The 282,961-nt window shown below is 39.4% G+C and overlaps 5 protein-coding genes across 7 annotated transcripts; 3 read left to right on the top strand and 2 right to left on the bottom strand.

Moving 5' to 3' along the window:
- Positions 1-34,816: 34,816 nt before the first annotated feature.
- On the top strand, positions 34,817-46,969 carry SLC34A2 (solute carrier family 34 member 2). The gene is made up of 12 exons (XM_066317150.1): positions 34,817-34,931; positions 35,031-35,168; positions 35,642-35,770; positions 36,644-36,787; positions 37,424-37,535; positions 38,658-38,853; positions 39,560-39,655; positions 41,890-42,010; positions 42,740-42,907; positions 44,305-44,421; positions 44,508-44,632; positions 45,959-46,969. The coding sequence occupies exons 1-12, from the start codon at positions 34,826-34,828 to the stop codon at positions 46,532-46,534; spliced, it is 2,028 nt and encodes a 675-aa protein (XP_066173247.1). The 5' UTR covers positions 34,817-34,825; the 3' UTR covers positions 46,535-46,969.
- Positions 46,970-63,157: 16,188 nt separating this feature from the next.
- SEL1L3 (SEL1L family member 3) lies at positions 63,158-97,116 on the bottom strand. The gene is made up of 24 exons (XM_066317145.1): positions 96,986-97,116; positions 92,271-92,838; positions 90,570-90,696; positions 87,668-87,789; positions 86,202-86,317; positions 85,391-85,446; positions 84,260-84,392; positions 83,539-83,671; positions 82,693-82,839; positions 82,049-82,260; positions 80,361-80,540; positions 79,118-79,237; positions 78,376-78,516; positions 77,238-77,300; positions 75,663-75,839; positions 74,014-74,141; positions 73,304-73,387; positions 71,064-71,154; positions 70,864-70,948; positions 69,021-69,130; positions 67,636-67,763; positions 65,863-65,965; positions 65,693-65,765; positions 63,158-64,431 (listed from the first exon to the last, which is right to left on the bottom strand). The coding sequence occupies exons 1-24, from the start codon at positions 97,040-97,042 to the stop codon at positions 64,262-64,264; spliced, it is 3,324 nt and encodes a 1,107-aa protein (XP_066173242.1). The 5' UTR covers positions 97,043-97,116; the 3' UTR covers positions 63,158-64,261.
- A 493-nt stretch (positions 97,117-97,609) lies between these two features.
- SMIM20 (small integral membrane protein 20) lies at positions 97,610-103,241 on the top strand. Its single transcript, XM_066317149.1, has 3 exons — positions 97,610-97,734; positions 101,443-101,499; positions 102,796-103,241. Exons 1-3 carry the CDS (start codon positions 97,626-97,628, stop codon positions 102,831-102,833), a joined length of 204 nt encoding a protein of 67 aa, XP_066173246.1. The 5' UTR covers positions 97,610-97,625; the 3' UTR covers positions 102,834-103,241.
- An 8,676-nt stretch (positions 103,242-111,917) lies between these two features.
- RBPJ (recombination signal binding protein for immunoglobulin kappa J region) lies at positions 111,918-254,261 on the top strand. 3 transcript variants are annotated; one of them, XM_066317147.1, is made up of 11 exons: positions 111,918-112,048; positions 227,454-227,492; positions 230,805-230,900; positions 237,779-237,944; positions 239,104-239,278; positions 240,801-240,938; positions 241,157-241,269; positions 243,377-243,517; positions 247,788-247,943; positions 248,666-248,769; positions 249,553-254,261. In XM_066317147.1, the coding sequence occupies exons 1-11, from the start codon at positions 112,035-112,037 to the stop codon at positions 249,866-249,868; spliced, it is 1,458 nt and encodes a 485-aa protein (XP_066173244.1). In that variant the 5' UTR covers positions 111,918-112,034; the 3' UTR covers positions 249,869-254,261. The 3 variants fall into 3 exon arrangements, with proteins under 3 accessions (XP_066173244.1, XP_066173243.1, XP_066173245.1); XM_066317146.1 differs by lacking the exon at positions 111,918-112,048 and adding an exon at positions 194,973-195,114; XM_066317148.1 differs by lacking the exon at positions 111,918-112,048 and adding an exon at positions 218,149-218,234.
- A 14,399-nt stretch (positions 254,262-268,660) lies between these two features.
- CCKAR (cholecystokinin A receptor) lies at positions 268,661-275,400 on the bottom strand. The gene is made up of 5 exons (XM_066316786.1): positions 275,277-275,400; positions 274,288-274,539; positions 271,905-272,166; positions 270,183-270,310; positions 268,661-269,581 (listed from the first exon to the last, which is right to left on the bottom strand). The coding sequence occupies exons 1-5, from the start codon at positions 275,398-275,400 to the stop codon at positions 269,055-269,057; spliced, it is 1,293 nt and encodes a 430-aa protein (XP_066172883.1). The 3' UTR covers positions 268,661-269,054.
- Positions 275,401-282,961: the final 7,561 nt, after the last annotated feature.

Below are 282,961 nucleotides of genomic sequence, written 5' to 3'. Positions count from 1 at the left end.
TCTAATCAAGGAATTTGTTTGACTTGATTTTTTGATAGGGAAGGGAAGAGAAAAGAAACATGAATATATCAAATATGTACGAAGTTTTCACTTCTGTTGAAAAATAACCCCCAGTTTTGTCACTTGGGGAAAAAGAATCTGCTGAAATAGTTTTTGCTTTTCCTTTAGCCAGCAAAATATTTATCTGTATTGTTTGTATGTAACCAAACATGTGCCAGACAAAGGATCAGACACAAGCAAAGAAAGGTACCTATCACTTCCTATTTTCTACATATTCCCATAATTTTTAACAGTGGAGTGTTTTTCAGTATAGAAGTTTTCTGAGTGCCTTTGATGAAGGAGAAATATTTGGCTAAGAGGTTGTTTCTATTAATGTGAGTGGGATGTAAGAAAATTCACATTTGGGAGTGGATAAAAAATCCAAAAGGGCCAGTCATCAGTAATTTGGGCAGAGAGTGGAGATTGGGAGGTGAGTGTGAAAGGAAGTGGGAGAGACAGGTGGAGACCGTGTTGGGCAAAGCTGATGAGATGAGATCTTGTGTCTTGGCAGTGTGAGCCAGTGAAGACTTTTGGAGCAGCCCCAGCTTGAAAGATTCAAGAGGACATTTTGTGTCTGAGCAATGTGGTTCCAGTATGGAATGTAGCCAGAGAGCTACTTTTGTTTTCTGTTTTTTTCCACATTAAAAAATTACAATTGAAAAAAAAGAAAGAAAAGAAAAAACAACCTAGTAATTTCCTTTAGCAGACTTCCATCAAGTAGGAGGTCTAAACACCTTGCTGTTCTTATCAATGTTGATACAATTGTGTCAGCAATTTTGCAAATTTTTTTTATCTAGCAGAATGTTAGATAAACTTGCTAAGGTGTATCATTTGCTGTATTGGAGTTGTAAGCACATAAAAGGAGTATAAAGCTGACCTGCATCTAAAAATAGAAGTACCTGGCAGAATGCAAATGGAAATCTGCGTCATACATTTTTATTTGAACAAAACTAACTGTAAATCAGATATGGGCATAAGAGGTGTTTTGTCTTAAAATTAGAACAGAGTTTCTATTTGAAGGACTGTATCTGTAAATCATGTCTGGACATAATGAAAGGCTTATTTTCAAACTGTTGTAGGCAAATGCTGATAATACTAATGCAGTGCCAAGTATGTAATGCCTTTTTTAAAAAATCTACCTTAAGTATTTTATCTATCTGAAAAAAAGTGAATTAAAACAGAGCACACCTTGTTGGTTACTCTGAGTACCTGCCCCATACTGTTTCTACATGCTAATAAGGCCATCTGTTATTAGCTTTGCTCAAAAGTTTCTCACAGACAGATGGGGCTGTGCTTGTAAAGTCCTGCACTATATCACTTAATTAAAAAAGCAAATCTAGACAGTCATCCCTGTGATAAAAGCAGACTTGACATAATCTTGCCTTGTGTCAATCCATTAAATGTTTATCAGCTAAGCTAGAGACCTGAGTTCCTTTAAGATGGATACAGACATGGAGCCACAAACAAGATATGGTGTAACGGTGTAAGATATGGATTCACAAAAAAAAAGGCTGCTGAGTGCCTTCCCACAGCACTTGCAGCACAGGTGCAGCAGCCACCCTGCAGTGAGAGTACCACAGCACCATGAGGAGGGCATGCTCAAGGGCAGCTTCTGTGAAATGCTGGGTGTATGCTGTAAATCCACACCCTGCCTCAGCTCATAGCAACTCATTTAGCAGTCATGACTTCATATCTTTCTATCAAGTAGAATTGGTTTTTGTGAAAGAACAACCTGAACCTTCTTTTTTAATATAATTATGATGAGCACAGGGAGAATATGTGCAGAAAAAAAAAAAAAAACATCCAAGACTAACTGGATGGTTCATGTGACTGTGAGAGGTTCTGCATGCCAGGGAGGTACCTCTGAAAATCTGGGCTTCAGTCAGAAAAAGTTCCCTGAGAATGGGACTGAAGCATCTGGATGTAGGCTGCTGTTGTTTATGAGCACATCTGAAATATGGACCTACTGCATCCTCTCAACTGATTGGTGACAGGCATGATTTTTGTGTTTACTACCTCTGGATAAAACATTTGCTGGCCCTCAATCTGCTTGCAGTGATTGTACACACATTGTAAAGTTGGCCTGTGTATGCAGTGTGCCCATTTGTCAAGGGTTCCTAGATCCTTCATTAGCCCCATTGGAGCAGCAGCTACCTCAACCCAGGAAACAAGGAGAAATGGACCAAGTACCTAAAGGGGAGGAAGAGGGTGTGTGAGGGCAGAAAGCCTCTGAAGTTTGATGACTACTTCCAGACTGCTGGATAATTTGCACAATTAGCACATAAAGCACTGTAACTATTTTAAAGGTCCAGGTGCTTGGCCTATTCATTACTTTCTCAAAGCCAAACTTTAACTCTGTACTATGGGACAGAAGCCATGGAAGATTTCCAATGATATTCTTTTTCCTTTGTGTCTTTTCTGTTTCAGATGAAAACAATACCGATGACTGAAGATTTCTGATTAAACCTATGCTCTCCCATTTCCATATTTGTTATGTGGCACTACAGGAATATTACCATGCCTTCTTGCCTGGTCCTCCAGTCATTAGACCCAGCTAGGAGTGGTTAGATCTGGGATGGTTTAGAGTGTTAGAGTCCAACTGAAGAAGAAAGACAGAAGCATTTTTCTCTTTGAGTAACTGAAGTTGTTTAAGAAGAAGCTGAAGATCCACTATCAATTTTTAAAAGAAGAGATGTGGGGAAAAGAGGAATTATATCGTGAAATCTGATTTCAGAAACTCTCTGTAGGTTTCCTGTACTTTCTGGGATGACTAGGAACTGATGGAGCATGTGACTGAAGTAAATATGGACCTTAAGAAGGCAGTTTTACCCATTAGTCTTATTGCTTATACATTTTGACTACACAGAATGACTTTTCCTTTTTTTCCCTGTGTTTGTTTAGGTTATGCCTGTTCAGCCTGCCTTCAGTTTGTGTATATCCTACTTTACATATGAAGCAATCTCTTCGTAGTAATTTCTTAAAAGTCAGTTTCTCAGAATATTCCACCTATTTAAATTGTTTGCAATAGTGAGAACAGAGAGCAAATGCAGAAAATGAGAACATAGATTAAATGGATTTGTTTTTAAATTAAATGAGTGGAAAATATTTACGGGATTCATTGTTCTTTAACTGCAAAAGCTGCTATTGAATTCCTGTTTGCTTTAAGTAAACACTTATTCCTGGAACCTTCAAGAAATGCTCTTCTGTATATCAGGTGCACACTTCAAATGCCAATATCTTCTGCTTAATGACCCTCCAGAGGCCTCATTACACTTTCTCTGTTGTCCTAATCACTGTGTCAGGGAATCTTCTGATACAAGGCTGTGCAGGTCAGCCAGTGTCAGGAATCTTGCTTTGGCCATTTGGAGTTCATCCTCAAAGTGCTTTGGGGAAATGTACTTTGCCCACCAAGAACTTAATTTGCCCTATTAAAATTTGTACTGTCTTTGTGCAGTCTGAAATGCTGTGGCTGTATTATCGGAATTACAGGTTTAGTGCTCCCTCAGTTGAACCTAAAATGATTTCTTAGTATCAAACCTGTTCATTTGGATTAGTAGAAGTTTTGATATATGAAAATATATCAAAATGCAATATTTATAAAAAGAGATGCAATATTTATAAAAAGAGATCACTGTATTTTATCAGATCAACAGATTTAGCTGGAAAAAAACCCCAAAACTGAATTAAGAAACAGAAGTGCTTCTTCAGTCTTTGAAAGTTTGTTGCAGCAACAGATTGGTTGAAAAGCCTCAAAATATTGCCTCTCTCTGTAAACCCATTTAGCTTTTGCTTTGAAAAGGTTAGTGACCTGCTTCTGGCTAATGACCTGAAAATATTATAACCGACTACTTCATAAAATAATAGCTCTAAATGAAAGTAGGGATTGTCTGAAATATCTGGATCAAGAGGGGAGAATGAGTTTACTGCTATAAGGATTCAGGCGAAATAGCAGAATTGTTGTGCATGTTTAATTAGCGTCAGGTTCCCTAAATTAATGTCTGGTTCAGTTGTTGGCTTGCTGTCTCAAGGTGCTTATCAGAAGTCTGAAAGAACCTGAAGTACTGTGCTATGTGCTAGCCCAGATGGTGGACTGTGGGGGTCCAGAAATGAGAACTGAGATGGGAACACACACCATACTTCTTTCCTTTCTTTCTCTTGCACAGGAATTTACCTTCTAAGCCATGGCATGAAGGCCACTCTTTTTTTAGTCTTTGTTGTATTTCTATATTCTGTGTAAACAGTGCTGCCTCAGAGATAAGCACTAGACTAGTGCAAAGGAGGAGAGACAAGCCAGTTTTCCTGTGGCAGAAATCCTACTGTGCTGCAGCTCACTTCACCTTTTGTTGCTATGGCTGGAAGAATAAAGCATCTTTCATCTGCATCTCTGCTGCCTCCAAAAAAGATTGGGAAAATAATGCTGTACTCATTCTGCCACCCTTTCTGCCAAGGTTTGTGTGCAGTGTGTGCTGAAAGAGAGCTTGGACTGAAGCAAAGGAGAAACTTGCATAAGAATCTAAATATTGGTTAAACACTCATCACTTGGTACCAGAATACATCTGAATATTGATCTTAATACTGAAGGCTATCCAGTGCAAATCTCTGCTGAAATATGATGTTTGGGGTGGATTAATGATTCCTTCTCTTAGAAGTTACTAAATTAAAAATATGAGCAGCCTTTCAATAATCAGGAATCCAGGAAATACAGGACAATTGCTAGAACTGTTTCAAAGCAAATAATTTGATTATCCATCACTCTAATAATTTTAGCTGTTTTAAATAATTTCAAAATCTCTCTTAATTGCTTTCTAAACTTTTTAGGTTACTGTATTTATTAATTTAGTCGAGTTCTATGTAAATTAATTTCAAAATAACATGATTAGAGACGGTTTTTATTCCTTTCCTGATAGAAACAATAGAGGAATCTCAGCCTTGTTATAAGGCTTGCTTTGAAAATATCTAATAATTACAAGATGAGTGAACAACTTCTAATTGCACATTTATGATGCCTCATCTGGATTTGCTTTTCCTCTGAAGCCTCATTTGAACCTAAATTAATTAGATGACTAATTAAAGGAAGGCCTTTGATTTGAGCTCAGGAAAGCGTGATTGAATGGAGGCTACTCCCTCTTTATCTGGCAGCATCCTTGAATATTAGCAGCGTGTAATAATTAGGTGTGTCAAGTTATGAGTTGATTCACCTTCTTTAAATGGTCCCAGAGGAAGAGATGGAGGATGATCATTCTCCAAAGGAGGCTGAAGAGAGTAAGATGCATAATGTATTCTCAGTTCCTGATGCTTCCTTAGAATATGTAGCTGCTAATATTTAAGTTCTTGAACTCTACAACATTCCTGAAGTGCAGACATGAAGTAAAAGGTAGGAGTGTGAGCAGAAACACAGCATGTGCATGAAAATAATGTTACCTGTGTTGGTGAAGTAGTCCAAAATTAGTTCATTATACAAAGATAAAACCAAAATTTTTGGCAGGCCAGTTGGTGAAGCACTTGCATCCCTTCCGCCTGTTTTGTACAATAGTTTCAGTGAGCGTAAACTATCAGTCCCTCCTGTGACTGATAAAAGTAATCTGTGTGCTTTTTGTATATGGAGCCCCAAACACCACAAGACTTATGAATTATTTATTCCAGGAAGGTATTTTCCAGAGCTGACAACCACCATTGAACCAATATTGAATCTATCATTGAAGCTAGCAATGTTCGTTAAGTCTGGTTTGCAATCTACCTGTGTGGAGGTGCAAGTGCATCTTGAAAAGAAGTGCTGTTAGATACAGAGCAGACCCAAAATACAAAGTCATGGCCTTGGTTCCCTATATTCTCTCATAGGCTGTTTTAGCAACAGTCAAACAGACAGCTCAAACAAAACCTTAGTCTGGAGTCCTGTGCCTGGGCCAGTCCTTCATGGTGATCTTCATGCACCTGATGTGTTGTTGTCAGCAGCTCTGGTACTAGAGAAGGAGCTACAAGTGAGTAGGAGGGATGATGGCAAGCTCCTACCTATCATAACCACAAATGAAATGTTGGGTTTTGTTTTTTTTTTTTTTCTGCAAAGGAAACAATTCTATGTAACACCCACCCTCTTGAGCACAAATAGGAGTGATTGGAATGCAGGTCTACAGCTGCTGAAGAAGTTGATAGTTAAATTCAGAAAGTTGATGTATTCAATGAGGTCAGAGTCTTCATTTCTAATGTACACTGATCTGAGAACATGCTATCACCACAGTGTTGCCCTGTCCTCTTCCCCCTGCACTGGCTCTATGTCCTTACCCTGTAGGTAGATGCTGGTAGCATAATGGCCAGACCAGAAAGACAATCAACAAATTCATCAAGGTAATGTCTAATTGTCCAGTTTCAGATGACCTCTTCTGAGCCCAACTTTATCTTTGTTAAAAAACAGTGATTTACAAGTGCTTTCCCCTGCTCTGGTAACAGTATTTGTTACTGCACTAATGAAATTAGTAATCAGAAAGTAAAAGATTTGATTCATTATATTTTCTGTCATTTACTATTTTTCTAAGCTTGAAATAATGTGAAAAAGTTTCCTTGCAGAAGTCAACTGTCTGTAATTAAATCTCATAGCCAATCAACTGCTGAAATATTCTTTGTGAGTTCTACAGCTTCCTAAACCAGGTTAGATGAATCATTAGATAATATTGATAGTCCTTGTTTACAGTTTCTCAAGCCCTGTGTTCTTGTTTCCTATAATGAGTGTTAGTACAATAAACAACATTATACTTAGGTTAAACCCTACTGCTTGAACTCAAAGATCAGAAAGGGATGTACAAAAAGATAAAACTTTTTGTAACACACTGTAGCTGCCTCTGGCCTAGGAGGTGGTTAATGACATGATATTAACTCTCATTCCTGCAGGCACTCCCCTTCAAAGCAAGTGTTTGAAATACAAAGTGTTTGTAGTTTGGGCATGGGGAAAGGCTGAAAAAGGTCCTGAGTGCTGGATTGTATCCTAGGGGATGAAGAAAACTGTGTACTTGGTGGCATAGACAATTATTCCTTCATTTCCTCCCTCTCCCCAGGCTGCTCATGTTCTCTCTCCAGCTCTACAATCTGAGCTGGACTTAGCTCTGTCCCTTGTGCACTTTGATTCATTTACTATCTCCCCTGCTCTCTTTAGGAATCTTCTACCAGTCTTCTTCAGCCAAGCACAAATGTCACCCTGAGCATTATGGAAATCATTCCCCAAGCTCTTTGAGATTCCTACCTGTAAATCTCTCCCCATTCTCAGATCCCTCTCTCCTTTCTGGGCCTCTACAGGTGTCCTTGTTCTGTCTCCCATCAGTTCCCCAAGATGTTTTTATCATTTTGTTTGTTTAGCTGGTTCCTGTTGCAGTCTGGATAGCAACTGTGAAATAAAATGCCTTTTTCCCTAACCTCTCCTTTCTTCTCAGCTGTAATTTCTTACTGCAGTCTACCCTTCCATTCAAAGCTTTCCTGTTTTCTGTCTCACACTCTTTACCAACCTTACCAGCACTCCTCTTCAGGTTTGTCTTCCTCCTTTGTCATTCTGGACAATTCATCCATTTCTAAACCCTGATGACCAGCTATGACTGCGACTCCTCACTGTTAGAGAATCAATTTCATGCCAGACTCTAAATCCTTTTCTTCTCCCAACCGTTTGTGTCTAGAGATGCTTGTTCAGGTGAAATGGCTCTCCTGGTGGTGGGCAGTGTCACTGAGGCTGTCACAAATTCAGGAGACCAGGCTTCCCCATTCCTATCTCCAGTGCTGTTTCCACCTGCTGTCACTCCTGCCACTTTGGGCTGATGCAGGCTTTACAATGATGGAGCACAAAGTCTAAGAGCTGTACTGAGATAAAGCCAGCTCAGATTACTTGATGTGTAAAATCAATTATTGCTTTTTATTGCTGGTGTTTTTAAGAGCTGATACATTCTGCTGTTTTTGGAAGTGTTCATGGTTACTGTAAGCACAGAAATGCTCCCATCTAATGCAGGCTGTAAAGGCTATCAAGCTTCAAAAATAGACTACACTTGGTTTAAATGTCTTTTTCAGTTGGAGTTATCAGTAGAGATTTTGACACTTGTTTCAGAAGGGCCAAGAGTTGTCTCACAACGAGTGCAGCTTCTTATTTCCATGCTCATAATGCCCAGAGTGGGGTATTTGACAGCTGTCTCTGTAGGTAACCTGCAGATGTGCTACTCAAGGAATTACGTGAAACCATAAAAAGCTTCATAAGCTAAAGTACAGACATGTAAAGCCTGCATGTGTAAAAGTTATCCTGCTTCATGTTTACTTGTAAGTCTTTGTTGTATACTACATAATTTCTTAAACAATATTCTACCAGGTCATGTTTTTTTCCCCAGCTTTTTGAAGTTGGACTCGATGAACTTTATGGGTCCCTCCCAACTCCAGATATTCTTTGCTTCTAGGAAATTGAAGTGCATATTTTAAGAACACAAATGAATTCAGCTCAGCAGTAGCTCTGGCTTGGTTAATTTTTAATACTGTATATAAAATTTAAACGGAAGTCATATACAAAACCAGTCATCAAAACATGGAAGAAGGTCAAGATGCTATCTTTATTTGAATGAGTCTAACTTCAAAAAAAGTAAAGTAAGACTTTCTCTACCTCTAACACTTTGGTGCTATGAACATTGTAGCTCTAATTTGTTTGCACTCGGGATTCTGGGAGAAATTGTTGAAAGTGAAGAGAAAGAAATCAAGGTCAAAGATCTGCAGGATGCTAATAGAAAATGGAGGAGAGTTGCAGGGAACTTGAAAAGGCAAGTGCCTTTTATGAGAACTCTAGGAAAGTTGAAGAAAAACCAGAAGGCTGGCAGCGAAGGGAAAAGAAGGCAACATAACACAGCTGAAGAGAAGGCATCTGTGTCAAAGGAAGATGGGAATGCAGCACCTTAGCTGAGATCATTGCAAACTTTGGCAAGACAGGTTTCATGAAATTAGATGTTACATTACATCTGAATGTCACCTAGCATGAGGTAGGGTGTGGCCCAATACCTTTTGTTTAGTAAGTGCAGACATAACAGAAACAAGTTTGAGAAATGCTGTTTCTGGAGTAGCCAACCTTTCACAAACCTAGGCTACAGCACTGCCCCTGGTGTGGGACCACCCCTCACAAACCTTTGCCTGCTCACCCATCACAGGCATTAATGTGGATGGCTGCTCTGCTGCATGTGGTGGGGCTTTTTGTTCTCTCCCACAGCAGCTTCTGGAGGTGCAGGGTGCTTGGCAGGTGGTGTTCAGGGCAGGCTGGGTGCCTGCTGTGGGCTGTGCTGCTGGCTCCAGCCCCACCACTCTCCTGCATGGAGGCAGGGGCACCTTTCACCCCCTTTGTCTCCTCTGGGGAACCTGTGCATAACCTGGCTCTCATTATTATCTAAGCACCTTTTTGATTTATGTATGTAAACACTTTCTGGAAAGAACAACGATTAAAAAAACAAATATAATAAAAAACCACGTGCTTGGTTGTCATCTGTTGTTTTACAGAAATTCATGGCTAGGCAAAGGGATTGCATTATTTCTATGGCAACACTATTGATTTGCTCTTTCTGGTAGGAATTTGTAGTCTTTCAGTGCATCTCTGGTGACATTATAACTGAGACATGGTGAACAGAGCTGAGTATGAACAAGGTTTGTGTGATCCAGTTCTTTGCCTGTGGGGAAGTAAATTTTTGACTATCAGCCAGCATAGATGATATCAGATGGTCACAGGTGATGCAGTTTCAAATGTAAATACGTGGTGGAGATTAATTAAAACTTTACCAGCTAGGGAAAAAGGGTGTTAGTGCACATACCTATTGTCAGCCACTGCTGTCGTATTCTTCAATGTAAACACATTTGCTTGACATGGGAAAGGTCTGGCAGAGGGAATGTGTAAGGTAAATAATGGAGGAGAAACTGTAGGACAAAACAAATAGACATAGAAATTATGCTTTAATTTTTGCAGTGGTTTTTCTTCTGTGTTATAGCATAATTTGTATTTCTTATCTGAAAATGTCTATTTGCAATTTGAAAGCCATTAAAATTTATCTTCTAATTATAAACATAGTAGAATGAATACAGAAAATGAAAAATGGATTTGTACATGGATTTGACCACAGCATTCATTTCTGAAATAAAAAATTATCTTGGAAAAATTACTTGTTCTGCCCTTAAATTCCTTTTTTCCCAATTTTTTTTTCAGTTTGGCAGGTTGGCAGACACAGTTATAAGTATGCTCAAACCAGAATTTGATTAGTACCAGATACTTAATTTCATTGTATGAGGAAAAATATTCAAGCTCTTAATGACAGAGAAGCTTTGTGTGCCATTCATGTTTTTAACTGAGGATCATTTACCTGGAAACAATCAATTCAAGCACTTACTGGCTTTTTCATCTGCTGGTCTCTTTGTCCAAGATTGAGTATTTTCTATATACTAGATGCTTCAACCTAATCTAAAATTATGGGATTGATAATAAGTTATTTGATCAAGTTCAGAAACTGCAACTGTGCAAATCAGAAGAGATAATAAATAATAATTTTCTCTACATTTATACTAAAATTTTCCTTCATTGTTTCTTTTATGGAGCTCTATACTTTCTTGAATGTATTTCAGGGTTATAGTGCATGTTCTCAGGAACTGAAACAACAAAAACTATTATCACAATTAAGCCACAAGGTACAGCAGATGCAGTCTCAGGCTTGGAGGAGAAAGCAGAGTGGATGGGAGCCTCTAACTTATTAATAAACTAGTGCCAATGCCACTGCTTCTTTCTCCACCAAGGACAAATCACCCAAGTGTTTTTGCTGGTTCTCCTTTCCTGAGTTCTTAAGGGACTGTTTCTCTTGTCTGTCTGGACCAGATCTAGGTCTACAAATGGAAAATACATGTATTATATTATAATTTTTATGTTTAGATAACTTTTCTATAGGCCCACTGATTTAACTCCTACTCTAGTGAGAAATGGGCTGTTGACTAGTCTATCTTGATATTTTCTTTTTGTGAAGGAGGAAGCTCCAGCTTTTCTCTGAGAAATCAGTCAGTGGGGAGCTGGTGTTGCTGACCGAAAATGATGCCTTTTGATCAGTGGCCCAGAAATCAAGATAGTTGGGGCCAATTCTACACCAGCGTGTACCTGAACATGTACAAGGCACAGTACCTGCAAACTTCACAGGGGGTATTATTGATTTACTTGGCCTCACTCTTTCCATACTAGGAACTATGCTGAGGTGCTGTATTGTATGACTTTCCTTCCTTGTAGGAATGTGATGCTGCTTGTTCCTTTAATATTCAGAGAAGCATGTGGCTGGTGCTAAAAATAGTAATGAATAATCATGACTTTAAAGCCAAAGAAAACAAAGGAACAATCTGGGAACCCTGAGTATGTAAGTCTTCTTATTTGGCTGGTGTTTGCTTAGCCTTTTTATTTGGTCTATCTTTTTTGCAATCAAATAAAACTTTGATAGATAGGTTTTCAGCTAAGCTGACTCTATCTGGAAGGCTAACAAGGTTTCCAAACAAAACAATTCTTTTAATGAGATCATAAAGCTATCTCCTCAGGAATGAAGCAAGGTTAGATGCTCATGGCTTAGTCTGCAGAATCTGACGTTTTCAGAGGCCGGAAAAACCTAAGGCTTCTCAGCTTTTGTCCTTATCTGTGGTTCGGTGTCATCTCAGCTGGAGGCATTTAGTCTTTCAGATACTGCAGTGTGTAAGCCGAGCTGATGTGAAAAATTATATTCTGGCACTCTTTTTTCATGTTCTTTTCTCCTTGTGTGAAATAGGGGGAGTCCATTAACATCACTCTTCTGCTGGAGCTGTATTTCAGCTCCATCTGTTTTGTTGGTCAAGGTTATTAGCGCAGAGGAGAAAACACAAGAGCAAAAAAGTTGCTCCTAGTAAAGCCCTGCAAGCATCAGTATTATAAATGATGGTGAAAATTTACTACCTGTGTTTGGTTAAAATCTTAACAAATGAATAGCAGAGCATAGAGCCACAGAAAAGGAGAGAGGTAGTTCTGCAGGAATTTTGTGCTGAAGTGCAAGTGTATGGGGGCCCACATTAGAGTATTTAGCACCATCAATGCATCAGACGTTAAGCCTCTTGTCAGCTAGTTATGGACATCCTCTGTTGCTCTGGAAATTGCCCAGCTGCCAAGTGTAACTCTGGAGCCCTGCTGCCCATGCAACAGAGGTCTGGAGATCTGTCTCTGCAATCCCACCCCTTCCTTTTCTCTTACAAGGATAGCTTTTATTTTTATTTAAATTGCTAATTTTTTATGGAACTCTTTCATATTTTTTCTATATGTATATTATTATTATACTGCTTTATTATTTGTTCTATTTATATTCAGAAACATGAAGACTGTTGGTGATCAACCACATGAACATCTAAGAGAATAAGGGACGCTGAAGAAATACCCTGAAACATGTGCTGTGGTGGTTCCTCATGTGTGCCTGTAATTTGTCTGTTCGGGGCAGAAGATGAGGGTTTGTCATAGTGAAATTAAGCCCTTGGTAATGTCAAAAACAGTCTCATTAGATGTCTGTGGAATTTGGGCTTCTAAGTCACAGAGGGTGGCCCCACCCCAGACACTGAAAGACGGCCCAAGAAGGACAGTGAATTTGAATAGTGCCAACTCAAGCTCATCTGTTCATAAACAGTGCCTTTTCATAGAGCTGTGTGGAGCCAAAATCAGGGCAGCTGCACTACAGAAATGCTGCACCCCATCATGTCTGACCTGGTAGTTCAGACACTGATCAGCACTGGTGTGCTGGCATCACCAACCACTCTGAATTTCTGCTCCCTCAGAGGTATCTGAGCTCTGTTCCAGCAGTTCATGGAGAACAATGTAAGCAAGTGAGAAGCCTGAGGCATGCTGCTGTTCAGCAGTTGGTAAAAGTGTCTATTTAAAACCTTTATGTTACTTCGGGAATAAAGGAACCTGCTTTAGAAAGCAAGTTGAATTTTGAGAGTAGCTAAAATAAGCATAAAAGAATTTTGCAACATACGCACATATCCAGAGCAACAGGTACAGCTCCTTAAAAGCTGATGCAACCTCTTTCAGATTCTTTTAGAAATACCAGAAATGAACTAGAGAAAATTCAACCTAGAAACTTGAGTTACTGCAAACAGTGAAACTGGACTACCCTTTACATTGACCAGAAGCCTGTTATACCGTTTTATTTTTTTAACCTAAAAAGTTCCACTACTGCAGAAAGATGCACACAGTGGAGTTAGAAACAGAAACTCATATTTTAGGGTGTCTTTATTTTAAATCTAGTCTTCCTCTCACTTCTTTGAGCTGAGGAGATATTGGTTAGGTTTAGCTTGGGTTTGGGTCTTAGGAAAGACCCAAAGAACTGTATAGAACTGTAATTCCTTGATTAAAAGGGAAATAACATTATTTTCAAATAGTAACATTTAATTTATCCTTCTTTTTCCTCTTGCAATCACGGGAACTTGGCTTGCAATCTCTCCATTCCTTGCATGCTGTTTGTCACCAGAGACCAGAGGAAAAGCTGAGGTTTCTGTCGTATGTACAACTCAGACACAGATGAGAATTCCTGAGTATTTAGCCTGTTTAAATATCCCACGACATTTCTTTCCTGAACCGTGTAAATGAGAAGTAAACGTCCAATATTTCTTCACCCTGTGAAAAACTGCTGCTGTTTGCCAAGCACTCTGTACCATCCCAGCTGAACTCCCCAAGAGAAACCAGCATGGCTCAATGCCCTAATGTGGCCACAGTGCAGGGGCACCTGGAGAGTATTGCTGCTGTAGGATGGGATTATGTCCAAACGAATTACAATGTCCGCTCTGCAGCACTGCTTGGGAGATGGTGTTTCAGTTCTGGAGCTGGTTTGGCAGTAGATTAAAGAATCTAAATATTGACTCTGAACCTAAGTATTGACTGAACACATCAACATCTCAGACCCCTGTGAAGGTCATTTGTAGTTCAGATTGTGGCCTAGCCTACATCCTAACTGGAGCCATGGTATGAATTCCTGGCCTCCTCCTCCACCCTTTTTCTTCTCTTTGAGGGATCATCTCCTAATATTCATGGCACTTTTCTTTTCCTGTGTTCTGGCCTTTGCTCAAGAAGCCCCATCTTGCCAAGGAGAAGACTCACCATGTTGTGTCTAAAGTCATCCAGCCCTTAGCACAGTCCAGTGGACAGGAAAGATGCTTATCACTGCCTCCTGGGAGCTCAGGATACCAGAGTTCTTGTCCTGATGTAACCCAACTGTCAGCAGGGGTCACGGTGTACTGGTTAAGTTCAGAAAATAAGTTTAGGGAAAGAATTCAAATAAGCACTTTTGTAAGCTGCCTCTTCAATTAGCAGAGGGAAAAAAAAGCTGTTTTTGTAGGAGTACTGTGGTATGTTGCTACCTTCTGAACACCTTCTGGAAAAGCCGGTCTCTCTGTTGATTGTGAAGGACTAGAAACTAAAAATAAAGGTTTACAGAGAAGCTTCATTTTTCTAAAGAGGGAAAGTCAAGATCAGCACTAGAAAGGTAATACACTTTCTTGTTGGTCTATGTCACTAGAAACACCAGCTTTTAATAATGCCATTAAATTCTATAGATCTCTGAGTTATTTGATGATACTCATCAAAGGTATAAGTACTTTTTACTTGTTCTTGGCAACTGCTTGTTATTGTTACAAGCAGTTGCTGTTAGATCTAATCAAGTTTTAACACCTGAATCATAAAATGTAGAGCAGTAGTCTAAAGAAACGTGAATTTTAACATAAAATAATGCTCAAAGAATGGTGTAATTGTCATGTGGCTTTGCTTGTGGATCTGAAATATATATGGCAAGCAACAGCATGAGGGAGGTGTTTCCATAGAAGCATCTCTTAAAAGCATTGTCCTCAAATTACTCCTGTGAGTCAGTAGAAGAGACATGTTTAAGGAAATGATCAAAATTGGAGATGGCTTTGTATGTCTGTTTATTTTGGCCTGTTTAAAACCACAGTAAGCTTTGTATTTAACAACATTTTTCACATGGTACTGTCATTATTGGCTATACCCATTATTTTTTCCTCTCTTCCTTGCCTTCTTTGAACTTCTAGCTTTTAAACTTTCATTTATTATGACCTTTGTTTTGTTTTCCTATAAATATTTGGATTTAAAAATTTTAAATCTTTGCTGTGGCTTGCTATTATTACATGCAGAATTTTACAGATGGGTCCTCAGTATCCTCAAAGTGTGATGCACATATGATATAGGCAACCATTTTCTGACCACAAGGTAAATTTAAAAAATACATTTCTAATTCATTGTGTTTCTTTTGTAGTCTTACTGACCAGATATTTGGTGTCAAACATAAAAATTTGATACGCTGATGACTATTGAAATTTTTGGTCACTGCTCCTTGTATGAAGGGCAACTGGGTTAGCAAATGAGGGGCATCTTCAGGCCCCTGACAGATAGCTGTCTCTGCTCCAAAGCCAGTTCTGCTCCACAGTTGCTTGGGTTATCAACTCCTAATATTTTCAAGTGAAAATTACCTGAAGTACCTCTTGACCCCAGTAGTTGCTCTTCCAGTGACCCTGTCCATAGGTGTTTGCATGGGCAGCCATGGTTAGAAGAGAATGTACAATCAAGCCTTACTGGGAGTTACTCATGAACTAAACTTTCTGGGCTCACATCCCACAAATCTTGCCTCTTTTTTTAAAGAGCACAGTGATTTTCTATCCAAGAACCTTTTCTTCAGAACTTTTATTGCTATAAAATGTATGAATCACAAAGAGTTTTGATGAATCAGCTTTCTCTAATAAGTTGAAGGTCTCAAACACCTACCTCCACCTCTAACCTCCTTTCCTGACTCCTTGGGTTTTAAGGAATACTTCAGAAAAGAAGCTTGAGTGATCTACTCACATTTTTCTTGAAATGCTCAAATGACAAACCCCTGAATATATGACCAACAAGACACTGCATTATTATGTTGTTCCATCAAGCTTTGGTGATCATCCTGATGTACTTAATTTCCATTCCAATTTCCTGATTACCTTCATGTACACAATTGCTGAATGCAAGTCCATGTTTATGCTGCTGGTCTTCTACAAAATATAAGTAATAAATTACACAAGATGTTTTGAATCAAATATAAAACCCACAAAGTTAATTGGAAGGGCTTAAAGGTAGAGGGATTTGGAGTTGTTTCCTTCTCAGAATTTCTGAGAACTGACATACTGCTTTTCTTACCCAGTGGTTGCTGTATGGGACAAGGATCCAGTTCTGCTGGCAAGCCTGACCAAGATTCTGGGAAAGGTGAGAGGACTTGCCTATAAGCTTTTTCACCTTCTGGCTTTATATTCAAGGTCTATGAAATGGTTTCCTCCTCCTTGGAGGAGGAAAGGCCTCTGCCCTGCCCTTTTCATTTCAGGGTGGGTGTAGAAGTCCTGTGGCTGCAGGTTTAGCAGCCATCCTGAGCTGGCTCTGATGGCTGTGACTTTGGCTGTGAGCAGTGTCCTGATCTGGGCACGCACCTTCCAGAGGTGTGACTCTGTGACTTGGCACAAGATGAAGGCTGCACCAGGTGAAGGCTATGCCAGCTGCTCTGTGTGACACACTTCAATTAAATTTCTCTGCTGTCAGGTAGGAAAGTATTATTTACTGTAATGACTAAAAGTGAGCCCCATTTTGCCTCTCAGGCATTTTTTCTCAGGAAATACTGTTTTCTATGCAATTGCACTGGGTGAACACCAGTGAGTTCCAAGCTGTGTATGCAATCCCAAATACAGTGTGCTCTTACATGCTATTGTGTGATGTAAGGACAGCTGAGATGATTACAGGCTCTTTAAGGCAGTTCTTACTTTCAAGATTTACTTAAAGAAAGGGAATTTAAGAATGGATTTTTTATAAAGTATTACTATATTCAAAAGCCTGGAACCTCCAGAGGCTCATGACTGCAAAACAAATCCTCCCATACAAACCTTTTCTGTCTGTAAAAATGATAGGTGTGTATTTTGTCTTTAAATAGCAGATAGTTTGTCTTTGCTCATACCCCTAGGCAGAGAGGATCTACTCCATGGTGTGCTTTAGGTAACTGGATTTGTTAAACATACCTCAAATGGTCTCTTCTTTACCACTAAAAGAAATGCAGGATCTGTTGTGTCCTGTGTCCTGTGGATCACCAGGTTCATGGTGCACCTTTGAGGGGAAAAAGAAAAAAAATATTTCTCTTCCAGGGAGAAAACACAGGGCAGCAATTAGGGCCAGGAGTGTAGGAATATACAGACCATACCTGAAACATCTCTAGTGCATTGGAGAGGCTCATTTGGGAGAAGAAATTCTGTAATAAAGGTCAGAGGGAATGTGGGTCAGGTGGCTTAAATGGCTGCCAGCCCAGCAGAGACATAACAAAACTGGAAATAGCAAGTGTAGCATATTATCCATGAAAGAAGGGAGAAAACAGTGACCAAAACAATGCAGGTATGTTGTAGTGTGCAAGACCTCAGAAAAAAAAAAATTGAGATAAGAATTATGAACATATGGAGGTTGATAAAACAGAAGGTTGAATGTAGGTAGGATGTGTTAAACTACAAGTGTTTTGAATAAAAATATCTGTTGTCTAGTCCTGCTGAATTCCTTGTCTGTGTTCCTGTGAAACTGTGAAGATATTCTCAGAAAAAAGTGATACCTAAATCTAGAGATGTGCAGCAGAAGTGTGATGCTGGTGAAGAGGTATCTGGCAGACATGTATCAGTCACTTGGTACTGGTCCTGAGTATCATACCAAAAACCACATGAGGACTGCAGTACTAGAAATCAGCCTAATACATATACAAAATGAGTGGATGGTAAGAATATTAGCAGTCAACCATTGTCTGCTTTAGCCAGAGAAAGGAGAGTAAGTTAGGAGGAGAGTGGCAGGGAGAGTAGTTTATCTAGATATTTCTGGCTCCCTGCCTCCTGTAATGTGGAAGGAGTCATCTTCCATTGCTTGAAACTGTTGCAGCTCTAATGCCACATTTTCACTCCTTGAATCTCAGGCTAAGGCTAAAATTCTTTTAGTGAGGCTTGTTCTGCCTTATGGGGTTAATATTGCAGCAGAAATGGCTTTATCATCCAGACTTTAAAACAGAAAAAATAAAGATTAGATAGAAGTTATCTCGCAAAACATATCTTGCAATTCCTGAAAACCAAAGCCCACAAAAAGCCCTGTGCATTTTCTTATCTGTGAAGAATTTACTGTATCACTAGGATCTGTGAACTAGACTAAGCATGTGCAAGTTACACCCTGAACCTCCAGGCCTGTGAGTTTTCATTCCTACTGGCAAGTTGTAAAGCCTTTGAGGAGGATGAGAGCTGCACATCTCACCCTGTTCCTTAGAGCTGGTGCGTGTTTTTATGTGGCAACTGATCACGGCACAGCTGGATTTGCTGTGGGTGGGGGTGAGGACCAACCCCTACACCAACAGCAGAGAGCACTTCAGCCTCCTTCCCCTCCATCCCTCTGCATGCCTGTCCTTGCAGACACAGCCTTGCTGTCAGATGTGTAGTTATGGGGCTTAGTGCCCCTGCTGTGCCATTCCCTGGCCCCGCCAGCTCCTCATCCCTGACCTGTGAACACCACTTGGCTCCCAGGGGATGGTGTCCCTTGGTGGGTGCTGCTGGCACATTGTCCTGGGACAGCTGCATGGAGGGAACAGCAGTGATGTGCTGGGCTGTTCCTGCATCCTACAGAGCAGCAGCACACACCCCTGCCCCTGGGGCAGTGCGTGCTGCTCCTGTTCCACGCTGTTCCCACCTGGAATGAATTCCCTTCTCTTCGCACTGCCGGACAGCTGTGGCTGCTGTGCTCAGGCTGCCCTGGCAGGGCGTGAGGCATGGCCAGAAGGAGGACGAAGGGGTTTGATGGTGGAGTTCTCTGCACTGAAGGGGCTCTGGGGGGTCCAGTACAAAGCAAAGCATCCCAGCAAGGGCTGTGGCTAGAGCTGGAAGGTTTCCACCATTACCTTGAAGCTTGTGTAAACCCAAATACTGTTTCAAATCGTGGCAGCAGGAGCTGGGGTGCTGCAGGCAGCCTGACCTGGAGAGCAAGGGACCACTGGGAGTCAGAAGAAGCTGCTCCATCGGTGGAGATGATATGATGCTGTCACCTGACTGAAAGGAGGCACATTTTGAGGCATTCAGAAGAAAATTTGTCAGCCATCTCAAACTGGCCACACCAATGCTCCTGTGCTTACTGGCCTGGATAAAAGTACCATGGAACCACTTCTTTTAAGAAAATATTTCAAGGACAGAAAATTTTCAGAAATGCTTGTTCAAATGGGCATCTCCCTTTCAAAGAACTTTCAAAGAACAATTTTAAGCTCAGTACCACCTGAAACAGAAAACTTTAAAACAAAGATTGCAGAGATGTGTCAGTGTCTTGTGTATGGCACCTGTCTCAGACTACATTATCTTGTCCTTCACTAGAAATTCCTCTTAACCATTTATAGCTATCTTAATCTTGTATCTTCAGCATGCATCTTACACCTTCAACAGATGGTTTTGCATTAATGCCATTTTATGGTCTGCTTTAATTTTCAGAATGCGAGACCAGTAGTTGAATCTGCCACATAGTAAATATGACACCTTTCAGAAATGATGGGACTAAGAAAAGAGTCAGTGACTTTCTAGAGGAAATATCAGTAAGGCAGTAAAAGACAAACAATAGCATGCTTGATATTACAAACAAATGGGTTGTAAAAGCTGTTTCTCCTTCTACATGCTACCCTTTGCTGTGATGGTTTGCTGTCTTCATCTCTGTAATATCCAGCTGCAAAGAGCCCTTCCAGCTTTGCAGGCAATTGCATGACTAATCACACACGTGAAAGACACTGCAACTGGAAACAACATTTATGTGGACTGCTTCTATGTGTAAAAGAGGAATTGGATAGAGCCTTGTGCATTTGTCTGTGTGTGCAAACATACTCTAAACCCTTCTGGAAACCTTGCCAGTTTGCTGTGTGCCCATTTTCCAGTTTTCCAGGGCTTGTATTTCATGACACTATTTATTCACTCCTGAGAAACAGCCATGTGTTTCCCAAGGCACCACATTTAGAAACTGATGCTCAGTTCTGCAAGGACCCTGTTGTGTACCTGCTGGAGCGTGTGTTTGTCATCCTGGAGGGAGCAGGGACATACCCATGTTCCTGAGCAGCTCTGTCCCATCTGCACCCCCATCACTGCTTGTCTTGACACTCTGTGGTTCACAGTGGGTGCCTCAGATGGGCTTTCATCCCATGCACAGTGTTCCCTGGTGCCCTTATTGCACCTGGGCTGAAAAAGGATCCTGGTTGTTATTCCTGCTGCTGAGTTTCGCTGAAGGGGACAGCCGCAAGCATGGAACAATTACATCTGATCAAGGGCTTCAGACTGTGGAAAAGTCATACATAATAATTATTCTGAAATGTCTGCTTTGACTATCTCTGAATATCACAAGCTCTATACTTCATCCTTTTTTATTTTATTCAACAGTGTTTTTCAAATAAAGAACCGAACTCACCTAATAACGAAAGAATGTGCTCTGTGGCACATGACATGTGCAAACCCTTGCTGTGACTGACAGGGGAGAAGGCTGTAGGTCAAATCTTGTTTCCTGGAACCAGCAACAGTTTACGAGGCCTGTGGAGACAAGGCTGATTAAAAAATAGCAGACCAATCCAAACATGGTGTGAGGATCAAGGACAGCACATAACGTATTGTAAATGGGCTATACATTATTTATATAAATTAGCATAAAGTTACAGTTTTACAACTCTAAAAGTCTTAAGTTACACATCAGCTGTAACAGAAGCCCCTCTTTAAATCTTAATATATGCAAAATGACACTTGTTACCTTCAGGTTTAAAAAAAAAGTTCTTCCAACGCAATTAAGAAGCAATTCTTGTCTTCTCGCTGAACTAAGTTATACTTGTTACTTAAACAAAGAAACACTTAATTTGAAAGTAGTGGAAGTTGTAGGTTTGCAATAGTATACTTTTTATTGAAAGTGCAGAAACTTTAATGAAAATTTATTAAATTATTAGTAAGACTGTGTTTCTATTAACTGATAGAGATATTTAGCAAAATTTAAAAGCCAGAGCTTAATTAGGTCACATTATGCCAGAAAATTCCAGCTTGTCAATATTTGGGCCTAAGTTTGAAGAGATTTTAAAGGGCAGCCAAACCATACAGCCAGTGGTTTATCAATTAATTTTTTAGTGAGATAAAATTATATTTTCCTTAGCAGAGGGATTGTTCATAATGCTTTTAAAAGCTAACATGATACACTCTTTAAAGCAAGAAGATGATCTTTGATTGGTTGCTCAAGTCCAAAGAGGAATACTATAGCAAAGTTTAGATCTGTTTCCTTTGGGAAAGATACCACATTATATATCCAGATATCCTTGAAGTATCGCTCTGTATTTCCAAGAAATGTTCAAATTCCTGTTTCTTTAATTCAGCTTAAGAACAGGACAGAGAATTAATTTGTTGTGAGTTTTTGCTGGCATTTTTCTGCCATAACTGAGCTCAAAGGTTTGGATATTTATTTAATACCCTTGAGATCTGCTTTGTGTACTCAGTAGGAAAAGCTGTTGCAGATTCCAGGCCTTATAAAAAGGAAGGAGAGGGATTTTTCACAGACAGGGACGTGACAAGGGGCAATGATTTTAAACTGAAACAGGGCAGGTCTACCTTAGATGTTGGGAAGAAATTCTTTCCCATGAGGGTGGTAAGGCACTGATACAGGCTGCTCAGAGAAGCTGTGGATGTCTCATCCCTGGAGGTGTTCAAGGTCAAGTTGGACAGGGCTTTGAGAAACCTGGTCTAATGAAATGTCCCTGCTCAGGGCAGAAAGATGGGAACTAGACAATTTTTAAGGTCCCTTCCAACTCAAGCCATTCTACGATTCTATGATTTTTCCATAAAAAAGAGACACAACTGCAGTAAAAGCACATCACTTTCTGTCCTCTAAGGGAAGCAAACACCTGCACAAGAGGAAATGCTTTCTGTCTTGGGTTCCTCTTCAGGTGTGCCTTGTGTCTATTACAGTGCTCCTTTGTAAAAGCAATATTGGTCTTGTTACTCTCTTAATTACCTCTTATAAAGCTAAAAATATTTATATAAAAGGATGAACTGTAATCAATTAAAAAGCAGCTGCTGCCTGTGTGCCTTGGTGAATATAATACCTTACACATATACATTTACATTTCTGAGTCAGTAGGAACTGCAATTTTGTGGACAGAATATTTCATCTTTCAAAATTTACAAGAAGCTACGTCTTATTATTCTAGTGAAGTCACCCATTGCATGTACCTTGAGGATGGGCACCTGAAGTCTATAGAAAGTCCTGGGCATAGTATTTAAAGAAAAAAAGCCTTGCATTTCTTCTTAAGGCTGAGGATTTATATCAAATTTAACTGAAAGGAGAGTGAGAATGGTTCTTGCACCATGTACAATGTCATGTATCCAAGAATAAAATCTTCCAAAAGAATCCACATTTTCAATGGCTGACAGCAGGACTGGATCAAAACTGTTTATGTGGCCCAGGTATCACTGAGAGAAATTGCTGTGAAAGAAGGAGACAATTTTTCTGTTGTTTGGCACATTCCTAATTGCAAGATCTCTCAACTATGCAGCAAGACTAGTTTGCCTAATGCAGTAAGAGAATTACTGCACTGCTCACACAGGAGAGGGCTGTCCTTGACTTGGATTCCTTTCCTGATTATCCTGGCAGGAATGGAATAGGACAGGACAGGACACGACAGAATAGAATAGAATAGAATAGAATAGAATAGAATAGAATAGAATAGAATAGAATAGAATAGAATAGAATAGAATAGAATAGAATAGAATCAGTTGGAAGAGACCTACAGTGATCATCTAGTCCAACTGCTTGACCAGTTCAGGACTGGCCAAAAGTTAAAACATGTTGTTTAGGGCATTGTCCATGTGTCTCTTAAATGCTGACCTGCCTGGGGCATTGACCACCTCTCTAGGAAGTCTGATCTGGGGTTTGACTTCCCTTTTGTTAAAGAAATGTCTAGTCTAAACCTTTCCTGGCGCAGCTTTGAACCATTCCCATTAATCCTATCCCTGGGTCCCAAGAGGAAGGGATCAACACTCTCTCTCCCTTTCTCTCTCTCTCTCTCTTTACTTTCCCTTCCTCACGAAGCTACAGAGAGCAATAAATTCACCCCTCAGTCTCCTCTTCTCCTACATGGACAAACCCAGAGTCCTCAGCATCTCCTCACATGATATTCCTTTCAGCCTTTCACCATATTTGTTGCTCTTCTCTAAACACATTCAAAGACCTTTGTATTAGATGCTAATCACAGGTAATTACTTATAAGCTATACATTAAGGAAAGATACTGTGTTTGATATTTATTTATTATTAAATATCAGATGGTTTGATTTTGCTGTTAATTTTGCAGATCTAGTTTAATGACTTGTCCAGGATTAGTGAGTTGGACAATTAGTTGTAAGACAACTAATTTCAATGGAAAGAGATTTATTCCCTCACCTTATGCCAACAGATCACCTTTAGGTAAGTCACCCAGAGTTGTCCAAAAGCTGTTTCATGCATGAAGGCTCAAAAAGGTGATACTGTCAAGCATTTTGCAACAATAAGTACAGAACAATGTCATTGATGAAATAATTTGTAATTTTTCACCAGGAGTTTGAGGTGTTTCGTACTTTATTTGGAATGTACATTTTTGTACAAAATTAGTGCATATGGCCTTTGAATGAGTAGTATGTTCTTGCGAGATTATTTATTTTGTCAAAAATCCTGATTTTATATCACCCTCAAATCTGCCTTTTTGGAAGAATTCATCTGGGGAGAAGATGAATAAGTGTGGATGTGGAACCTGAGCTGCTGCTCCGTAGGCAGCGGGGGGAGGCCAGCAGGCTGCACAGTGCAGGTGCAGTAGCAGTGCACAGGTGGGAAAGGTGAGATGAAGCTCTTCATCCCTGCAATCATGCTCAGCTGGCTGCCAGTAATTATACTTGCTTGTCCTGCTGCCAGCAACACCATGCCCAGTGTCAGCCAAGTTAACAAACCATGTAGGGAGAAAACAATGGGTTTCTTAAAATTAAACATATCTTTAAACTGTCTGTGAACAACAAAAGAGCCAACATTGCTTACTTTCCCAAAGCACTTGAATCTGTAAATTAAGGTTTGCCAAAGAGTGAATATTATTATTTATTTAAGAGCTCTCACATTTCTGTTCACTTCTCTTCCTCTTCCCCGTTACTTGCTTGTTGGGAAGGTGCTACTTGCATTCATGGATACGTGTCCAAAGTGGGAGGCAACCAAAGGCTGTGGAATATAAGATTCGTTGAGAGAGTGAACAGGAGTGGGGAAAGAGGGGTGTGGTGTCAGGGCAAGGTAAGGGGAGAGAGTATAAAAAGTGTAAGGAAAGGTTAGCAGGAGGGGAATAATATTGGGTTTCTTTCGTGATTAAAAATTTCTGACCCCAAAGCACCACCAGGTCTTTGTTTTGGAGATTGTTTTTTAATGAATTATCTTAACCTTTAGTTAAACCTTTTAGTTATACACTCCAGACAAGAAGTAAAAGTTTAGAACACCTATAGCAAGTAAAGTTTTAAAAACGTATCTAGGACTCAGTGGTCAAAGCAAATTACATGATCCAAATTTTTAGCATTCTTGCTGAAATCGGATGCAGGCTGCTATTGGTACTATTTTTTCACATGCCCTGTTTTAGCCTGTGGCTTGTTGCCTCGGGCCATGCCTCCCTTGGGAGAGGTCCAGAAGCTGTGGTGCCTGGTTGCTGCAGGGCTGCCCTGTTCTGAACCCCTCGCCCCCAGTGACTGGACTGCAGGCTCCAGATGAGCAGCCCCTTGCAAGCCAGGAAATGTTGAGAATGGTGCATCTTAGTAGCAAAATATCAACTAAATAGGATGTTAAAATAAGATTCTTCAGGAACAATAAAAACAACTGTAATAAGTCACTTTGATGAAAAACATAGCTATCATGGAAAATGTGACCAGAATAACCCCCTTAACTCATGTCCAAGGATGCATTTGTACTGACAAAAGTTTGAGACGTGGTGGTAATGAGAATAAATTCATTCTATACTGAAGGAGCTGCTCAGTTACTATGAGATCAAAAGAGTTTTCCTTTTACCTTTCAAACACTTCTATCTGTCTGAAATGGTTTGCCTTATTATTGGTTAATAAAAACTATTTCTCCTGTGTTGAAATATCTGTTTTCCTTTCTATGTCTGAAAGCCCTTCCTGTAATTTTTCCCTTTGTGACTCCTTTGGTTCACATTTTTTTTCCCCCTTCTATTCCTGGCATTAGTTCTGTTGAATGCTGTCTCTTTATGACTTTATTCATTACTCAGTTCTGCAGTAACTCCATTAATTCTTTTGCATATCATTCATGTTAGATGAAATGCACAGTATAGCAAGACAGAACCCTGTGATAGGATCCAGTTTCTTTATATATTAAATTAGGGGTTTTCTTATTCCTGTCAAAGTAGACTTAGGAGTTATTCTTTACTATTCCAAACTATATCAGAAATATTGGGGGGAAAAAAAAGTTCTGAGTCTGCATTGCAGTAATAGGCAGAAGAGTGTAGGGTAGCTAAAAGCCAGTGGTTTCCTTCGAAGACAAATTTACACTTCTTAATAGACAATAAATTAATTAGTGAACAGTAAAGTTGTAGCACTTACCCTCTGTTACAAAGTCAAAGGATCCTCTATAATGTCAGGGTCAAAGTCTGCTTCAAATATGGCTTCCAAATAAATACTCAGCTGGGTACCACTGAGTTAATACTTTTCAAGTCAATTTTCAAGTTCATACTTGAAAACCACATCTGACTGGGTGTTCTCATTAATAAATGTCACTGCTAAAATATTTATAGACAGAATACTTTTCAGGCAATAGATAAAGCCAGGACTTAAAATTTTCCTGGTAACTGCTCAAAGAAGAAAAATGTTCATCAGCAGAATGAGTGTAAGTCCTTAAACAAATAACTCTTCTGGCTATAATTTCTATTGAAGTCAGCACTGGTCTCTTTCTCAGGGCTTTGTGTTTCACATATCTGTAAAAGGGAAGGCTGATTTACACTCATGTTGTTCCCAAATGTAGACAACAAAATTTGTTCAAGGTTTCTGAACAAGATAAAATAGACCTTTTTGTTTCCAAATGATGGAAACAATACCTGTTCTCTTCAGTTAAAAGCCATATAGCTGTTTTCTAGATTCCCACCCTTTTGAATGTACATTGTTTGGGTGTGCATTCTTTGGATTTCTGGATTATTAAAATTTAAATTAAAATATCAGAGAAAGAGAGAGTTTTTCTCCAGATGTTAGCTGAGAGCCATGCTTGTGCTTGCTGCCTTTTGAAGTTGTGTCTATTAAAAGATCAAACCTTATCATGTTACTGTAACTGTTGGCGAATATGTATCTTGGACTGCACTAACATCTTTGCAGGATAAATGGCCATTTCTTTTACTTCAATTATTTTTGTTTTAGTTGTGACTTAGGTGCACTTGGTTTACTGTACTAGGGCTTGGATCTTAAAGATAGATGGAGCACAATTGCACAGCAGATATATCCCTTTTGTGGGGGAGATCTGCAAGGGAGCTTGTAGTACAGATGTTATGTAGACATGTTTCTTGTCTGTGTCATAACTTCTTGCAACATATAACAGTGACTGGACAGAGTTCACCTCTCACAGAATTTGCGCATGCTAGGAATTTTTTCTTATTCTTTGTTTAAGACATTTTCTGTGTTTGCACTTCCTGCTAAATGCTAGACTTTCACAGGTATAATTCCAAATAGTTGCAGAGTAATCCAGCACCTTAGTTAGAGGAAACCAGGACCCTCGAAATTTGCTTGCTTGCTTTATTTTATTGTTTCCTGTCAATTTTCTTTTTTAAAATTAGTTGTTACAAAGTAAATTCTAAAGAGGGAAGATAGAGCATTGCCTTATACTTCCCAAGCAGCAGCAGCATCTTTTGAATGTGTGCCAGACAAGCAGTCTGAACTATCACTCTGGCTGCCCTGGGGTTCCGGGAAGAACATCAGCTTCTTCTCCTCTGATTTTGAATGAAGGGAAGGTTTCTGGAACAAACAACACCCACCTTCATCCCTTGTGACCAGCTTCTTATGAAGGCTCTTTCAGAGTGACTCCGCAGAAGATTCATCCTGGACTTCCAAAGACAGACTGTAGATTGTCTGCCTTTGTATAAATGACTGTTTTTTCTTTCCTAAGGGTTTTCTCTTTTTTTAGTACTATAGGTCTGATAGAGAATTTTTTTTCTTTCTAAAATGTTAACTTGCTCAGCACTTAAGATTGTGTTTAGCAAATGGAGTGAGCAATGTTGGAAAAAAAAAAAAACAAACCTGCAGAAAACATCACCAGGTTCTGGTTGAGCCATGGCAGGGTATTTGGGTACTTGAAATGTGCACACCTCATACCTTCCCACTCAGAAGAGCTGGGTTTCACAATCAGGGACTCAGAAGAGAACAAACCATAACTCAAAGAAATACAAGTATTCCCAATTAAATGATTCATCTGATTTCCTACAAGTTGAGTATCACTTTTAGATGTAAGGTTTTAGATGTAAGGGTTGAAGTGCTCTTCTGTTAAGAAAACTGAGCCTGGGAACCACCAAGGTAGACCTTGGGTCCTTTTTCCATGACTTCTTTCCACTTTTGGACAGTTCTCCACTTCACACAAAAGAGGAATTGGTTTCCTTTCCATCCTTTCCACCTCTGTGCAAACTGCAAGTGGGGAGGGTGAGGCAGGGCTGGTGCTCCCACCCTTGGGCTGTACCCTCAGCCCTGCCCAGCACAGTGTGGGCAGTGGGGTCGGCACCAGCAGAGCCACTTGCAGGCAGGGGAGGTGCCTGGTGGTTCTGCTGCCAGGATGTGATGCTGCACACGGGGCTGCAGAGGCTCTCATGGTCACTGCTTATTAAACATTTCCGACGCCACCTCAGGAGAAGGGGAAGTTGTGACTCACCATCTCCATGGGACTGAAAGGTGCAAAACCCAAGAGTTTTACTTCACTGAGTTACTAAGTCACTAAGCTGCTGGGAGATATGACTGCATTCAAGCGGACAAAGCAGATCTGCTCTTTAGACTACTAGTTTACAGCTTATCTTCTCAGTGTAGGATGCCTACTGAAACAGAAAAAATCCAAAATAATAAAGCTGCAGTGCCTAATGCAGCTCCCTGTTAAGATCAGCACTAGAACAGACAGCAATGCTGGTGGCTGCTTTGTCTAATCCGCAGTACCACACTGTTTTATTGAATAACATATCTCTTTTTCATCTATTTGTTTTCATCTCTAGCGTTCTGAATGCAATTATCAAAGGTGTCCTTACACCTTTAAATCTACTTTGGAAGTAGAGCCACAGCCAAAATGCTAATGAGCTTGCCTTAATTGTAAACATTGAGCACTGATAAGAATGAAACTCCATCCTCTGTTCTAAGGAGTTCTTACGTGTTTCCTACTTACACCGTTTTTTATCTGATTCTCCTTCACTTCTGTTCTTAGGCAGATTAATAGGCACCTGAACAGACAAATAACAGTACTACATCTCCTTCACACTCTTTTGACAGACTTTTGAGACTGCAAAATATTTTTGGAAAATTATTATTGGAAAAAAGATTACTGAATGATCAAGTGGACAGCAATTTTTCAGGCTGGAACAATCCGTCCCCCAGCACTCACATGAACACATTTGCAACTTGTACTTAAATGCTGATGGGACATTTTTTAGAATGTGATAAGTGTGAAATAGCCCATAGTTTTATCAGTGTTGGTTGCTGCCCACTCATGCAAAAAAAGTTTTATTGTGATCATTAAGTTGCAGGTAGGCAGTGCCTCTGGACTGTAAAATAGGAATGTTAGTGTGCAGTGATGAAAGCAAACTTTGCTCAACACCTGTCTATATATATTGCAGGTTTCAGTGGCTGCCCAGTTGATCAGTTTACTCTATTGTCTCGGAATTAAGTCGTGGTAAGTAAAAGCAACTAAGACTGAGTTTTCTTTTCTTCTCTTTTGAACTTTTTTAGCTTGAAAATCTGAAACTCTGCTTTTGCAGTTCAAGAAATGGCAAGAGAGGTAATGCGGGGTACTGGAGTGACATGTGAAATGTCATCCTCTTGTTAATGTTTTCACCTTGTTTTCCTTTAACTGCATCTATATTGTAAGGAAGCGATTAAAAAAAAATAGTTCTGAAAGCAAACTGTGTTTTTTTCCTGCAATTAGCTAGGTTCGTTTTTATGAAATATGATAAAGAAATAAAGTATTTTGTTAGCAGCTGACAAAAAAACACCCCTCTTAAAAAACTGCGTATGGCAAGAGAAAATATTTGTTTAACTATTATTTGAAAAGAAGTGTGATTTTAAGTCATAGCAATCAGTGGTATTGGATACTGGAAAATGTCTAGGATATGATTAATGAAACATTGGAAGGAAAGACGGTCAGTTCCTGTGTTAGCATAGATCTTCTGTGAAGCCTGTGTGCCTCACGACGGTCCTGTCAGGCTATTCTCGATGGAAACATTTTCTTATGCTAATTTGGTTTGTTACACGGAGCTAAAGGGAATACATTAGAGTCTAATGTAGTTTGTTCAACTAATGTGGCAGTAGGCAGAAATCAACTGGTTTCTCAGTAACTTTTATTATCAGCTCTTCCATTAGATCAGTAAGTCTTTTTAATGTCATTATTTTTCCCTCTCTTTATTCTTCACTATGTATTTTGTCTATGGGATGCGGTAGATTTTTACTATTTCCTTGTTGGTGGGGTTATTAATTTTCTTGGCATTTTATTCTGAAAAACTAATTGTTTTATTTAAATATCTACTAGGCATTTCAAGTAGTTTACTGATATTTCCTTGCTCTGGTTCCTTGGTGCTTTGCTTGGCTGTGGATTCAAAAATTAATCTTTGGGAGTCATTCTCTCTCTGCATATACCTAGATAGTTGTTCTCTTTTCTAGTTTGTTTTGTCTTGTCTAGTTTGTTTTGGTTTTTTTTAGTTTTGCTATGTGTTAGATTTACGCTTGTGAGCAATGAGCCTTATAGATCCATATAGATCTTACAGATCTATAGGAATAAAATTGAGCAGAGTGCTCTGTTTTTGTAGCTTTCACAATATCTCCTTTTCTCTACTGCATGAGTTGAAAGTTTACATCCTGGCTAAGCCTGCTGACTTAGTCAAAGAAAAAGCCCCAAGGAAGGGGCTGGTGCCAGAGCAAAGACAAGACTTGCTCCTAGCAAGGCTGAATTATTGCTGGTGTTTATTTAGGTGGTTACTGGTTCTTTTGCACCTGGGGCTTTGTGGCAGCCATGAAACAGGTTCTGGGGCAAAACTATCAGCTGATGTAAAGCTACTGAATGAATTTGTGTTGGCTGAGGAGCTTTCTTTTCCAGTCTCTACATAATGTGCTTCTATGTTCAAGTGGTACATTTTGAGGGGAAAGAGACAATATTTCTTCAAACTTTGCATAAGAAAGGCTGATGTGCAGCTTGGTTTTTATTCCTATGAAGTATGTGTGATAAATATTCATATTTAAAGAGTCATATATTTGGATATCAAATAGATTAGCTATCCCTTTTAATCTCTTTTTAAAGGGATTATCCCTTTAAAAATCCCTTTTTAAGACAAAAACTTTAATGCTGTGGTGAATGATAAAGAAGTGATGTATTTTTGTAGAAAGGCTGAGACAGAAGGAGGGAGCAAGAGAGGGAGAGAATGAGGGAAGCCTGGCTGAACACAAAATCTGATATGGAGCTGCTTAAGCAGCCTGTAGGTGCAGGTATGATCATGTTGGTGGCTGTAGGGATTAGCAGTTAGTTTTGAAAATACTGCCCTTTTATTCAGTACTTTTTATTTTATCTTATTTTGTCTGGGTCTGCTCCCCAGGGGTGAGTTTTCTTTAAGGCTAACTGCTCTGTAGTTATGTCAGGCACAAAGTGGCCTTTTGGTTGAGCTGTCATGCGTCGAGAGGTACGAACAATTCTGGCAGGGCACACGCAGGTGGTAGTTCATTTAGCTGTGTCAGGTTCAGCAGAACAAAAACTTGACAACTGTTTCTGATTTAGAACTGCAAAGCACAGAGAGTGCAGCTCTGCAACAGAGGCAAAGCTGTTACAGCCCGGTGAGTCACTGAGGAATGCAATATAGGGCAACTGCATGACACCTAGTGTTGTTTAGATAATTCCCCAGAGACTTAACTCTTTGAAATGCTGCAGTGAAAGAGTACAGACATAAACCCCACAGGAGCCCATTTTGGCTCTGAGTTTTTTCTCACTCCCATTTTATATTTCAGAATTTGAATGCCACTGATTTTTTCCATCTATCTCCCTCTGAGGTGGGGGAGGGTTCAGTTTCTTTTGAAGTTAGGAAGGATGTCACACATGGTTAGCATTTTCCAAAGGCAAGGAAAGATTATACTCACAACAAAAGAAGCACACTCGATGGTGTGAGAGGATTTGCCACGAGGTTCACTGAAACGGACTGGATTACATCTTGCACAGGCATTGGTTTTCAGACCTTTGCAATATGCATAGCATATTGTGACCTGCCACTTTCAGGAGGAAATGAGCTCCCGTTTCAGCACCGCTCCCAACAGGTGGATATCCAAAGCACCAATGCGTGTCCTGACGTGAGCTCTGTGACTTCACCCTGGGTGCAGGCACCCTGGCTGGTGTCCTGCCAGCCAAGGCTGGAGCCAGATGCACGGCACTGAGACACCTGGGCTGGCACAGGGGTGGGCAGAGCTCATCACTCCAGCACCTCATCCAGCAATTGTGGCTATCCTGCCTTTGGACCTGGACCGGTGCGTCCAGCTGAACACAGCGAGTTGTTTCAGTGTGTGTTGTCATTGGCCTGTTCTCTAACATGTTCCTTTTCATGTAGTTGTCTTTGGTGCTCTAAAGTAAACCACTATTAGGGTTTTCACTGTCATTGGTACCTTGCGTCAGCAATGTTGGTCTTTTCTACCACACCTGACGTCAGCCATTCCAAAGGCAGGGAAGCTGCCAGGGAGCAATGTGGTCACTTTGCCACCCCACTGCTCTGCTTCTCCACAGCACACAGGTTGTCTTCTGAGTATTTTCTCAAGGTGGTAATGTCTGTATTTGGGCCAGAGAAAAATTCTTTAAAGGGCAAGCTATAGAATGTAGATTATCTTTGTAGCACAGTGATTAATTAACAGTAAGTAGCTGTGGCTAGGACTCCAGCTGAGAGTATCAGGTGTCTCTCCACTATCTTCTCAGCTGTTCCTCTTAACAAGAGCTGGGATCTGGGAAAGCTGACAACTTTGGTAGGACTTCAAGGGTATAGATGGTTCCGCTAGCATCAGTCCTTGATACCAAGGACACAGCATGGGCTGTGTCAGAAATGCCTCTGCAAACCCAAATGCTCAAGGCAAATGCTGTAAAGGCCTCCAGTATTCAAGTCCACCTTCTCAAATCAGAGGTTGGCTAGGGCTCATACAAATGACTTTATATACATACCTTAAAAAAACTTCATCTACAGAGGTGATTAATTCTCGTTCTATGATGTTTAATCACATAAAGCAAAAACAATAATAATACATGACGTACCTGTGGGATCCTGAGCACCTCAGGAACATGGGAGATGCTTATTATAGAAAAATGCTCTGTCAAATTCTTCTCTGGGGAGAGTTTATTTAGGAGACATAGAGGCTATTTGTCTGCTGAAGTTTTCAAGCTCCTGTTTCTCTACTGAATGCATCAGCTCAGTTTCCATAATGCAGTAATCATGCAGGCTGAATCCTTCATTTCCATCCTAAGTGTAACAGAAGAGCTGTCGTACTGATGGCATCTCTAGGGATGGTGGTGTCCGGCATATTCTGTGTCTCTGTGGCTGGAATAAGTTGCAACTTCACATCTGACTTTCCAGTATATTTTCATGATTACATTTCACTTAAGAATCACTTGTGCTAAGCAGTTATTTTTTTAATAGCTCTTTAAATGCTGAACATATATAAATGAAACTTGCTTAACAAGATGGAGGTGTTTTCGCCTGGGTGGGGCCGGAGGTTGTTTTGGCATGGGTGAAAATGCGAGAATTTGCTTCAAGCAGGTGGGAATCCTTGTTAAAACAAGCAAGAGTGACTTTCTTTCATCTGTTAAAAGACCTTTGTGTATCTTGGGAGCTGCTCTGGGTCTTACACCACAGATAAAGAATGTGAAACGTGTAGCTTATGCTAATGGAATTGTAGAATAACTCTTCCTGGTAATGTGGAAGGGGAGATACTCTTTTCTTTGTGGAGTGCCAGAAAACAATGCCCACCTGTGTTACAGTAGGACACAAGTGATTTTGTCTGTGACTTTTCCTTCCCAGCTAAAGGAGGAAGCTGTGTGGCTTACATATGTGGGCAGGGAAAAAACATTTCCACCATCAGCTATATAAAGGATTAAGATTAAATAAATGATTAATTATACTCCCTTAGAGTGACTGCTAACTGCTGCTGAACCTTGTTTATGGGAACATGACACCAACTCAGACTTTTGGAGGCTGGGCCCAGGGGCTCTGTTTATGAAGAGCATTGGAGGCAAATTTGGTGACCAGTGTTTCAGCCATGTTGGTGCAAGGAGTGCTGGTCATGGGGCAGCTCTGGCTGCAGCACTGACTGACTTGTGTAGCAGAGAGGGTGGAAGAGACAGACTTGAAGGTGAGGCTTTCCTGGACAGGGTTCCCTTCTCCCATCCTTTCCATGGAGTTTTTGGATGTGCTGGCTGATGTCACCACTTCTGTAAAGGCAGAAGCATAGTGGTACATATTGGCTTGTCTTTCCACAGTCACTTTCCCCCTCTTTCATATCTCTCCCTCTGGCTTCCAGTATTGCTGGAGTAAATAGGGAGGACTCTTCCAGGCTTGGCCTCCTCTTGTGCCTGGACCAGGTCTGTCATGTGTGTTTGCACCCATGTTGGCAGGATTTGGATATGTGATGTCTTACTTTTTAAGTTATTATTCATTAATATTACAGTGCATGTCAGATGTACCCAAAAAGGGGCCAGGAAGGAGGAGGTACAGAGAGAGAGAGAGGCTATGTGAGCTGAGTGAGCTGGACCTTGCTGCCACCAGCTCAGCTTCATTTGCAGCACCAGCTGTGAGTTACAGGCAAATACAGACCTGCAAATGGCTGCTGCTCTCTAATTGTCCCCTTCTCTGGGCATTCAGAAAGCTCAAAACCCTGGGCCATTCTTCCACCTTGTCCAGGATTCTCCTCTTCATGTTTCCATGGGAATGAACCAGTAAAGACAACAAGGCATTGTGTTTAGCATTCATGACCCAAACTAAGCAGTGCTTTAGGGAAGAATTTTTTCCTAAAAAATTTCTTTGTATTGAATTACCAGGTAAAGGTCTGTGTGTTTAATTACCAGGCAGTTGCTCAAATCAAGAAGGTGGAAGAAAATAAAACAATCCTCTGACTTCTTGTTGAAAGGAGTTAAAATTATTAAAGAGAAGAAATGGCTACCATTTGGAAAGCAGAGTAATCTTTGCTTTCATGATCGTTAAAAGTGTATGAAAATACAGATGTGAGATGGAAATAATTTTTCAATTGTGTATGCAAATAAATAAACTGTGATTTAAAAAATAATTGAGAAATCAGCTTCCCAAATAGAGGAATAACTCATAAAGTTTAGTAAAAATTTGTGTTCAAGGGAGAAGAGTTTATATTTTATTTTAATCTCATTTGCTCTTTATCCTTATCACATTTCTTACATACACTCTTGTAAGGTGAATATTTTGACTGCACTTGCATTTCAATCAACACTATTTTGTTAGTCACAGATCATGGCTCCCTGGCCGGAGGTAGAAAAGCCTGAAACCAATAACTATATTGGAGACTCTTCCAAACAAAACCAGAACATGGCTGGGAAAGAAGGAGAGAATCACAAAGGTAATGTGCTCACTCATGAATTATAAAAATATATAAGTTTTGGGGATCCTTGGAGAAGATGGAAAGTAACTAAGCAAGTTTTTAAATCTATTTCAACAGGCAATGTGTCTTCACTTGGAAATAAAGGGGAAATTCAACCTGCATTTTCCACAGTAGCTTTGATAGATGAGACAAGGCAAGAAGAAGAAGACCCGTGGGCTCTGCCGGAACTGCAGGACACCGGGGTCAAGTGGTCAGGTAACCATTTCTCTGTAAATAACTTACCTACATTGTTTTCCCATCATTTGTCTCATGTTCTTCAAGAGTTAATGGCCATATATTCAGTCAGTTAAGAAAAATCTGGAAATCATGCTTCTTACCCTCCTTAAAACACAAGGAGATATATATATATTAAAGACCAGCACTGATATAGTTTTATATCCAGACACCTGTTGGGTTTTTTTACTCGGTAGGATGACTATAAAACCAAGGGTCAATGTCAGATTTCATAAGGCTTTCATCACATACCAAAAAGGATTTTTTTGTGGTAAAAGCAGATAAACAAAATACCTGCTTCTGCAGTTAAAATGTGATTAAGAACATTCTTCTGGGTTTAATCATACACTGGAACCACATCGCTGTCTTTGTCTCCACTGTTTCTGCTTGTGCACTAGAGTATTCCAGAGAAAACTTCAAACAATTCTTTTATACATAATGTATTTGTTTTGCAGAACTGGACCAAAAAGGAAAAATCATTCGTGTACTCTATGGAATAGGGAAGTTCATTATGCTACTTGGATTACTCTACATGTTTGTATGTTCTCTGGATGTGCTGAGCTCTGCTTTTCAACTGGTAGGAGGTATGAAAATATCTAAAATATCAAGAATAAACTATGAATAAGACAGTAAATTTTGTCTGAGACAACTGCAACTACCATTTTTCAAGAACATTCTGAATATGTGATGAGACATAGATTCATAAGGAAGTAGCTCTGATTGAACACTGACCTTATTTTTTTTAAAGGGTTTTTCTGTCTCAAATTCCAAAGAGCTATTGGCGTAGGGGTTATTGGCCTCAATTTCCCGGTAGCTTCCTGTTACTTTAGTGACAGTTTGCAAAAATACATCTGTGGATAAACCCATCCCATGTAAAAGACCTTTCAACAAGGTGAAATAGGAAAATTGTGCTCTTGACCAAAGCATCTAACACTGAAATGTCTCCCAAATCCTTCAAAGATGAAAACTATTAATATGTATTTTTTACATTTACCTCCAAATGTTGAATTCAGGTGATGGACTTCTGTGGAAGTATTTTGCAAACACAGAAAGGTACAGGAACAGAATTAATCTATAATATTAAAAGCATTTTCCTTAATTCAGTATCTAAAAATACCAAGTAATAACATTTAAATCAAAGTATATGTGGTTTTTTGTCCTACAGTCTTTCTGCTGATGGATGTGGCATTATATGCTTCTCTGCAGAGTTCAGCAGGACTTATGGTCACTGAAATAAAAGAATATAAAGTATTCTCTAAAAACTGAAAAACTGAGAAGCTGAGAGCTAGGACATGAATCTGGATCCCTGGGCTGCATTGTACTTTTTTTTGGGATAGCAAACATGGTTATATATGGATAAATTAAACAGCTGAACCATCTTTAATTAAACACTCTGATAATTTCTCTGTGGACTTTACCTTGTACTTCCCTCACTCTGTGAATATGTTTCTTTACAGGTAAAGCAGCAGGGGACATTTTTAAAGATGACTCAGTGCTCTCGAATCCTGTTGCGGGTCTGGTGATTGGAGTTCTGGTGACTGTTATGGTCCAGAGCTCCAGCACTTCTTCATCCATTATAGTCAGCATGGTGTCCTCCACATGTAAGTCTGCTTACAGTATCTTCCTAGAGATCACTCATAAACCTTGTCACAGGTGCAAATATTCCTACTTGTGTTCAAATTGTAGAAGCTTTGGGTAAAGAATAGAGACTGTATGAAAAGATTTTCACAGCTCTTTCCCTGATATAAAATCAAAATTTGAAAAGAAATAATAATGGTAGTGGAAATAGCAGTGGCAATAGTAGTAGTACTAGTAATAATAATGAAACCACAACTGCAATGAAAATCATTGTAAGCCTTGGCACTGAATGACTTAATATTGGAATTATCTGCATACTTTTCTCGTGTTTGGCAGTTACTGAACTTCATTATTTCTGGTATTATTTCAAAATTCTGCAGTAAGTAGGCAAATGCCTGGGAAAGAAAAGACTTTGTCTTAACCTGGCCCATGAAAATGGATAGCCATGGGCCATAGCATCAGTGGGGATCATGGGACTATGGGGGTGCCATGTTCTCAAGGGGCTTGATAAAAGCAAACCTGCTTGGATTGGAGGAGCTAACCCCACTGACATCAAGGGAAGTCAGGGTTTCACCGACAGTGACAGAAATCTTCATTGGAGGATAGAGCTTGCTGGTGATCTGATTTTTTCATTCAGTGTTTCCTTTTCTGCTTTCCAGTGCTGACTGTCAGAGCAGCTATTCCTATCATCATGGGAGCAAACATTGGCACCTCAGTTACAAACACAATTGTGGCACTTATGCAAGCTGGGGACAGGAATGAATTTAGAAGGTATTGTACTTGAACTCTAGATCTGGAAAATTGCTTCTTTCTTTTTTTGTTGGTTTTCTTCTATATTCCTTACCACTACTACAGCCATTCAACCTTTCTAGATAGGAAAGTCAGAAGCAGGGCCATGGCAAAAGTATAATGCTGCCTACATGTATGGCTTTATATGCTTGAAGAAAAACATATGACATTCCTTTAAAAGTTTTGTGGGTTTGTAAGAATTCACCATTTTTAAGGATCTTACATGGGAAATAATTTTCAAGTGCTCCTACTATACCACCCACAATGTATTATGTCTTAGTTGTGGGAGGGATGTATAAGAAGTTAATATTACATGAATTTGGTCTGGTTTCCTTAAAAGAGATTGTTGAAGGTTCTTAAGTCTGCAAAAAGCCAGAGCTGGTATCTGTAGAGAAATTAAGTGTTCTGGCTGTCAAATATATACAGTGGCAACTTTTAAACTGACACTTGACATTACCACTGAGAAAGCAGGTGGAGCTCATGGAGAATTATTAGTAGCCTCATTAGAGGGTTACTGGAGAAGGGCAGTAAACTTAGGAGGGATAGGAGACTTTAGTACCTTTGGTACCTTATCATTTATGTCATTTATGGCCCACTGGGCATATTGAAATACTCTTAGCCAAAGCCTCTGAGGGAAGAGCTGTGGCTCTTCAGGGTTTGGAGGAGAAGATGAAAGGATGTTTGCAGAAATACGGGAGAGCTGCAAAGCCCTCTTGCCCCAGGAGTCAGGGAGAGCCAGTCCCGGAGGCAATGACTGGTTGAGGATTAAAAATGTACCAAAAACATTTGTGAGAGGCAAAAAAATACAGGCTGTACAGCCACTTCTTTCTTCAAGCAAGTACTCTTGGCAGCCTCATGTTAAGGATCTCTTTTGTCTTTTCTAGTTTTTCTTGTTTTACTCACCTGTCTGGCTCTTTAACTGGTCAACAGTGTGGGGCCAACCAGCACTCCATAACAAAGAAGCTATCTCCTTTGACCCCAGAAATTTAATTATTCACCCCTTGAAATGACCTTCATCTCTATTTTTATGATTTCATAACTAATTCGTGTTTTACGTATTTTGTTGAATTAAAATCAACTCTGTTTTTAAATTTCTTCTTGCAGGGCCTTTGCTGGGGCAACAATCCATGATTTTTTTAACTGGCTAGCTGTGTTTGCTCTGTTGCCCATTGAAGTTATTTCTGGCTATCTCTACCATCTCACCAATGTTATAGTTGAGTCCTTTCATCTTGAAAGTGGTGAGGATGCCCCGGAGCTACTAAAAGTTATCACAGACCCCTTTACAAAGCTTATCATTGAGGTAAGCTCTTTCTCACTTCAAGGAAGCTGCTTACTTGGTTCAGTCACAGCTAACCAAAATGCTCTGAGTATGAGAAGGCTTCAGCTCCTTTCTCTGTATCCTCGGGGTAAAGTTCATTGGCAGATGAATTCTTCTCTTTATTCACATTTCATAAAGCCCCAGCTCTATGTTCCAGTTTCTATTTCCCCCACATTTCACTGTAGTGATAGCAGACCAAGCTAGGAGGACTGGGAAGGCAGGTGAGGACAAATACAGCCATGTGGGATGGATTAGAAGGCAGCCTGCAGCCTGGGCATTGGCAGATAGCACTAGCAGAGACAGAGGATCAGCATTGGACCTGATGGTGACACTGAAATTATGGGACACAATCATGTGCATCTAGAGGCCAGGGGGATGCACACAGCTCCTGAAGTGACAGTAAATAGAGTCAGGCCGTTGTGTCAGAGCAGCTGATTACATAGAAAGGGTGAGGTGAGGGAGCAGATGATGTGGGGAGAACGAGATAAAGCGTTTGGGCATGTAGAGTTGTACCTTTTTTTCTGGGAGTAACCCCTCTCCTACCTGTTGGGCAGGAGTTCCAGCATTAGAGTCATGCAGATTTTATATGGTCGAGCTTCCAAAGGGGGTAAATTGAGTAGAGCTGAACAGAAGTATGTGATACAAGCTGGAATAATGCTTTTAAAAAATTCTTTTTATTCTTTTAAAGCTTGATAAATCAGTCATAAATGCAATTGCTACTAATGACGAATCAGCAAAAAACAAAAGCCTGGTAAAGATCTGGTGTGTCACTGAAACCAATGTGGTGAGTATCATGTTAAATTAATTGTCAGATACGTCAGGAAATATATTACTGATCTGTAGCTGATGCTTCTTATCATAGGATTGTGGAATTAGATTTTTTTAATGAGGGTGGGGTTTTTATCAGCAGAAAAAGAATGAAAAAAATTTAATGTCGTTTTTGCTCCACTTAAACCAAGCGGGGTCACCAGTAGTGACCTTGACCTGGCTGCTTTCAGTACTGTGCAGGCCCTTGCCTATCAGAACTGGTGGATTGGTGCCCAGTCTTTTACTCCTTTCAAACCCAAATGCCTTTAAACTCTGATACTCCTACCAACTCCCTGAAAGTGGAAAAAAAAATCTGCAGCATAGGCCAGAGAAAAGATTGCTTCAACCACCGTTTATCTCCTGATCTAATCAGCTTTAGTTTTACGTGTGTTAGGGTGATCTGGTGGCAGCTGGCTATTTGCAGCTTTCATGGAAAACTGCCCTCGGAGTCAGCCTCTGTGGGGCTGTGTCCTGTTCCTCTTCACCCTAAGCAGCCCTGCAGCTGGGGGGAATCTCTTGCCCAGATCAACACTAATGAGTACTTTGGTAAACTATGGAGCTGAGCGTTTGGTTTGCATTGTTCAGCAAACTAGCAATTACGGCATTAAATATCCTTTGATTCTCTAATTAGAGTATTCTACCTGTTGGCGTGTATAGAAAAGTAATTCCTGAAGTCCTGAGGCAGAAGATACTTAAAGACACACCGTGGAGATTGAAATCAAGTGCTCAGGTCCTATTGAATGACAGTCTGGAAGGCCAGTGAAACGCTACCTATGGAGATAGTGCCGGAGCAGAGCTGTGCTCACCTGAACCCCTGCTCAGGTTACCCTGCAGGGTCTCTGGGTGCCTCACCTCGGGGAGTTTGGGCTGCCAGAGCCCGGTCAGAGCCCAGCCCAGTGCCCCTCACTGCCCCAGAGTCCTACACAGGACAAGAAACTACATGGAAAGTGAGGGAAATGTTTATTTCTAGATGCATGCTTTTTTATGCGCTTGCCTGCATTTTGGCTGTGTATCTACTGCTCAAGCTTATAGTCAAATTACAACAACATGTGAAACCCCCAGAATTTTGACTTGATCTTGGTGGGGGGAAAAGGATAATAATTTAAACTATTTGCATTCCTAATGGGTTGAACTAATTTCTAGCAAAAATTATTAAACAGACTTATGGCAAGGGTAAATGCATGCAGACCCCATATGCTTAAAGGAAACCAAACATTTTGATATAGTGCAGCTGCTTTGAAACTCAGATGTTTGAAAAAAATTTAGGAAGGTGAGAAACAAGATTGTGTTGTGTTTGTGAAGGTTTACAGGATGAGGGGCCTGGAGCCCAGGTGCTCCCTGGAGATGTTGGGGCACTAGATCCAGTTTTGGATCCACCCCCAGTTTTGCCCATCTGCATCATCTGGAGAGAGGTACAAATGCAGGTGTCAGTAGGCAGTACCCAGCAAAAATATATGATTTCTCTTTCCCCATTTCTGCAAAAGAAAATTACTCAAGCACTTTGGAAAGGTACCTCGTGTTCAGGAGCATGGTTCAGAGTCCATTTGGCTGCTAGCTGCTCTCGTGTGGAAGTACAGCTCAGTCAGCAAACTCTGCCTTAATCTGCATAATGACTTATGGACCTGGTGTCAGAATGCAGTATGTCCAAGCTAGGAGGGCTTATAAAGTAGGTTTTATTGTGGTATACACAGAAATGCAATAATTTATTAATGTTAATCTTATATTACATATATCACAATCATATATTAAAAGTTAATCAGCTAATAAGCTCACAGTCCTGTAGGACTCATCAGACCATGAACTGCACAGAGATGTCAGTAAAGAGGTCTTTCTTTGACCAAGGAAGGTGGGGCACTGGCTGGAAAAGGAATGCCACTGTCTCAAAACTGCAGCCAAACATGAACCTCACTCCACAAAAACTGACATCAGTAGTTAAGTTCTTTAGCTCTTAGTGGCTTGATGCTGTGGTTATTACAATGTAGAAGATTTTGGAAATATTTTAATTAAATGTTGTACTGATTGACTTGGGTAACAGCATAATCACTTATTTTAAGAATGTAAATGTTATCATGTCATTAATGTGGTGCCAGTTTACAACTTTGACTTTTTAGCCAATAAATCTTGGTTGTAGTAAAATTTGAAAGTTCTACACGAACTCTTAATAAAGGATTGTAGATGACTGAACTATCTGCTTTGTCTGGCAATCTTTAGACACTGCAGAATGTCACAGTTCCACTTCCTGATAACTGCACATCTCCTGACTTTTGCTGGACTGCAGGAAACGTGACATGGACCCTCATGAATGTAACTGAAACAGAGTATATCAGCAAATGTAAGTAGTAGAACTACTTCTCTGCCATATCTTTGCCTAAAAGTATATAGTATATAGCATATACCTTTCTAATGGTGCTAACAGACCACTTCAGAGGTGTATCCAGAAGCCCTCACCTGCATATGGACACATGGCACTGCTGTGGGTGCTGCCTGAGGTGCTCTGTTCTAGCTGCACAGCTGGAGTTACCAGCATCATCATGGTATCTGGCTGCAGATGGATCTCTTTCCATGCTGCCTGATACCAGTAATTGAGGTCTTCAGTATCATGTCACCCTCGATGTTCAGATGGCTTGGAGCTACAATTACTTGGCTGTAATGGTTGCTAGGATATCTCCATCCCTATGCATGCCCTGCAGGATTTCAGCCCTTCTCAGGCATGCAGCCACCTCTGGGAAAAATTGGCCCACCATGTGGCTTGGAGCACCCCAAAGTTTTCTCCTCCTGCCTTTGTACTCCTCTCCCATGCACACGGTCACCCAGTTCCTGCCTGCCCCATAGGGGTACCCGCTGGTATTTTATAACCATGTCTATGGAAGCACCTCTCCTGCATCACTCAGACATGGCTTTTGTGGAGGAAGGAACGTGGCATTTTCCCTCTTTCCCTCAACCCCTCAAGCTGTGTGTGCTTTAGTCCAGTTTTCTTAAAGAGTGAATGAGAATCAGAGCTGGGCTTAGGATCGCAGGCAAAAATGTGGTTAGGCTAATTCATTTTCCTTTTCTTTTACAGGCCAACACCTCTTTGCAAACTCAGACCTGCCTGATCTTGCCATCGGGCTCATCCTTCTGGCTTTGTCCCTGCTTGTTCTGTGCTCCTGTTTGATAATGATCGTTAAGCTATTAAACTCTGTGCTTAAAGGACAAGTGGCGAGTGTTATCAAGAAGACAATCAACACTGGTAACTCTCTGCTTTTCCTGAGGATTTTTTCAGGAATGACAAGGACACTGAGCATGTTTATTGATGTCTCCTGTTCTGGAAGACATTATAGAATACTTTAAAGAAAATACTATTGAGCGAATATCATGCCCACTGCCCAAATTTTTTCTCCCAAACATTTTTTTCTTTCATTTAAAAATCTATTAGTGAATAGCTTGATTGAGAAATCCAGCAGATTAACAGCATTAGAGACCAAAGTCCAGGCTCTGTTTCTAGATGTATAATCATTAGCTGTTAGAAATGTAGTGTTCCCATCCTCAGAAGATAGCACCGAAGTGCTGAGATTGTGATTACTTGCTCTGGCACAGGGTATGCATACTGCCTCTAAAGCAAATTGAAAAAAGTTTGTAGTAATAAATAATCTTGTCCTGTTCTGCTGCCTAACCCTCTCTTCAGGAGGATAAGGCAGCCTTGAATAGTAGTATTTTTCTGTCTTTCCCTGTGCAGTCCAGGCAGTTTTTCAGCCTGGATCCACTGAATACAAATGTTAGGTGGTGGTTTTTTTTTTGTTTTGTTTTGTTTTTTTTTCACCAGGCTGCTTTTCCTTCATACTCTCTTTAACGGAGAGATTTGAAGCTGTAGCAAAGAAAAGCAGTCCTGGCACAGATCTCTCAGGCTGTGGTTGAAGTGAGGGTTTACAGAAATACAGAAGGCAGCAAAGTGGTCCCTAAGTTGTCTTCTCCTGGGCAAAGAACAATGCCCAAATTAAAAACAAGGGGTCGAAAGTAAATAGCTGACAGTTATTCTTCTTTAATTTGGGATCTGCTCTCTGTTCCTCTGTGTCTTCCCAACTGATGAAGTCCTCACTTCTCACCTCTCTCCATAAATCTGCAGACTACAGGTGACATTTGTGCCTAGTTTCTCTAGTCAGGGTAATTAGCTGCTTTCTGGAAGAGTTAACAAGTGAACTTTTAGGAGTTAATCTGCTTGGAACTAGTTAGAACAAACAACTTGGTTCTCTCAGGATGGTCTTCAGAGCTTTCTGAATATCTATCCGTGCTATGGATGGCTGTTTGCTGAAACCAAGGCTCTCAAAACACCCAGAAGGTTTTGTGTTGACCTCTGCAGAAATATTTCTGGTACCTAATTGTATCACAACACACACACTACCCTGGGTCAGGACAAATGTCTACCTAGGCTAGTATTTGATCTCAAAGTGTGTCCAGGGCAAGGCTGAAGAAGGAGCACAGCAAACAGGATAAATCTGAGTAGCAGAACTGACCCCAAATTGTCATTTAAGACCCAGTATGGGAACAATATATCTACATTTTAAGTGCTTAACAGTGTTCACTGCTATGTTACTGTTACATAGATCACTCTGGTATGCTAACAGCAGTGTTCTCCCTTTATTCTTTCAGATTTTCCATTTCCTTTTACTTGGCTTGCTGGATACCTGGCTATGCTCGCAGGGGCTGGTATGACCTTCGTTGTCCAAAGTAGTTCTGTTTTCACATCTGCTATTACACCCCTTGTTGGTAAGTTGTAAATACTGTGCTCTTTATCCCCATTTTATCTTTTCCATCACTCTGAAACCAGCTCAGTCACGTTTCTTTTCTCGTAGGCATTGGTGTTATAAGCATTGAGCGCTCTTACCCCCTCACCTTAGGAGCCAACATAGGCACAACCACAACAGCTATTCTTGCAGCTTTAGCAAGTCCTGGGAGTACATTAAAATATTCTTTACAGGTCAGTATAAAACAATGCTTTCTTGACTTCTTTTAGAAGTTGTAACTTTTCTGAAGAAAAACTTGACAAAAGTGCCTGTGATGCAACTGTGCTGTTCATGTGTGCCTGATTTTGTGTGTGCTGTTAATGACAATGCACTCACTTCGACTGCTAGAGCAAAAAGGTTGCGTTGAAAATTCTCAGAACATCGCTATATAGCTAATCTTGGTATCAGAAATCATCTTGATCTGCATGAATTGAGACAGGGGAGGCCACTTGACCTGTGAGAGTGGAAACTTTGCTGCTTGGTGTTCAGTGCCCACATACTGAGGATTCTCTGAGGGTTGCTGATTTCTGTAAGCTCTCTTCTCAGGACCCTAAGTCCTGAAAGTACAGGGGCTGTGTACATGGAGTGTACAGGGACTCCTGTAACCTAACTGAAGGTTGCACAATCCTCAAGCTGGAAAGCTGTCTACCTGACGTTGCAGTGAGCATCATGGCATCTATTTGTCTCATTGTAAATGTAATTTGAGTGGGTTTTATTGAATTCTTTTTTGTCTCAAACTATTTGTAAAGTAGGAAGCCTGTCTTTGGCCTCCCATTTTTCCACCCAGTAAAGAAGCTGGCAGCAGATAACATTTGAATGAACGCTTTACATCAAAAAGTGAAAAGATAATGACGTTTCCTTGGTGAATAGGATGAATGTCTTTAGTAGCTAAAATTAATCAAGAAAATTACAGAAGTAATTTTATTGTCCTCAGGCAACAGATGTAATCATGAGAAGATGCTATCTTGATAAAGCTCAGATTTCATGATAGCGTGCTGGTTTTATAATGCCCTTTATAAATAAACCCCTGTACTTTCATATTTACTTTAGTCTGATAACAGTTGCAAAATTAAAATAGGATAAGGTGAGCAGAGAATGTACTGTTTTGTGTTTGTTCAATATATGCTTATTCTGTCTAAGTGAGTACTGTAAGCTTTAGCAAGTCTGCGCCTTTTAATGCTAATTTTTGTTTTTAAAAGTTTTGAAGTATGTGAATCAAAGGATTGTAAAGACCCAAAGACCAAATCCCCTCCCAGGAATCTCCTCAGTGCCCTATAAACTCACAGCTAATTTTTGTAAAATCCAAGTTTGTACCATTAAAAATTTCTCTGTAGCCTGTGTGCAATATCAAATTTACCTTTCCCATGTATTCATTCAAAATTTATGGATGCAGAACCCAATGGTTCTCACACCTTATTGACAGCAGTACTCTTTCCTGAGAGCTGGAAGTAACTATCATGTGGGTAGGAGCGTTTAATGGCATTTTAGCTAATGAATTTCTCAAATGTTTTTGCTTTCAGATCGCCTTGTGCCACTTTTTCTTCAATGTCTCTGGGATTATTCTGTTTTATCCCATACCTTACACCCGCCTGCCAATCCGTATGGCCAAGACCTTGGGAAATACAACAGCCCAGTACAGATGGTTTGCTATATTTTATCTTCTCCTCTGTTTCTTTCTTTTGCCTCTGTTTGTATTTGGTCTGTCACTGGCAGGCTGGCCAGTCCTTTTGGGTGTTTGCCTTCCCCTGTTTGCTCTTTTTATTGCTGTGGTTGTAATTAATGTTATGCAGAAAAGGCGACCACATTCACTGCCTGAGAAGCTCCAAAACTGGGATTTCCTACCTGTCTGGATGCACTCCCTAGAGCCCTGGGACAATATGATTATGTCTTCACTTGCTTTCTGTGGGAAACACTGCTGTGGCTTCTGCAAGTGTTGCAAAGTCAATGCTGAACAGGAGGGTGCCAAAGACAAGCAGCTAAAAACTATGGAAGTTTATGAAAACACCATGGCAATGGCTGATGAAGAACGAGGTGGAAGAAGGGCACCAGCTGTAGCTTGTGTTGACAAAACAGGCACAAACAACACAGCCTTATAGTATTGGATCCGTGCATATTAGCAGAGATACCACACAGGACAGCCAGGCTCATCAAAACCATCTTGCACTGAGGACAGAGTGAACATTTTGTTAGGTTTCTGAAGCCAGTGATTCATCACTCATCAAGGAAGGGAGTCAAACAACCTTGACAAAGTCCCTAGAAAATCTATGCTCAGTTGCAGAGCTAATGACAGATTTGCTCTACAGAGGATCTACTATGTGGTACCTTCCTCCAACGTTATCAGTAGCAAACAAAAGAAATCCTGATGTAGTCCCATGAAGAGAGGGATGAAAAGAAGTGGCAATCAATTCAAACTTAAAAAAACCAATAAACAATGCACTTGTAGAACTGCCTTTCTGACCTACTGACTCAACAGAAATTACTTCATAATACCTAAAAAGCCCTTAAAAAAAAAAAAAAAAAGGAAAAAAAGAAAAAGAGAGAGAGAAAAAAAAAAGAATCCTAATGTTTTCATTGGCCTGTCTGCAGTGGTCCAAATGGAAAACAGTAGCTTCCCTAGAATAGACAAAATCTATTTAATGTGTGTGAAGGAAAACGAAATGCTGGGCCATCCTTTGAAGCTCTTGGAGTCCTACTCTGGCATAAGGGTGCACATTAACCCATTTGAAGCCCTCTCTGTCTCCTCTAACAGTGGGAACAGGAGCTATAATTTGTTATCTCAGGCTAAAGACCATAAAAGAAATTGCTGCTCCCTCTGCCCACTGAATGTTAAGAAATGTGTGTGGAGACACTGGGTTGCTACCAAAGGTCTGGACTGACTGAATATGTGATTGTGAGGCCATTCCTCTCTCTACATTGTCCTCTTCAGTCCTATTTATCATGTAATCCCACAGCTATGGACTGGTGCAGTAAGGAGGACAAGTGGCCACGGTAGGAAAGGAGAGAGCTGTGCAGCCTGGGCTGATCCCAGGAGATCTGTGTGCAGCTGTGGCTTCATTTGCCTTGGCCACAAAAGGAATTTGTGGAGTTGCAGTGGAGACTGGCTTTAGACCTATAACAGAGGGAGCCTGCAGAGCAGGTTATGGCTAACACAGGGCATCTGGTAAGATTTACTGGAGGGAAAGGGGTTTTCACTTCCCCTTTGTGTTCTGAACCACCCTACTTGGAAATAATGTGAATTTTACTGGCAATTGTATGTAGCAATGCAAATCCCAAATAAAATCCATAAGGAGTGTAGTCACTATAATGTCTAGCAAATCCATGGGTAGTGCAATACTTGGTAGGAAGCTGCTTGTGCTCAGATTTTACCTTATTGGTGTTTTAGTAAATGCTTATGAGAGTGCTCTGAATCATGGGCTGACAGAAGGCATAATTTCAAAGTCTGAAGTAGATAATTTCAAAGATGCACTCAGTACTTCTGCTGGTTTTCAGCAGCTTAGACATTACTGAGTATGGGACAATATCTGAAGTCCAATCACTGACATTCCAAAAAAAAATTAGGTGGCTGAGTGTAAACCATTCATTTAAAGCCCATTTAAGTGGCTGAATTTTAAATTAAATGTGTAATGAAAATGCTGAGAAGACCCTTAGTGTAACAAAGCCACTCAGTGCTGCTGGAACACAATTACTTCTGAACAGTTGTTTTCTGCAGAGCTTGGAATTCAGCAATCAGGTAAATACATACATTTTAGAAGTGAAAATTGTTTTCATTTACTTTTTTAAACTAACATTAAAACTGGCAAACTAAGTGTTTGCAAATTGCATTCAGACTGAGATTCTGACTGTTTCTGTAATTGTGAGCCAGTGACAAAATGCTTAGAATCAGAGTGAATTTCCAAAAACATCTAGTTTTGGTATAGTTCTGCTCTTTTGGAGTGTAGTAGCAAAAAGTAGAATTATGTCAAATGTTCTTTTTAAAGTTATTTTCCTTATGCTTCATATAGTTGAAACAGAATTTTGTCAGCATCTCATTTTTAAAGTGGAATTTTTATATTTTCAGTAGTTCTTCTTCATTTTATTCTCACAATTCTGGATGCTTTTTGAATCTGTTTCTTTAAATCCCAGTGTGCATTTCCCATGCCCCGTTTCTTGGGGAAAAATATGAGAAAAATATCCAGAATTGTTTTCAAGTTATCCTATGTTTCCATTGACCACCCATTGAAAGAGGAAACATTTTAGTCTATTTCTACTCATTTCTTGAACAACATGCACCTTATTTTGTTTCTTGAAATAAAGCCATCAAGAACAGTGATAATAACTGTGGGAAAGCAATCTTTACAAAAGGATCAGGGTAATAATTGTCAGGCATATCAGTACTTTACTGTTCCTCTTTGTAATGTTTCCCCTGTGACCTCCTCTCCTTGCTCCAGGCCATACCCTGCCATTGTGTTAAGCAGATTCCAACAAATATTTCTGTTTAATACAGCATGATATGTCCTGGTACACTCACCCCCACACTCTTACTAAAAGATATTTACACTTTATTTATAATTGTTTGAGTGTACAGAATTTTTCATAACTTATAGAGAAAAAGGCTCGTGATTGTGTTATATATTACATATTTGAAAACTATGCAATGTTTGTCTATAAAAATGTAAAAAGGAACTACTGTATATTTTGTAATATAACTTTTCAATTGTTTGTAACTGTGTATACTGTGTATTATGGAGACTGTTGATTCCATCAATAGGTTACTTAAAGGTTGTTAGTAATGCAGAGACAGATTTCTTAAAGACGAAAACCAACTATAGACTTTCATAATATGGCTTAATGCACAAGGGTATTAAACACTATGTTTCTAAAAGATTTGAATTTTCTTTAATGAGAAATTTTGGAACTACAATGTTTCTAAAATACTTTTTTAAACTCTTAAACACTATCTTTTAACTGTTTGAAGGACAGTATATGACTTTATATTTTGTCATGAATGTTCATCTTGTCTGTCCTCATGCATTGAATGTAAAAATAAAGAGATGTTTAAAAAAATATTTTCATAATATCTATTTATATACGTATCATGGAATCTTGCAGAGAAATAAGTATTCAGACAAGTTGTAGCCTGAGCTGATGCAATGTGCAAGAAATCAGAAGGTTTTTTTAGCCCTGAGCACTAAGGAAAAGCACCTGTGTGTCCAATATTTTCATATGAATGAGAGATTTTCATATGGAGAAAAATAAAAAGAATTGCTTGATGCAGCTGTGTGGGTCAAGATGTTTTCTGGCAGAGTGCTACAGACTGTCCTTAGTGAAGGCAAGCATGAAAGAGCAAAGGTAATGCTATTGTGGCAACAGGATGCATGATGAGTCACCACAAATTATCTGTGTCACTCTACAAGGATCAGATTCTTCCTGTATTCTCTGGCAAACAGTGTCTCTGCAATGCTCCTTACACCCTGTGACCTGAGTGATGACTGGCTCCTAACAGGCAAAAATATCCATCTTACTCTTTTTTTTCTTAATCACACATGACCTATGGGGCTTCAAATTAACCAGACAGAGAGAAATAAAAAGTGCTCTTTAAATGTGTTAAAGAGTATTGAAAATGTTATTAGACTTCCTAATTATGAGCTCAACAGTAGGTGAGGAACCAGCCCCAAAAGCACCTCTCATTCCCAATTACACCATGTTTTACTGAAATGAAGATAGCAGAAGTATTTCTTTGAACTCTGATATTTATGCACTAAAGTGTGGACTGGCTTCTTCTGAAAGTGAAGCAGCCTAGACCCATGATTTAAAATTTAGACCTTCTTACGCTCAATCACAAATACTTTAATTCATCACCTTCCATGACTCGCTGTCTGTTGGGAATCAAAGCACACCCAGGGCACTGGCACAGGTTGTGCCACCCCCCTTTCTACTTCCAAACTGCCTGGACAAAGTTCAGCAATGCCTATCACTATTTAACCAATAGCAGCTAAGTCAAACAATCTTCAGCTCACTGCCTGTTCTGTCCTCTTCCCCTCTGCTTGCAACATAACCATCTTGTCCATAGCTCCTTTTGGTGCTCTTGTGCTTTTTTAGTCTCTGCTGAAGCGCCACATTCTCTTCCCCCAGTTTCAAACTCTTTGTAGCACTGCACTGAACTGTACCAGGTCTGGCCCTGTGCAGCATTCTGGTTAGTCTAAAATGCTTGAATGTTCCATCATCTCTTCCTTCATCTCACCCCGTGGTGGTGGGCACCCAGTCAGGCCCTTTGGACCGCCACTCTGTGCCCTTGAGAAAGGCTGTTCTCTAATTCACAGCGAATTGTTTGGGGGTGCAGCCTGTTGTGGCACCACTGGCAGCAGCTGAACCAACACACAACCAATAGCACAGAATTTCAGGTCTTTTAAAAATGAATGGTGAGCGGTGTGAAGCAAAAATCCACTGTTTCAGGAACTGCATAAGGAAGGATACCACGCACATAGCAGGGAATGCCAGGCCATGCTTCTGTTTCATCATCTCAGTGGGCTGCGCTTCCTTGCAAGCTCTTTATCTGCATTCAGATGTTTTTTCACTACCTAATGACCACTCCTGGTGTTGCCACATGCCAGAGGCATGACACTGGATGTGTAAACTCCCTCATTATATTTTTACAGAATTTTCTTTAGCTCTTACTCCCTTTATGACAATTCTACTCCAAAGAAAATACATGATCCATATGAGAGAACTGGGTGTTCACTTTGCATATTGGAAAGTAATCACACTGATTTAATGGAGTTGTCCCTAAGCAGGTTTCCCCTAACTAATGAGATCTGAGTGTTTCAACAAGACAACAAGAGAAGCAGAGCAAAGGCTAGAATTAAATTGTCACAGGCATTGTATCTTACCCAGCACCTGATGAAATTCCCTAATTGCCATTTACTCTTTTGGTGTATCAATCTTTTACATGGCTCAACAGCTAAGGACACATTACCATGACATAAACAATTGGGGTAATTACAGGAGAAGATATTTTGCAACCAACACCACAGCTGATAGACTGGAGGTTTTTTACACAATGCAAAATGCATAAATTATAGGACATGCAAACAATTTGTGGACCAAACGCTGCCCTTGGTGAGGCAATACATGGCCATACTTGACATTAGGAAAATTGGTGCTCATGTGACTGAGGAGAGCATTAAGCCCTATTTTAACTGACTAATGCAATGGCCTCAGGCACTGGATCTCAAATGGCTGCCAGCTTGAAGGCTGGCTCTTGTATTGCTGTACAGTACAAACAAAAGGTATTGACTCTTGTTTCTTGCTTCCTGCTGTTATATCATCTGAAAAGACATCCTTAAAGATACTGATCAGAGCAATTTCCCTGTCTTCCTCAAAGCCTGTTCTAGTTCAGTTTCAAACACTCCCTCGCAGAGTGGGGTTCATGTGGCTGCTCCCACCCAGGAGTTGCAGAGCATCCTTTGGCCTGTGCTTGAGGACAGGTGTGACACAAAGAGCGTTTCTGACGAAAAGGAACAGCATGATGGCTCAAATCACAGGCTTGTATGCTGGAAGTGGGAAGAAGCTGAGTTTGACTATATCATGGAGAGATCTATTTAGCCTGGTTGCTGCCTTTGGCCAGGTTGGGCATGTCCTCACTGCCCTCAGAGCTGACACCTCTGTCCATGGATAGGGGAAAGAAGAAATCCCAGGTAGCTCGTTGTGTCTCAGGTGGGACCCCACCTCTGCCTTCAGTCCTTTGTGTCTGTGACAGCTCTTCTTCCTTCCCCTCAAACATAGCAATGCTGCTAAACCAAGGAATCCCCAAGCTGATGTTCACCCAGCTTGGGAAAATGAGGGGCAGGGAATGACATCTTGTTTTGTTCCCTCTCTCCGTCACGTTGCAAGCTTGGGTTGCTGGGGATTGAGGAATCACAGACAGAGCAGGAGGTGGGGCTGGAGGAACAGAGCTCCAAAACAATCCAGGACTTCTGGGGGTGGGATGAGGTGGAATTGACACTGGGGCTGGGTGGCTGGCTCGACCTGATGGTTAAATGACTGCGTATATGGCAGCAGGCAGGGAGCACTTTGCATTCATCAGCAGCAATTTCAACGCTACCTTGAAACACAGGGAAAGAAATAAGTTTTACTTCCCTTGGAGTAAAACAAATGCCTGGTGAGCCAAGCAAGGTCTCTTAGACCCAGATGCATGGAGCTGACAGTCCTTCTTTAAGAACCTCATGGTTATGGATGTGATGAAGCAGCTCCAGTTCACCCCTCCAGCCATTATCCATTCATAATCTCAGCAAACCCTAAATAAATGGGCTCAAAGCATTCGCTGAGGTGCTGTGAGAAAGCAGCTCAGTGTTCAGGGTCACCCCATCCCAGGGCTTCACCTTGGACACTGCCAGGGAAGGGATGGAGGAGACCTCCCTCTGCAGGACAGCAGCCAGGCTGCTTCACCTTGGGTATGCACACACATGAAGTGTTGTGTGCAAACACTTCAGGTGGGTACACTTAGGACAGATGTCTGCAGCTGGAAGAATGACCCATGGGGGAAAGTAACTAAACACCAGTGGCTATAAAGCTGAGATATTACAGCTAGGAAAACAACACTATTGAACCCAGTAACTGAAAGAGTCTGAGAGATTAATTTGTGGATTCAAGGTCATCATTAGTCCCTTCAGAGAATGAGAGGTCTGGTTCTTGGTGAATTTGGAGATTCTGATTAAGTGGTCTTCTACTGTTGCAATGAGATGTCCAGTGATGGATATGAATATTGCCTGAGAGCACCACAAAGAGTCTTCCTCTATTAGTAAAACTAACTTCTTACCAAGTCATATTCAGCTGCCCCTCTTGGATGTGAGTCAGAGGTACAATACCTGAGAGGCAACTTTTAAAGCTGTTAAGACATCTTGACCATGTGTAACAGGTGATTTGATTAAATTACATTGAGCCACAGCTTAGTGTAAAGCTTTTGGGATTTCTTACACCATGTGCAACTGAACCTTGCCAGGGAAGGCTTGTCACACATACTGGCAGGAATGTTTGAAGCTACCTTTACTCAGTCTTTGTCACTTTTAATTGATACCCAGCTTCAGGACACCGCATTGGGTAATTTTTGAGCAAGAGTAATTGTTTGGTCGATGAAAAAGTTTCCACAGAGACACTATAGATGTTGTCACAGAAGGTGTTCTGGGGGTCAAAATCTCAAGGTGGTAAAAGCTAGAAGGACCACTCAGCTAGAGCACCCACAAAACATAACCCCTGGGTGCATTAGGGCATTTGTAGGGCAGTGAAGATGTGGCAGGATACAGTAGCCAGGTCTGCTTTTCAGGGGTTGTTCCCATACTTACCCCATCAACGTGGTGGAGCTCTATGATCTTAAGGATGCACTTGTTCTTGAGGTTTGGACACCAGGGCTTGGGGCTGGCTCAGCCACAGGGCAGAATACAGACAGAGATAAGTGGGGCTCCTCCTGATTTTGTTCACTCATAGATCTAAGCCAAAATGTCAAATGCAGGGGTTTTACAAAATGCTCTGTTTCTCACTGGATGGTGAACACTTACTGCTTTCACGTCAAATTTAGCATTCAAATGACTTAGCAACCTTTTAAAATTGACAAGGGAGGCTGGATGGCAGAATTCCTGCAGCATACATACAGCATCTTCAAAGAAGCAAACTCTGGTTAATGGAGAATATCACAGAGCTGAGAATGGATTTCACATCTGACCAGAAGAACAGTCAATTTCAGCACCATGTTGATACATCCTGGCAGTTCTCCTAGTTGCAAGTCCCAGAGGAATTTAAAATTTCCTCACCTGGGCCAGGTGCTTTGCTCACCTCAGGAGGAGGCATTGACCTCAGCCTCTGCAGGGCACAGTTTTCAAAGCCTGCCTATGCCTGAATGTGCCTGCTGTATGATGGACAGCTCCTAGTCTTAGACCTGCAAATGACTAGTATTAGCTGGGTAAGACATCACAAGCAGTGAAAATTGCTGTTTATTTTTTAAAAATCACATATATTTCCATACATGGAAATAAGAAAATTAAGTAGAAATGAAAAATAATGAAGTAGACCCCAAAATGTTACTTCATATCTATTGGATTACCATAAAATGGCATTCAAGATGGCCTGGGAAACTTTTTTTCTGCTAAAAGTTTCAAGTAGGTTTTCAGCTCGAAAAGGATGAGAAAAATAAAGTATCTGAAATAGCTAAATCAGGGTTCCTGGGGCACAGCTGGGGAGGCTTAAAAGCAAAATAAAGGGATTGAAAACAGCTGAAAAATGACTGAAGAAAAACAGTTGTTGTTAGGGGTGGTTGTCTTCAGGCTCACTGGTATGAGCCAGAAACAGCTCTGTATTTGTGTGTCAGAAGTTTTGCTCGTGGTGGGCAGGGCTGCTCCTGGAGACACATAGTCTAAAACTATGACTATTTAATGAGGAGGTAAGTGTTCAATTTTTTTATAATTTGGCACCTGTTGCTTGGTCTGAATCCACAGTATTATAACAGGAAGAAAAAAGTTTCTATCTGAGAAATAGTCCTTGGTGAACCAGAGGACATGTGGGGGAAGGACTTTTTTTCAGCAGTGTTCCGAAGAAGGTACTCACTGAGAATATTTTTGTTGATTTTTATTGCAGTAGTGTTATTCTTTTCTTTCTCTTCCCCGGTTATGGGTTAGTGTGGAAGTTTCAAATGCAGTCAAAGCTTGCTCTGTAGGCTGTGTGATGGGTGTAATGGGAAAACACCAGTTGATTATTTATTATATCTGTAGGAGAGAAAAAAAGTCTGGTCTTTCTGCAAAAATATCCTATTTCTCTCAGAAACTGTCCTGTTGGTTTCGTACGGTATTTCATCTGAACTCAAATGTTCAAAGGAACACCCTAATTTTTCACTTTTTATTGGTGGCACACAAATCCTGAGGATACTGTTATTTGTGCTTCTAGCAAACAGGTCTTGAAGGAGAATACTGAGAATGATTCTCTGCTTTGAATCTAATGGAGGTAAGATAAATTTGTCTTGTGATGTAGATTATGCACCTCATGCATTTGTGCCAATAAATGTATATGGGGCGGACCACTGTTCAGCGGTTGAGATATATGCTGGGGCTGGTGGTGCAAAACTGGGGCAGAAATTTGGAAAATTTACAGGTACAAGCAGCAGATCCAAGCCCAGCCATGCCCTGGACCAGTTATGGGTGTTCAAAGTTGGAGATGCTCCTGTGGGGTTGCCATTCAACATCAGCAATCTAACACGGCTTATGAACCCCAGCTGGGTTCACAGACTGTTACAGGCTGCACTTTACCCATTGATGTTGGCTGAAAGAGGACTGTCATCTCCTCTCTAAGGAGTAGATTTCAATATGAACATGTTTGCTTTATTGCTGAACAGCACCTACACACTGTAAAAGCCTTTTCTGCCCCTCACCCCATCCACCAGTGAGGAAGCTGGGGGTGCACAATGAGTGGAGAGGTGACACAGCTGGACATTTGTCCCCAACTGACCCAACATTCCATCATACTGAGCACATCCAGCTGAGAGAAGAAGGAAAGGGAGACATTTGGAGTGATGATATTTGTCTTTCTGAGTACTGTTACGTGTGGTGGAGCTCTGTTGTCCTGGGGGTGTCTGAACACTTCCCTGCCCATGGGACATGTGAAAGAATTCCTTGTTTTGCTTTGCCTGTATGTATGGCTTTTGCTTTACCTGTTAAACTGTCTTTATCCCAATACACAAATATTCTCACTTTTAGTCTTCCAATTTTCTCCTCCCACCCTGGAGGAGAGAATGAGTGGCTGTGTGGGGCTTAGTCACCTGCTGGGGTTAAGCCATGTCATGTATCAAGGAGATCAAAGGTGAGATAAATAGGTAAGATATTTTAGATCAATTATTCTTGAGTGAAGTAGCATGAATATCTTCAAAAACTGCATTTTGAACTTCTTTGTCCAAGGCATTTATTTGTTAACGCTAGTGTAACCATTTAAATGTTTCAAAGAAAACAGTTTAATTGGATTAAGTGAAAGAATGAATTGCAGGTATCTTGTATATTTGCAGAAGGGGTCTTTATTAAACCCAGACTCCCATCATCACCCTTTTAAATACTTCTGAATTATATATGAGGCAGGTAAACAAAGCCCAGGGTAGTTATCTAAATTTCTGCTTTCCTCTGCAAGTGATGGTGGGGTAGGTGGCTGCCTGGGGAATTCAAATGTTACGGATCTTATAGGCAGACTTAAGGCCATAATAATTATATAATCCAAAGGAGGGATTTTTATTTTTTTTAATGCATGTACCCCTAACATTTTGTGAAGCATTTACTGCATCACAAACAATCCAGCTATTCCTGGCATAATGGCATTGGGGCACAAGGTAAGGAGGCAGGGGTTTGTAAGCTAGTCTGGTACTTTCTTTCTTTCTTGTTTTCTTTCTTCCTAACTGAATTATCACACGGGATAACAAAGATCTCTTGGAAGGGTGCATAGGTATTTTATTGATTGAAATGCTGAACAAGGTGGTTTCTATCTGTGATGTCAGCAACAGTTTAACAAACTGTGCCATGCACTATCCCTCTGTGGGGGCTGATAGTGTCGGAGTGCCAAGGGTATCCTGAGCATTGGCACCAGATATTTGAGACACGAAGATGAAACTTTTTATCTCCTTTTAACATTGTAAAGGCACAGAGGGTATGTTTGCAGGGCACACTAATGCAGTGCCATGCAGGATAGAAGAATTTGCCCTAGGAGAGGCCGAAAAAACAGGCTGGGCAGCAACACTGCTGCCTGACAGCCCCCGGCACCAAGGGCTCACACCTGCACTGGCCATGGCTATCTCAGCATGGCTGTCACTCCTCTGCTGGGTTTTGGCCTCTGTGACATCATGCTTTTAATCAGTGTAGACAACCACTTTTAATCCTCTTAATTCAAATTAATTATCTGAAGAATGTGGCAATTATTCTGGGCACTGGGACATTTGGATTCATGTCTCTAATCTATAGTAGCTTTTTCAGGTCAGAAAATGAACTCTTAAATATTGGCCTATTAGTGCTTCTGAAGGCAGATGGTGATATAATAAAAACTTATTGACTGGGGTCAGACACAGCTGACCAGTAAAGACTTAAAAAGATCTTTTGCCTTCTTGCAGTCCTCAGGTACCTTTCCTGATCTCCATGAGCTTTCAAACATGATCACAGGAGGCTTTGCTTTGGTGTCTGTCAGCTCTCCCAGCACTCACAGATGCATCCAGTTAGGGCCCATGGACTTGTGGATATCAAGTTTACCTGGGTGATCTCTAACCTAATTCTCCTTGACCAAAAGAAAGTCTTTCCATCATTCTCTTACCTTGGTGTGCTGGGTCAGGGATTCCTGGGTGCTTGTCATATCAGTGAGGGCTGATGCAAAGAAGGTGTTTGTAACTGTCTTTGCATCCTCTGTTACCAGAGTCCCCCTCCATTTACTGATAGGCCCACATTATCCTTAGGCTTCTTCAAATACATCAATAATGAAAGAAAAACATTCTTGTCCTTGACGTCCTAGGCCAGACTTGATATCAGGTGGGCCTTGACCTTCCTAGTCTCAGTCCTATGTACTCTGAAAATATCCCTTTATTCATTCAGAGTAGCCCAACCATGCTTCCATCTCGAGTGTGTTTCCTGCTTACGCTTGAGTAAGGACAGGACCACAGGTCTCTTCACACTTTTGCCTGACTTCTTGCACATTGGGAGGCACTGTTCTGGAGTCTGGAGGAAGTGATCCTTGGCTGTCAATCAGCTCTCTTGAAACCCCTTTCCCTACAGTGCCTGTTTCCATGGGACTCTTCCAAGAACATCCCTGAAGAGGCTAAAGTTACCTCTCCTGAAGTCCATAGTTGCAATCTTGCTTCCTGCCCTGTTTCCTCCTTACCTGATACTGAACTCCAGATCTCATAGTCACTGCAGCCAAGGCTGTCCCCAGCCTTCACATCTCCACCCTTGAAGGCCTTCCCTGTTTGGGGTTAGCATGAGGTTGAGAAGCACACTATTCCTTGTGGGAACTGCACTACCTGTGTCAGGAAGTAGTCAACAATTCTTTCCAGGATCCTCCAGGGAGGGCTGTTTGTGCTTCACTCTGTTGCCTCTCCTGCTGATGTCAGTGTAGTTAAACTCACTCACAAGAACTAGTGCCTGTGATTTTGAGGGTACTTTCAGCTGCCAGTAGAAGGCCTCACCCACCTCTTTCTCCTGATCAGGCTGCCTGATCCTCTGCTACATCTAATATTTGTTTAATGAACTTGCCTAGTGTTTTCTGCATTAGAGTACGTGTATCTGGGTTTCCCCTAGTGGTATGGTAACCAACTGAACTGTGAAGGTTAACTTGTTTTCTGGAACTATTGTACTGTGTTTTACTCAAAAATTAAATTGGAAAGGCTCTCCATGTACAACTGGAGCTGTCTTAGAAGAGCAGTGCAGCACTGATGAGAGAGAGGAGCCCTAAACCCTGTCACCTGGGTACAACATAAGACACAGCTGATAAGGAAGCAGGGACAGTGTTATTGCCACTACTAACTGTGCAGAGCAGGAGGGAAAACTACAATTTGGTCTTCATGAAACGAGATATAAAACATGAGTGGAGACTTTAATTTCTCATTCCAGTTAGTCATTAATGGTGTTTTTTGGAAAGGCTGTCCTGTGTTTTACTAACACAGGCTGAGCACCCTTTTCTCAAGCAAGCAAGACTTCAAAACAGCTCTGAACACACTGGGACTGCTGGATGGATCACACTGATAAATGGGCTGGTGAAATTGGAAGGGCTAATCTCAGTCATTGCTTGGGGTGGAATGGAGCCTCATGGCCTGTAAGAGAGGTGAACAGTTTTTGTTTGTCTGCACAGCCAAACTGCACAAGGTCTGGAGGATATGCTTGGGCACTGGGTTGTGATTATCTCAGCTGTTTGCTGCTTGACCTAGCTCAAGCTCATTTGAGAAGAATCCTCCTAGGCAAGGGCTGCACACCTTTTGGGGACTTCATGGACCAAGACTGGTCCCAAGAAGCAGCAGATGAGGTAAATGGGTTCACAGGAAAAGTTTATCTTGCCACAATCGGACAGCAGAGCCTGGCCTTGGTTAGTTTATTAATACAAATCTATCCAGGGAGATTTGCTTCTATCTTGCACAATTACTTGTTGTGTAAATCAATTTCTCAGAACATGCTGTAATGAACAGATAGATAATGCTAAGCAGGTATCTCAGTTCCTGCCTTGGCAGACTATCAAAAAAGGGTGCTAGGTTTGCTAATGGACTTGTGCTTTTTCTTGCTCACCTGGCATAACTGATAAGAGCAAGTAGCAATACTGAGCATTAGGAGCTATCTAGACATTTTATGAGTGATTAAAGGGAGGTCAGCGCAGACAAATGAAAGAAATAACAGAAACCAGAAAATGCAAACTGGGGAGGGAAGCAAGGTCAAGGAATATGTTAGCAAAAAGATCACTGAACATAGTTATAAACAAAGCTGTTGCAGCCAGTTTTCTTCTAAGGGGTTATTAAGATGCCCAAAGGTGGCTAGGTATCTGATAGCACTTGTCAAATAACTCAAGTCCCTTAAGTCAACAGGCATTCAGCACTGTTGGTGCAATTTCAGTTTGGAGTATCAGTGCCTCAGAATATCCGACCTGCTGCAGTTGATGTGGCTTCTGCTTGGTTGTGTTTTTTGGTTTTTCTTGCTTACTGTAACTGTTACATTAGTGTATACTGCAATAATGCAGGGATCTTTTCTATTTTGGTTACTCATTTCCTCTGCTCTGCTCTGATTTTGATGCTCCCTGCTCTGTATGTGGCTGCTTTTACCCAGACACCTTCTACTTAGGCATAGTCTCACTGTTACTTTCCTTATTGCAAATATAATGAAGTCTCCTGGCATAGGAATAAGATAGATAAATAATGAGGCTATGATGCATTTCCAACACATCTATATTCCAGATGCTGTGTTTCTTTACAGTTTTCTGCTGAATATTCAGTAATTGATCCTGTCACCTATGTCTTAGACGACAGCATAGGAAATTGCTTCATGCTCAGATTCCCACTGACATTCTTTAGTTTTCTTGCCCTTGGGCTTTTTCTTAATAAAATCCAGCCTTTTATTTTTGTCCTCTTCCTACATCCCAGTCTTTTAGTAGAGTTCACACATCCATGGAAGGAAGGAGAGAGTGTATGGGTGGAATTCCTTTGCCAAAGCTTATTCAACTTGTTTCATACATTTGTGCTATCTTTAATCCAGGATAAGGGATGAAAGGATAAGGGTCAACATCCAGCGTTAAATGTCATAGTCCATTAGTCAATGGGGGCAGTTTACACAGACAAGAATCTGCTATAAATCAATTCTCTTCACAGATAATCCATGTTTCACATGTGTTTTTTAAAGATTATCTGTGCTTTTCTAGTAGCTCACATGGGAATACAAAAATACTGGCAAGGGTATTAATACAGAACATTGAGTCTGTCCTCATGCCTATTTACTGGGATGCAAAGCTCTTCATGGTGCTGCTTCCCAGACCATATAGTGGAGTCAGTGGTCAGTCCCCCCCATATTTGCCCCCCATATTTGGCCCTGTCCTGCTACTACCCTACTGTGCAATTCAGAGCTGAACAAACTTTTCAGCACAGTTGCAAATCTTTCATAACTGGTTTGAATTGTTTCCTTCATAAAGCCGTATTTGGTAACTACTCAGGACTGCTCAACACTGACTTCTTTCTTTTAGCTTATCTTTGCCTATCTGATTCTCCCTTCTTCCCATAGCACTTTGATACAGTGTATATAGCAACCTCTCTTCCCCATCACTTTCTGTAACATAGAAATCCATCTACTTGGTGTAAACTGCATCCATTTTAGAGAATTTGGCACCTATTTTGTAAATAACCCTTCTGAAATTCTTTCTTGCCCATGATTTATTTGCTAAAGAAGACTCTGAGCAGAACCAAGGGAGAAAGAAAAATGGTCATCACTTACAATGCCTTATGCATGACCTGTGTTGTTCAGATGGCTGGACTTCTGTCAAATGTGTAAAAACAAACTGTATTGAGCAGTTCAGCTCTACAAGTGTGATTTATTATTTCCTTATTCCCAATCTGAACACTCACCATGGGCTGCAGAAACAATAAACTTCAGTAATCATGTTTTAATTTATGGAAAATAATTCTTGATGCAGCAACTCTTCTTCCCTTCTCTTCCTGCTTTCCTTGTGGGTGTAATAGAACTATGTAGCTGCTTTGTGTAAATAACCATTCTCTTTCTCAGTGTGAATCGATTGATTCTCTAGGTTGTCAATAGCCCCCTGGATCTTACAAGAACTGAAGGATAATAACATAAGGAATGTTATTTTAGCCTTCAAGATTGCCAGTTTATTGTGAAGTGCTGCTTATCTTAAAATACTTTGGTAGAACTTCTGATGTAATAGGTAACAATAAACAAAGATGGCACTATTAACTGCTGGTATCGTGAAATATATTGCAGATTCAGCAATTGCCTTCTGAAATATAGAGGTTGAATCATGTTTCTGGAAAAACTTTTCAAATTAGATAATTACTAGAGTTCAGAACATGGGCTTTAGAGAGGAGAACATGGCGAGCTGGAGTGCTAACACTTAACTCTGACCTGTATGTACACAATCTAAGCCACTGCTGCTCAGAGAACTCCCAGACTGCAACACATGGGCTGCAATCACACCACCACTGACAAACTCCCATGGGATTACCATGGCAGCTTGTTTTGCTACATGTGACATTTGTAGCAAAACCCACTTTTAACATGTAGCTAACTATAAGCGAGATTTGTACTGTGCACACCCAGACAGCTTTTTGTGAACATCTAACTGTGTGTGCCATTTGGTACCTGACCTAACACTGTGCCTGTGTTGTGACATTTGTCTGCTCATCCTCAAGGGCTACACTTGACTTTCTGCAATGCTTCTGGGTTTACCATCCAAACCTGCTTCAGTTTTAATACAGATGCTTCTTTCATTAGGTGACAAAAATACAGTTTAGAGGGCTCTTGAAATAGCCAATATCCTTGTGTTGAGGAATGTGATATAATCAAATTTAGCTGCACAAGTTTTTGCAACTCAAAACTGACTCAAATAATGGGGACCATTTGCTATGGGTATCAAATACACATAATCTAACTCCAGTGAGTACAACAGTTTAGTACATAAAAGTCAAGCTCCTCTCTAACACATTAAAATACCTATACATAGAAAGATCAAAATATGTATCTTCAACTGTATTAAGAGCAAAAAGTATTCTTTGCACAGTTCTTGATCAAACCAATTAAAAACTCAGTAATGTGGCACACAATTTACTTTCTCAGTGGGAGAAACTTCAACATCTTCATTTTTATCCCATGACTTGTCAAGGGAATTGCTACCTCAAAGCATCAACTCTTCTCTCAACACTTTTGAATTTTCAGTTTTCTTCAAGTGAAATGTGCCTTGATGGTATGTGTGTATAGGCACTTATATATAAATATAAAAATCGCTCTTGAAGGTCAGAGCTTTTTCCCTTTTACATCATTCCTTTCTTACTGAAACCTTCTATGTCTTGCTTGAAAAACAAAACAAAATATTCCAGGTTTGCCCTGTGAGAAGACTGTATTCCTCAAAGAAAGTGAAAGATGATTGTCTCATCTGAAGCTAAGAAAACAGACATGTAAATAATGATCTTGAGAGACTGTAACAGCAAGATAGTATTTCATCCAAGAGGTGCCTTGAAAGAAATTCTTCCACACACAGGCTGAATTACAAAAATATTTTTATTTACAAGAGTAAATAATGTAGTGCAAGGCAAGTGGATTTAACCCCCAATAATGCATAGATTGATGCAATTTAGTCTGTGATCTACATAATTTTGCAGAGGTGACTGCACATCTGCTGTAAAGGTTAGACCTTTTCTACAGCCACTTTACAGACAGCTTTAAATCAGATAAAAGGTATTTGCACTCCATACATGTTATCCATATGTCCCACCCAACATCTGTCAAACTGTCACTTAAACAGGTGTCTTTTAGAGTCACTATAGAACACAAAATAAATCCTTGCCAGTGTTATCTACAGAAGAATACAAAAATAAATTTTGGTTCACTTTGTGTTACCTGATCACACTTAAATATTCTTTTACTAATTCATTGGGGAACTCCTTTCTCTAATCAGTGGCTCTTAGCAGGAAGAGAAAAATTTTGTTGTGTCCACCAGGGAATGTGGATCCTTGTAAAACTTTGACTAAAACTGAGCAATCATAACTAATATGTTATGACCATATTGCAAATATTCCTGGTGTGTTTTCTTTCAAAACAAAATACTTTTCACATTGAAAAATCAGCATGGAATATAAAAAAGTCATTGTTACTGTTGCATGTACTGAAGTCCTGACTATTTTCCATGGAACTTGGAAAGTATTGGTGACTGGGTTTGCTTTTATGTGATTTCCATGATTCAAACTTGGAAGACTTTGCTAATTTCACCAATAAATAAGTTCAAATGCAGTAAAAGCAATTTAATAAGAGATTAGATGTGTAAGTAAAACTTCATTAAAGTGGGATGTTTGCTTATTTTTCAATTAGGCAAAGACTTTTCAGGTTTCCTTCCGGGCCCTTCCATGACATACAGTATGATTGTGTGTTGGATAGAGTGAGATAATCTGCATCATCTGTTTGGAGTTAAATAAATTACAGGGATGGTTTTCCTCTATAGTGGAGAAGTCAGATCAGTGAACTTCCCTACAACTTCAGCTGTTGGACTGCATTATTAATGCCAGGTACAGGGTTGGTTTCCAGTTCTTGGATTCGTAGTAGTTCATATCTTGTCTACCCAACAGACGTCAACCTTGGGAAAACTACACTTCAGCTGGTAACAAGAGGATTCTGAGGGTTTGACTCCTGCTGTGGGAAATTGTTTGAAAGAGTAGGTTCATCTTGCTGTTCTGGTCTGGTAGTGCCCTCGCTGTCATTCCCTAAGGAAGAGGGGACGTCTTGTGACAACGGTTCTGATCTTCTTCCAGGAGAATTATGAGCTTTAGAAGAACATCAAAAGAAATTATTTTTAAAAAAGCCACTGTGTCTAGCAAGTCTGATAATCAATACTTAAATATTATGTGGATGTCAAATTATATTTAAAGATAATATACAAAGGTTTGGAAATACTGAAAGTATAATATCTATAACTATATACTTTATAAATTTGTTACATGGTTCCCAAGTGACATAAAGTAATAGCTAGTAAGAAAAGAAAGCAGGATTTCAGAATTATCCCCATATTCAGTCTATTATTCAGAGTTACATGTCTTAATTCAAATAATCTTTTCAGATTTAATGGTGTTGAGGTTTTTTAAATACTATTTCCTATAGGTGTAGGTTATCAATGTGAAAGTAATTTTTTCAGTATTTTATTACAGAAATATATTAGAAAATATTATTTTCTGATGTACACTTCAACTGCTTACTGGGATTAAAACACAACATAACAAAATGTATGTAGTGGAAGAAATTCTTTTTATAACTGCTAATATTCCAAATTTCCTGAGTAAGTCTTGTCATCTGAATTAAAACACTTGACTGAAGTGGGAAATGCTTTTTAAATGATGACTCATTATTTTTCATGTGATGGTAGGGGTTTTCTCCCCTTTACTCAGCAGTGTAGTTTTGTCTCTGATACCTTTCGGTGCAATAGAAAACATGATGGCAGTTTTAACAGACTGAAGGCTAGCATTTCTGTTTGTTAATATTCTTTGTCCCACCAAAATAGACAACCTAAAGCAAACTTTCTATTTTAGGACAGGAGGAGCCTCCAGCTCCTGACTGAATGCACTTGCTGATTCTGTTACTGGTGTTAAGAGTCTGAACTGACTCTTGCTAAGTTACTCCAATATACCAGCTGTTGGAACCTCACTTTTTCTCCCACCTTGCATCTGAAGAGACCTGGTCCTATGAAACAGGAAACACACTTTGATTGCATCTTGCAGAGACTACATAGGAGTCAAAGTCATATAATTATTGTAACAATACTGCATGTTGAGAGATGGGGAATAATCGCATGCAAGTAATGTTTTTATGAACAATCTCCTTTAGCAGGAGAAGTTCTTCAGAAACCAACAGGTTTAAAGTTATGCTTTGCTTCATCTACCCCTTTTTAATGATCAGAAAAAAAAGATGTGTTAAAGCAGCTACTGCTCAGAAGTACTTCTACCAAACCTAGAATGCTGCTTTCATTTTTAAAGGTTTTACTGACACAAAAAGATCACTGCTCTTTCTTCAGTTTTGCTGACACGTACTTACCAGATAAAGACTGAAAAGACTGCACTGCAAATGCAACAAGAATTGATAAAAGAAAGGTTCCCATGAAGTAGATCTGTGACAAAAATTAAAAAAAACATAGTTAGAGCAGTGCAAAGCCAGGGCAGAGTTCCAAATGATCTGTGCAACTGTAATAAAGGAGCAATACATACCAGAGTAGAGTGTAAAACATTGTTCCAGAGAACTCTCATGTAAAAATAAAGCAATGCTAATGAACATGGATTAATTGATTCCTGGTTACTATTATTCCAGCACCTACAACAAAAAGATTAAAACAACTCATTAGTTCTCCTTCACAATTTGTGGCATCAATCATCTGGGAATCTCAAATGGGTTTGCAGAACCAGTAATCCAGAAAAACAAACAAATATCATCACCATCTTAGAGATGGTGAAGTAAAAATTCAGAAAAATACCAGCTTAAACTTATTAAGCACAGAATACCTTACCCTAGAAGTATATTTTTTTTATTTTCTTACTGGTCAACAATAGGTCTAAGTATCCAGGCTACACTTCCAAAGCAGTCACAGTTCTCATTCTAACTAATGTGAGCCAACAGCAGAAGGACTTGGTTTAAAATTAATGTATAAAATTTAGTTGCCTATGCAGAATACTGGTGCCAAAATTCCTTTAGAGACAATGACATATAGCAGAATGGAATGAGAGCTTGAAGAGTGTTTTAGCTGACTAGCACAAGGTCATCTGCTGTGGGGTGACCTGAACAGCTTTCTCAGTTCTATTAAATAGGACTTCACCTACTAGGGGCATTTAAACAGCTAAACCATACACATCTATATTAAGCTTTAATTGATTATTTTCTACAAGGAAAATATTATTTTCTAGGAAGGAGTGGTGACATATATATATTTTGTTATATATATATATATTTATGGTTTAGTTATAAAGTCATAGACTGTGTATATGTATACAAAAGGGCACATACAATGGGAAAACTCTTCAGCACTGTCAACTCTAGAATTACTCTCACAGCAAACCAGGTGAATTCAGCCCAAGTGAAGGCAGAATTCAGACTCATGCTTGCAATCCCAGATGGTCCAGAACCCCTATGTATCTAACTAGTAGTTTCATGTGCAGTGGAAGTAATTTAAGGTAAAGTTCAGTCTAACTGCAGAGAAGAACAATTTCAGCAGATTGCTGGTGAAGAGACAAATGAGGTTTTAACGTTGGTATCATTTCCACTTTTCTGGGTTCATTCAGTAGCAAAACAGATGATAAACCACCCACTTGTCTTTCATAGCCTCATGTATTAACCATTAGCTCCTCCTTCTTCAAATATTTTGAAAGGCACTTCCACAAATTCACCAAATATTGTGTAAGCTTTGCCTTCCCACTATGCCTTCTAACATCTGTTGCTTTATCTGGGCAAAGGAAAGCCAAGTTCTGTACTGGAAACAGCACACTAGGTGGTTTGTCCATGAATAGTGCTGCCACAGGACATTTGGGCAGCAGACCTGTAACATTCTCAGGTATCTAATATTCTATGCCACAATATCCGTGCCAGTCTGGACATATTTGCAGAGTCAATAGGAAGGATTGCTATTATCCCAGGTACACATTTTTCAAGTTCTGTATTAAGTTATGCTACATTTATAATTGAAATATTGGTTTGGACTGCACACAAATCACCACTGCCTAACTTAGGAACTTAAATATATTAAACTGGAAAAGACCTCTTGGATTACTGAATCCAGTCCCTGCTATTTCAGGTAACCATATATAAACAGGTCTCTTTAACAGCCATAAACTGAAATATATTTAGGGTTTTAATAATTTCAAGTATGTTGACCTTAACCTGCCTTAAATCATAAAAGTGAACAAAGTTAATAATTACAGGAGCTGCTGTCCTCCAGAGAAAGTGTTATGTAGAAAACCAGAAGATGCTGATTAAGGTTAAAAAAGACTCACCTGTAATACAGTTCCTGAAGAAGTGATGTATTACTAGAATGCAATGCTTGATCAATTTCCAAGTGATCCAGAATGTAGGAAGGTATGGAGTTGCCCTCTTCTATGACAAGGGCCAAATTGAAGAAACCCTAACAATAAAAAAAATGTGCACTTTTTAAAAACATTAATTTTTTGCATCTGTATTAAAGCACCAAGTATCTAAATAATTGTAACTGTCTTCCCTAAATTTGTTCAGTAGAATGTGATATTCACCAAATAATTATGTGAGCCCTTTCTCCTAACCATATACTCAGGTAAATACTGAGAATGCAAAAGAAGCACAACGGTTTCCTTAGTTCATGTCTTTTTCCAGATAGTTTCTTTTTTATTTTTAGTTGCTCTTGAGGCACAGTCACCATATCAAACTGTCATATTTTATCTCCTAGGGAAATAGAGTGAAAGCAGAAATGTATTTGTATTCTGTTACTGTTCAATTCCCCTTCACACAGCTCTACAGATCAACAGAATCTTAGTAGTGAAATTGAGAGCAGAAATTTCCTCCAGACAACTTAAGTTCTTCATCTTACGGTTTTGCTTATTGGGACAAGTCTTAGGCAACCCTATATCACTTCAGAGTCATGAAGATAAAGACACAAGAGACATTTTACAGGATTCCCCACTGCTTTGACTTTCATACTTTGAAGTGACTATTTATGCACCTCTTCTTTCCTTTTCTAGTTTAGCAGTAATGTTTTGTCCCAATATCCTCAAAAGAAAACCCACCCACACTACCTCTGGTAAGTCCACATACAAGACACCATCTGGGAATGTTGCCATAGGGACAGGAAGAACAGATTATTGCACCCAGGACACTTCAGGAGAGCGAGAGAACAGGAAACTCAATGGTGAAACACTGCATGTCTTTGGTAATGTGACATGGTGTGTTCTTTAATTATAAAGCATTTTCAGATGAAATCTTTGTTAGTGAAGAAAATTCACTCTGGGATTCACTTGGTATAATACGCCAAAGGAAATGGGCCAGTCTTCTTTTTTTAATCATAAAATGGCAGAGGATAGGACTGGAATACAATCCATCTACAAATTCTTCCTCTAGCAATAGCAAAAATACTGAGGTCACAACTAAGTCAAGTGCCAAGGTAAGGCAGCACTGAATTATATAATTTACCTTTAGCTTACAAAGAAGCCTAATTCTAGGACCATTAATCTATGCTAAGTTTATCTTCTATTATGAAACAGCAACTACTGACTCACAAGGTATTTTGAAATAATTGTAACTTATTCTAGCAGGTTTCTTAGGTGCAGATGAGGCCAAGCCGAAGAACCAGTCACAGCTAAATTCTCAGATTGTTCTGCACTCTGATGTTTTGCCATGACTGCAGACCCACCTGTGAATCACCCTCCAAGGCAGCCTGGGCGTACATCCTCATGGAGAGCTCAAGGTCTTTAGACTGGTTCTGGTAACCATAGTAGTAGAAATCACCCATCTTCAAATAAGCTGTGGAAGAAACCAGCAGAAGATAATTTAGACTACTTGTAGCAACAGAATTAACCAACTGTTAATGTGATGGAAAAGGGAACATTAACTCTATTTAAAGCACAATATTAACACCCAAATGTACCCTTTCTCTCTGCTTGTCTCTGTGGCTACTTTATATCAGCTTCCCACTGAAAGTAATTATCCTTGTTTCTCTTTAATGAATTTAGTGAATGACATTGCTTTTACAAAAACTGAGGCTTGAGGATCTTTATACTGCATTCCTTTTTCACTTGCTGAATCTGTCTTTGGACAACCTGAAGCCTTATTTAGTCAGATTAGCCCTACTAAACTGATGAGGCCTAAAACCATGCCATCTATGTGTTTGCCCTGTGCCTGAAACACTATGGTGGCTGAACCTTTCCCAAAAGGAAGAGAATGTTGCTGCTGATAATTTTATTATAGTTGCAGGTCCAACTAATTGAATCCAAAATTCAACTCAGGACAACAGCAGGGATACAATTTTCCTGGACTAGAAGGGAGCAATCCCCAGCAAATATTTTACAAACATCTTTGTGTGACATTGCGCTGTAATGAAATGCATCAAAAGAGAAGGCACTGACCCAGACAGGAGCAAGCATGATGTTGCACTAATCTGTGCTACTGAATTTAAAAACTCCTATGATTGTGCCTGCACTTATCACCTAAGCTTTCCTCAAATGGTTTGAAACTCTTCTACACTTTGGCTTGTGCATCTACAGCAGGTACTCAGAAATCCCACGTATTTTTACAGAACACTGAAATGGAATGACAGTCCCATCCTATGAGTCTGACCTTCAGGATTTTTTCTAATGTAAGCTTGTGCCAGTGGATCTATCAAAGGGTCAAACAAACTACACCTTGCTAAGGTGTCTACAAACTACTCAGGAAAACTAACAGTGTTTGTCAGCTCCTCTGGCTTCAGGCTATATCCATGTGGTATTCAGTTTCCACACATTTAAATGTCCCTCACTGTGTATTTAAATGAATAGCATGAATTACTTTTACACTGCACTTTTCTACATGCTTGTTACAAATCACTGAAATGCTCTTGTGAGACAATCAGATCAATGTTTTCAAACATTCAGTAAAGCTTTCAGAGGCACCAAAATGATTTAGCTATTGAAGCCATAGATGGAGTAAAATTCAAGGCTGAGGAATGTAACTTATTTGCAAACAGACCTTAAGAGAATCCTTTAGTTCTCCAAGGTAAGCTCTACCAATGTTGATAAACTCTGTACCCTAAGAGAAAAACTAATAATTAATTAGATAAGGAATCCCTTAACGTTTATTAGTTTCTCATGACTCAATAATGATACAGAAGTATATTTGCTTTTGGATTGTCTTTTTGATAAACCAAACAGCATGACCTCCTAAAGTCTACTGCTTTTTTTTCCTCAAACTTTAACTCACCTTCTCAGACTCCTAAATATCTAGCCCTTCCTCAGGGCTTAGCTTTTTAGTTTTATTTTATTAAAAATTTATCCATTTAATGCAATAAAAAGGAAATTTTCAGAAAACCTGTGCTGAAATACAACACTTTAATTACCTATTCTTCCCTGATATTCCTATCAAAACATGAAAAAGCACATGTATGATTAGTAGGAATTAATCTTCCCTCAACTTGCTTACTCACACAGAAGTTGTGATAAACACAGATTTTGAAATTAAAAAAAAAGTAAAATGAAAATTTAGAAAGAATTCCATATACATACCAAATGATGGAGCATTGACTTGAGAAACAGAGAAATTGTAGTATCTCCAGACACAATCGGTTGCTAGGTATTTTCTTGCTAGGTCCTGTAAAGAAAATAATTGATTCATTAATTCATATTCCAGGTAAGAGATTAATGGCACACATTATCATTCACAAGGGCTCCTTTCAGGATAATGAGTTGTGAATTCATTTACTCACTGGTCTTTCTTCACAGATGTGTGCTAAATTTGACTGCGACACTTCAATCCCAGTTTCAGCTGCTAAAATGTAATGCAGCAGAGCTTCATGCCTAATGTTAGATAAAATAAATTAATGAAAAACCTTACAAAAATAACATGCATTTTAGTTACAGTTAAAAAAAAACCCAAAAGCATTAAAAAAAGTAAAAAATTGCCTACAAGCCAAATTTTGGTACAAAGTCTAAGAGTAAGAGGCTGGGAAACCCATGCAACAGCGACACATACAGGCAATACTTGGTGTAACCAGCCACGCTGGACCTCAAGAATCTGCAGCTCTTTCCCTCTTGCATTGAAGCCACTGGCTCCAGTGTGCATTTACTCTAACTGCCAGACTGATGGGAAAGAAGAATTGATACTAAGCCCAATCCTCTATCTAAACATTTCAGATAAAATTCTATAAAAAGACTCTACTTGAACAAAAATTCTACAAATAAATCTCTTTAACATTCACCTGAGTATTTCTTTGGTAAGCTTTACCTTTCATTTATGTGACTCATTTTTGCTTGTCTTTTTAGATGGAGCCTTTTGAAAAAGGATTTGTCTGTCCTTATATTTGAATGTATGAACAGAAAAACAGTCTCTGTTCCTCTAAGGACTTTATGCATCTCACTGACTGTAAAGCAAGTAGTAAAATTTAATACTGTCTTTGCAGTATAGCAATTCAATATTCTGATACTAGACAAGAGCATCTCTCATATTCTCTGCCACTCATCTACTCTACATTATGAGGACTACACATCTAGAATTAAGAGGAAGTCTTTAAAATCATGTGTGTCGTTTTAAAATCCCAAGACAATAAAAAACCCACTTGGGTGTACCTTTTCCTTCTAAAGTTTCCTATTAAAGAGCAGTGCTGCCAACGATTTTCTCTACAATACAAAGGCAAAACCATGGCAAGTTTCAGGGTTTAATGGCTTGTTTAACTGGAAGATATGGTCAAATACACACTTGATTTCAAGAGTAGCTGCTTAAACAAAGCAACTTAAATTGTGAAAGTAGCTGTTCTTACAGAACTAGGTGGTGTAACCTCCTGTTATCCAGCTATTCCTGCACGATTACAAATTATTTCTTGTACTTGTCCTGTAAAACCTCTGGTACAAGAGAGACCTGGTACTACAAAAGGAATTCAGAGGAAAGTTGGGAAATTGGTTGATCCTTACGTCTCAAAGGGCCACTAAGAAAAGAAACTACATTTACGACCTTTAAATCAGTCTTTGAGATCAAACTACCATGATAGACAGATGTGTAAAATGTGTCTGCAAATGATGACTGAAGAACACATGTTACTTGGATGGATTGGCAGTGCAACAATTTATACCCATGAAATTTACACCCTGGCACCTCAAGTAGGTCTCCAGGAGATTTTCCCTGCTAGCTGGTGAGCACAAATTTCCTGGAATCTTAATGCTCTACCAGTCATCTACCTGAGGAGTGCAAAATGAGCTGGGCAGTCACAGCCTTGCACAACAGAACACGGTAGAAAAATATTATCAGAGTTTTTTGGTGTTCAAAAGAGGGCTCAAGTCTAAGAAGGAATGTAACCTACTCCAGAACAGTCCACTGACAGGCTCTTGTAGATCTCCTTAGCCTGAAGCACTAATTCAGTACTTACAGGGGGAAGCTCCAGGACTACATGAGCCATTGTTTTAATCACATATGACAGTCTGATATTTGCATACACAGTATCTAATGCTCATGCCTACAAAGGTTGCTAACATAGAGCACTAACCTGGACATGATTTTGAAACGTCTTGACTGGCTCATTGGATAATATACTTACACAAAAGACAATATTAACTATACACAGAAAACAAATCTAATCCAGCAGCTGGACTTTTCACAGAAATAAACAGAAGAGAGAAGGTAAAATATGAGATTTGTAACAGTGTGAATAATAAAAGTGAAAGGTATTCCTCAGGTTAATCCAGTGCATATTGCATAAATATTATGGGATGAGAATCACAGTTGTTACAACTATTACACCTATAAACTCCTTGCTTTCCACTTGACTCTGTCAGAATTGTTGAACTATATTTTGGGTCAACTCCTCCTTCCCTTTACATCAGCAGATGTTTTGCAACTGATTTTTGTAGTGTTACTACTACTTTTTCCTTTGAGGTGACGGCCCAATATTAATTATTTTGTCCTGCTATAAAGTAAGTGAAAAAATAGAAAATAAAGAGAACAGAAGAAACATACCATGAAAGTTCCAGATATGCATTGAGAGCTTTTCTGATTACATGACCTAAGTAGCCATTCTTCTCTGCAATGTGTTTTGCCCAGCTATGGAATAGAACAAACAAAAAATGAACAGTAATGCTTAAGTAATGTTATCCCAACTCACGTAGGCTCAAAGACCACAAAAAGGATATGGGATCAGCATCTGACTTCTTCTGCAAGACAAACTATGGGATTTAACAGTAGTCACTGCATCAATCCTGTAACGATTGACTAAGCACAAGTAGTCCATTAATCTCTATGAGTGTATTAGAGACATCCTATGGTTTTTTCTCAGCAAAGTTTTTTTAAGAAAACAAACATAAGTTGATTGACGCTATCAATAATTATCTGCCTGGTTTTTGATGCAAAATGCCAATTCTACCACATCACAAATTTCTTGAAAATAAAATAGAAAAAGTGAGGCTTTGTTAGATACAACCTTTCAGAGTTGTTTGATACAATCTCTCAGAGTTGTTCTTGAAAAAAAAAAGTAGTACAATACTCAATAGCTCTTAAAATCTACTGGTCATCTAAATAATACACATACTCATGCAGATCAAATATTATTGCAGAAGAACCTTTTGCCATACCACTGTGAAGTATTTAGGCCATGGACTTAAAAATCGCCAATAATCAAAATAATCACACTGGAAATATATTCCTCATTAATAAATGGGCTCCTTACTTACATTACAGCTTTTTCTGGATCTCTAGGGAAGTCCTCCATATTTCCAGTGATGTAGTACAGAGAGCATCGCAAAGTCCCTTCTATATGTCCCCCTTGGGCAGCTTTATAGAAATAGCGTGCAGCAACTGTCTGTGAAGAAATAAGACACAATTAGCAACTCTGCATTATTAATCTTGATTGAGATTTCTTCCTCAGGATTCATTTCATCAAAGAAATAAAAGTAGGCAGCTGGTTAATGAGGGTAAGATAGTTTAACTACTTTTAATGTACTTAGATGAAATTAATTCTTTCTTCTAAATTTTTAAGGGTTTAGGCTAGAAAAACTTTTGAAAAACATGTATTTGGGTAATACTACAGAACATCAAACAGAAAAGTGCCTAAATATTTAACTAATACTTGCTAACATAAAAGTCTGGCATGCACTGACAAAAGTAAAATTAGTTATTCACTAGTAGGAAGATTACTAAGGCATCCTGAAGAACAGAACTTTTGCACTTGTGATGCCAAATGAAGGCTATGGAGCAGCGGCAATTCTCTGTATGCTCAGCAGACCACAACCACAGTGCTCAAATCTTTGAAACTGGTTTATAAAAAATAACAAAGATTGAGTAAGGCTGTGTGACTACTCATTTTCTACCCTCAGGAACAGTAATCTGTAAAGTAAACCAAGCCAGCATACAACCACAAATAATTTATTTCAGGGAATTTTTAACCATCAATATATGGTTTCTGTTAGTGAGCATGGACTACACAGTCCTTCTTGCCATTGGCTTTGATGAATAAAGAAACCTGAACATTTTTAGATGTACTCTTATAATCAGCCCACTCTGAAAAGTGTATTTTGGTCCCTAGGGAAGGCAAATGTGTTTGCCAGATGCACATGTTGGTGAGCACTGCTGCTATTGGCAGCAGAAATGCTCATTGCCTGGAGTATATCCAGATCTCAGAACTCAAAGGTCACACTGAACACATTTTCTAGCCCTGAGGTCTGCTGGCATTTATTACAGTCTACTTCATTATACTTGTGCTCCTGTTCATACAATACCAAGTAAATTAAAAGAAATATAAACAAAGTAGACCATTCCTATTAGGAGGAAATTTGTTGTGCACATATGTTAATGGGTTCTGTCACAGAAAAATAAAATAAAATACTGCCGTCTACCAGGATTGTATCAAATTTTACAGTTACATTTTCAAGTCTGGATTGGAGGCCTCTCACTGCAGTTCAGAGGCTCACAGAAGCCATGTGAATGCAGCATAGCTGTTCATGATATCAGGGACAAGGTTGTACTACTTTCAATTATTGTGGGATCCCTTCCCTGTAAACTTTCCAATCCAAAACTGAGAACCCAAAAGGCCATGTGATGTGAGAGCACACACCATCCTTCCTAGCTGCTGGAAGGAGTAAAATCTGCACCTGTTTTGTTTCTGAATCAAAAGAATACAAACACATGTGCATAATTTTGAGTGAGATACTTGAGCAACATCTCTCTCCCTAAGCAATATGACTGAATCCCCCAGAAAGATCCTTCTTTATGATGAAAGGTATGAAAATCCAACATAGGGTGAACAGAGCAACCTCAAGAATGAGGCAAAACCTTCTAAATTGGGCCCTAGCATAAGAAATAGTACCATTAAGAATTTACTCACTTGATTTCTACCAGGTACTCCAGGATAAATCCCATCTAAATATAGGACACCAAGGTTGTATGATGCATCTGGATTTCCCAATTCTTCAGCAATTAACCAGTGTTTGGCTGCTTTCTTGTAGTCTCTTTTAAAATTGTGGTAATACCATCCTAATCCGTTCACTGCCTGGGGCAAGCCCTTAGGGAAGGAGAAAAGCAGTTTCAGGTCACGGATTTGACTCTGCTTTTTGTCACTTCTGGGACTAGAGGTTATAAAGCTTTTTTTTCTCCCCACTACTCTTCCCTTTGGCCTTGTATATAAAGTGAGGAATAAGACTCCAGTGTCATCTTATTCTGCAAAGTCTCAGCCACGCACTGACTTTCACTTGTTGACAAGAACAAACTGTGACTGAACAACAAATAGGACACTTATTCTTGTCAACTCCCAGAAACGGGTTGATAGAAATCAAAAAGGCAATCAAACTAGAACATTTCCTTGAAAATAAATACAAAGCAATGACCACAGAACTTTGTAATGCTACTTTCAAAATGCAATTCTCCAACATCATACAGCTTAAGATACTTTTACTTGCTTTGTTACATCTTTGCATTTTGGTTCAAGAGGAGAAAATCTTGAGACCATTTTAATTTTTGTTGCAATGAGTCATCACTTTGTTGCATAAACTGGTGCATCATACAAGGCTGTAAGTATGCCAGCAATGTCACTAACTTGTACATTAAAACGCAAAAGCTGTTAAACTTTTCAACAATTATGATGTTGTTTTTGTACATAAAATGTGCCTTGGAGCATAAGAATCCAAGTATCTGAGGTCAAGCAGAGTAAGGAAATTGATGTCTGTTTATAGGAGTCTTCCAGGAAGCTGTTCCTCAGATCCTGAATCAAGGGAATTCTGATCAAATCTTAAAAGCCTCTCAGTTTATTTAAACCTTTCCCAAACACATAGTAGAAGAGATAGTCTCTCCTGTTTCAAAGGAATCATAGAACTGGCACAGATCTTTTCTGATGGTGGTCAGCAGTGAAGTCCTACTGTCATAATCAGTAATTTACCTAATTCTGGTTCTAAGACCTAGGAATGTATTAAAGGTCTAGGTACCCTTTCATTTTTATTCTAAGGAGCAGATCATGGCCTGGGTAACCTGGCTGCCCTCGATCATTAAACGGAGTGAGGCTCCTCTGCTCTGTTGTGCCTGTCAATGTTTCTCCCTACTGGGGGAAAAAAACAGGAGACTTTGGGACATCCAGGTCTTCTCCCTTAATGCTTAGGAATATGAGGCAAAAATATACTCCTAGATCAGATACTTCTTACAGATTTACTCTGCAAATGACTTGACTAACATCAAGTTCCAAAAGATCTAAGTAGAGAGGATTATTTTTCTTTCACAGAAATTTTGGCTCATTTTGAGTGGTCTAGTCTCCCAACTTGGGAAAATAAGGCCTTCACCATTCATGGTGATGGCACTGGAAGAAGCAAGCAGTGTTGTCACAGAATTATGGTAACAGGCTTTTTATATAAATCAGATTTCAATGCTGCACCTGGTACAGAACTACTAAAATAAAATATTTATTGTATTTTACCTTGGCTGCTGCTTTCTTCATCAATTCCAATGCAAGTTTTATATTCTTTTTCACACCTTGACCCTAGGAAATGGATATATGAAACAATCATTGTTTATAAATGCAGGCTGATAAAAATTCACTTACGCATATCCAAAATGCCTTTTAATATTGATACTATTACCTATCAAGTTTCATTCAGCTTTAAACAGTTACAACAAAACAAGCAGCTTCGTGTTCATCCTTCTTTCACAGCTTTACAAAATCTCAGTGATTCAGTCCAGAAACAATTATCTCATCAGTATATTCAAGTGATTTTTACAGGTAGATCTTTAATTTTGAGAACTAAGGAAAAATGAATAGCATTCAAAGGATCATAAGTTGTGCACACTTTGGCAGTGAGGAAGAGCTTTCAGCTCTCCTGAAAAAGGATGTTAAAAGTGTCTCTAGAGGAAATACACAGATGTCATGCTTATGACGTTCACATAAAGTAATTCCAGACACAGGTAAAACAGATTATGTATGTTCAAAATTAACACAAGCAAAACTTAAGCATGCATTTTCTAGAGAAAAATCCTCCACTGTCAAAGGAATGAGAGGAAGACATAACAGTTCCTCACCAATAGTTCTAAGCTTTAGTGCTTGAATGTCTTATATGTGACATCACTTAGCTGATATACCTCATTTGACTCAGGTGAGGTCATGCTTCAGTTTAGCATCTTCTGTCTACTGCTTCCAGCAGGTAAAAACTAACTGCATGCAGCGATACTTTAATTCCAACTAAAAAAACCCATCCTAATAAAGGGCATTCTGAGAAAGGATCAAACTTTTACCTACATCTCTACACCAAAGTCTATGCCTCCTAGCTGTTTGGGTTCTTGAGGCGACAAGACATTAGGAAAAATTTGGATCCCCAATTTTGGTGGTATTTTGATCCTGAATATGGCTAGGAATAAAGTAACTAGACTGTTTTGAAAATTTTGCTCTTTTTAAAATTTTTGTGCCCTTTTTGGTAAAAATCAACATTAGCTTCATACCTACTGATTGATTTCCAGAGTAAATCTAAAAGCACTTGCATACATGTGTCGCTGCAGATAACTTACAAATGTCATGTTATAGGAATGGTTATTTTCAAGTGAAAACATCAAATATGACCTACCTTAAACAAAACAATGGCGTAATCATATATTAACACTGGATCTTCTGTTTCTATTGCACCCTTTGCATACCATTCTATTGCAGCTTCAGGATTTTTTGCCACTCCTTGCTGGCCCCAAAACAGCATCTGAGCCAAACGTTGCTAGAAGAAAACAAACAGTAATGCTATAAGTGCTAGTATTGAAACCTGAATTGCAGGGGCAGGCTTTTGCAGGCTTAGATGCATTTCAAATGTGAGAAGAATCTAGTATACACCCTCAACAGTTTGAAAACAACTGTTTAACAGGAATATTCAGAGAGCTTTTCAGCGATGTAATGTACTGATACCAGGCTTGTTTTTACAGCTGTCAGTATCATAGAAGTCTGGATTGTTTTAAATGCAGAGGTAAGTGATAAGACAGATTTGATGCATGTAAATGGCTTGGTATTACAATATATTGCTGCTAGTCTCAGATCAGCAGCAGTAATTGCAATGTATCAAATACAAAGCCAGGGAAAAGGATCAGAGAAGGAGGTTGCCAAGACTTGAAGACTCTTCCCTTCTCCATTGCATCATTGTTATGGCTTTGGAACGGTTACTGGACATTATTGAACAGAAACGTGAGAAAAACGGGCTTAGAAAAAAGAAGCAATTCTGGGTGGAAGGAGAAAATGTCTGTCTGCTCTCCTCCACAACTTTCCTACACAGTCTACATTCCTTGGTGTGCCTTACATCAAGAATAGGGAAATTTATTATTTTATACCTGTGCAGCTGCATTTCCTCTTGTTGCTTCATGTTTTAGCCACATAAAGACATCACCATTTTCTTTTGTTTGAGCTTTTAGCAGTTCATCATCCATCAGTCTTATAGTTTCAACAAATGCCTGAAGAGTAGGTGAACAGAAAAAAATTAACTGCCACATGAATTTCACAGTGAATTTCTACATCTGCTACCAAAAAGAAAATGTTGTCCATTTCCTGTTTATCCCTAAAAATTCAGGATCAGTTCTGGATTTAAAATTCTAATCACTCCTCTGCTGGCCAGTGCATTAAGAACTATTCTTGCATCCACTGTAAAAAACATTTACTGGTTTGGTCCAAAACTTCAAGTCCATTCTACACCGGAAAGATATGGCAAGAGACCAACAACTGAAAAAAACCCCAAGCCATCTTTTGGTTTTAAATGCAATTAATAGTAACAAAGAAGTGTTTTAAAGTCTTCTAAGGCTTTAAAATTTCTATAGAAATCAGTTTCAAAAGATTTTAAAAAAGCTGGCATAAAGCTTGATGAAAACCTGACCCACAGCACTCTTATCTAGGTAAGTCTGTCAGTTTTCAGTTCTTCAGCAATTAAAATCTCTCTACTTTTGTACAATAACCAGGTTTTCTGATAAGCCAGGATCCTAGCACTACCCTACCTTGACAATTCTTTACAAATAAAGTTGTGTTACCTCCTGTTTAGCAGCCTATTCTAAAATCATTTTATTGTAACTTTATCAGATAACTATTTAACAACCAAGTCATTACATCTGATTATAGAAAAGGTTTAAGTATGGAGAGGACAATCCATCTTTTGCAGCAACTTCATGATGTCTGTCTACTGAAATAGCAGTTTAGTTGCTTAATAAACACATCCAGTTATATTAATAATTAAAAATCTGAGTGAGGATTTAGGGGCCAAGGCTTGGACTTGAATAAAAGAGAGGCTTGTGGACAATTCTGAGGATTTGAGTCTGATTTTGATTTTGATTCCCCCTTCCTAAGAACCACGGTAATGATACCTACATATAATTTGGGGAATTTTGTAACAATCATTGGGTCACAGAATGATTTGGGCTGCAAGGGACTTTTAAAGACCATCTAGTCCAACACCCTGCCACAGGCAGCGACACAAATCAGATGAGCTAATAGTCGTAAATCAAGACAAAAATCTTCTGGCCACATAATATGAATATGAAAAATAACTTGCACAGAAAACAAATTCAGATACACTTATAACTCTTTTACCTGTTCCCCTTTTATATTGTGTTGATCCAACGATGTCTTCATTGCAATATTGCTGTAATAAGCATATGATAGCTCCAAATCAAGTGGATAGTTATTAATGCCTTGGTAATGTTTATAGCCAAGATTCATCACAGAAAGTCTCTCATTCCCCTGAGCACCAACCAAACTATACAGCAGTCCCTAACAAAAATCAACAGACATAAACAAGAGTGAATTCACTGCACATCTCACAAGTTAAGCACTTTGCAGGAGATTTACAGGGGACAGAATGTTCACACTGGTACCTGATATACTAGCTATATCATATAAACACAGTTACAGAAGCAAGCACAGTCATAAAGTAGTCAAAATGTCTTATGTTTGCACAGAAATGTTTGAAAGAAAAGCTAGGCTCTAAATACTTTTCAAGTACTGCATTTATTCTGTCTTCACTAAGTGTGCAGCAATTTTTTAACATCATTTTACTATGGTGTTGTTTATACTCTGACACTTTTTATACTCCACAGTGACTAAACTAGTCCCACTGATGCCAGCTGGAGTTTTCACACTGAATTCTTCCATATGGAAACACATGAAGTTAACAAACAGCATTTGAGAATCTTACTCTAGGGATCTGACATGACTAGTAGGATGGAATCTATGGCTGATAGGGTATCAGCAGAAATCTCCCTTGAGGTACGTGTTAATTGGTCTACACACCACACATTCGCCAAAAAACATTTTCAGCACTATTATTATTTTTCACCTGCACAGTAAGAAAACCACTGGTGTCCCATTTGTGCTGGATATTAAATTATATATATAAAATGTTTCCTACACTATCTGAAGCAGATCCAGGGACGAAATGACTTAGCCTCCATAATAAGCAGTATATACTCTATAATTAGGGTACAAAAAAGGGTCCTGTCTAAGGTTTCTTGTTTTTGAAGAATTGCAGGTGAGCTTTGTCTCTGATTAGCCTGTAAGGGGTTCTTCTGATTTAGCATCCTGTAACCATAACAGACAGATCTGCTATTCTCCATGGGCGTTTTATACTATGCTATTATATCACAATTAAATAGTTTTTGGCAACTTTAGTGCTGTCTTCTTCCCCTGACATATAAACCCCTTCCCTTTATTTGACCTAGCACATTGAAACATTTCAGTTATTTGCAACCCTGCAGTTACTCAGTCGATGCACGGTCACTTTTCTACAGAAGAAAACTGTTTTACTTTGGTTACCCTTCCTCACTTGACCATAATATACTCAGTGTCACATTTTTGCACGCTCTAAAATCAGAATTCCTTTCTGACTGTACCATGCAACCTTTTCACTTTAGATCCGCCTGATCTGAGACTTTTTTCCCTATCTTCAAATGACTGTGGGTGACTCAAGGACTCTTACTCAATCCTGGCTCCACAGTGACTAGGAAAAGCAGTACTTTCTATGCGGTTCACTTTACTACCATTTTTAGGTCTTTAGTGTATCACTGATATCCTTGTTCTGCTTGAGCAGGATAAAGATTCCCACCATCAGGCCTTCATAAAGATATCAAGGTATTTATTAGTAGCTTTATTCGAGAATCCCTTCAACCACCACCTGGATCTGAGAGCAATTTCACTTTTTTTTAATTCAATGGATCATCCCATTTCTTAACTATCTTTAAAGGTAATTTCACAGACACAACAGAACATGTTAAATATAGTACCTTTACACGATCCACAGACACACCAAGTCCTGTTTCAAATATAACGGCAAGGAAATAGGAAGCCTTATGGTATCCACAACAACTGGAATCCATTAGAAGAGGGACAGAGGAGCCCAAATTGCTGAGGCCATTGGCAGTGGACAGACCTTTCATAACCTTCTCAAATATCCTCCGGCCAACTTCTACAACTGTATCACTTCCATCTCCTAACACTAAAAATAAAATACAGGACACACAGTTATTGCAAGAGTTAAAATTAGGAACCAGTTTCCCCAGAAACTGAATAACAGACAGAATAATGTATTCTGTTATTTCTCAAGCTGAATGCTATTCTCAATGCAGATGAAATTCCTAGAGACACAAGGTATTATTGAATATGAAGGGTGAATAAAAATCCAAACGACCATCTCAAAGTAACTAACCACTAAAAACATAAGGATATTTCTATGATTCCTTCTAGCAAATAAGCCATCCTTTCATCTGCAGCATATTGCAACATACAAGCTATATTACACTCCTTTAAGTTAGCTGATATGAAAAAAAAGAAAAAAAGAAGTATAACACATTAAGTCAAATGATACTAAACTACACAACAAATATTGTTGAGTTGTTTAAGAGCAATTTAATAAAATAAACATGATTACCATCTGGACTACTGAAATTCATGTCTTGTAACAGTTTGAACAAAGTGTAGTACTTTTCCCTGAGCTCTTTTCCCCACATGAAAGCATCACATTTGGATTTTTCTCCATATTTGTGAATCAGCTCCAAATAATAGTTTTCATAGTAACCTAGAGAAAACAACATATTTAAGACATGAAAGCTGACTTCTTGATTTTGAAAACAAGTTTCTGACAGAAAAAAAATTCTAGTAAATTACAAATTCATGGACAAGATGAGCACACACTTAACACCAAGCTAAAAACTCAACCAGCTAGCACACGCCACTTACAAATACATTTAGATTTCTTCTTCCATAGTCTGGTCACAACACATTCAATAGAATTCAAATTAGAAACATAAACTAGTTTTCATCACACATTTAAACTATGTCACTCTCCTTTCACCAAAGTGGACACTTTGGTAGAAACCAGTTAATTACTGAATGTTATGCAACTGTGGCAGAAACATTCTAGCAAAATCTACCCATTTTCCTTTGGGATCATTTTAAAAATGAAATGGAAGAAAGGCAATTGCATAGCATACATGAAAGGCTGAGAGTATTTCCTTATCCCTTTATGCACCTGTCTTATCAGAGAAGATATATCAAGATGATTTAAGTTTTCATTCCATGACACAGAAGTATTTGCAGGGACAAAACCCCAGTTCTAGCTACCACTAATGAGACTAAATTCTTCAAATTGCATTTTTTTTCTTGTTATGGCTGTACTGAATTTCACTTTTGATGATCAATATCCAGATTGTTAAAGGAAAGAAAACAAGTCTCCAAAGATGACAGCTTAAAATTCATGTCATAGTTCAACACTTACAAGTTCTGTGCGTTTTTTCGCCTTGCCTTACGATATATCTGTAATCATAAACTATTTCTTGAATGTCCATACATCTCTCATAGTAAAGTTCGATTTGTTCCACTGTGTCTTTGTCATGAAGAGGATTTGAAATCTGTAAAAAGGCAAATGATGGATAAATGATGTCCCCAGTATCTGTTATTGTGTATGCTCAGCTAGAAAGATGCATTGTACACAAATAACAAAAGGAAACAGGCTGTTCACTACTATCAGCTTATTTGGAACATCATTATTAGTGTGTCAGACAACCTGATGCTGGCCACAGTAGACCATTGTCTGTTTAAATGATCAGCATAATCCAAAAATCACAGATGAATTTCCAGAATTGACCAAGCTATGTGACTTTTACCATCAGTTTTATCAAAACCATAGATTAATCAAATGTATCCAACAGTGTATCATCAGAAACTCTGGGAACAAAGCAATACTGAAAATATGTCCTTATTAAATATAGATTTAAAAACACTGCTTTACACACTCACTTCCCAAAGTATTATCTTTTAGCATTGAAACAATAACTAATATTGTAGATTTCAACAGAAAATTACCATATATGACATATGCTCCCAGACACCATTGTGCAAATAGCTAGTTTATCACTTGATGAACATTCCATCTAAAAAATAAATAGTCATAATTGGCTGCTAATATTTCAGAATTTCCAAGTAGTGCTTTTGCTTACCTGTTCTGTTTCCAGCACATTGAGGCGATAGTATTTGACAGGTCCAAAGAATGCTTCAATACCATTTACATACCCACTGCCTCCAAGAACGAAGTATCCAGCAGTGTCATCATAATAGAAATCTTCCCTAAAACTTGAGAACATGAAAGAGAAGTAAGCTGACTATCTAGAGGTACTGTGAAAGAAGAAGCAGAAGTTAGTATTTCTCAGAATTTCTGCAATTGACAGTCTTAAGCTCATTGCAAAGATCTTTTTCTTTTGTCATTTGTTTATTCTCAAAATTGACTCTGCAATTTAGTGTGATAAATTCTGGAGTAAATTTAACAAATCCCTTGTCTACAAACATATTAAACCAGCAGGTGTTTTATTTTTCTGACCTATAAGTAACTTTTGCTATTTTATGCACCATTACTCAACCTTAATTTTTTTCAGTTCCACCTTTTTCTTTCACTTTTCTAAAATCAGCATATGAAAATTTAAGTTATCTCTCTCCTAGAGTTATCTGCAACTTATCAATTTCTGGATTTAAAGCATAGCAGAGAAGGAACAATCCTGAATTGTTTGCCATGCAGTTCACTATTACGTAGCTCACTTATTAACAGTGGCGCTTTTAAATTATTTGCAAGAGAAAGAGTCCATCTTAAATTATAGTGAAAGAGAACAACTAAAAATCCATTTTTAAGAATATTTAGTTGCTTAGAATAAAGAACAGAGCATGAATACTTTTGGTAGCAGTTTTGCTCTCTAAGTAAGCAAAGCAAGTAACCATTTCCCTAGTGAAACACTACCTCTCACAGCAACAGTAAAACTAGACTTCAGTAAGGCCAAAAGTTCATTTCAAGACTGATCTTAATGCCACTGACCTGCCAATCAGTTTTTAGTGAGGGTTATCAGACTTTAGTACTAGATCATGCACTATGTTAACTCATGGCATTAACAAAAATATTCAGCTCGTGCTTAACATAAGCACAGTAAAGCAAATTGGTTTTGAAAGCATAGTGTAGAAAAAGACCACAATAATTTTCAAAATCAATTAGAATCTCAGTTACAAACTTGTGCTATCCTTCTCCCATTTTCTGTATCCGAACATATACACAGATATTGCTCCACGAAGGGGAAAATGGTGCTTACATAAAAGATTGATGATGATGTCTTTTCAAATTCTTCCCAACACTGCTTACTTCGATCTAAAAGAACACAAAATATTAATTACAATAAAAGAAATGTTATAGGGTACATTTATTGCAGTGTCAAGTTGCTCTAGGGAAGGTTTAAATTGGATGTTAGGAAATACTTCTTCACTGAAAGGGTTGTCAAGCACTGGAGCAGGCTGCCCATGTTAATTGTGGAGTCACCATCCCTGGAAGTGTTGAGGTCACTAAGTGCTGTGACTGTTTTAATTGGTATGGTGGTGTTTGGTCAAAGGTTGGACTCGATAATCTTTGAGGTCTTTTCCAGCCTTCATGATTCAATGATTCTTCTTGAGCCACAGCCCAAAGTCCTTCTCCCCAGGGCTGTTCTCAGTCTACTCTCTGCCCAGCCCATGTGTGTGCCTGGGATTCCCCTGGCCCAGGTGCAACACGTTGCACTTGGACTTGCTGAACGTCACAACTTTCACATGGGCTCACCTCTCAAGCCTATCCAGGTCCATCTGGATGACATCCACTCCCTCCAGCACCTCAGCTACACCACACAGCTTGGTGTCGTTAGAAAACTTGCTGAAGGGTGCACTCAATCCAACTCAATCAAAGTTGATTTCCCAAAGCTGGATGGTCTGAACACCCCATCACAACTTCTAGTTTTAGATTTTTCATTCTTTTGCTATGTGAGCATGTACAATTTACAGTATTTCTCTCAGCCTCAGCTATTAAGAAGTTTGTTAGAAGCATAATCAAATTATACAGATCTCAGCCTTGAACCTGTAATTCAGTAACAAGCATACCTGTCCACCCTTAAAGGAGAGATCCAGTCGAAACCACTGCTTCAGAGGAAGGCTGAAGCTGGTTTTCACTGCAAGGTCATCCCCTCTCATGAGATGCATCTGAATATGCACATAACCTGAGAGCAAAAAAGGAGGAAAAAGGAAATAAACAGTACAGAAATATTAACAGCAAGAATGGGTTTACTATCATGTTATTCACAGTGATTCTGTCCTCTTCATCACCAACAACAGAAATGTGGGCACTCACCAAGCCATACATCAGCTCTCAGAGAGTCCCACAGACAGAGCTCCACATTTCAGTTACATATCTCAGATGCTGGTGCTCAGGCTCCCACACGAAATCACAGACTGAAAACCAGGGTTAAACAGACTGAACAGACTAAACCTAAGGCAAACAGGGACGCTGTCATAGTTGATCTCAAACATCAGACAGAAGTTGTGACTTGCAGTAAACAGCAGAAGGGACCAGTAAACAGTGGCATCCACTCAGCACTCAACTGGTGGCACGTGACTGCAATGATCAAGTACAAGATGACTCTACCCTCCACTTCTTGGACCTGCAGAAGCTACACTGACAGAATGAGCTTTGAAGACCAGAACAGGCTATTATGATAATCTAATCAAACACTGAGAATAAAACTGGCCCTAAAATCTCACCAACAAAATCTCACATTAAGCTGATAACTTCTATTTCTTTTGTTCTTCAAAGAAAAGCATCTAGTTTATAATGCATATTAATTACTGAAACTGGCTATATGATGGAGAAAATGAAAATGACAAAAATAACAGAGAGGAAGAAGTCAGTTGTCGAACTCGCAAAGAAGGAGGAAAATAAATGTATTATGAGAATGCCAGGTGTGCACTTTTAAAACTCTGCATGTTTATTTCCTCTGTGAGCCTGCCAGCCAGCTCCCAGCACTCTTCTGACAAGAACAGAGCCCTTCTCCAAGTGCTGCAAGACTAAGACAGTGCTACCTCTTAACTTTCTTCTGGATTAGGGAAACAGATGAGTTCTTGAACATTGCAATGTAGGCAAGACCTTGAAGGACTTAAACTTTTTCTGAGGCTACTTCAAATTATCAAAAATTTCCACGTTGTATATATACACAGGAATTAAGACTAATTTAAAATAACAATTCAGTAATAATAAGAAAGCTTGTTCATTGAGGCAAGACTGTTTAATCTCAAGTGTATGCTGCTGGCTGTTGGATTCAGGCTATTCTCCTGACAAAGCAGACGCTTCCTGAAGTTAGCCAAAACTAGGTGCTGTGCAACTACTCAGTTTCCTCCTGTTCATTTAGTAGCTACTTTCCTACTGAGATACTGTAGTCAAAAAAAAGCATTTTGCCAGAGATCAATTTCACAAAATAGATCTGATAATATATTTTTTATAAATGTTATTCCTAGCACAGATTGATAAAGACTGTAGTAGACCTCTTCTGAAAGCTATTAATAATAGCTCTTACCTTCCTCATTTAGAAATACAGCAGGAGTACCATACATTTCTTTGGAATCTATAAAATAGAGTATACCACACAGATCCTTTTCACAATGATGGAGTAGATAGAGCCAGATTGAAACAGTGAACCTGTATGAGCAAAAACAAACAAAAACCCACTCCTGATGAGAAAGCTCTCTATATAATTTGAAAAGTATGCATTTCACTTGAATTTAGCAAACTTGTGTCACATGTGTAATCTTCAGAATAGAACACATCCTCTGCAGTAAAAACTTTCAGAAAAAAACCACTTAAGACTCTTGGATCTTTGATCTCTAACCACAGACTTTCACGGCAAAACAGGAGAAGAAAGCAAGGAAGCGTTATCTGAATCAATTCCAAAATGCCAGGTCAGAGCTGCTTCCAGATCCTACATCAGCAAGGAACTGAAAACACAACTAAGACAAACTGGAGCCAACCTCCCACACACAGACTACAGTATCAAATCCCCAGACGCACTGTCTTATTATCTTGATTGCTGAAGCCAGTAAAAACTATAAGCTCTGTTTGCTATACTATAAGTGAACCCTGAAAACATGCTTGGAAGAACCAGTTAAAAATGAATCCATCCTCTGGACAGTACAGATAGGTATGAACAGCTGTCACAAAAGCATCACAGGATAAATAAAGGTGGAGCCTAGGCAAACTGTGGAACAGCACAAAGTAAAAAACCAAATACCAACAGCACTATGTACTTAGAAATTTCTGTTCAAACCTGGTTGAAGCACTAAAAGCAGAATTTATACCACAATATCTTACTTTGAGGAGTTCCTCTGTGCCAGATTAAATCTGCTTCTGTGTTCTTAATAGAAATTTGATCACTTATTTCTGTAACATTGCGACAGCACTTAGGTCAATGCTGAATGACTTCGAAAATTGTACCTCCAATGTACAATTCAGCAGAGGATTATAATTGTTATCATATCTGATTAAATAGTCCACTTTTCTTAGTGACTTTTAGAAAGAAATAGTCGGTTTTTGCATTTCTATATTTATTAAATATGGTCAATATATGTTTACAACATTTTAGGATTGGGTCAGCTAGCCTTGCTTCGCTCTCAAAAAATGGCTTAACATGAGTGCCTTGTATCTTTTTCTAAACTAAGCCGCCAGAGATCTGAAAGCCTAACACCTGCTCTCCTGCTTTTAAAAAAATGCAAGGGTGATAAAGTTTTCCCTAATGGAAGCTATGCCTTAAACAGCTAATAACACCATTTTCTCCAGAGATGGTACATAGGTGAGGTAGAAAGGTTTGTAAGTGAAAATCACTTGTCATTTATTGATATTTGATTGTCAGGACCTACAGGCAAACACTGTGATTCTAGAAATACTGCTCATGTGTTCGTGCTTATATATTGCTCTTTTCAACTTTCACCTCTGCCAATACAACAAACTCAAATGGCTCAGTGTCCATTTAATCCTTCATTGGAAGTCTGAGACTGTGTTTGTTCTGAACACATTTCTTGGGACAGAGTTGGGGACAATGCTGACTCATTTCATATCCCCATTGGTGCAGAATGCCTGTGTGAGCAGCCCCTTACAGTCCCAGCCTGTCCTAGCTGCAGGCTCTCCAGTGGCAGCCACCTCAAATGACAGAAATGTATCTTGGGATCTCTTTCTTTACAAATCCCTGACTGAAGTCAAACAAATAATCTCAGATCCATCTACTTCTGTTGACTTCTGTGTGGGGAACCACACACAGAACTGAAGAGAAGAATTCTCTTCCTCTCCCTAGCAGAAATACCCCAGGCTGTCACACAACCACAACACACACTGAAGACATCACCTGAAGGCAAGAACTATGTGGAGCAGATAAGAAGATGGATAAATTCATGCCATATACTCTAAACCAGAGCTTGAGTGCCTCAGTGCCAGAAGCAGAATGCAACTGCGTTGGTGAGCAGAGAACAGCAGGCTGTCACTCACCCAGAAGACACCAGGAGCTAAAAACTGCTCTGTATTTATGGTTTCAGTTATGGTCTGAGAGCTACTAATTTGGATGCAACCTGTGCTCTCTGGCAAGTCTTCTTGGCACTCATCTTGGAGCAACAGGACAAATGCAAACCAGCAGGCAAGTTCCAGTTCCTGCAATCATTTCTTACTTCAGTAATAATGTTGCCAAGGTGAGAGCATCTGGCGGAAGGGGGCTATATTTATATATCTCTTTTCCCCTGAAGTTGCAAAATATGACTGGAGAGTTGTGACAGCTTTGGGAAGGGGGACCAGAGCAGAGAAAGATGACCTTACAAGAGTGATTCCTCTGTAACTGAATAGTATGCTGGAGCTAAGGAGTCTAACTGTTCTGTCTAAATAGGAGAGTTTACGCAGCAATGGTAGAAGGAAATGGAGTGAGCTCAAGCTGGAAGACTTACCTAGGCAGAGGATTCTATCACTAAGGGCTTGTCAGGTGCAAAATTAACTAGAATGTGAATTTATAGGGACAAAGCTGCTTCATACTGCTTGCCCTTGCAAGAAATTCTACCCTGCTCTCGGTCTGCAAACAATGATGGAAATCGAGATTTGTTTGTGATGCAGAAAACCCCAGGCTAGTTATTTATGAGACAGCAGTCTGATCATGACAGCAGGTAACAGCTAACTCACCCTCCCAACTGTACCTAACCCATTCAGTTACACCTTCCAGTGGCATCTCTTCCACAGCACTGCACAAACACATATTGTATCTTCCTGAGGCTCAGCTTAAGCCTGTGCAAAACTGGAATCAGAAGAAACTGCAAACTAGGTTCCTTTTGCACCTTTTCTCAAATTAGTAGGCAGTATTCCTTTAATTTGTGGTATAGGCCAAGAGTTTAAGTACATTCTATAGTGTTAAAACCAAGTACAGCCACATTCAGTTACTTGTATATACTTACATGGGATAATCAATCTGATGTTGTCTGACTGTCTCAAGTTCTCTGTTTTCAAACTGTTCAAATTTCTTCACAATTCCTGTTTTTTCCCCACTGGAAGCATATATAAATTCAAGAACCTGCACACCATCTGAAAAATACAATCTTTCTTAATCTGACAGACAGAAAGCACAGAAACTAATTTATTAGCTCACATTCCTACAGTCAAATATATAAATCACCCAACAGATTAACACAAAAGTTAACACAAACACTCAGTAAGTCCTTAAAAACAGGTTTACCTGCTGCTGTTAAATATGTTACAGTCTTGGACCAAATAACCCATGAAAAGTAAAACACCCTGTTTCCAGATGGAATTAGAAGCAGAGAAAGAACAGACATTTAAATCGAACATACTTAAAGAACCAGTTAGTAAGCAAGAAGTCTTAATTTATGTTATTCACTTAAATCTCATCCTGTCTTTGGTTATACCTAAGAGACGTTTCTCCACATCTTTTGGACTTGCTCTCCATTTGTGCCTCTCTATATTATACATATGCATAGGTACCAATTCTGTTCTTAACTGATATGGATAATCCTGTCATAAAACTGATAAAACTGCCCCTCCTAAGAAACAGGAGGAAAATCTTCAAGGCTGTCATATATCATCAGCTTGCCTAGAGAAACCCAAAAACCAAACAAAAAACCACCAAGAAACAGCAAAATAAATTAAACCCTGAGCAATTTGTTACAATATTATTTTAAGAAACAAATTTGAGTATTATTTTCTCCTATTGTCTATTAAACTGATTTAATCTGTAATAGAAAAATATAATACAGACAGTAGGATGTTTCAAGATGTTGCAGATACCACATGCTGTCTCCAACAAATATTTTAGAAAGCCCCTAAAGGAAGTGAGATGTTCCCTGTTCTTCTTCTGAGCATTTACATGCCAATGTAGTGAAAAGAAATGATACAAATACCATTATGGGATTTTCTTGGACAGAACAATTTAGAAACAAATGTTCTTTCTCCTTCTAGGTTCTGATTTGGGCATGCATTGAGAACAAAAGAATTGTCAGCAAGTATAAAGCTAGAGATAGGCAAGCAGAAAAAAAAAAAAGAACTAAAAAAATCTAAAAAGCAAAGCTGTTTCAGTAATCTATACCGTTGGCAAGACACGATTTTTATTTAAAACTACTACCTTTTTTTTCTAAATTGCTTGTTCATAATGGTTCTAGGGGAAAAAAAAAGAAGTGCTGTAAAGTTTACCTCACAACAAAGACTTGAAAATATGTTTCTGAGTGTGAGACCATCATCTTAAGCAGAAGGAGACTACTTGTGTGAGAATTATGTGTGTGTGAACTGCAGAACTGATTCTGAAATAATGCAGTAATGGTCTGAACAACTCTCTCTGAAGATAAAGGAATTATGTCCACTGACTCTGGTAGGTTTTGACTAAAATTGTTTGAATACACTTCAGAAAATAGGGGGCCAGGCTGCTACAACCTCCAGGCTGGCTGTGATGAAACAATCTGAAGAGCAGGATGGCTTCAGCACTTGCAATTCTTAACTTTACAGTTATGGAGAATACATGTTCAACAGCGCTTCCCAAGTAAACCACTGTATGTAACATTTACTATTTACTACCAGTATGCACTTTTTAACAGCTTACCAAAGATGTTATTTGTTTCCTTGGGGAAAAAAAGTGACATTGCACCTACCACTTTCATGAGGGCACTGAGGTATCCTATTGGCCTGGAGCATCCACAAATAGTCTGCACCCCACTGAAGACAAACTTTGTGGTCCTTATATGGCCGTTCAAAGGGTGGTACTGCCTCTAAAAACGTGTAATTCTTGGCAACTGCAGCCTGGTAGTCTTCACTCTGCTCAACATCAGAGTTGCTGGCTGATCTGTGACTAATCCATGCATACAGGATCACACTGTGCACTATTATTGAGTTTCTGATGATATAATCATCTCTGTAAACCATGGTGTTTGGAAATTTCAAATGTACTTGTCGAGTTCTGCTAACGTAAAGGTTCTTCTCATCCTTCCATCTCCTTCTATATACTGGTACACCAGTCCTAAACTCAGAGGAAGCTACTGCTTCCAAACTGACAATACAAGGCTTAGAACATAAATACTGAACTGAAACTTCAGAATTGTTAAGAACTTTCTTTTCTAAAATGTTTAAATAGATAAAGTCTGCATAATCCATATTCTTCTGAAACTGTGGAGTAACTGCCGTTGTCTGTAATGTCTCCTTTCCAAAGGACAGCATGAAGTTCTGGAAGAAAACCCAAAATACAAACATGTTAACCAGAGAATCTAAGTTTATGTGATTACTCATATACTCATAGTAATTACAGAACATTGCACAAGCATGTTGATAGATCATATTTAACTTCAAAATATGAGGTTTCTTTCACCCAGCAAGTAGACATAGGTTACTGGACAGCCATCTTCAAGATTTTAAGGTAACAACTTCCCTACATCAAGTTCTCAAAGTTACACATGCTTCTGCAAACAAACTGTATTTACAGGGTGTATCCTTCAGCCCTTATGCAAGTGGAATCCGGTCTAAGATAGTGACTTACACGTCATGCTATTTAAACATGCTCCTAGGATCAGGCCTAAGGAGTGTACACGAAAATGTACTGGCCTATGTTCATTGTGTATCACTGTTTGCTAGGATTGCCAACAGCCTGATGTTTCTGTATCTTCTTAAAAAGTTAGATAATTTTGTTACCTGTCATGCAGGTCCCCGAAGGACAAAATATAAACAAAGGTTTCCTGAGAATGAATTAATATTTGTGAAGTGTTTAATTTTTGATATGTTCCTATCCTGAAGATGGACTTGGAAATCTGAGCAGCTAGAGCAGCAGGTTGAATTTGCTCAGCTTTTGCTCTCCATGGCTATGTACATTATATATAGTTTGAGAGTGAGTGCCTGGACATACAACAGGATTATCCTCTATGCTGAAGTTTTTGTCTCTAAGGGCTCAAACAGCTTCTTTTCTTTATGCCCTGCAGTCAGCATCCAGCTTGATGCACTGCCAAGGATACTGGGGATTACTCAGCTCTGAGGGCAAGCCATCAACACAGCAGTTCCACCAGGTCCCCTGGTCTGTCTAAAATATCCAGAATTGTCACTTAGGATTACCAGGAAAGATGGTCATTAAGATTGCTCAAAATGAGATCTGTCTTGGGAAACCTTTAACTTTGCTAAGATTAAACAAAATAAAATAAAATTTATCTTGGATATCTAACTTGGATTGATGGCTTTTCCACTGTGTTTTTCAAAATATTCCAAAGGTTCAGCCTAATCATTAGTACATTTCTAATCAGAGAAATCATGTGCTGTGCACCTGGAGGACTGGATCATCCCCACAGTCCAAAACAGGGAACAGTAAAAGTCCCTAATGATAAACTATTTTGCTTTTTATTTCTTAAGAATATGTTGACACTCCTTGAGAGCTACACTGAAAAAACATCAAGCCAGTAAGACCTGTGAAGGTGTAAGTATTACAAAAAGTTAGATCTAAATCCTAGACTTAGATCCTGATCTTGTTCTTACAGACAAGGATTTTCAGATTTTTTGATCACCTATGTGATCAAATGCTATTTTTCTGCCAGTTCCCTACCTCCTTAGAGGTGCAAAAGAGCTCAAAGGTTGTTAGTGGAACACAACTATGCATACAGGTGCTGTTTGCTTCAAGACCTCGACTTTAATAAGGGCAGACACTGGAAGAAATAACTGAATGAGGGAACTTTTGGAGGAAAAAGCTAGATATCATTGTGAGCAGATGGATAGCTCTAGGTTATCAGATTTATTTAGTGTTCCTAGGGAATTTTTCACTTAAACCACTTTCCATAACTGCAACCAAATGCTCTTTATCTTCTTGTATCTGACACGAAACACTGCAAGCGATATGTGCAGTGATGCTAAACACATGCAAGCACCAAGATACACACCTTGAACAAAAAAAATACTAAAACCCACAAAACACTATGCAACTCAGTATCTTGGCTTTCTACAACAGGCAGTGTCATCAGGGACAGCCTTCCTCTCTGCCTTATTTCCCACTCCACAAAATGCATATTGGTTAGAGTATGGTCCTAATAACGACAAGGGTGTGGGTATGATCCCTTTATGGGCTGTTCACTTAAATGGTCCTTGTGGGTCCCTTCCAACTCAGAATATTCTGTGAGTTTGTGATACTGTAAAAACTATGCAAACTGAAGGGGCTAAAAAAGGAATAGCAATAGGAGGTTGGTATCCATTGGAACACATGGTATGGTGTCTGCCATATGCTGGAATAACACACATACACAAATACTGAGGCAAAAGTTGATAAGAGAGCCTTGATTTCAATACTAATTTAAGCTCCTCTCGGAGCTTCACTTGACAAAAGACACTGTTCTTTTACATTTCCAACACAATTCTTCTTTGATTTAAATACTTCCCAAAGCATTAAAAGCCCATAGCAGCAGCAACAAATTATCCGAAACCTCTTGTACTTGATGGTTATAATTCATATTTCTTGATCTTACAATGAAGAGTACTTGTAAGTAGCTTAATCTTTGTGATACGGGGGTTGTGTCATGAGGAAGATGGTAATACACTATGAACACAATGCCACGTGGTTATCACAAGATGCAAAAGTCTACCAGGCAGATACTAGCGAGCATAGGGGTACTAATGTGTGCTTACCACATAGATGCACTTACTGTCAAAATACACAAAGCCAACTCTCAATTTTCTCAGTGGTTATCCATACAGAGATGGCAACTAGACTCCAGTAAAGACAGCTTGGGTCTGGCACAGTTTATTAAGAAAGATGCAGCAGTGTATGAATATGTTCATCTGATTTCCAGTGAATGGCAGAAACTTAGTGGTGGGGATCCCAAAGCAGTAAGCTCTGAAACCCAAAGCCAGCTCCCTGTAGAACAATTTCCTACAGCACTTAAGCACAATGAACACGATTGCTAATGCCCAAGTTTAGCTTCAGGCTCTGCTGACCTAATGCCTTTTCTGTAGCGACAGATCTGCTAAATGGCTCCTCATTTTTTTTTTTTTTTTTGTATTCTCTGGACCCTCTTTACTTGAGGCCTGTGCTGCCAAAATGCATGGAGTATATTTGAGTCCGCTGTTACATCCCACCTAACAAACCCTTCTGGAGGCTCATCCAGTAAACAGCATGGAGCAAAGAACCCTGAACAACCCCACAGTGAGGGAGGCCTGGAGAAACTGCAGACCATAAACTTCCAGGCCACAGCTGAGTCTCTGTTACCACTTGGTTGCCACTACACAGTGGATATAGAGTGTGTATCATCTAAATGTTTCTACTTGGTGAGGAACCATCTTCCTTCCTGTTATATCAGACAAAGCAGAGTTAAATGTGCATCACCTCTGACATAGAACAAGGATGGAAAGACTATACACTAAGTGTGATTATGAGATTTAAAATAAAAGTTTCCCAGCACACTAAAGAGGCCAGCTATGTTAATATTATCATGAACTAGGCTAAGTTCAACAAGACAGACATAAAGATTTTGTTGTGTGGGGCAACTTAGTCATTAAAGCTGTTAATATGGGTTTTTTTCTTTTCTCAAATCCTGCTGAATCTCAATGAATCATCCTAAGTCATCCCATCAGATCTTGAGATAAAAAATCAATATGAGAAGCAAATACACAAGCATTGGGAAACAAAACAATTTCAGTAGTGTAATAATACAGAAATGATTGAGCAAGTATTCCTTCATTTGCTGGAGATCTCAACAGGACCCTCCATGAGTTCAGCCCTGCAGAAATTCCCCCTAACCCTATGAAACCTGCACCTGTTTGCATAAAAGCTGAAGATAATCACAGTCCTTCAGCTGCAAATGACCAACACGCCACGTTACATTTTAAGAGTTGTGAAAAGAAGACATGACAAAAAGGGGTGTCGATCCGCTGCTCTACATAAGCACCAACATGGTACAGGCACACAAAGACTTTGACCAGAGCTTATGCTTAACAGCAAAAAAGATGAAAAGGTAGTTTAATAAATGGCCCTAAAGCACGGTTGTTTCCGTAAGCCAGTGCAGCACTACGCTCACTCGTCCATCTGTAAGCAGATGTCAAAGGCCTCCCCATTCCTTCCACTGCAGAAGTTTATCGTCGCCCAGGGCAGAAAGCTTAACACTTGGATGTGACGGCTCGGCGTCCGCAGCTCAATAACACGGCGTGACCGCGGAGGCTGCAGGGGGCGCGGAGGCAGGCCGGACAGCCGGGGGCTGGCTCCGAGGGGCAGCGCCGGCCCCGAGCCCCCCGCCACCGCGGGCTGCGGCTCCCCGAGCCCCGAGGGTACGGCCCCGCACGGGCCGGGCCCCGCAGAGACGCCCGGGCTGGGTCGGGACGCGGGGGCAGGTGCGGGGCCGGCGGCACTCACCGTGAGGAGGACGAGGAGCAGCAGAGCGGGGCGGCGGGGCTCGGCCGGGGGCCGCATGCTGCTGCTGCTACGGCTGCGGCGGTGCCCGGCGCGGCGGGGACCGAGCGGCCGGCCCGGCGACAAGGATGCGGCAGATCCGGCTTCCTGGAGGAGGGGCCGCCGCCCCGGCAGGGCAGGGCAGGGCAGGGCCCGGCTCCGCCGCCGCAGGTGCGGAGGGGCTGGGCCAGAAAGCGCCGAGCCTCGGCCGCGCTGCGCAGCTCCCTGAAGGCTCCTCGCCGCTCCGTAGAGCAGGCGCCGGGCGGCGTCCCGGGAACGGCGCGCCCGGGAGGGATCCCCGCGCAGGGCCGCGCCCGCCCGCTCCCTTGGCGGCGCCGCGGCGGCCCCCGCCCTCCCGCCTCGGCGCTGCACCACCGGCGCGGTCCCGGGCCGGGACAGCTCCCGCTGCCGGGCGAGGCGCTTTAGGGCGGGGCGGCGGGACTGGGGCGCATCCTCCCGGTCTGCCCGGGCCGGGCTGGCGGCGCGGCGGCCCCGTGCCCGCACTGCGCCCCGCCCGCCGCGCGGGGGCGCCCTCCCGCCGGGCCGCACAGGCCCCGCGCCCTCCCGCCGCTCCCGGAAGGGCCGCGCCGCCTCCGCAGGGGCCATGGCCGGGCTCTCCCGCACGGTCGGCATCTTCGGCGCCTTCGTGGCCGTGGTGGGAGCCGCCTTTTACCCCATTTATTTCCGGCCGCTGCTGCTGCCGGAGGAGTACAGTGAGTCTCTGCGCGGGGGGAGCTGGCTGGGCCCGGCCATCGCGCTGTGCCCGGGGTTGGGGGTGTGCTGAGGCCGCTGCTCGGAGAGTGACTCCCGAGGGGCTTTCTGCTCGTGCAGGAGATACCTGAAACCTGAAAGGATACAGCTCGCTTGGATAAATATTTCGAGTTATTGGCCAGCATGTGATTAAGAACGTCCTTCAGCTACTCCTTAGAGGATTGAGAGGCAGTTGAAGAAAGTGAGATTAGAGAGATGGAGCACCTCTCCTGTGCGGAAGGCTGAGAGAGTTGGGGTTCTTCAGCCGGAGAGGAGAAGGCTTCGGGAAAACCTTGCAGAACGCTTGACGAGAGCTTGTAAGAAAGCTGGGGCAGATTTTTTAGTAGGGCCTGTGGCAATAGGACTAGGGGTAGTGGTTTTAAACTAAACAGAGTAAATTCAGAGTAGATAGAAGGAGTACATTTTTTATGATGGTGGTGATGAACCACTAAAACAGATTGCCCAAAGGAGTGGCGGGTGTCCCATCCCTGTAAACATTCAAGGTCAGGTTGGACAGGGCTCTGAGCAACTTCATCTCACTGCAGATGTCCCTGCTCAGTGCAGGAGAGGTGGACTAGATGATCTTTAAAGGTCTCTTCTAACCCAGACTATTCTTATTCAGTGATTTTCTATGAGTTGTTTGAGTTCTGTTTCCCAGCTGCAATTGAACATCTAACTTAAAACTTGGCAACCAGTTGTGATGATTTGCTAGAGCTGGTCTCAGTCTGCAGAGTCTCTGAAACTGACTCCTGAGAAAAACCCCACTTTCCTGCCAGAAACACCTGCCAAGAAAACCTGCAAAAGCCCACAACTGACTCTATCCAGGAAGCCCTCGGAGGCACCTGCAGCTCCAGGTGTGAAGCCTCAGTGGCACCAGGTGGGGAGCACCCATTACTCCTCATTTTCTGTGAAATACTGCCGAAGAAAAAGGGGAAAATTCTGGTGCAACCAGCCTTGCCCCCTCACTTTAATTTTTTTATGAAACTAAGCAAGCTGATAACTTGATGATATATGTGATTAATCTGCCAAGACAACTGAAGATTTCTAGGAAGGAAAGAGAAAAAAGGATAAACTTACTGATCTTATTGGAGGGACTTTGGCCTTGCATCAAAGCTCAAGTGAAATTTAACTTAAAAGCAAGGTTTTATTCAAGGATGCTATGTATGTGAAACTTTCCACAATTATGTTTCCTACTCTGCGTTCCTTTGAAAACTTTATTACTAAATCTTTTTTGCTTATGCTATACTTTCCAAAAATACTATATTAGAAATGTGGCTTGGTAGTAAGGAAAGGACAGAAGTAGTGGAGCACGTCCTCCATTGTACTTGTGAATTATGTGATGTTTCCAGGGACTTTTAATCTCTATTTAGGACATAAAATGATTGATGCACAGTTAGCGAGTGCACAAACTTGTGATTTGATACCTGATTCTAAACTTTACTTATTGCCTGCTGCTGACTTTCCATGTGATGTCACCTCTTCTTTTTGAGCTTTTCTTGATGCTCATCACTGCAGTATGAGAGGCCACAAACATTTGTAACCACAATACTTGAAACAAAATCGTGGACTTTCCCAGTTGTGGTGTTTGAACCAAAGTATTTAACCTTTGGGGTACCAAGGATTTTGTGACTACAGTCTAGTAAGATGTATGACAACTTCCATAGAATACTCAGTGAATACTCAGTGTTTCTGTGTTTGGGGATGCCGTATCTCAAAAGCTGGGTGTTTCAATTAGCATCACATAGTAATCATGCAAAAGGCAAGAATTAATTAATTTCATGAATGAATGGAGTGACATTGAACTATGTAAACATGAAATGCTATATTTTCTTTCTTCACTCTCATTTTTCTTGTGTATTTGCCAAATTCTCTACCAGTGAAGTACATTAACATTCAGGAAGAAGACTTTACTGCACGATTCTCAAACAGCTTCAGAGAAGTTCCTAGCAATTTAACAAATAAGATGAAAGCTACTTGGAAAAACTGTATGTAATCAAATTGTTGATATGAACTGTAATTTGTGCACAAAGGAGTTTGACTTAATTTCATACAGAAATGTTATAGTTTTGTAGCTTTTTAGTACCTTAGTTTGTGGCTTTGATGTTTCTAATATTTTCTTGTTTGTATCTAGCTTTAAAAAAAGACTGTTTCCTCATATGAAACACGCAGTTTAGTGTCACTGATGAAACTTTGAGAGCTTCAGCACAGACCTTTTCTACATGGATTAACCAGAACAGTGGCTTGATGGCTGCTCTTTGTGACATTTTCACAAATTTCCTGATTTTCTGAATTGTGAGACTCTGTTCCTTCCCCATCCTGTGAGGTGGCTCTCCTGGCATCAAGACTGAATCTTCCTTGTTGTCCTTTTTTTTGGCTTATGTATCTTTGAAGTTTTGCAGCCCCACAGAAGTCTCCATACTGACTGTTCTGTGCCCTGTGTATTTATCATCTCTTACATTTTTGCACTGGTTTCTTTGCCTGACCAGTTAATACCCCGTGCTGCTCAACCCAAGTGTGTCCCCAGAGCTCTCAGATTGGTTCCTAGTTTTGTCCCTGCTGCTCTTCTAATCTAAGTTTCCACTCAAGACTGAATATCCTTCTCCTTCATGTCCTACGGGAAGACTCATTCCTTGCCTTAATCTGTTATGTTCTCCCTTTCTGGATTTTGTGTCTTTTCCTTTGAAATTAGACAGGTCTCTGAGATTCTGTCTGTTCAAAAGGGTGAAATGGAATTACCATGCTCAGTGAACAGAACTGGAGAACCTGGATGTGCCTCCACTGCCTGTCCCCTTGAAGGAGAATCAATTACTGTGATATTACTGCTAGTCTCCATTAGCATTAAGCTTCTACCTAAACAGCCTGGTGAATAGACAGCCTAATATAGTGCCAGTGCCTTCCCAGTGGGATAGGATAATGAAAAATTTCGGTTTTAAGCTGAGCTTAGTTCTGAGCTTTCTTTGCAAATGCTCACTCTGCAGGTTTTTAAAGGCCTCAAAAGCTCAGTGATGTGGGCAAAAGGTTAATCCAACTGAGCTTTGACTTCCTGCTTCAGAGTACCACTGTGGTGGTGAGATATGTACCTGGGAGTGGAAGAAGAGGAGGGGCATTTAGCAGGAGAAAATAGTATAGTTTTCTCCATTTCTCTTTGTGGTAGTGGTTGAATTTTTCAAAGGAAAAAGAAAAGCCAGAGACAGGCCCAATGTATGGGAAAATATCCCTCAGATGCTGAATTTCAGAAAGTTCGCAAGCAGTAGCTTTGTAGGTGCTATCATGAAATGTGTTTGGAAGATCTTTCAGGGCCTGAAAATGGGAATTGCCCGAAAGAAAAAAAAAAATCTTTTGACTAGTTTTATGTTGAGCATATGAATCACAGCTTCTAAAAGTATTAGTGATTCCTTAGGTGCTGGGACCATGGCAGGTGTTCTGATGTATTTTTTAAACTGTAGGCATTGTTTTAAGAGAATTATCTTTATGTTCACAGTCTCTCAGACTAGCTATTAGTTTCTCAGTGAAGTAGGAATACTATGTTTGCATTCTGTAGGTACTCAACAGAATTTTACTGTGTAGCATTGAGAATTAATAAAATTTTCAAGATTATTTTATTGGGTGCAGTCAAGATATCTGGTATTTTCTGTTTTTTAGTGCTGTGTTCTTTCTGTTCTGTTTTCCAGAGAAAGAACAGTCAATAAACCGAGCTGGTGTTGTTCAAGAGGATATTCAGCCTCCAGGTACACTTGATTTGTGTGTTTGCATTGATTGTTTTAAAGACCTTCTTGAACTAAGACCTAAATATTTATGTGGCATTAAATAATACAGTGAAGAACGCATTCAATAAAAAGATATTTAGTAAACTTGCCATTAAATTATTTTTTTGGGCTAATTCCTCACTGAAAAATTATGGTTTTAATAAAACTCATCTTAAAATGACTTAACTGGCCAAATAGATTGCAGCGTTTCTGTTGTTGTCACACTTTCTTAAATGGAGGCCAGTTTCCACTTCTGAACCAGCTCAGAGCAAACAAGAACCATGGATAGGCTGAGCTGTAGCTATAAAGAACAATGTTGCACCCTGATTTTGTGGAATACCGTGCTCTGCTGAAACACAGTTCATCAGCACTTTGGCAGTGCCTTCTGGCCTCATGGATGGATGGGCCATGCAGAAATCCATTACACACGGTGAAAAATTTGGAATGCAGTGCTGATAGCTTTTGGATACTTGCTGTTGACAGTGGAAGGATTAGAAAAACATATGAGGGAAGTAAAATTCAAGTATAGCAGGCTATCCTTGGTAGTTTATTTTTTCATAATGGTAAATGGAGTGGCTGTCCATTACACAAGGCTGGCATTTCTTGATTAAAGATGTGAGTGCCCGTCTTGATGAAACATGTAATATCTGAATATGTTAAAGGGTAATGTATTTTTGTTTTTGAAAAAGCTTAACATCAGCAGCAGGTGAAAATCAAATAGGATTGAAGCCATGACCTTACTACACGCATTGGTTAGATCATTAGTACAGGACTTGCTTTCCAGGGAAGTGGGTGAAATGCTGAAGAGAAGTAGGAAGGGTATTGTGATATAGAGGTCTTGTAAACCTCTCTTTTTCACTAAACATTCAAGGGGACTGGACTTGCTCATTTATCCAAGATGCAGGTACTTAATAACCAGATCTTCTTAGTGTAAGTTCTCCTTTTCATCTGAATTTAGCTGCTGATAAGTTACAAAATCCATTAGTTGAAAAAGAAGTCTAGACAAATTTAAGTGCTAGGTGCAATTCTAAATGACTGATCCAACAATATTAAAACACTTTACCTATAAATGCAATAGATTTTTTCATTATCTGAAGTTTAAGAGCAAGGTGAAGTTCTCTTTCTGTATATTTTTGCAAGTTCTAGCAGAGTTGCAAATTCAGTGCAGAAATTGTTGGCTTCTTTCATTGCTTAATACACAAAGCTGGAGTAGCAGACCTGTTTTTTCTCCAACAGTCTAAATTATCAACTGCTGGTATTCTGATATTTGATTTGTAGGGTTAAAAGTGTGGTCGGATCCATTTGGAAGAAAGTAATTGGCAGCTGGGTATATTGCAAAACTGAAGATGGGCGTCTTCAGCTGCTTCTTCTTTTACTGAAGTGTCTTTGGGTGTCGCTGGAAGAGAATTCTGAATATGCTGTGTGGGCACGTGAGGAGGAACAAAGGCTGCTGGTTGGAATCCCAAGAGATAAAAACCTGCTAGTTTTCAGAGAGAATGCTGGTACATAGCTCACAGGCTGTTAGAAAGCTGAATGATTATTGAATATAGAAATGAAAATACTTATTTCTTTGAGAAAAGGAAAAAGGATTTTCTTCAAATCTGTAGACACTTGTAGAGTAAATTATGGCTGGAATAAATCATGCAGATTGCTGCAACTTCCTCCCTAGTTTGAAAGTTACAATATGGTGAGTGTAAATTTGTACATTAAAATTTTTAAACCAATGTGTACCTTTTTTCATTGTTTTGCAAGTGTGTGTGGAAGGTACCTTTGCCCCCTTCCAGGTGTCTATCCCCCTGGCCATTCTTACTCCTCCTCCACAGGACAAGGAGAGTAAAAAGAATGAGAGAGCTCATGGGTCTGGATAAACACAACGAGATTTCTTACCGGTTACTTTAGCAGGCAAAACAGACTCAACTTGAAAAAATTAATGTAGTTAAGTAAGTAGAATTATGATACACAGTATTTTAAAGATCATTGCAGGATCCTGTATGTTCTGGAAAATGTATGCACAGAGTGTTATTCCTGACATTAGCAGATGTTTGTCACCTCTTTGGACGTCACACACTTTTATTGGGACAACAGATAGAAGACTCCATGTTTACAGTGTTACTTTCCCAACTGCCATTCTGCTAGTTGCTATTCTACTTCTGCCTGTCTTTGTCTTTACTCTCCCACTCAGTTTTTATTTAGTCTTCTATTATCACTCTAAGCATTAAGATATTTTCTGTTTGCTCACTGGGAGAATGTGACTGTGTTTAATTCCTTTGAGTTCTCACATTATTTTGCATGATGGTTGGCGCCAGAGTGAGTGTATTCATTCAGTGTAGGGATCATAGATTGGTTTGGGTTGGAAGGCACCCTAAAGCTCATGTGGTTCAATCCCTGCTGCCATGATTTGGGACACCTTCCACTAAATCGGGCTGCTCAGAACTCCACCCAGCTTGGCTTAGGGCATTTCCAGGCATCCATAGCTTCTCAGAGCTACCTGTTCTGGTGCCTCATCGCCCTCACAGCGAAGAACTTCTTCCTCATATCTCATCTAAACCCACCCTCTTTCAGTCTGAAGTTTCACTGCATAGAACAGAGCAACATTGTCACAAAGCTAATTCAGTGTTTGCTGCAAAAAGAAGAAGAGAACTGAATTTAAACCTTTCTTCAGTGAGACTGAAGAAATGATGAAGCCTTGGTTTTTTTGTTTTCTTGAACAGAACATTCATGCATCAGACCACTTCAGGAAAGTTTTTTCATCTAAAATACCTCCTCAGTGAAAATAAAATATTGCTGAAATGCAGATATTCCATCTGTAACTGACAAGCTGCAACACAAAGATTTTTCAGAGACTGTGGAATTTTTCTGTCATGCAGCTTCTATCACTTGGTGATACAAATGCTTAAAAATCATATATCATGGTAGTGTGGAACCATCAGTAAAAATGATGTGACAGAAAATGTGAAATTACTTTGTTTGGGGTTAAGAGATAAGACAATCTCTGCTACTCATTTACTTTGGGAAGTTGAGCAATTTGCTGAGTCTGGGTCTTGCCTAGAAAAATGTTAGATGGCTTCTGAACAGTGGCACCTGGTGGCAGGTGCTGAGCCTTTTGCCTTCATATTACTTAAATGTTGCAAAATATTTGAGTACCTGAACTCAGTTATTTAGCATTTCTAGAACTATACATGTGCGTTGGTCATGATCACAAATTCCTTCTGGTGCAGAAAAGCTCGGTAAGTTTTGTAATTGCCAATTTGCAGAAAATTTACAGCAGTTTATATCGGTTGAGTACTACCGAAGGGATGGTGTACATTGGTATTAATGAGCATCACTTCCCACTCAAGTTCCACCTGATAAAGTGGGCTGATGGACCATGGCTTTAAAGCATTAGGATAGTGAGTGTCTTTTTCAAATTTTTCCTATTCTGTCTGGATTAAACTGTTAAGTCAACAAGGTATGTACTACAATAATTATCCAGGATTTACACTGAAATTTGCTGGTCGCTCTGGCATGTGCCACTTGCTTGGAGACTTCCCCAATTCTCATATGTTAACTTCTAGTTCTGCAGCTGGCTTTGAGACAATGCTTTGTTCTGATGCTTGATTTTAGCCTCCTCTTCTGGGTACCTAGTGGCAAGTGAAGTTCAGTGTAGTGAACTGTGCTCTCCGGGATTCTTATCTTGCTCTGAAAGAAAGAGTTCTTCGCTACTTTCACAACCTCCAACTACTCTTAATTTGATGATTGGGAAGGACTAGGCCTGCGTGCTGCAGAGCAGCTGAATTTGCTAGTGTTGGTCAAGTTGTTCTGATTGTTTTTTTAAAAATGTCATCTTAGAATACTTTAAAAGTTATCCTGTTACATGGATGCATTTTGCTTATTTACTTTAGCTGGATTGTGAAGAGCAAATATACCTTCAGCCCTTGAAGGACTGAAGAAAAGTTTTAAATAGTGGTTTGACATCCCAACAGAAACTGGTTGTACATGGTTTTGGCCTGTTGTATGCTGATGTTTTGAAGTTATTAAAACTTGTTCCATAAAGAGCAAATCTAGCATTTTGGTCTAAACACAGCTCAGTTTTGAAGCACTGCAGATTGTTCATGAGGCAATGAAACCCTCAAATACAAACACTTGAGAAGGAGTAAATATGGCAAAAGATATGGGCAAATTGCCAGATTATACTCATGTGTGAGAAGAAACAACTTCAGTAAATGAGTATAATATTCAGCAAGAAAAATCTCAGAGGATTTAGAAAAAATCAAGTGGGCTTTTCTTGCTGAATATTGTAATTATTTACTGAGATTATTCCAAATGATGGGAGGGAATTTTTTATCTGTGATACTCAAAGCACATCAGATAGCCTCCAGTTATCATGAATTTCATTCTATGTATGCTCTCCTACGAAAAAACAGCCCAGAAGAAGCAATTCTCATGATTTGCTCTTTTCTAAACCAGATTAAAGCATGTGTTTTCACTTCTTCAGTCTAGCAATAATTAACTACTCATTTTCTCTGTATTGTGTACACTTCTACTGACCTTCATGTTAACATGCAGATACAGCAGTAAATGAAAAAACTGTATTGGCTTTTTCTGTTGTGCCACACAACCCAAAAAGTATGTTTGCTAGTGGAAGGAAATTATTCTCCAGCTTCTGAGAAAGTGCTGTGGAATATACACTGTTTCTGTGGACAATGTACAACAGGTGAGAGCAAAACACAAAGTTCAGGTCAAAGCTTAGGTCAGACCTGTGATCCGAGATCTCTTTTTCCATAGTGCAGACTGTGTGGGCCTTGCAAGAAAAATGGTACAGTGTTTAAGACACTGTATTGGAAAATAGGACTGTTGTAGTCAGTTCCATATTCCACCACGCTTTTGTCTGGCAGCAGGTAAGTAATTTAGCCTTTGAGCTTCAGTCCCATCTGTAGAATAGCCATAAGTAGTGCTCCCCTTCTTTGCAATTGATAAATAGAGGAGCGTGGGGATTTTTGATGTTCTAGAAAACTTTTTCTTGTCTGGGTGGTTTCCTTCAAGGTTGGGAAAAATTGGTCTGAATTTGTGTGAGAATCAGATATTTTGGTTCCAGGAATTTAAAATGTTTTGAAGAATCTTCTCCAAAAGAAAATAACAATGAAATTTCCCAAATATTCATACTGCTGAAATATGATACTCTGAGAATGGAAATTTTATATTTTGGGAGGCAAACAGAAAACTAATCTGTTTTTCACAATACTAATATATTTTTGAAGAAGTGCAAACATGAGTAAGTTGAAATTCAACCCAGTGTGAATGTTTTGTACAGCTGTACAAAAAAGCAGAAAATTGGTCAGCTTTTTTTGGTGACCCAGGTGTCTCAAAAATTTTTTGAGACTCAGCAATTTTCAGTAATTTGAGTTGCTATTTCCCTTATTTTCTGTAATAATGGGTCCTCCCTTCTGATATTGGCATGCCAAAAAAGCAACTGAAAGCCTTCTAAGAGTTACAGGTACTGAGCAGAGGAGGTTGGGGCACTGTGAACGGAGGTGAGAAAGAACTTGAGATACTGCTGGGAAGAATGTTCTTTCTGTAGCCCCAGGGGAGCACTTGGAGTGGTGGATATGAAGAGGAGACAGCATTCATTTGAATGGGAACATGAGGAGCATTGGACATAAATCCATTGGCATACAGCCTTGCAGAGCAAATTGGGATACCTCTTGACCTCTTATGTTTCCTCCCCAGCAGATTGGAAGAAAATCTGTCTAAAGAAAGTTCCTAGGCAAGACTTACAAGGTTTTTGTAAGAGCATCTGAGGAGGAATTATATAGCTGTCCTTTCCTCTAGCTTACCTTAAGAGGTACATCACAGAATCATTTGTGCTGGAAAGGATCTCATGATGGAAAGTGTCTTTCAGGCCCCAGGTCGCAGGGAAAGGTGTCTCCTATCAGCTTCTTTCCATAATTCAGAAAGGTGAGTATCAGCAATACCAGTCAAGGTAGGGGAGGAAGATGTTCCCTTTGCTTCAGAAATTCCTGTAGGAGGAGCTCTCAGCAACCCACAAGTGGATGGCTCAGGCACAGTCTAGGAATGTGTTCTTCCAGTCTGAATGAAGAGAAACCACCATGGATATTAACCAGAAGTGTTTGCTCCCTTATCTATTCTGCATGAATTTTTGGGTGCCAGTGATTGTGGCAGGCCAGCTCTAGATCTGTAACTCCTCACATCTACAGATATGAGGAAGGTTCATACAAGAACTATAGCTTGTACTATTTCTGGCTGAACAGTACCTTTAGGAGTCCTCTGAAGTCTGGAAAGCAGCTAGTCTTAGAATCTTCACTGTCTGCTTCTGTCTTCCTCTGGTTCTTAGAATTATCCTGTGAGTGGCTGACGTGGGCTTGCTGGATGTTCCATATAACAAAAGAGTTTCTTACAGTTCAATCCAAAATTCCATGTCCCATCTAAGAACCTTCAGGACATTTCTACTCTTTGCATTTTCTGGATGTTTTTAACATGGGTTGTGTGATTTTGTGGCCTCTGCTGCCTGTCTGCTTACCTCTCTGTGCTTCTGGATCAAAGAAACAGTGCCAGCAACACCACTAAATGAAGAAGCCTGTAAGGAACTGTGAGGATCAGAGTGACACATTCTCATACATGAAGTCTGGCAATCCTTGCAATATGTCTCAGAGTTCTTCCTGGTTGCTTTCAGTTTACAAGATTTTGGTTCATCGCAAGAACTTGTTATTCCGTCTTGCACTTAGCAGTTAAATTTTGTCCCATAGCTACCATTCCAGCTATTTTGCTCTGACATTCCCTCTCAAGTTGTCTATTCAGAAAATTTAATTAGTGTACTTAGATTTTTGTGCCAAACAATTATGTTACATTTGCCCTGGGACAGTCTTTTGAGGAATGCAACCAGTAAAATCCATCCTGACGAATGACTTCCCATTTGTCATTTCTGTTTTTAGCTACTTTCATTCTTGGCTTACAGGTTTTGCAGTTACTAATTGTGTACATGTGACATTATTCCAAGTGCTTTGCTGAAGTCCAGAGGGAATATATGCCCTAAATTTTTGTCAGGTTCACAAGGTAGTACAGTTAATACTCTTGACATATTCTGTTTTGGGACTTTTCACTGTCCACGCTTTTCTTTATGTCACAGTTTGCTATGATTCTCGTATGCTTTTCTGGAAAAAAGAACAGGTGGAAAGATGTTTCCCAAAGAAGTACCTGGACATTCTCATACTCCATCTGTGTGGATGCATCTTGATGCACATAAAATTAACCATTTTGTTGGATGTACGTAAACATCAAAGAGTCACCTGCCTCCCCAGTCCAGGCAGGAAAGAGAGATTTTTGCTGCTATCAGTTTATTTAGAAATCTCAGAAGTTAGTAATCGTCCTGTCTTTTGTCACTGATTATTGACTCAGAAGGACCAGGCTTGGCTAATAGAAAATTGCTGTAAATAGTACAAGAACACAAGGATGGATTTATTTAATCAGAAAAACCATCACTCATCAGACTTGGAGAAGAGAAAAGGCAGTGAGCAAGTCCAGTTGACAAAATGGGATTAAGTGAATTGTCACATCGGCATTCATTAGCAAAATTATTTACTGGGTTGCAAAAGTGTTCACACCCAGTTCTGGTTTCCACAGGTCATTGGGTGCCTGTTGCTTAGAAAGGCTCCTAACAAGGCAGGCATGACAACCAGATAATGACTGCTTTGAAGAACATAAGAAGTTTCCCTTCACTTCAATCCTTTGGAATCACAGAAGAGATACAAATAAAGGTAAAAATATAATTTAATTGTGCCACCAGTTCATTTGATGCTGATGCCAGTTTGTGATTAATTCATGAAGTGTCACATCCTTTGGGAACTACTTGGATTATGATCTGTATGCCCTGTTGGATCCTACAAACTCTAAGGATGTCTTTATCCCGCTTCATGCCCTTTTTACCATCAGTGACTCTGCCCATCCTTTTTCAGGAATCTTCCTGTGATGGCATGGTCTAGCTAAAGTTCTGATCATCTCTAAGTCTCAGAAAAGCAAAAGATGTTTTGTTCCTATTATTTTCTGTCTTCTAAGATAAAATAAGTTGGCATGGAACTCTCTGTTGAAACTGCCATGAATCTTTGCAACCAGGTTCTAATCTTAGCCCTAAATCTGTGGAAAGTTTCTCATCTGGATTTTTTTCTACCTATGTTTGCAAGCAGACAGTCCTGGTACCAGAAATGTCCATGTTAAGTATTCTGCTGGTAGTACAGAAATGCATAACCATGAAACCAGATTCATTCCAAAGAGACATTTAGGACTGTCTTGCTTAGGAACATGGCTTAGGGCAAATATCTACAACAGATAGGCTTCAACCACTTAAATCTTTCAGGATTCAGCAATTTTGTCTCCTCTGCAGTTTTTGAAATAAATCAAGGGAAAAAATTGTATCTCCCACTTACAATGTAGTGATCTCCTTCCCTCTGTTCTGAAATAGATCCCAAGCAGGGCTATCAGATCCAAACCATCTGAAAATAACTTCTGACATTTTCAAGACTCTGTTCTGGGTAAATAGCTTCCTTTGTGTATGAGATGCTTATGAAATCGTACCTCTACTGTATAGAAGAGGTTTGATAATATTTTGGTCTGCTTTGTTAATTTTACCTGGATGGACACAGGAGTCATATCCTCTGTTCTCTAAGTTAATGTGTTGACCATCCTGTTACCATTAAACTTCTCTTCTTGAAACACAGCAGGGGCCAGCCCTTAAAATCATCTGCATATTCCAAGTGTTTATTCTTTATGGACAGCTTCTTATGAATATTTTTGTGTTGAATGCTAGCTGTTATGTTGAAAGTTTTCCTCAACATGCTAATGCTTTACCATCTTGTATCATTGTAGAAAACATCACGGTGATACTTTATATACAATGAGGAATATATACACTTGTATTGGCAGCTTCTGGGTATCTGGGGAAATACTATGTTTAGTACAATGTTGCTGTATATTTGCTTTTGTAGAAAGTGACAGGGAGTTTCTGAAGAGGAATTATGCACAGGAAAGGATATCCTTCCCTCAAATGAAGTGAAAGCATAATCCCACAAGTCTTCTCTGAATGTTAGGCATCCGTCCAGTGTTCTTCCACTGTTTGCATTTCATTGATCACAAGGGTCATCAAGAATCCATGCTAGGATTATATTAGTTCTAGTTGAACCCCCAATCCCAAATCTGAGGTATTTCCAATGTTTCTTCACAGATGTGCTGTCTCAAAAGCCATCATATCACAAAATCACAGACTATACAGTGGAAATGACACTTGGAGGCAATCTAATCCAATTCCCTGCTCAAAGCAGAGCTAACTGCACAGTCAGACCAAGGTGCTAAGGATTATTTGGTGTGAAGGTGTCTGAGGATTATGTGCTGTCTTGTAGCTAGTTCCTCAATGTTAGATAAGTCAGTACACAAGATCATTATCTCTGGGAACACTGCAGAATCAGTACCTATTTATCTGAAGTGTAGGTGGAAGTATCATCATGTGTGTTGGTGCAAAGCTTGTTAGAATATACCAGGGACTATGGTATTGGTATTTCTGGACTTAACATGCCTGCCCTGGAGAGGAAACATCCTTATTCAAGGATTCACCTTTGTCCCTTTTCTGTGCATTACTTAGTATACATAAACAAGTGCTAGAGTAAGTCTCTATTCTCTCTTGAGGGCACCAGCATTGGGATCTGGATGCCATTGACTGGATTCATCTGTCTTGCAAGGAGGCTCTTTTCAGCCTGCATATTTTTAAGGAAGTAGAAGGTCATGGTGAAGTCTGAGTCTTTACCTGAGCAGGGCCTGTTCATTCAAAGCAAAGAAAATCTCGAGAGCTCTATTTACTTTTCCCACTGCAGATGAAGGAATGGGGTCCTAATGAAAGTATGGATGGAACAGGCTTTCGAAGAGGTGTTTGAAGAGGAGAGGTGAGGAGCTATTTCTGGGTGAACTGGTCAGCCATACTCCCTTTTGAAGCCTCACTGACAGAAGGGCTTTGGCAGTGGGAAGGCAGCCATGTGGTGGGGCATGAGTGGTAGTTACACCTCTCTCCACCCAGCAAAGCAAACGCCACAGTCATGCTTGTGCAAACTCACCAGTAAAGGAATGGGGGTGCTCAGCCCAGTCTAGTCCACCACAAGAAGAGAATCATCCCTCTAGTACTCCTCAAGCAGTCCACACCATCTACTGCTTTTCAGCCTAGTCAGTATTTCTAGTTTTCTAAAGAGGGCTACTAACATTTGGAATGTCTCTACACACAAGGTCTTTCCAAACACTATTCTCTCTTTTCCCTTGGGTCGGAAATCATTTTAGATGTGCCAGCTGGGACTAAGGCCCTGGGCTGTTTCCAGCACCTGTGCCTAGTTTTATGTCAAAGTGAGCTGGCTGAGCCTGTGGGACATTACAGTGTGCCCTGATGTGGGTGGTGCTTGGAAAGGTGCTGCTGGACTTCTGCAAGGAGGTGGAAAGCAGCAGTGTCAGAGCTGAGTGGTGGCAAAGCAGTGATTTCCCGTTGAAATCTGATGTTTATTTCTTGGTGAGTGTATGACATGTTTAAGAATATTTTTAATGCTTAATATTTAAAGTGGTAGTAGCAAGAAGTGATACACTAGTTGCTTTGCATGTTTCTTTTGTGTTGAATTTTAGTATGTCTGCTGCTAAAGATATAGTTACCCCTGCACTCCATAAGAGCCCCCAAAACAGGGACTAGTCAGCTGGATAATTCCCTACTCCTAAGTGTCTAGATGTAGAGTGAAACCTCTCACTTAGCATTTTCTGGACTGCTTATTTTCCAGTGAAACAGTTTTTCTTTTGATATATGTTTCGGTCACTAGAGAACTCTGTCTTTGTATTCTTCTTGTACATTATGCTTATTACTAAACAAAGAAAATTAAACAAAACCCCCACAACAAAGCAGTAACCTAAGTTCACAGCAGAAGAGCGTAGACTTTCTTCCCAGTGAAAAGTTAAAAGTGAAGACAAATTGTATTTAGTTCTGTTAAGTAACCAAGAAAATTCCTTTAGAGAATAGTGCTATGTTTCCCTCCTCAGAGGTACTGTATGTAACTAACATAATTATATGGTTATTCACAACGAGGAACAAGGATGTTTCATTCACCTTGTTTTACAAAAGGGAAAATAAGGCTCCTCAATCGGTCAAGTGCAATGCAAATAAGAATTGAGGATTGTTTCTGAACACTGAAAATGAGGCAGAGATGGGAAGTTGTGGGATGAGGATTCTCTCATGTACATTGATGGCAACAGTGAAAAAAAATAAACGGTTTATTTGCCATCATCGTTGTAGCTTTCAGTTAGAGCCTGGTTTATATTCAAAGTTCTTGCCAAACAATTACTTTTGCCAGTTTCAGGATTATTTATCAGCTTGGATTGACAAAATAAGCTGATGTGTGTAATAAGCCATGATACAAGTCAGATGTCTGAATCTGGTTTTGCATAGGGAACAGAGTGGGCTTTCCCAGCCTAATAAGCCAGAACTTGGTCTGTCAAAGGTGTCTGTCATGAGGGACTAGAGAATTTATGAAATCTGGCTCTTGTCTGTGGAGGCTGTTTTTGAGAGCAGTACTGATCCTTGGCCACAAAAAGTGGGCCGGCATCCTTTCAGTGTCTTTCTTCAGCAGGGTTGCCTGTTTCACAGCTGTGTGCTATGGCTCCTTTTCTAGCAGCTTCCCCGTTACCAGCTGCTCTCAGGGGGTCCTCTCAGCACAACAGAGCTGAAGCTCAGGGAGCTAAATGTTGTGCATCCTCTCAGGAGAGAGGAATCCTGAGCTATTTGGAGTTACATTTCTCTGGGTGGGTCTTTATGCATGGAGAGTTGGGCATGAATTCACAAGCCCAGACAGAGTTGGCATCTGTATTTGTATTTGTACAAATTTGTATCTGTATTTTCTCAGGTGTTAGTACTGGTCTTCTACTACTCAGTGTTTTATAGGCTAAAGAATCGAAGTACTCTTAAGTGATGCTACTTGTCCCATGCAGATGAGGAATTATTGAGGAAATCAAGGGAGCTTAGATACAAGGCTCCCAAAACACCTGCTCTTGAGGAAACCAACTTGCACTGCAAGCAGTTCTGGTCACTGCCTGTAGTCCTCATCTTTGTGCACTGTCCCAAGTGACACTTTAGCTGTCAGCTGTTTGCTTCCCCTGGTGTCTAGTGCAAGTACACCAAGTGATTGTGTGCCTGTGAGGAACCTCTCAGCAGGCTTGTGATGCTTGGAGAACTTGGAGATGTGGCCCTCAGGACCTGTCTTGAGTGGGTTTTCCTTGCAGATACTTCTGGACATTGACAGTATTTCTTTTACCTCAGTCCCTAGGTAACTGAGGTGTTAGATGTTAGATGCTTCAGCTGAAAACTATCTTGGCCCTTTTTGTGAGTTCTAGGTGTGTCATCTAGAAATGCTGGATCCCAGCTGTAATTGAGAGGCTTCTGCAAACATTTGCACCAAGGAACTTTTGACTTTTTTTTTTTTTTTTTTTTTTTTTTTTTTTTTAGCATTATAGAGTTTGGACTCAGGTGGTTTCTGAAACATTTCACCATCCCCTTAAGGCAAAAGACATTCTGAAATACACTTGTGGAGGAAGCTAAGCAAACCTTTGTGATTATCCTCAGAGTAGTGCGTGTACTTTATGAAATTTCATGTACAACCCAGCACTTGGTTTACCAGCAGGTCTAAACCTACTGCCAATGAGTTCTTTCCCTGGCTGCTTTAGAAATTATATATTTAAGTGTAGTCATAATTGCTTCTCAGGTTTATCTGCTGAGTTGAATGAGCCTTAGTGGGGATGGGATGCTGTTCCCTCTCCTACTTTACAGTCTATTCCTTGCTGTTGCTGTGGCCATTTTATTCTTACAGAGTTTCCTGGTTAACTAGGGTCTTAGCTTGTCAAAACAGAGGGTTGCACCTGCACTTCCTGGAGACAACACTGGGCTCTGCTTGCTGAAGAAGATGGTTCATCATTCTCTGTTGTGGTGTCACAATAACTCCTCTCTGAACTTTGATGGTTGTGCCAAGATAAGACATGCTAATAGTCCTGTTTCTGCTTAGAATCTACAAGACCCAGAAGTCTTTTGAGCAGGAGGCCTGTGTGCCTTGCAGGAAATATAGTTGCATACTGAGTATCTACCTAAGCAGGCTGTCAGAAGCTTGCTGGGGTCGCATGGAGAGGATGGCTCTGTGTAAGATCTCATGGTGAGTCAGCTTGCAGGTATATTGGGTGTCTTGGTGGAAAGCTTGCTGCCAGGGTACTTGATGGTCTTTCCCTTGGCTGCAGCTTTTCTCTAGGTACATCTGATTGAACCTGCAACCAGCATGGGAGGTCATGGAGGAGAGGGATGCTACAGTACTAGTGCAGGCACTGCCCTTGGAGAACATAATGAGAACAAGGCATGTGCTAAAAGACGGAAATCCAGCACGTCATCCTCCTAGGGTAGTGTTAAAGGTCTCGTGAAGTCAACCCAAACTTTATGTTTTCCCTTTAGACATCAGCCTCTTCCTCAAAGAAATAGACCCACTTCAGAAGGATGGATTCACTGCATGCCGAGAAGAAAAATATAAGCTCTTTAGGGAACTTAAATTGCTATCTAGCTATTTATTAAACAAATACTTACTTTAAAAATCTGCAAGATGGCATGGAAACCTTATGATGACTTTACTGAGCTGCAGTACATATGGCTGCTTAGTGAGAAGGGTTCTGCAGGCTGCTATCTTGTAGCATTAATTTACCTGGGCTCACTTCAGAACAAAAGAAGACATATTTATTTAGTTTTTCAAAGTTAACAAACTAGCATTACTGAATAGACTGCCCTAGTATTTCCTTTGAAAATAATACATTTTTCTCTTTGTTTGTTTTTTCTATTTCTGCCACGCTAAATAATTGGCCTCAGGCAATTTGGTAGAGCACTTATGTGCTCGTTATCCTCAGTAGCACTTATGCATGCGTTTAATTTCAGAATTGATAACCTGAGAATTGACTGAATTGTGGCCTCAGTGGTAATGCTTTTTCATTGCAGTGTAAATCCCATCTTCCCAATGGCCAGTAGATGGGGCAAGTAGGCCTCCTTATAGTTATGGTCAAATTTTAGGGTTTTTTTTTTTTTTTTGAATGCAAAGTTAAAATGTAGCTGTTGTTGACTCTTAGTTCAACAGTCTGGTTTGAAGGCTCTTTACCTTTGTACTGTAAGGGTAAATTACGAACTTTGACGTAACTGCACTATTTTCTTTACAAACATGTGTCGTAAACAATCGTTCTGTTCCTTGAAATTCTGAGGTTTAAAATTATGTTCCTTTCTTTACACAGGGATGAAAACAAACCTTTTGAAGGTTTTGTTGTGCAAAGATATGGAAAGGTGTGTTCCCTCCCCAAAACTAGCCAATAGTTAGGTGTTTACAACACTCATGGGGATGCAAAGGATCCAAGTTTTAGTTCCTGATAGTCTTCCATGTGCCTGTAGAGTGCACCAATGACAAGATCACCTTACTTGCCTTTTGGTAATCAATTCTCTCCTGCAAAAGCTGTTGTCACTTTTACACATCTATTGATGCACCAGACTTGTACAGACTACGTGTGGCCATGGTTTCCAGCCACGTTTGCTCTCTGCCCACACTTCTTGCTTCCTGTTAACACTTCATGCTATGTGCATACATAAAGAGGGGGTGATCCTCTGAATGCTGCCTGTTAAAAGCAGTAAGAGCTTTTTCTTGAACACATAGGTACACATAGCAATAGAGAGTCCTCAGTTTCCTTTTAGCCACAATCACACTTCTGTTTGTTGTTCATCACATCAGCTCTTAAAGTATGTTCTGCTTTGTCCCCACTTCTTGGAGCTCAGCTTGGTAGTGCGAATCCTGGAGCAGGCTGTGTTCTTACAGGCAGTGTGATGCAGGTGCAAGAACTGTTTTCTGCATTACACTGAAGCAAACAACTCCTCAGGTGCAGGGCCCAGGGATGGTGAGGAGCTTCTGCTTGTTACATAGACCAGATATGGTTTGCCTAGTTGAGTGTAGCTTGCCCTTGTGGAAGCAGCTCCTACTGTTCAGCCTTGAATAAAAGGTAGTGATATTTCTATTCTGTTTTATTTTAGAGTGGGGCAGGCTGCCTGAGATAGTTCAGTGGGGGATGAAGAAACCTGTATCTATACTGAACTGGCCAGGCAAAGCCAGCATGTTAAAATTAAAGAAAACAGTTTGAATAAAGATTTTAAAAAACAAACAAAATTATTTTTCCCCAGCTCTTTCTCCTCAAACTTTCAAAAGCTGAATTGGAGGCATTGATGTGAGCCTTCCTTCTCAGATATATAGGGAGACCCTCAGCTGCTGGGCTTTAGTTTAGCACAGGGATCTGTGAGTGCCACCATCTGTCATTATCCGTTTGTGATATCCAAAACTTCTTGGAGTGGGATGGAGCACAGAGGAATTCCTGGCTGGATTGGCATGACTTTCTACTTTTTCTTGAACCTGTTGCATGGTTAAATCTAAGATGGGTAACACTGAGTGCAGAGGGGTGTACAAAGCTTAATCTAGTGTAAACTGAGAGCAGCTCTTCTGCAGACGATGAAAGTAACCAAATTCTACAGATTCTAAACCAGTAAGAATCTGGCTCACCTTCTCCAAAAGTGCATTATACAGAATCTAGGCATTAACCTTAACCTATTCCATATTTTGAAGGAGCAATGTGTGTTGTCTATTTCAAAGTTTGCTCCAGCTTCTCTCTCTTTTGCAGCTTCAGGATGCCCTCAGACCTCATCTCTAACACTGCCCTCTATGTGGTGAGCAGGATGATTCAGACAGGACTTCTTGCAGCCAAATTCCCACAGCCTGTGGTAGTCCTGCTTTCTTTGCTTTCCATTCAGTTCTCTGACAGTCTTACAGCAAAAATTCCTTTGTCTCCTGCCATATCTACCTTTGCCTTGGATTAGTTTTATTGCCTTACTGTGTTTTGAATGAAATGTGAGTTCCTCAGTGCTTTTCCAGCCAGTGTTTGCATTTTGTTCATTGTGTATGTCTTGACTGTCCAGCACCCTTTGACTTCCATGTGGTGTTCCTCTATTTATAATTTTCTTTGTATCCTTCACTGTTACCAAAGAGATGTTCTCCTCATAAGATAAGCAGTGTTACGGACCCTCAAAGCCTCTGCTTCCACTCTACTTTGTGCCTTCCCTGAAGAGTTGGTCATTGCTCTCTAAATCTTCTGGTTGGTAATATGGAAAGGACTGCTTTAAAATAAACATATTGCTCCTGGGGCAGGTATAAAGCATGGCTCAGACTGCACAGGCTCCTCAGGAACATGAGTTTTGACACAAATACCTCATGAGGCAGCTGGAAACACCTACAGCATGTGGTATTTTAGAGTAAACCAACTGTTCAGTGACATGCTGGCCTCTGAGGAAAGCTATGCATGCTGTTAGCCAGAGGTATCTCATGAGGATGAGAGTCCGTCTGCTATTTGGCTCCTTGCAGACAGCAGCTGTTCCACAAGAAGGTGAAACATGCAATAAATGACTGCATTTAGTTGAAGCAAATCAGAGCTCAAGCAAAGGCAGTGGTACAGCCAAGTATGTTTACTGCTCTGGGAATGCTTTTGTGCTGATACAGATCTTTCACCCAAAATCTCTGGACATTTGGAAAACACTAAGAAAGATGGGCTAATGCCTGTGTTTGCAGATGTATTTGAGCCAGGTTTTGGATGCTGCTGTCCATATAGCCTACATTGAGTTTGGTACTGCTGTGGCTGCTTGCCCAACCATTTCCTTAACTGCATAGATGGTTTCTCAGCTGGTGCCAGGCTCATGCTGATGCAGTTTCATTGGTAACAGGACCTGAGCAGGCCACTGCATTGCTAGCTCAGGTACGTACACATGAGCCGTGGTCACTTAAATATAAAAATACATTTTAGGAGGCAAGAAGATCTATGACCTGGGCTGAAGAGAAAAGATCAGTCCCAAAGATACATTTCTCTTTTCTACCACTGCTTTTGAGGGGAGAGAAATGGGAAAAGTGAAATATTGTGTAGATTGTCGCTAGTGAGAGTAGGTTCAGGCTAGATTGTGCCATGTCCAACTGCTGAGTGAATTTTCAGATAACGTCTGATGCAGGAAAATGTCTTGTGACCCAGAAGGGAGTCTCTTCATGTGTGTGCACGTTTTCCTCATGGACCAGGGATGTATCTTTGGATGCTTCTTTTGAGATGCAGAGGTCACTTGTTAATCTGCAATGGCATACAGAAATCAAGGCTGTGTCTTTAGCCAGTAGGAGGGCGTTAATGCAAGAATTTCATGTTGTTTTTCTAGAAAAGAATATGCTCCCAAATAAATATCACCTGCTTCTGAGTATGTTCCCAGGGGTTTGGTGATGAGTTAAGAGCCAGAAGAACTGCACTGCACTGAATGATTTTCATCAGAGCCCTGGAGGCTGATGGCTCCAGAATGATTGGAGGATGGCTCTTCCTTGCCAACTATCCCCAGACAACTGGGGTGAGTGGCTCCTCCCTGATGGTCTGGTGGTCCTCTACTCATTTTTCCTCAACACACAAAAGGGAGCAATCTCTAAAAAATCTTGGAATAGACAGCCAGTTCCTTCCGACTTCCTCACATTTTACTGAGAAACTTGCTTGCTCCCATCTTGTTTGCTTAGCTCACTCTCGGTGGTTTTCTGCAGACATTTCTCCCAGATGACCTTGCTAGAATCACAGTGAAACCGAAGGCACTACTCATGTTCTACTCTGGGTCCTTTAACTACAAAATGTTTTCAGTTTGTGGAGAGGGCTTTTTCCTCTCTCTTTCATACTCTCTGCTCCGTGGCTTCCCACAGTGACAGCCATATCTTTGATTTGAGAGAAGCTTTGCATGTGCTATGAGTGGCTCCTTCTGCTAACAATTTGTCCTCTGGAGCCTGTTGCTGCACAGTATAAATAAATTTCACTGTTTAGTACTTTCCCATTTTGTTCCCCTGCTGCTGGCAGTGAGTTGACGTACCATGTTTTGTTTTTCAAATTTATCTTTCTTTGCCCTTCTTATATGAGACAAAGTCACAAGATTAAATTAACAAAGATGCATTATTGATGCATACTTTTTTTTGTTGTTTCATCCTGCACTAAAAGTTCTGCATAAAATGGGAATTAAAATGCAGATTACATTCTGGAATAGTATTCAATTGGGTCTTAGGACTAGGAATAAGACTTCATCCCACTTCAAAAAGTCTAATGGTGTGTGCTGAATAGATACAGTCTCCGTATAAAAAGCATTTTTCAGTCATTCTGCCACATAAACTCAGTGTTTTTATGAACAGTTCATTTGGCCCACTCCGTGCATGTGTGCTGCTAGGATGACCAGGATGTTTAGCACATCAGACCTTGCTTTGCAGTGGTGAATGTAGGTACTGGAAGTTCTCCAGTTGTAGTACTATGCATGCCCCTGCAACATCCAGCTCAGAATATGGTAAATATTTAGAGTGGCTGAGCCCAATGTGGGCTCTGTGCTGTTTTAACTGGATTGTTACTCCTGTTTTAAAGCTGGCTTAGGCATTTATCCACCACACCAGAATCACTGTGGAGTACATGTGCCCCTAATTGGGTATGATGAAGGCCACAGTCATGTTTTCCATGGTTCCAAGCCTGAAGCTTAGAGCACTTGAGGTTGTTTTTACTGCATGAATGTGACTACATGTGGATTTTAATATAGAGAAAAACATACTGTGACCAGTTAATGAAGTCAGTAAAGTGGTTACATTTGCCTACTTTCTCGGAAATTATCATAATTCCTGTCTTTCTTGGGGTGAATAAATGAAATCTATCAATCTAGGCAATATTATCTTTGTCTATTTTTGTATCTTATTATAGCATAAACAGGTTTTGAATAATATAAATCAAGACATTTTTGTTTTCTCTTCCACTGATGACTTCTAAGCAAAGAAGGACATCACCATGCACAGGGTAAAAAAAGCAAAGAGAAACTAACCCATTACCATTTGCATTTTACAAACCAGATCTTTAAAAAAATACTTGAAAGAGGGGAAATTTGTCACCTTAACATTGCAAATTATGTGAAACCAGTATGTCCTCCCACCACAGCATATGTTTGTGGTGGGTAGGCGGGGGAGATGCAGGGAAGAGGTGATGGTATAAAAATACCTTATAAAAACAAATGTTTGGCTAGGGGAGAGAGTTTGTCACTTCAGCCAGACTAGAGGGGGAAACCAGACAGACAGGGGGTGGATGGGGCCGTGGGGGGAGGAACTTAAGTTCAGTGAGGTAAATAACTTGACAGTGTCTCAGAAATAGCAGTCAGCTAATTAGCTGGAAAAGATCAGATATTAAACAAAAAGGTGACCTACAAAGTTAAGGAGTAAAAACTCTTTAAATGAAAAATTAAGACCTTAGGGGCATTAAGCATGTGACAAATACCAAGCAGAAGGGTGACAGGCAGAAACCTCACGATAGAGGGCACAGTCTTGCTGGCAGCCACTCTTCCTGCACTTTCATAAAAATTAGGATTTTTCTCAATTATCCTTCTAATAGGCATGCTAAGACAAATACAGACCAAGGGCTCTATATGGAAACATAAATGCAGCTTTGAAATGCACTGCTAGCAGGCTCTCTCTCTCCACATGCCATATGGAACAGTTTGTACACTCCACAGCAGGTACCGTGCAAATGCGAGCAGACACCAACATGACCACCCATAGTGGCAGCCAGGGTAGAAAGTGACAGTTGCCTTGTCGTGCCCCTGGGCAGTTTGTGTGCTGTGCTGGGACATCCCTACATCATGGGACCTGGAGGATGCAGGAGCCAGTGGGAGGGACGCCAGGAGGGACAACACTCAATGCCCCTGCACCGTTCCAACTGGAAGTAGTAGCTATCCAAGTCTCCTTCCTATCAGGGATAATTATTGTTTTAATCTGGTTTTAACTGGCTTGCCTCAGTAGACAAGGAGGTGCCCAGCTCAAGGAAGAGTGGGTTAGTGTGAGAAAAAGAGACATGAGGAGAGAGCAGGCTGGTGAGGTGCTCTTTACATCTGCTGATCTGTTACCCACATGTATCCTGTTTTATGGACAGCTTCAGATGCTGCTTTCCTTTCTACTTATTCCCTGTTGCTTTAATCTAGGGACATTTGAAAGTGATTTGAATGGACATCTTCGTGAAGAGAAGATATTTTGCTAAATCAGACAAAACCTGCTCGCCTTCTTCCTCTCTTCTTTCACTTGTATGGAAGTATGTCTTTCTCCTGCCTTTTGGGGGTAGGTCAACCTTCTCCCCCATGGTGTGTATCCTGCAGGATATTATAGCTGAGTGAGCAAGGCTCTGTTGCTGTGAGGGCTTATGCCAACTAACTCTGTGCTGACAGACTGGCTGGTTGGGTTTCTGAGTGACAGGCATGGGGCTGTTATAAGCGCAGGGCAGGTTTCAAGGGTGGCATAAGCTGTGGAAGCTCCTTGGTTCTTAGTTTGCAGTCAAGGCCAGAAGAAGATTCAGCTTTCTTCTCCTTCTCTGACCTAAAACATATTGCTGAGGTCTGTTCTGCAGGGTGAAACTTTCCACGAGTAGGTGTTCGCACAAATTTGGTTATATCTGGCTATCTTCGTATGTTGGTATACAGTCATTTCATACTTATATTCCTCTGAAAAACTGTGTATTTCCCCCCTTCAACAAATTTCAAAGAAAATACGCCAACAAAACATTGATAGAGAAATTTTGCATACTTCAGTCAGGAAACTGAAACCTAAAATACCTTCTGAGCCGCTGTCTGTGCAGCTGTGTGTTGCTTTGTCCTTCAGGGCTGACTTGGTAGCTGTGGGGATTAGTAGTCTGAGTTCCCTGACTTACATGCATGTAATATTAATGAAATATTTTGGTGGAAATCTAGCTTTTACATTTCAGATTTGTTTCATTGCTCCAGTTGGTGGATTGAAACTGCCATCACAGCAGCTGCCTGAATATCATGTAACACAACATGCCTTGATGTCTTGTCATATTTCAGTGTTTGCTCGCAGTGTGAACAGTCCCAAGCATTGTGTTGGTTTTTTACGAAGGTCTAGAGTTAGTGAAATAGAGAGGATCTTTTTTCCTTCACTTTCTCACAACCCCCCAAGTTCTCATGCCTTTCCACTATCCCTTTCACTGATTTAGTGATCCACCCTTTACTGTGCCAGTGCTTGGGGGGTGCTTGCACTGTGATAACAATGCAGTACAGAAAGCCTTTGCAGATGCTTCTGCATGTGGCTTCCTGAATATACTGAGGTCTTCCTGCCTATAGTGGGCAGGTAACACTATAATGACTGTAGAGTGTAACAGTCAAAGCTATGAGGTTTACAATTAGCCAAGAACTTTTTTTTGCTGGGGATCTTAACACCAAACCCTAAAGCATTTCGTGGAAATTCAGTACTTGTGATGCAACTCTTTGGGGAGTTTCTTATGTGTAGAATGCAATTTCTGATAAAAAGGAAAGGCAAGTATATTATAGGGTGTTAATAACCTGATCATTAGGTGATCACTGAGATGTACAAGACCAAGTTGTAAGTTCTGTGGATGAATAAGAAGAAACAGAAATATCAATTAATCTTTCCAGTACTGTAGATAAGTGTCTTAACTGTTGGGCTTTTGAGGAGGATGCATGAGTCTGACTTTTGTGGCTCCTTTGTGTGAAAACTCTCAGCGTCTCTATCGAGTTCTGAAATTCCTCTTTTTCTTTTTTGCTGGTACTAAAAATTTATAGTTTTGCAAAATTAAAACCTTGTTATCCAGCCAGATAGAATAATAAAAGTTGTAGGTGTCTTGTGAACGTGAAGCAAAGAGGAAGAAAATGTGTTAATTTATTGGCTCTCTGTGAGAGGAAAGTCTGGGCTTCATTTAAAAGTCAAATGTAAATATCTTTTTTCTAACTTTGGCTTGTGACAGCTCAAGATTTGACATATTCTCATTTTTCCTAGCAAGCTGCTAAGGATTGAGACCAACTTGATGAAAATATACCTTTGACAGATGACAGCAGGATTTCATGAGTGATTTCTATCTCAAGGCAACTGCCCTTTCTCCACAGCCAGCAAGTAGCAATAGCATTTTAAAAGAAGGATGTCAGAGAGCAGCTTGGTTTTCTCAGTTGTCATCATTATTTGTTTCTCTTCTGGCCAAACCACCAGAAGCAGGTTAAGGATGACACAAACTAGCAACAAATCATGGGGTGGAGGACAGAGCATGTGACAATGCCCTGGCTATGGTGCAAACATTTGAGCTACGTTTCGAAAGCCTGGATTTGTGTTCAGCAGAGTTCATGAGTGAAAAATAAAAGTCTCTGGCGATAACAATCAACAACCTCAATCTCATTAGTGTCTACTCTTCAGAGAAGAGGCTGGAGTGGATCCCATCAAGCTGTGATTTGGTTCAGTGCACTGGGGAAGGTTCCTAGAAGCATTACCCCAGCTTCTTTACACTGTGCACTGAAGGGAAAAAAACAACATTTGGCAATTTGTTGTCAATATTTGTATAACTCCTGATGCCACTAAAACTGCATATGTAGGCTTTAAACTAACAAAAACAAACCCATGGCCAAGCTGGAGAGCTGGATTTGTTTCCATGCACAATTAGGTTTATTTGTTTAGGTCTCATTTTATTTGCTTTCAGATGACTCAGATAGGAGTATTGCAATCCTTTCAAAGTGAAGTAGTGTTCTGTGTATTTTGGGCATTGGGCTTAGCCAAATGTGGAAAGAATTGGCTGCTCAATAGTATTTTCCTATCCAGAGGTTTTTTTGAACTTTTGAGAGGAACTGAAGGAATGTCCCTTCCATGCCAGGCTTTCCCCCCCCTTCCCCTTCACAGCGTCTCTCTGCATTATTGTTAAAGAGCACAGGAATTTTAAAACACTCTTCTGTTGTGCAACTGCTAGCAACTGCTCTTATTAATTGCTTTACCATTATGTTGCATATTTAAATTCTTGCTGGTGTCATCCATAACGTGCTGCTGTGAATGCTTTTTAACCTATTCCAATAGAATATATCAATGGGGCCTTGCAGAGAATCTCCCATCCTGCTAGGCCAGCTCTGGGTTTGCTGGAAATTATTTCCTGCATACATGAAGGAGTATGTGCATTTTGGCAAGTAGCCAAGTTTTCTATTGGGAATTCATCACTAAGGGCAGATTATTTTCCAGTGGACATGCTGGTATGCTATCAGTTAAGAGAATTGTCTTAAATCTCAGCACCATGGTGTTTCTTTTATTCATTTCCCCAGCCCCCCCAAAATAAAAGAAAACAAAAATTCTGGGATTGTGCCTTTTTTTTTTTTTTTTTTTTTTTTTTTTTTTTGTCTCTTCTGTCTTATATGTGTGGGAGGCAATGGATTTTAATTAGTGCTTTGGGCACCACTGTTATTTTTGGGGGATGTTTTTTCCTTTGTTTTCTTCTGATAATTTTGCTTCTAGAGATACTACCTCAGATGATGTTTAAAATTGAGACAATATGAATAGATTCACATTTATTTCTATTTCTGTGAAACATAAAGGATTTCCTGCACTCACCAGAAGTATGCATTTGATTTATAGCCTTCCTTTATGCTCTTCCCACTCACAATCATAAAAGAAATGTAGTAACAAAGGCTAATAGCCAATCTATTTTACAGTTTGCCCTAATAGAACCAAACTGGAACTTTATTCCGCCTTAAATGTCAGTTCTAAAATTTGGGATGTTTTTCTACTCAAGAGCAATGAACGTGGCAAGTGTCTGTGGAAGGGAGCGGCGGCTCAGCCGCTGGCCCGGGGCTGCGCACACACCTCGGGGGCAGAGGAGTCTGCACACCGCCGAGTCCTCCCCGTGCAGGAGCCTGCTCTGCCACACTGCTTCACCCCGGCACTGAACAACGCTTAACATATGCGATTTGTTGGTGTGTTGGTGTTTGTTTTTTTTTTTTTTTTTTTTTTTTTTTTTTTTTTTTTTTTCTCCCTTGCTTTTTAGAGAATAGGAACCCAAAATATATCTATGACAAATGACCACATTGAGGAGGAACATGAATCTTCTATGTAAACTACCTTAAAGAAGAGAGAAAGAATATAAATTTAATATAGAAAAATATAAATATAAATATAAAATATAAATATAGTATAAAGCCTGTGTTAAAAACCCCAAAACCCAGAAGAAATAATAAGGTGGGCAAACTGGAAGATGCCTAGAGATCTCTTCCATATGACACTTTGTTTCCCTCCCTGTAGCTGTGGAGAACTTTCAGGATAGATCAGACCCATTTAGTGGCCTTAGTTAACATGGTATCACTTTATAAGTTCTTCAGGGCATTTCAACACTGGGCCTGGAAAGCTGTCAGACAGCACAGTCTGGTGTGGTGGCTGCAGCTCTCCTGCCCTTTCCCCACATACACCATTTTGCTGTGTGCTGTTCTTCGACTCTAATCCAAGGCTGAATGAGACTGTGTATCTCTGAAAACTGAGAGAGGAGGCTGGATCAGGACCTGTCAGAGCTTATATTCTATGGGCTAGTGTTAAACACATAATTTGATTATCAAAGTATTATTTTGATGCAGGATACTGAATTAGTTTGGCTTCTATTGACTGGTAAATTTACAATTAGTTTTTATATACTGAAAATGTGTAACCATTCCAGATGCATATCCTTTGAGTGCATAGGAAAATATAAAGACACTACATTGTATTATAGGCCATTATAATCATCACTTAAGAGAATTCCTATGTTAAACTGATTTTTGCAGTGTTTGGGCAGCCTTAGTTGCCATGTACAGTTAAGTGGTAAGACAGACTATTTTGGCAAGTTATATGTATCTTTTGCATGTTTACTTACAACACACTGTGAGCTACAGCCAGGCAGGTTGTGATTTCAGTCTAAGGTGGTTTCACCCCTTCCTTCCTGCAGATGTGTAGTTGTGTGTAGGCAGATACTTGCTGATGCCTGGCTAGTAATTCAAATATCAAGACTTGTGGTCTTACCACCACTTCCTGATGTGCTTTACAGGTAAGCCTGAAAGAGGAAAGAGACTCTGGGGATGAAAATTAGAAGAAAAGAACTTAAAGATTTAGAGCATCAGCCTTAAAGCTGTAAGGCAGTCAGGACATGGAAGGAATCACAGAAAGCAGACTGTACTTCCTCTTCCATGTGATGAGGGATCTAACAGTTTAAGAATAGTAAAAACTTATAACTGGGCCAAGCACAGTAAGATAATGCACTTGTTAATCCCATGTTATCCTATTCCTCTCTTCCCTAAGACAGAATGAAGTCTGTATCTAAATGCCTGCTCCTGTTTAACTTCAGAATAAAGTAAAATACCTCAAAACATCTCTGGGAAGTGTGAGTAAATCATAGGACAGACAAGACCTACATGCTTTTCATCTGTTGAGAAGTATTACATCTTAGCTGAGGGTGGGAAGGAGGTGGCTCTCAGCCATGAAGGAGTAATTTAAGTCACCTGAACATTAAATGTATCTTAATCACTAATGACAGCACCAAATGCTGGGAAAGAAGGGTGGAGTAAGATGAACCACCAATGAAGCTTTGAGGTCTCAGCATGGCAGAATCCAGGAAGTCCCCAAAGGCTCAGAGGATAGTTTGCCTGGTATCCTCTGAAACTGGATTTTTTTCTCTGTATCTGAGGCTCATAGTCTGATTTAATCTAATAAAAGAGAGGATAAGCTGCAGTTTGCTTTGATCCACAGGTGCTACTTGTCAAAAAACACTTTTCTCCCCCACTGATGCTGCTCAAATTGTCATTGAAAAATAATTTATTTTGATAACCCAGCTTTTTTTGTGATGTTTCACTTTCCACTAATAGTCTTTATTACCTTGTCCTGTTCATTTTAAACAGGACCTTCAGTCTTCCATGATTAATAATGTAATTACAGTGATACATATTTATTTCCTCTTTGCTGGATTTTGTAAAGTTGTATTTCCCATCTTTGAACTTCATCAAAGTGAAACATATACCAGGTATCTTCGTTCCAGCAAATTTTTCTATGTTGCTTTTCTTATTGTTACTCACTTCCTTATACTATATCTATAGCTGTGTGGTCACTCACAAGCAGATAGGAGCTTCCTCTGTATGTGCTCTCAGCTGTGCCTTTAATTAGCAGGTTGCAAAGCCCAACTCATAAACTTGCAGCTGTGGCTTAACACTTCTCTAAAATGGCCACGTAGCTTCCAGTTGGCCCTGAGTGCCAAAACATCTGTCTGCAATGGACCTTATAATAAACCCTGTGAGTCAGTGTGGTGGCTTCCTAGACAGAGGAGTGCTGGTGTGCAGTTAAGGAGTTTATTTATGCCAAGATGGCACAGGCTTGAGTTAGAAGACCAGTGGAGCTCAATGCTATGTAGGCAGGTCACGTGAACAAGGTAGTATTTGCAAGGCTGAACAATAAGGCACAAGTGAAGCTAGAATTGCAGGTTGTGAGATTATAGGATTGCAACTTGCAACAAATCTGCAGATATGAATGAAGAGAAAATGGCACTGTGTAGGAGAGGAAATCCTTTTCTAACTTCTCCAAACTTACGTGCAAAGCAGAATTGCTGGAGAAGACTCTGATTCATGGTATTTCCCCTTTCTTCTCTTCTTTCTTCTCTTTACTATCACTCAGAAAAGTGTGGGTAGAGGACTAAACCACTGTGAAAATACCCATGCCATTACGGTATCTGCCTGCCATATGGAGAAAAGCCAGTGTGCCAGAGAGCAACACAGGTCTGTGGTACAAAACATGCTTGTATAAGTGGGTGAATGTGGGGGATATGAAACGCCATGATAATATTTGACCATGCATGGCTAAGCTCTCACTTCCACATGAAAGGAGGAAACCTCTGTGTTTGTACGTCAAGACAAAAATCCATATTTGCACCCTGCTTTCATTCACCCCTTGTTAAGCTTTATGACTAAATCTGTTGTGCCTCCTCTTTATCTTGTGGTTTGTTTCTTCTTCCCAAGCAGTCCACTGAGGAGCCATGCAGGGTCTGCACAGTGCTGCCAGAAGCTGTAGTGCTCCTTGGGAGTGGGTGCTGTGTGTCTTGCTTGCTGTGTGCAAATACTGTCTAAGCCCAATCTTGCACCTAGTTTAAATGCCTGAGTGCTTGTTAAGGGTCCGGCTTTCTGGAGGACCATGTGTGACAGCTTTGATTTCCTCTTGAGAGTCAGACATTCTCTCACTAGGTTTCAAGGGGACAGTCATCCCAAGAAGGGTTATTCCCAAACTGACTTTACTGCAGGGTTTCCACTGGGATGACATCTGCTGATTTCATGTAGGGCTACTGGCCCACACACTATAGACCATGACCACTGGAATGGCCATTTTCAGCAAACCCTAGTTAACCAGACCTTCTGAAATATCCAAGAAGTTTCCAGCTAAAAGCAAAAACTGAGCTGTTTGCAATGAAATGTACCCCTTGCATAGTAATGTGTGCATGTAAGGACATTCTCAGAAATAAATGAAAGCCATGCTGGTAGCTGTCGGTGCTTTACAGCAGCTCCAAGAGTCCTTTCTGTTTTCCTCAGCTAAAATGGTGCCAGGATGCTTTTGTTGCCTGACGGGCTGCTGGCAAGACCCTCCCTTTTGGATAGTGCTGATTGTAATGTTGCTTACTGCTGGTGAGCCTGGCAGCCAGGCTCTGTCCCAGTGCCCCTGCCAGAGCAGACAGCCTGGGGGCCACCAGCCCTGGGCTCCAGGCACCATCCCAGGGACAGGCAGAGGCTGGACTGGGACATGGTGCCTGTGGCCAGGCTGGGCAGGGCCGTGGGGAGCTGGAGACTGGTCCTGCTCTGCTGTTGCTGGGGCAGGGACCAATGACCCCAGAGGATAATGAGATGGGGTTCTGGACAGGGTGAAATGTGGGGATCCTGCTCTGGTGTTGCTGGGGCAGGGATCAATGACCCCAGAAGATAATGAAATGGGGTTCTGGACAGGGTGAAATGTGGGAGCCCTGTGGGGTGGCAGTGTCCTCAGGGCCACTTCGGCTCTCCAGCACCAGCTCCAGGCTGTGCAGGGTCCCGCTGGCAGCTGCTGTCTGGCTGTGTCCTGGGGATGGACACACCTGCCTGCTCCGTGCTGAGGCCTCCCCGAGGGCCTTCTCTGGGTCATAAACCTGGAATTTAATCAAATACCAGATTGCAATGCTTCTGCCAGAAGAGGGTGACTGCTGGAGTCTGGCTGTGTTCCTGGACAGCTAGAGATGCTTCAGGAACGCTGAGGTCCCTTGGGTGCAGCCAGATGAAATTATCATCTGGCCAGGCAGCAAACAGAGCCATTTGTTAAAGGTGAGTGCAAACCCTCAGCACCAGCCTGGCCTTCTGGATAGTTCAAAATGCTTGTGCTGGTTTGAACTGAGGTCTCCCTGCAAACCCAGGCTGAGTTTGCCCTTCAGCAGAGCACATTTAAATGGAAAACCAAGGAGAATGTCAAGCACTCAGTATGTGGAAAGAGATCTCACAGAGAGCTAAACAGACAGGTAAAAGGATCCCAATGCCATGGTTAGGTAAGTAGGACCTGAGAATCACCTGCTACTCAACAACTGCTAAGGAGAAGATGGCAGGATGGGAGAGGCCTCAAATTGTTTCAGAGGCCTGACTTTCACCTCTGTGCTCATGGCAATATTCTTCATTTGTGCAATATTTTTCACTCAAGAAACAATGCTGTTAAAGATGAAATGATACTGCTGATGAACTGTTTGGTGTTACCTTTCCAATCAGAAAAGTGAAAGGGTGATGCATTTGTCATGCTGGAATGATGTCACTTTGGGAAGGGAATAATGTTTTTGTACTACGAGATAATTAATGTCTTCTATCCCTGAGGGTTTGATTAAACTATCAAGTACCAAGTGACATCTTTGTCATATGACACTTCTTTGGAAAGCATAAGTGCCAGAACAGCATTTCAGTGTATACTTTGGCTAATGTAGAGCCACTGCTCCTCCCCAGGGCTGAATTTGTCATGACTCCTGGGCAGTGAGGAATCTTTGGTCTCTTGAAATAGGTTATTTCCTTTTTTGGAGAGAAATAAGAAGACAAAAGCAAGGGATTAATAAATTTTTTAGGTAGAATTCCTGCAGCAAGGAATTGTGATCAATATGAAAAAGCAGCAGTACTGAGACCTTGGGCTATGTTGCTTGGGAAAAATACTTTGCATCCCACAATAGGCACAAAGGGAGATATTATTAATATTACTGTTCTGTAGGTGTTTTAAATAGAGTTAACTAATGCTGGCACCAGTAAAGTTACTTTTATTGAAGGTATTACACTGATAAAATGTGAGGAATGCCCATCTGAGACCAAACAGATTAGGTAAAGAGAAAGGAGCAAAAAGAAGAAGGACACACAGATGACAGAAATTAAAAATTACTCAAATGTGAGACAAAGCAATTGTTAGGAAATTAATCTAGGAATTACCCCAGCACACTGGAAATCTGTGGGCCCTGGTGGTCTGGTAGATTACATTAGCTGCTGTCCTAGCTGCTACCATTTCACTTTTAAAAGGTAAAATCTGTCCTTATCCTCAAATGTCTTCCGCCATTACATTCAAGTTCTTGCAAGTGCTGTGCAAGAAAAATTCATGCACACCAGTTCTGTCAGAGCAGTGAATACAGCAGGTGAAAAAACAGAAAGCTAATTAAAACTAAATATTAAACCCCTGTTGCAATTCCATCATGGGGCTTCACATTAAATGAATTTTCATATAGAAATAAGGGGCAAATATTGGTTTTGTATTCTTATTTCTTTCCTCCCTTTAAGAAAGTGTACCATTAAATTTTATAATGTGCAGTTATCATCACATGCAAAGAGCTAATTTCCTGTTCTATAACTTCATGACTATCAAGAGCACCAGTCATGATCCTTTGTTGCTCCCTAGGTTTCCAAACTGGAAATTTGTTGAGTAAGTTAAACAATAGACATGAAAAAAGTAAAGGAAGAAACATCCCCGTAAGTCTACTAAATATCTTAAATTCCATGGCTGGATTAAATGAGCACAGACTCAAATGAAATTCAACTTGAAATCTTTTGTTGGATTTTGTTTTAAAACGTTTTGTGAAAAGATTCAACAGGTATTTTAACTCAATCCCTGAACTTCTTTTGGATGAATCTCAGTTTTTAAGATCCAGACATTTTACTGGCAGTAATCTTTTGCTGGTGTTAGAAGACTTCAGGCTTGGATTTCTCACATTATTTCATTTACCTGTGTCAGCCAAAATGGCAGTGAAACAATTTGGGCATGCAGGACTGAAGTAGGAAGATTTTGAATTGTTGCCCCATCATTCAGAAACTGAAGCTCAGGATATTTTTACTTCTTTTTCACATTCAGCAGTAGAAATTGTCTCCAATTTCAGTGATCTTGAATAAAAATTATTTTGCTGTCACAATGTGGAAAGCAGAAAATGTGAAACAAAAGGTGTTGAGTCCAAACACATAGTTAACTGACCAAGTTGCTACAAAACTCTCCCTAAGAATCTCAGATTTATTTAAGTGCTTTATTAAATAACTATGTAACTTGATGTCTCTTGTTTTATTTGCTCCAAGGATTTGTGTGTTTCTTAGCTTGCAAGGGCATGGGACTGGAATCTCTCACGGCTTTAAGAAAGGAATTTGTTTTTTTCTGGGGTAAATTTCCTTGCTTGATAGAAAATACTTGTATATTCTCTCCTTAAGTGAATTTTTTTGTGCTGATAAAGAAGCCAATTAACTATTGTGGCTTTGGCTAGAGATATGAACTCGAATTAGACAAGGAACTCGTGTTAGACAAGGAACAAGAGCCATCTTTATTCACTTGTCCCTGTAATTTATGTCCCTGCCCAGGTCACTTTGTCACTATATTGCATTATTCTCTAGGAACCTGGTTCATAGTCCTTCAAACAGCTCCCTGAAACTACAATTTAGGGTAGGTCCCAAAAGATTTCAGAAAATCTAATAGCAAAGTCCCACCGTTTTGTGGAGGTAGACTGAGGGTGGTATGTTCCACTAAACAAAGTCTAAACCTTAAGTTTAATGTTGACAAAAGTTTAATTTCTTGCAAGATAGCTGGTTGATTGAAACAAATTTTTATGCAGTACCTGTTGAGACTCAGTAACACATAGGAGAAAGTGAGGATGCCATTGTGGTGGCACTGGTGTCATCATTCTAAGAACAAGAAGACCCTTGTGCACCTATGGAAGGAAAAATTAAAGCTCACCTTCAGAGCAGCCTTTGACTTTCTCTTATGACTGTCATTAAGTAGGGCTGAATTGTTTTGGAGGTTTGGAACAGTAATTCTGATGTGAGACATCAAAAAGAATAAGGAACTGTTTCTATACTTACAGGGTGAAATAGTAAATTTATTGCTGTGGGTGAGTTGTCTGACTTTCCATAAGGAAAGAATGATAATTTGGATTTTTTTGGAGATTGATTTACTTTTCAATGTTAAAGAGCTAAAAGATGGCAGTTTTCACCACTGGATATCTTAGATTGTGACAATATGCAAAGTTTTGTAGGAGCCTTCATGATTGTCTCTCGGAGGCCTGTTGATAAATGAAACATTTTGAATTATCTGAGTTATTGAAATAGGAAATACTTATTTGAAGTAGTGAGATGTCACTTTTACACTTTGTAGGCTTACCTTAAAGTAAAGCAGAAGTGAAATGCACACTGCCAGAATTTTTAAGAGCTCTGAACTTTTCAGAATCAACCAGATATTTGTTCTACACATATGGTAGACCTGAGGTGTGTCTGTGTGTCTGTTTTTGCACTATTGAAAACATTCCCAGACTTCACAGAGACTATCACCTGGCCTATACTATTCTCAGAAGAGGGCAGACAGTGGGATCTGATGTTGCACAGTCTATTTGCTACGATCTGTTACTGCTGGCAACTGGGTATGTGGGATTTATAGGTGAATGTCCTACTCAGAGCTTTGGGAATTCAGTCTTCTCACACTTTTGAAAAGAAACTGTCTTTTGCTGAAAAAAATTATGGCAGTGTGGATTCTTATTGTTGGTATATTGAAGAGCACTCAGACTTTTGAAATGGACCCACATATTTTTAGTGATGAAGAAGAGAGTGTAGGGAGAGCTGGGGTGGAAACTGAGGCTAAAATTATACCACATTTGATTTTTTTTTTTCCGTAAGGCTTCTTGTGCCCTTTGCTGAAACCTTTCCTGCTGGACACTTAAATAAAAGTGTTCTGGCCTAAACAGACCTTGTGTCTAAGTGAGTTTGTCAATTCCTGTATATTCCTATAAGTGAGTCTGTCAATTCCATTTCTAGAATATACAAATAAAGGAGCTGACAGTTTATAGAATTCTATTTAACTTATATTAATTTCTTTCCATAATTCTTTAAATATGTGGAAATGAAGATACAGGTATTCACAGAGTTCATAGTTTATTTCATTCTGATTCATTATTATATCAGAAAGACAAGTTACTGAGTCGTTATAATATTTTTTTTTCTTAGCTGCTGATAATTTCTTGATCATGTTAGTTTTGGAAATTTTATCCTTTAATTTATTCTCACAATATGAGAATTTTTCTCATGTTCCAAATTTTGGTCACAGCCTGTCTTGTTTCTATAAAGTGTTGCCTTGCTTTGATTTGCTGCTCAGAATGACGGGTGGTGATAAAGTTCTCCTTGCAGGAGAACTGCAATTACCCTGGTGTGTTTCTATCCTTGGACCACCACACTGGAATTCAAGAAATGGTAGAACCATAACTGAAATATTTATGTGTTGCTAATTGATACATGAAATAATATGCTGGAGAAAGAATTTTGGCCCTTTTTTTGAAGATCTGGGATTCTAGCCAGCCATGCCACTAGCAGGAGAATTAGGTAGGATCATCAGGTATCATAACACCAGATTGGCTGGATGCAGCCTATGTTGGCACTTCATTTCTAAAGTGTTTGGTTGAATCTGTTTTCCTTTATTAGCTGTGTTGCAACAAAGTATACTAAATGTTCATCGCAGAGCAACTGGAGACCTGGACAGAGGGTCAGGGAGAACAGATGTGGCTTTGTAGATGCAGGTTAGAAGTTCATTCAAGTGGGAGGGAAAATAGCTATGAGTCTCAATAGGATGCAGGAAAATAGGAAAGGGGCAGCAAGTCATACATGTCTCCAGGCAGCCTTGCCTGGATGGATGCAGCTCTCTCAGACGGGTGGCTTTTTTGCTATTCTGAATCTCCAAAAGTCACAGAAAGCATTAATCTGAAACATGAAACCAGGCCCAAGGTCCTAAGCCACACAGAAATAGCAGTGTTGTTTCTTTTTCCAGATGAGTAATTACTCTTTGGAGCCAGGGAGGAGGGGCTTGGAATATCACTTGAAATTACTTCCCCCACACACACACCTCCACATTTTTTGAAGACTTTCCATGCAATGAAGTCAGTGCAAAGTTCTTAGGAGTTAGGAGCACAGAAATGGTGATTAGTACACAGTGCAGGAGAAGTACCTCTTGAGAACTGCTGGGGGACTGTTTAAAAAAAATAGAAGGAAAAGGGAAAACGTCAGTTTAGATTCTGGGTTTGTTAAATCATGGAGACACATTCAAGGTCCATTCTCTATCACCAGAATGGTAGAAAAATGCCCCATTTACTCTGGCCCAGATACACAGGCTGTTGCTCTTCTATTTTTATTGCTAGGATGGTCCATGTTAAGAGTGATATGAACTATCCAAGTTTCCTACTGGAAACATTAAATTTCATTATATCTGTCACAAAACTGAGCAGTATTTAGGAGAATCAGCTGAGAAACTCATCTTCATAAACTGTGCCTCTGCTTTTCTGTTCTTGACCACCTTCTTTCCACAAGAGTAAAAAAAGTTTTCCTTTTCCTTCAGCTTCTCCCATGCTTATTCTGCTGTTCTTGTTAGCATCACTCTTTGGCCTGACTGCCTGTATTCCTGTTTTCATCCCTTCTCAATACTGAGCTTTGCTATTTACGGATCAGTACCACTGTCCATTACCATGATGTGTACAAGCTACATCTAAAAATTGCCAACGTGCCTAGTAAGTGTCACGATATACTGCCATATTCATTAGAAAACCCTAAGTGCTCAGGGTAGAGTTCTTTGGAAGGCTGGAAATTCATTTGGGTTTTATTTGAGACAGGATCCGTGATGGGGAGGAAGGTTTTGATGCATTGATTGCATTGGCCTAGAGGATAAAACAGCTTGTTGATCAGAATTAATTTTAGTTTCTGGAGTTCAGTCTGTCAACTGCTTTAGAAATTAGGAGCAAGTTTTCAAACCAGCTTCCAGTATTCAAACCAGTTTCCACAGCTTTTGGAAGGACATCTTGACACAGGGGTCTGAGTCCATGAAAAAGAGGACAGAGGAAGTGTGTCAGTGCTTAAAAGTTGTATTTTTTTGCTCAGTAAATAGAGCTGCATGAGTTTTGATCTGACCAAGGTCTGGGTTGATCTTCACTAAGTAGTAAGGAACAAGTTTTCCAGCAGACCAAATGAGGGAAGAGATGCTTTTTAGCCATCCACACCTATAAGGGCATCAGTCAGTATCCTGTTTTACTGCATGACTATGACAGCTCTTAAAGTTTCAGGAGTATTTTCAGGCCCTTAGAGCATTTTTGCCAGTCTGACCAACACTGACTCAGTCTTGCTGGTGTTCAGCATGAGCCAGTCAGCCATACTTTACCAGAGAGCTGAATTTCTCTTGGTGTTCTGTCTTTTCAATAATACTAATAGCTGTAACTGTTGAGAATGTGTGTCCTTGCAATGTTATCAGCTATGCCTCTGTCACCTTGGAGTATCCACAGAGATTAGCAAAAAGGATATGTGTGACCCTGCAGGTGAAGGCCTGGACAGAAGATACAATTACACACCATTCTGAGCTCTGCTTCAAACAAGACATTGCAGGTACCACAAGCAGGGTCACCTTTTTCTGAATCCAGCATTTTCATGGCTTATTGCACTCCTACATATGGCTCTCTATGAGAGTATCAGGGTTTTTTCCGTATTAGGGATGGCCAGAGTGGCAATAAAGACAGTCCATTCTGTGTCCTGATGTGAACCCTGACTGTGAGGCCTCCAGAAACCTGGCACTAGTATGCTGTTGGCATTTTCTGATTACTGTGTTTTTAATCATTTTGCCCAGAAATGAGATGGCAATTGCAGACATCTACACGGATAATGTTTTCTTCCTGAGGAGTGGAAAAACTACTTTTTTTTCAAAGAGCTTGATAGGTGCATCTCTCTGACTGAGCCACTGACTATTTCCATCTTTGGCAGGCAAACTTCTGCATTGTTACTATTACAGAAAGCCACAAAATGATTCATATTTTATGGTTCTAATTTTTTAGCACTTTTCTTAAGCTTTGCCATGTGGATATGGGATGGGATGGGATGAAACAAGTAATAGTATGTGTTGAAAGATGAAGCATTTATTCTCTATGTAGATTTACTTGATCTTACCAGTCCTGTATCTTGATGATTCTTCACAGGTTCCAGGGCTTCAGTCTAACACTGTAATTAATCTCCCTGACTTGATGAGCTGCTTTGTGTAGTGAACTTTTGATTCTGGTTTTAATTGTGCAACACTTTTAAAAGAGTGTTTGCTGTCTGTCTGATTCACTGGTCTTGAGCCACCTCTGAACTATGGTGAATTTCAAGGCTGGAATTTACATGTTGATGACAATTAACATCAAGTTATTGGGCTGTTGGTTAAGGCATTATTTGAACCCTGTTTGTGAGTGAACTTTCCAGTGATGACATTCTTTTCTGAAGCAGACCTGTTTGGTGAGAAAACTCCAAAGCACTGAGAAAGCAGTGGTGAAACTTTGGCTTGGTAGCATCCTAATCAAACCAGAAAATTGGTAGGTTGGTTTCACTCCCATCAGCAAGTCCTAAGTGTCCAGTCCTATGCATAAGATCTGCAGGGTGTGTACCTTGTTCAGCCACTGTGCTATCTCTGTTTGACCACTTTCAGTGAAAACCTTACAGATACTACTTTCCTGTTGGTCTCAGGACCATTAGAAGATTCTGGTTTTAAATAGTATGCAGCAACCCTCTATTGGTTCATTTCTTCTCATAGACGAAGAGTTGTGTAGACTCAGAAATTATCAGAAATTGTCCTGGACAAGGCTGTCTGGTCCTTACTCACCACTCAAGCTCCCTACATATCTAAGACAACTGTTAATGTAATAATAAGGAATTCGTTCTTGTGCTTCATACAATACAATTTAGCTTTAGGGATGGGAGAATGGGTTGCTTTATTTGTTGAGTGGGTTTTTTTTTTTTGTTTGTTTGTTTTATTTTAAATGAGAACTCTGACTCTATTTCTGGAATGTCTGAAACTCATTTCTCTTTGTCGTCATTCATAATCAATTCCAGAGCTATCAAGTATTTCATAAAATGGTAGCTGCAGATATTTTTCCTATATCAACCACCAGGACTAAAAACTAAATGCGCATAATAGGGCCAGAGTCTCAAGACACGTGTGACACTTTATTAAGCCTGTGTATATCATAATTTACAGCCTCAGAAAGTTATTGTTCTTTTCTGATTATATTCTCAGCTACTGTTCCATTCAAGTGTAGCCAAAGACATGTCATCCTTGTTCTAATTCCTATGAACAAAGCACACAGCTTTTAGTTTTCACTCTTGGCCTCATTAATAATGATAATGCAAAATTACAAAACAAATGTAATCAGCCAAGAACCTCTAGGTGATTGTCAAGTTCCACTTGAGGATATACATTTCAGGAGTCCCATGTATTTAGTTTATCTGACAACCAGCCAGTTCTTTCATCATTCATTTCAAACTGATGGAAAAGGTAATGAGAAGCATTTCCCAAATGAAGTAAGAAAAAATAATGTTTTACCTACCAAAAATCTCCAAACACTTGTTACTCAGTATCCACATGTAGTGAAACATGGGTGTGCATCTCTCTCTAAAATATGTGTGCCTGAGAAATTAACTCAGTGGTATTCTGGGGCAGCAAAGGCTACTTAAGACTCTATAGGTGCACTTTTTTGACCATTCCTGAAGAAGTTCAAGGCACACTGGTTCTGAAGCCTACAGTCTTTTATCCTTTTCCTTATTCCATCATATTTTTGTGTATAAAACCACAAAATTCTGTTAAGTACTGCTTCCAGACACAGCTTTTAGGTTAATGAAAGAATGTCCAGTACAAACTAGTTTGCTTACCTCCAGTGGGAGCTTATTGGTGCAGGGAAAAGATAAATGGAAAATGCCATCCTGACTATTATACTCTATTTTTATTGTATTTTGAAATATTTACATATGAGCCTTTAAACATAATTATTGTGAGTAATGGAGCCAGAGAGTTGTTCCTTCTTATGGCATTAATTCTCATTGTCACTACTGTACATATTATCTTCTAAAACTGGACTTAATCTGTGGTTTGGATTTGTGGGAGCTGCTTTTTTTGGCTTTGTTATGTAACCACACTTACAACTGTGCCAAACAGCTTGCTTGTTTCAATAGGATGATAATTTGTTAAAGCAGGAGGGAGGAGAGAGGGACTGAAGTGCCACGTCTGCTTGGTTTTGCAAATATGGTACCTCATACCCACAAAGCATTTGCAAACATATAGCCAGCAGTGGAAGCTGTGTAGCATACTTTAGGAATTACCTCTTTTCAAAGTCTCAGAAATCTTGTGGGCTCAAAATATTCATCAGCATACTGATGTTTAATAAGTTGCCATCTGTCAGCTGAAATGTGGTAAATCCAGCGTGAATGCTTTCAGCCCACGGAAAATGTAAGGCAATTTGATGTAGCTTTGCCTGCAGGGAAAGATGGCTAAACTAAGCCATTCTACCTTGCATTTGGCCAAACTAAAAATGTGCAGCCAGGTATTTCCAGGGCCTCAGCTGATTTACAATAACTTGACCCATGCCTGAGAGTCCTTCTCCTGCAACTCCATTTGCAGCCAGATGATACTCAGAAACTGAGGTCTGGAGGGATGGCTAAATTTAGCTATTTTTAAATTTAATTCAACTGCTTTGGCACCAGAAAGCCTTTCAGAATTTGCTCTGGCCAGGATGCATGGAAAGTACGTGCTCTGACAATGTAACACTGATTATTTTATGGATTTCTACAGTTCAATATTGTGAGGATCCAGGAGCTAACCCTCTCTCCCTGCCCCTGCCAAAATCTTTCAAGTGATTTTGTGAAGAAAGGTTTCAGAGAAAACTGAAGAAAAAGGAGCCATGGTGCTTGAGTTTTGCTACCTTTCACTATTCTTGAGAATTTGCAAGGGGATTTGTGGGTTACAAGTGTACAACTCACACTACACAGTGTGTTACTAAGTACAGTACTGTCTTGCAGGAAGTAAGGTTTGAATGTCACTCTTGGGCTTTGAATACATTGTAGTGGGAAATGAACAGGAATTACCATTTCATCATACATCAACTGACAGTTTCCTTTGAAAATTCAACTTCTACTTCATTGCCGTATTCTTTAGGCTGGAAGAGACATTATAATCTCCTTTGCTTGTCCTTCCATGTGACACACCTTGCAAAATCTACATTAACTGTTCCCCAACTGAACCAAGCCTAGAACTCAAGCAGGCTCAACACTGCAAGTATTTAAATGTCCATTTTAAAGAAGAGTCAGATGAAAACCTCAAACTGCAACATGTTCTATCTTTAGAGGAAAATTAATTTGATTTAGATATGAACTTTGTGCCTTGGTCTTGACTCAGTTTTTTCTAAGTAAAATTAGTGTCTGGTAAAAATACTCCAACCTCCTTGCTTATTGGGTAATATAGTTCACTGATCATTTAAAGAAGTGTAAAAAGAGATACTTGGGAGACTGCATTCCTTAGGAAGGATGTAGCATACCTCAAATGCACAATGACCCTTGCTTGGGTATGAAGTGCAGGAAAAAAGCAACTGATTACAAAAATTCCTGATCAAAATCAAGATGCAAATAGTCCTCATCTATTCATTCTGCACTGAAGTAATGACCCATTTGGAAAAAAAAAAAAGTTTGGATTTCACTTCTTTTTTTATTTAATGACTAAGTGTAGACACTAAAGAAGGGAATTGACTGATTTTACGAGCTGATTCCCTTTCCTTCCTCCTTGGCTCATGTGTCTCTCTGGTGACTAATGGGGAGGTTGCTTCTCTGGAACACAAGGGGAAAGTTTCAGTAAATTGCAAAAGCATGTTTGTTACTTGGAAGTTTTTTGGCACATTTTTGAGCAAAGTTCATGGAAACCGTAAAACTATTCTGAAGAAAGACTTAGAGGCCACATTATCAAAAAATGCACCTACGCACAGGGACCTGCTTGTGAAAAGTTCATTGCAATGATCAGATCAGGAATCTGAGCTGTTGTGCAGTCAAACAGGTGTGCATAAAATACACAACTGCATCTGCAGATGAGGCAGTTTCCCTGTCATGGAAATACATAACTCTCAGATTTGCACTCTTGTCTCTATGTTTTATAAGAGGGAATTAACTACCTAATTTTATCTGACAATTAAACTCTTTCCTTACCTCTTTCCTTGACCCTTCTGTTTTCCATGTGCAGAAGATAAAAGTTTCCCCTACAGAACAATCTAATGCTTCTAAAACACTCTGCCCTCAGAGAAAGCACTCTGAGTGTGCTTGAAGCATTTGAAGCAAAATTGCCTATAAGGTTATATTGGAGACTGGTTTGTTCTTACAGTAACTTGATCTCAGTAAGACTTCTAAGTCTTCCTACCAGTAACTTGAGTTTTATTTTCTTACGTGAGGAAAACCATCAGAATCTATGGAACTGTAGGGAAAATGGAGAGGAGAGGAGAGGAGAGGAGAGGAGAGGAGAGGAGAGGAGAGGAGAGGAGAGGAGAGGAGAGGAGAGGTTAAAAAAATTGATATTGCAGTCACAAAAGCTGCATGCTTTTAAATAGGCACGCTGACACACCTGGGAGACATACATAGGGCAGGAATATTTTTTGTGTTTCACTACCAATATCTTTCAAACTCAACCTGGAGTAAACAATTCTAATAGGAGAAGGAAGCTTCATTTCCCATAGTCCCTTAGGTCTTGGCTTCCCCAACAAGGGAGTCATATTAACATCTTCTCTGATGATGACTTAGGTGATGCAAATAGGTCTTTGCTGAGAATGGAACTGAAACTATATCTTCATTTCATACAACTCATAAAAGCATTATATAGGTCATCATTAGCAAGGTTTTAATTGGAGGCAAACATAATTTTCCTGTGCTCCTCACAGTTCTTTGAACTTGCATTTTTTTATCAGTACTGTACCCATCTTGGAGCAGTCTGCAGTGCATCCAGCAGGGACATGTTTGCATGTTTGCCACTGACTTTAAAATACTTTGCTGGTATAGCTGTTGGCAGCAGCCTGCTCTACCTTCCTTTGTTCTTTTCTTGTATATTCATGTAACCTGAGACAAGCAGGAAGGTTTTCAGTTTCATTTGTGATTTACCTAAAATTCTTTCCTTTGGTTGTCATGAGTCATGTCAGATGTATCAACATGGAGTTTCTCTTCTGCATTACACTCTCTTAAGAGGCCAACCCGTGCACACACATGCACATACACACACAGAGAAGCTGCTGAAAATCAATAAATGTAACTTAAATACTGGGAGTGCATCAAAACATACACCACAATTCATCATTCAAAATGAATTAGCAAATGAAAGCCATGGGGAGAGCTGACATAAGCAATCTGCCCAACATACAAAGCGTTAATTTTCTGGAAATGCCCCATATGTGCTGACTATAACTACCTAACCCTAAAAACATTCATAGACAAGATTTTAAACAACTATTCATAAGAGTAACAACTCTGACACTGGGTGTTGTCTGAGAATTAATGACTGTCCACAATTAATGGTCCTCAACTCTGTTTGAGACATTAGCTCCTCTCAGTTAGTCATTAGTCCCTACACACAGTTCTCAAACTCTTGTCCATTCAGTATTGGACCAGATGAAAATGCATTGTCTCCAAACAATGAAAAAGCTCGTAGCAATGTAAACTTTCAGCAACTCTACTGCTTGCTTGACAAGGTTTGCATTAGGGAAATTTCTGTGCTGAGTTTGGTCCTAAATTATATATTTTACATATCTTTTGATTCCCACAATTAATCACTGCACAGCACCATAGGGAAAGAAGACTTCCATATGCTGTAGTAATGAGAAGCCTCCAATAAATGTGACTAATAGAGGAAATATGCAGCTTAAGCAGTGAATTAATAATTTATGTGAATTGCAAACGAGAGTTTGCATATGTTGCAAGTATGATTACAGATGAAGCTGTTAATGCAAATAAAAGGATATGAGAAATAGTTGCACAGCTCAGGACCCAACTCCCTTTAAGATCAGGTCATAATAACTCTTATGACTTGGAAAATGCAGGGCTTGGTTACAGAGAATATAAAATCTGTGGCTGTGACTTCAGCTTTAGAGTGTGATTCTGATCTGCAGAGAGACACCTCCAAAAATATGACTTGCTCATTTTATGAAATCGTCCTAATCCTGTACTCAGAATCGTACCTGTTAACCCTGGAGACACAAATCCTGTGCTGAAAAGCAACAGTAAGTAACGCAGAAAGTGGCACTAGGGCTAAGAGTAAGATGGAAGGAGTCACCCACACAGTTCCTTGCTTTAGAACAGAAATGAGTTAAAAGCTGGGATTTCCCTGTCATGGAAAATATTGTCACTTTGCAAATTGCTGTCCTTCAGAATGAAAACGGTTTGAAACTTCCTGTGAAATGGAAATTCTGTTGAAATACTCTGTAAAAAATGTGTCACAGTACAAACAGAAGGCCTCCGATCTGTAAAGTAAAGGGTTTCTCCCTTGACTTAGACACAGCTGTCTGCTTATAAAATAAAACATGAGAATCAGTTCATAGAATATTGACAGCATTGTACATTACATGTCCTTTTAGACAGCATTGCTACACTACTGCATGAAATGTCAATAACAACATGTTTAAACCCCTAAAAATAAATTACTTTTCATAACAGACTTCATTTTCAAATGTTTGTAGATTGTCTGGATTTGGTTTCAGGGCAATTTGAATCTTGTCAAAATTTTGGCTTCAGATTAAAAAAAATTCTTTTTTAATCCCTTAAAGACCAGTGCTTAGAAAAGATAAAGCCATGTCAATCCTGTGCAGAGTTCCAGTGCTGGTACCTCACGCAAAGCAGCGCACCCACATTACCGAACAAAGCGCCGTGTATCTGTTTTGAATTGGCTCCTGTCGGGACGTCCATCATAATGGTGTCTGTAAGTCTGAGAATGTAAAGCTACTTGCTTTGTGGCCAACCTCTAACTACTAATGAGGGTTAGGGAGAAAGTTTCCTTGGAGGCAGTTCATCCCCTAATTGCTTGCGCAGATTTTCTAAAGCCCTTCTCAGATGAAGTTGGCATTAAGTCCTGTCAGAGCCAAAGGTTCAGCCCACAAGGACAGCAGCAGCTCCTATACTCCCATAGCCCATGTCTGCCAGTGCTCCAGGGCCCACACTCCAGTGAGAGCTGGGGGGCACTGGAGACAGCATTGTTTGCAGAGGGCTTCACCAGGGCCAGGTGCCAGCACAGGCAAAGCCTGTCAAGGGTGGCAGATATCTAGTGACAGCAAAAAAAGGCTCTGCAGCTTCCTCAGTCTGTTGGAGGTCTTACTCCTTGGCTTGTCACTGTGGTTTGACAGGGATGAGCCAGAGGGCAGAGTTGTTGAGTTTAGGGCCTCCTCCAATGCCAGGACAAGTAATGAGGGCTCTACCCTCAGTCTTTGTCATACCTTTTGCCCTCCCCTCCAATGACAGAGTCTGACCTCTCATCCAAAGGGAGGCAAAATGCATTTTAGTCTTCTCTGCTGAGAACCCATGAGTCACTTCTGATGCAGTGACCTAGAGCTCCTTTTACTAAAGAACTAGGACTGTGGGAAAGTGAATTTGTGAATAAGGAAAAATAGGGACTGACTGTTTGTGAGATGCAAAATTATTACACTGAGTGCTTTAACAATAACCATACCTGCCTGGAGATTGGGAATATACTGAATATATAAGGAGCAGCTGAGGTCACTTGGTCTGTTCAGCCTGGAAGAGACTGAGGGGAGACCTAGCAGTCTACAACTTCCTCACAGAGGGAAGTGTAGGGGCAGACAGTGATCTCTTCTCTCTGGTGACCAGGGACACGACCCAAGGGAATGGGCTGAAACTGTGTCAAGGGAGGTTTATGCTACATATCAGGAAAAGGCCCTTCGGCCAGAGGGAGGTTGGGCACTAGAACAGACTCTCCAGGGCAGTGGGCACAGAACCAGCCAGCCAGACTTGAAGAAGCATTTGGACAATGCTCTCAGGCAAATGGTGTGTCTCCTGGGGCTGTCCTCTGCAGGGCTGAGAGTTGGACTCAATGACCCTTGTTGGGTCCCTTCCAATTCAGAATATTCCATGATTCTATGAATATTTCCAGGTGTCTTTGTGCTGGTTTAGCCCAAGAGTCCTTTGATCTAACGGCAATGGCCAGGCTCCTACCTGAAAGCTTTGGCCCATGCTAACACAGGGTATCTCAGCTAGGACATGGTTGCCTGGCTAGCACACCACAGCTGCCCCACAGCTGGCCAGGTTGGAATATGAGCAGGATGGGCTCAGATTTCCCTGAGTTCAGCTACCCTGGGCATGAGTCTATCAGATCTCTGGGACAGCTAAACAAAAGCCCAGTGAATGCCGGTGGCAAGCCTGTTGTAGACATCTTTTTTTTCCTGGTCTTTTATTATGCCTACTGTCTGGATTTTTTGTTCTCCTGTCACCAGACCCCTTAAAGTTGGACCTGCTGGTCACATAGATACTAGGTAAGACACAGTCAAACAAATTAAGGTCTTTACTGTGGGGTTTGCTAGTTTCTTCTAAACCCGGTATTTCAAAGCTTTTCACAAACATTATAAAGGTCTACAAGAGTGTCATTTCACAAATGATGAAACTGAAGGATGCAGATGTTTGAAGACTGGTCCAAGACAGCACAGTGGGAATGAATGTGAGAATATAGATGTAATTGCCACAGGCCTTGGGTCCTAACCACAGAATCATAGGGAGATGCTGTAACCCCTTTAGACTGTGATATTAACTTATTTCTATTTGCGTATCAGAAAGGTTACTATCATAATACACACTGCGACTAGTGCAATTGTACTGTAGCAGTAACTGTTACATTACAGTCAATTAATAAAAAAGGCAGCATTCTAGAGGTCTGAATGGCAGCCTTTGCTGTCACACAGTTTGGGTGACAGTGGTTGAGAATTGGCAGTGTCAGACCAGGAAGGTTTCCAAAGCTGAACTAGCAGTAAGCGTACATGACAAGAAGAAGAAACAAGAAGAAATTGTTTTGCAGTGAAAGAATGTAATTATTCCTGTGAGATCTTTTTTTAAAAATTTCACTGTGAGCACAGTTAAATGAAGTAACTGGCAGCAACCTTCAGCATAAAGTCATTCACTGTTTATTAACTAATCTAAAGTCAGATCAATCTAAACAAAAAAAAATATTTGCAATCAGTCTTTGAAATATTCTGGAGCATCTGGTAGACTCTCCCTTCTGATTATTCATGTTGCAATAGGACAGGAAATAAAGATGTTTGGCTCCAGTCAGAAGGCAGTAGGAATCAGAAGGCTTTATCTACAATTTATCCAGCCCTTTTATAACATGCTGTGCTAAAAAGGCATGTTATTGGTCCATAGGACTGACACCTCTTTTATTGGTTAAGTAACAGAAATAGCAAACAACACCTGTTGTTATGGAAAAGGAATATAGTTTACACAAAGGTTGGTTTGGGAAAAAGAAAACTGTTGAAAAGTTTCCCTTGGGAAGAGTTCAGCAATTAGCAATTCTCAGGCTCAGAAAATATTGAGCCCACATATTCACATCTGATTATGAGGCTAGAATTAGTTGTTAGTTAGTTCCCGAGCTCTGATATGTAATCCATAAATCAAGGCAAATGTAAAAGAAGTGCAAGGGAGGTGGGGTTAATGGGCTGGGATTCCGTGAGGCCTGGGGGCATGATGCCACTCGCTGGGAAGTCAGAAGTAACTAGAAGCACTAATGCTGGAAGTGGTTTCCTTCACATTCAACTGGCCTATGTATGTGCAATAAGGAAGAATGTATCAGGAGTATTTCAACCTAAGAATTGATTTCTAGTGGAGAAAGGTATTACCTAGGTATTGTAGAAAATGGCTAGGTGGAAAAAACATGGACCTCAAACTGCCCAGCACTGATGCAGAATCAGATATCCATACACATTCCTGACATGTAATTTTTAGCTTGTCATTATAGAACTCACATGAAGGAGATTTTACATTTTTTTCAAGGATCTGACTGCAGTCTTTCACATCTTCAACTGAAAGCTGCATTAACACCTTCAACCCAACAGCATGCAAATACAGAACTGGTTTGGGAGTCCAAAGTAGTAAGTGCCCAGACCTGGCCCCATTAGCTCAACTCTTCCCTGGATCATGCTGCACTGTTCCCTGTATGGTAGACATATGGCCCAGGACAGGCAGAATAGAGGCTGCTAGCCTTTCCCCAGAGGCCAAAGGGAGCAGATATCTGACAGCAGAGCAGATCTCAAACAGCTGCACACTTACGGTGCCTATGAACCCTGCGCAGTGAGTCGCAGAACTGCAGGGGTCTGTGCTGCCAGTGGGAAGGGCTGGATGCGAAGGTGCCTCCCTGCAAGTGCCTCGCATGGTGCCATAGGCACACATCTCAACCCTGCACAGGAGAGCAAAACTGGGAGCTACCCCTGCTACTGCACAGGATACCAGTGCAGAGATCCTCAGTTGAGATAAGAACTATTTTTACTTGAAAAAACTGGGCCTGCAGTACTTGGGAAGCTGCTCAGTCTGATGGCTGCAATGTTAGTCCTGATGTAGGGGGTTCCCTTCCTGAGGGCAGTAGCAGCAGCAGTTACAGCTTGCATTTGTTCAAGGGACCAATCTATCTTTCCCCACCACTGAGGTAAAACTGACTCCACTTCCCACTTCCAGCAGCTCAGCATTTTCTGCTGAAACCACACTCCCCAGCCATGATATGGGTGGTACAGAATTTAACAATGCTAGAAAACTCCATCCCTCTTTTTCTTCTGTAACCAGGACACTCAGTTTTCCTCTGCAAATTATCCCAGAATGCACAAATCTGGAAGGCAGGAGACTGAGAGAGTACCATATGTTATGTGAACAAAATTGTGACTCTTAGACAAGGTTAATGTTGGCCAACACATCTTTCTAAGAAATCAAGAAATATATACAGTTCTTCCTTAGCTTGACCAATTATGAGGAGGTTTATTGTAAAACTGCTACTGGAGAGAGTCCAGTGAAGGACTATGTATTTGATGTAGGCCTGCAGCATGTATCCTATGAGGAAAAGCTGAGAGAGCTGGGACTGTTCAGCCTGAAGACTAGGCACGTGGGCTTCTCATCCGTGTATATAAATATATGGAGGAGGGTGCTAAGAGAATGACACCAGGCTCTTTTCAATGCTGCCTACTGACTGGACTAGAGGAAGCTGGCACAAACCCTCTGGATGTCAGGAAATACTGTTTCACTGGCACAGTTTGTCCTGAGGTTGTGGAGTCGCAATCCTTGGAGATATTCAAATGCCATCTGGACATAGTCCTGGGCAACTGGCCCAGCCTTGAGCAGGCGGGTTGGAGCAGATACCCTGTGGAGATTCCTTCTAACCTCACACATTCAGTGATTATGTGACCTTGACAAATACTAAAGTCTATATTCGATACTGGAGGATCTACAACACTGAGACGAAGCATGACCATATTTTTTGTTGTTTGACATCCTATCTTATACCTGTTTATTCAGGATTCCATTTGTCTTAGTAACTGGTTAAACAACTGCACTGACTCCTTACAATGAAAACCTCAAATCCCAGTGTCATGCCAGGTAGAAGCTTTTGTATCACGTCTCAGTTGAAATCAAAATTTAAAAAAAGATGCTGCTACGTAAGTAGAAAAGAAGTTTCTTGCATGGATATTCAGAACTGACTCAGCACCCTACATGTGGGACTGCCATCCTCTGGAAAGGGCCTTCTCAACCATTTTGAAATAGGGGCTGGCATGAAGTGACCTAAAGGCTTCTAGACTTAATTTGACATCGACCACCCTGAGGATCTCTTTTGTTTTCATTCTGTCATTTTACTGTCTCCTGAAGCCTTTTATCAAAATCATATGGTAGCTGTGATTGTGATAGTTCCATGTCTACTTCCCCTCTCTTTAAGTAACTCATTAGAAGGAGACCTTTAGTAAGGTTACTGCCTCTAGCTGCATGACTTTCTTTGCTATTTCTTTATCATTGAAAAATCACTTGCCCTGCCTAAATGAAGTATTTTCTTAAGTGGAAAGTTATTGTGCCAGAATACTATATTACTCCTGGCTATGACCTATTTATACTCATGATGCATAAGCCCACACATATCTTTTTATTGTAAATAATGATTTTCCCTGTTCTCTGTTCTTTCATTTTCTGTGGAATTAACAATAAATATTTTCTGTCACTGTGCATCACTACAGAGGATACTTCAGCTAGACAATAACTACATGGAGTCTTGCCTTTGGGACCTCCTTACCTAGAACTGAGAAGAGTGTGGAAATTAAGGACATGATTTAGGCCACCGATGGCTCCTAATCTTCCCTGTGTGAGCATGCTTGTTTTAAAGGACTTGTGTAGAAAGTTCACTGCACTCAAAAACAACAAAGATGGACCAGAGCGTATTTTTCCAAGGCTATTTTAAACATGTGGTTATGGCTCTGAGAGACAGGGTTTCACCAGCCACGCCCTTCTCCATTTCCCAGCTTCCTCAAATGGTTCCTCAGTGCTAGGGCAGATTCACTCCACATGGAGCAATTGTGCAATCTTACATCATTCCTCAGTCTTCGCCTCTCCATTTTCCTTGTCTGTCATGAAAAGTGTTCCTCCAATACATTCAAGAATTAATCAGAGCATTTTTAACGAAAGGTCCTAAAGTAGGCATTGCTATAATCCATTTACAGGTTTCTACCTCTTAAGTGACTGATAATTTCATCTCTAACATATCTGCATTTCACATTGGACAAATCAAATTTTCAGCAATATATTTATCACTGGTAAAGATTGTTGAAGGAAACAAAGTTTTGTGGGATTATTTCCCTATATGATACTACATTTCTTACATAAAGTCTGATATATAATTTCTTATATAATGGTCTTTGATGATCCTGTACTTTGATATATTTTTTCATTTCATTTATATCCACAACATGCTGAAAGAAATAGTAAAAAACATTATTCTGATAAAAGACTATCTAGGCAAACACAGGGTTTTTGCAATGTTCTCTTGGGAATTAAGCAGAAAATGGAAAAGTTTACCCATGGGATGTTAGCATAGGTCTGCAGAAAATGTGGAGAGGCCTGATGTTAGGAATAAATTAGAAGTATGAATACAGAGAGCTTTCACTCTGACTTTTCCTAATGGCTATTTTGCAGTTTTTATTGCCACTGTACCTGCTCATTAATACATGTGTTTTAATAGACATTCCTGTACCACAAGGAAATAATGTGGCTTCATGGATGAGGAGTTAAGAAACAGAGATTAAGCAATTTGTAAAAAGTCACACAGGAAGCATGTAGCTATCCCTACATCTCTTAAATGGCAATCTGGTGGTGCAACTACAGCAGCAGCTCTCAGCTTGCAAAAAAAATAAAATTAGTATGAGTTGTGCTGCAGCTCTACATTTGATATTGTATAAGACCAAGATGATTATTAACTTTTCATATATTATTAATGATACAATGCATAGTCCTTTATCTAGTATCTATGAAGCCCGATTTATCTATGAATCCTGATCCTTAACTTCTAGCAGTTATTACAAAAATTGCTGCTGCAATTGTATTTTACAACAAGGTCGACGAATACTGACACATAATTATGGAAAGAAGTGAATGGATGATACTTGTTCTACTTATGTGATTAAAATTACTTCCTTCCTACCATTGTGAAATGCAATCCTTAGAAAATTGCTTAACTCTAACTTAACTCCAGTCCCCAACTGTGGTTAATGTGTATTTGTGAACACCCAGTGGTGCACAGAGTCCAGATTACCTCTACCCACAATACCTCATATTTCTCTAACACCCTTGAATCTGTTTCAGAAATATGCTGATAGAACAGAAAATTATTGCTATTAAAAGATAATTTACAACGGCTTTAGACAGATTGTGTTGCTAAATTCAGTTGAGAAAGTACAGTTGCTCATACAGCTTTTTTCTATTTAGCATGTAGATCTGATACTATATGAAAATGCTTCTAAAATGACACTTGCTACTTTGGAATTTGTGTGGGTCCCCTGAAACATCCTTTTTGCGGCAGATGGAAAACCACAATATTCAAACATGTTGAGTTCTCCAGTCCCTCCTAAAGCTCCTTCAAAATATCTTAATCAGGTTCTGTGTTCAGTTTTTTATTTATATGCCTCAACCCAAGATCTATTAAGTTTTAGGATACTTTGCCATCAGTTTCCTCTGCTATGTTTCAGTGGCTCAGTCACTGTCTCAGGAGGGGATGCCTGATGGGGATACTGTGCAACTGAGAAAACCTACACCTGCATTCTAAGTGGAAAAAGCAGAACAGCAAAGACAGAATTGGAAGTTAGTTTTTCTTATTATCTTTTGGCTAAGTTCTTAAAATTTACTGATGGAAGAATCCAAAGACTAGGGACCTCCTGACTAAGAAGAAAGAGACCAAAGTTTAGTTGCTGACTAAAATCCTTTGGATGTTGGAGTAGTTTGAATTCTTCATTACCTGTGGCTGGGCAGAGATAAACTGTTAAGTCTTAATCTGGCACAAAGGGGCAGGAGTGGTAAACTGAGGGGCCATAATTTTTCCATTTGTTTAATAAAATTTTAAATAGGCATTGCAGAGATACACCAGATCCAGTACTTGCTGATTTTTATTTTCCACTGGGAGAGTCCTTACTTTGGAGGCTATACTTATGGAGCTTCCAGCCCAGAATCATCCTGCATCTAATGGAGGGGGAATGAGAAGAGCTAAAATGGATAACTGAAGCAAAGACATGTAGAAATGAGTTTGATACAGTAGACTAAGTATTAATATTTTTTGTCCATCACAAGAATACATTTTAAATTGTGAGAGTTCTATGAAGTCCATTTCATAGTGGAGCCCTTTTCATAGGAAAATTGGTGAAAAAGTTGTGAGGCTAATCATACATGTTGTGAGAAGGAAATTCTGCAGTTTACCAAAACCTCAGGGGATTCTGGAAAATTTACTTGTTTCTTGCTTCTTCAAGACTGAATAGAACTACAGCATGTTGTCAAGTCCTTGAAATCTGTATTTTCCACTGAAAATGGAAATTAGCCCTAAGTAAAAGCCTAGTGATTAGTCAAAGACTTAAAATATGTCTTCTCAGATTGGTTGGGTCAAGCAGGTTCTCTATTTCATCACAGGGGTGGGACACAGTCAAAAAGGGTTGCTCTTGAAGTACTGTAAGCAAGACTGAATAACAATAGTAAATTAACATACTACTTGATAAGGGATACTAAGCTGTATTTACATTTTCCACTCTAAAAATGGAGGAAAAAAAAGAAGGGTGGTAGCTGGAGAAAGTAATTCAGTGTTTATAAAATTCATCCATGTGATCAAAACATGTAGCTAGTATTTCAGCTGCTGCTATAGTAAATGATGACTTTAAGTGGGGCTACATTATGTAGCTCATTTCTAAATTACCTAGCTTATTCAAACAAATCTTTCAAAAATCTATCAATTAGATTAGCTCAATGCATCAATCAGCAGCATTCAAAATTGTGCTGACTTCAGTTTTTGTGGTGTCTTCTTTACAGTATTGTTGCCCTTTTAAAAATTGTGTCTGTGGTCCTTTCAAATTTCCAAAATTGGCTGCCTCCAAATTCTTTTAGCAGTGGACATTTTGGGTAGTGAGGGATAACAATTTCCAAAACCACATTTAATTTATTTATTACCTCATCTCAGAATTTATTTTACCCTAGGGCACAGCCCAAACATATGTAACTAATTATCCTGAGAATGTCCACAGCTCCAGTAAGTATGATTTTATTTTTTTAAAATCCTGCTATTTCTCATTCTTCCTGGTGTCCATAAAGTCCTACCAAGACATTTCTGCTGGATAAATTCAGCGTTGAGTTCATGTGCAAATTTGTTTACATTTCAGGACAGTCTGTTTCATCTTTTGCTGTTCAAGTAATACTCTAAATCTTGGCCCACAAACTTTTAAGTCTCTGTCAAACACTTCTGGGATATCAAAAAATAAAGTCACAAAATGAAGGCACTAGGGCCCAGATTTATTCAGTTAATTTCAACTAACATCCCCATGGCTGGTGATTCCTCTTGGCTACACACAGCTGAAGATGCTGGGCTAGCCAGATAAAAACATCAGGCAAGAGAAATAAATTGGAATTTAGCCAATACAAATCAGATTTTGTGTATCTGATTTTGATTTAAAAAACAAACCCAAACCATAAAACTCTGAATTCTTCAGGATAGAAAGCTGTCTTATAAGCCTGAAGTTTGTTTAAATGCAGATTTTTTCACTTCCTGCCAAAAGAGGGAAAGAATAAATACAAAATAATTATTGAATTGCAGTGGTGTCACAGGAGGAATAAATTCAGGCCATTCTGATTAGGACTATGATACAAAGTATTTAAAAAATAAAAAAAACAACCCCCGAAGTCTATATTAGATTTTGGAAAAGCTTTCAGGCAGATGGCTGCAAAATCTCTTTCAGGTATACAGATTTTCTTCATTGCCACAGAACAGACTCTTCCAACTTGCTCATGGGAGTCAGGAGAGTTGCACATTAAAAGTATGCTGGCCCCAGTTCAATGCAGTGTAAAAAACCAAACCTGTTCAGTCTAAATATTAGAAGCAGCTTAATTCTCACAGAGAGGAATTCCACCTATGCTAATTCTTTTTACCAGGAAAATTCTTTTTACCTGGTAAATTAGCCTGAAGCAGCCATCACACACTGTCTGAAAATTGAATGTGCATAATAGTATAGAGGAGGTCCTTTTGGGTATCATTTTCTTTGCTGAAGACGTGGGAGGTCAACGCATTTAATAATCAGGCTCTTGACTAAAGGTAAAATTCCTGCCTCAGTGAAGGCAACAGCAGAACTCCCCGGAGTTCAGTGAGACAAGATTAGCCTGATTGGGCTAATAAAGGACAGGTACAACACAGGAGCTGTTTGACTGCAGCCCTTAGTGTACCTGACAATAGAAAGTGACTCTACAGCTGAAACACATGGAGTTTCCTGGTAGCCTTGCCATGTGGGAGAGAGTTCTCATTGGAATCGTTTGGTTTTAATCCTGAAAGCAAGGAGATTTAATATCTGTTCTCTACAGTTATAAACTCCCTCATAGTTTGGGTTTTTTATTACTACTACAAGAAATAATGTAGATGTCTGCTTTTTTTTATTAGTCAAATTGCGACAGTATGCCTGGTTCCATAGAAGACTTGTGCCCCCTGAAATATTAATCTTCCAGACAAATACAGCGAAAGCAGATTTAATGGGAGACAGAAAAATAAGAACTGCTCCACATTTCTTAACTGATTTTGATGCTGAGCTTTTATTTATTGTGTTTGCTGGAGTTTTGAGGGACAGTTTTCTTTGGAATGCAAACTACATTTGAGAGACTTTATACAGAACCGTGTCCTGCATGGTCTTACTCTGCCTGTGCATGTGTCATGTGTTTTTCTTGTTGCCTGTTGAAGCTAATGAGCCTATCCACAAGAGTAAACATAAGATGATAAAAATTTCCCCATTCAGACCCTAACTCACATCTCAAGATGTGTGACCAAATGTCGGACATTCCACTCAGAAGTCCAGATGAGCTCATCTCAGATAACTCACTGTGTTTCCATCTGGTTCAAATTTGAAGAAAACTATTTAGTTGGAAGAAGAAAAATACATTTTGTATCATTTTAATGCTGAACAGATTTAGTGACATACTTGCTTATTTAATCTACAGCTTTGGAGAGTCTAATGAACTGAGTAAGATACATATCTTGGCTCCAGTTCTGTTCTAGGATACACCAGAGAAGCCCCAATTGACTTAAATGGAATAGCATCTTTGTTAACGAGTGCAAAATATATTCCAGTAAAAAAAAGTCTACAAGCATGGTATGAATATAAGTATTTCAAACTATTGCAAATTACTTAACAGTTCATCTGCATTTATGTCTTTATTTATGTCTTGTGTGTTTTTTTTAGAGGAGCAATACTGTTTAGTCAATAAAATCATCGATTTTTTTTTTTTTTATCTGAGGAATTTAAGCATGTAAATCCCACTCCAAATAGCTGAAGAAATAATAGGTATGTGGGTTGTCTGAATTCTGATGGGAGAAATTCTGAAATCCAGTGTGGTGCTGCACATCCCATTCTGCCGTGTGTGTGCCAGAGGTTACCTTTGATATAATACAGCCCAGCCTGGGGGTTGCCAAACATCTATTAAAGAGTTCAGGGCCATCTGCTCCATTTCAGGAAGATGGGTGTTCTCAGGATGGTCCAAATAGGCTTCCTTTTTGTTGTAGTGAAAACACAGAGGGGCAATTGGCATAAAAACCAGATCTCCCCATAATACAAATTTTATAGGGAAAATCATGGCTCCTGGTGACCTTACCTGGAGAAACTACCAGGTAGCAGCAAATGCTGTAATTCCTCTTAAAGTTAACATCACCATTGCAGTAAAAAAAAGAAAAAATATATTGTTCTGTCCATCTCCAGCTGCTTACTCATTCCCAGTTCTGATCCATCCATTTTCCCTATCACACATGATGAAAAAGATGAAGGGAGAACAGTTAAAGCTATCCTGTTCTTTGTGTGGGAAGGGGTTATATAGAAAAGATAGGGTGGGAAAGAGAAGGATACAGTGCGTCAAGTGTGAGATCCATGTTTTCTGTAGCAGTTCCATTTTATGCTGATTAAAGCATGTCACAGTACACTTGAGGGTACATTTTCTGCTCTCAGAGGTGGACAGGCCAGTTCAACAACAATAAGATCTCATTTTACTGTCTCTGCCCCAAGCGTCACCTACAGCTCAGTTGTTCACATTTTTTTCCATGCTAAATTATGCATATAAAACACAAGTACTCTGCAAGTATTACTGCAGAAAAATAAATAGAAAAGGATTCAGAAAAAAAGTGAGTCTAAGTTTTGTTTATGAGTTGGGCTTGTTGTAGAGTTCAGTTTTCTTAAATGTTATGCTGACAATTTATCTTTCTACATTTGTGTTGACATCAAAGTTATGGCATAAAGGACTTGATTCTTAAGCATCAAGACTGGAGTGGTGTTTTCAGTGCCACTGATGAGAGAAGTTTAGAGGGCTGCTTCTTTTCTCAAAAGATTATATCATAATGAATTGTAGAGAGAATGTTTTTTGGGCACTCAACTATAAAACATTAAGAGTTTTTTGACAGTTCTTTTTTTTTGTCCAAAAATGTCATTTTGTTGCAGCAGTCAAACACTGAAATGTCAGTTCACCAGAATTTGGCAAAATAGCTTCTCCAGATGATATATGGGGGGAAGGAGAGACAAGCTAAGAGAAAGGCCTTGGCTCTCTCTCAGCTGTGGAAAACCAAGTTTCCAACCCCAGTCTGGTTAGTGAGAGCTCTCCAGAGGAGTCTTGTCCTTTCCTGGGGAGCGCAGCCGCTGTGAACCTTCTCTGGGGGCTTTGTCACAGAGTAGTGCTTTGTTTTCAGTGGAAAGGTCGCGGATTGCATTCGCATGAATACAGAAACAAATTTTGAAACTAGAAGCAGTTTAATGAAATGGAATTCCAATTTTCCAGTCAGCCTTCCTTGCTTCGTTTTGTCATCAGCAGAACTCGATGAAAATGTAAGTAAAATGAAGTGTTTGCTAAAAGGAAACAGACTTGAGGGAACATATTTGAAACAGATATAAATGCCAAATTTCCATTGCCATAAAATGCCACTTAGTGGCTGAGAAGTTCTGTCCCCTTCATCACGGACAATCTGAGGGTGAGAAATTTTCTTATGAAGATGCCAGGGCATTTAACTGCCTTTTAAAATATCATATTGAGGCAGAAGCATGCAATCTGCCATGTACACTGGTTGCAGCAATAACAGGCAGTCAATTAAGAAGGCAGAAGCAGAGATGGGATATTTGCTCTGAGTTCTTTTCAATGAAGCACTTGGGCACAGATATTCACAGGTGTTAACATGATCTTCTCTTTTATGACGTGATGACAAACAGTACCACTAATAATCACTTGGACGTTTCTGGAGACCTGGGCAAAGATGGAAATGGAGTTAACTCTCCTTTTTTTCCTTTCCATTTAGCTGCAGCAAGTTCTTGTGAACATTCCTTTACTCCCTTGTCCTGAATTTTTATGGTGTTAACTGTCCCTTTGGTAGAACAGAAAAGAGATAATTTTTTGACTTTTACTTAAAACTGACTCCAAGTTTCTTGAGGACAACACAAGATAAAAAATAATCCTATGAAGAGAGGGAGAATAGGACAGCAAAACAGCAACCGAGTGCTTTTCTTATTCTGCTTCCTTCAAGCTTGCTGCTAGACAAAGAAAAAAATGTAGCAGAAAGCTTTATCAGTCACTCTGAGACCTGGCAAATTTACACTAGTGTTGAGCTGCCAAAGGCAGCTTTTGGTTATCTTGCTGGTTGCAGGATTGCAGCAGTGCTGCAAGAGAAACAGTTTAGGATGGACTAACTAAACAGATGGCAAGAATAGAGAAAGATTAACTGAATTAAAGAAGGAAGAAGAGATAGCAGGGAGAGCCTGGGAAAAGTAACCTGAGCCTGACATGCTGGATATCATTCAGAAGTGAACAGAAACTAGTAGAAATGGGGTTATCTTTTGGATCCTTCCCATCAACTCTGTCTGCCCACATCATCTCTTAGCATTAAGAGAATTAAGGTTCAATAATGCTATAAAAATCTGTCAAGTCTCCGCATACAGTGGGCATTTTGTGCTACAAAGGTACATCTCACTTCTTTCAGCCTTCTTGGAATCAAATTATGGACACAGAAGTGCAATAAGCAAAATATGATTATTCTTTTGTTGTTTGCCAAACAAGCAAAATTTCTTGCTCGTCAGTTTTGGAACACTTCTCCATTTGTAAGAATGTAATCTCACCAGCATTTCACTCAGCAAGTGTTTTTCTCTGAACTTTTAAAGTCCTTTTGTCTATAATTTTTCCTGACTTTAAAAAGTCTTTTATATAACAAGGAGAGGGAGAGTTTTGTTATTTCGACATTGGTATGTCCATGCAATATATCTTGTCAGTTTTGGACTAGTGGTTTTGGTCCATTGACTTAATCACTATTAGTTTCCCTGAAAAAGAAATAAACTATTATTTTACAAAGAGTCTTTCACTGTCTTCTAAAACATCTAGTATTGTCAGCTATCTGGAAGGGCCACTGAATGCTGAACCCTACAGCTTCTGGGATAGCAGTTTGTCAGTTTTTAAAGGCCTATTCCTCTCTCAAATATGCCTTTCAAAACATCTTGAGGCCAAATGATGGAAGTGGTGTCACTGTGGAACTGTCCCTGTGCTATGTGCCTGTCTCCTTAAAGATTTGTGATAAGCAGAAATAACTAAAGGATAGATTCAGACAGTAGTCTCAACAGAATCAGTTTTAAGACACTACCTATGCCCTCAGCAGTGTATCCAGTACTCACAAAAGTGAATATGTGGTACAACAGGGTTCATCCTGGGTACTAGGAGCTCCCTGGAACCCTGGCTAAAAACTGTGCAATTGTGTCCTCTGCCTCCATGTTGCTCTTCTCTCTGCAGAAATGCAAGCACGGGCACACCAGGGCTTGCAGCAACCAGTTCTTTCTGCCATCACGTAAAAAAACGAGTAAGAATGTTATGCAAAGAACACTAGAAGGGAACACTAAGCAAAAATTGTTCTTCAGTTGGAAAAATGTCATCAGCAGATTTCCTCTTTTTGCTTCTGTAAATTGCAGCATTAGGACAAGGAGGGGAGGGAGAAGGAGAGAACTGGGCTTACAGCAAAAATTTTACTGCCCATTTAAATGGTAGTCCAAACATATACTAGGAAGTCTTCTGTTAAGAAACTATTTTTTTCAGAGCTGTCTCAAGTTTATCAAAGTTTAGTGCTGGATTTATTACACTTTTTGCTTCAGTAACAAAATTCTGAAATTAAAATAGCCACCCTCTAGTGCAGGGACAACCCTGATGCAAGAAAATATGTGTTTAGCAGTATTTTGAAGAAAAATAAATAATCTTGTGTGACTTTAATTTGGATTTGCAAGGTATCTAATGCTGAACTCTAAAGAGAATCTAAAAGTAAGAACCAGCTTTTAAAAACAGAAAGCCTTGCCCCCAGGAGGGGTGACTTGAAATAGTAACTCTATTTTAAATCTTATGGAGGAAGGGAGAGGCTGTATGACTTTCTTACCTTATGCAGTCAGAATATTGCATGAAATGATTAAAGGAAGAGAGTGAGCCAATTCTCTGAACCCTATGTAACTAGACATAGTTACTTAGGAACAGAAACTTGAGAACTGATAACAAAAATTGGGAACTCTTCAGGGCTGCTGCTTTGTCTATGCACAGCATAAAGGAGAAGTAAAGGGAAAGAAGACTAAGTTCCAGTACAATATATACAGGTGACAAACGCAAGTCAAAAGAATAAACAGCCTGTTTAGAGACAAATTCTGTTCCTCTGTTTGCAATGGAGCAGGAACACATTCTTTTGGCTGGTCAGCAAATAGTGTCACGCTGTACCATCAGCTGCCTGTGCACAGATGTAAGTGCCTCCAGCATGGCATGTCCGTCACAGGGACTGAAGCATGAGACTGGCATGTGCTGAGTTTATGGGAGGAAATCTGAAAACTTTTCAACAGGTCTGATTAACTTAAGTCATTTACAGCCCTGTCACTGCAAGATACCTACCCATGTATCTAGCTAGCTAAATTACTTGCCACCTCTCTTCTCTTGCACCAGTAAAGGTGAAATGGAAGGAGAGAAAGTGAAAAAAGCACGAACAAACAAACAAAAAAACCCCAACTTGAGAATCCAAAAGCTGTTTCAGAAGGGAGATGTTTTTGAAATGTTTTCTATGAAAATATTAACATTTTTCCCTGGCTCCAGTGAGTGCATGAAACAGAACTGCTGTGTTCTGGTGCTTCCTACTCCATTCAGCTTGCAGCCAAGGACAAGTATAGGTGGCTTTTTTTGCTTATGGATTTTTTGACAGGTTCTGTCTTCATCTTTTTATTTCCATTAGAAATCCACACAGAGCAAGCCATAAAATTTCCAAGCATCTCCTTAGTAACTGACATTTAAAACACAAAAATCTCAACACTGAACTCATTACTTGCTCTCTGCCCTCCCAAACTCCCAATGATACAGAGGATTCTAAGAAAAGAAAGTGGAATGTGCTAGGTATGGTCCAAGAGAGGGATCAGCTCCATGAAGACCTAAATCTAGGAGAGAAGCTGATCAAATGAAGATCTAGCATAGGTGCTGTCTCTCAGTTGCTGTATCCATGCTGTTGTGAACACCACTTTTTCTCTCCCTGCAACAAAGTTCTAATAACAATACTATCCGACTTCCACTTTTTCTGTTTTCATTGGAGAAAAGAAAATGCCAAAAGGAAATTCTTTTGCCTATGGCCAAGTAGTGTTATTCAAAAATTCTGTGTTAGAAGAGGGTTGCTAAAGTCCCTTTGGAATATCCCTTGTGCAGTGTTTCTGTACAAACACAGCACAGCATTACGTTAAATCACCACGGCTGAATGATCTTTGCAATCCATGACAGAAGGGAAATAGATTGATCATATGGGTTGAATCACAATAGATAGGAAAGACTAATACACAATATATCTTTTTCAATTAGGAAATCTTTCTCTCTCAGGTACTCAAAAAGGCAAGTTAATTCATGTAAACATTTTACATCTGGGCAGACTTAAAAATGCATCAGTAGAGAATATTTAAAAGTTGCAGCTTCCTAGGGGAAATTCAATAATTTTTAAGGGCCAAAACACTGAAGCCAATAGGATTTTTCTCTGTAGAATCAGAATCAAACAAAAGAGCCCCCAACTCTCCCCTTGACTATTGATGACAGGCACCAGAGCTCTGCAAAGGAAAATAGAAAAAGAGCACTAATGAATTTTGAAATGATCTTGCCAAGTTGCAATACTGTCTTCATTTAAGTCTCTTCTAAGAATTTTTCCAAGGTATTAACAGGAAATAAATAGCTTATGAAAACAGTAGTATAATTTCAGTGGAGCCATTGACATACCCAGGAGCCCAAGTCAAAGCTTTTTCATGTGAGTGAGTCTCCATAGCCACTGGCAGAACAGCAAACATTTCATCAGTTTAGAGGTTAGTTTGGCAAACACATGTGGCTACAGTTGCTTTCTCTGCCATGGCTTCCTCTGAAAGTCTTCACTACTTTTTTGGATGGTCCTTTCAGTTCCTTTGGGTACCTTTCCATTCAGCGATGACCAAGCCAGCTCTAAACCTTTTCATAGCAAGAGAATTTCTAAAGCCAAATTTCAGATCCTGAAAGAGAGTCCCTTAATGAGAAATCCTGGTTTCTGGAAGCAGGATAATCTCATTTGCAAGGCATAGGTTGCTTTCCAGCAGGGCTGACTAGCTAAGCAAGCATGGCTGTTCTTTTCCCAGTGCCTGTTTTGCTGCTACATGTTTGAACTGGGTTGATTTGTGTGTCCCTGCACTGGGCTGCTCAGTTATGAGCACTGAGTTTCAGTTCTTCACGTGTAAAATGAAAGCAGTAATAGCTTCCTCCTGCCATGAACACACGTAAAGGAGAAAATGTTAGAAGATGGAAGAGCATGTGGGTGTTTCTTGTAAAGGTTACTAGACCTGTCTAGTATCTCAGATCTTTCTGACAACTTCATGATTTTGGAACCTGATCAGTGCCAAATGGCCATGTGATTTCATAATTTTATCCCCAGTCCTGCTTTTATCCTGTTTCCCTCCTATCAGTCACACCCTTGCTTGGGAAGCACAACAGTTCTGAGGGATGATGAGAAATGGGAGAGAGATTATCAAAGAGCTGGTGCTGGGGCTCCATGAGTTACAGAACGCTTCAAATGCATTGGAAAGCCGACTGGGTCAGAAGGTTTCAGCCACTTCCTTTTTCTGCTGCTATGACAGCACAGTGTGAGGTGGGATATGTTAAGACCTATCCTGAAACTCAGATGAACTTGGCCATTTCACATGTTTCTACTGCTAGATTGTTCTGGCAGTGCCACTCAAAGTAGTGACACTAGATTGGAGGATGTAATTTAGTTGCTTGCTAAGTTAGGAAGTTGGATACACATAATGACTGGTTGTGTATATGAACAAAGCAATATACAGTCCTACAAATCAAGGGGAAAAAAAGCTTTTGAAGATTGTTGCAAGTGCAGGCAAAACTCTTCTCTGTATCCCCTCTCCCCCTGCTTGGGTAAGATGTCTCACACATAATATATGTTCCACATGCTACTGACTCATTTTCCTTCTCTTAATTAGATAATTTTTAAAGCAAAATTTCAGTCTTTGAAAGCAAGACATTGCCCTTTTATATTTAGCTAAAGTAAACTACTTCTCTAAAATGTATCTGAATTTCTCTGCAGTGGGTTTTTGGGGTTTATGACAGACCTGACAGTCATAGCGAAAGAGGAATATGACCTGCTCCATACATGAACCAGGAAGTCTGCTCTTTAGGTATCTGTTGAATTTCAGAAGAAAGAGCTGAATAAGTTCCTTTTTCCACTTCAAGCTAAAAAAACCCAAAGTTTAGCCCAAAAGCCAGAGGGGTAAAGAGGAATGGGGATAAAGTAGGAGACTTCAGTTCTGTGGCTCAGGAGGTCAAAGTGCTGCAAGATCATTGCAAGCTGACACTGTAAACCAGATCCAACGAAAGTCTTTCAAGTGCTTATCATACTATTTAAACAAAGTCTTTAACGGTTTTGCACTCTCTGCTTCTGACCCACTTTGTAATAGCCCTTTTAGCAATACATTTTCTAAAGAAGAAGCCTTTATATAGGAATTAAAAACCCCAGCCTGGCGCTATAAAAAAGCAGAACTATGTAATTTTACATTTTCCCTGCCCTTTATGTCTAGTTTTGAGAAATCTCATATTGGAAGGTAAAAAGACTATGTATTTAATCTCTATTTCTAGCTTTTTTTGCTCTGTGAGACATGGCTACAGTTTTGGGCCTCTAAGGAGAATCTGAATATCTCTGTGTAAATGTTTACAGTATACAGAGGTATATCCTGTGAAGCATCTCAAGGTAGCTGTTTTCTAGTTCTTCACTTCCAGCATGTGGCTAAAGTGTGTGTTGCTCCCACCTGCCCATGAGTCTCTTCAAGGAGCTGGGGGGGAGACAGTGAGCATCTGAATCTCTCTGAACTGTGACCTGGCACGTGTGTGTGCTGGTCAACATGTCTTTAGCAGGGCTCGGGAAACAGTGTCTCATATTTGTGGGCCTTTGATGAAGATCTTAAGGTTGAATGATAATCTCATTGATTATTTTGGCCTTTTAGCAGGAGGATGGAGCTAAGTGGTAGAATTCAGTACGGAATGACTGAGAAGACAAGTAATGGAGTGGGCTGGGAGTTTCTGTAGCTGACATTGCTTCAACACCTACAATAGGGTAGTTCTTGTTTTTACCTTTCAAGACCGATCTCCAAAAAATTGAGGGACTCAAAGAGGTCCTCAAGCAATGGTTGAAGACCTGGAGGATATACAAAGACTCAGAGGAGCTCAACCTATGTTTTAGGCATGTAATAAAGTTGAGACAGAGTCTGCAAGTTGCGCCCATTGAAGAAGAAAGAATTTCATGATAAAGGGCTTTCTGACCCAATAGACACAAATACAAGATCTAGATGTGGTCTGAGGCCTCCCCTTAAAGTCCAACAAAAAAGGAAGTTTCTCCCACCACTTTGGTCCAACTGAGATTGTGGAGGGAACTGTTACTTCTGCTGAATGTAGTTCAGGTCCTGCCTCCAGTAAGATGGGCTCTGGCCAAAGCCCCGCTCCAGCCTCAGTGACAATGACACTATTGCATCAAATGCACTGTGCATTAGAGAAGAAGCCAGACAAGATACATAGCTTACAAGTCACCTGAGAATTCCTGGGGGTCTCTTAAGAAATCTGGATTGATTTAATATCACGAACTGGGCCTGGTAAATAATTATTTTTAATATGCATTAGGATTGAGCAAACAGGAGCTAAAAAAGTATGGTCTAAAAGGTGAAATATTTCATTTTTTCCCTTGGAGAAAGAACTTCTTTTTTCTTTCCATTCTTGCAGGCTCTGATAGTTGAATTTGGCAACCTAAAGTCAGAGACACAGAAATCCCACGGTTTAGCTTGTTCCTACAGGTGTCTGACAAATTCTGGAGCGATAAGAAGATTATTTCTCTTCTCATCATAATTTAGAATCACTGTTTTAGGTAAAAATGGTTAAAGAATTTCATCTCTCTGGCCAAACTTAGAATAAAATGCTAAAGAACCTTCTACCACACGCCACTTCAAACTGAGAACAGATCCTGCCATCAAAACTAGCATTGATCAAACTTCAGACAGCAGACTCTGAATTACTTCAGCAACAGCTGGACTAATAAAAGTCTGAAATGACTGAAATTTTTCTTGTAAAGTGAAAAAACCCAGCCACTTACTTGTAGAATATTTTCCCTCCTTTTCTTGAAATTATTAGATCTGGCAATGCATAAGATACATTTAACTGAGTGTACACTATAAAGGATTCCTGGAATAATGAAGGAATTTATAGGAAGATGCACAAGATCCTTAAAGGAAATCAGTAACAGTGGCTCTAGTGATCCATCATTTTGCTCTGCTTATCCTAATGTACATCAGTGCAGAGTAAAGTTTTGTCTCTTTTGTATTACCTTAAGAAATAATTAATTTGGATGTTAAAAATCAAGAAAATATCCTTGGTTCTGGAGAAGTGGGAGTAAGGGATGATTCCCAGACAATACAGATACATTAATTATTATTTTAATGTATATAAAATCAAGTAAAAGTAATGGCCAGAGAAAACCACAGACAATGTATTTAGTCATTATTAGATGAACATGAGAAATAAGGAAACAATTCATAAAATCTAGAAATGTTCAGTAAGTGGTTTTGTTCTTTTCTAGGGGATGGGGAATGCAACACTGTAGTCACATAACCTGTTGATTAAATACTGTGCAGAATAGCAGTTCTCAAGGCATTTGTATTCAACTCATAGAAACGGGAGCTTTTTACTGCTCATTTATCCCACCAGTCTTGGACTGCTCTCAGGACAGACTAAATAATATTCCAAAAGTCCCTAAAGACAGAGGAGATGAACTCCATCCTCTGGGTCAAAGAACATAAATTTCTGTTGTAGAGCAGCATTTGTCATGAGGGCACAGTAAAGTAAAAAACCCCACAAATGAAAAGGCTAGTCAGTCACAGGATGCAGTCGGAGGAACAAAGTGACCTGAATGCAAAAAGGGACAAGTAATCTCAGGATGAATCAGGTGAGGAAAGTTTTTTCTTAAAATTGGGAAAATATTAGTGCTATTTGTCATGACTATTGGTAAGATACTATCTGGAAAATTTGTTCACTCATGTTTGAGAATTCAAACTTGTGCATGAGTAAAGCAGGCAGCTGGATGAAATGGAGAAAATTGCTCTGATAGAGCAGGCATGAAGGAGCTTGTCTTGTTTATCATAGCAAAAAAAAGCCTGGGATGTGATATGATTGCTTTTTGGAAATACATCAGAGGGCTGAGCACCATGAGAGGAGAAAGATATGTGAACTAACAGCATCTACAGGAAATGGAAGATGGGTAGGTAGATGGATAGATGTATAAATAGATAGTCACTTTCAACGTGACTCTTTCCTGTAGCACTCGTATCAGAGGCTCAAAGAGTTGGAAGCTGAAAATAGAAAAAGTGAATTCAAAACCAGACGGAAATTTTAGCTGTGATGATAATTGTAGCAATTCATCAGTTTGCAGTGGATTCTGTCTCAGTGGAAACTTTGAAATGAAAATGGCACATTTTCTCTAACAGATACATTTTTATTAATTCCTGGTGCTGCCCTTGAATCAGAACTGATTCATGTGTATCCTATGGCTCTTATTTTGCTGTGTGTCAACTAGGTAATTCTTAGAGTGCCTAAAATCTTGTTGCTATTACTCTGTTTTAACTTTAGAGCTCCTTTTAAATTGCAAGAATAATGTAGATCAGATTCACTGGAAATAAAAATAGGGTCCTACGGTTTAGCACTTCTGTGAAACAGAAATACATATTTTTATTTGTCTTTTATCTGCCTTCTTGAATGGTTTTATTTCATACATGCTGATGGCTCAGCAGAAGGCTGTTGTTAGCTCACAATAATAGATAGCCTCTAGGTTAACTTCTGGAAGTAACTTTGGAAACTATTTTTCAGGCCATGCTCCAAGAAAAAGAGGCACATGTTGAGGAACTGACATAACTTTTTAACACCACAACCAGCATATTTCTTCATGCAAGCCCAGCCAAAACAAGTTGCCAAAATCAATATTGATCTAGTCCCTCATCCAATCAACAAATGCCATTGTTTATAAGATATAACTTTTCTTGGTTAAAGTTCAAAGCAAAATGCCAAGGATTTGCAAAACTATTAAAATGAGAGGATTTAGGTTTCCAGAAACTCTGGCTTGCTTTCAGTCTCAGTGGGTATTCTAAGCCATCAGAAACTATCCAAAGAACCTCTGCAGTTTTTATATAGAACCGAATGGTGAAATGACAGCAAAGAGAACGTGAGTGCATGCACATGTGCATATGTGTGTGATATATATACACAAAAAAGTACTTTACCAATATTATACTAAAAAATGGTACTTTGAATTTTTCTGCATCACTGAAATTTAGTTTGAGACTAAGGAAAAATAGTTATGCAGTATGATTAAAAAAAATTTTGGAGGTTCTCCTGTTTGTTGGTAAAATATCTGGTCTTCCAATCCATCAAAATAAAAATTTTTGCTGGGTTCAGAATTCCATGAATGTGGGTTTTATAATTCTAAATACATTGAAACATTGCATAGGCATGGGATTTATTTAACTTATTTCCTTAAGATGTTTCTTTAACAGAACCTGTCAAATATTCCTGAATTTTCCATGGTAATAATATATCCAGAACTACACAAATCCAGAACTGAAAATGCAAAAGTTTCTCTCTCTTAAGAAAAGATTTTAACGATTCCAGTAAAGGGTTATATTCCAGAATCTGGGTTTCATTTTGTGAGACACCCTATAAGATCTTTAGATAATAGACAAGTAGGCCATAGGGTAAAAAGCCAAGTTTTCAACTAAACTTCTGTAACCTCAGCAAATGAGCCCTTCATATTTCAAAGTTTTCAGTAATAATCTTTGTTCTAATAGCACTGTCAAGGTGTTATTTAAATATTACTGCATACTGTTATCTAGCTTTGGCTGGTCATTATGTAATGGTGATGCCTCTTACTTAAATGTTGAACAGTAAAATTTGTTGATTTTCATAGTCTTTAAATTCTTGGAGACATAGTGTAGGCTGATTTTTAACAGCCTTATATGATATTCTGAGGCTTCTGCTTTGCTTTTCCTTTAGAACTTTTGGTTTCCTAGCTTGTGGGTGAAGTGGTTGGAGCCAATTATAATTTCCAGTGTTAACTCCTAAAAAACATTACAAGTGCCTATTTGCTAAGAATTCTGGTTGTTCATTGCACTGGCTGGAGGTAGTGCTGCCATCTCCCAACTTTTACCATTTCAGTGGCCCTACACAATCTCTAAAGCACTCTAGCAGTTCCTCTTTGTGCCTCCACATACTTTATCTTGTGGCACAACAGAGAGCAGTGGCTTAAATCCCCTTTTGTGCCATTTTCTTACTGTCTTCTTAAAACTCAAAACTCCTGTTTTTGTAAACAGGTATGGCTCTGATAATGACAAAACTGATGCAAATTGCATTAGTTTCATTTAGGTTTTTTTTTAAGTAATCTCCCTACAAAGCAATCATGGTGGATGTAATCTGGTAATCAGGTTGTAAGTTTAAAAACTCAGTTTATTAGACAGTGGGAATTTGGTACAAAAAGACAAAAAGGCTGTTGTCTTTTTTAGGTATTCTAAAAGTACTTCTGGTCTTCTTCTATGAAGAAAAAATATGAATTCATGCTATTTACTGATGAACACTGAGAAAGACAGATCTAGTTCTTCCAGACATTGTGCCTTCTTGTGGCCATGGTTTTGGGTTTCATCACAATTCCAACATAGACTCTGTGGTAGGAGATACATTTCAGGCAGCTAGTGTCAAGATTTAAAAATACCTCAAACATTTTCTCAAAGAAACACCTTTATCAACCTACTTCTGTGTATCTCCAAAATGAGCATTCAACTCAGACCCTGGTAAGCAGCAAAATACCTGCTTACCCTCATCTTTACCTGTGGGCCAATCATCTTTTCTTTATTAGGAGTGACTTGTTTTGGGTTGAGAGCAAGCAAAGATCCCTTCCTCCATCCTGCCAGCAGAGCCAGACCTCTGTCCAACATTATGCCATCTTTCCATCAGCCCCAGCCCAGAACTGCCTGATCCTACAAATAAGGAGTAGGGTGTAGTACCATGAAGAGCCCCAGCAGCACCTTGGATACAGAAGCACCACCAAGCTTTCAGAGGGCAAGGGACAGAGTGGAGCACAAGCTCCCACTCTGGACTGGTCAGCAGTGTTTTTTCACAGCAGGAGGGGCTCCTACAGCCTTCTGCTGTGGCTGCTTGAGCTGCCTTGCAGACTGAGTGGTTTGCACTGGGTGGCCTCGTCTGAAAGTTTTGCATGCTTGAAAGAGATGAGCTGCTGCTGTCATTTTCCAGCCCCTACAGATGCAGGGCTAAAAGCCACTTGGAGCTGGGGGACCTGGGAAGCAGTGCTGGACTAGGCACATACCAAAGTGCTGCTACACTCACAGGGGAGGAATTTCATGTTTATCTGCTAATAGCCTGTCAAAAGTTTGTCTACCTGTTCTTGATTCACTTCAAGTGAACCCTACATAAATGTTTCACTGTGAAGATTGTCACTGTGACTTACAAGACTGCTTTGGGTTCATTTTTTCATTTTAGGTTCAACTATATCCATACAGCAAAACCAGAAAACCCCACCCTCCTCAGTCATTGCTTTTTTTGAAAATCTTTCCGGACCTTGCTTAAAAGTAGGTGTTACTGTTCACAATTTTTCTTCTCTCAGATACAGAAGACCATTCTGGAGGGGACATCCAACGATATATTTTGTTTTCAGGGAGATGTTTAAAAATATTTGAAATGAATTGCCAGTAAATATTCATACTATTCCCTGCAGAAAAACTTGTTCCCAGAAGTTGCCGTAGGTGACATGGAAGTTCAGGAATGATAAATGTTTCTTTTTGCTGGTGATTTCACATTTTCTCCTTGCTGCTGACATTTGGACAAAGTTTTCTGCTGACATTAGAAAAAAAATTATTTTCCCTTTCCAGACATTCCTGGCCAAAACATCACTTTTGTGCTTGCTTTAACATTCTCAAGTTCCCAGTTGTCCTAAACAAATTCCTTTTTATTGATCTAATGATTACTAGGTTCAAATTCTCCCTGATTATTCTTTCACTTTATGCCTTATATCTGTAGCTGTAATAGGAAAGCTGAATTGCTTCATTTTAATACTTTTAGTAATCTTCCTTTCTGTCTGCCTAGCTGCACAATAACTTTCACTTGACTTTAGGCAGGTGGCTGCACAAATTCATATGGGGTTTTTTTTCCAGCCCTTGTGCAAGCCAAATGAGCAATACTCTCTTCATGCACAATTCTCAAAAGTACACCAACCCCATCCGTTTGCTGTCTTTGTTTATCTGTTGTTTTATAGCAATATGGTTACAGTTTCCTCACCACTCTTACATTATCAGGCATCTCTATTTCCCTCATCACATCTAGCATTGTCCATCCTCTTGAGTTCTGGGCTTGGTTTCTCTCTTAACATCATACATAATTTCTTCAGTGCAGTACAAAGTCACTCAAGGCCAAAATCGAGGTTGTAATGGCCACAAATGAATGTATCGACATGGCCTTAACTTTCTAGAACAAACATTCAGTACAAGACTTATGAGTTCCAGATTTGCACAGATTTTTAAACACTACTAATTCAAAACTTTTGAATTTACTTTTATAGCACTCAGACAATTAGGAGCAGGCTGGACTATCAAGGAATTTATTATTATCAAGGACTATCAAGAATTTATTATCAAGGAATAAATCTGGGACTGGTTATGACACTATTGTTGTTAAAACAGTTCTGGCTGTTTGTATTTTGAAGCGAGAAAATTGAAAGTTATTCTGAACAAAACCAGTGCTTGTGAATGCTAAACTTTTAAACTCAATTTCACTGCCTTTGGTTTTTCTACCATGAAAAAAATATTCCTAAAGAAAACATGACAAAAAAGTCTTATTGAGTGTCATTATCTGGCTGCCAATCAATAAGAAAGCAAGAAGGGAACACTCTGCAATAACACAGGAAAAGGAAAACAAAACATGCAGGCCAAATCCTAGCAGATCTGAAAAATGAAACCACTTTTACCTCAAAAGCCAAAACAGTTGGGGAGGGGCAACAAAAGTGTTCAGCAGAAAAGCCTACTGCACCTCCCTAAGTTGGAAAGATTTGTTCCATCAATTGCTGCCAAGGAAGAGAAGAAAGGACACAGTTTAGCAGGAGATACACACACTTGTGCAAGAGTTTTGATACTCTTCTTCTTGTTTATCACTTCAATTGAAAAGAAATTGCATGCAGCTGTTCCCAATGAGAAAATCTCTTACGGTGGTAATACAGACCAAGAAAAACACCTTGGTTTGTGTTCATGCATTTACTCCCCAAATAAAAGCCACAGCACAGATACCTGCTAGTTGCTGTTTTCTGGAGTTCTGGATTCCTTGGATCTGCACCGGTAAAATATCAGTTTTACTGTGGAGCCAGATTCCCCATTCCTGTGATTTTACCTTTGCACATTCAGATGCAGTTGGTACCAGAAAAAATTGTTTGCAGCAGTAGAACCTACACTAAACCTTCTGTCCTGCTACTCCAAACACTCTCTAATAGCCTTGATCCTACTAAAAATATGATGGACACATTTGCCAAGAAAACTAAAATATTAAAGAATAACTCAGTCTCCTAATTTTCTGCCCCACTGTCTCACAGTGACAAATACCATTCTGCCATACCACACTGTTCTTTTCTATCTTAACAATCAAAAAAAAAAATACAATAATACTCTACAACATCTTGTTTAACACCTTGAAGCTTCAAATATCTGCAAAGTTAAAGGCCCTATTCCTGAGTGCTTTGCTGGAGGCAAAATAGACAGCTGAAAGCATAAGCAGTGTGATGAAAGTAGACTACATAAGAGACTCTCCTCCTTCCTCTGCTCCAAATTTCATTTTAATATAATAACAAGAACGTCTAGCAGAAAACAGTCATCCAAAAAGTTCCTCATTTTGCTTTTCTGTTCATGCCACTCTTAGTACCCATGAGAATGAAGCAAAGGAAATGAGAATTTGTTCAACTTCATGGAGGCATAACACTTGACACACTTCGCTTCATTTAAATACATTTCATTTAACACCTTGCCTTAGGGGACAGAGACAACTATATAAATAACAGGAAGTTTCCTGGTAAAGCAGGAAGCTATTTTTAATTCTTTTCAGAAGCCCTGCAGAGAGATATGGTAGCAGTGATGCTCTTTTTTTCCTACTCATATGACCCAGCACAATGGCTACAGGGGCTTCCTTGTTTGGTAACCATAGCACCTCAGAATCATCTAAACCTACACACAACCAACTGCAGAAGGTAGATAAACCAGCACTGAAACCAAGGTGATGCTAGATGCTCAGGCAAATGTCAGCTTTGGAGCCTTCTAAAACTGGATTGAGGTGTGTCTTTAAATGGTGGTGTAGTCCTTAAAGCTCCATGGACCGGGAGCCTGGAAACCCTTGCACCCTCAGCCCAGGTCAACCTGAATTAGCAGTGCAGCCCTCTCTTTGGTAGGACACCTGGCTGACAGGCAAATTTTGGCTGGAGCTGCAGTTGCAAGATGACTGCTTTGAAGATGGGGCCAAAATAAAGTTAAAAGTCAGAGCTTTCAAGGCTTCCTTGCTCTTGGCTGGAGTAGGATCCCAAGTACCCGCTGGCCCCAGGGACAACTTGGGCAGTGGGCTGTTGTGGAACTGGGCTCTAGGACTGCAGGCTCCTAGACAGAAACCTCACAGCAATGCCTCTGCAGCCCACCAGACAAGCCCACTTGTCTGACCAAGTACTTCAGGTCTGACAGATTTCACAAAATCACAGAGTGGTTTGAGTCAGAAGGGACCTTAAAGATCATCAAGTTCCAAGATAGACACCTTCCCCTACATCAGGGTTGCTCCAAACCCCATCCAACCTGACCTTGAATACTTCCAGGGATGAGGCATCCACAGCCTCTCTGGACAATCTGGTCCAGTGATCACTCACTACTCTCATGGTATCAAATTTCTTCCTGACATCTAATCTAAACCTACTTCTTTCAGTATAAAGACTTTACCCCATGACTTACCACTGCATGCCCTTTCAGGGGGTCCCTCTCCAGATTTTTCTAAGCCCTCTTCAGTTACTGGAAGGTGCTATGAGATGTCTCCAGAGCCCTCTCTTCTCCAGGCTGAACAATGCCCGCTCTCTCAGTCTGTCTTCCTAGGAGAGGTGTTCCAAACCTCTGATCCTCTTCATGGCCTCCCTGGTCTTGCTCCAACAGGACCATGTCCTTGTGTTAGGGTCCCAGAGCTGGATGCAGTACTCTAGACCGGATTTCACAAGAGCAGAGTAGAAAAATTTATAGAAAAGTTTTCTAACTTTCTTAAAAAAAAACAAAAAACAACTGACTAGCTGACCTCTGAATCAATTCTTCCATCCTGGCCCTAGGGATGCATTAGGTAAGAGGAAAATATAAACGCTTCAGACAGTAATCATAATTTCACAGAGTTAGTAAATGTGTCTCTAAAATTCCAGAAAAGTAATTTCCTGTGATGCCATCAATTCTATGACTTTCATTGCTACAAAATAAGATAAAAACTCCTCCTACTTATCTTAATTATCTTGTTAGGGCCAAGACTGAGATTTTCTTTCTAATCACACATTAACAACTGTTTATATATAATGTGTCAGCTGGAAGTGAACTAATAGAAAGACAACTGTCTAAGAACTTTCCTGAACCAGAAATCTCAATGGGTCGTTTTGCCTTTGACTTTACTACAACTACATTTAATTCTTTTTCCATGTCACTGTTCAAAGGACCCAAGTAAAGCAGTCCATCGTGGGAACTGAATACAAACGAGAGCACTTGTACTCCTGAAACTAAACTGCAAAGTAAATTGAAGCACAAAGTGTCTAGTTTTTTAAGATGATACAGTTGTATCCACACACTGAGACAATTAAATATGTGTATCAAAAACATTACAAAGCATCACACTGAAACACAGTGATTAAAGACCCAGGTTGGCAAAAAAAGAAAGCAGATGTTAAAACTGCATTCTTGCGTGTATTTCTTGAAGGTCAAGGCAATGTCCTTATCTCTGAAAGTAGCCAGTGTAAGTTTCTCTGAAGATATAATACTCCTCTGCTTCGAATTTCCTACTTCTGTAAATTCTGTTGTCACTAAGCTACTGATCAGCCTGTGAAGAAGGACTGATGCTTCTAAAGTCTCTCCCCAGCTGGTAATGTAGCAGCAGAAACAGATGCAAAGACATTACAGAATGTAGCATCCATCCGTTCAGTGGCTCATCTTTACTCATTTGATGCAACATATGAATAACTGTGCAAGCAACATTGCCCTTACAAACAGAACAAATAATCAATAGGCAGGAGGAAAGCTGAAGTGCTGAAGTTCACATGCAACCATAGTTTTCTTCTTTTTTTTTCCCCCCAAAATACTTTTATTTTTAAATATGGACCAAGCTGATCACTCAAGTACATCTTGAACCCTACACTCTTCCCTTCTCCCATCTGCCTATAAAGCATGAAAGTGGTGGGAAAATACTGTGACTGCTTCTTACTGATTACAGTACATTTTTGTGATAAAATGGTTTGGGGGACTATCAGGATGAACTCCAGCTGACTGCCTTCAGTCCAGCAATATTCCATATCATCAGGAACTAACCCTTGAAGCACTTCCTTCTTTCCTTAAGCTCTGCAGTGAGAAATACTGCCTAGTTATCTCTACATCTTGAGTGCTTTTCTGTATTTCTTTAAAGCAAGACAAAGAGGTATTCAATAGGAATTTGCCATTATTATATACTTCTACTTCTGTTTCTGCCATTACCATGTATCAGCTCTGTTTTTGTTCCCCAGCCAGTTCTTTTCATATTTTCCAGACCATTCAAGTGCCTGTGCCCAGTGCCACAACGAAGTTTAATAAGTCAGTATTACTTCTTAAGCAAGTAATTAGTTTTGATTAATCTCTTTCCAGATCTGCAAGGGAAATGGTAAATTAAAGAAACCAGTGGAAGGAAGTTGCTGCCACTATGATGTGCTGGCTCTGAGCCACAGTCTATCTGACATTTGCAGGAGTCATGAGTGTGAAATCAAGGTGGATGAAGGTTTTTCTGTATAAATAGTGTTGGTCCACTTTCACTCTTCTCCTGGAAAGAATCAGACAGTTATTTCAAAAAAGCTAAACTCAAAACTATTCCAAGTTGGACTGCCTTGGAGAACCAGGGTAGCCTCAACCAGGATTAACTCATTCAACCTTTCACCCTACTCCCAAACCTGTAAAAAGTTCACAGACAGGGGTATGTTTGGGAGTCTGGCACCAATGACTGCTGCCATCTGAAGTAGCTCAGACCAAGATTAGGTCTTTTGGATGGAGATTTGGACATGAAAGTCCATTTATTTCAAGGTTGTTATCTTTTCCACTTCTGTTGGTCTGGAGTACAAAAGTTTTGCACACCAATGCCCTTCCTATGTTTTTAGGAGAAAACATCTTTGTCCTCTCACAAGGAAAACACAGCAGAAGATGATAGCTTCCACCAAATTCTGACTGCACGGCATCTGTTTTTTTCCTTTTCAGCTGTGGTTTTCCTTTGATATCTCAGCTGAAAAGTATTACTTTGTTTTTCCTTGTATCATTGACATTTTTGTATCGGAGTATGTGACCTAACAGCCAGAATCTCTGACATAATCCTATGACATATGATTTCCAAGTGGCGGGTAGAGGAAAGGAATGTATGCTGTAACCTGTAGGCTACTTCAGCATCTGAGAGGTGCTATTTGGTCTTCCCTTCTCTGGGGAAGAGAAAGTAAAGCCTAGCAAAACTAGGGTGCTAACTTTAGTTCTCAGTGTGTCTCATTTAGATGTCAAAAGCAGCTTTTGTCACTTTTCTACATGTATACAGAAAATAATCCTTCTGTTTTAGTTTTATACCTGGAATCTGATGCTGTATGTGAAGTGATTTTATCACTGCCCTACTTCTTCTGGAGCATACATTGCCATCTTTGTGCTTCTGATGACTAAGATGTCAGAAGAAATGTTCATGCCAATAACACTGCATCTTCTCACATGGCCTTTGTACTAGAGCTCCTTACCTCTGTGACTGCTTGCATTTGAACTTTCTTTTTTTTCTCTCTCTCTGAATGTTTTTAATATGAATGTCTAATATTTATGCTGTTATTAAAGTTTACATTTTATTTTTGCTCATGTTGTATGTCTTCAGGCAGAGACAATATTAAGACTACAAATATAAAAGGAGTCAGCTTTTTCAAAAACTGCAGTCTTCAGTTCCTAAATGCTTAACCCTATGAGAACAGTTTTGTATTAATAGTATAGGACTCCCAAGGCTTGGGCCTAGACTAGCTGGAATTGTAATACTTGAGATGCTGATGTAAGATTGCAACTTCTATTTCACCCTAAAATGTTTCCAGTATCACATGTACATGGGAATGGGTGCAGAATAGTTGAAAAGGGACAGATTTAAACACACTAACATTAATTAAACTTGCTTTAGTATCTATTCCCTCTAGTATTTTGCTTCAGAGAAGCAGTGAGCTCGTCTGGCTTAGTGGGCTAAGGAACCATTCTCTCTGCTGCAGACAATTCCTAGAGAAAGGCAGCTAGAGTCCCAGTTCTCCAGTGCTCATGCTTTTTAGTCCCATTATGGAGCTTGACCTGGAGATGAGAAACATGCCCAGGTTCCAAACTTTAACTTCTTTTGGCATCAATTTCTATTTGCATCACAATTCCCTGACTTCACTATCATTAAAAGACCTTTCCATACAGACCTTTTCTCATACAGAACCATAATCACAGCTCCAAGTAGCGTTACATGTCTTGAACTTGTATAAAGCACATTTTCTTACCACACCTTCCATCTTCTCTCTGGAGCCATCTCCTGATGTTGTCTGCTTTGGTTGTAAGGACAGGAGCCATTGAGGTATTCCTCTGGACTGACTGTAGCAGAGTAAAAAGAACAGTGCATCGACTTTCTAGGAAGGTTGTTTTTTTTTTTTTTAAATGAAAACAAAGTCTATTGACTGGAAATGATCTAAATGTGATTATAGCCACTGCCAGGTCTGTTGGCAGTGTAAGCTGCCAGCTTTCCTTTCCTGTTGTTTTTTCCCCTCTGATAACATATGTAAACAATCAGTAGTACACATGGGAAGGTTTTTCTTAGGCTTACGTAGGACCTGCACACACATAATACAGGATGGTGAAATCTCCATCAGACATAGGACTCATTCTGTCATAGGGCAAATTTGCATTTGCAGGACATAAAACAGGATGATGGTAATGGAACTATTTGCAATTCGGGGAAACAGATGCTGAGGACAGGGTCATATGGCTGGAAGCTTCTGCCCAAGGCACAGCATGACATGAAAATTGCGTCGTCCTGGCTTCCCATGGGTCATTCCCATTTGCCCCTCATAGGCTGACAGAGGCAAAGAGATCACTACTGCAAAAGCCAAGGTTTTGGAGGGTTTAATAAGGTCTTCATATTTTTCTCATCCTGGTACATGGAGTCATTTGATAAAGTTGTCAGGGAGCCCTGAAGCTACTGAACACTGTTGAACTTCATGATGCACATCAGCATTACTCACGGGTATTGTTTCACATTGTACAAGCAGGCACCAGTAGAGGCATCAGTATCTCTTCAGAGGGAGTTATTTTTAAATGAGAACTGAGACTGTGATACAGTCAAATGAATCTTGGGGTGGTGGGGGTGTGGAAGTTGTCAATCTAATGTATTTTTAAAAAAAATGCGTATACTTCCAGGTAAGCTTTTGTCACTTTTTCTTAAGTCTTCCATCAGTTCTACACACATTTTTAACTTGGTTGAAGCCCTATAAATGCATTTGTGCCCACCAAACGACCTATTTGGAGCAGGGACAGAACATGACATTAAAAGACAGAAGAGACCAGGTGAAAACCAAACCAACAAAAAGTTAAAAATATGGGCAAAACTGCATCCCCGATCTTCTCCTTCTGAAATTAAATCTCAGGAACAGGGGGACAAAGAAACTTGAGCAGGGTAACTAAACTTTCTGCCTTGTAAACTCAGAGCTGGGATGCTCCAGGGTAGTTCTGAAAATTACCAGGTTTGATCACCGGCAAAAATAGTTGTGTTGCCTTTTTTTGTTTTCTTCATCAATGTAAACAACATAGAATTATGTCTGTAAAAGTATCCTTACAGACACTGATCTTGTGAATATCCTTGATTTTAAAGGAAATGGGAATTGCAGCGTTAAACTAACCCCTGGTTCAAACAGTTGATCCTTTGTTATCCTGAGTTTTATTTAGGCAGCATTTAGGCACAGCAGAAAGCTCATTAATATTCCAGGTAATTCTCACTGAACTATTAAGCAGGACAATATGTTTCATTATTAAATGTAATATTATATTTTTAATACGGGAATATTTGAAACTGTAATGTTGGACAGAGAGCAAGGAAAGTACATGGAAAAATGATATGTCAAAGTGATAAGTCACAGATAAAATGTGCTGTCCCTCTACCAAGAAAGTAGTTATAAGTCACCCATTGCTTCATCCTCACAGCACCTCTGTATTGCAGGCTGGAAAGGAGAGGTATAAAAAAGAGGCTTGAGCATCCAAAAGGACATGTAATGTGTGTTCTCCTCACTACAGAGAACTTTGAAAATATTTCACCCATAGCTGTAGAGTACACCAACTTTGTAGTTGACTGTAAGCAGCAGGAAATGGGATGTCCACAGTCCCATGCTGCCCCATATTCAAGTCCACTTTTCTTGGTCACTGTGTCTTGTCACAAACCAGAAAGCCAAGCTACCCACAAGTGCATCTTCACTCCTATTTTAAAACCTGTCAGGCTGTCAGATTTCTGCTGTCAGAGTTCTTGATGGCCTGCTCTGCTCCAGAAGGTAAGAATCAGAAAAAGTCATTAAAAGCTGGGCTGTTTTTATTTTATTTCTTAAGACTGACTCATAGTCTCCAATTCCTTGTCCTTAGGGAAGATACAAGGAAATTATGTAATTCTTTTTTTGGCTAATTTTAATGCTTTGGACTTTTTTCTTTTGGTATAATTTGTACTGCGCCTGTTTTTTAATTAATCTGTATGGACTGTGCCAAAGTAAAAGCCTGAGCTGTCTGTCTCTATATTTTCATTTGTAATAGGGATGTAAGGGTTAATAGTTGAGGGCAAGAAGTATTGAGCTCTGTGATACACCACGTGACCCATTAGTAATTACTAGGGAGTTCTGCAAGCCTTCTTTATGGATCAGATTTTAAAAGAATGACCAAACTGTAATTTTAAAAGTCTGGTAAAATTATAAAAAAACCTCTGGTTGAGAGATGTTGTGATAATTCCTACAGCTCTTGTCTTAAACCTGGGGTGGACAGGGAGATACTTCACATTTTTGTGTTTGATTAAAAGAAGAAAAATCAGAAACACCTTGAAGACAAAACTCCAGGTGTTTCATCACCAAACTGAACTGAGACTTTATCTCTAAACATTCCTGTGGAATGCCTCCAGTTCAGATTAAAAACTGAATCTGGAGCTATCAGTAGACCATCAGGAAACTTTTGGTCTTGCAAAACTGAAGTGGAAAACTTTACAAAAGTATCTCCTTATGAGAAGAAAAATACACTTGTGTTGTTCTAGGATCAGGACTACAAAGGGAGAAAACATGCCCAGAGGTAGAGGATGTCCAGAAGGTGAATATAGGTTTGCGTTCTCTCGGGCTCAGAAGGGAGCTGAGCATTGCTGTGGTCTGAAAGTTTCCTAAACTAGAATGATATTTCAAGGCATGAGTGAAGATGACATTCTAGGAGCTGGTTTTAATTAGGGTGTGACGTACCAGAAGTTTGGATTCACAGCTGACTGACAGCTCCTGGGGAAGCAGCATCTTCCAACTCTCTGGGCAAACTTAGCCTCTCATCTGGGGATAGGGAAAGTACAGCTTGGGACACTATCCTCAAAATATAATTGGCAAGAACATGGATCAAACTGCATATTGCACAAAAGTGGATGGCAGCCTTTTACAAGGAGAAATCTTTCCTGCTTGTGCACTCACACCAAACAAAGCCCCTTAGAGAGGCCCAGCATTGCAGCATCAGAGCTGGTCTGTGTCAGGTCTTTACAGAAGTAACCCAAAAACTGACAGACATAGCTCTGCACATATGCAAAGCACAATCTCAGCTGGCAAAAGAGCCCCCCAGGTCAGGATAAGGAGGCTCTCAGTGAGCTCAGGCATATTGGTGGCAGTAGAGCACATTTGCTCGAATTTCCTGCAGTGCCCATCATTTCAGGTGCCACTGTTCCCTTGGGCAGGTAGCAAAGCAGCCTGAAAGGCAGACTGTGGGTACAATCTGTGGTGTGAATATGGGTGTACTATACTAAGCCTAAACAGAAGCTGAGATGAAGTTCTAATAGCATATACTAAGAACTTTAGGACATAACTGCTATTTAAAGTAACCAAATCCCTTTATGGATCAGACCCCAATGGAAGAAATTCAAGAGAATTAGCACAAAGCCACTGGAGTCACTACTATAGGAATTCTCTTTTTTCGCAGTAAAATGCTTTTTACCACTCACTTTACACTCCTTTCTATTGGCTTTCTGGAAAAATGCATTCACTCAAAATGTGCCTGATCTTTTGGTGAGACCAAATGTGAAAAACATATATGCAAGAATTAACTGAAATTAGATTTTGTACTTCTACCAGCAGCTGCAGAAGAACCTTGTTTGAGCATTAGCAATCCAGCCAAGAAACTGAAATTACACAAATGAATGTGAGTAATTAAAATTAAAACATTTAGTGCAAGAAGTTAGCCAGCAGTAGTAAATGAAATTCAGCAGCCTTTTAAGAGCAAAATAATGATTCACTCAAATAAATTTGAAATCAGAAAGGTAAACTGTTAAGTATTGAACTCTTTCTTCTGCTCTTTGAAACATTAACATTGCTAATGCAGGTGGGAAACTGCATGGTTATGACTTGACAAAAGATGAATTCACTGACAAAGTCAAAGTTCTGACTTCTGTTCTCATGATACTATGTGATATCAAACACATTGCTTTAAATGAAGCCTACATGATTCTGGACTTTTTTTTTACTTCTCTCTTTACACATTTTCATGAAACCCTAAGTAACACAGAGTCTCCATGAATCACAGAAAATTAGTCTGTTTTCCTGATTTGGCAAATCTAACACTTTCTCTTTTTTGGAGAATTGAAGCTAGGAAACCAGTTTTTCATAATTTTTATGTGAAAGTCACAATTTTTATTGTTTGATAAAATAACATCTACTATTCCGAGTTGCATGTAAAGCACATATGTAAGGATTTCTCTACTTAAATAATGATTAAGTGCACCTTTCTTTCTCTCTGCATCATCAAACACACAGAACTTACCAGAGGTGGCTGGCCAGAATATACAAATACACATTTGAGTTTTATCATGCAAAATTGCTCGGTTTGCACACTAGAGAAAAATATGCAATACCTTCCCAAAGCCACAAAAATATATATGATTGCCTATATATTTACCATTTTGGTTCAGAGCAGCAATGCAGTTTAGCAACAAATCCCACCCCCTGACTGTTCCCATTTACTGCACACTGGCTGGGGTCCCAGAGCAGTTTCGGTGAACAGAAGCACTGAATTCCCTTTGCAGGGAACTAACCCAGAAGCTCTGCTCAGTGCACATGAAATGAACTCCAGTGAGGATATGAGACCAAACCAACCAGTGAGCCTTTGGGCAGCTTTTGGGCAGCTTGCATGGTGAGAAGAGCCAATCCAAGGGATCAAGTTAAAGGTAGCCTGAAGTTCAAATCCTTGTAATGTTTATAACAAACATACTGATTCTCAGCACTAAGTACTTCAATATGGTGATCTGTTTCTGTTACAATGAATTACTCATTAATGTAATCAGAGCCAGTCTATGAGACAAACATAAAAGAGAAAAATTTTGAAGAAGTAATAGATAGGTTTTGCCCAGTATTTTGAGAGGCATCTCTATGTGTTTATTTGTCATGCTGGTAGTTCCTCTACAGCCCTTGTTATCACCTCCTTCTATGAGATAAAAAACACAGCTGAGATTTTAGAGATGAAGCAAGATACCTTTGCTTTAAATTAACTTAGATGAAAAAAATTTTCTGAAATAGTAAATTTGAAAATATGGTACCAATTTTGATCTGCTATACAGGAACTGAAAAAATGAAATAAAAAAACCATCTCATTCTTACACAATGGGTGATTCCTGATCAGATAGACATGATGGTGGTCTCATTTTACAACTGCTACAGCATCTGTAGGTTCTTTCAAAATTATAACACCCAGGAACTCATTAATAAATATATCACAAAAAATCAGTTCTACACTGCCTACTATTCCTACAGAGAAAGACAAATTGATCCCTGATCTAAATACAGGGGATTGTGTAGAGACCATGGGTCAAATTAAGTTTTATTTGGAGAAACAGTTTTTTTTTTTTTTTAACCTAAACAGTAACTACTCTACAGGAGTAGTCACTCTACTCATGCCTGAAAATAACTGCCAAGCTAAGAGAGCAAATGGAAGCATTTTATTTTAAACCTGAATAATAAAAGAAGATTTTTAAAGAAGGCTTTATTAATTGCAAAACTCCTGTAACCAGGACAGAAGTCTTTCTTTGCTTAAAAAGATAAGTTCACTTAAGATGAGGACAGTGCAGTGCTCAAAGGCAGATGCACATAAATTAAGTTTACCCATTTTCAATTTGGGCAATACAAAATTTACCCCCTTCTTGGTTCCTGGCTGATATTACTTCTTGAAACTAAGAGCAACAGTTCTATTATGCTGTCCCAGGTTTTATGGTGCACTTCTTGGACCTTTCAGAAATTATGAAGAATCCCCAGAAAACCTGTAGATGCCAGTGCTCTCTCCCAAGTTCTATTCATTTTTGCATGTTACCTGTTCCAAGTTATTCCAAGTAAGAGCAGCTATCTGGAGTGAAAAAGTTGATGCTGAAGATGCTGTGTTCACCCAGCATATGTTTCAGGGGATTTTAATTTGAAGGAACTTGAGCTGGACCCGTGAACTAAAAACTCTGTGAGTCATGTGAGGACATTTGGAGAGCCCCTTCCAGTTCAGTTCCTTTGTAACTAACTTTGGTCATGGCACTCACAGATCTCCCTTCATCCTGAACAAGCAGCAAAAAGTGGAAACAGTTGGGAGATTAATGTACCACAGGTACCCTTGAGCTCTTGGAACCCCTCTTGGATGTCCTACCTTACAACCAGGCAGACAGAGGTAAAAGAAATAGAAGCTAGCCATGCTGCTTGGCTCTGAGCTGCTGGTGATACTCTGGTTTCCACTCTGCTACACTCTGAGAGCCAGTGCAATGAAGTACAAGGGAAACGAGAAAAATGAGCCAGCTGCCTTGCTTTATTTTGGGCAGCATTTGTTTTCTCTCCAGGTTGTTCTGAGCAACAGTAAGGCACCATTCTCTTGACTTGTAGGGCTCTTTAAATCTTTCTGCTTCTCTCAGAAACAGAGGATGAGGGTAGGAGCTGTCCCATTCACAGTACCATGTGGTCCCCTGTGTGGTATCTGGCATCTTCCAGTCACTCTGTACTTTACAACAGTATTTCTGAAAGCAGGGGACTAAATTAAGCATGTCTGTATCTCAGAGGCAATAAAAGCAAACATTAGTAAAATTTACCTCTTTTTCTCTAGTCTTCCTATCAGAACTATACTCTTTGATAAAGCAGTGCAGAGGTGTCAAATATGAGAAGGATGATTTATTTTTATTGCCCCTTTTGCAGTGATTAGCATATTTTTCTTTTGATTTTTGTCCTCCTGTCTTCAGTTGCTCCTTCATTCCCATTTAATTTTCCCCCCTTTCTTCCTTTCTCCCCCTTCCTTGTTTTGTCTCCCTCAGGTTCTTTCATTGTCACATTGTGCTCCTTCAAATGCCGCACACATTTTGTCAATGGAGCCTCTGTAGTGGCTGGAAACTGAGAAGACCCTGTACGGCTGCTTGCCAGGCAGCGGGGGACCAGGGATTTCTCAGTTTCCAGCTGCTTTTGAAGCAGCACTGATTGGTTTCTCTCGCTGCTGCAGAAAAGGCTGGCACACGGGAGCAACAAATTCAGCATGTCCTTCTGGCCTGTTTTCAATAGATCTGCAAGTGCCAGAACAGAGACGGGGAGCAATTTGATTCTCTATGCTCAGCCACCCCTCTCTCTATTTACCAAAGCAACAGTACTCTCTCCCTTTGCCTTTCTACCAATTTTTCCTCAACTTCTGTGATTTCCCTCGCTGCCACATCTCTTTCCAGTCCACTACTGCAGCTTAGCCAGAGTTTCTGTAGAATCTTAAAGACATATTCCTCTTGTGCTACTTTTGCAGCAGTGTTTGAGCTGAGCGAACACAGTTCTATTGCTCAGTGAAGTGTTACTCAGTCACTAACACAGTGCAATGGCTTAAAATGTGCAAGTAAAAACAGAGTAATAACAGCTGCATTTGTAAGCAACGTAAGGGACAAGACAAAAGTTTCCTACATTTATTAGGAAATTTATTTATTATTACAACCCTTTGAATATTCCTTTTGGAAGATTTCTGTAACAACAACAACAAAAAAAGCAAAACCAAAACCACCACAAACAAACAAACAAACAAAACAACAAAAAAACCCTCCACCAAACCAAAAACCACCACAAACAATGGGAACATATTTAAATATTAAAAGCTTTTTCTCCTTCATGAACGCTTTTTCTCCTTAATTTTTAAATATCTCCAACATGTTTAAGCAACCTCCTACATCATGCTTAGAAAACACTACTACAAAGACTTCTTCAGTCAGGCAAATTCAAAGGGCTAAAATACAATCTGTAAATGGGCAGAGTAAGCAGTGAGAAAGGATGCATACAAAAGTAACAAAAGTCCATGATAACCATATAGATGCCCTAGGCCAGCTGTAAATCACTGAAGCACTAGTTTCATAAAAACACATAATTGTATTTTATGAATTCATTATTTCCTAATAGTCATTTATCTACACATTAGAAACTGGCAGACATTACTGCAGACAGAATTCAGAGAACAGGTAGGAAGAAGACGGGTTCATAGATTTGAAAATTAATTCAAGGAAGATATGTTAAGAAACAGCATATAAGTGGTCTGGGGGTAAAAATCAGGCCAAGACTCCACCAGGCAGTAAATCCAAAGTTACAACAGTTAATCAAAAATGTCACTGTCTCTTGATGGAATGTATTTGATTGGAACAGCTGAAGGTAAAAGATTAATTTTGTTCAAAAAGGCCAAACCTTCCCTCTGTGCAATTTGAGTTTGATCAAACATCACTTTCTCTCCCATAGCTGTCATTGATGCAGCATAAAGAATAAAGCTGCCTTGAAGAGCCATGATGTGCATATATTCTGTATGCTGTGTGACTCAACATGCTGTGCCTTATCTGGGCTGAATTTATGTTGCCCAGAGATGTGGTAATGCACAGAACTACTTTTTATAAAAATGTATCTACAACCTTGGAGATAAAGGGTAATGTTAACAAAATAAAAGAATCAATATAAAAAAGTTAAACTGCTATTCTGGGCTAGATTTTTCCAGCAGCTCATCTCCCTAAACTGTGTCCAGAAGGATGACTGGGAAACACAGTCTATTCCCTACACTAATCTAAGAATAAATACTCCAGAATGGGTGCAAGCAGGAACACCGAAATGAGATGATTTCCACAATGTAGTACCTCTCTATGGTGGATGAGACATACAGGATAATCACTTCTACTGGAGTGCTAATGGAAATGATTTTCAGTCCCCACACATTTGGAGCAGATGTACATCAATTACCTACAGGTTGAAGGCTTTCTGTCCTTTCATTTTGTTACTAATATCCTCACAGAGCCACTCTTTCAGCTTCCCATCCCCTGCCTTTTCCTTCCCAAAATTAGAGATACAAAATTATTTACACTTTGCATACATTTTATTATGTAAATGCATCTAAGCTATACATCGACTACTCTTCTGCAACTTGTACTTCAAACACAGCTCAATAGGACCAAATGGTTAAAAAAAAGTATTTTTTTAAAGTTCTGACTCACTGCTGAAAGCCTGCCCAACTGCAGTACAAATCTGTGGAGTTCAGCTCTGTGTGGAATGGCTCAGGGGAAGTGTCCTTCAAGTACAAATATGTAACTGAGCTGGTGAGGCTCTCCAAGGAAACAAGCAAAGGCTGCTCTGCATGCCCTCGCAGGCTCCAGAACCAGCTCTGCGGCTCCGGCAGCTGGGGAGTCCTGGTGCCAGTGAGGCCAGGAAGGTGGAGTCTGGAAGACATGTGTGTGCAGCTACCTGGAGGTCTCCTCTTCCATATAATGTTTCAGGCAAATCATCCAAGAAGATTGTCAAACATTACATGGACTGAAGAGGTTTTATACAAAAATGATGAGTGATGCTTAGTAAAAAGCAACTGAGGATAGGGCCTAACAAGAGTGCGCTTACTTGTGCCAAAACCACTAATCATCAGATGAAATGTCAAAGATTATGTATGTGGTAGTGCTGTGACAGACACGGTAGCTATGTGAGGCAGGGACTACAGCAGTCCTTCATGTGTTTTCGCTCACACAGCATAGTTTCTAATTATTTGGCAATGAGCCTCACTTGAAAAATGTTCTGGGTGCAGCTCCACCTGCCCTTTTCATAGCTTTCCAGAACTGCTGCCTATTTCTCTCATCCTATGCTGGCACTGCTGCCTGTTTTAACAGTGCTGATGCTGAGACCAAACTGATAAACTCAGCTGAATGCAGATGCCTCTGCACTGAGCTTCATTACTCCCCTGCTTCCATTTTGATGCAGCACCAAAACACTGGATGTAGCTCTGCAGGAAGCTAGCCCAGATCTAAAAAAAAAGGGTTGTGCTTTTTACCTCTGTGCCTTAACATACTGTCAGCAAAGCTACCTAGAGCTCTAGGCCCCAAGGGTGTCATGCCTGTATGTATGTGTTCAGCCAAGGGTGCAGGACAGCGCTAAGTGAAAGGTCTGCAGCACCCAACAGTAACGCTTGATGTGTCACTCCAGTGGTGGTGAAGCAGCCGTTTTTCGCAGGAGAAATGAATTACTCACTAGGCTGTTGTTAGGCCAAAGAGATGCTAAAACTGCTCATTTGGTTTCAACATCACAGTGACACGATTGTACTCATCCGATTTCCAGGAACTGTTCAGTTTACGTCAGTCAGGGCCCTCCACGTCTTGCTCCAGCACATGGCATAAGCCCCAGAAAGAGATCTGTATGGACAAGCTGGGGTAAGTGGCAGAGATATCTTGCTGCTGTTACAGAATAACATATCCAAGTTTTCAATATTTATCATCACAGCTTTTTCCATTTAACTATTTTCTACAGAAGACTTTGACAATAGGAAAAGGGGAAACACAGAGACCCAGGCAACCTTTCAGCAATGTTGCGTCAATTACAAATACAACGATCACTAGGTCTGGGCTTATTGGTGACAGTTTTTCTTCCCTCCAATTTGTGTTACGGCCTGAAATCACAAAGCTGTGATCCCCGAGAACCTCCTTTGTAATGCATATCAACTTTTGTTGTGCCCCTTTGTTCCCAATGTGATGGAGCATTGTGGTGCCTGTGTCCAGGGAGCAGGTTCGCATTATTGTTCTTGTAAATATGTACTGCTGGGCACAGCTCGGTGGAAGGCATTGAGTTTGTGCATGACTGACGCCGACCCGGACAACTGCTCTGACCCCCAGCAGATGGTGGTGCAGGGACTGCAATGATCTGGAAGTAATAGCATGTGCCATTTCTTTTTGTTTGGAACAGACAGCCAGACCCTGCGTTTCCCTCCCCTGTGCAGCAACAGCTGTATATACAGTAGGGACCAGCGCACCCCTAACTGTCACTTCAGTCCTTCTCCTCTGCCAGTAATCAGAAAACCTTGGGCTCTGAGACTCCATGGAGATTAAACACTGTGTGAACACCACATGGCTCTTTCCAATGTTAATAAAATTGTGAGCATTGGGGCATAGATCATTTGCTTTCCTAGAGAAAAGTGAGTAATAGTTAAGTATACCTACCACCCCTGATATTAGACTTTGCAGTGATGGACTTGCTGGTTTTTAACCTCTGCACAGATAAAGACAAGGGTACAGGACTCAGTATTAACTAAGAATTTTAACTGTTAGACTACAAATAGCCTTTCAAATAAACCTTGTCATTTGTATTTATCAGAGACCAAAATAAATGTTTGTTTTGAAAGGAAGGTATAAAATGGGTGAAAACCCACAAGTGATGTTTTCTCCAAGGCCATGGGACATTTACTGCTTCAAAATGATAGTAGAGCAGTTTGCATTTGATTCTGTGACAGGACAGATTTTTTTTTTTAAAGCTCACTGTATATGAGGCAGCTCATCAAAGGTCAGAAATGACAAATTAGAGCATGATGCAGTTAATAATCACCCACTTTTATGTCTGGCTTGTGTTACCACTCTCCATAAAATTGTCCTGATGGTCCAGAAGGGAAGTTCCTTGGGATGGATGGAGCAACTGCTCCATGCTCCTCCCCTCTCAAGCCCTAGCTGATTTGGCTGTCAAAGAAAGGGGTTGAAAACCAGGTGCACTCTAAACATTGTATTTCTGGCTGCTATAATGCTTCTAGGAGGCTTTCAGCTGGCAGGTCAAAAAACAACAGATTTGCAGCACTTGAAATGAGGAACAATGGCAGGGTAGGAGTAATAGCAAGAAATCCTTTAGACTTTTTCCCCACTTTATACGGGCATAGAACATCTCTTGGGGATTTTATACACAAGACCCCCAAGCTATAAGCCCATGTTCTAAGACCATTCCTCTGCAAGAGGAAATGTTTAATTCAGTGCAATCTCCCTATTTCTGTGCAGAAAGAAGAAGCCTCTTCTGGGTTTGCCTCTCTCAATCTCCCCACATTAATGAAATATTCCTGGGGGGATCCAGAGTCTCTCAGGGCACACTATCACAACACTGCTATCAGGTTATACTCAGCCTCTGTTGCTGGGCTGGTGGTTGAGATGTCTCATAATCTTTAATTTAGACATTTCATCATAGACTTGAGAAATGACCTTGTAAACTTTGCTGAGACCAGCTTAATTCCTTATAACCCCCCATCTTTTGAAGAAAAACCAATGTTAGGAAATCCCTGCTCACCTCCAGTGTAAAACCACCTTGGGTTCATCACGCATCAGAGTTGGGTCAATTTCTCCTTATCTGACATGTAATGAAAATGACTGTTCAGTTTGAATTCCTTCCAGACTTTCCTCATCTTGATTCTAGCAGCACTACCTCAAACAAACATTTAAACAGAAGTAGGTTTACTTTCTTGACTAATCCCATTAGCTTTAACGAGTCTAATCACACCAGTAAAATTATGCATGTACTTAGCTCTTGGCAAGATCAGTGCCAGTAATGAGGAGAAAAAAAAACTGATAATGAAACCATGAGTAATAAAAATGTCTGGATAGCTGCATTTCTAGAAAAAGATATGGCTGCCTAGAACATTAAATATGAAACACCGCTTGTTAAAAATTATAGAAGAAAGAGTGAATCCTCAACCAAGAATGACGGTAAAAAAATCATAAAAAAATTTTTTAAGTAATTATCATCCATGACATGTCTTCAGTTACCTCCATAACAGCTATAAGCTCATTACCTTAGTTACGACTTATCTGTTCATCCATTCATTTATATGACACTCATCAATATGATATCCAAGCACTAATGAACTTTAGCATTAAAAGGTCATGTGTTATTCCCTAAGAGGCAAAGATTCAAAAGGTGTCAGCCACTCTGGAACTGAACAGTATTCTCAGGCAACTTGAATGAAATATATTTTCAGTAACTCTGGCCAGAAATAGTCCATCTATTTTCAGGAGAAGGAATATGGAAAAATGGTCTGTGGAACAGCAAAATGATAGTAGTATGAAAGATAAAGTCCACAACAACTAGAATTTTGTAACCCAAATAGATATCAACATGGCAGTATTACAAGTTAACTAATTTTTAGGATTGCATGTTCTTTGTTGATGCCTTTTGACTATTTGGTGTTTCAGGACTGTATAACTTCCTCAATGATTTAAATAAACAGCACCAAACCAAGCATTATCTTTATAGCCCATGGCCACAGATACTCTGTAAGCTCCTAAACACACAAAATTAGTTTAACTTCTCTATATAGGACCAGAATGAGGCTTACCTGTCACTAAATTCTCCAAAGAGCATTTATATGGTATCCAGCTTTGCACTTGTCAATCAATTAATTTTGTAACTCCTCTCTCTAGCCATAGACAGAATTCCTGTGTGCACATATTTGTATGCAAAATTACAGCTTAAGGATTTCTGTCCATATTTCCTCCTATTTGATATAGTGTATGGTCATTACTGGGACAAAGACTTTTCTAATCCATTGTAAAATGGGATGGTTTACAATGGCAAATGGGTTTCTAGTGATAGTTTTATCAAGAGGTCATGTGCAGACTGGGGTTTTCTTTTATAGTAGGCTGACAAATTCTTTCTTTGTACCTTGTTATAGTTAGTCTGAAATTTCCTTATGCATTGTTCTGTTACATATTCCCTGTAAGTAAGAGAAACGTGTATAATTAAGAGTGTGTATTTCTCTTGTTTTGTAGAATCAAATAAGTTTTCATTCGGTTTTTCAAAAAACACACTTTACTTACAGGTAGAGGTGAAGTCTGTCAGCATATATTTTCTCAAAGAGCCTAATGAATGAAAGACCAGACAAGCAGAAAAAATCAGCTCTAGTTCAGTCACTAAACTATAGGCTTGGGTGTGAGTGAATTAATACACATCAGGAAAACAATAGAACTGCAACAGCACCTATGTTGCAGTCCATCTCACTGCAGCCCTGAGTCAGGTCTAGTCAGGTGAGTGTGTCAAAAATAGAAGGGTAGGAACAATGGAGCTGCCTGAAAAATAAATAACTTTAATAGAGAAAAAAAACAAACAGCAGAAACTGCAGGATCTGAGCAGCAACATCCAAAGACCCAGAGGTGGCATGAACTTAACAATATATAGGGGTATCTGAGGGCAGGGGTCCAATCCTGAATGCAGAACAGGAATATGACCTTATATGTGACAGGTCCTGGACCAGCTGAGGACCAGAACCAGAAACATGGCCTATTATGGAATCATTCCATTATCATACTAACTTCCATCCTTTCAGTATCCCACCTTCCATGGTCTCAGGTGGAAGCCTCCTGCAAAAGTTCTTACTGTTCTCCTGCAGAAACATATTTGTATTCACACCAATTCAGAACTGTAGCATTGCAAAATCAATTTGTATTTGTATATGAATAAAATCAATAAAACATGTGGAGTCATAATCTTTAAATGTTCCCTTTGCTTAATTATTTGTGATAATTCACCATCTAATCACTAGTTCAGTCTCCCTCATTTTTTTGATTTCGATAGGATGCAAATAACTTCCTTAGCTGTCTTCAGCTCAGAATGAGTCCTACAGAGATCAGACAGACTGAAAAGAATTTGTATCTTCTCCTGTACATTTTGGAAACATGGAGAATTTTACAGTTTGTCCTGCTGTACTCCTTGTAATGAATGACTTTGTAGTCCTGCATCCTGTGGTCTGATCTTAGAACTGGTTTGGTGCATGCACACATTAGCCATGGTAGAAGGTCAGGGCAGCACAGCAGCCACGCTGCTGGCAGCACCAAGGCGGGACCTAGGAACCCCTGCTCTGCTGCTGCCTGTGAACGGCGGGATGCAGGGGGCTGGCACTATGGCACCACCTCTGCCAGCCCCCAGGGCACTTTAGCCTCCAGAGGTTTCACTGAAGTCGGGTGGTACCTGCAGAGGCACCCTGAGGATGAGAGGGCTGATGGCACCAGCCATCACTGCAGAGGGCTGTACATGGAGAGCAGGGCTAAGGGAATAATCTGGTGCCACACAACTGGTGGACAAGGCACCATGTGCATGAGGGGAGGAATGCTGTGTAAGAGAGGTTCAGAGATGGGCTCTTTGAAGAGATCTGTAAAACTAAGGAGGGATACAGGATAGTTTACCTGCAAACTGACAAAAATTTCACCCAATTGAAAATAAGTGAAAATTCTGGGGTAAGGTGAGGAGCAAAATTTAATACAATGCAAAGTGTCTTAACAGGCTGTTCTAGACAAATATTTAAAAATAAGGTTATAGAAGTCAATCATCAAGCTGTTCACACTATTGACCTACATAACCACATGATGTTATTACTCTTAACCTCATCTTCCCTCCCCCTCTTCCTTCCTAATGTTTCCTTTACTCCTTGCTTCTTGTCTTTACCTAAAAGAGCACTCTGAGAAGGGAAAGTACTTGCTTTCAAGGCAACACTACAGCAAGGCCCAAGTTTGACTGTAGCCTCCGGGGACTCTCACACCAAGGTACACTTATACCTGAGCCTGCATTAAGACACAGATTTAGATTTTTTCTTTGCTCTACTATCCTCTTTGAGACTATGACATATGAGCAAAAACTATTTAACAATGCTCCTGCTGCAGACTGCTAACTAGCCTAGTCTTTCCTTGTCATCCACCAGTGTTGCAAGTTCTCTGAGCTGTGTTGAACATCAGCATCCATTTCAAAGGGCAGACACTCCTGACATTGAGCTGGCTGGCTAACAGCTTAAGCAATAACTTTTGTTGGCACATGCACCACAGTTCAGATCTAAGAGATGTTCTGTGGGCAAGTGCCTTTTTATTTGCTTTCCTAGACACGCGGTTGAACCACACTGTACATCCTGTGCTTATGAAATTCCAGCAGGGTTGTATCACAGTATCTACCACTAGAATGTGTGATTTACACCACCTACAAACTGCAGCATCTCAAGATAGACTTGCTCCTTATGATGAGGATCCAGATAACCGCGGTTCTCACTACCTACAATGCTTTTTAAGGTCATTGGGTTTTAAAATAGCTTGGATTTTACAGGACACACTGTGAGATTTTTTTGTAAGACAGGCTGATCTGAGATGGAGTTTCTGGTCCCCTTGCCCATGTCTGACATGCTTGTGCTAAGCACATAAGAAACTTGGGATTGCTTCTATACAGAAATCTGTATAGATTGTGCAGATCTGTGCAGATCTTTCGCTTTCTCATCTTTCTCCAAACCAGCAAGGTGGGAAGAAGTTGCCAAATGAGGAACATATTAATTAGCTAGTGCTGTGCCCAAAGGAATGAGCTTAGGGGAAACCCAGAGCCAAGGCTGAGCAGGAGAAAGCTTGGTCTGGACTGGTCAAACAAGCTGTTGAAATCTTTGGGCTGGTTATCAAAGCTTGCATCCCATGCTCCCTGCTCCTGCCTGCCCTTCTCTAAAGGTAGGCTGCTTGAGCACTGCTGGCCAGCAGCTCCTGCAGTACCATTGGTGGGACAACATTCCAGGCCAAAAAACCTCCGTCCTGCTCACACAGAGGGCCTGATCCCTAACGATTCCATGGGCTCATCCTCGGCTCGTCTTTCCTCCTCTTTCCACACAAAGCAAGACTGAGAGGACAGAGGAACTGTATGGATTCCCAAGATGAAGCCTGCTGACATCCACTAAGCATTGGCCAAGTGGCTCTGTCCACATACCCTCGTGTTGGTGAATCTAAGTTTGAGGTGGTTTGGTCCTGTCCCCCAGCTGAAAAGTGAGAGTAAACTGGATTTCCTGCTTTAACAGACTTATATTTTCAAAGGTGACTAACGATTCTGAGCACCCAGCTGGACTCAACTGGCAGAGCATCTGCTTGGGACACAGGTGAGGCCCAACACTTGTGGAAATCACATCCTCCAAAGATGCCTCCAAGCTGTGCTTCTGCAAATTGTCTCTAAAGTGACAGGCCTGATTCAAAACCCTCTTGCCAACCTCAGCTGATCATAAATAGAAAAGTCAAACTACTGATTTGCATAGCAAACACAAAAATTTAAATGGTGCAAACCTGGTATTTAAATTTTTCTACCTCAGGTCTGGAAGTGCTTACATTCACTATAGGCCAGAAAGAGAGGTCTAGTTCCCTGAGGTAGTGGATACTTTCAGTTTCCAAGAAAGTCAGTAGGAATTCTTCACACTCTATGTGAAATAAAACTTAAGGCAGAAACAAGAAAATTCAGTGCATAAACAGTATTAAAAAACCGTTAGTGGCTTATTATCTTTTCTTCCACCAGCTACTCATACGAAGTTCAAGCTATTGTTTTTGATTTGAATAGTATTCCTGGCCTTTTGAACTGCAGTTCATTTATAATTTTAAAAATTAAATCAGTGATTATTTGTTTTATAATGTACTGCTGTCAGGGATGAAAAGGACTACAATGGTTTCTATGATTACAAATTTTTTTAAATAATATACCTGCTCCAGTAGCCAATTAATCTGGTTATTAATCAAAGTGCCTTCATTGTAAACTATTAAAGGAGGCTAGACACTGCAGATTGTGTGCTGTATTTTTAGATTTTCCAGTTTGATTCAAAACACACTAAAAGAGGGGCCCCATAAAATAACCATCTAGAGACAGTCCATGGCAAACGTCCAGAAACTATTCTTAATGGAATGGAGTTAGCATGAGCTGAGATCATTATTCAGCCTTAGGAGAGAAAAAAAAAAAAAAAAAAAAGATGTTTTTAGGAAGAGATTTCCAAAGGGATTATGAGTTGCTCTTTGCAAACAATACAGAGGATTTCCAGTATGCATTGTGCTTTTGCCGAGAACTGTGCGTACAAGGGATCCAATCAAAGTCCTCTTGTATCTAATGAGGAGGGGGAAATCATGATGAGGGAAAGGCCCTTAATGACAGAAGACAATAGCTGTTTGTACAGTGAGATATACAGAAAACTTTGTCACCAAGGAATCTCTTAAAACATGATTTTCCTTATCTGAGACATTATTAATTGAATTAGCATTAGCAGTGAAGTGTGTACGTGGGCGAGAAATCCAAAATCTTATCCATGGGATTACTGAAATGTTATCTTTTTTCGTAATGTGGAAAACAGCAGAGGTAGAGCTGAAGTAATAAAAAAGATGTAGGCTTCGGAATCTCAGCAATCTTTAAATCAATGTAGCATTTGTCCCCAAGTTACACTGACACTTTATGTGTTATACTAAACACATAAAGGAAGCTGAACAGACAGAAGTCTAGATGTAAAAGGATTAGCTTTCAAATTTGGTCTCCTAATGGACAATCAGACCCACATCTTGAAGGGGTAATGTTGTGAAACGAATCCAAAATTGGGGTCTTCTTTTTCTGCCGTACCCAGACTCCGAGCACACCCCGGCAGCTCCGTGCTGCAGATACCTCTTGTCGCCGTGCCCACGCTCAGCCGTCTGTCGCCACAGGGTTCGCTCAGCTGGCTGGGGCTCTGCCAGACTCCACTGTTTCTGTTTGCTAAACAAACACATCTTACGCACTTCAGCTGCAGATGAAAACAAAATTATGAAACCGAGCTTTTAATGTAAAACCGATTTCTAAAAAAAACGATAACAATTCCATGTCAGGAACCTAAGAGGTCTTCCTAAGGGCTGCTGCCTCCAAATCCCAGCCTCCTGCTCTTTGTATTCACGGTTTGACGAAGAGCTCTTCCCGCGCCGTCCCAGCTCCCAGCCCCGCGCCCACGGCCCCCTCAGGCCCGGCCCCGTCTCCGGGCCGCGCACGTGCCGGGCCCGCGGGCGGCACGAGGCGCGCGGCCCCACGCGCTCTTCCCGCGGACGGGGGGAGGCGGCGACAGCGGCCGTGGGCCGATCCCCGCGCGCCGGCGGCCGCCCCGCCCCGCCCCGCCGCGCGCCAAATGCTTCCTCCCCGCCCGCCCCTCCTCGCGCCGGCGGGGGCGAGACGCGCGAGTGGGCAGAGGGAATCCCTCGGTTTCCCCGAAGCGCGCTCCCTTCTCGCGAGACTTGCGCCGCTCTCCGCATGCCGGCTGGCGCCAGGCTCTCGCGAGAGCGGCGCGGTTCCCACGCCCGGGCTGTTGTGTCTGAGGGGAGAAGCCCGGGCGCTGAGTGGGCGGTGCGCACCGCCCCCCCCCTCCCGCCCCGCGCGTGTCTCGCGGACCCGCGCACGCGCGCTCTGGGCCGTGGGGAGGGGGGCGCTCTCGCGAGAGTAGGAGTTTTGGCGAGAGTTTGTGGAAGATGGCGCCTGTTGTGACAGGGTGAGTGCGGGGCGTTCGCGGCGCCCGTCGGAGCCGCCGCCGCCCGGGGCTGCCTGGGCGAGGCCGCGCCGCGCCCGCCCGCCCGCTTCTCAGCCGCCGCTCGGGGGCACGAGGGGCTGCCCTCCGGACGGCCCGCGGGCGGGCCCCACGGCGCAAACCTCGCGGGGCTGGGGTCCCGCCGGGTGGGCGCACGGAGGAGGCGCCCCGGGTGCCGGCCCGGCAGCGGCCGCGCTCTCCGGCCGCCCCGCGGCGCGGGGGTCTCGGCGGGTCTGGGCGCTCACTTTGCTTTTCTTCTCTCCGGCACGGACACGCCGGTCGGGACTCCGTGCAGGGTCAGTGCTCATCCCGGCTGCTTCGGAGCGGGTCCCGCTCTGAGGGCTCCCAGGGGAGCGGCGGAGCCCAGCTGGGAGGAGACCTGGGGCTGGCACGGGCTGTTCTCCCTTCTCCGTTGCCCCGGCTCGTCCCGCCACAGGCGGGGGTCCTCCAGGCTCCCCCGGCCACGGACCGGGAGCGCTCGGACAAAGGCTTTTGCTGCTGTGTTTGGAAGTTGAGCGCGGTGCCCCGGTGCCCCAGCGCCTGTCGCACGGCGGGGCTGGCCGGGGCCCGGCCCGGCGCTGTCACTTGGCGGCGGAGCGCTCCTGGTCTCGCCGAGCGCGGGCGGGCTCTCCGTCCCTGCTAGCAGGACACCCGTGCCGTCAGGCTGGGCGACCGAGGTTCCCTTTCTCTCCTCTATGCACACCATTCCCAGGGCTTTGTTGAGTTTTAGTTGCCTGCCTTCAGATGCTGCGGTGCAGGAAAGGGTAGCAGCCTCCCTACGCCACTAAGCCACGCTGGATCATAATGAATGGTAGTCTTCATCCCTTTCAACCACACTGGGTAATACTTAATCATGGCTAGCCAGCTGGAGCATGTGTCACTGTAATAAGTGACACCCTCTTAGCCACCTACAGCTGATGAATAATAACAGATCCACTGCTGGTATACAGTACGCAATCACACCTGCAGTGTTACATTGCACGTTGCCATCCTCGCCACATCTTGATTGCTGCTGCTTGTTTGAAGTGCCATATCCTTAATTTTGGACTACACTGAGCATGTGACCTCCCTCTATGTGTTGAGGGAAGAAACAGTCGGGTGAAGAACAGGCTGTTTCTATACTCCACCTGTTTGTTCCAAATGAAATTTTATCTCATTAAAGTACTACTAGATCTTTCTAAAATGTGGACCTTATTTTAAGATTTCACAGTGTGTCTGTGACCTTCTGTCTTCCCTGTGGGATTACATTGTCTACAGCACTGGCTCTGTGGTTAGAGAGCAACAGCCTGCTTGGGGGTGGGGTGGAGTTGGTGGTTGATGCTTTTGTTCTCGTGGAGAAGGTAGCATTATGGTATTTTGTTGTTTTGTTTGGCTGCAGTAGTGTTTCCAATTCCCACTCTTGTTTGTCAAAAAATAAATCGAAGCTTTTGCTTGGTTTCTTGCCTGATGAAGGCATCTTGTGGCTGATATAGAACTTCCCAATTAAATGTTCTTTAGGGAACCTAATCTTGTTTGTTATGATTCCTGGAGTGTACTGTTTTAGAGGTTGGACTTGAAAGAAGGGAATAAATGCTTTTAGAGTTTGCTATAACTATTAGCCTGTGCTCTAGTTAGCAATTAAGTTTTTCCACATTTCTTTTAGTTTACTCATCCGAATATTTGGGTTCCATTTCCTTTTGTTTATTGATTATTACAGGAGTGTTAGAAGTGTTGTCATGTTTGTGACATTAGTTTTATCCTTTTCAGATGTCTGCTAAAATGGTGACAAAACAACTGTCGATTATTTTAAAAACAGTGATCAGAGCAGTAGAAAAAATTCCATTTTAAGGAGAGTGAAAAAATTGTAGTTCAAGATTTTAATGCTACATTTATTGTTTAAACCTTTAAGGCAAATAATTAGCTGGAAAAATAGTTTTGTTTTCTTATTGTTAAATACTTCCAGTGTAGGTAAAATGAAATATGCTAACTTTCATTAATGTTGTAGTTATATTGCATGAAGGACCCTGATTTTTGATTTTTTTTTTTTTTTTTATTAAATGACCTGTTTTTGGAGTGTGGCTCTGATGCCGAGTTGTCTGTGTGTATTAGGATTAAAAATTTGATGATTCTCCAGTAGCTGATTCTTTTTTTTTTTTTTTCAAAATAGTATAAGGAGTTTTCTTTCTGGGCCGTTCTGTAAAAACTAACTTGGACAGAGGGGAAAAGTGGTTGAAATTAAAAATCAATAACCGAAGACTGTGATATGTAAATCCTGCATTGAGTTTGAATGAGCATCACATGGGCACTCCAACTTTGAGGTAAAGCTTATGGCTCTTTTGCACTCAGTGCTACCTGAATGAAAAAACTTCTATTTTTCCCCTGTGAAAACTGTATGCCTAAGCTTCAATTATAGTACATAGGTTTATGCAGTGATGGAATGGAATAGAAGGAATTTACTGCAGAAGTTTTGGGGGGCAGTCAGAGTACGTTGTGGCTTTGTTGTTAGCAGCATGTGGCACACTTGTGCTGCTGCCTCACAAGGAGTGTTTTGGTTAAACTTGCTCATATGTAGAGTGTGACCAGCTAAACTGCACAGTGTCAGATACAGTGAGAAAGTAAACAGAAACATGAGACAAGTAACTTTAAAGGAATTACTACTCACAACTATTATTTAAAAGAAGTGGATAATTTATGGCTGGGATTATAGGATAGTATTTTTGGAGTTTTGTGGAGTATTTTTGGTTTTGATTGTGAACAGTTTAGGGAAATATCATTCTAAGATGACAAAATTAATGAAATTGCTTCTTTGATTATATTTTGAGTGAAAACCACTTGTTTTTAAATAATTGCTTATCCTGCAAAAATACCTATAGGCATCTATTAGCTTGAAAATTCTTCTGCTGGGTCTAATAAAGCCATATGACAGAGAAAATCTCTAGTGCCGTGAACTTCATTTTGTAATTTTGTAATTTTACAATGACATAAAGTGTGGAATGGTGTCTTCTTTGTAGCCTGGGATAACCTGATCTATATGTAAGTAGTAAAGTTTATAGGTAAATAGTAAAGCCAACTAGATTTATAGGTAAATAGTAAAGCTTCTAGTAAATGCTAATAACAGATTGAAATGATCAATAGTGGACATTGTCTTGAGTACTTGATTGCCAGTTAAAACTTCTGTAATAGCGGCATACAACACAGCATTTGGATTCTTTTTGAAAGAGGTTGAGAAGCCTTGAAAAAGACAAAAATACTTCGAGTAGGCTTACTGCTGGTGTGATGCTGGTTTTCCATAGGCACTGTACGGTAGAAAATTGTTTTAGTCACATTTCTAAGTATCAGGCTATTCAAGTTGCATGTCTGAATTAGACATCCAGGAGTTCAGTGGTTATGAGGGGTCTCCTGACTCAGAATGCTTAATGATTTAAGGGTAAAGGAAGACTCAGGAGATCTGTGGTGGCCTAGGAGAATGTTTGGCATCAGTGACCTGAATTTTAGTGTAGTATTGTCGATGTGACAGCTATCTGGTAATTTTGTTTCTTTATTTTTAATGAGATCTAGGGAAAAAACATGTAGGAGGTTTCTGAAAGAGGGTGCTGCTTCGGGGAGCTCTCCTAACCACAAGGACAAGGGAAAAGAAGTTCAGAAGTGAAAATGTAACAGTTTATCAGAACTTTAACCTCATCTGCATCCTGATTAGTAATTTTAGAATGAGGACCTTGACCAGCGAGGGTCTTGAAGGGGAGAGTGAAGTGGATGCTGCTCAAGAAGTGAGATGGGGAAGGGCTTGTGTGATCTGGCCATAGGCTAAAAAAATCTATCAAGAGAGGAATGTTCCTAAGGATCAAATCTGGATCTTGAAGGATGAAGAAGATTGCTTCACTGTTTTAGGTGTGAACTTCTGTGGTCACGTGATCAGATTTCAGCTGCTAGAGGGATCTCTTAGTGATGTGATGGGCGTTGCTAGGATCTCAACAGCAGGTTATTGCTAGGATCTGAGCCCTAGATCTGAGGGCTAATGCTTAAGTTAAGTTCAGGACTTGCAGTAGTGGAAAGGAGACTGAAGCAGTGGTGGAATGAATAAGACCTGTGTGTTGTCTGTGCTGAGACTGAGCTGATAGTGAGGCACCAGTGTGGGGGGAAGAGAGACTCAAGCTGGGATGTTGACTTGGACAAGCCCAGGAGAGAGGGAATAGAAAGACTATTTCTGGTGGATGTCAGGGATTTCATAGTTGAATTTGAATCCTGGCCCTGGATAGAATGAAGACAAATGGAAAGGGATGCAAGACAAAAGCCTATGAAGCAATTAATAAAATAATACAGGTGAATGGGGAGGCTCCTTCAGGAGGGCACACTGAAAGAAGAGAGTGATAAGGGATGAGTCATGAGAGCAACAACACCAAGGGAAAGAGGGAGAGTTATTTCTGGAAAAGGAGCATTGCTGGTAGTCCTGGGTGATTGACAGGTCTAGGAAGGTAACAGTTACATACTGATTCTGAGCCTCATCATAGAGTTAGGCTGCAGGAGATGTTAGAATGATTTCAGTGAGGCTTAGTAAGTGGAAACAGGATGATGAAGACTATAGGACTAGAATTCATGGATAGGTTCTTCAGGCTACAGTTTTTACTGTCACTGAAGGTTTAAACGGTGCTTATTAAGATTTGAGTAATAGCATAGCTACAGCTATTGTATTGTGTATATGCACCTGATGAATGTTAAAGATTGGGAAAAACTCATTTACAATCAAATGAGTAGATGGTTTTGTGTGACTAATGTTTAAATCGTTATCGAGGAGCATGTGCTGTCTTAAGTCAGACTATTGGGAAATCCTTGTGACCACTGTATTCTTGAAGGAGTCTTCTGAAATGCTGGCAAATACTCTTGTAACCTATTGTACTTTCAGTAGAAGCAATTTTATGGAGTTAAGGTCTTAATTTGGATTTTATTTACTTTTGCTGTTTATTCATTGTATTAGGTAGCTCTTTGTTGTTTGACTTATTCTGGTTGATACAGAGCACAAAGAAAGTTTGCAAATAATCTTGCTATAGCTTGATTTCTCCAGAAATAATCTATAATTATTGTATTTGGTGCAGTATGCAAAGGCTTGTTACAGCCAATTAAAAGGCAATATCCTTTGCTGAAATCTCTTTGCAAAAATAGTTCTCTTTTAAGTATTGCTCAGTACTATGAATTGCACAATGATCATGGGTTTGTGAATGAGAGTGATTTTCTTTCCTCTAACTTCCTAGTTTCTATTTTGCAGTAATAATTAATTTTAAGACTATTTTTCATTATTTTGAACTCCAATTTCTATGTGTAAAAATAGGGTGAACAGTAGAGCAAGTAGCCTGTAGGTGCGTATAAGGTCTTTCTAAAAGACTTGTGGTGCTTTCACAAGCAAAGATTTTGAAGAAAGGTTTTATAGTTACTAATTCATTGTTGGTAACCTTACAGTTAAGGTGCAATGCATACCTGTTCTGTGCTGTTTGGTTTTAGATACACTTGAAAAGATAGGTTGTCATTTGAATTTGTAAAATACATATTTAATACAAACAAGTATTCTGTCTTATTCGTTAAATTTGTTAGAATCTCTCTTGGGGTGAAGAATGTAGTTTATGCACAGTATTAGTTTGACATTTGGAGAGTAAATCATGTCAGCAGAATTCTGAAGTTTCAGGACAGAATTTCCTGTGTTCCTAATACTTGCATCCCTAAATTCTTTGGATATTAATTGCAAGCACATTATTAAGTGAACTATATGGCACTAATGTGCTGAAAAACTGCCTCCCAAAAACATTTCACAGGGAACTTGCATTTTAAGTGTTTTTATGGGTTTTTAATATTTCTTATTTCAGTGTTTCTAAAAACTGAGCAATTGTGTATGCTGGCTTTTATAGAATTACTTATTTTCTTCTTTGGTGTTTAGGTGGAAAAGAGAAAAAGGTAAATGTCACTAGCTGTCTTGTCAGATGAAATTTTAATTCGTTTGATGAAAGTGGATATGCCTTTTAAGTCTAGTATTTCAAGGCATTTTTATAATTACAAATTATAGTTGTGATCTCAATGAACTTCCATTATTTTTATGTGGAAATGTTTATAGTGTTATAATGTTATACACGTCACCCTTACCTTGAACAAAATTGCATTAATTAATAATTAAGATGATAATGAGGAAAGGAAATAATACAGAATTATGATTATCTTTTTTAATGTAAAAATTCAGAAAAGGAAACAGCCAATACACTTATTGAAGAGGAAATTATTAATAGAAGCAGTTTCCATATCCCTATATTCGTACTGAATCTTGGAAGAGTAAGGGCTAAACTTAGAGTTTCTCATTTCCTGGGGTTCTGCTTATGTGATGTTCTTTACTCATAATTTGTGTATGTATATTTTATGTTTATTTTGTGGTTGCTCTCTTTTACAAAAAAAAGTTAAGTAACCTTTCCAACCTGAAGAAACTCTTTGGTCACCTTTGCTATGTCACATCACAGCTGTTTTTCAGAACCTATTTATGCTGTTTAAAATAATTTAATTTCCTGAAAAATACTTCATGCTCTTCAACTGCACTTTAGTTATCCAGATGGTGACATATGGCCATGTATCTTCTTGCTTTTATGCTTGTGAATGCATAAACTCTATGTTTGTGGTGGTAAATTTTTTACCAAGAAAGAAAAGAACATAAGAGTTTCAGTATGTACAGTGTGGGAAGTCTCTTGATTAAGCTTGCAGATTTGGATCCTTACCATAGACAGAGACTACTATTACATGTGTAATATATTCTAATATATGTATTAAAATTATATGTAAAATATAAAATAAAGACTGATGAAGATGATAAACTTTCTTTTTAGTATTTTTGTTTTTTAAAAGCTTGACTGATCTGTAAAATTTTACTGCAAGATATAATTGTTATCATGTTTTACTATTTGAATATTCAGATTGTTTAATAAATGGCATTCTGCTGGGACATGATTTGTTCTCTCTGAAGCAGCCTGAACACTTCAGTCAACAGCACATGTCTTCAGGAAGCTTGCGAGGCTCTTATTTGCACATCTTTTTATGTAGATAAGTCTTGAAACTTTGTGTGGAATTGAAATAAATACATATTTCTGTAGTTATTTAAAGTAGGAGAGGCCCTGTGGAGTGATCTCGGCCAGTCACTCTGGGCAATCACCAGATGTGAAACTGAACAAGGGTGAGTGTTAGGGGATGTGCACAGGCGGGGGAATGGGGAGCTGCAGAAAGGGACCTGGGGCTCCTGGTCAGGGGAAAGTTGAACATGAGCCAGCAGTGCCCTGGCAGCCAGGAGAGCCAACCCTGTCCTGGGGGGCATCAGGCACAGCATCACCAGCCAGGCAGGGGAGGGGACTGTCCTGCTCTGCTCTGAGCTGGGGCAGCCTCACCTTGAGTGCTGGGGGCAGGTTTGGGTGCCACAATGTAAGAAAATGTAAGGCTCTCAGAGAGCATCCAGAGGTGCACCATGAAGATGGTGAAGGGTTTAGAGAGGAAGTCATATGAAGAATGATTGAGATCAGCTGTCCTGTTAGTCTGGAGGAGACCAAGAGGAGACCTTATCATAGCCTAGAGCTTTCTCTCAGGGGGAAGTGGAGGGGCAGGCACTTCTCTGGTGACCAGTGACAGGATGCAAAGGAATGGCCTAAACCTGTCAGGAGAGGTTTAGGTTGGATATTAGGAAAAGGTTCCCCAGGGCAGTAGTCACAGCACCAAGCCTGACAGAGGTCAAGAAGCATCTGGACAATGATTTCAAGCACATGGTGTAAATCTGGGAGTGTCCTGCACAGGGCCAGGAATTGGGCTTGATGATCCTGGTGGATCCCTCCCAACATAGAATGTTCTGTGAGTCTGTGGTTCTAAAGTTATTTACATGCTTCACTTGGAAAACACGAAGACTTTACAGTGGTTGTGGTTATGGTATAACTTTTCTTCATTTGTTTCTTATTCAGGAGCAAGAGTTTATCTTCATTTTGTTGTGCTGCATAACTAGCTTGTATGCGGTGGCATTTCATCAGTGCATTGAAAATCCAGAGAACTTTATTGAATAGGTAACAGGCTGTATGGGCAACTACTAATTTTTAACTGCTCTGTGTGAGATCACGCCTGGTTCTTCATTTAGTTTTTCTGCTTCTCCTAGGTTAGATTAAAGGGTATATACTACAATGGATCCTAGTTAGTGTTTCAGTTATTAATCTAATTTCTTATAGTTATTTGAGTAGAAGAATGAATACTTAAAGTTTTTTCCTTTATGAGCACAGACAAATATAGACATTTTTCTGAATGTGCCAGAAAAACTGTCTTTCTGCTTTTGTTCTTGGTAACGTCGCTTGGTCTCTAAGACATTTCATCTGCACTTCGTTTTTTTCAAAGCCATACTTGTGGCATATTTTTAGTGTGTGGTGTTTTGGGGGATTACCAGGAAAAGTTGGTATAGAAATGAAACTTGATCAGGCTGCTGTGAAATTCAGAATTTTCCAAGCCTGAAAGAGGGAATTGAATTGTGCAAAATACTGGTCCCTAATTTTTCCTGAACTGTAGAAACTGCATGGAATAAAAGATACTCTTCAGAAAATATCCTGCTTTCCTTTTCCTGGCAGCTCTTATTTTTACTCTGTAATTTAATTTTGTCTGAGAGGCGTGGCAAAGGATCTTGCAGGCAGTGTTTGCAAGTTGCAAATTGTGGATTAGGACCTGCCTGTGTAGAAAATAAGGTTAAAGTTGTTTGCTTAGCAAAAGAATTTGTGGAACTAAGCTTTTATCAGTTATTGATTACAGGGGAAGTTGTCTTAATAAGGGGTGTTACTGCTTTCACTGGTGATGTTGCATAAAGGGAGCTTCAAAATTGGGGTCTAGAGTCTTGGAGGTGCTTGTACACACTCAGAGTTTCTGCCATTGTGGAAGAGTTCTAAGGCCAGGCAGAATAAATAATAATTAGCCTTACTCAGTTATTGTTGTTGTTCCAGCCGTCTGCGTAAAAGTTCTTCATGTCCTGAACATGAAAAAACAAGCAGAAAACCCCAGTGACTTGCCAAGGTCAAGCAGAGTCTGTGGAGAGGTGGAAATAGAATTACTGTCTCCTGCCTCTGTTCTTGTATTTGGTGTAGTTATGGGCAGTTTGCTGAGTTTTGACAGGTGACATCATGTTGTCTCTCCCAACTGTGGCTGTGACAGCTGGTCGGGAGAAGTCAGACCTCCTTACGTTCTTCATGTGCATAGCAGAAAGGTTGGTAAAGAGGACTTGAGTGACTATTCATCATTAATGTGTTTTGGTTATAGTGAGCAATATTAGAGTGGACACCAGAGAGGTGCTGCTCTTACATAATTGAGACAGATGCTGTGGTTGGGGCATGACCAGTAGATAAATGTGCCATGTAATAAAATGAAGTGGTGCTCCAATGTGCTGTTGCCATGTCTTATACTGCAGGAGAAATTATTCTGTAGAGGTACTTATTTTCAAAATTGAAATTATTTCACTACTTTCTAAATCCGCCACTCAGCTCTGGTTTCAGTGGTGAGTGTCAGAATTCAGAAAAGAAAAGGCTTTGGGGAGACTGTTTTCTTTATGTGTGTGCTTCTTTTCATGCTTAGTTTTGTAGCAGATCTACAGTGACAACGGGTAAAATCCTCAATAATGTAATATTTCCCGAAGTTATTTGGATATATCAAAACTGTTTTGGACGTGTCTTTTTGTCCAACTATTTTTCTGGCAAAATTCCTTTCTTCTGCTGTTCAGTACTTCTTTCTCAGCATTGAGTCCTGAGGTGTTGTTGGTTTGGTGTAGTTTTATTGGGGCTTTTTTAGGTTTGGTTGTTGGTTGGTTAGGGTTTGTTGGTGTTTTTCTCTTTGTGTGTGGGGGGGTTTGTTTGGTTTTTTTAATTTTCCTTTTGCATTTCAGGGATTTTTTTTCATTTACTGTTGCATGGTTGATGTTGCTTTTGTTTATGTGTGCATTACAAATTTCTCACTAATAAGTCATGGAGAGCAGTTAATCAAAATAAGTATTTGGGGTTAGGCTTTCTCTTTGAAAGAGGCTTGTAGCACACTTGATGTATTGTGACAAACTTTTAGTCAGTATAGATGATACTGAGATGGAATTCTGATCACAGTACAAAAGTTTAAGGGATCTTTGTATAAGTACTAAATTTACAGGAGTGCCCTCCTCTGTTGTTTTGCTGTTGATTATGGATGTAACGTGTTTCATAGTTTGTCTGTAAGACTGATAGAAGAATGTGTTAAGTAGAGAGAAAAAAAACAGGTAGTTCCCTAGAGCTAAAAATTTTTTTTTGCTTTAAGAGTCACCTAAAGCAGGAAAGGCATGAAAGCCTATTCTGATAATCTATTTTAATTAATAATACAGATGTTGGCCAGGCTCCTGTTCAGGTTTGATAATACAGTAAATAAGATTAGTGTTCGCAGTGCTTACGTTTAGATAGCAGCACTCTCAAAATACCAAGAACTGTGTTAAAACAAATGTGAGAACTATGCCAAAACAAACATCAGAACTTTCTGGTTGGTGTGGTTTTTTTTTATTTTTTTTTGTTTTTTTTTTTTTTTTTTTTTCAATGGGCAAAATACCTGTATTTCACAATAGTTAAATAGCAGGCAAAACAAAGGAGTCGTTATGAAACAATGTTTAAAAAAGGTTTTACTGAGTTTTACTCCCATCAGCCTGTTGAAGTGATAAATCGTACTTCAGATGGTAGCAAAGGAAAAGTACACCAGGCCTTTACAGTCATTTGTGATTGTTAAATACTACTAGAAAGTATAAGGGAACTCTTGTTACTGGATCCCTTATGCTGTAAGGGTAGTAGTAGTTGTTCTATTTGACAGGCTCCATGTAGCTTTAGAGACTGAAGTAAACAAAAGGTGACCTCAGAAGACACCCTGAAGGTACCTCTCAAGACAGAGTTGGAAGCCAGTCCTTATGTGAGCGTTCCTTGAAAGCAACTTGAATTTCCATATGGAAATAAAATATAGAAGAAGAAAAGCTCTGCGCATATTCCTTGTTTTTCCAGTGTTTCTGGGTTCTGTGGTTTTTCTGGAAAAAAAAATCTTTACTTATTTTATTGATTGTTAAATACTTAGTAAATAATCAGAAAAACTGAACTGACCTTACTGCCTTAATGTCTCACCATATTGCTGGATGGCACTTAAGCGTTAGCAGTAGACTGCTTAGACTTGTCAGTTTGCATAGTCACAAAAATAGCATTGCATCAGGTTAAATTTAAAACTTTATGTTTTTCAGTTTGGTTCTGTAAAAAAACCCAAAAGCATCAGACCTATGTTTGCCAGAAGGTATTAGGCCGTGATGACTATTAATAAGAGATTTCTTCACTTACTGAGAGTTTTCCTCAGTCCTTAGGATTCAAATTGTGGATATCTTTGTTGGAAGAACTCCGCAGATTTACTGGTGGCACTTCTGGTATTTTCTTTGTTGTGTTCAGTATTCTCCTACCTAATGGCCCTGATCATAGAAGAGTTTTTTCAGTAATGATACTGCATTTTTTAAGTTGAAAAATACTATTCTGCCATTGTACAAACTGCACTCCTAGCTAGTATTTTCTCTTTTTTTGTTTCGACATTAGTTGAAAAACATGTATAACCACTGCTTGACATTCCTTTCCTCTGATTCCAGTTTATATCTAGTCAGTTCTGCCTCCTCTTGTTACATATAAAGCATACTGAAATAACATAGGGTATTGTATTTTGCTTACTCATTTTCAGTTGTGTTCTCGCCTGAATTTTGTGAGCAGCCCTTAATTAGTTTTGCTTCTGGATCTCCTCTTTTTTTTAAATGGAGGAACACACCAGAATACCTGGGGTTTTTTTCTGTGAAGTTTCTGTGAAAGCCCCATTCCCTTTGTTCCTGGGCAATCCGTGTTCACTTCTGTTTGTCCAGAGAAGTACTTTCAGACTACCTCTAACAGTTGTTCCTTTTTATCCCTAACTTTTGCTGTTACTAGCTGGCAGGCTTGTGGTGGACTTAGAGCATCCCCACAACCATTATCTACAGAACAGGGAAGCCTCTGTTGCTACTCAGCTAGTGTGATAATCTAACAACTGTATGTTTTAAATCAAGTCCAAACCCTATTCCTTTTGGGAACTTGCAACTTGGCTTTGTCAGCGTCTTGGGTCATGAGAGGGGGTGTCTAATAAGCACTTGTATGCAACTTGTCTCCCCCCTTAATAACTGATGAGGGTTGCAGAGAAAATATAATCTAAAGAATTCAAGAAGATGAGATATCTCATGTAACAAAAGACAAAACATTGATACAGAGAGAGAAGCATAAAACTTCAGTTCTGTTGGTAAAGCCAGAGAAAGATCCAGTGTTACTATTGTGAAGGCAGGAAATGTATTTTCAGAGGGGAAAGAAGACATAGTGAAGGATCACTTTATTTTGGAGTTTTGTTTTTTTGCTTTTACCACCCTTCTTTCTTTTGAAATGTTTCAATCCTCTTCATGTATGGGAAGCTACTACTATTTTTTTATCCTTTTGCTACACCAAAGAGAATGGATAAAATAGAGCTTTGAATACGGACTGCAATCTGTTGCTAGTGGCTTTGTAGTGTGTATATTGAAAGCTGTGAAGAAGCAGGACACTTTGTTCTTACTAACATGGTGTATTTCTAAAGCAGCAGAACAGGGAGAAAGGATTGTTTTTGAAGTGATGAAAGCAAACAAAGCTGAGACCAGGTTAAATTCTGTAAATAAGCATTGCCCAAAAAGTGGTGGGTGTGTGTCTGTGTATATAGATACACTCAAAAGTGTTTGTTATGCAGCTTTAATATACAACTTGGATTTATATTTACTATACAGACAGTTTCTTCTAACATAAGATGGGTTAAAAGAGCACGTGTGATACTCTGCATAAAGCTGTGACTTTTCTTTTTGCCTGGTGCAGTGGTTGAATGCAAGCATTTGATTTACTTTTCTTAATACCTTTTCAGAACCCTAGAGAAATGGTATCATACCAGAGTGTTTTAATATAGGTTAAAAATTAACAGTTTGATCGAGATAGTTCTGTCTTATGCTTTTTGTTCTCATTTATAAATATATAAAGGTATCGTTATTAGTGATACACATCCTGATCTCATCTGTTCTTGCTTAAAAAAATAATTTTGAAAGCTTACAATACAGATATTCTGGAAGTAGATGTGTAACAATGGTGCACTTTTCTTCCAACAGTGAGCCTCAGTTTACTTTTGCTGATTAAACTGCTCATGTAGGCCTTTGTCTGAAGCATTTTTCCCACTTCATTTTGGAACAAAATTTAGAAAGTCAAACAGACATATCCTTTGGATGTCAGAATTGAGTAATTGTTCCAGCCAGCGAGGCTCATGTGTGCAACCTTGCTCCTTTGGTTAAAGGTTTTTTCCTTTGGTAAAAAGAATCTTCAAACTATCAGTCTTGCAACACTGGTCCATAGTTGGAGAAACAGGAAACAAACACTTGGACATTGTCCCAGATCACCATTGCTCCTTCAGTCTGTGGCGTCTTCCTTTTTTTCAGCTGCTTTCTTAATTTCTTTCTTGGAAGCCAAAAGTAGCTTCATGCAGTTTTCCTTAGAGTTGAGTCATTTATCAGCTTCTCCTTTGCCAAATAATCTGTAATGGAATCCACTACATTTTCTCTGGCTGAGGCTGTTTATTGCATTGTCCACTTGCTTTTGACTTGCTGTCTCAGTCCTTTTGATTGCTTATTCTGTCTGTTTTCTGCAGTGTTGTAATTAACTGTAGCTGTTAGAAACATCTTGAGGACTCTTAAGTTCAAAGTGCCCTAGGTCTTGGCACAGAGTCCTTCCTGCAAGTAACCTGTATTCACCTGTCACTCAAGCTGCTTGCAAGCTGTTGGGTGGCATGCTGGTCCAGGGAGCCCTTTTAACAGGACTCTAGTATACCTTGAAGGGTGGACTCTGGTTTTTGTTATAAAACCTGCCAGGATAGCTGGAGCTCTCTATATTCCTTGTGTTTCAGGAAGAATGGTGTGCTGAATGTTGAGTATTCTTCAGGTTTGTCCTGAGGTGTGCTGGCAAGGCCAACTGAATCTTGTAACTACTAAAAGGATCGTAGCTGAAAGGCTGTTGGGTGCCTGTCATGGCATTGTTTGTGTAGTTAATGAAGATTTATTTCCTAAAGGGCATTGTGCTTTGTAGTTGCCAGTCTCTTAGGAAAAACTGGTAAATCCTTTCCTTTTTTAAAAAACCCAAAAAATGAACTTGATCCAGAAAACTCCACAGCACCATTCCTTTGCCACCCTCCCCTCCCCCCCAAAAATTAACAGTAGAGATTTATTATTCTTTGCCTTAGCGTTTGTGGTTAATTTTATTAACCACAAACTCTAAGGGAGTAAGCATTTGTATTACCATGCCACACTTGACAGCTGGTTTCTGTGTGTACCTTCAGACAGCAGTGGCATTCTGAGGCAGCACTTTGGTCAGCGGTGAGCATCTATGGCTGCTGAGCTGTGTGGTTTGCAGGCTTTTCCAGTGTCACTCCAGTATGAACTTGGATTTACTGATCTGTTAAAAATAAATTTTAATTCTGGGGTGGGATTCTTGGAGGCTGATCATATTGATGATGTGAAGTTGCCTTGGGATTTCCTTGCACTGAACTGAAAATAGTCACAGACAGGAGAATATTCAGAGGAGGTACCGTTTAGGCTTGTATGCTTCTTACACTCATCAGCTGTCCATTAATCCTGCTGCTGGAAATGGAGAAATGGATTGCTGGAGCCTTGGCTTGAGTAGGAATAACCTATGCATACACTAGCAGTGGGAGCAGTAGGCCCTGCACGTCTTGGTAGGTTGTCTTAACTCTATTCTTCTTCCTCATCTTTGCCTCACTTTGTAATAGCAAAAGGGAATGGAGAGGAATGGATGGATGCTGGTGTGGGGCTGGAGAACAGAATGAACTCTCTGAAGGTAGATAATGATGTATGTATATGTGTGTGGAGGCAATAGTCTCTTGAATTTTCTACTGCTGCAAAGGCATTGAAGAAATTTTGGAGGTGGGAAAAGTATATTTTGCTATCTCAATGTTAAAGTTTTTTTCTGATTTTTTAATGGTTTTATTTATTGAGGTGCGGAAACATTGAGTGGCTTCTCTGTTTTATTCTTTTATTTAGCTGTAGGGAAGTTCTTCTTTCTCCCCCCCCAAGGGAGTTTCCTGTGTGTATGGAAAAATAAAAAACAGAAGTGAAAAATACCTCAGGCATCCAAACCTGTCACTCATGTTTCACTTCTCTCACTACCTTTCTTGTTGTACAGGTAGTCCAGTGGTCCCTTCCTCTGCCCCATTGCGGTGCCATCTATCTGAAAAGCTGGACACTGTCATAGCAAACATGGTAGCTAACTTGGCACACCAAATTATTACAACAACCTGTGAACCACTGGGGAAATAAAGAAAATTTACACAGTGCTACACTTTTCTGGTGTTTATCTTTACCTTGCCAGAATGTCTTATTAGGCTTTTTTCAGACTAGTAAATATAACATAACTCTGTTATCTGTTCCAAGAACTTTATAGTTATTAATAAATTCAGTAGGCAATTCGTAGGCTTTTTTTTTTTTTTGTTTAAAAATCCACTTAAGGTGGGGCCTTAAAGGTATAATTCAACAGTTAAGTTGCATTTCATAATGTCTTACTGTCACTAGAAATTTTGGAGACCCTCTGTTTGCAGTCTGACTGTAGAGCAAATGGTTTCTCTATTTCTTATGCCTAGGTGAGCAGTATGTAGATAAGATACTGTATTCAATGTGAATGCTGTCTTCACAGTATTTATTCTTTCACACAACTATATATAAGGTAATTTAAGTGGTTCAAAACTTGCAATCTGAATTTTCTTCATTTGTTTAGACTGCATTTTGTGTATTATTTCTTGTCATGTAACAGGTTTGTGGTTCTTTAGCCTCCTAAGTTGTTCTATACATGGTAGGACTAAAGAACTTCTGAATCCTGTACACTAGTGCCTTGTGTGGTGAGGAAAGTTTATGGGACAATACCATGAACTCCTTCATCCCTAATGGGCAAAGTGTAGTGGTAATAGATCTAAGGCATAAGCTTACTGTCTAGCCAAATGTGCAAAGTGATCAGCTGTGAAACAGTAATTTCCAAATTCTGATTTTTCTTCTTTGATGAAATTGGAAACGTCTATGCAGCTTCCAGTTTTCATAAAACTCATAGCAACTTTATTTTCTTTAAAAGCTCATTTCTTCTTTTTGAACTTAGTTAAAACTGATTTATGGGTGCTTAAGCTATTGCAGGGATGGCTAATCAATTTATTAATTACACTAGTACAGTACTAAGCCTGCCCTGTGGACAGAGTATGCCATGTTTTCCAGAATGCATTAATGCCTTAAAGAAAAGATACCATTTCTCTAAAATGATGACTTCTATGTGGCAGCTTCTAATATAGGTTATCCCCTGATTTTTCTTTCACATGGAACTTTTTTCTGTCGTTTATCTTGGCTGCGTGGCCATCTGTATATTTTCATCCCATAGTTCAGCTTATCTATCTGATTGTTGAACTTCAATTTTTTCTTTTGTTTCAGAGAGTTCAGTCTGCCCTGTTCGAGGCAGCAGTGGGGAGAAATTTCAGGAAGGAGATCTCTCTATAGACTGACATGTTCCACATACTGCACACTTGGTAGTCCTGCGTTGGTAATCATTTTTGGCTGGCACGGGTACTCTTGACAGAGTTGGTAGCTGCTAACTGAAATGACAAATTTGGTTGTTTAGTGCTTCAAGACACTTTTGACAATTTACATTCCCTTTCTGGCCTGAATGTATTTGGAAGGATGAGACAATGTTTTGAAAAGAGGTTGGGTTCAGAGCCCAGCAGTTGGGAGCCTTTGCAGCGCTGCTTAGGCACACTTTTCATGCTGTAAAGTCCTTGCAAAAAATTGTGCCAGCACAGGCGTTATTCTGGGAAACTCGTGTTGTAGCAGTCACAGGTTCAAGATCATGCACAAGTTAAGTGCTGTTGGGTAATTTTCTTCTTAAAAATACTGGTTCCTTAAATACTTAAAATACCTACATTAAGTAAAGTTTGTCTCAAAAAACATCCTTGTTTTCAAATTGGCTTCATGGTTTATAATGTACCTCATTAAGATGCAGGGAGAAGTTTTACCAGTAATTTGCATCTGTGTGGAGTTTAAACTTGACAAACCTGAAAAGCAAGCCTCCTTGAATTAAGTATGATTCACACAATTTCCATTTTTAAAAATGGACAGTAATAAAAACTGCTTTGCATTTGTACTCTTCAGGGTTTTTTTCTTATGAAAAATGCCACGTGAAAGCTGTTAGGGTACTATAGGAGCACATGTGACTGTGTAAGAGAACTGTAATACTGTAATACCAGAAAAAGGGATGATAAGGTGTTAGCTTGCTGACATTCCAGCTATGTAATCTAATCTTTTCATATGGCTATTGTAAAGGTGCTGTGATAAGGAGGAGTAAAAGTTTGTTATTGGAGTGTCTGTTTAACTATCTTGTACAGAGATCATTGACCCAGTTACCATAACAGTTGTTAAAAGTATTATCATATTTGATGGTAGGCATTGTGGAGATTATATTTCTCTAGCAATTTGTTTCTAAATATTTTAGTTTTACAATTATAACTAGCAATAATTAGAAGGAGCTTCTAGCTTATAAAATTTAAACAAATATAGTTTTTGTTGTACTCATCCTATTTGTCTTTCTCCTTCAAGTCAAGTAGTTTTTAAATGGGAATATGAATTTTTATCTTTCCTTTGTTGGAATGCTCTATTAATTATTGCAGGGGCTGTAGCTGCAGTATAATTTAATATCTTAGAAACTTAGAATTTAACTGTGAATTAATTCAACAACATTGACAAAAAGTCCAGAGTTTTTCAAATCTTTTAAAACAACTGTTTTTCTTAAAACACAGGTTTGTAAACTGTAGATAGAATATTATCTAATTTTGCTGTCTATGCAAATTATGTGACTTTAAAGGTTTAAGAATAATTTGCTTATATTAAATGCTTCCCAGTTGGAGACTTTCAGCACAATCACAGGGAAAAGGCAAACAGTGGAGAATGGCCTCCAACTGATTTAGTTGTCCTAGGAAGTTGAAAAAGAGGCTTCTAATTCTCATTCTTTTCTGGGATGTGTTTATTGCTGCTGTTTTTATATTCATGGGATGATGTATTCATAAGCTTAACTACGAAACAATGCACTTGAGATTGATTAATACTAGGATACTGACAGCTCATTTTGCAACTGCGCCCAGTTAATGTTAGTGTAACCACGTAATTCCTGGGTGATGCAAGAAAACATCTGATATCTAGGAAACCCTATAATTTTGTAACACAGGTTGGTGCCAAATACAGCTTTGTTAAAAGGTATACGTATGCACAGGTTTTGTGTCATCATTTTAATCTACTGAGGAGGTAAATTTTATTTACCAATCTGGAAATTGCTGTTTGCATGGCAGCCTGCTTAGGTGCTGATAACCTATTTTCTGGTTGCATACTGATACAATTTTTGAATTGTTTTACAAGTTTAGGATCAGTGAGTGAGACATAGTTCAGAGAAGTAAGCTTCTAGAACTCTAGCAGTTTACTGAATATAAGGAGCTGCTTCCATATTGCATTTTGAAGGCTCACAGTATAAAATTTGGAGGAAGAAAGGGAATGAAAGGACAGGGTACATAGTGTAATAATATTGTGTTAAAAAAAAAGAAAGAAAATTATATTGTATTAAAAAGTTGACTGAAAGTGACTGAGTTGCTGGAGGAGGAAGATGAAGGGGAATTGTACCCATTTCTTAGTGGTGTTTTTTATGAGTGTGAAAATACAATAAAGATATTTTAAAATGGCTCTTCAAACTTGCTTTGGAGGTCTAGGCAGTGCTGTCAGAGCTTACAGTTGCTAAAACAAGACCAGTTAAGGGAGCATATGAATTGGCTTTTGTTGGCTTTTTTGTTATTTTTGTTATTATTAACATTGTTTATGTTATTTGCAATAATATTAAGTGGGTCGAAATTGAAGATAGGGGTGTGTCAGGTTTGTAACAGTGCCCTGCTACCGAAGTAGGTGATCACATTCTCCTGAGTGTGCCTGTTGATTGCATTGAGGTGGTGCTGGCATTCACTGGGACTATGACTGTATCAATGAAATCCTTTTTCCGCTTTCCCACCTCCCCAACGAGAAAGGTTTTTTCCTGGGTTGCTGATTTGAATTTATCTGTGGAAAGGTCTGGCAAGTGCTGGAATTTGGTGTGTGAGGATAGGTCAGTGCAACTGGGGGAAGCTGGCAGGCAAGACCTGTCTGGCAGTGACAGCTCAGCTCAGCTGCCTCTGAAGCCACAGTCCAACTGTGAACTGGAGCAGCTGGGATACAGGCAGGTTTGCTTGCCCTGACCTAGCAGAGGTGGGAAAGGCATTTGAGGCAGTGGTGACTCCAGCTGTCACAGCAAGACTTGTCAGAGTTGGTCTGCTTAAACCCTAGCAGACTGAGATGTCCGTTTACTTAGCTGTCATTTTTCATTAAGTTCCAACTGCACTTGGGGTGAGAGTCTTACAGGTATCCTAAGCTAAACTTTGACTTAGGGTGTTAGTCTCAGTGAGATCTTCTTATTTTGCTTAAGATTTGCGAATTGCAGGTCATTTTCTGCACTGAATTCCTCTGTGTGTTTTCTTGCATTATAGTTCTTTCCCATGAGAGTTACAGGCTTGCTTAGTTGCTCCTGTAATCTTTTTTGGCTTCTGTTGAAGTTGAGTTTGCTGAGGTGACCAAACAGCTTTCTGCAACCAACGTGACTGGTTTCCCTGTCTTCTGCTTTGCCGTGTATTAGTGGCATGCCAGATTGATGGACTGAGTTAGCTCCTTTTGAAGGTCTGAGCGCTGCGGGTGGTGTAGGGGAAGTGAGTTGAGGAGCTTGGAGCAGAGGCAGTAAGCCCCTTAGAGACAGACTAGGCCGTTCTCCCTGTTTTTCTGCTCATATGAAGCAGTTGCTGTAGCAATAAAGCTCCTTTGTTTATGAGGATATAAGGTAAGGAAAAGGATATGGAAGAGTGATTATCCTATTACTTTATTGGAGCGGTGCTTGAGATTTTTGAATCTGACTGATGACTGTCCCCATCAAGAACCTGTTAGCTCCTAGAGAGGTGTTCCTCTCTAAGGAATACGTATTTGCCTTTATGTTTAGTGAGGTTCATCTGGCTTTTTGAGAATCTTTTGTCTTTGCAAATTCAATATGGTTCTTTACCACTTCCTTATAAAATCATTCACAACTTCTCTTTTTATTATATATTTTTGGTATTACAGTGAATGGTGGTGGTTCAAAGAAAACCATGAACCTTAACTTCTTGCCCTTCTTTTTATTCACTTTTTTTAAAGTTATCTTCTGCACACAGTGCTTATCTTCTAGTTGAGGATGGAAATTGCATTTACAAAGGAGAAACTGTTCTTTGAACACCGCAGACATTCAGTCACTGAAGTGAAGGTTGAGCAAATCCTAAAGTACTATACTATAGTGCTGCGTTCCTATATTGGTAGTAAAGTGGTTGAAAAAGTCTCCTCCTATATCTATATCTAATTTGTGACTTTTTTCAAGTAATCAGGCAACAGAGATAATAATTAGTATACTTAGTAGTTTTTCCCTCATGCTTCTAAAAAAAATCTCTTCAGACTAAATCTTACTTGCAGTTATGGGCCAATAGTAACTCTAAAAAGCACTGGTTTGGTACTCAATAGCTCTGTTCTTGCCATATTTAAAGACTTGCTGATACGTGAATTATAGTTTAGTAGGGGATATACAATGACTTTCTTGGGAAATAAAAATCAAGTTTGCTTGTGAAGTATGTATTCAAAGGGGGTGTGCAAGGTGAGATCCAGAGGAAAATCTGTTGTGTCAGATGGACAAGAAGAGTTCTGGTAGTCAAAAGCTGAGCAAAGTCAGTGAAATCTGTGACTGTGGGATATTTTGTGTAGAATTATGCTCCAGACTGGTTTTATGTAACACCATTACTTTATTACTCAATTTTGTGAACTATGTGCAGGTGTTTTCCTTTTTCCAAGTATCTACTCTCTTTTGGTTTGAATACATGAAGATAAAATTAATGAGTTCATTCCCTATGCAGTTATAATAGCTGAGCCAAATTATACTGTGTTTTAGGGACTGGGATTCTGTTGGCATGCTGATTTTTCAAGCTAATAACTCATTCTGTTGCTGAGGTACGTGTATCCAAGTCTTGCAGTTTCCACTAAACATTTAAGCCAATGTTATCAGGCAATTAATAAAAAAGAAATAATAATAGTATGTGAATATAAAGGAATAATAATAGATTGAGTAATGTTTTACTGTGTTTCTTACATTCTACACCACTTCAACTTTCTAATGGCTTTATCCTTTTAAGTGTATAGTATCCAAGCTCTTTAGTATACCTGAGATCTTTGGATTACTAGCTCCTTGCTGCAGGTACTTACAGCTAAAAGCAGGAGCAAGAAAAACACGTCTCCAGGTGTATGTTTAGGCACTTCCTCATTAAACAAGCTATCATTACTGACTTCCTTGCCTCACTTAGTGTGGCAGAGTTGTGTGAATGCTGTCGTGATTAAAATTATGTCCTGCTTGGACAAGACCTTTGACTTTCAGAGTCGTATACAAGTATAGTGATTACTGCATGGAGTTCTTTCCTAATCTAGGTAGACTGCTATAAAGAAGTGAATTTGTTTACTTTCTGTAAGTTGTTTAAAAGTGAGCCTGCTTACTGATACAGTGCAAGCTTTATTGAAATTGCAGCTGTAGTTCTGCGATTTTATGGAGATTGGAAAAGAGAGGACAATAATGAAAGCAGTGTGGGAGGATGAAAGCAGGTCAGAAAAGGGAGAGGGAGTTTCTAATTGAACCAGTGACTTGCAGTGAGAGGGCGTGACCAAGTGAAGCAGAGCTTTTTCTATTGTATTTTTGTCAGTATTATTTGATATAGTGCCAAAAGAGTGTACAGTACTGTAGAGTGGAAGACTTGTTTCAAACACATAACATGCTCCCTGTGTTGGAGGACTTAAATTCTTTAAGTATAGTTGGGGGCAGTGCAGAATCATGCAGTACAAAGATGTGATAGTGCATGGTTGGTGGCATTCACCCTGGAGCAGGTGGGTCTTTTTGTTGTTGTTGTTGTTGAAGAGGGGGAATGTTTTGTGTATTGATCAAAAACTTTCTGGTTTTGTGATTTCAGGGGCTGCTGTGCCCCCTACTTCCAAAGAGTCACAGTGCAGTAGGACCACCCATCGTTCACTCTTTACAAAAGAGAAAGGGACTTTAGGAGTAGTAGAAATCCATTGTTCATGTCTGTTAGACATTCTTGATTGCTGTGGTTTTAATTAATTTTATCTCCTGTTGTAGGATGGGTAAGAAAGAGGGTACCTTGTGTCAATAGTGTTTCAAAGCAAGTTGGCTGAGACTGGTTCTTTGTATGTGAATACGAAAACTGTATTTATTTTTAAAAATGGGCTGGCTTTTCATTCAACTCTAACCTTCAGAACAAAGTTTTTATAGCAGTATGTGTTACAGTATACTTGTTACAGTAGATATCCTAATGAGAATCCCGGCGAAGTGCTGCTGGCAGGCAAAAGTGAGAGTGAGATGATGACTGCATGTGACTCTGTTAGTGTGTATGTTCATCCTGAAGGATGAACCAGCCTGTGATGGGTGAGCTGGAGGCTGTCAGTCAATTTATTGACTTCATCAGCTTCAGGAGGGTCACTCTTGTGGACATAGTTGTGTCTGGAGGGAGGGCGTGATAGGTGTCATTTCTTCAGCAGTTTCTGTGCCTCAGCTGTGTGATACTACAGAACAAGACAATAGATTATTTAGGGTGTTAGTAGTCTAAGGATTTAAAGACTCTGTACTCTGTGATGCTGTGCAGATAGTTAGGAACACAGGGTGTGCTGGGTCACATTAGACTGCATGGCATTAAGTTACAACAAACTACAAAAATCAATGGAGGCCAAAACCCCAAAAAACTTGTGCACGTGTAGGGGGAGTTGCCTGAGAAATGTTGATCTGCTCAGAACTTCATGAAGAATGAAGATTGTGTGCAATTGTAGACTGTGGAGTATGGAGTGGGTAAGAATTACTTCTTCATCTGTCCTTTTGACAGTATTAGCTTGTTTATTTTAGTTTTATAGTTTGTGTTTCCATTGTAGAGGTTGTTTATGTTGCTGGTAATACAACTGTTTCTGTTTTTCATAATAAGACTTGTGTGTATTGAACCCATTTTTGTTTTGGAGAAGATAAAATTTTCCTTCTGAAGGCTTTGTTTTAGCCATCAGTATGGTTCATTTATTTAATATCTTCATCCATGGAGAAGATCAGTGTGAAATGTTCTCTTTGAGCATAGGTAATTGCTGGTGTTTACTTCCACGTTAACTGAATTCTTACATACAATTATATCGTTTGCATTAATCTCTTGGAAATTGTGTCCTTGAGATATTTTGACTCTTTAGTCATGTGTAAAACCTGTAGATCATCACTTTTTTGAGCTCTGCTTTTTTAGCATGGACATATCATATGTACTATTTTCAAATTTGTTTAAAAAGAAAGGATATCAGTGTGGAATAAGATGCACATCTAGAAATCAAATCCAGCAGTTATCTCCAGCAGGATATGTGTTTAGAGTGACATGGCTCCAACCACTGTATTAAATGGGGTGATCCTTATATGCCAGCTCATGCTGGATCATAAATGGCCCATTTTTTATAATATGTAGGCATTCTCTTTGGGTCTGTGAAACCACCAGATGAGAAAATGTTTTCTAATTACGGATGATCATTTCCCTTGGGAGTTGTGTTCTGAAATGTTTGTGATAGACTATGTTTGTGTAGATGAATGCACAGAAATATTTTCAGTATTTATATCTTGTCTTCACTGAAATCTATGCACAGAAAAGTATATCTACATTAACTGAATATCCTGTGTTCTAAAATGTATCCCTGCTTTTGCAGTTGATGTAACATGCTATCCTAAATGTAGAAATCTGCAAAACCACAACAAGTCTGTGGAGTGGCAGAGTCTTGCCCTGTAGGTTGTAGCATGCTGTTCAGTCTGAAGGAAGTGTTTCTAGCAAATGCCAGAATAAGGGATCACTCCTCAGAATTAATTACTGTGCTCTGTACATGGACACTATTGCATATGTTGGCTTTGATAATTTCAGGCATGTTAAAAGTCCATAAATATGAACTTTCCTCAGTGCTTCTTCAGTTCTTCGCTGATTTGTCCACGATAAGCAAATTGAAGCTGGAAATGGGCAGAGGATAGACAATTAAAAGAAAGAGAGAAAAAAAGTCCCAGCATGCTACATAAATCCATTTCTTTCAGCTTTTCTCAGATGATATTAGTGGTTGAAAAGAAATACTTTTATATTGATCCTCAAAATTTGAATTGAAACCTGAGATTTGACTTTCCTGAATTTTAGATAACCTTGGTAGGCCAAGTAAACCCTTGAGATCCCATACTGGTGAGCTTGTAGTTTGTGAGTTTGTGGTAATGGGTCACAAAGTAACTTGAAATTAAGTTCTTTGGTAAGTATTTTCATTTCTCATGGTAGAAAGTAATACAGAGCCTCTTACAAGGGTCTGGTTATCTGGTACTATGAGCTGAACGCACACTTGACAGACTTTCTAGGTTTCTAGATATATGTTATTTTAAAGTTGAACAAGAAGGATAAAAAAACCCTGTAAATTACTTCTCTTATTTTAATTATTTTCTTTAAAAGGCCTTTGTCTGACTGTTGAAGAGTCACAAACTCTTCTTGTTTGTCCACAAGTTACATAGCATTGTAAGAGGTCTAGGAAAAGGTTGCACCTGGCAGTTGACGCTTTTTAGAACTGGACTTAAGTGAAGCACAGGAATTCCTTTTACTGCACTCCTGGCTCAAATACACTTAAGAGTAGTTGAAATGGCAGTTTTTCTTCTTCCCCAATCCTATCACACGTAATAGTTGATACCTATCAAATGCCAGTCATTTGATAGGTATTAGAAATGTTGGGACTTAACTTGAGCCTCTCATCAAACTTTATTGTCACGTCATATTGTTGGAGAGCAGAAGTTGGATTCTTTTGCATTCTTTCTTTCTGAATTGTGTAATGTAGTTTGAGAGGTTGCCAAAGACTATATAAAAATCTGGAGGGTTTTTATTAGACTTCTCCTGTTTCAAGCATTGTTTCCCTTGGTTGTTGTCTGAAGAAGTAAAATCCTTAATCACTCTATTCTGTATTTAATTGCTATGTTAAATGCTCTGGGTTTTATACTGCCTTAAATTAGTGATTGTCAGATCTTATTTATCACAATGTTGAGACATTTGTGCTCTGGGAGATGGAACTGAAACTGAGCAGTGGGAGGTAAGTTCCTTCCCAACCAGTTTCTTTGTGACACTTGTCTGGGGATTTTTTTCTAAAATCCATACTGAGGTATTATAGTAATCTCTTGTAGCCTATTAAAGAATTCTTCTAACATGTTCTGCAGCAAATACTGTGATACGTACTGTGATATAGTAGGACAAATAAAGAATTGAATTTGCTCTTCAGGAATGATGTTAGGCTTTTGCTACACCAGTCAAAAGCCCCAGCAAGTGAGTAGGTCCAGTTGGCAGTTGGGTGTTGGAGTGTGAAACGTTTCTAATGAATAGGCACTCTGTGCCTTTTTAAAATCTGGCATTTGTTTGCCATGCAGAAAGCATCCATTTTTCTTTTCTCATTGTACTGGGTCTGGCTGGGACAGAGTTAATTTTCTTCATAGCAGCTGTTACGGTGCCATGTTCTTTGTGACCAGAACAGCGTTGATAACACTGTGGCCAGAACAGTGTTGATAACTGATATTTTAGCTCCTTCTGAAATGTGTTTGCACAGCATCAAGGCCTTTTCTCTTTCTCTCTGCCTGGTGTCTGTTTCCCCACAGTGACTCAGGGGGTACAAGATGCTGGGGGTGATACAACCAGGCAAGTGACCCAAACAAACTAAAGAGGTATTCCGTGCCATATAATGTCATGCTCAGCAATAAACTGGGGGGGAGTGGGATTTAGAGAGGTTATTCGGCTTTTGCTTAGGAAGTGGCTTGGTATCAAGCATGGGTGGTGGTGAATGGCCCCTTTCACTTTGTTTTTCTCTGCTTCCATTTCTGCTTTGTATGTTGAACAATTATATTATCTCAACATACAAGTTTTCTTGCTCTTTGTTCACGTTTTTCTCCTCTGATGGTGAGGGGCAAATAAGCACCTGGATGGTTTAGTTACCCATGAGCAACAAAGCACCACATGATCCCTTCATGCTTGTGTAAGGCAGGAAGGAAAGAGAGATCTCAACACGTGGGTATTTGTTTTGAAAGGAACCTCTAAAGGTCATGGAGTCTAAATACCCTGCAACAAGCAGGAATGTCTTCAGTCAGATCAGGTTGCTCAGAACCCTGTCCAGTGTTGTTTCCAAGGATGGGGCATCTACCAGCTTTCTGGGCACCCTGGTTTTGGCTACTGTGCTTTTGGATTCTTCAGGGTAAGGAAAGTATTTACTTTTATTTTCAGTGTTGAAATTTTTAAGACACCAGGGAAACTTCTGTCACAAAAAATTGACACAGAAAACAGTAACTGTAGTGTATTTTTACGCTTGGTATATTCTGTAGTTAAATGTGAATGTTTTGCCTTGCCACAAATTTTTCTGGTGCCCCATTTCCCATAGTGGTGTCAGGTCCATGTTTTTCATTTAGCAAGTCTTAGTTTGCAGCTTATGTCTTCCATTCCTGGTCCTCACTGTTTCTGCTGCTTCCCCCATGTTGGCCTCTCCAACACACTTGCTTTCTGCTCAGCTGTTGTTTCTGTTGTAGTCAAATTTGACAACTCCCTTTTGCATTTTGCTTCTCTGGAGACCATTTACAGAAAGATCCATGCTATTCTGACTAGATGCCAGAAATTGTGTCAGTCCATAGGCCAAGTGAAGATGCAATACCTAATTCCTCAAGTTTGTCTCTATTTGTATGTTATGGAAATATTTTTTTAAGGCTTCTGTGCTCAGTACATAAAGGTGAATGGTCTTTCACAGGGACTGTTAAAATGATGTTCTTGGCTGAAAACCAGTACCGGAAAAATTTGAAGTTCATATTCCAGGCGGGAGGATGCTAGAGCTGTTCAGTGGCCATAGATCTTCAGTCAGAGTTGAAGACTGGATAGCATGTGATTTTTGTAGAGATTTTTTTTCATAGTTCTTTTTCTTGTAAATGACAGAAGTGTTTTGGTAATTTTCATTTATTTTCTTCATCCAATAGACACATATAACCATTGAATGAAAAAATTGAGCCAAATCATTTATATCCAGAAAATAAGACTATATAGCAAAAAAGGTTTGGCATGTTTAGTAAAGGCATATAACTACTGGTAGATGCTGAAAACAGTGAAAATTCATGTTCCTGCAGTCGTAGAAAATGATAGTACATATTGTAGCTGAGCTAGGAATTCCAAATAAGATTTCACATTCTGTATTGTCTGAAAATATTCGAAACTTATCCTGCGTATTGTGCCATGTGTTTACCTAACCTGAGAATATTACAAGTTTGAGTAAAACTCTCTACTGTACTGGTAATAAGATTATTGCTAGTTCACTTGTTAGCTTCCATACTTACTTGAAGGGCAGTAAAGAGATAAAAGAAGAAAGAATATGTTTCCTTATAGTTTTGTGAATGGGGAAAAGAATTTTGAATGGCAAACTTGGGACTTGCTTAATGAAAAGTATGAACTTGAATGAAAAGAATGATTTGGGACATGATGTTGAAGAAAGTTATGCCTACAGTGCAAAGTGTGGAAGTGAAATTAATTTAAGCAAAGCATCAGAAGACAAAACATAGGAAATAATAGTGCTAACTGGTGGTTGGAAAAAGAAAACAGGACTGGGAAAAGAATTACTAGGACAAGTATAACTTGCTCCAATAGCAAGTGATTGTGGTGTGACTAATGCTCTTGCTCATGTTTCCAGTACAGTGTGTTAGGATATACTAATAGAATACAGCTTGAACTGATGTGAATGAAACAGCAGCTCGACTGCATGTCTAGAATCCCAGTATAGAACACCTGAGAGAGCACTTAGTCTTGGATAGTAAAATTTAAAAAGCACAGGAAATTAAAGGAACTTGGTGAGCATTCAGATATAACGATACATAACCTGTAATTAGGACTTCAAATTACATATAATTATCTGGTCTAATAACCACTGCAAGAATAGATATTCTGTGTTATGATACATTTACTATATACATCTATATTCTATGATACATTTTTAGTTTCCTCTCCTGCACATTTTTGTTACTCATCAATCTGCATATTTTCAAGATGAAAGAAAGGAGAAATAGAAATACTGAATATATAAAGAAATTCCAGAACAGTGAAATCCAGTGAAAACCTACACAAGAAAAGTGTTGCAGTCTCTGTCATGTCTGACAGGTAACCTTGTAATATCTGAACTGGCTCATTTTTCAACATGCCAGTCAAATAGGAAAATTTGAAATAGCAACAATCACAGCTTGTGCAGTGGATGTCATTTATTACAAAACCATAGATATAATGTGCTTCTTGCATTTTCACCTGTCTTAATATCAGAAAAGTTAAAAAGATTCTTAGTCTTTTCTTCTGTGTAGTAATTGCTGATATTTTCTGTCCTTCAGGTTATATTGTCAATGTACATCTCTACATCAGTTTGCAAACGTATAGAAAAAGTAAACCAGATGAACCATTAAATGAAATACATGTGATTGATTAACAAAGATTGTGCCTTGTTTGTATATTTGAGTTTTGTAGCGTGACTGAAAATCTGGCATCCTTGGTGCAGTTTGCTGCTTTGGAATATATCTGGTTCATAGGAATATACAGACTGATCCATGCCTGCTAGTTATCAGTAATTGATGAGTAAGGAAAGAATATAAAGTATAGGGTAAATGTAGACTGGTTTGGGTTTTCTTAACTCATACTACTTTCTTTGTTGCTGGTAGAACATAGTTTAGGTTTTCCTGAGAATGTAAAAAATAGGTCATTATATTTAATAGAATCTAATTGAGTTCTGTATCTGACTTCTGTTTAATCTTTTGAGCCCACTTCTGCTTTCGGCCTCCACAATATTCTCTAACAGTATGTTTCACAACTTAGTTTTGTGTTTGTAGAGCAAAAAGGAAAAAAAAATCTAAAATTAAATTTTTGGTATTGGATATATTGCCCAATTCCTGTGTTTGTGAGACAGGTGAGAATAACTATCTCCTACATATTGCATATCTTTTATCAGTCTCTTAGATCTTTGCATGTTTGTCACTTTTCTCTCATATACTCTCACTGAAGGCTGGAGTTCTAGCCAATTGCATAAAAAGCCTATTGATTATTCATACCGACTTTCATGCTAACTTTTATAACTCTGAGATAACTTTTTTCCACTGCTGGAAGTTTTCAGAATTGTAAGGGTGTGGCAGAATAGTGCCGTGACTTGCTGATGTTTCCGTTTCCTATTTCATTCTTAATCATTTTGAATGCTAACTTCTTTAACTATTGCTGTTGAGCTAGGGAGGTGAATATTTATGAGATATTTGAAATTATTTTGTAATGATGCAGGAAAAGGCTGTTCACTGACACCATGGCTATGTTACATAGCCATCAGTCATCTGTCAAGACAACATTATTGAAGAAAAGTAGCTGAATTTAATTTAGAAACAGTGAAAATGGGACCTAAAGTAAATCTCAAGATGCAATTTCCTCCTATTCTACCTCTCTCTAATGTATATTGAAAGAATAATAAAAGGTTTACCCAATTTACATCATCTCTTTGAAAGATTCATGTTGCTAAGGGTAGCATTTATATGTGTTCACAAGTGATTGCAGTGACATAAATAACTTCGTTTTGTATGGAGGAGGCTGGGGAAAGCTGGTATAAGAGTTAGAGAAGTACTGCACTGTGCATCAGAGCAGAGTTTGCCCTGTGCATCTCCAGAGTAACTCAGTGCTTTAGCTCTGATTCTGAAGAATGGGGATTTTGAACACTTTTCTCCAGTGTTGTATGTTCAGGATTTGACTAAAAGAAAAGATGGAATTTATTTTTTTCAAGTAGTTGCAACTGTGTTGTGTAGATCTCTTGTTAATAGAACTCTTCTAGACATTAAGTGTGTGTGCAAGGGAAATGTATCTGTTGCAGTCAAGAGTTCTGCAAGGATATATATACTACCTTAGGGGCAGTGTGAGGGTTTCCCTATAAGGGTTTTTTTTGTGTATGTTAATGCAGTTTCTGGTGGTGTTTCTTTCTGCATTTTCTTGCATCCTCATCTTGGATTTGATCTATTGGCCACAATACATGTAGTAAATGTGTCCATAATGCCTTCTTTGCTCCAAGATAAGCACCTCTTAATTTATATATATATATATATATATATATTTTTATTTTTTTTTTAATTTTTTTTTTTTGGTGTTGACTTGGAATGTGCAGAGGGCTTGAAACAAAGAGTTCTGCTCAAAAGCAGGGAGCTAATCTATAGGGATGTTGTTTGTAGAGTATTGCTTTAAGGTAATCTGTTGTCTAGTCAGTCACAGACCCTCTGTCAAATGGGATGATCCTGGGTCTTCTTCAGGGCAGAACAGCAACTACACAGATAGTATGGGGGAGTTGGGATACACACCTCCTCACAGTTATCTAGGGAAAATCCAGTTATTCAGAGGGTAGCTGTGATGCATACCACAGGGAATAAGTCTGTGTCCAGTAGACCTCAAAATTTAAAATATATAAAAACAAATCTTGCAGCAAGCATTCTGGTTTCATTCTTTCATGTGAAATTAAAATAAAGCCAGGGAAGTGAGCTATGTGCTAACAACAAAGTAAAACGTGAAGGAAATTTATGTCTGGTTGGATAAATAAATTTTTATTTCATTGTTTAAGCTGAAAAGAAAATTTGGCATCATTGGACTGCCATTATTTTAGAAGGCATATTTCTCAAGTCTTGAAAAATAACTTTACAGTTGGCTGAATGTCGTCACTGCCCTGTCAGGAGAGTGCTATTTTGCTCAACTATATAAGTGATAATAATTACATATTTGTACATTTCTAGGATTACAGAAATTGAATTGGAATGTATGATATCATTCCACCACCAGTTGCTGTAGAGTCCAGGACAGATCCATTACATGAACAGGGGAATTTCTTGTCACATCACTTAATGATCAAATTCTTGTCCTGGGAAGTCTCCAACACTCTTATAGGACAATAGTAGGAAAGGGTTCTTTTCTCTATCCAGGAAGCATAAAGGGACAGCTATGCCCACCTATAAAATGAACTTGGCAAGTCTGAGAAATATTTATGAGCACTGGCAGCAAAGCACAGTCTCTTATGTCTCTTATTTATTTTTAGGCAAAAAGGTGTTAAGCTAGGCCTGTCTTTTTGTTATGTTTTGTTTTTGCATTGTGGGTTTCTTGGGGTTTTTTTTTTCCCCTGTCTTTGTCATCGTTTTGGCTTGTGGTTACACTTCCTCACCAGGATTAGCAGATGTACATTGCTGGGTGCAGCCTTCCTTTTTTTGCATCTTTTACCTGACCATTTCGGTTTAATCTGAGGATGTTTTTGGTAATGAAAAGGTATCTCTCATGTGTTAATTTAGTGTCTTATGTAAATAAAGACTTTTCATGGAAAGTCTTAGCCTAGTGTAAAGAATATTTTTGCTCTCAAGAACGTGTTGAAGGACTGAAAGAAGTACAACTGTCTCCAAACACTTTATGGCAAAAAAACATTGAGTGTATTGCAGGCTATTTATGGATCAAGCTTGGCTGCATTCCACAGGAGCGATTTTTCCTGTAATTCTGTACTGGCATGTATGAAAACGTTGTCATCCTTTTTTTAAGAAGTCATGAAGGAAAAACAGATTTTTGAGAAATTACCCTGATGGAAAGCATTCACCGATTTGTCAACCCAGATATATGTCTGTTAATTTCTGTATGTTTACAGTAAGTGCCTGTTGATGGCACTGCTGGTCAATTGTATGGCAAAGATCATCTTCTTCTTTACATTCTTGTGATGTCTGAACTCTTCAGAAGTGATTCTGAGAGCAAATGTGACTTCAACAAAGAAAGTTACCTAGTGTTCTAATTTTAAAAAAGCCTCTGCTGTGATGAGAAAAGCTGTTGCAAGGAGGCAGTTAATACTCTAATAGTGATCTTATCTGGGAAATTACAAAAAAAGACATCAAATTCTAATACAATTTCAAAAATTGTGAAGTTGGTATAGTGTCTTACTGTTCAATTATGACTAAACACTTGTGTTTTAAACTAATAACTACTTCTTTTTTCAGGAAATTTGGAGAGCGACCTCAACCGAAACGGCTCACAAGGTAAGCATTAAAGAAACTTGGTATTTAAAAATGTTCTGAAGGTACTGTTTTATCCTCAGAAAAAATAAGTTAAAATGTGTGGCTTGCTAATCGTAGCATTTTAAATATCAAAGCTTTTCAATTACATATGCAATCAGCACCCAGAAGTACAATTTTTAACAGAGTAGTTTATTTTTATACGAAACTCAAAATGCATTTTTAGAAATGGTCTTGACTTCATGTATCAGTAATTGATTATTCAGTAAGATGTAGGTCTGCTTATTTTTAAGGAATGAGCTGATCTGTTTCTTGAGTAAAAGTGAGGTCATGTAACACTTTTTGCTGCCAGAATTGAACACGGTGCTGTCAAGGAATGATCTTAACCAATTTTTGGTGAACCCCAAACAATCAGAGAGACTATCAAATAGAACTGTCAAGTCAATTTACATTCTGGAAAGTTTAGAGTGACTGGAGTCCAGTGGTTAATTTGCTCCTGGCCTGCCTGGGATGTATTTACACAGATACTGTTAAGTAGTCACCTTCTTTTTCCAAACTGCTTTAAACAGTCTGTGCAAATATTCATTATTCTGTGCCACTAACTGTGCTGATTATAATTAGCTCCTGGCTTTAAAATCCATTGTTTTCTTGTAAGCAAAAAAGGATGTGCCATTTGTTTTATAGTTGTGTGTGGTGATAGGGGAGGCCCCTTGTCACCCTGCAGCCTCTGTTGTGAATGAAGTGATACCTTATGTTAGCACATGATTTGTATTTTGTGTTGTTAATATCTGTGTTACTGCATTTCTGGATAAATTTTAGGTTACCTTGTCATTATTAAAGTTCATTTCAATGCTAAATTGATCTGTACTGACTTAAAAGTATTTGAACAAACATGGTTTTTTGTTGGCCAATCAGTCTTCAGGAATATCTGAAGATGCTGTGTTTTGAGTAATGAGCTGCTTTCCATGTTGAGTAGTAACACTTATTCTATAACCCCGAAGTTACTTACAGAATTTATCTTAATTTAAAAAAATTAACAAAAATAGAATGTATCTTCTATGTTTTAAAAAGAGCAACAGAAAAAGAAATTACTTTTCAGTGAGATCTTTTAACTAAGTTTTCTAGTTACTCTAAATTTCATATGCAGGATTTTAGCTACTGGATATGCTTGTTGCTCTTTCCTGAATACAGGATGGGTGTCTGAGAAGTGCCAGCCATCCTTCAAAGCAGCAGTTTGAAAAGCTTTCCTCTGATGATAGAGGTTGGAAACAAACAATTTAACTTTCCTCTGAAGAGTAACCTGCTGAAATGGAACAATTGTCACCCAGACTTTTAAGATTATTTTTAGCATTACATAAACAAATCATATCTGTAAACCCTTAAAAGCATTTAGTTCAATTATTGGAAAATTGCTGTGGGTTTTTTGTTTACAGGCTGCCTCGTTTGATGAATAATCTGTTCATGATCATACAGGCTCCAGTAGAACAGCACTACTGTTCATACTATGCTAGTTGGTTTTAGGTGTAAGCTGTAATAATACTACCTTCATGAAAAATTTTAGGATTGAATAATGAAAAATGTCATGTAAGATATCAGCAGGAGTGGTTGGAGGGGGATCATCACTTGTTCTCACAGGAGCTTGGATTGTGCAAATCCACTGTAGAAACAGAACAGTAGAAAACACAAATATTTGTCCTCAAACAATGCTAAATAAAGATTAGATAGCACCTAGCTATCTAAAACAGCAGTTTTCTGTGTGAGTTGCTGGGTTGGAATAGCTTTTTATTAGTAGTCAAGTTAAAAGATTTTAATATGACATATGTTCTTAATTTAGTATGATAGGACTCTTAATAGAATTGTCAGATTAAAAGTTATTAAACAACTTAAATGCAGCTAATATATATCATAATGAAATGTGTAATAGTAATTTCACAGTGAGTTATGTTTGGGGTTTAAAATATATCCTTAAAAAAAGCTATAAATTAGTAATTCTGTGGGCTTTGAAACAGTTCTTCCTGCTGTACTTGCGTGGATAAAAATCAGTTTTACCAATGTCAAATGTAAGTAGATCAAGTTAGTCCAAATTCAAAACAGCAGTTCAAATCTATTCTCTATTCTAATATCCTGCTATTTACAGAGAAAATTGGCTCACTAATCACTAGACATTAATCATGTCTTATGCGGGCATGACAAACAAGAATTTGCAAAACATCATTTGCAAAGCTGAGTTGTCGTTGTCCAACCCAACCCTGGCTCAATCTACTTGCTTTTCTGTATAAAACTGTAAGGGGATTTCTTTTGGAAAAGGTCTAGTCAATAAAATACTGCTTTCTATCTTCCAGCATTTTTTCACTAGAAATGTTTGGTTTTCTAGATCTGTCCTAAGGGAATTCAGTAGTTGGCACAGTTCACAGAAGAAAAACAAAAATCCTAACAACTAAATGAAGACTCCTTCTTATATAGGGCTTTATCTTTTCATATAAATTCCTGATAAATACATAATTTATTTATCTGGTAGATGACTTTGAAGATGAGTGCATTGGTGGGCATTCAAAAAGCTCTTCAGGAACTGGTGTTCCTGCCAGCACTCCAGCACAGCTGATCCCTAGGGTGTTGAATTTGGCATGCTGCTTAATGAACAGTTAGATTATTATACAGAAGAGTGACTGGCTGTTATTGTTCTCTCACTTCTCTGAAGGAATTGTTGTTGGTGTGTTTGAGGTAATTACAGCGTTTATATAACATCTGTAATTACACTGATGATGAACAATAAAACCTTTTTCTAAATTCATTTTTTTAACCTGATTGTATGCAGGAAGTAGATATTTTCTCTAGAAAACTAGGTGAAACAATATGCTGAATAATTTAATTTTTTCTTAGTATCTTCAAAACCAAAAGAAAACTTGCAATATAAACATTGCACTGATTTGGTTAAAAGCTTAGACAATTTGTCATCATGAGATACTAAACTGGTCATGAAGAAAATATTTAACTTATTAAAATGTGTTCTAATTTGTGGCATGGTGCTTAATGAAATAGGACTTTAAACATGGTGTAATTATTGACATTGATATGATTTTACATCACAAGAATTTTTTTTCTAGAAAATGTAGTAGTTGTAAATGATCACAGACCTGTATTGCTAGTTTTGTGCAGAATAGTCTCTTCTTTTTCCTGTGTAATTGTCTTGAATAGTAAGCAAACACATCTTGACCCTGTTAATGATGGCCTTTTGGGAATTTCAAGTCATGGGGTTTTTTCCCTAAAGCTGTCTTCGTTTTGTTGTAAACTAAACCAAAAGAACTTACAAAGCTTATGTTGTGTTTTGATTTTTAGGGAAGCAATGCGAAATTACCTGAAGGAGCGAGGTGACCAAACAGTGCTAATACTCCATGCAAAAGTTGCGCAGAAATCCTATGGAAATGAAAAAAGGTAACTTTTAATGCTCTACTGAATTGTCTCTACAGCTGGGAGCTAAGGATACTATTGTGTGTAGTTGGGTGCACAGCACTTGGCAGTATTCCTCAGATTGCACTGTACTCTGAGGAAACAGAAAATGCTTCCTCCTAAATTATTTAATTATGTAACAAGTGCTGCAGACCCACAGCATTCAATGGAGTAGTGTCTGTTTCTACTAAGAGGTTCCCTATCTGTGGGCAAAGCTTTTCTTCTGTTCCCTGAAAGTGTTCTCATTTCATACCTTCTATTTTGATGTTGGACTAAATGAGGTGTTCAGTAGTGAATACTTAGAGAGGAATTTTTTCCTGAATAATTTCACATTAATATGAAAGGGAAATTGCTAGCCTCAATAAGATGAGCTTCTGAATCATGTCTGTAATAACTTTAAAAAAACGATAGGTCTATCATGACTATTTATTATAAACATTCCCTCGCAAAAACCAATACAGTACATGTTACAATTATAGGTACTTTTCTAAGGGACAGAATTTGTAGGAATACAGAATGGGAATAAACACTTTTTAGGCAAAGATGCTTTTCCTGCACTTTTATCTTGCAGAGTTCTCTGTGTGATTTTTTTTTTTTTGCATGACTAGTAGAAGCAAATAGGATGTTCCTTCATATGTGGGTTTCTAGATCTCTTATGATGTAACACAGCATTCTTCAATTGTAAGCAATGCTCTTCTTCCGGACGTTTCACGGGAATAGTGCACCATTTGGTTATTTTTTGTGTTTATTAATATTTGTTCACCACAAGAAGACCACATATTCAGCACATTAATGACTTTGAAATTTAACATGTCTTTTACCACTGTTGTATAAGTCCTGTTGCATCATTATGTTTTTACAGCTTTGAGATTAGAGATCTGATTTATGTATAAGACTGTTAGAAAACACAAACGTTATAATTTAACCTGCAGATTTCTCAGTCCATTGTTACCTGTCTCAGTCACGCTTTCTCATGTATGTGAATCAGAGATACAAACTGTATTTTGAACTGTTTTTTAGTATTCTGTGCCTGAATATTCATATTTCTCAGGTCCTTTCTTTTGGGCAGTGTCCAGGTTCTGCGCATCCATGGAATTGTTTAATCAAAGTGCTTCTTAGGTGTATCTGAAATTGTTGATGTGAATCAAGTGGGACATAAGTGAAAGAGGAAGGGCAGAAAAGCAGATAAGTGTATTTGCTGTATAACTGTGTAGCCCTCTTGCTCTTTACCATCTTTAAATGCAAAAGGGTTGCAATGCCAGGCTGTTCTGTCAGTAAAGGATAACTTACCTTCTGCAACAAGCTCAACAGCCAAAAAGATTTATCATGACACTGTAGAAACCTCTGACTCTTACCTTGTCAGATTGTATTGTCATTCAAGAGTTGCATAGTTAAGTCATCACTGCAGATGAATAAAGTATATATTACTCCCCAAAAAATGAGGGGTGTGCCTGCAGATAAGAGAGTGACTTTCTAAACAGTGTATCTGGCCTCAGGAGGACAAAGTTACAGAGCAGTTCATAAGGAGTATTTTGCAAAGCTGTCCAGTGTATCATTCTGGAGAACAAATTGCATCAAAAGAAAGGAGAATATAAAAAGATAAAGTATGTAATTTTGATTATTAAAAGTTCCATTACTGTTTGGAAAGAAGTGTTCTCAGGAATCCACAGCAAAGCTTGAAATTGTTACATGGTAAAGGCTTCTGAAATCTCCTGTGTGCATTTCATAATATTGCCATAAAATCCTGTTGACTCAAATATATGTGTATGTGGGAGCCAAATTACCTGGGACAGATCAAAGCTTTGCCCAGGTTCCCTACATGGAGTGAATAAACCGGAGACCTTGGGAGGTGGGATGTTAGGGAGATGCTAATTGAGTCACCCAAAAAAAGCCCTGTTGGTTCAAGCCCTTAGATTTATAATGTCAAGCCCCTGCCCTGTAACGATGATTGGACATCTGTCCCAGGTAAAACCCTATAGAATGCCAGGCTAGTCATGCCCCTGGGTCACTGGGTGTTGCCTGCAGTCAGATGCATTCAGTTCTGTCTCTGAGGTGTCTGTCGTACCCATTGCGTTTATCAGCCACGTGCAGCCCAGCCAAACTGGAGTTGGGATCACAGGGATCTCCCCTCTCATGGTGTGTATACTTCAGCTGTCCTTTACCATGGCACATACCTTACTTTATGTGGTAATGTTTGGTAAACTGCTTGAAACAATTTCTAACTGGAATTAGGCAGTTTTTTACCACACTTTTTGAGGTGCAGTTCAATGTCTTAGCGCAGCTGCATTTGTTCATGCAGGTTATCTGAGATACATCTATTCAGAATGGAAGCATGTCAGATGAGTGTAGAAAACTTCAGAGCTTTATAAGCAGGAATGAAAATAGTTGTTTGTTGGTTATCAAATAGTTTGGTGCTGAAATCATTGTTGTTGCGGTATGGGTATGAAATGAAAGTGTGGAATCAGTCACCAAATAAAGTTGGAAGGGACACTGGGGGGGAGATCTGGTCCAACCTAGAGTACGTGGCACAGGATTTCATCCAGATAGTTCTTGAATGTCTCCAGTGAGGGAGACTCCACAACCTCTCTGGTCAACCTGTTCCATGTGCAGTCACCTGCACAGTAAAAAAGTTCTTCCTCATGTTCAAGTGGAACTTCTGTGCATCAGTTTCTGCCTTAAGCTATACTTCCTAAGGTTTCATTTTTTCAGTTTAAATATTTTAGTTTTTCTTAAGCTTTAATGTACCATGTAGACGGTCTCTAATACTGTTCTGCTAGTTCCCAGACTGTCAGCATCAGTAATGAAGTCCTGTTGTTATCAATATAAAGGAAAGTCCCAGTTATTAAATCCCTGGATCCATGTGTGCCCTAAGATACTTAGTAAAACTGAATGATTAATTACTATATTCCTTTTTCTTTTTTTCCCTTGAGTTTTTAAATTGATTCTGTTTTATTTATAGCAGATTGTGGCCTTTGTTTCTTCATATTTCTGGAGTAAGCAAAACTAATAAAGTTTTAATGCTGATTTATGCAACTGGAAAGTCAAGTTAGCATCATTTTCACATTCACTACCATTTTCTGAAGTGAGCTGGTTTGCATACATCTTTACAGAAAGAAGTGTATTTCATACTCATTTTTATAGACAAATTTCCTGTTTTCCATGGCATTTCATTATGGCATAGATATCATCTGGCTAATTATTGGACCTAAAAAATAACTTAATTTGCATTACTTTTGTAATGAGGAATGCAAGTTACAAAAGGAATTATTTCCTTAATTTGACATCTCTTTCATGTAATTATAGAACTTAAAAAATACCTGGACAAAATTCCACCTCTTGTTCCAGTCTTTATTTAAGTCTTGCTTGTTGCGAGGTCATAATATTTCATAATATTAGTGAAAGAGGAGCAAACTTTGCACATCATAATTAAAAGGTTAGCACAGTAACAACCTTCCCATGTTTTGTTGAGGGTTATTAGATGGTGAAATGTGCTGTTAAAAACTTGCTGTATATGGTGCAGATCCCGTGTAGTGTGGCCTGGTTTAAATAGGCATCACAATAACACTATTGTGGGTACATGGATGCAGACTTTCTAGGTTAATTTGAGAGTTTTCCATACTTTAGAGGAATGAAATGAGTTGGCTTTTTTGAGTCAACCCTTCACAGGAGCCTTGCACTTCACAGACTCAATGGTTTTTAGCTTAACAAAGAAGCCAGGAGGTAAGAAGCTCAGTTTGGGCTTTAGTTGAATTTAAGACTTTGTGCCTCATGTTTCCTGTTGGATGACTGTCACCTTTCAGAGGCATTGAGTCGAGACTCAGGTGCTCTTTAGTCCTGATGAGTGTGGGTATTTGGCTTACACTCTTTGTGTTGTTTTCCATATTTACCATTCACTGAAACTTCACACTTCAGAGTCGGAACAGTGTGAACATTCAGTAGTTTAAAGGACTGAAGTGTTTTGGATTCCAAGGCATAGTTCACCTAAAGACTTCGAGCCAGATTGGTGTTTTGATTGTGCTGTTTGGAGTTAAACATGATCACTGCTGATTAGCATGAGTATGCTGTAGCTGCATGTTGTTTTACAACTATTCGTGAAGGAGCTCCTATAATTTCTGATCAAATAGTTCCTTTTGCTGAACCGAGTATGCCTGTCCTCTGGATAGAATTTGTTATTGAGAGCACAGTTTTTTTCCAGGGCTTACCCTGTGGCTCCACTGCTTTGTCCTTAGCACTGTAGTAGTACCTAGTGATTTTTCATTTGTTGTCACGTTGAGTTCTTTAGTGGATGTTGTTAGTTCTTTGATCTCCTATGAGAAAAGATAGCTGAGCAGTTTCATTCTCAGAACACTGTGGATAATTGACAAACACTTGGAATTGCCGAGCATATGCAAAGGAGAAACTTCCCTTTTAAAGTCACTCTGGATATAGAGTAACTAGTAACTAGCTTCTAGCTAGTAGAAGCTTCTGAATTCTCCCGAAGGCAAAGACTTCCATAAGATGAACAGGAGGATGACTTGGATGATTTGAAAAAGCAAACCTTTGTGACAGAAGCCTGTGGTTTGAGGAGAGCACTGAGTAGATCAGAAGGAGGTAGAAATGACAGGAGTGGATCTTATTTCCCTTTAAGCCCTTGCTTTCTGGCAAATTCAGTTAGAGTAGCTTCTCTGCTTTGAACTACCAAGTTTTCTCTGTATTGATTGTCTTGAATTGACTGAAGGAATATTGTTCTCTCCTTTGATGATTATCTGATTTAATACAGTGTTTCCAAAGTTGAAACCTGGTTTGCTTTTTCTGTATTGGATAGAGTGTCCATAGCTAATTTCTTCTGTACATGAGTTCACAGAACTGTAATTATGAAGTTAAAAAGGCCCAGGACCACAGCTGTCTTTGCCTGAAGGCTGAGAAAGAGGTTGATACCTAAGAAAGAGTCTGGACACTCACAATTTGAATGGGTTTTCTTTCTTCATCTTTGTAGTTTCAACTAAACTGAAAATTTTATCAGTTTTAAAAGTTTCTTTCTTTGTTCAGTGAGTTTTCAAAGGTTTTTCTCTGCATTCTAATTTTAAGAGTGCTTTAATTGTTGTAGTTTGTGTTCTCTTAATCAGTAGGTTACACCTTGTTTCTTACAGGTCTTCATTGCCATCTAGTGGCCGTAGTTATTCAAAGGACTTGATTTAGAATAAAGCTAAAATGAGAAAGGATATGCAAAAAAGTAGGGATTTTTTTTTTCTTGTGTTCTAACCAGTAGATAAATACAAAAGAGTACATGGGGAAAGAAGGTAGATGTGTCATGTCATGTGCTATATGGTGTAATATTATTTGGAATGGAAGGAGTTATTTTAGCAAAGTACTGCTCTGTTAATAAAGGTTGACACTAATTTTTAATCTGGGTATAATTTCTTCATCTGTAATAGCTTATAGCTGATGACCACGATACTTTTGAAAGAGGTTCATGGATATTTCAGCTGTATACATATTGGTATAACACCTGCTTTGCTGTGTTGTAAATAGAACAAATATAAGTGAAAAGTTTTGACTGCAGATTTATAGTAAAAAAAAATTTAAAAATTTGAGGAGTTTTTTGCTTGCAGGCAAAAAATTTTATTCATTTTCATAATAAATGCATAAGACATTTTAAACAGCATTAAGACTTAAAATTTGGTGATTTGTTTCTCTGACAGAGAATATACAGAGGATTTGTGTCCATTAGCCAAAAATACTACAAATACTTGCATTTATTTATATGTATTCTTAACATTTGTGTATTTAATTATTATATTATTAACAGCACTTTGGTTTCTTCTAGTAAGAATTCTATAACTTAGAAAAACAATTTATATCTGTTAAATAAATGTGATCATGCTGAAAAATAATAATGCTGAATAGGTGACATAAATAGGAGTTTTTACACTGGATTTTCATCATGGAGCCTCCTTTTGCCCAGAGTTCAGTTGTCCCAAGCCCAACTAAAAAAAAAAAAAAAAAAGCCAGAAAATCATCACCTGTAAGGTAGGAGTCATTGTTGGGTTTCAGAAGTACCAAGTTATAACACTGCTCTCCAAATTGAAGTAAATAAAATAATTAGAACCTTTTTCATGTTCCCCTGCCTTACATGCCTCCTTAGCTACCTCACAACTGGATGTACTCATTCTGCTTTATCTTAGATCATAGTGAAATGATTATAAAAACACAGCAGCTTGTTTGCTAACTAAAACCAAACCTTTTCAGGATTTGGGCTTTAACAATTTGCTTCAGTAATTTCAGGACCAATGCATTGTATTATAATGCTGAATTTAATTTTGAACATATTGCTATAAGTAACTAGGTTTCAGTCAGTGCTGCTGAGAACTAGGCCTTAATTTTTACATATACTGATGAAGATACAAAATTATCTATTCCATTTAAAACCTGGGGAGAGATTTATGTATGGATGGAATCAACTCCCTCCTTGCTTATGACAAAATTGTAAACGTTTAGGAATTGTAGTCAGCAGTTGTCCATTAAATTAATTTTGGGAACTGTTCTGTTTGTATTAATTGCTCCATCATGTTAAGCACTTGCAAAAGACCATAATATCTCGTGAGAGCTTTTTTTCTGTCTTTCAGAATCTCTTTGTAAGGTTTTCCTAGAGATGCAGACTGTTACCTGACATACATTGAACGGAAAAGATTCTCAGTGGCAGTGCATCTACTGCTGATTCTTCCTTCTTCCTTCTTTCAAAATCTTCAAGACAAAAGGAAGGCATGCCTGTATAAACTCAAGTGCAAAGTGTGAATGTGAAAGCATTGGGTGCATGTCAGTTTGTTTCTGTGGAAAAAGCTGGGAAGCTGTGTGTAATTCCACAATGTATTCTTCACTTTCAGGTTCTTTTGTCCTCCTCCATGTGTGTATCTCATGGGCAGTGGATGGAAGAAAAAAAAAGAGCAAATGGAGCGGGATGGTTGCACTGAGCAGGAGTCACAACCTTGCGCCTTTATTGGGATAGGAAACAGTGACCAAGAAATGCAGCAGCTGAACTTGGAAGGAAAGGTAGAAAAACTGTTATAAATCTCTGAGATGACTAACTGCAAAGGATGTTACATGGTGCATATTTCAAGGAATGTCCTTTTTTTTTTTTTTTTTTTTTTTTTTTTTTTTTTTTTTTTTAATCACTTTCTTACACTCTAGGTATTACAAAATGGTTGAAAAAATCCTTCCAAATATTTAGGACAATAGAATAGTTAGTTTTGGCTCATAGGGTCATAGCCAGGTACTGACTTTTAATTTGTAGGTTGTTGATGCAGAACTCAGAAAACTGTTAGGTTATTTGATAGGCATCAGTGGTTAACTAAAATATGATTTCTGGCCCAAAATCTCTGTCCTGTTCCTTGGCTTATATGAGTCAATAATATTATCAAGGAAGTATCAAAGCATCTGCTGCTAGAAGTAGTCTTTAAGTCCCTTTGCCTAAAAATACAGTTGAAGTAGCATCTTAAAAATTCAGTAGGTAATTTTTGCAGCGGTGTAAATTACTTATGAGATTTTTTTTAAAGGTATTTGTGATGACTTAAACACTTGGAATAGAACTAGCAGCAAAAGTGTTCATTTTACCTGGTTGGTTTATTAAAAAGTATTTTTTAACTACCTGGTATTTCCAGCACAGTCTACTAGAAATGCTTCATATATTCTAAATAGGAAAAGAATAATTGAAATTCTTTATGAGATTTTTTTTTTTTTTTAATTCTGTTGTCACCTAGCATAAGCACTTAGCCAAGAGTAAGTGCCTTGTGTTTCAAAACCCAGTCATTTTCCATCCTTTCAAGAAAACTTTAGTTCAACACATTTTCTGCACGGGTGTTCCCTTGTGCATGCCCAGTGTAGGGTCTGTACAGCCCTAATCAAATGTAATTTTTAGTAGCACTCTTGACCCCTCACAGGTGGCTTTGACACAATTATGGTCTCCAGTCATGTCTTGTAGTCCTGGTAAGGGTCTTTAGAATGATCATAGAGTAATGAGGTTGGGTGCAACACTTCACAAAGCTAAATAGTACTCACAAAGGAAATGCATTTGGAAGAGATGGAAGAAACAGATTCTCATCTGTTTTAGAAACTATTGCATCAGTTTTCCTATTTTATTCATAATTAAATATGCATACTTTATTGAACTCAGTTGACTTCAAATGATGTCACACTATGTTTTCACCTACAGAATTATTGCACTGCCAAAACATTATACATATCAGACTCAGACAAGAGAAAGCACTTCATGTTATCAGTTAAAATGTTCTATGGCAATAGTGATGACATCGGTGTGTTCCTCAGTAAAAGGATCAAAGTCATCTCCAAACCTTCTAAAAAGAAACAGTCACTGAAAAATGCAGACTGTAAGTATTTCACAGTTTTTTTCGTTGTTTAGCAATTAATTTTGTTTCATAGTAATTTTTTGTTATGTCTTCTAAGGTCTGACTACAAGGGAAATACGATGGAATTTTCAACTTCTGATTTTTGTATTTCAGAACTGTACACATCAGTGTATTTTAAAACATTCCAATACAGATAGGTTACCCTGTTGAGGTTTATGCAGTCATGGTTAATTATTTAGTAAATATAAAAGGCCCACTCAAACCCCTGTGTATTCTGAGGAATGAATTCATGTAGACAAGCGTATAAGGAAAGTTCTACCTCAGTTTTCTAAGCTTTCAGATCTCTTTAACTGCCATGATCTGGTGCTTAGAATGTTTTGATCAGTATCAGAGAGATTGCTTTCAGACTGTGGTAAATGAGTAGCATCATGTTATCCAGACTACACTTGGTCGCATCACAGCCACCTTCTTACTGTCTCATGCCATTTTCATGTTGTTCTTATTTTTGTTTTGCATGGTTCCTTTTAAGTAGTAGTTTAAGAAATCTGTATGGTGATATTTCACCCAGATTTATTCACTTACAGTCTTTTTCAACTAACGATATCTCTGGTGCTAATGTGTAATTTGGAACGTTTTTGCTTTTCCTCCAACGTTTTTTGCCTGCATACCTCTGGAGCACCTCAAGAGATACCCTTTTTTTTTTGTTTGTTTTTCTCTCTCTCTTCACTAGTGCTTTAAAAGGCTCTTCCATCTGTGTTGGGCTGGAACCCATTCACCTATGGAATGTGGATCTCGGGGCCGCTAGCTTGGCACATGACTAAAGGCAATCTGTTGCTGTGCAGTTCACACCCGTGGGCTCAGAGTATGCACTGTTAAATTTGTATTCAGACAGATAGTTTTGATGGACAGTAAATATGAACCAAGCATTCTTCAATAATAAATATGAAACAAGTAGAACAACATGCCCATTCTGATGGCAAAATTTTAGTTGCTGGTTTTTTTTAGGGGAGCAAACTATACATTTCTCTCTTTTGAATGATAAGTAAGGTCAGATCTGAGAACATTGCAAGTTGCATGGTTATAATTTGACATAGTTACATCTGTCTTCCTTTCAATTGCTTGTGATTTGTAAGAATACTTTGTCTTTATATTTCAAAAATTCTTCAAATGATTGCTGAAAGTTGTCTTAAATACTTCACAAGGGCAAGCTAAAGCTTATGCTTAAATAATCAATTGCTGGAGAACTATGAACAGAAGAAGTTTTCAGTTGGCAAGCACTGGCCCATTTGGCTAAGTGGCAAAATTCTGTGAGCTAGCATGCCTTTGGAGAATAGCCCCTATGTATGTTATTGCACTCATAATTTTATGACTATTTTTGGTCTGTCACAAATATAAATATTTTCTAAATTAACCAATATTTGATAATTATGTCTTGATTTCAAATATTTTTCAGTTTCTTTTATGTTTTTTGTGAGTTTTTGATACTTTTCTATGTAATAATGAAGTAATATTATAATCTCAAGTCTGTATGTGTTCCTTGCAGTATGTATTGCATCAGGGACAAAAGTGGCACTATTTAATAGACTTCGATCCCAAACAGTTAGCACCAGATATTTGCACGTAGAAGGTGGTAATTTCCATGCCAGTTCACAACAGTGGGGAGCGTTTTACATTCACCTCTGTAAGTAAAAGCAAATCTCTGTGATTTTTTTTCTATTTTCTTTCCTTCATCCTCACAAAAAAAAATCCTGCATTTTTTCCTCCATATTAATTGCCCATATGCAGACTTGTTTTGTTACTGAGTGTATGTTTGATGTAACAGTATGATGTTAAATGTTTCTCTTATCAATAAAGAAGGTGATTAAAACAAGTAATTCTGAAAATTCCTGTTTCATGCAGTGGATGATGATGAATCAGAAGGAGAAGAATTCACAGTGAGAGATGGCTACATTCATTATGGGCAGACTGTCAAACTTGTATGCTCAGTTACTGGCATGGCACTCCCAAGACTGGTACAGTTTAATTTCTCCAATGCTGTAATTAATTTATAGATGGCAGCTTAATGTAATTCCATAGTTGGATTTGCAGTGTTTACAGTTCTTGACCTTGTGTGTTGCCTTCGGGTAATATGTGTTTTATATGGAAAATGGCATTTGTTTTAATTAAAGCATATTTTTGTATCTGCAGATTATTTCTGTAAACAAAGAACAACTTGTAAAATAAGACAGAGAATTTTTCAGAATTTAAGCCTGCTGAAATAGATTAATCTGTCTATTTTAAAAACAGTATTGTAGATTTCTGTGTTCCAAAATGCTTCAAATATTGATATTGAGTAGATGAATAAGATATTTGCAGCCAGTAGGACTTTTCCATGTGTTGAGTTCCAGCATGACTTTAAAAATGTTCGACTGATTTGAATCCAAAAGCACTTCTGTGTACTCTTGAGGATATATTTTACCAGTAGCAACTTGCAAAACACTTTTTCCATATTTATTAGTACTATCTATTTTAAATCTGAAAGGTGGGAATTGCCTTTGGAATAACCAGTTGCGGTTTGTGAACAAAAAAAAAAAAAACAAACCAGCCAAATTTCTGGATACACAGTACTGTGTTTTGTAAATAGAGTTATATAATTATAGATTTCCCATTTTATACACTGAATGCTAGCCTAAGTGGAATTGTATGTGATTAATAATCAATAGTGCTTCATATGGGATCTTCTGTGAAATTGTGGTTTGTCAGCCCATTATGAGTTTCATACAAGGCTCTGCTTGTATGAATTTATGAATAAATTCCAATTTAGGTAGAAGCACTCTTTAGAATGCACCAATATAAAAACAGACTTCCTGCAGTCAGGCTTTTGTTCCCCTTTCCAGACTAATTTTGCTAGGACTGTAATGAGAAATTCTCTCCCAATACCAAACTTGGCTGAAGAAAAAGATAACGGCCTGCTTAGTGTAAATGGTACAAAATGAAAATTTTGTTTGACAGTAAAGTCAGTTACACTGGTTACACTACAGATATGGTTCAAGTACAGGAAATTCAGTAAGACCATGTCACTTTTTTATTAAAAAGGCTTCATGTTAATATTTTTTATTGCTGAAAGGAGATGGCATCATTTAGTATTCCAGAAACCTTATTTGTAAGTAAAAACAAATTAGGCTAAAGGTTCCTGTTTTGTTTGCCATGGGGAACATACTGCCTTACAGGACTGATGGAAGGTGATACAATTAAAAGATAACTTGCAGGTATTTTATAAGCTAATGCAAAGAATTTAGAAGAAAAAAGTTAACCTTTAAATCTGTATTGCTAATAATACTCTTTATTGTAGTTAGATATTGCAGAGGACATTCTGATTGTCAGCTTAGAAATATTCAGGTACTTTGGCTGTTGCATCCAGTAGAGTTGCATAAAGCATTAAAATTTTTTCTAGAAGTTGAGTTAAAATTATGAGCTACAGATTTTCACTCTCCAAGGGAATAGCTTTTGATTTTTAGAAATAAATTGGTAAAACAGATCTGAATTAAGTCAGCAGATATTTTTTCACTGAACTACAAAATGTTAGGAGCAATTGTTCTTGGCAGTTACCTTTATGTAATATTTAAAGACCAACTACTGATAAGATATGTTATGATTGTTATTTCCAAAACTGTACTTAAGAACACCTCGATCGATATTTTAATTATTCTCCTTCAGTAACCAATTTGCCGCAGAATATTGTTGATCCTATCAGTGGTGAAAGCTTCTGTAAAAGCATATTAATTACTAAGAATAGTAATTAATAATAATTGAAGATAACAATATAATTAATAACTGCTCTTTTACACTGGCAGGTGAAACAGAAGTAGATTTTGCTGAAGTTTCAATTTTTCCCCCCATTCCTTCAGCAAAAAGATAAAATATACATGCATGCAGCACGTTGAAGGTAGTACTGAGTATCGCTTCAATGTTGTGTTCTTGTTTCAAAAGCATTAAGAATTATGAATCTAACATTGATATCAAAATGGAGAGGCATGGAAATGTTATAAAAATTACTTTTCACTTCCTTTACTGACTGTATATATGTAATAAAGTATAGAAATTGTTCTAAATATATATATGTACAATTTTCATTCACAGATAATTCGAAAAGTAGATAAACAAACAGCATTACTGGATGCAGATGATCCAGTATCACAGCTCCATAAATGTGCATTTTACCTTAAAGACACTGAGAGAATGTATTTGTGCCTTTCCCAGGAGAGAATAATCCAATTTCAAGTAAGTTGTTTAAAACTATTTCAATTAGTGAGAAGCATAGTCATAAAGTTTTCCCAAATATCCCCAAAATATGTATAAATGCCATTTTTGTGGTAGGTTTTTAGTATGAGTCTAATACTTTGTTTAGAAAAGAGAGGATGGAAGGCAACAAATTGTTATCTGTGCCTTTCCAAATCTGTTTTTCTTTCCTCATAATCTTCTTTGTTTGTCTGGAAAATGAATTCTGGTTTCTCTGATGAAGAAAAAGGAAACAGACTAGAAACTTGTACATGTGATCATGATACTGTGGCTTAACATGATTATATTATATCCGTGTCATCAGGTCCACTGGAGCTGCACCACTTATTTATGTGTCCCTTTCTAGGTTATAGCAAATAGGAAACGATATAGTTGATAATAGTTCTTGTTTCATGATGAACTCAGCAGAGCTGCCATGCATTACTCTTGGCTAAGTGTGTAAAGATAGACAGCTGTTGTAGTTGCTCACAGTAACTTGAAAAGCCACAGAAATTTTATTTGTCTTTAGAGAACATAACTGTTTCAGAAATATTTTTTCCCCAGCAGGTGGAGAAGAACATTGGGTTTTAATCTATTGTATGTTGGCATGCTTGTAGCACTTTCACATGGTAATTCCTACCAGACCTACAAGGACCTTGAGATTGACTGAGCTGGTCAGAGCATGATGCTGAAAACAAGGTGGTGGGTTCAATCCCTGAACATGCTCAGCCTTTGCTTGAGCTGGACTTGATGTCCCTTATGGGTCACTTCCAACTCAGAATATTCTGTGACTGCGTTAAGGCTTTGACCAAGTTCAGGACTACTCAAGTATTGCAGTTCTTTTTAAATAGTTTTGGGGCAACTCAAATAACAAAGGGTGTTGAGAGATAATGCTGTGCTCCGGGAAGATGGCCATGCTTGGGAAAGACTGAGGACTTCCTTAGAACAGCTTTCTTCTTGGGTAAGAAAAGTAGAGGTAGGAAATTAGAGATAACATTTAAGATGTCCCTTAATGTAAGGGAAGGGACAGGAAGGCTTGGTTAAAAGTTCAGTTCTGTCCTGAGTTGGGACAATGGAAGGAGAATATGAGAAGCTTTGTTCCTATTGCAGTAAACACATATTCATGACCTGTGGTTCAGAAGGGACTACCCACAGCACACAGCAGAAATATATGTCTGTTAATATATATTCTTGTAAAGGAGAATGAACTATCATTAAGAAGAGAAAGCTGTGAAATGTGAACTGTAATAGGATCAGCCTGCTGTTTAATCATTCTTAGAGTACTGTACGAGAAGCGCTGAATGAAGGAAACAACTCCTGCTTCTCTGGCAGCTGCCTTAGTTCAGCATCCTGCAATTGTCTGTGGGTCTATCAGGATGTCCTACCACTCTTTAGTTTCAGCAACACTCATGGAGCCCAGTCTGATAAGAGCTCTGAACTTTCTACATGGGTAGGAGTTAGATAAAAGGACACTCCCTATCCTGAATTCTCTTAGTGGAGTAGGTACCTGCTGCTTTATACTTGTTGAATAAAATCTGGTAACTTGTAATCAAACTGTTACCATGCACTGGTAGGTGAAATCACACACATGAACAGTGGAAGATAAACTCTTTCTGCCAATGTCAGGAGAGAAATCCTGTTTTATTTGGGTTTTTTATTTTGGATCAGAAGACAAAGACCAGAGAAACAGTATGTGTCTACTGTTCTATAGTAGGAATCTAGACAAACTGTGGTCACTGTTGGAAAAAAAAGCCAACCCAAAAAGCCCAAAATAACCAAAACAATAACAACTCCTCCTCCCCAAAATCCTGAAACTTTAGGATGACAAGTCTCTCTTGGGTGAATGGAAATAGCCCTATATAGAGACCACAGATGCTTAAAGCAAAGAGGCTATATAAAGTCTGCAGGTGAGCATGAACCTTGAAATTCAGGTGCTGGAGCAGCAGCCAGATCTCTCTTTCAAGACATGCGTATGTTCTGGAGCATGGAGAGAGGATATAGATCGTGCCTTACTGGATCAGAGCATAGTCCATGTCTGTGTCTAGTCTACCAGCAGCAGCAGGAGTTGGTACTTACTGGAATCAGGTGGATCTGGTTGTGTTTTGCAGTCCAGTATGGTTGTACTCTTCCAGCATCCACACTTGGTACAAGTGTTATTAAAGGCTGCATTCCTGACTTGTCTTTAGTGTCATTTTGTAGATGTGTACATTGGTTTGATTACCTTAGAATGTACAGATGTTCCTTTTCTTCAGTAAGCTGTGGCAGAAAGTTCAAGAGGTTTCCTGCGTAGTAGATGTTTGCTGTATTTGTTTTGAATGGTGTAACAAATCCTGGGAGTGATTTGTACTTCCAGTTTTGCAGTGTTTAGTGAGCGACAGTCCTACATTCACTTAGCCATCAACATCTTAATTTCTTCTCTCCTAATTGGAAAAGCACAATCTTCTCCGTTTCTTCTCATAAGTTCAGTACTCCTTGGTGATTTTAGTTGCCCTTTCTGTCCCATCTCCTGTTTTTTCTCCACAACTTTTTTAGATAAGGAGACCACAACTGTACCAAATATTACAGAATTAGCTGAACAAGGGATTTACAATGGCAAAATAATACCAGATAGCTTGTTCTCAGCTTTTTTTTCTGATGGTGTCCAACACTGTGTTGTCCCTCACAGCTGCCACTGCACATCAGGGTGGGCATTTCAGAAAACTGTCAGTAGCAGCCCTGGGATCCCAAGTTGCAACTTCTGTCTCCAGTTGAAGTCAGACAGTGCATGAGTATAAGCATGATCTTAAGGCATTTTAATCTTTCTGTTGAGAAAATTTAGTTAAAGGAAAGGAAAGAAAGGGAGAGCAATGTCCCTGGAGCCCTGTTTGGAAGTGACAAAGAGGAATGCTTCTCTAGAAGAGGAATTGAAACCTACAGACAGAGTAATGTGTTACTGAAATGATTCTTGATGTAACAGGATTTTGAGACCAAATCCTGTCGCATTTGCCTTCCACATCATGCACTTAGGAAATGTGATAAAGTCAGTCAAGGATCTTTTACGGGGTAGTTCATTTTTTCATATCCATGGTTTTATTTTTCATGACTCAAAGGATATAATTCCATGCCAACAAGAATTGCAGTCAGCCTATGGGATAGGTGTCATGCTTCAAAATAGTGTACAACAGTTCCTATAGAACAGCTCCTCTTTTGAAGTTGGGCTAGTTATTCAGAAGCTGCATATGTTTCTGATGGAAATTCCATTTGGGCATCCTGAGTTTGGAAAGATCAGTAGTTACTACCCATGTCACACACTTCCATTTCCAGCTGTTTTCAGTGCTTTTTGCATGATCATACCAGAACAAAGAATCCACATGAAAATGCAGCTTTGTTGTTTAACATCTGATATGGACAATTCATGCTAATTGGAGTATATCTGCCACTTTGAAGAGTGAAGGTTATGGTTACTTACCAATGTATCCTTAAAGCTTAACAGAGGGAAAGAGAATCTAGTTATTAGAAATTTTTGTCCCATTTTTTCCTGTTTTAACCTCTAACCAACTCTTACTGGTTGCTAGAGGGTGAAATCATTCAGAGAGGCTTCTGTTGCCATAAAAAAATATTTGTCTGTGTATTTTCTATGTATGTATGTATCTATCTATATATGTATAGTAATTTAATAATATTTAGAGGGAGAAATTAGATGACCTTAGAGGTCCCTTCCAATGCAAGCCAATCTGTGATTCCATTATTCTAACTTGTAAGACTGTCATTTTAGCTTCTCTCTCTTGTCCTTGCACAAACACTGAAATATAAGCTTGTGTTTTCCATCATTTTGTGGAGGGTGAAGAACTCTAAATAGAAAGAAAATCTTGAGCAGATAAAACTATAACTAGTGAAAAGTATTCCACTTCAATTCATAGCTGTTTTAGACATTTTGCCTTAATGAAAGATCTGTTTTGAAGCAGCTGCTTCTACTTGCTGTAGTTTTTTTGTTAATGCCTATTAAATAACATTAAAACTTAGAAAATTGAACTAAAATAAAACTCAGACATAAGGTTGGAGAGGTGACAGTGTTCTAGGTGAGAGTTTTGGTGTTCTCACAAATACTAGTTTTCTACGTAGTTCTCCTGAAATGTGAAGAGTGTTTCTCTAGGTCATTTTTTAGAGGAAAACATAATGAAACATATTTTTGAAATAACAGATGTTATTACTGGCTGATTTGGTTTTTACGTCTGTGGCTTGACAAATATGTCTACATACCAGATTTTAGACTTTTCTTTCTCTCTACTCTAAGGCCACTCCATGCCCAAAAGAACCAAATAAAGAAATGATTAATGATGGAGCTTCTTGGACAATCATTAGCACAGACAAAGCAGAATACACATTTTATGAGGGGATGGGTCCAGTCCATGCTCCAGTGACACCTGTGCCTGTTGTAGAAAGTCTTCAAGTAAGTTGGTAGTTTGTTGTAATAAACTTGTCTTATATCAGATTATTACTGTCATACTCATTTAACCTTCATGGTACCCTTGTGAAATACTGTAGGAAAACAGTCTTAATAGCTTTATATATAATAAAATTACTTTGTTGTAATAATTTTTCTTACTTAAATTTCAGTATACTTGAGCCTATCCATCAACTAATATTGTTGTATGCAATTAGAATTTTATTTCTAAAAGTACCGTGTTAATGATATCCTTAGGACTTCTGTTTGATTATTTAGAAATTGTTTTTGGCTCTTGCCAATTACAGATCAAAGAGAGCCATACTTAAAAAAAACCCCAGCATTTGGCGGAGCACAAACTTAAAGCTCCCCTAACACCTTCTCTGAGAAATTTTGTTCTCTGTTTTCAAAGCCTTGTTGACATCTTTTCTAAGTGGCTATTATCAGAACTTGGAAATTCCTTCATAGTATCAAAGTAATTGGCAGTGTCTTTTAGACATGTTACTTCTTTATACTTCAGTTGTGTAGATTGTGTTTGTGTTTTGGTTTTGTCCAGCTGATAGAGAAGCAGCACTGTTTAAAGTTCTTACCTGCACATAAAGGTTTTGTTTGTTACTTTTTTTGGTTGGTGGGGTTTTTTGTTTGTTTTTCTCCAAATGGAGCATGTTTATTCTTAATAATACTTGTTGGGGGGGATTTTCTTCTTTTTCTATTTGCTCCATTTCCAGTTGAATGGTGGTGGGGATGTAGCAATGTTGGAACTTACAGGACAGAACTTCACTCCAAATTTACGTGTCTGGTTTGGGGATGTGGAAGCTGAAACCATGTACAGGTACAATATTTTCTATTGCTTTGATGGTGTTTATGTTTTACTGAGTGCTTTGAAGAGTGTATACTTGTGTACACACTCAAGCATACACTTTTCAGCACTGCAGAAAGGTGTCTGGGAGGGCTGGTTGCCAGACTCAGGATGACCTAGCAATGCACCCTGGCAGCAGGGAGGCCAAATTGCATCCAGCTGCTCAAAAGATGTGTCTATCCCACTGCAGTCAGCACTGGGGCAGCCTCACCATGAGCACTGTGTGCAGTTCTGGGGTCCCCAGTTTAAGAAGGATGTTCAGAGAAGAACATGTCCAGATAAGGGCAGAAAAAATGCTGAAGGGCTGGAAGGCCCTAGGAGTTGCAGCTGAGGACTTCGGGCTTGTCTGGTTTAGAGAAAAGGAGGCTGAGAGGTCACCGGAGGAAGCTCTCTGCAGCTTCCTGAGGAGGGGAGTAGAGAGGGAGGTGCTGAGCTCTGCTTCCTGCTATCACGTGGGAATGGTTCAAAGCTGCACCAGGGAAGATTTAGACTGGACATTGGGCAGCATTTCTTTACTGGCAGTCAGACACTGGAACAGGCTTCCTAGAAAGGGGGTTGATATCCCACGCCTTTCTGTGCTAAACCAAATAAAGGGCATTGGGCATTAATAATATGATTGTAACACTTGGTCAGCCCTGAAGTGGTCAGTGTGTGCACTTCTTGAATATTGTAGGTCCTTTCCGACAGAACTGTTCTGTTCTATTGAATTCTTTCAACTTAAGTATATTGTACTCAGTTGACTCTCCTGTTTTTCAGATGTGCAGAGAGCATGCTTTGTGTTGTTCCAGACATTTCTGCATTTCGAGAGGGCTGGAGGTGGGTCCGACAGCCAGTCCAGGTTCCAGTAACTTTGGTCCGTAACGATGGCATAATTTACTCCACCAGCCTTACCTTTACATACACGCCGGAACCAGGGCCACGGCCACACTGCAGTGCTGCTGGAGCAATCCTCAGAGCCAACTCAAGCCTCATGGCTTCCAGTGAAACAAACACAAACAGTGAGGGAAGTTACACAAGCGTCAGCACAAACCCCACCAATGTCACATCATCTACAGCAACTGTAGTTTCCTAACTACTGTTGTTTGTCTGGACTTTAATTGACTTTTCATGCTACATTCAAGAGAACTGAACAATTTTTGTGGTTTCATGGGAAAACACTTTTCCATTTTAGGTGATCTGATTTGAACCTTGTTACCTGCAAGTGCTGATCTTAAAAACAGAAGCCACAATAAAAAAAAAAGAAAAAACCAACATCCGAAACATAAGAACTTTATTGAAAATCTATTTTTCAGCTGTGTTTTTTTTTTAGTGGGCAAGAAACAAAAATGTGGCTGGGATACATGTTGAGCAAACTAGAAAACATGAACACAACATAGTTTTTATGGACCAAGGAACTTGTATAAGCTTTAGTATAAAAGGTACATTTTCACCATACCTTTTTTGTATCACAACATATAGTACACTTTTGTTACCAAATAGTTTATATTTTTTTTTCCTCTGAGCTTTGCTCTGAAGTATATTCAGGTTCCAAGCCTGACCATGCTTGTATAATCTAATTACCATACTCTTCCAGTTTTAAAAAAAAATATATATTTTTGGTCTGTGGCTGGAACTGTTCCTTTTTTTAAACTGAAGTCTTGTGACTTTTTATGAACTGAAATTGTTTTTATTTCAGCAAGTAGAACCTTGTAAAGGCCAGCATATTTTTTTTAAGATTATATGAAGTCTGTGCAAAAGCTTTAAAAAATGCCTCTGCCTTGCCTGCAATACATGCAATGTATGTTAACTTTAGTGCTCTGTTTTCAGTCATTGTTAATAGCTATTTCTGTTTTTCTTTTTTAAATATGTATTTATAGTGATAATTCATGAGGTTCTAACATTACATGAGTTTTTTTCCTAAAAGTGGCATCTCAAGCAGTCATATTAATGATTGTTCATGTCACAGGCATATGTTGGTGTTTTTGAAGGGTTGTTACTGGGTTACTCCCCCTCTTCCTTGCTCAGTCATATTACATCTGAAAATGTTTCAGGATCTGTTCAGGTTTTTCTAATCTTGTACATAATTTGTATTAAGTGTAAGTTAAATGTTTTATTTCAAAAGTGGAATGTTCCCAATAACTAAATTTGGCAGCATGTCTTCTGTCTTGTTGGCATGTAACTAAAGTACCATGAGAAGTATGTGCTACAAATGGGGTTGGTTGGTGATGCCCTTCATCACTTGAGAATCACAACAAGCATGTTTTTCTTCATACTGTTCAGTAAATTAGGCCAGACTTTTGTGTAATATTTGTATTGAGAACGTGCTTTCATTGTGAAGTGATCATACAGTAATAACTAGAAGTAAATTTTATTACTTAGAAATGGGCAAATAGAAAATCATAAAAGCACTATGAAGATGTCAACTCCTCCCATCCTTGTTTCCTGTGGGTTTCCCTTTCCCTGCCAACAGCTTGTGCAACATTCTAGTCTTCTCTCCAGCATAAATTCAAGGCTCATTTGCACTTTGATTTTGTTGGTTGTTGCATTTGTTTTTCAATTTGACTTTACCATGTTTTGTCCCTCTTTGTAGACCTGTGTGCTTCATTTGTATTTGAAAGTATACCCCAGTAGTTCATTTGTAGTCACAGAGCTAGGCTTAGACTTGTAGGACAAGTTCTGACAGTGTGATCTTCCTCTTTAAAAGCCAAAATTTCATGGTATGTTCAGCCTTTTCTATACCCTGAAGCAAAAGTCACAACTGCTGTGTAAATGTGAACCTGTGGTTTCCTACAGTGCATTGCTTACAAGCTTACCTGTTGACCATTTTCATAGGGTTTTTATTTCTGACCACTTATTCCAGTTTAAACATCCACCACCATTTTAAGGCACCATCTCTTCACCGTATTTGCGTACTTTGACGCTCCATTCTACTTGTTTGCTTTAGTGCTCTGTTGTATATGTGAAAACAGTGTGTTTAAAGGAAGAAATTGGTTACAAAGCATATTTAGCAAATAGTAAAATCAGTGCCACTATCCTCCTGAAATGTGCTTGTATTCTACCACAGGCCTTCATACTCGTTTTTCTGTATTACAAAATGTGTTCCCGTGACGTAGTCGCGATGGTGGTTCCTAGCACTAGTGAATGCTGCCTCACCTCATCTCCATTTCAGTGACCAAGGGCAGGATTCATTGTGGCCTTATCTCTGTTTGAAACTGTTTACTGGCATTTACTTGCAAATCTGTTTACCTTTGTATGTGCTGTAAAATTTTGGTTTATTGTGTTGTGGCAGGAATCATTTCACAGTGTTTTTGTTAGAAGCACATAAATATCTTTCAGTATGGCTTAGTTCAAGAGCCACAGATTTTCATCACTAGTTAGACTGAGAATTAAAATAAGCAAGATACAAATATCAGATTTAGAGGGTATTCAAGAAACCATGATAGACACACAGCAGGCAAACCATAACAAGCCTTTTAACCTTCAAAGACTATTTAAAATAGCTTTTCAGAACTTGACACGTGCTTTTATACTCATTATTTTAAATTTTTTACATATAAATGCAATACTTTTTATATTCAGTTTCTTTACGTGCGGTAATTTTGCCCAATAGGTATAATATCCCTTGACTTGTAAAGATTCAGCATAATATCTGCTGTTCTACACACTACAGCCAAGTGGGTGAAAAAAGAGCCTATTCTGCTTACAAGACCATTTTAAACCACGTGTTTTCATTTGGCTTGTGGCTCTCTTGTTGCCAGTAGTTATTCCGTAGTACAGAAATGGTCTTCCAGGTCCTTACTGTTGTTAATACATCCAGTTGTTCAGATATATTATCTTCCTGAACTTCTTTTCTGTGGGGTGATATTGTTACATATATTGGCCTTGTGAGCTGTTATCAATTTTCATGATACTAACAATATCTCAAGATTTTGATAAAACTACTTATAGAATGTTTCAGTATGAAACTCTTATAACTGTTCAAGTCTAGCTGTTAAGTCTGCTGTTAATTCTGTATACATAGAAATTGAGTCTGTGTTCAGAATGTTGTTATAGTTCCAACTCTAGGAAGAAGAAGCAAAGTGAGTGCTCTAATTTAGCTATGCCTTTTCTCATTTTCTGTTGTTTGGAACTGCGTTTCAGAATTCAACACTAGTGTAGTCTTTAATAATCTGCTGCTGATGTTTTTCCTAATTATTTGCCCTGAGGGCATCCCACAACTGTGTTAATAATGGTATTCTGTACTTGTTTTCATTGCACAGACTTAAAAAATCAGAATGGTTACCTGAAAAGACATTAACTCAAGACATAAATTCATGAATTTCCCATACGAAAGATATTAATGCCTAGTGAATCAAATTATCTATTGGATGTAAGCTACCCACTTGTGAATTAAATGACTCCATAGAGATGTCCATCTTGAAACTAAGATGCTCTTCAATTATTAACCATATTATTTACTTTCTTTCAAAAGCAGCTGTGTTTATGAGTACTGAACAAATGTGTATACTTTCCTGTGCCAGACTTTTGACTTTGTTTTCAAGCACTGTACTGTGGGATTGAGTGGCAGCTTTGTTAGAAGAAGTATATTAGGGTTTCTACTTAACCCTTTTAGGACTGAACAATTTCTTCCCTTTAGAAGCTGTAATATAAATGAGCAGTTCTAACTTCATAGCCATTCTGTCTGTGCAGCACTGCATTTGCCCCATCTGGAGGTGCTATGCTAATGTCATTTTTTAAAATCCTGTAGCATGTGTATACATTCAGTCTTAAAAGGGTTATTTTTACAAACTGTGCACCTGTAAAGTTTCTTAGCAATAAAGGTAGAAAAACGAGCAAGTTTTTACCATAATTTTGTAGAATTAATTGCTCAGTTCCATATTTCATCAAGAAAACCCCTGCAATATGGGCAGTTTTGAGGATTAAATAAAAGTTAAATGTAAACCACATAAAAGTGTTCTTGTCAAGTGTACTCTGTGTGTGTATGTGCATATAAACTATCGGGTTTCCTTTTAATCTACAAGGCTAAAGATAAAATGCCATGTTACTGTTACTGTGATAAACATAATTGAACATCTATATGATGATACAAAAGTACTTGTGGTTCTTGAAGTACTTGTGGTTCTTGAACAGGTGTTGAAACTTGCCACATTTTGTTGTTTTTTTCAGTGTTGACCAAGGAATATGGGTTTGTTTTTTGTTTGTTTGCTTTGATTTTTTTTTTTCCCCTCAAATGAACAGTGAGGTCATCTATGGAACCAGAACAACACAAAAGAAGACCAGCCCTGGGAGTGAAAAGACATCAGTACTTGTGAGGCTGTGCGCACTGGACTCCACTTAAATGGGATATGGAATGTCCACCCAAAAATCTAAATCGGTTTCATTTTTGCTTGTATTATTGCTGAAGTTAGATAAGAAACTGTTTTTTAATAATGTGTAAAAAAAAAGTTTCACTTTTTTATATAATTTATTAAATAAGAAAAAATGAACTGTGTTTAATTGTTTAACTTTAGCAACTTCATTTTTGCAACTAGTGCACCTGACTCCTTTTAATCTTATTCTTAGTTGCAGAATATCTGACATTTCATTCAGTTGGTTGATAACTAGAACCAGAAATTCAGCAAATTAGCTTATTTCTTGTTTTGACGGAATAGTAGGGCTGTAAGGAATGGCTAGAAATTATGCACTCTCAATTCACAATCACTTCAAGAAAGTTTTTGAGATGGGAAGTGGAGATGGCAGAGAATACAGAGTGGCAGAAGACTGGTAGTACTAACTGGTGTTGTATTAAACTGATTGAAAAACTGCAAGTTTACCTGTAAGACTGTGAAGGGGGCTAAAAGTGGTTCTTAAGTAGGGGTGGCAAAACAACAAAAAAATCTCTGGCTTTAAAGAAGGATTGCAGATTTTTTTATGGGAACATCTACAAGGTGTTTGCCGTTAAGACACATAAAATAGTAAGAAACTTAACAGTTGCAGAACTTCTATTTTTTGAAACAGGGACAGTATAGACACTATGCCTCAAAATTATTTCCAAGACCCTTCAGTCATTTTCTGAAGTGATAAATTGATTCTTCTGGAACAGAGTAGAAATTAGATCTGAGGCTTTTGCAAAGAGAATGGTCACTTTTTAAACTTTAATCTTGGTGTCATTGGAAAAAACAGCGTGAGATGGTGCTGATATTAGATGAAGAACTACAGATAGAAAAAAAATCTCTTCATCTAAGCCTTGGCTTATATAGGTAGTCTCAATAAGAAATCCTAGTAGGATCCAGAGAAGAAGATTAAAAGGAGAGTGGTGTGAAATAATTGGGCTAGAGGAAAGGATTGATTTCATGTTTACATGTAATATGTACCATTTCAGAACATTCAGAACTGCTGAACATGGTCTAGTAGTTGACCTTTCATGATGCTCTGTTTAGTTAGGAGTTGCTTGCTCCTGAGCAGGGTAGAAAAAATTGAGTGCTCAGTTAGTGTCTCTATAAAGGATATTAATTTCTGATATCCACTAGCACAAGCTTAGTGTTAGATCAAAAGCATGAGGAGTTATAGCCCATATTGCTTAAAAATACTTCTGGTCATGAATATAGACTTTAATGATGTATGCTAAAGTGAGAGAAGCTGAGAAAGTCTTGATTCTTTGTAGAAGCAAACTTGCAAGTTAACTACTGTCTGAGAAAGTTCTGATAAAATCTTTTGAATTTGACATCTTTCAGGTACTGCATCTCCTTCAAGTATGGAAAGAGGTGGTTAAAAGTTGGATATTGTCTGTTCTGTGTGCTATTGCCTTTGTATTCTAGTCTCAGATCCCTTATTTTTCATGTGTACTTTTCCAGATCCTTAATTACGTTTCAGTTTTTCTCATGGTGTGTAAGTCTTGCTGCATAATTTAGGAGAGGAGTTGGTATTTAAGTAAGGTGAACTCCAACTTTTGAGACTTCATATTACTATCTCTTGGTGCTGTTTCTGCTGCTGGACTGTGGGATGGGGAGAAAGAAATGTTAGTTGATTGTTTTTTAGGCTATTTGTAAATACATGGAGTGGAAGGTTCTACAGGCCTGGCCTAATGATCTACAGGGTTTTAGTTCGGGGCAGGGCACAATTTAGAACCATGTAAAGCTGTAAATTCTTTGAATTTAGAAACTCTTCACTTTTTAGTTATCTTTTAATTATATGTTCTGTCGTGTTGCCCCCTCATCTATGTTCATTTAAACCTTCAGCCTTCTCTGTTGTTCTATTTGCTGATTTGTTCACTGGGAAAAGTTGTCCTATTTCCTCCTCCCAATGGGTGAATCCCAATGGGTGCGTTCACAGGCAAGGTGGGCCCTTGTGCTATTGCAGTTACTTCTATGCCCTGCCTCCATCTCATCTTTCTGCTTTAGCTTCTCCTGAGTGACTGGACTTTGAAGCCTTTGGCATTTTGATCTAATAGCAACTGCATTCATCTGTTCATTACAACATTTTAAAAAATTGCCATCTATTGGCTGGCCTTTAGAGAAGGAAGGATTTTGATACAGAAGGCGCAGCCTTGCAGACCATACTATCAGAACCCTTCCAAGAGCTTCGTAGTTCTGTTTGGAGAATAACTTCAGCAGTTATATAAAAGATAGAAGCACAGATCCATACATACTGTGTTTTCTGTCTTGAAATTGTCTGTTTTAATAGCCAGCTGGTGACAAATATAAACTTAGTTGTTAAAATCTCCAAGTGAGTTTAGGGGACTTTTTCTTTTTAAATGAGACAGTTTGTTCTAGTGTTTCTTCTTGATTTTGATAATTCTAATAAAACTATACGTGATCTGCTGCACAAGACATGCTTGTGCAGATAAACAAGTATTTATAGTTAGCCCTGAACTAAACTCTGCATGGTGTGCGTAAACATGCTGTTTGTTCTCTGTTAGGTGTGCTTCAAATTCCATTTTAGTTCTTTCACTGCCAACAGCTTTTCTTTGTGGAAATTGGGAAAGGCAGTGGAGGATTCACAGTGATTGAATTTACTGCCTTAAAAAATGTAATTGGAAATTCTCCAGAAATGTCAGAGGCTTGGATTTTAACATGAAAGAAATCATTTGGGTAGGAAGTAGAATATTCGATTTTTAGTGTCCTCATCTTAGTCCTAAGGCAAAGTGTTTCTGTGCTTTGCCTTTGAAAGAAAGAATTTTAGATTTCTCGCACTGTTTAGCGTAGTTCTGTACAATTCCTTGTTTGCCAGATGAGGAAAACAAGCACTTGAGGAAACAGACAGAGCAACTGCAGAGTTCCATCTTGATGTCAGTGCACTTCCTAACACAGCACCTGCTGCTTTTAGGAGAGGAAGTGAGTGGTCCCGTTGTTCCTTTACCCTGGCTCTGCTTTGATGGGAGCTGCAGCCTGGTCATTTCCAGCATTGTGGTGAGGTGTTCTTGCTAAGGTGGTACAGGCTGGCAGTCTGCAGGAATGCAAAGCAGCATGCCTTATGAAACCATAAAAAGAAAAGGCATTAAATCTTGTATTGGCCAAATAGACAACTAATACAGCATTCTCAAGAAAGGAGGAGTTCGGTTTATTTTTGTTCCACATGAAATTGTGTTGTGGCTGTGCTGTGAAGATCACTCACCAGTTAGTACAAATTTCAGAAGAGAGATGCAAGAAAATTAAACTATCCTTGAAGGATTTGATGTGGATTAATCTTTCTTTGGGCTTTTGTATCTGCCTTGAAAATCCTGCTGCTGCTCCATTAATGCTTTTTGCAGCATTGGAGGGCTTAAAGGAGCCTCTGGGTTTTTAATCTGTTCTTGATGTGGCAACCTCAGGCATGAGACTGATGTTATGTCATCTTCCCAGTTTCACACATTCAGAAAGCTTTGGACTTCTAAATCAATTTATTGGTAAACATTTTTACCATGGAGATTTGATAGACATGCAAATCAAATTGTGGTCTGAAAAAATGGTTCATTCTTCATTTAATTTAGAAATAATGTTGATAAGGAAAATTCCTTATTTTGGGAGAATAAATGCAATTGGTGAGTGTTTAGACTTTCAAATACAACTCCACTTGCGAGCAAGTGGTTCATTTTTCAGGTTAATAATAATTTTGTGCTATCTATGCAAGGAAAAAAAACCCCACCCTAATCTGATTTTTATTGTTGTTCTATATTTCTGCCTTCAGATACCTTGGCTCTTGAGCTGTCATGAGCCAAGTGTGTTTCATCTGAAAATTTATGATCTGGGTGTCTTTATATCCTGGACATCTTCCAAATACAGAGCTTGAAGTAATAACTTCTTATAAAATTCTATTTTTCCACAACCTTTTACTGTCAGGTTACAGGTAAACTTGTAGAAAATAGATACTGGCTACCAAGATAAGTATGTTAAATTAGAAAAACAATTTCATCTCCTCTTACTGGATTTTAGGATGGTGAAACAATAAACTAGGCTTACTACCTACATGAGGTTGTCTTCAGATTGAGGAGAAAGTTGAAATATGTCATGCAGCCATAGCTTTTTAAAATTATACAAAGATCTCTGCTTGCAGCATGTTTTTTCAGCCACCTTGAGGGATACAGGTATGAAGTAAGGTAGAGTTTTGCCATTCATCTGCTGGAATCTGAAAAACCTCTATTAATCAATTGCATATCATGCACATTATATTACAGTCTAACTTCTTTCTCTCACCTTACTTGCATTTACTTGTTTTAACAAATTCTTTGCAGTTGGTCATATTAGAGTGGGCACTAACAATGTTGATATTTACCTTGGGTTTCAATTTATTCAGTATATGTGACTGAAAACTTTGCAGTTGTATAGGCATAGATATATCTAGAGAGAGTGAGCTGTGAGACAAGAGGATGGGCTGTTAAAAAACCACACATTAAACCCTTCTGTTGAGTACCAGATGTAGCCTTGATGGCCAGAACTTAAGGATCATTTTGTTCTAAAACCTGGTGATGTAAAATGGGAAAAAATAAATAACAGATAAATGATAATTACAAGTCATGTATTTCTGGACTGTATAAGAACAGAGTTAAAAATTAGTGTTCTCTAGTGATTCATTGTCCTTGGTAAACTGTCAAGGACTTAGATATAAAATATCAAATCAAATACAAGGTATGTACTAAAAAAACCTCAGGCATCATGTGCCCCATCCAAGTTGAAATCATCTTTAATTTACCTGATGTTAACCAATTTGATGCATTTTGCCAGGGTCAGAGGGAGCAAGTCTAAAAATAAAATTCAAAAAGGGGAAAAGGGTAAAGAAAAAAGTCTGGTCAGGATACTTCCTTTGGCTGCAAAGTTAGGATGCATCTCACTGAAATAATATCTCTAGAGATTTATGGTTTCCTTGTTTTTTCAATAGTTCATAGGTATTGATAAAGCATCAGACGAGAGAGGCTGTGAAGTCTGTCTTCCATCTTAACCATTTAGTGAGTCTATCTTGCCTGGAATGGAGCAAACTGAGGTTTAAATCCCTTTTCTGAGGCAGAAAGTACTAAAATCTGATTCTGTCTCTCCTTAGATCAGAATTTCTCGCTTGGGTTTCTTCCTGCCAAAAAAAAACCCCAGAAAACCCCAAACACAAAAACAACAGCAACAACAAAAAAAACCCAAAACAACAACAAAAAAACAACAAAAAGCCCCCCAGCCCCCCAAAAAACCTAAAAACAAACAAAAACCCACCATAAAAAAAAAAAAAAGGCCAACTGACTGGCTTGCCTCCATCAAAACAATTTCTATTGGGTAGTTTAATAGGAAAGCTCCCAGCAAACTCTCACTTCAGCTAATTTCCCAGCTGGAGTTAACTGTAAAGTTCTTCAAGGAATTAATTATATTCCTGACATGGAGAAATATGAATTATTTTGTGTGCACAAAGGAAAAGTCATGTTGGCTGAGGGTGCTGAGGAACCATTCATTGCCTTTGGCACTTTCAGGTCCTCAATAAGGATCTGGATGTGGCAGACCTTAAGCAAAAATGAAAGTGATAAGAGTGCCTTTGTGTATAAGGGAAAATGGGGACTACTGGACTTCAAGCTGTAGCTGCTGCCTGGAAAACTCCTACTCTGGCAATTGTTGGATAAGGAATACACCAGTGATGTGCTGGGTTTCTACTTGGTAAGGCACCTAAATAAGTCAGTCTGCTAATCAGCTGAGCTTTTGAGAGATGCAGGAGGATCTCAGCTTGAAGACAAAGCTACAAGTTCATTAGAAAAGTGAAAGGACTGTTTCCTTGTAAATGATACAAATGCTCCACTGCCTTACTACAGCACTAAACCTATTCTACCTGCTTGAAATGGCATGAAAAATAATAATAAACCAAGCCTGAACTTTGACTGGTCCAATGGACTCTCAATTTCTGTGGCCTTCCAAGCTCCACTCTCACCATGGGTGGTTGGTTGGGGTCAGAATTAAGTCCTGGTGGACACACGCAGAGTAAAATTCTGGGCAGATGTATTTGTGACTAGTGTGGACAAACACTTGGAAACAAATACACAGTTTCTTCTTGGAGACTCAAAGAAAAGGGGAGTTGTGCTTTATGGAGGTAGTAGTTTACACTTGCATTAGAATCTGCAAATGTGAGCTCAAGATTGTTTGCAGAGCTGCTGTTTGGGAACAAGCAGGGTTACATGGCCTAGACTGAGTTTGAAGTAGAACTAGCTAATAAATGTGTACAAGGCTTCCAGATCATCATCAGCACCTCAGGTACTGTGCACCTTTATTTACAACATTTCTTGCACGATAGAGCTATTCCTTTCTGAACATTTCTACTGCAGGTGTGAACTACCTCATCCACTCATCCACACCAAAAGACTTTAAATATCTGCATTTTAGGCTAATTTCCTCTCCAACACAGATGCAGTCTATCTACTCAGTGATCTCCTGCTTCACTAGGTGCTAAAAATTTTAATCTCTTGCCTTGCTACCCAAACCTTCACCCTCCTCACATATGTATGTGCTGTCACTCCTTCCTCGCAATGTATTGCAGAGAGTGAAATATAGAAAATATCTCTGTGTCACCCCTTATTTTCAGTGTCTCCCACAGACTGCTCCTAACAGGTAACTTAGTCATCATATCGCTCTTCACCCCACAGAAAGAGCTGAAGGGCCCAAAATGCAAGAAACCGAAATGTGCAAGATGGTCCAACAGTTGTGAACGGTAATTTGTCAGGGCAGACATGGAAATCCTGAAATATTAATAAAATTAACCTTTTAAATTTGATGAAGCTGAACGCAATGCATCAGGAGAAGCAATCAAAAATTGTTTTAGTTTCCTGGATACGAAAAAACAGTAGTTTTGTTGGTGACCTGTGTGTGAGATACTCCCCAAGGAAAGGGGGAACTGCTGGAATTAGCCATCAGTCGTAGGAGGTGAAAGAGGAAGATTCAGGTTAAAGCTATAAAACGAAGTAGAGGGACCTCAAGCCAGATGTAGAATTCTGTAGTATTAAAAAATGAGAAAAAAAAAAAAAGTAGGTGTAAATTTACTTGATTGTGTAACTAAAAAGCAGGTGTTCCCAAGTGTCCCTCCTTCAAAGCCCTCCCGCCTGATACCCGCGATAACTGATCACACAGGTGGAGAGACTCTCACAGACACAGCAAAGTGCTCAAAAGCACTTGCACAAATACTGTTCCTCCAGAGAGGACCAAGGACAAATGTAAGTAAATAACCATTCTTGGCACAAAAGTAGAGCCTGAAGTTGCACAGATGGCTACGTTTGAGCCCACAGGCACATGGAAATAATATCAGAGTTCTTCAATTTGTTTTATGTGTTAGTAGATTAGAGAGCATTATTCAAACTACATTTGGAGGAAGCAGAGACACAACATGAATCAGTTATAAAATTGCATTTTGGTAAGTTTATATTAATTTAGAAATGTTACTTTTGGTAGAGTTAGGAGAATAATTGAACCCTCAAGGCGTTGTAGCCTAAGGAGACACATAGGTTTGAAAATGATTATCTAGCGAAGCCAGGTGGTAGCAGCGAGATGCACTGCAGAGTGCTGCTGTCAGTCCTCAAAGTGAGGACACCGGAGCTCTGTGGTGAAAAAGAGCTTTAGAAAAGTGAGGTGGAGGTGAGGCAGGAGAGGCAATACCTGTTTCCTTCTAGCAGAGAGGACTTTTAAACTTCATTTACAGGATGCTAGTGACGAGTAGCCTGTTTCAGTTACTGGTAACTATTAAATGCAAACAGAGCAGTTCGGGAGGGGTTTGGTTGTGGAGTTTTTTGGTTTCTTTTAAAAATAATCCCTTACTTCATTAGATAGCTGTTTTTCTGCTTACCTCACTGCAATTGTTTTTTGTTGTTTGTGAAGACTTTGTCATTCATACTGTGATGGAGTATCATGTCCCTGGAGGCTGCCTCCCACCGTGGCAGTGGTAGCAGAGGTGAGCTCTATGTTGGCTGGTGGACAAGAAGTGGAGGAGCAGCTCTCAGCAGGTCCCATGGACGTGCAGGGTGCTGGGCACTGGGACACAGGAACTCAGGTGGTGTTCTCTCAGCCCGTCAGGTCAGCTGGACTAAAGGGTAATGACACCTTGGCAGTGCAGTTTGAATTCTCCAGGTGAGAGATGCCCAGCTTGTGCTGCTGCCAGCAGGCTGGTGTGCTGCAGCTTCTCTGTGGCCTAGGAGCTCTTGTCCCTCTGGCTCCTGTGCTTGGGGGACAAGGCTGAGACCCTCAGCTCTGCCTGTCTGGTCTGTCCTGCTGACAGAACCCCTTCAGCTGCAAAACCCTATACAAAGCCTGTAGAAAAGAAATTATTTCCAATGTAGCTGTTATCTCTTCAAATCTTCACTTTCCACCTTGCCTAAACGAGTGCTTCTCTACCAAGATTGAAGTTTGGTTTTCCTTTCCATCTTGCTGTCTGGAAAAACCTTTCATTGTCCCCTCCCCCACTATGAACCTCATTCCCATACAGGAATCTGCCTTTTCTTTTACTTTCAGAAGGACAATTCCAAATTAAGAAGTGTTTGCGATGATCTCTCTCCACAGACCAAAACCATGTTCTTTGATCCTCACTATGACTTTTTGTCCCCCACCACTCTACAAGGCCAAAATATTTCCCATTCAGCTTCCCTTCCATTCCAGGAAGGGAAGCTGAATGGGAAATATTTTTATCCATTCCTGCCCCAGCCATGTTTCAGCTGCAAGTGCAGCTTTGACTTCAATCACTGTCTTCCTAAACACTCTTCTACCAGTCTCATTAATCTCTTAAAGATCTCACAAAAGCAGTATCAAGACTGTGCACCTGCAGCTTGCTTTCCCATTTCATCTCTGCACAGCCTCTGTCGTTAGAGGAGTTTAGTCTGCACTTCAGTGTGTAGCAAAGGAAATCTATCCTGGTTTTAATAAATATTTGACACATCAGTGCAGTGAAGGAGTCATGCTGGATGTTGAGAAACATTTTTGTGAAAAACCCTGCCTTTCAGTAAAAATTCTTTGAATTTCCATCAGCCTTTACTTTTCCCTGCTTAAAGAGAAGGAAATAAATACAAAAGGAAAAAAAATGCTAGAAGAATACCAAGGAAAAAAAATGCTAGAAGAATACCAAGGAATACAGAACTATGCCTGAGAGGTTTTCCTGGACTGTATTGTTTTGCCTCAGTAGCTGACAATATTTAAACAGGTTTTCTACCTAGTAAACACTAAGATACATTTTCTGATGCTTCCCCTAGATCTGCAATCTCAGTGAAGTAAAGGTTTTGATATTAGCAGAACTTTTTCTTGTTAAAAAGGCACTGTGAGAAAACCTGTCTGTTAGTTTTGGTCTTACTTGCTGTGGTCACCACTGATTTTTTTTTTTTTTGCATTTTGTAACATGAGCACTGACCACATCTGGACAGCAAATGAAAGGCTCTTTGTCTTAAAGACACAGCCTCTTCCTAATCCTGTGATAACCTCTGTTGGTCTCCACAGGATGGTCAGAGATACATTAAATCAGTTGTAGCACCCTGGGGAGCTAGAAGGGACATGATGTTGGTTCTCCAAAGAAGCAGTAGCTGTGCCCTTGCTGGTACAATGGATTCATTTCAGTGCCATGCCTGTAGTGTTCTTTTTCTTACTTGCATGTGGTAGGACCAGCTTTTGAGATGCCAAGAGAAAAAGCAACTCCAAAGACAGAGTACCTTGGAATGACATTGCTATCCTCATATTCCTTTGCAATAACAGCCCAGTCACAGCAACACTGCCAGATGTCCCTGCAGGGATATGGGCTGAGATTTGAGCCAGTTGCAGAGCAAGGAGCATGTCTGCTTTCTCCACACCTGCCTTCAGTTTAGCTATGAAATCCTGACAATTTCAGGTGTTAGAAGGACCATAGCAGGTTTGTAGGAGTCAGAGCAAATTCCCAGCTGGTTGGAAAGTTTCCTCTTGGACATTGTTATCTGTTTAGCACAGTTGCCCCTGTGGTTTCACCTCTGTGTGTCATTCTTCACTTGGTCAGGAATGAGGCCTCTTAGCAGTTGCTAAATATTCTCAGAACAAGGCCCTGAGCCAATGTCCATTCAATAATAATAATAATAATAAATTGTCTCTTGACAGCAAGCAAAGCAAAGAGCATGAGCAGCCCCTTTGCTGTGAATTGAGGTTCTGTACGTGTGACTTTTCTTCATGCCTGTTTTGTAACTCTGGTGTTAGTATGACTTTCACAGGACATAGGCAGTGTTTTTAGTCTACTGTTTGAAATCAGACTTTGTATATAAGTTGCATTTCTTCATTCTATCAGGAAATATTTTGAAAAATTTTAATAACTGTCAAAATAGCAGGACATCAATTAACTGGTGTTTACCCCATAGGGGATGATTCCTACTTGATGTTTACTACCAGCTGATGCTAATGAATATGTTTTGTTCCTGTCTCACCGTACAGTGGAACAACTGACATCTTGCTAGCTCAAAATCAGCTTTTTGGACACAACTGGGAGTGGAAGCCAAGAAAACTCTTCATGAAATAGTTATCTATGGAGATGCAGACAAATAGCTCCTAGCAGGGATGAATTGCCATTAGGCAAGCAAAAGAGGAGCTTTACAATTCATGAATGTTTCCTTGGCATTTTTTTTTCTTTAGGAGGTACCCAAGGCAGCCTAACAAGCATTGCAGAAGGAAAAAATAAAAAAAGGTAATTTTAGAACTTTTTATACACACAGAGAGAAATTCTGGCATGTTAAAGCATGCATTACTATGCTGTACGTAGCCCCTGAGAAAAGAGCTGAAGCTGTTTAACTGAATTTAATAATGCATATAGAAAAATTGACTGGAAAACTGTGGCCAGAGGATGAGCAAACTGCTGACCTACATGCACATCTAAGTGAGGTGGTATTTGGTTGGCCCATGTTATATTTGAAGTGGAAAAGGAAAACATTTTACAAACTGGTAAAACCCAACCAGAAGTCTAAACTTTCATTCTGTACTCTCTACCACTCTGTCTGATGCTGTAATAAAAGGGCTGCAGCCTCTGCTCTCACATAATCCTTTCTCAAATTCAAAACCATTAGGGTTTATCTCTCTATACTTTCCTTTTGAGAATAGGCATCCTTTGCCACTAGATACCCTCAGTTTAGCTCAACATCCATTTGTGTTGATTGATCCTGAAGTGATCTGTTCCAGGCCAGAAGAGTGTAGTGATGAACCACGGTGGGAGTACTGGGGTTGCACCATCCCTGGGCTCAGAGGCAGGAGGATCAGGAGGGGATGCAGAAGCAAGTGGCATCACAGACAGGCTCCCCACCTTGCCAAGAAAGACTTGGTGGTATTGGAAAAGAGGTCATGACTTGTACAAGGGGGTGTAAACCTTTAGTGGCTGGAGTTCAAATCCACAGGCAGCTTTTCCGTTAAGAGCATTAAGGTATTTTGAGTTGGCAATAGTGAAATACCTTTACTTTGACCCCTCACCAAGTCCTGTATTTATAAGGCACATCAGTATTAAAGCATGCCCTAATAACAGAAGTTGCAAGTGATAAGTGACAATAATATCAAAGGAGGATGTGGGTTTTTTCATTTTTGTTTTCTGTATTAGTACATCCTTCTCATTAAAGAGCCGGTGTTCAAGAGTCGCTGTGTGAGCTCAGCTGTAGGACTGTAGGGAGGGATTGCAGAACTGTTGTGTTGTGGGCAGGATATATGGCTTGGAGAAATGTGCTCCAGGAGTCTGTCAGCCAGAGATGATAGGGGGAAATGAAGATGAGAGTGCTTTCTGGGGAAGTAAATCTGGGAAGGGAAATAAACCTGTCAAAGAGAAAAAAGTCATCTAGCAATTGGTGGTGGCGGGAGAGTAAACTAGAGCCTGAGAAGCATACAGGACAAAAATCAGATAGTGTCATGAAGCTGAAGGAGATAAGAGAAATACAGAGAGTGGGGGAAAAAACCCCAGGAGTTGGGAGAAAGGGAAAGAAGATAAAAAATTCTGAGATTTATGGACATTATGCATGTGATATTCATTGGTTTGCCATTTGTCTGCTGCATCTGGAAAACAGTTTGCTTTTAGGGACTGCTTGTAGTAGGATAGGATTTTTCTCCACAACCCCTGTAAACTACTGCTAAAATGAGATGATTTCATAGGCTGTTTTCATTTGGGTATGTTTATTCCACCCATATTTATCACTGAAGATAAATTTTCAGTGACATTAGCATCTGAATTAAAGTTACTGGGAGGATGCCATGATTCTTTAACAATGAAAAGGCAACATTTGGACCCAGGAATGACTTCTGCAATGCACAGATCAGGAAAAACGGTATTAAAATGCAGAAAGGTTGAAATTTCCTGTGCTAGGAGACCAGGGCAGAAGAATACAAAATGACCGGATTGCAAGATTTCATTTTAAAAGCTTAATTCCTACTTCTTGCTGGAATTTGGCTAAGGCTTCTGGCTTTGGTAGCTTGATCAAAAGAGATTTTGGTATAACGAGAAAATAGGTGCGGAGGGGGCAATGGAGGGGATGAGTGATGCACACACAGATGGGCCTTGGAGAAATGGTACATTTCAACCCTTCCCTGATTGTCTCACAGCCACCACTCCATCAGGATCTTCTCCTGCCTTCCTCATTTCATCACCTCCAAATTGTGCTCCCTGGCAGTTAAGGGAATCAATCAGAAACTCTGCTCCTTTCAGCCACAGCTACTGGAGGCTGCGGGGGGCTGGGATCTGATTAAGGCGTTGTTGAAAACAGCTTTGGCTTTCATCTGAAACCACCATGCTCAGACTCAATCACTGAGAGCAGGCGAACTCTGCGTGTCCTGTTATGTCACTCTTCAGGTACTGGAGAAGCTACATTTACAGAAAGGAATTTGCTTTTGAAAGAGCACACAGAGCTCTGGCTTGGGCTGTCCTGCAATACAGCACAGAGCCAGCAATAATCACATCAAGTATATTATTAAAATGTGGAGGGTTTTCTAACTTAAAGAATAATTTTAAAACTATTATCTATAATCAATCCAAGCTTTCAGATGGTATAAAATACTTCACAAATATGTTTTGTGCTCTCACTGTTCCACATAAATTCCAAAGCAGCTAAGTTTGTTCCTTCAGTTTCAGCACACAGGACAGGTTTGTAGAGAGTCTCAACATGTATCCATAAGTGAAGTAAAATTTTCATTTGATTGCAATGAATTAAATCCCATAATTTAATTTCTTGGGTATTTGCAAAAGGTCAGATCAATGTCAGTAGTCTCAGCACTGTTCCAGGAGCAGTGCTACTTTATTAACTAGGCAGACAGAACATTGTTTCTATGGATTGTGCATAAATAGTGTTTAGAATTTTTTTTTAATTTCCTGTCTGTGGACAAGCTGGATGAAAAAAAAAAATAGTCGAAGTTGTGTGCTAAGTTGTTAGGGTAAACCATTTCAGGCAATAACTGAGTGCAGAACATGGATCTGGGTGCTGGAACTCACAGTATATTTCTAATTTAAAATCATTCTGTAAAGAGATCAGATTTTCCTGATTAAAAACCTTGAGAAAGCTTATATTTAATATCCACATCTACATTCCAGGCTGTGCTCAAATTTAATCTCTGTCTAATAACAAGGGTTTGTAATGATATTGATTCAGCCCGAAGATAGAAACATCTCCAACAGGATATTTTCACAAACCAAAATGAGTGATGTAACTTCTCCATCTGAGTTCCACAGAGCAAAGGACAAGACCTGAACACCCACACTCACCTGGGTGCTGCACAGGAAGGGGACTGGATTCCTTGCTCAACAAAGCACCAGTAATCACATCATTCAAAGCTGTTTTACTTTGTGTTGAATCTGTTTACAGGTAGGTGTAGTTAGAGAAAATACTGCTCCAAAGCTTAGAAAAACTGTTTTCTGACAAGGCCTTTCAGCCTCTTCTCGTTGTGTCTGCCCTTTCTGCCATTCTGCACCCAATGCCTTTATTTCCATGCTGGCAGGGCCATGCCTAAAGTGGCTGTGAATGTATTTGTGAAATGTGACTGCCAGGGACACCAACCTGTGTCTTCAGTCCTGCATCTTCTCTAAAACACCTCTTTGCTTTATGCCAAGCATTTATCCCTGTGCTTCTCAGTGTGGAAATTTCCACACGAGCCTTTGTGGCTCATCTTAGATGCTGCCACTTGCACATGCGGATGCTTTCAGCTGCAAAAAAGAAACCCATTTCTTTGTTCTTGTTCTATGGGGTTTATTTAAGTGAAAAATACATTAAATTATGTTAATTTATGCTATTGCCTGAGTGAAGAATGCATTCCACCCACAAAGCCAACAATGTTTATTTTAATTTTATTAAGAAAAAAGAAATTATTTAACTTAAAACCATTAATTTCATGTGGAAGAACCCATTCTTGCCACCCCAGAATTCCTGTGAGAGTGACATCAAAATTATCTCAACATGTATTAGCTCAGCTAAAATAAAGTGAAAAAATACTACAAATATAACAGAAAGATTTTTGCTTATGAGGCATAGCTGGTGAAATGAAGACTGCATTACATATATTCATGTTTGAGGAGAATCTTATTTGCATCTTGGAAATTTTAAGAGATACTCAGAACTGCATGGAAAACTGAGCAAAGCTGTCGATACAGAGGACACCAATTTTTGCAGTGGAATTTATGCAAACAGAGCAACTTCTAAGGCTTTTCATAAAGTCCTTTATCTTCAGAGCTCTCTTCCTCCTTTTGAAGGGAAAGTGATGTAGCACTCAGAGAGTGATACCATCAATTTCCCATAAAATTCTCGCTGTGTTTACTGTCAACTGAAGTGTTTCATTAACTCAGAACTAAATGGCGTTCAGCTGATGCCACAGTCACTTTCCAAGACCGGACAATTCCCCACTCTTTGCCTCCCCTGGTGCAGCTCAGGGGGGTGCAGGTGCAGACATGTGTGTGTAAGAGCTTTTGGAGAGGGAAGCCCTTGTTGTTTTCCCCTCTTCCTCATCACCAGCATCTCCCCGTATCGCGGGGGGCTTTTGCCTGGCACAGCAGGTGAAGGTGGCCAGGAAGGCCATGCGGAAACGCTTGTTCATGAAGCAGTAGATGATGGGGTTCACGCAGGCAGAGGTGTAGGACAGCAGGTGGATGAAGGAGATGGGAGCCCCCGAGAGACGCCGGTCTGCGGAAGCCGTGTCGAAGGCTCGCCAGGCATTGACACTGAAGATGGGAGTCCAGCAAATGAAAAACAAAACCACTATCACCATCAGCATACGGATGACAAGTTTCTTGGCCATTAAGTTTGCAGAAGAGCTGTTGCTTCTCACTCTCTCTATTTTGTTGTGGCTCATAGCAGAGAGCTGTTGCAATGGCATTTTCCTTATTCTTTTGGTTTTGTTGAGGTAACATCCATCTCCATCCTCATATTTGGCACTGCAGGTACTTATTCTTCTTTCTGTACAAATAAAGTGCTGTTTAAATAGTTGGCAAAATATCTCTGAACAGTGAAAATGAAGAATGCAGTCTAAATCTAAATAAACAACATAATTCATTAGCTGAGCAAATGTTGTGAAGAAAGCACTGGCCTGCCTCTGAGTCAGTCATCAGCTACTCTGAATCCACTCTCTCCCGATATTCTCACATCTTACCTCTATAAAAAGTGATGCAAAAGGTGTTGCCTAGTTCAATATGGAAAAAAGATAGTTTTCAAGGTTATATGCTTCTATTCTAATTTGACAATTTTAATTGTGACATTTATTGACAGAAATGGTTCTCATCCACGGCCTGAAAAAAAACCATGGTATTTCTATAATAAATGAAGTTGAAATTTAATGTATTCTGCCCTGGATCTTTGCAAACAAGCCATAGGTGAGATTTATTTGCTAACAGCAGAGTAACTGTGATCAAGAAATGCGGCTGGCAAGTTCATGACATAACTGACCATAATGATCACTTTTGCCAAGTAGAAAGCTTTCCTTTTACCAGCCTCAAAATGTCTGCTAGTATCTTCAATCATAACTTAAAAAAGCCCACCCCGAACTAAAATATATTGTTACCGCGTGAAGATTTTCTCTGGCTGGCATCAAATTTTATTCCTCTGTAGAGTTCCAAAGAAATTAGACCATACGCAATCATCATTATAATCCCAGGAATAAGAAAGAGTGTAAGTAGCAGGAAAGTGTACCTAAGGAATAAAAAGACACACTGAGAATAGGGAATGGCACAAAACCATAAAAACAACTGAGAATTGAAGAAGACAGGATTTCAAGGTTTCTTGAATTTTTTTCCTGCCAATACAAAGTATCGTCTGGACACCTCAGGAATTTCCTACTTCTCCTGCTTCCCCCAGAAAGATAGAGCAGGACCAAGACTATAATGGCTGAAAACCATCTTTCATCCCACCTATTCAGCCCAGAGAAGATGGGCACTCCCACAGTGCTTAAAGGAGGCAGAAGCTCTCTCTGCCCATGAGTGGGGCTTCCTGCTGTAACCAAATGAGCATTGGATGACCTATAGCTTTGGACAGTGTAAAAACTGCCTTGCAGAAGCTAAATGAGCACCTGCTGATTCTCAAAGTCCTTCGTACATTAAAAATATTTTATTGGTTGGACTCAATAGTCTTAGAGGTATTTTCCAATATAAATTATTCCATTATTCTGCTTCAGAGAAATCTGACTTCTTGAGGGCCGTGGCACATGTGGGCAAAGACTGAGCAGCCTCAACCTGAGTTTTCATCCCTGGAGCCATGCAGAACTCCTGAGAGAGGGATCCCAGGACTGGCAATCTCTTTGGTAAAGGAAGCAGCTTTTACTTGCTTTCTTGTTTGCTACTCTCCTAGTCAGCTTCTCTGATGTGATGATAAGTTGGAGAAAAAATTATGTTTAATGCACCCATGAGCCTGTGTCTCTCCTGATCTCTATGACTTTGGTGCAAACTCAGTAACACAGCTGGGAATCTGTAGGGAGACTACAAAGAAGAATATTTTGTCCTGCGCCCTTCCTCCTCATGCCACCAAATACCTGAGGCTACTACTGAAAGCATTAACACAAAGTTACTCTCTTTGTGGATCTACCATACCAAAATGGTGCAGACTTTAATCTTTTTCCCAGTTCCAACTGACCTTCAGTATATAAAAAAATCTTACACTTTCTTGGTGCCAGTCAGTGTTTAGCCAACGTGCAAGGACATCATGTCTAAGTACTACTGCTGTTTGATAGTGCTGCTGTTTACCCTGCCTGGATGTGTAGGACTGGGAGAATGTCTCTCCCCACTTCTCTCTGCCCTTTTTCTCCATAAGCAACCAAAAGGATTCTCAAATAAGACATTTGCAGCCTCATATTCTACCTCTCTGCTACAGAGAACCTTCAAACAAATTAACAGGCAAGGCAGTGCACAGAGGGGTGTTTTTCAGTGTCTGCATTTCTCAAACATTAATCAAGGATTTCTGTGAGAATATTGAAGTTTATGTGTAAATGAGTGAAAGCAGTATTCCTACCACAAGGGACAGATACTTTCTTTATAGTGACAATTGGAGCTTAGCAGACCATGGTGTGAGAATCATTGCCATGTTGGGCAGTCTTTCCTCTGAAAAGGGAAAAGTCATGCAAATGTCAAAATGTTAGCAGCTTAAAAATGGTTTTTAACATCTTAAATAATCATAATAGAGTGTAAACATTTGCTGAAGGTTAATACTTGATTTTCCATAGGCTTATTGCTACCATGAAATCCCGTTTTCCAGCAGATAATTACACATTTGTTAACAGCCAGTTATGTCTTACCAAGACTGTTGAATGACATCACTTGGCCAAAGGAGCCGACACATATTTGCCGTGGTGTTGTTGTACTTGGTGAAAGGTACCAGTTTGCTGTAGATGGGGTATGGTGACATGATAGTAAAGGAGACACACCAGGTCGCAGCAATCACTCTCAGGGCATGAGATTTTGTCTGCCAGACCCTGGACTGGAGCGGTTTGCAAATGGCACTGTATCTCTCCAAAGAAATGGCAACCAGGTTGAATGTAGAGACACTCACAGAGACACCTATATATATATATATAAAATAAAGGAAAAGGTTATTCTTCTATTTTAAAGGTTAAGTTATGTTCAAATTGTCTTTCTAGTTTGCTGAATGCATACAAAATTTTAAAAATATAGCAAACTATTTATAAGCAGAAGTATTTATAAACACCACATTGATTAAGTCAGTGAGAGTGTGCGGGCAGTGGGTCTGAGTCTCCAGACTGCTCCAGACTGATATTCCTCCTCTGCGCTTCTCTTACTCCAAAAGTCCAAGAAAAAATACATACTCTGTCAAACCATAAAATTCTGGTAACAGGGAAAGAAGACAATTTTACTCCTAATTATTCTCTTTGACACTGTGATTTATTCACTCCACAGTAATTGCACTGAAATTCAAGCGAAGCATTGGAAATCAGTTAATTAGTTTCTTAACACAGATGTTCACAGTTCCTTTTCTATTGTTTTAATTTTTTGAGTGTCCTGCTTGACTTGTGATCTGATTTTCTCATTCAAGAGAGTTAAATATATTACAACTTTTTAATTAGATGCTAATGGAGTTACAAACAAAGAGAAATGAAGTCATGAAGCAGAATCTTTGTCCTTCGGGTACCTTTAATTTCTTCTGTTCATATTTTATAAAATATAGTGCTGTTTCCTGTGTTTCTACCATTGAGGTGCCCAAGTTCACCACTGTAAAATTAGAAATATTCTTAACTTTGCCACAAATTTTTCTTTTAGTGAATGAGTTTTTATTTATCTTTGTGAATGTGGGTCAGACTATAAAATGTCAATATTGTTACAGTTTGCTTTACAGAAATCATATGTAATTGAAAATTTGTCTTTCTACACCTTAAAATGAAAAATTGAGCATAGTCGATGCAATGGTTGTCAGTGTCTGTTTGTCAGGTGATGCCTCTTAGCTGAATCTTTAGTGGGAAATCTTCCCATTCTGTCTCTTCAAATAAAACAACTTCATAATGAGAAACTTTATGTTGGTCTGTTTCACTGGATTTTTTTATAAAGTAACGTACACTGTGTGCAATAAGAGGAAAATGACAATGCTTCAGTAAACTTTTATGGTATTTTTGGCAGCTATTCATTGTAATTGTTTAAACATGGCCTTTAGTTTATTGGTTTTATCTACAAAAAGATGTTGGTTTCCCATTCGCACACTTTAGGTGTGTACTTTCACATTACATCAAAGTTCTCAAGGGCATGGGTTGAAAGGGGACGTGAACGGCAAAAACTTTACGTAATGTTTTCTTTTTCTTTTTCTTTTTCTTTTTCTTTTCTTTTTCTTTTTCCTTTTTTCTTTTCTTTTTCTTTTTCTTTTTCTTTTTCTTTTTCTTTTTCTTTTTCTTTTTCTTTTTCTTTTTTCCTTTTCTTCTTCTCCTTCTTCTTCTTCTTCTTTTCTATTGTTTGGTTGTTTTGGTTTTGTTTGTTTTGTTTTTTCTGGTTAAGCAACAAGCAAATGCAGAGGAAATATTAAAGTGAGACAAAAATCACCTCTACACACATACACGAGGAGATATTTTGAAACTCCTGGCTCCACAACCAAAATGAGTATGGCAAGGCATACAAAAGTGATACTTCTTAATGGCAGCCTCTAAAATCTATATCTGTGTTTTATGGTCTTCTGGTGAGCTCTGATCACACCTGGCCTGTCTGCAAAGCGTATTTGCTCCAACTTCCAGCTCTGCGAATTACACCTACTCTGGCCTATTTCTCTTTTCTTTTTTTATGTATAACTGCTGCCAAAAATGTGTGGGTAAAACCTGCCCTTACTGAGGATGTACAAGCCCATAATTTCTGGTGAGTGATCTGAACACTGATAAGAATGTTGTCAGTGATGGGGAAGCAAGTGCATGTGCTGGGTTCTTCATTAAAGTTTGATCACGCAGTATCTTCACATCCAGCAAAACACTTCTGTATGTAATTAAAGTTAAGTGTGTGCCTCTATGTTTTGCTGGATCAGACCAAAGACACCAGAACCGTGAAGATTTGCACTGCAAAGTTGTTTCTTCATAATACTGGTAACTTCAATGGTGGATGGAAACAATCAGCCTTTTATAGATCTTTAAATAACTTCTCACCTGTCTCACTGGTCAGTCTTCAAAATAGGTATAAACTTCCCAGACTTACCCATGAAATAAGTGGCAGCTTTGCACACAGCACTTCCAAAAATAAAATCTTTTAGCAGGTTGGGAATGAGGGTGAAAGGCATGCAGAAAAGGCAGAGCATCAGGTCGCTGACTGCTAGTGACAGCAGAAATGTGTTGGTGACTGTTCTCATCCGCTTGTTTCTTATCAGCACCGTAATCACCAGAACGTTCCCCAAAATGCTGAGCAGAAATATCAAGCAATAGAGCAGAATCCGTATTATCTGATGGAAATCTGAAAATTGTCACAAGAAAATCAGTTACACAGTTTTCAACTCAGATTAATATATATTTCACCCTTTAATCAAAAGGTAAAAGCTTTTCTGTATTCAATTTTTGAAGGTTTATGTCTTTACACTAATGCAATATCAGTGAGTGCTGAAATTCTTAAATGTATTCTAATCTACCTAAATTGCATAGCATTAAACTACAATATAAGCAATACAATGTACATTTGGACAGTCAAATACAACTTAAAACATGTGCTTCTCATGCTACTTACTGTGCACCACTTACTCACCATGGGAGGTCCTGTTTTATGCAAAAGTAGGTAAAGATCAAGCAATCAAAAGGTATTTTAATATATGGATTTTTTTTCAGCTTCAGAGTGCTATAATTTCATATTAAATCACTTTCATACATGGTATCAGATCTGATCACTCCATTGTTATTGAATTGAGAAAAAGTCATGTTTCTCCAAGTCCTTAGCAGAGATATTTCCATTTTTTGCTCCAAAGTGCTACTGTTTTAGTTTTCCATTATATCCAAATTTTGTCCTAGTTCAATTTTGAACTTGGAAAACCAGCACATACTAATTTTTTTGCTGCCTGTTTCTCACACTAACTTAAAAGCAAGCAGTTGATTTTGCACTCTCTCGGAGAAAATGCCTTGCATAGCTCTTTCTTTCTATAGTATCTCTACATCCAGCTAGAACTAAAACTGCCTGGAAAAAAATCAATTTTCTATACCTACCTTTAGAAGGATACGGTGCATCATCCACACAGAAAAAAGTGTCATTTTCCAAGATGATATCGCAGAAGAAATCAGTAATGTTGGTACCATTCCCAAGGAAGCTACTAGCATCAAGTATTTCCATTCTTCAGTATTCACAGGTTAGCTTTGATGAAGGAGAAGGTGGGTTTGTAACTATCTGCCCATGCTTTCAGTAAACAAAAACGTTTCTGAATGAAGTCTTCAGAAGAAATACAAGAGAGGCAGCTGTGCAAGGAAGCTGCTCTGACTCTCCGGCAGGAGTACCCAGTACACAGAGTCCTGCTCTGGCTGAACAAGATTTATTCCAGGGGCACACGGCAGTTCAGAAAAGCAAAGCGTTTGTGCACAAACGCACTCACACATATGCACACACACACACACACATATCCCCTCTGGTACTTTTTAGATCCACCCTCTTCAGCTGCTGCACTACTGTTGGGATTATAAACAGGCTAGAAAAAGATTACAGCATTAACCCCTTGCAAGATTGCTTCTACTCATGTCTCTGCAATATTTCTCAGTCAGCCTGTTATGTCACAGCCTACAAATGAGACCCAGTGAGTGAGGAGAGTGATAAATCTGTCTCTCAATTAACATTTTAAATTGTAAGAGTCACTTAATAAAATGGCAGAGAAGAGAAAAACATAGTGAAGATTTTGCATTCCTTACATGGAAATGATTCTTAAATGGAAGATAGAGTAGACTCAGAAAAATAAAAGCAGCTACATTTATCTCATTTGGCAAAGTGCTAATTTCATATGAGAGTGCTGTACGTGCCTGATCCAAACCCCAGCAAGTCAACAGAAAAAGCCAGTGATTTCACTTAGTGGACCAAATCTTACGAAAGTATATTAGAATTGTCAGTTAATATAAGCAGAAGTCTATACATTTCCTCTGTGCAGGAATTTGCATATGACAAACTTGATAAAACTGATAAATTGTTGCACATTAGTTGCACATCAGTGGAAAAGACAAAGACCTTGATGGTATAAAATTTCTGCTTTTTTAATACATAAACATTATCCTTATTGGTGTTTTCACAGTCATGGGCTTTTACTTTCCAATATATAGCTTGTTAATGACCAGAAATCCAAATTAATATTAGAAATTAATCTCTGCTATTAGCTGAATTAAAAACTAATTTCACATTTGAAATCCCATTTACTTAAAAGCAGAGCAGTAACAGGTTCTTTATAACAAGTTCTGACCCCTCAAAACTGATATACACAGACTGGAATTCCTGGCTTTCTTTTCCAGTCTTGTCAGCTTTGCTTTATGGTATGAATAATGGGAATATGTATGTAGGAAAGTAGATTGAAAAGTTACATTGAAAGTTCGGATTTCTCAATTATTCTTTGTACCTCTGGATGTCCTGGATGCAGCTGGCCATCAGTGGTCCATACCAGTGGATGGCCCCACTGGCCACCTTGCTCTCAGGGTGTGAGAGGCTGGCCAGGGCTGCAGGCAGTGATTAACACTGTAAAGCCAGTGCAGGTCTCTTGTATCAGTCTCAAACATATGTGGGTCAGGGTGAAGGCCCAGCATCCCCAGGACAGCAGGAGCCCCTCACTGAGCCCCAGCCCAAGTGATGGGACACTTCAGTATCAAGACGTGCTTGCTAAGTGCACACAAGGTGGATGAAGCCAGTGAGGCCAGTAGCCATGGCTGGAGCTTACAGAGTTGGCAAAAAGGGCCAGGCTACACAGGACACAGCTGGCTTTGTGTGCTGTGCAGACAGCAAGGAGATGAGAATACAGTGGTAGGAGACAGCATGTGCAGCACAAGCTTGAAGAGTTGAGGGATGAAGTACTGGGTCATACAAACTCCAGAAGGTACTAATTTCAACAAAAAGCAAGAGCAGAATGTGTGAGGGAATGATCTGTACAAATCTGTCTCTGTACAAATCCCAGGAACTGTGGAGCTACTGTTTAAAACAAACTGGAACACCTTATTCTCATTTTCAGGACTCGACTCTGTGTAAGGTGCAGCTTTCCTCTACTAATTTGTCCAGATACTTTTACCTGCTATTAGAGTCCTCATCAGTTTTCCTTCTCTGGGCACCAGGCTTACAGACTGGCTCACAATTCCAAGGGTTTAGTTCCCCTGGAGTCCTTTTTAAACATTGGCATCACATTTACACAGTTTTTTGCCCCTGGCAACAACATAGTTCTAAACAATAGATTGCACATCATAGTTAATAATTTTACTATTTCCTTTAGAAGTCCTGGATGAATACCATCTGGTCCTGGGCTGAGCTCGATTCAGCATCTGCTAGTTAAATTGCCAGAGTAAATGAGGAAGAATTTGCCATGAACTCTTGACTCCCCTTTTGGAGTGGATTTGTGCATGAAACATATCAAGATCAAAGAGTTTTGTTTCTCTAGGCTTTTATTTTGCATAGATTTACTCAAATGTACGGCCAATAGTCCTCATGTTTGGATAGTTCTGAGTTGCCTTTATAATATCATTTCTCTCCACTACATTTAGTTAACTGCTTGACAGATCACTCTCCATGCAGATCAGTATCATCTCATTGCCTCCCTGCAAGTTTCAGGAGGGAAAAAAGGAGGTTTTAATGAAATGTTTGCTCATTGCAGATGTAATTTTATCATTTAAGATAAACAAAAACCTGAGTGTCTGTCCACTTGTACTTAATCATGCATTATTTGGGATGTTGAAAGTTTTAGGAAAGAACTTCTCTGGACCTGCTTGTTTTATTAGCAACACTGGTTTATTAATAAATTGGTTTTTAATTAAGAAAGAATTTAAGTATCTTTATATGACTGCATTGATAGTTTGGGCAAAAGTATACAAAAACATTTTTCCTTGAATTTGAAGGAGGTTTGCTAATCCATGATAACAAAAGAATCTGCCTTTTTTTTTTTCTTTTAATTCTAGTCTCAATCCTTTTCTCCCCTCTAACATCATATGCTGAACACACTGCCCTTGCAGCCAAAACAGTTGCTGTGCTCTGTCATTTCCTGCTATGTGTATGTATCTTTTCTCATCCAAAACTAAACCACATCAAATTACAGTTACCTCATTCCTTTTTCCTGTAGAATAATGTGTTCTGCTTTTTCATTAATTTCACTAAGATCTTTACTTAATTTAAAAAGAAAGTCCACTGGTAAAACAATGAATTTGGAAAAGCATACCTTTTTATCTGGTGTCAAATTTACAAATTGGTTTAGGTTTGTTGCCAGATCTTTTTGTACTGACAAGTGAAATTGAATAAAACAATTTGATAAAACATATATGGAAAGTCATGGTCTACTTCTGTTCTCACTTGCCAGGTGTATGCTGGCATTAGGCCTCTCACAGGCACAAACTACAGGGGGACCTGAATTAGACCACACTTTTGGAGAAGGCACAAAATTCTCATGAACACATTTATCGTAAACTTTTTCAAGGCAATCTGAGTGTGAGACCTATCAGGGTCTACAGTAACTGCATCTAAACAATTTATTTCAGACTGGTCTGAATGAAATACATGAGGATAAAATTTACTTCCAAGCACCTTGTTGTACAGTGATTTCTGAAACACCATTCACCAGCTGTCGATGGGATCAAAGGTGAACAAGGTGCTCCTGCTGCCCCTGCAGTGCTTTTGCAAGCATCACGTTTTACATAGCATGTTGCTTAATAAATCTCTTGAAGACTCCACAGGTCTTCAGTGATGAAATTCTTGTATTTAGGTCATGTAATTATCCAGACATATCTCAAGGCATCTTTTCAATTTTTTGGGGGTGACCGCTTTTCATTCTTTTGAAGTGCCAATTCATAGTGGCTGAATTTTCTGGATATTTGCAGTACCATCTATCTGACCTGCCTGTTAGATGAAACATAGCTGGTCCTGATGCCTCCATGAGCATCCAGGCAGCTTGTCCTACCACCTTCCTCAGAAGAGAGGAAATGAGACCTCCCAGGTAATGGCTGTGAGTTCTGTACAGTGTTCAAGGGTCTCTGATGAAAGGGTTGAACAAATATTGTCTCTGTAACTCCTTAAGTCCAGTTTCATAATCATGGTAAAGTTTCTATGGGCTTCCAGGGTGCAAAGGGGATTTCTGCTCCTGAGATTTCTATGCAAGTTCTGTAAAAAATTTAGAGAATCTGCTTCAAAGAAATATGTATAAATCATTTGTCCAGTGTAACATAAGCTCTCTTAATCCTTCTGACGCCCTGTGATGTTACTGAAGTCTGGGATGAGTCATTATCCACTCATTCCACCCAAATGGTCCACCGAGCATGTTGCTACTGATGTCAGCACTTCTCAGACTGTCACTGAGCTCAGCTGCATCCCCTCTTCCCACACATCTGCCCCTATAGCTATTAAAAATTGATGGCAGAATTTACATCAATGCTCTCTGAACAACCGAAGCTGATCCTTTTCCTTTTCATGTCTTATCATAACAGATACATAAGTGCTATGAGGAATGAATACATAGCCATGAAAGAGAAACATAGATATTTTTAAAAGGTGTTCATTTCTTTTAAAGGATATACATGATACTGTACAACTCTTTTTGTCTCCTCACCCTGTGAATATTAACTTGCTAAAAAAACCCCAGTTCAGTATTTAAGCTAGAGATGCAAGCTAATAGCCTGGCATACCCTTATACTGTGGGTATATTATGTGCTAGAAGCCCATGCCAAGTAACCTGCATCAACACTAGGCCCAGGAGATCACTTTTCCTGGATTATATTAACACCTCAACTGTTGGTACCATAATAATCTCCTTTGAGCAAATCTGTGCATACTAGACTGACTTCAGTCAAACTCAAAATCTATCATATGTTCTAAGGTACTGGTCATCTGAGACTTTTCTGAGGTATAGTTATTGCATGGTTTGTAAAAAACAGATAAAAGATCAGGGATTGCCACCATAAACAACCCCAATAGGTTATAATGTCAGCAATGAAACGGTACAACTCTTCTTGACAGTACTCAACTCCTTAAACCTCCAAACAGCAACAGGCTGCTAAATAAAGGCCCACCTGTGACAACGGAGAACAGAAGTCTTGTCTTTTAAGATTCCAGTTAGGCATGTAACGAAGAGTCAGAACTCTTCTACCACAAGAGATTTTCATTTTTCATTAGCATATCTCACAGAGGTATATTAATGAAATCAGTTATGTTAACTGCAGCTGCTATGAGTTTCAATTTAAAGATGAAAAAACAAAGCAAAGTATTTGGCACAGGCCATTAAGTAGGAGAGTGGAGGAGCTGGGAAAAGCAAGGAACTCTTTTCAGACTGCTGCTGTGTGATACTCTGCTCTAAAAAGAAGCCAAGCTATCCTCATGACGTTAAGATCAAATGGATTTCCACATTTCCACAGAATTAGATAAAGAGATGTTAGTTTCACAACACCAACTAAGTAATTTAGAGACTGGCTGTGCAATTAGCAGGGAGGAAATGGAGGTCAGCTGATGTATTATTGGGTGAATTGGTACCAGCATGTCTGAAGGCAGGGCTTTAATCTAAGATTCCAAAGTTTGTGTGTCTTACTATGTACAGAGAAAAATTATTTTGTGTTCCATTACATCTCATCTAACATCAACATTTTTAGAGGAGTAACAGGGTCTGTTGATGATAAATTCCCTTAAGGTAATTCTACTGAACTTTGTTCACTGACATCTGAGTTCCCAAGAGTCATATAATCCTTGTTTAAAGGGAACCCAAGATACGGGAATCAAGAGAGGCATTGTCTCTATTAGACAAATACTGAAAATTACAAAAAATGAATAAATTTAATCAACAATAGTCATTCTTTAAAGTTTCAGTTTCTTATAGGGAAGATAAACTTCCTATGAGCAGTCATCTGATTTGACAAAAATTTGCACAAGTCTGCTCAAGAAATAAAATATACAATTTATTATATTTTGATGAATTCTCTGATATTTAGTACAGAAGAGGGGCACATACCCTCAGATATTAAAGGGTAACTAACTGGCTAAACCTCTTCTCAACAACTGATATTTGAATACGAATTTTAGTAATTTGAAACAATTCAAACTATGAAGTGAGGGTAAAGAATAAGAATTTTAGAAGATATTGCAAAATGTGTCTCCATTAGAAGACCTATCTATCATTACTACTGGTACAGACAGGTACTAGACAGCTGTACTCTATAAACCCCTGCCAGCAAAGCCCACACGGAAACAACACTCCTTGAAAGTACATAACCAAAGTAGGATTTTGATGTAATAAATAGAAAAGCAAAAGACTGGGATGTCTAGAATTTTGCTGGTTTCCCATTGTCATAATTTTTGCATGGAAGGGTAGTCAGATAGCAAGATGACAGGTTGTCCCCTTCAAATTGTGGACTTATATAATGAAAGTAAGATTTTAAATTAGGCCCATGGCCTGCATTTTGTTGTACACAATTAAGTATTTTATTGTTTGACTCTTGTTCTCTTACTGTGACAATCTCCAGGCCAGTTTTTTCAGCTAAACGGAACTTGGCTAGCTGGGACTTTGGACTAACTATTGAACACTGTAAGAGGAGGTATGGAGACCTTCTGAAGCAAAGACAATTCACCCTAAATGAAGTTCTCTTCTAGGTCTTAATTTCTGGGATGTTTAGCTTTATTTGTAAATCAGCTAAATGCTCTTTGCATTTTGGACTTCTTTGATAGGTATAATGCTGTTCAATAGCTGTATGTAGAAAGTTGTCCATTATAATTTTCTGAGAAACTGGAGGAGGCAGGTCAAGTCCAAAGAGACAAAAAAATTACTCTTATTTATTTCAATTAGTGTCCTAAGCTATCCTGGAAGTATTTGATAGTGATCTCAAAATATTATTAAAATACTGAAACACTGAAAAAAAAAATACTTTCCAGAGTTTCAGCACAGATGGGCTATTAAATAACGGCATTGTTCGCCTTACTTGCCAACTTTTGTCTATATAATCCTTAAGAAAACATATTCTGAGGAACAATTGCCATAGTTAGTTTGGATTATTTGCTCATGTTTATACAGTATTACATAGTGCAGGGAGTTAATGTGACTGAAAGTATCTAAGTTTTAAATTAATTTTCATTGTTTAGTCTTTGCTTACATTACAAAACTGTTTTAAATCAGCCAAGTCTCAGCTCTCAAAAGAAGGGAGAAACAAAACTCTGAGTACAAACTCTGCTCTGAATTCTCTACACTCACTTTTTGACAGTGTCAGATTCAGTCAGGCTGCTGTGGTGTGTCCAAATATCCAGGATTTATAAATTAGGCATATCAGAAGTTGTATCTCTTGGGTGTAATCCTTGTATATAGAAAAGTTGCATGCCACATTCTTGATTTTGCTTTAACAAACATCTGAAAATTTGCAGTATATTAACTGCAGTTAACTGGGTGATTTTTTTCTAATATTTTTGTGTCCGTGCCTGAAGTAATTATCTCATATTTGCAATTTCATGCCATTCTGGTTTGGCCCTTTCTGGAACCAACTGCACTGGTGCTAAGTGTGCCTTTTACAGAAAAAGCAGTGCAAAACAGTCACAGATCATACACATATTCTGGCTACTGTGTCTCTTCTTGGATACCTTACCTCCTTATAGTGCTCTTCTTTTAGTCTAATGCATTCATTTTGCAGTCCTACAAATGTGGAAAAAAATGAATAAATTGGAGAAAGAAGGGTATTTCTGATGAGATAACGAGAAAAGTGTTACA

Source organism: Sylvia atricapilla, chromosome 4 (assembly GCF_009819655.1).
Source record: "Sylvia atricapilla isolate bSylAtr1 chromosome 4, bSylAtr1.pri, whole genome shotgun sequence".
Taxonomy (NCBI): domain Eukaryota; kingdom Metazoa; phylum Chordata; class Aves; order Passeriformes; family Sylviidae; genus Sylvia; species Sylvia atricapilla.
This window is presented reverse-complemented; position numbering and strand designations above follow the sequence as displayed.

Excerpts from the sequence above, each read along its gene's own strand:
- SLC34A2 (XM_066317150.1), top strand. The coding sequence starts at position 34,826 with ATGGCTCCCTGGCCGGAGGTAGAAAAGCCTGAAACCAATAACTATATT. Across the intron at positions 35,771-36,643 it reads TGCTTTTCAACTGGTAGGAG|GTAAAGCAGCAGGGGACATT; the intron begins GTATGAAAATAT and ends GTTTCTTTACAG. Across the intron at positions 44,422-44,507 it reads TGCTATTACACCCCTTGTTG|GCATTGGTGTTATAAGCATT; the intron begins GTAAGTTGTAAA and ends CTTTTCTCGTAG.
- SEL1L3 (XM_066317145.1), bottom strand. The coding sequence starts at position 97,042 with ATGCGGCCCCCGGCCGAGCCCCGCCGCCCCGCTCTGCTGCTCCTCGTC. Across the intron at positions 82,261-82,692 it reads GAATTTCAGTAGTCCAGATG|TGTTAGGAGATGGAAGTGAT; the intron begins GTAATCATGTTT and ends TTTTATTTTTAG. Across the intron at positions 69,131-70,863 it reads AGTCAATGCTCCATCATTTG|CTTATTTGAAGATGGGTGAT; the intron begins GTATGTATATGG and ends TTTCTTCCACAG.
- SMIM20 (XM_066317149.1), top strand. The coding sequence starts at position 97,626 with ATGGCCGGGCTCTCCCGCACGGTCGGCATCTTCGGCGCCTTCGTGGCC. Across the intron at positions 97,735-101,442 it reads GCTGCTGCCGGAGGAGTACA|AGAAAGAACAGTCAATAAAC; the intron begins GTGAGTCTCTGC and ends TCTGTTTTCCAG. Across the intron at positions 101,500-102,795 it reads AGAGGATATTCAGCCTCCAG|GGTTAAAAGTGTGGTCGGAT; the intron begins GTACACTTGATT and ends TTTGATTTGTAG.
- RBPJ (XM_066317146.1), top strand. The coding sequence starts at position 195,095 with ATGGCGCCTGTTGTGACAGG. Across the intron at positions 243,518-247,787 it reads AGAGAATAATCCAATTTCAA|GCCACTCCATGCCCAAAAGA; the intron begins GTAAGTTGTTTA and ends CTCTACTCTAAG. Across the intron at positions 248,770-249,552 it reads GAAGCTGAAACCATGTACAG|ATGTGCAGAGAGCATGCTTT; the intron begins GTACAATATTTT and ends CCTGTTTTTCAG.
- CCKAR (XM_066316786.1), bottom strand. The coding sequence starts at position 275,400 with ATGGAAATACTTGATGCTAGTAGCTTCCTTGGGAATGGTACCAACATT. Across the intron at positions 274,540-275,276 it reads TGCACCGTATCCTTCTAAAG|ATTTCCATCAGATAATACGG; the intron begins GTAGGTATAGAA and ends GACAATTTTCAG. Across the intron at positions 270,311-271,904 it reads GATGTCATTCAACAGTCTTG|GTACACTTTCCTGCTACTTA; the intron begins GTAAGACATAAC and ends TTTATTCCTTAG.